At 41.0% G+C, this 288,358-nt stretch overlaps 1 protein-coding gene, 3 long non-coding RNA genes and 1 pseudogene across 5 annotated transcripts; all 5 read left to right on the forward strand.

Moving 5' to 3' along the window:
• The first annotated feature begins 9,477 nt into the window (after positions 1–9,477).
• On the forward strand, positions 9,478–212,849 carry LOC146524145 (uncharacterized). Its single transcript, XR_014876837.1, has 2 exons — positions 9,478–11,482; positions 208,469–212,849. It is a non-coding gene; the product is annotated as an uncharacterized LOC146524145 (long non-coding RNA).
• Positions 11,489–13,017, forward strand: LOC146524146 (uncharacterized; annotated as a pseudogene). The gene is made up of 2 exons (XR_014869748.1): positions 11,489–12,549; positions 12,646–13,017. The product of XR_014869748.1 is annotated as an uncharacterized LOC146524146 (transcript).
• On the forward strand, positions 95,934–96,347 carry LOC146524147 (uncharacterized). Its single transcript, XR_014869320.1, has 2 exons — positions 95,934–95,973; positions 96,218–96,347. It is a non-coding gene; the product is annotated as an uncharacterized LOC146524147 (long non-coding RNA).
• Positions 201,096–207,593, forward strand: slitrk4 (SLIT and NTRK-like family, member 4). The gene is made up of 2 exons (XM_085177138.1): positions 201,096–202,517; positions 203,282–207,593. Exon 2 carries the CDS (start codon positions 203,324–203,326, stop codon positions 205,859–205,861), a length of 2,538 nt encoding a protein of 845 aa, XP_085033264.1. The 5' UTR covers positions 201,096–202,517; positions 203,282–203,323; the 3' UTR covers positions 205,862–207,593.
• Positions 212,850–223,259: 10,410 nt separating the features above from the next.
• Positions 223,260–242,637, forward strand: LOC146524149 (uncharacterized). Its single transcript, XR_014876836.1, has 2 exons — positions 223,260–232,190; positions 234,029–242,637. It is a non-coding gene; the product is annotated as an uncharacterized LOC146524149 (long non-coding RNA).
• The last annotated feature ends 45,721 nt before the right edge of the window (positions 242,638–288,358 follow it).

Here is a 288,358-nt window from a genome sequence, read left to right on the forward strand (position 1 = left end):
TGATTTCTTTGTGGTTTTCATGTTAAAATCTTTCTGCTTTGCAGAGCTTCTCATTTACTTTGGTGCAGTAGTCACATCCGGAGCGTCGTTAAAGTCAGTCTTCACCTCTAACCTACAGATACAGCCACTCAAAACAGCTTTCAGCCTGTAGTCAGTCAGCTGACCTACTTTCCACCATAAACAGCCCCTTTCACTCATTACAGTGTCACCGAGAGATTTCTTCTAAAACCTTGACTTTGATGGTTAGCTATAGCTGATTTTTTTCAGCATTATTGTAGGGTCTTTACTTCATAAAATGAAGAGCATCGAGGCCACTGTTGAGATTTGGTCCTATATAAATACTCTTTCGGTAGCTTTCATTGTAAACCTCTTCACCCATTAAAATATTAAAAGTTTTCTAAATGTAAAATAAGTGGTTAAAACTTTACAGTCAATTTGACCATTCAGACATTTTACACAGCAAAAAACTTTCCAGTAAACAGTTCTTCATTCATCCATTTTAATCTAATCTAATAAACAGAATTAAAGAACATTAAATACACAATCATCATCATAGATGAAGCAGATGTTATTCCCAGATTTTCTTATTTCTTCAGACCTGTTTTAACCTTCCAACCATCCAAAGTGAAGCGTATTAGACCAGCGTTAATGTGATCGATGTAACCTATCAGCTGTATTTCATGGGGGCTGGGATGATGTCTTTGGAAATGTGCGACTGCATTTGGCAAACAGAAGCAACCTCGTGGTGCCTTCCTGAAAACGGGACATTAGAAAACAACCAAGCAAATGTCATCTAGAATACATGAATTCCTTAAATGTAAGATTTTCCTACTTGATATTCAGTTTTTGTTATTTCTGTTGAAACTGGTATTTTAATGCTCTCACAGTTACCCAGAGATAACAAATGGTGATATTCTGATGTCAGAGTTTTCTTGAACGCAGCTCTGCACTGAACGCTGTTTCTGGACTCAGAGGACATGAATAAACTAAACATTCATGTTCTGGCATGTCAGATTATTCCACCAAGCTTTAAGTTACATATATTTGCAACACGATGTCACCAAGTCTGCAGATGTTAGATCAGTTTCAGTAACTTGACTTGTTGCTGCCTCCTTTTAAAAATGTGAATTTAACAGCGATGTAAAATTCAGACTAATCATTTATGATTAATTTTATTAAAGAACAAAACACATCAATAACATTCAGAAGGTTTTACATACAGGCAGAGATGTGGACTGCTGCTTGTCTGTAGAAGGTTTTTATTTCACTTCATTAAGAGGTGATGATACGCAGATGAAGCCTCGCAGCTGAACAACAAGCACTAAAATAAGAAACGCAAGAATCCCTCATTGTAATTTTGCCATAAAATTCAGGCAAGTATAAAGAAAATGATTGTTTTCCAACAGCGTACTGTAAATACTTTCTGTCAGTGATTCCTGGAATACCGTTTGGTAAAATCACAGCGGATAAAGAGGATATTTGGGCCGGGCTTTGGAGTCGTTAGCTGTAAAAGTGATTTATCAGAGATGTGGGGAGCACAAAGGGAGACTTACAGGAAGTACAGATAGTTCACAGGGGGCAGGATACTAAACTGAACTAACTGGTTAGCAAACTCGACGGTATTTCAATATGATAAGAAAACATTTACTGGAGAACCAGGGCATTCAAATTAGAATAGGGCCTCATGCAAACTGATTAAAGATGAAATGCTCACTGTTAGTTAAACTGGCCACATACATGCAATAGAACTTGATTTTAGCTCGTAATACAGTTTAAATGCTGAGTTTTACACATATATTGGACCCACATCCATCACCTGAGTGATGAAATAGTAGCCAGTGGTATTTTCCATTAACACTATGAGGTTAATCCACTGACATAAATCTATTCAAGGCCGCTTGTAGTGTCTTTGAATAGAACAATGGAGTAAAGTTTTATTCTGAGACTCATCATCTGCAGCACTGTCACATAATCCAGAGGCTGTCAGTCCAACCTCTTCTCTTCATTACGCTGTACTCAAATCTCCTCTATTTTTCAAGGCCGACACCTTTTCTCCCAACTCTAAGCACTTAATTGTTTTCATGTTAAATTAACAAGTTATTCAAACTTAACTGCCTATTTCAAACATGCACTCCACCTCAGTACAGACACTTAATATTGGTCCTTTTTATTTTCAAGGCGAGGTGTTCAACACACAGTTTTATGGCACGTTCAAACACAAGCAAGCCTGCGATCCAGCCTGGAGAAATGTGTCACTTTATTAGCTCAGTTTGAAGTGTGTGCGAATGTTATTTACATGCACTTCTTATTTACATGCACATGTTTCTTCTGATTGCAGGGATGAAACGAGTTGTTAGGACCGTTTCCTTCGCTATAGTTCAGTTCAGTCACCCTGTTGACCCTTCACCTTGATTTTCGGGTAGAGGACACAGCTTTGCAGCTGCAGAGAGCAATATCTTGGTGAGTAAGGTCGGTGTTGATCTACAATTATGTTGCAGAATATTCCTCAATCCTCTGAGTAAGCACACACTGGTACAACAGGACAGCGTACAAGATAATGTTTTTGTCACTCTCAAAATCAGAACAACAATGGCTGCTATCACTGTAACTGTAAGTAACAGCTAGTTCTGCCCAGGCTCAGGGAGGGGCAGCCATCTGCTGCGACCGGTTGGGGTGAGAGAAGGAAGACAGGATAAAAGACATGCTGTGGAAGAGAGACAGAGGTTAATAACAGATATGAGTCAATGCAGAGAAGTCTATTAATACATAGTGAGTGAGAAAGGTGACTGGAAAGGAAAAACTCAATGCATCATGGGAATCCCCGGCAGCCTACGTCTATTGCAGCATAACTAAGGGAGGATTCAGGGTCACCTGGTCCAGCCCTAACTATATGCTTTAGCAAAAAGGAAAGTTTTAAGCCTAATCTTAAAAGTAGAGATAGTGTCTGTCTCCCGAATCCAAACTGGAAGCTGGTTCCACAGAAGAGGGGCCTGAAAACTGAAGGCTCTCCCTCCCATTCTACTTTTAAATACTCTAGGAACAACAAGTAGGCCTGCAGAGCGAGAGCGAAGTGCTCTAATAGGGTGATATGGTACTACAAGGTCATTAAGATAAGATGGGGCTTGTAAATGAGGAGCAGGATTTTGACTTCAATTCTGGATTTAACGGGAAGCCAATGAAGGGAAGCCAATACAGGGGAAATATGCTCTCTCTTTCTAGTCCCTGTCGGTACTCTTGCTGAAGCATTTTGGATTAGCTAAAGGCTTTTCAGTGAGTTTTTTGGACATCCTGATAATAATGAATTGCAGTAGTCCAGCCTGGAAGTAATAAATGCATGAACTAGTTTTTCAGCATCACTCTGAGACAGGATATTTCTAATTTTAGAGATGTTGCGCAAAAAGAAGAACGCAGTCTTACATATTTGGTTAATATGTGCGTTGAAGGACATATCCTGGTCAAAAATGACTCCAAGGTTCCTCACAGTGTTACTGGAGGCCAAGGTAATGCCATCCAGAGTAAGAATCTGGTTAGATACCATATTTCTAAGCTTTTCAGCGCCGAGTACAATGACCTCAGTTTTATCTGAATTAAGAAGCAGAAAGTTAGTGGCCATCCAAGTCTTTATGTCTTTAAGACATTCCTGCAGTTTAACTAATTGGTGTGTGTTATCTGGCTTCATGGATAGATAGAGCTGCGTGTCATCTGCATAGCAGTGAAAATGTATGCTATGTCTTCTAATGGTGCTGCCTAAGGGAAGCATGTATAATGTAAACAGAATTGGTCCTAGCACTGAACCCTGCGGAATTCCATAATTAACCTCAGTGTGTGAAGAGGACGCTCCATTTACATGCACAAATTGGAGTCTATTAGATAGATATGATACAAAGTATCAGTATCAGTATCGAATGCTGCACTAAGGTCTAGCAGGACAAGCACAGAGGCCAAGCACCTTCACTAAAGCTGTTTCTGTTCTGTGATGAACTCTGAAACCTGACTGAAACTCTTCAAATAAACCATTCCTCTGCAGATGATCTGCGGCTGTTTGACAACTACTCTTTCAAGGATTTTTGATATGAAAGGAAGGTTGGAGATTGACTGCTGGGTCTAGAGATAGCTTTTTGAGTAAAGGTTTAACTACAGCCAGCTTGAAGGCCTGTGGTACATAGCCGATTATTAGAGATAGGTTGATCATATTTAAGATCGAAGAATTAATTAATGGCAGGACTTCTTTGAGCAGTTTTGTAGGAATGGGATCTAAAAGACACGTTGATGGTTTGGAGGAAGTAATTATTGAAGTATTGAATTATTGGTAATTTTTTCTCTAATGATAAAAATTTTATTTGTGAAGAAGTTCATGAAGTCATTACTAGTTAACGTTAAAGGGATGGTTGGCTCAAAAGAGCTCTGACTTCTTGTCAGCCTGGCTACAGTGCTGAAGAGAAACCTGGGGTTGTTCTTATTTTCTTCAATCAGTGACGAATAGTAAGATGTTCTGGCTTTGCGGAGGGCTTTCTTATAAAGCAACAAACTATTTCTCCAGGCTAAATGATGATCCTCTAAATTTGTGACACGCCATTTCCTCTCCAGATTACGAGTCAACTGCTTTAGGGTACGTGTTTGAGAATTATACCATGGAGTCAGGTACTTCTGATTAGAGACCTTAGTTTTCACTGGAGCTACAGTATCCAGAGTCGTACGTAGTGAGGAGGTGAAATTATTAACAAGATAATCGACCTCTGTTGGGGTAGCGTTCAGATAGCTGCTCTGCTCTGTGTTGGTACAGGGCATTGACGATGATAACAGTGGGTGGATTATATTCTTAAACTTAGTTACAGCGCTTTCAGAAAGACATCTACTTTGATAAAGTCTACTCTCCACTGCTGTGTAATCAATTATTGTAAATGTAAATGTTATCAGGAAATGATCAGACAGGAGAGGGTTTTCAGGAAACACTGTTAAATGTTCAGTTTCTATGCCATATGCCATAAGATCTAGAGTGTGAATAAAGTGGTGGGTGGGTTCTTTTACATTTTGAGAGAAACCAATTGAGTCTAATAACAGATTAAATGCCATGTTGAGGCTGTCATTTTTAGCATCTACATGGACGTTAAAATCACCCACAATAATTATTTTATCTGAGCTCAGAACTAAATTTGTTCTATTTCTGTTATTTCTGTCTGATTTCTCAAACTTTATATCTTATAAAGTCTGAGAAATCAGACAGAAACTCTGTGTAAGGCCCAGGTGGACGATAGATGATAACAAGTAAGACTGGTTTCTGAGTTTCACAGCTGGGGTGGACAATGTTAAGCATCAGGCTTTCAAATGAATTAAAAGTCTGTCTTGGTCTTTCATTAATTAATAGACTGGTGTGAAAAATTGCTGCCACACCGCCCCGTCGGCCTGTGCTTCGAGATTTCTGGTAGTTAGAATGACTCGGGGGTGTTGATTCATTTAAACTAACATAATCATCCTGCTGCAACCAGGTTTCTGTAAGGCAGAGTAAATCAATTTGTTGATCAATTATTAAGTCATGTACTAACAGAGACTTGGAGGAAAGAGACCTAATATTTAATAATCCACATTTCACTGTTTTACTCTTTGGTTCAGATGTGGATACTGTTTTGTTCTTTCTTTGTAATTGTTTATGTTTAAGTGTTTTGTTGCTGGTTTTTAGTTTGTTTTTTGTCTTTTTGGAAGCTGACACAGTCTCTATGGAGATGGGTTTTTGGGGGGGTAGCAGGAGGAGAGAAGCTGCAGAGAGGCGTGTAAGACTGCAACTCTTGCGTTTGAATATGCTGACAAAGTATTAAAACCCAAACATTTATAAATGTCTTGTGCTTCATCTTAAATAAAGGAGCTCTGAGGCCGGTTCTAAATGACTGAATCATTAAATCTTTTATATTGAATCATTGGAACACAACATCTGTTTGACCACAACTAAAATTCCATTTACAATGATGTAAAACAATAAAAAGCTAATCCTTTAATTTGTGAAGGTGGCCCTAAAAATCTGTTTTTCCTTGACAAATGATTGCTCAATTAGCAAAATGAATGATTCATTTTCTGGAACTAGAAATATGTTCAATTTAATCTCATTAGTTAGGCTCTACTGGGAATTTAATGGGTTTTAATAATATTTGGCTGCACAGATTGATATATAAATATATAAAAATAAAACATAACCATATAAATAAGACCAGAAACTGTAACCCGGCTAGTGTGTACTGTTTATTGTGTTGGTCGTAACACCACCGCTGAATAGCTCCATGCAACGCCTGGGAGACTTTCCCCAATCCTGGCTGTGCTGAAATCTGTTGACACCCCCCGCGGCAAAGAAAGGCGCTTTCAGCTGCAGCAAGCAAACCCCAGAAGGTCACAGGGGCAGTTTTTCAAGGCAGATTTAGATATTCAAGATTCCCTTTATTTATCTGAAACATGGCCTTTACTCTACGCCATCGCCACAACTCCCAGTTTATAAGGGTGATCAGAGGCCATATGAGACCATACAGACAAAATGTACTTTAATAAAGTTAAACATTCAATTGATGATTTGCAAATTTCATTCACGATGAACTAAAACATATCAAATGTTTAAACTGAGGTAATACTCCACAGTAAGAAGAATGCTGGCAGAAACAAAAAAGTTGGGACAGGTTAACAAAAGGTCAGGAAATTAAGTAGGATTATAAGAAAACAGCTGGGATAGCATTTGCAGCTATTTAGGTAAATTAGCAAAAGGCCGACAACACGACTGAGTGCAAACAAGAGCGTATTAGAATGGCAGCATTTCTCAGAAGGAAATATGAGCAGTGCTTCACAAATCTGCAAAAAATGCATCTACAAATTATAGAACGATTTCATAATAATGTTCCTCAAAATAATATTGTGAAGGTCTTGAATATGTCATCATGGGGCGATGATGGGGCGATGGGGCGATCGTGGCTCAAGAGTTGGGAGTTCGCCTTGTAATCAGAAGGTTTCTGGTTCGAGCCCCGGCTCGGACAGTCTCGGTCGTTGTGTCCTTGGGCAAGACACTTCACCCGTTGCCTACTGGTGGTGGTCAGAGGGCCCGGTGGCGCCAGTGTTCGGCAGCCTCCCCTCTGCCAGTGCGCCCCAGGGTGGCTGTGGCTACAATGTAGCTTGCCATCACCAGTGTGTGAATGTGTGTGTGAATGGGTGGATGACTGGATATGTAAAGCGCTTTGGGGTCCTTAGGGACTAGTAAAGCGCTATATAAATACAGGCCATTTACCATTTACCATCATCTCTAGTACATAATTTCATCAAAGGACTGAGCAAATTTGGAGAAATCTCTATACACATGTTTCAGCAAATCAATGCTAGACCACATACTGCAGCTATAATAACAGCGTGGCTTCATAATAGAAAAGTCTGGACCTTTCACCAACTGAAAACATCTGGCACATCATGAAGCACAAACTATGACAAAGAAGACCCAGGACTGCTAAGCAGCTAGAATCCTGCTAGAACAACTTTCCTCTCCAAAAAGTCCAGCAGCTCCTCTCCTCCGTTCTCCTCGTCACAGTGATAATATTTCCCAACTTTTGTGAGTCATTTTCAGCCCCGTTTGTTATGTTATTCCTGTGCAGCACCTTTTTTGGCTACATTTTTAAAAACTCAGAATCCTGTACACCAAATATTTAACTGCTCTAGAAGAGAAATCTGCCTTATGCTGAGTAATTGACTGATCTCATGGATAGAAAGTTCCCTTGGCTGATATCATGTGGCAGAGTTCCCTTCTGCCACATGATATTTTTTGTTTTCCCGATGTCTTTGACTAATCTTTTATAAAGGTCAAAGTTAACCCTCATCCTATATCTTCCCTGAATGTGTTTATTCACCCAGCCACAGTTCGGTAGCCACCTGGTAGCCCAACATATCCATCCATCCATCCATCCATCTTCATCCGCTTTATCCGGGGCCGGGTCGCGGGGGCAGCAGCCTAAGCAAAGAGGCCCAGACCTCCCTCTCCCCAGCCACCTCCTCCAGCTCATCCGGGGGAACACCAAGGCATTCCCAGGCCAGCCGAGAGATATAATCTCTCCAGCGTGTCCTGGGTCTGCCCCGGGGCCTCCTCCCGGTGGGACATGCCTGGAACACCTCACCCAGGAGGCGCCCAGGGGGCATCCTTGTCAGATGCCCAAACCACCTCAGCTGGCTCCTTTCGATGTGGAGCAGCAGCGGCTCTACTCTGAGCCCCTCCCGGATGGCCGAACTTCTCACCCTATCTCTAAGGGAGATGCCAGCCACCCTTCGGAGGAAGCTCATTTCCGCCGCTTGTATCCGCGATCTCGTCCTTTCGGTCACTACCCACAGCTCGTGGCCATAGGTGAGGGTAGGGACGTAGATCGACCGGTAAATTGAGAGCTTCGCTTTTACACTCAGCTCCCTCTTCACCACGACGGACCGGTGCAGCATCTGCATTACTGCAGCTGCAGCCCCAATCCGTCTGTCGATCTCCGGCTCCCTTCTCCCATCACTCGCGAACAAGACCCCGAGATACTTGAACTCCTCCACTTGGGGCAGGACCTCATCCCCGACCCGGAGTGGGCACTCCACCCTTTTCCGGCTGAGAACCATGGCCTCAGATTTGGAGGTGCTGATCCTCATTCCCGCTGCTTCACACTCGGCTGCGAACCGCTCCAGTGCGAGCTGGAGGCCCTCACCCGATGAAGCCAACAGAACCACATCATCCGCAAAGATCAGAGATGAGATCCTGAGGCCACCAAAGCGAAAGCCCTCCGCCACTTGGCTGCGCCTAGAAATCCTGTCCATAAAAATTATGAACAGAACCGGTGACAAAGGGCAGCCCTGGCGGAGCCCATCACCCACCGGGAACGAGTCCGACTTATTGCCGGCAATGCGAACCAAGCTCTTGCAACGGTTGTATAGGGATCGAATGGCCCGTAGCAATGGGCCAGACACCCCATACTCCCGCAAAACCTCCCACAGGACACCCCGAGGGACACGGTCGAATGCCTTCTCCAAGTCCACAAAACACATGTAGACTGGTTGGGCAAACTCCCATGCACCCTCAAGTATCCTCGAGAGGATGAAGAGCTGGTCCAGTGTTCCGCGACCAGGACGAAAACCGCATTGTTCCTCCTGTATCCGAGGTTCGACTAGCGGACGAACTCTCCTTTCCAGCACCCTGGCATAGACTTTCCCGGGGAGGCTGAGGAGTGTGATCCCCCTGTAGTTGGAACACACCCTCCGGTCCCCCTTCTTAAAGATGGGGACCACCACCCCGGTCTGCCAATCCACGGGTACTGCCCCTGATCTCCACGCAACATTGCAGAGGCGTGTCAACCAGGACAGCCCTACAACGTCCAGAGCCTTCAGGAACTCGGGGCTCAACACCGGTGTTGATGAGGCCCAACATCTCTAACCCACCAAACATAGCTGTGTGATTTACTTTACTGTGGCTTTTTGTCTAAAGCAGGGGTGGGCCGGCGTCCCTGTAGTTTTTAGGTTTTTAAACCAACACAGCTGATTTAAATGGCTAAATTAGCTCCTCGACATGTCCTGAAGTTCTCCAGAGGCCTGGTAACGAACTAACAGAGGTGTGGACTCGAGTCACATGACTTGGACTCGAGTCAGACTCGAGTCATTAATTTTATGACTTTAGACTTGACTTGAAAAAAGGTTGTAAGACTTGTGACTTTACTTGGACTTTTACACCAGTGACTTGGGACTTGAATTGGACTTGAACCTGTTTACTTGAAAAGACTTGATATTTTACCCAAATCTAAAATTTAACATACATATTATATAAAAAGTGTGGACCATTAATTCACTTTATTCATTCATTCATTCTTACCACACTCCGTATGTATGTGAGCGCGAGCTGTAGCACAGCCAATCAAATTAACCAGATTAAAAAAAAACAAAAAAAAAAAAACGCTCGAGCCAAAAATGCTCCCAAGAGTAATTTCTTTCGGCTACATAAACTACGAAGTAGTCAACAAAAAACAAAATGCAACATGCAAAACATGCAAGAAGAGAATTACAGACGGAGATGGAACAACTTCCAACTTTGTCCGACATTTGAAGTTGCATAAAGAACGGTAGGTGCTGCCTTTTTTTGCTACGATGAGATAGCGACTTAGCTAACTTCATCTTATTAACAAATGTTCTCCGGGCTACGTTGATGATACTGTTTGGCTTTAACAGGTATGATATGTTTGTCATGCTATTTTAAATCCGGTCCTACAAGTGCATCCAAGAATAACATGCAACTTGTTAGCTCAGAATTGTCGGTGAATGGTGAGCTGGGTCCGTTTCAGAAAGTGGGTTCTGTAGCTGTACTCAGGGAAGAGAGTTTCTCTCCGTCTCCCTCCCATCATTAGTCCCATAGATTTAACCCAGTTTAGACTGACAAATAATTATTTTACCATCACATCACAATTCAAAATCACTGTTTAATTTGCAATTAAACATGGTCATGTTTAACTTTTGCATGTCTGAGCCAGGGAAATTTTTTTTTGGTTAGAAAATCTGGCCCACCTTAGTGTGTAATTGAGTAGTCCTGCTATATATGGCCTTTTTCTTCTGTCATTTATGTCAATACATCAAATAAAATACTTTGACCTTATGTTATTAGCTGTTGTTTATTTGCAAAGGTCAGTTATTCTTAACAGGGATGCTAAACATTGCTTATTAGAACTGTATGCAGGGTTTTGAGAAAAGTGTTTTAATAAATATTGTTTATTTTTTATTTATGTTCTTTATTGTCTGAAAACTATGAGGGTTTAAGTGTTAATAGTTATTTAGGATTAACTTAAAGTCCAATGCAATTCATGAATGGCTGTAATGGAATTTCTGACATGAGTCTAATATGCTTACCTCTATCAGATTTGAAGAATACCAGATGAAAAAGAGGATCACAAATGAACCTCAACAGCCTTCCATATCACAGTTTATGGACACTTGTGCTGGACAGTACAGCATGACTCATCCACAGCAGAAAGCTATCACGAATGGATTATTAAGTGACTTGATTATTGGTTGCAACCTGCCCCTTTCTATTGTGGAAAACAAGAATTTTTGGCACTTTCTGACGGTAGTTGACAGAAAATACAGCCCGGTATGTCGCAGAACAATTATATCAAAAACAGAGAACCTCGCTGCTGAGAAACGTTCAATGTTAAAAACTCAGTTGAGCGAGACTGATTATCCCATATGGAAAAGAAATAGTAAAAACTTATATGACTTAACTCATGAAAGTGGCCACTTTCATGAGTATATCATATAAGGCTTACACGATTTACTCATGAAAGTGGCCACTTTCTCATTACTTTCATATATTGTTTTAGTAAGTATCCAAAACATACAAGTTTCATTATATAATTTTTCAAGGGATCTTATATCTGTTTTTACTCGTATGCTTTTCATACAAGTTTCACACAAGACAGAGACAAACTTTATAAGATTTATATATATCTTTTCCATATGGGATGTTTCAGTCACTGTGGACATTTGGTCAGACCGAAGGATGAGGGGTTTCCTTGGTATCACTGTGCACTGGATACAGAAAGAGACAGAGAGGATGCAGCTAAAATCCAAACTGCTGGCCTTTGACCGCTTCAAAGGATTACACACTGGTGAAAGAATCTGTGAGAAATTTGAAGCTATATGTGACGAATACAACATCAAAGATAAACTAGACTATATTATTAGTGACAATGCTGCCAATATGCGGAAAGCATTCACTGTGTGCTTCTCCACTGAGCAAGGTGAGGAACATGATGATGATGGTGATCATCTTGACGACCCAGAGCTCTGGCATGACTTAACCTTGGAAGATCAAGAAACAGTAGGTGCTGCTATGGCAAAGACACAGCGCCTGCAGTGTTTTGCGCACACACTTCAGCTGGTGGTGAAAGATGGTTAGTCAGAGACCAAAGTGGCATCTCCTTCACTTTCAAAGTTATCTAAGCTCAGCTCTCTACTGCACACAAGCACAACATTCAACGATGTGTTTGAAGCTGAATTTGGTGAACAGAAAGCGATCCCTGCAGCTGTAGACACAAGATGGAATTCAACACTGAGACAAGTGAAGGCAGTTATCCAATGTGAACATCTAAAACTCTGCTGTTCTTGAAATGGCTGGGCACAAGGAGTTATTATTCACAACACGAGAGTGGAACCTGTTGAAGGAGATGGTGGACATCTTGAAGCCTTTTGGAGAAGCAACAGATTTGACACAAGGTGAGACAATAGTCACAATTAGTGCTGTTGTTCCATCCGTGCTGTCCCTCAATCACCACCTTGAGAAACTGAAGCCTCAAGTCCGTTTCCTGAATGGTCTGGTCAGGAGCCTCCAAGCATCTTTGAACAAAAGATTTCTTGGAATCTTTATCAGTGTGCGAATGGCTAGAGCAGAAGATGGGATCACGTCCCCCTTTTCAGATCCAGTGTACCTTAAAGCAGCTGCTTTGGATCCAGCATTTTCTCTGTTGTGGGTGGAACACCATGTGTTGGGCAGTTGTGACATAAAGACAGAGGTGACACAAAACATTAAAGGTAAAGATTGAATATAGTTTATATTTTTTCTGTATTTTTTTTTTTGTCTAAAATTGTAATAAAGGCTCTTTTGCTGTTGTTAATTTGTTTTGCCAGATCTGATCCTGCAAGATGCGGAAGATCCTGCAAAGTCAGAGCAACCTGTGACTCCTGGTGAGGAACACCAAGAGGCCTGTGAAGATGGAGGACTCTTTGCTGCTTACTGTAAGAGGCAGAAGAAGGATGTGGGGAAGAGTCCAGCTCTACAGCTAAGTCACTACCTGGATAGAATGATGGACAGAACACCCTCTTGTTCTGGGCAATGAACATGCAGACTCTTACTTCTCTGTTGCCACCAGAGTTTTGGCAGTACCTCCATGTAGTGCTCCTGTGGAGCGAATTTTCAGCTATGGTGGCATCATTCTACGGCCTCATCGTGCACAAATGACTGACAGACTTTTGGCCAATTTGGTCTTCATGTTTCACTGAATGTTTATTCTTTGAATTTGTAATTTAGAGGAAGACTATTCTTGCAGCAAAGTTTAATTGAGCTGTACAAGGTGCAATTTCAGAATTAGTTTGTGCATATTTTGTAAGTTACTTGTTTCATCAGGTGATGAGATAAATACAGATTTAAAAAAAGAACACATGGTCTATTATTTACACCTAACATATAACTGCAACATTGTTTTTTAAAAAAAGACTTGAAAGGACTTGAAATTCAAAGTTTCGGACTTGGGACTTGACTTGAAAGTTGTCTGTCTTGACTTACGACTTGACTCTGACTTGCTTGACTTTACTTGAGACTTGACTTGTGACTTGAGGATAAAGACTTGAGACTTACTTGAGACTTGCAAAGCAATGACTTGGTCCCACCTCTGCGAACTAATCATGTGATTCAGGTGTGCTGACCCAGGGTGAGATCTAAAACCTGCAGGACACCGGCCCTCGAGGCCTGGAGTTGCCCACCCCTGGTCTAAAGTTATAGAAGAGTTGTACGTTTTTTTTAAATAAATACTTCAGTCAGCACAGGATACATCTTCTTTAGTCGGTATCTAGCTAGCTAACGTCCTGCTAACTTCTAATACTGCTAAACCTCGTAAATCATCATTTTTATAGATGCCTGTATGTTAAACTTTACACTAAATATACTGTTTCTGTGCTGTGTATTTATTCTAACACTGGACAAATGGGCCATCTTATGGGAACTGAAAGAATCTGAAGCAACTCTCAGTAACTCTGAATTAAACACAACATGAAAAGTAATGAATGCTCACAACACTGAACCACATTTTAGGAGGAATTTTAAAGCTTGTAAAGCAATAAAGCTACTATTTCAGCCAAAATTAAGTATAATTTATAAATCATAAATATTAAACAGACCAGTGCATTAGCCGTAACTATAAACAATTATACGATAGCCACATTAGCTGTATCTCATCATTATTGGCAGCGATGGTAAATATGAAACGCACTGGTACTTATATAATTCCTTTCCACTCAATGTGAGCGCTGAAAGCACTTTCCTCCACAGGTCTCGTTAACCAACTCACAGATATTTATACAACGCTTTTATCTATAGCTAAGCACTTATCAATCATAAACAGACATATATTTACACACAATGATGAATACATCGGGGACATCTTGCAACACATTTTGGGAAAATAAGCACAGGAGTTCCATGACTATCATATGTGACGTTACTGTTCCAGAGGTAGTATACTGGTGGAGAAGATGGTCCAGAAAACAGCTTGTGAAACCTAAAACTGTGAAAAAGTCATGAAATAAACATGTTTGATCCACAATATTCATGTTTTCACTCACAGTCGAGCAATGTTCCCTCTAATATTTCATGTGTCTGGGCGAACGCACAAACTCCCTGAGCGGCCCCTTGGACCACTGTGAGCAACAGCAGACGTGTGCACTGTGGTCACGCCAGCATCGAATCCATCCAAGTTACATGGTTTATTAAAATAATCAAATTACAGCATTTATGTTAGACTACTTTTAATTAACTGCTTTAGCCCACTTACAATGAAAATTATAAAAATCTTGTTCATGTCCTGTGTAGTATGTTAACACTATTGGAAGTAAAAATAACTTGAACTCCAGTTTTGAAAACTTACTTTTTTCTTTTTTGCTCTGACTTGTAGCTCTGACTTGTATTATGAGTCTGTGGTCTGGGAGAGAGTCTGTAACTCTCTGTCTGCAAAATACAGTAAATAATGACCAATGCTGGGCAATTAATTATATAGTTACTTCTTTAAAAAAGTTACTGAGTTATGCAAACAACAAAGTTTTTTGCAGCTGTTTACCTAAAAATGCAGCCAAGGCGTTTTTTTAAATAAACATTTCAAACTATTTACAGAACAGTCAGGTGTTCTGCATCAAATCTGATGCCACACAAATTATTTGTGCCACTCCAAAAAATAATTTCTGTCCACTATGAGATAAAGGAGAACAACAGCCTGATACCTGCAGGCCTGACAACAGGAGATGTATCACTGCTGTAACACCTGTAACATTCAGCAGTCGCCTGACACACACGACAAATTTATTGACTACACTACACACTAACTACACAAGATTTGCGCTAAAGGTCGCAAATCGCTCACATCTCAAAACACCGCCGTCACTCCTAAAACAACTAAATGCCATGCTGCCATATAATTTTTTGATTGGTCCACATGGTACATTTTTCCACCAATAGGAAAGGCTGGGGGGTGTTTTTGGTTTTGCTCCCAGGCTTTCGAGCATTTTCCTTATAAAACGCCGTTTTTACCGTTTCTTCCCGCAGTAAATATAAACAATGATAGTGTTCAGGAAGAAAACCAAACATTGCATATTTTTATCATAACTCTGGTTTTATGTGGCCTATCAACACAATTTAAAAACTGGTATAAAGTTCACACTTTTTCCGTCAATTGTTCCGTCTGTCCTGCTCACATCTCCAATGGTTGTACACGTTGTCATTAACGTGGCTTCACTCCACATCAGCCGCTTTGCTAGCTAAAACACCGGTGTCGGCCCATAAGAAAGCTGTCATAGCCTGACAACGACGTTGATTAGCTGCGTATATACGAATGTGAATCGCATCATTGGCTGGACTATGGGATAAGGAGGCATCGTTCTAATCCCATACGGGAGCAGCCAGTCACTCACTGACTAACACTGCAAAACAGAATTGTTAAAGTTTTCATTTGAATTTCAATTCAGGTTAGATTGTTTTCTGTGCGCAGAGACCTGCCAGCAATGCACAATTGCGCACATGCGCAGCTTAGAGGGAACATTGCAGTCGAGTACTACAGTCGTGTGATATTTGTAAAGTGTTTTTCCATTGCATCACACACTGAGAAGAGTTCTGATCATTATCACTGAAAGTGATGCTATCTTCATACATTTAGCACAGAGGTATGAAAAAGCAGGTTGTGTGTGACTCTGTTTCACAAACGAGCGTGTGGTGTGTGAAGGATTGTGAACATAAACACCTCTCGGCGTGCGAGTCATGTGCACGCTTACTTTCTTAAGTTGCTTCAGACAACCACAGCAAAGTGATGGATGACAGCTGCCTCGAGCTCACACTGACTTTTTACTGTGCTACTTCACACTGTCACCTCATGCCTCACCATGTGACATCAGAGCACTTTATATTCATTCACGTCAGTCCCTTGCAGCCTTAAGTATCTTGGAAATGCATGCATGTCTGTGTGTATGTGCATTCGATCGCAGGTTCCAGTTGTTATTTCCCACCTCTTACCTCGGTTTATGTGTTTGTGTGTGTGTCATCAAGAAGGCTCGATGCAACCCACTTGTCAAATGTGTTAACCCTGGAGCAAATGTGGATCTCAAAGAGAGCCTGTCAGAGTATGACTGCTTACTCCTGCTGCTGGCTCTTGTATGCGGGGTTCCCAATGCTGCATGGCAGCTGCACTGCTACAGAGTCATGCTTAAAATGTTACTGCAGGATATTCAGCTCTATTGAAGAAAGAAAACAGCATCAGCGTGGCTGCAGATGCAACTTTAAGATGATTAATTTTTGAAGCCACAACTGCTGTTTGGGGTCATGCTGATTTTTCACTGGTATCATCTTGAAATTTTATGAGCTGGCAAAGTCAGTTAATGCCTGTTCAGAATACCAACATTTAGTTTGATTTATAGTTCAGCATTGAATTCCCATAGAGCTGATTTTATTCCTATTTTTGCATCTGCACTTGTGTACTGGTGTGTTGCCTTATTCTAACGTAAATACTACTCATAAGGAATTATTAATCTTACCTTCTATTACCAGTTCAAGAAAACATAAGCTTATTAGTGGCTGACGGATTTTTGCAATAGGCAGAGTGTTACAGGCATCACCCTAAAGCATGCAGCCTCATGGGCAGTGTAGTCCGTGCTGCAGGGAGAATGGACTGCCATACCCGTGATGTGTCTGTGAGCGAGGAGGGAGAAAAAGTAAAAGTACGAGCTGTCACGGAGCAGAAACGGGAACTGGAAGCATGTAAATATAATAATAACAACTGCAGCAAAACAGAGAGCCTGACGAGCCCAGTTGTAAGTAAGCTATTAAGACTCGACTGTACACTGTGTTCGTGTTTTCCTCTGAAACAATAAGTTCCATTGGAGCAGCCTTTCAACGCCCCTCTCTGTCTCTCGCTAGCAAAGTTGACTCAGACAACAAAGTAAAGCTAGTTTTCAGCTACGAGCCCGACATGAACCTGACGTATTAGCCAGAGGTCCCTTTACTACGGTTCGGAGCCACGGACCTGTTTTATATACGCGTGGAATAGTTTTCTATATGAGATCGCTGCAAAAAGTGCAGCCTTACCTAATGTCCACCTACTGTTACTCATTTATATTAAGATTTAAACATCTAGCTGGTGTTGGTATGGAGAGTAACCTTCTGTAATAGTAATAAATCAGACAGCATTAGTACACTCATGTAGTTGTAAAAAGCATGATAATATATTAAGTAATCAAAAGTAATCAGAATACATTACTCTCATTGAGTAATGTAATGGAATAAGTTACAAAATACATTTTGGGGCATGTAATCTGTAATCTGTAGTGGAATACATTTTAAAAGTAACCCTCCCAACACTGTCCAAACTAACATGAAGGAATGCAGCCATGCAAATCCACTGGGTGCCTTTAGAAGGTGACTGTGGCTTGCAATGACCAGGAATCAGGCTCCTCTGTCTGTTGTAAACGGCTCTCGGCTTCATTAATCTGCTAACACAGTAAACACTTTATGGATTTATGGGCTCACTTGTTAGCTTGAATTGTTACTGAATACAACATGATCTTTTTTCTTCAAATTATTGTTTCTAATAGTGTCCAGAAACACTAATGCAGGACGTAGCCTGTAAACGTTCAGTGGTTACTTGGTCAAACCTGCTCAGTACTTATCATTTCTGATTTACTAAGAAATATTTAGATGGCAATGAAGAAACTCCTCTGAAAGAAGCTTTGTAACTGGAATTCATGAACAAATGCCTGTGCCTGTCTGTAATGTACTGTCTATGGTTGCATCAATCTTTCAGTGATTTTATGGTCACTATTGCTGTGTCCCAATTCAGGGTCTGCATGCTTGAAGTACGCATTTTAAGTGCAATTATGTCACCGCCACACGACGACAGCTGTCCCAAAAGTGTACTTCAAATGCATACTCCAAATGCGCCGTCGATTTCCCTAAATATCAAGCGTGGTCCGGTGCGCGCTTAGTGGTCCCATATATCCCACAATTCATAGCGTGGTGGTGGGTGTGGATAATTTTGTCGCAAATTACGGCAGAAGGGGAGCGGCCGAACTGTCAAAGGTAAGTACTGAATATGACGTCACTTATTTATGTGCGAATGTTTAATAACGAAGAACATTAAAACATTGCTGCTGGCCACATATCGGCAAAGTTATGTGACATTAGTGATGTTTGTACTTTCAGCCTCATTCGTATATATATATATATATATATATATATATATATATATATATATAACATGGTCCATTGAGTCCGAATGGACCATGTTCAGCGCCTCCATTGCCGAAGCTGCTGCATTGAGCTGCGGCCGCAAGGTGGTTGGTGCCTGCCGTGGTGGTAATCCCCGAACCAAATGGTGGACACCAGAGGTGAAGGGAGCCACCAGGCTGAAGAAGGAGTCCTATCGGGCTTGGTTAGCCTGTGGGACTCCGGAGGCAGCCGACAGGTATCGACAGGCCAAGCGGAATGCGGCTCGGGCAGTGGCTGAAGCAAAAACTCGGGTGTGGGAGGAGTTCGGAGAGGCCATGGAAAAAGACTTTCGGACTGCCTCGAAGAGGTTCTGGCAAACCGTCAGGCGTCTCAGGAGGGGAAAGCGGTGCTCTACCTGCACTGTGTATAGTGCTGGTGGAGCGCTGCTGACGTCGACTGAGAAAATTGTCAGGCGGTGGAAGGAATACTTCGAGGACCTCCTTAATCCCACTGACGCGTCTTCCGAGGAGGAAGCAGAGTCTGGGGATGAGGGGAATGACCCGCCAATTTCCGGGGGCGAGGTCACTGAGGCAGTTAAACAACTCCTTGGTGGCAGAGCCCCTGGTGTTGATGAGGTCCGCCCCGAGTTCCTGAAGGCTCTGGATGTTGTAGGGCTGTCCTGGTTGACACGCCTCTGCAATGTTGCGTGGAGATCAGGGGCAGTACCCGTGGATTGGCAGACCGGGGTGGTGGTCCCCATCTTTAAGAAGGGGGACCGGAGGGTGTGTTCCAACTACAGGGGGATCACACTCCTCAGCCTCCCCGGGAAAGTCTATGCCAGGGTGCTGGAAAGGAGAGTTCGTCCGCTAGTCGAACCTCTGATGCAGGAGGAACAATGCGGTTTTCGTCCTGGTCGCGGAACACTGGACCAGCTCTTCATCCTCTCAAGGATACTTGAGGGTGCATGGGAGTTTGCCCAACCAGTCTACATGTGTTTTGTGGACTTGGAGAAGGCATTCGACCGTGTCCCTCGGGGTGTCCTGTGGGAGGTGTTACGGGAGTATGGGGTGTCTGGCCCATTGCTACGGGCCATTCGATCCCTATACAACCGTTGCAAGAGCTTGGTTCGCATTGCCGGCAATAAGTCGGACTCGTTCCCGGTGGGTGATGGGCTCCGCCAGGGCTGCCCTTTGTCACCGGTTCTGTTCATAATTTTTATGGACAGGATTTCTAGGCGCAGCCAAGTGGCGGAGGGCTTTCGCTTTGGTGGCCTCAGGATCTCATCTCTGATTTTTGCGGATGATGTGGTTCTGTTGGCTTCATCGGGTGAGGGCCTCCAGCTCGCACTGGAGCGGTTCGCAGCCGAGTGTGAAGCAGCGGGAATGAGGATCAGCACCTCCAAATCTGAGGCCATGGTTCTCAGCCGGAAAAGGGTGGAGTGCCCACTCCGGGTCGGGGATGAGGTCTTGCCCCAAGTGGAGGAGTTTAAGTATCTCGGGGTCTTGTTCGCGAGTGATGGGAGAAGGGAGCCGGAGATCGACAGACGGATTGGGGCTGCAGCTGCAGTAATGCAGACGCTGCACCAGTCCGTCGTGGTGAAGAGGGAACTGAGTGTAAAAGCGAAGCTCTCAATTTACTGGTCGATCTACGTCCCTACCCTCACCTATGGCCACGAGCTGTGGGTAGTGACCGAAAGGACGAGATCGCGGATACAAGCGGCGGAAATGAGCTTCCTCCGAAGGGTGGCTGGCATCTCCCTTAGAGATAGGGTGAGAAGTTCGGCCATCCGGGAGGGGCTCAGAGTAGAGCCGCTGCTGCTCCACGTCTAAAGGAGCCAGCTGAGGTGGTTTGGGCATTTGACAAGGATGCCCCCTGGGCGCCTCCTGGGTGAGGTGTTCCAGGCATGTCCCACCGGGAGGAGGCCCCGGGGCAGACCCAGGACACGCTGGAGAGATTATATCTCTCGGCTGGCCTGGGAACGCCTTGGTGTTCCCCCGGATGAGCTGGAGGAGGTGGCTGGGGAGAGGGAGGTCTGGGCCTCTTTGCTTAGGCTGCTGCCCCCGCGACCCGGCCCCGGATAAAGCGGATGAAGATGGATGGATGGATGGATATATATATATATATATATATATATATATATATATATATATATATATATATATCATAGTAATCTGACAATACTATAATATTGGCCATATTATATTTACATTACCACAGTGAGATGACTTTAGTCTCATGAACAACATTAGCTAATTGTTATTTACTAACTACTCTTGAAATAACTGTTCAGTACAGAAATGAAGCCCAACAATCATGTTTTACAGTCCTGTGGTCTCAGCCTCAGATACTCAACTAATCACAGTGATGTCATGACAAAAATGAATGACGAACAAAACATTTTTTTCTCCTTCATTTCTGTCACACAATCTCGCGTTTCCCGCGGTTAGTATCATGGTTGCTAGGCAACCTGAACAGCGCGACGAAGGCTAGACCGTCCCATTTCACAAGCCTCTCACTTCCTCACTTCTCGTACTTATAGTACGCACCGTACGTAGTACGCGTAGTGCGCGTACTTCAAGCGTGCAGAACCTGAATTGGGACACAGCCACTATATGTGACATATGTCCCACAACAATGTCCCATTTGTTTAAATGGCTGCATACTGGGCGGTTGCTGGCACAGCTGGTTATGTCATATCTACAGCACTTCATCCAAACTTGTCCACACAAGCAATCCATAACGTAATAAAGTGGTTTGTGTAATTTGTTACATTATTTAAGGTAGTTTGTTGAATAGTCCAGCCCCATCCACTTGATCATTGTGAATATTAAAAGAAATCAGTAAGGTGAAACAACGCAGAACAGACAGCGAGCAACCCAATAAGGACAAGTGACGTCACTATTTCTCAACGCTGCATAAAGCTCACGGGGACACGCTGTCCTACACGCGCTCTATTTCTCCTTTCCCATACTTCCTTGTATTATTGCACCTCCTCTCTCTCACTCCTTAGCTACAGAATAGCAATGCAGCACATTAAACAGTCTCGAGAGGGAATACAACTAACAAGACTACCAACAGAGGCTTATAGCATGAGACTGGGACCAAAGAGAAAGACGGAGATTAAAGTTGTCTTGCAACTTACCCTCTCTGGCCCTGTGTTGATTTAAATGCGGCAGTGAGAGGTAAGAGAATTGCAGACATTAAGATAAAATGAGAACGGGAATGGGAAATAAATAGATAATCAGGGAGAGATGGGAAGGGCAGAGATGCAGACTGATACAGACGTAGGCACCATGGAGGCCCCGTGTTTTATTATGTGCTGGCCTTACGGCTGCCTGACATCTGAGAGAAGTTCAGTGAAAAGTTAAAATTTTGGCAGCTCAAAGTCACAAGACGACCTTAGCAGTGCATCATCAGTTATTTCAAAGTTGATATTTTGAATGATGAATTTGCCACCTGGCAATAAATTGCATTCCCACGTAAATGTAGGCTAAATGGGATAGCTCTGGGTTTGCTGCTGCATCTATTTTAATCCTTAAAAAACCACTGAACATAACTAATGCAGCTGTGTCACATCATAGGCGCTGTCCACCAGGCTTAAACATATCAGTGCTTTAAGAGCTGTTTAAATAAACTTTCAGAGAAACAATCTGAATTTGATTTTGTGTTTCGGCTTTTAAACTCCAATTAGTCAAGAATCATCCTTCCTGTCCTAAACACACCAGCGTCTCATTTAATGATTTGATATCAGAACAAACTTTAAGAGACATTAGATATTGTATAACTTTTTTCTCCTTCACTTTAACTTCAGATTTTTAAATACTTTGGGATAATCCAGTCTGTTGAGTTTTCTGGCCTCCACAGTGTGGACAGATAAAGATCCAGAGGCAGCTGACATGCTGCAGGTGTGTGAGCGCTGTCACACAGACGCTGTGACACAATTCAACTGTTCGACTGTTTCTCCTCTTTTTGTTACAGACAGCTCTGAGGTTAAGTGTTGGCAATCATCTGTTCAATCAAGTGCTCTATTGTCATACCTTCTCTATTTAAAGGTGTGTAATACCAACCATTATTCAAAATTCAGAGAGTTAAATGATTTCGATGTGTCAGTGGTCCTGTTGTTTGCTGAAAGATAAAACAACTGAAATGACTGCTTCTTGGTTTCCTGCTTTTGTTTGCATCCAACTTTTCCTGTGTGGCTTCACATTTAGTGTGAAATTAATGTATTGTTCAGTTCAAACACAACTACATAAATAAATACAATTAGCACAAAGCAAACTACAGAAGCTAAAAACCCAGATCTTATCTACCTTATATACTAAGGGGGTAAAAAGGTTGGCTTTCGGACAGGCCAGGAAGTAGAGAAGGCAGATAATGCACTACTCTTATGTGTGCTAATTGTTGACTCAGAGCTGCTAGAAGCGTATCATCTTTATTGTGACTTACTTGTTTAATGCAATGTTTTTTTGTGTATCTGTTACAAAAACTGAAATTGCTGTGCTAATCCACTCAAACCCTAAACTTTTAACCAGTGTAACTTAATGCAGCAGTTTATGACCTCTGTGTCTGAATGTGAGATCTTCTTAAAGTATGAATGCACATCTAAGAGGAGCACAGCTGAAAGGAAACATCATGTTGGAATATCTACAACTGAGGAAAACTAGATGCCTCATTCTGTACATTTCTCTGAGTGTTCTGCAGTTTCAAATATGCTGTAACAGAAGTGTTTCCAAGGATAAGGATGATATTTTTGATTAGTTGGAAGCCTCTCAGGGGTCTTTGCACTAACTGTTGGCTAATTCATTATATTTGGATCTGTCAGCACAGACTGTAGAAACACATTCAAGGTAAGTAAGAACTCTGCAGTGGAGAGGCAGCACTTCCATCATGACTGAAATGTACCACAAGCAGCCCGAGGGTTATAGAGCCAGGCTTCAGAACAGTGTCAGTGTAATGAAACTGTAGGAACAGCTGGGAGAGTGTTGCTATCCATCGTGTGCCACACTGAGTTAGCCACATGACCCTGACTAACTGATAATTCTCATGGGCGAGTTTAGAGAAGTAGAAGTGCAGTGTGTTGTTCCATGAAAAAAGCCCAAACATCCTCAACAAAATCAGCTTGTTAGTTATGATACATCCAGATATATATACACATACAGAAATCTGTCAAAAACAGCGAGTCAAGTGTATAGAATTAATGCTTCAGTAACAAATTAGCAATGTGGCAAAGCTCACAACAACTGAGCCGTGGCTGAATGTGAAGCTGAAATGGAAATTACTCCCACCCACATTAAGATGAGGGCAAAGAAAAAGATAAATATAGGGGAGAAAATGTTGTTTCACAGGATTCTTTCAGAGAGCTCTGCTGGTCTCATCCTCCCTGTTTCTGCCTTGAAAAATTGAATTCCACCCTTTTCACAGAGTACATAAGATGCAGGGAAAAACAAGCATCTAGGTCTTTAAACTAAAACGGTCACAATGAAGTACAGGCGCATAAAACGTTCATGCCTGGGTTTAAACTGTAGTTTAAATAAAAATAGGCAGTTACGTTTTACTCCTGATGCACCTGCAGGATAAGTGCAGCAGAGTTTTGGTTTAACTTGGTTCAACACACACTTCTATGTTTATATGGTAACGCCTGATTGGCAAGACTTGGAACAACAACTTTAACCAGCCTGTACAGTAAGATTAGTCGCAGAAAGGTGTTCATCTGGATGTCGTGCTTTTAGTGGGAAAAATACAAAACTGCATCTTCTGCTAGTATTTCCAGTGCAACATCCAAGGGATGAATTATTCTGGATAAACAGAAAATGCATCAAGCCATATGTGATCTGAACAAAGTAACACTGCAGGTAATAGATGTTAGTAAAGCCTAGGAACCACTTTAATTATCTTTAACTGTTACAAGTAAGAAAGAGGGAAAACCTGTTATTTTATTAATTACTTACCTTGTTGTGTGTGTCTGCTGTGCTGCCTGCTGCAGACTGTAGCATTGCTAAATGAGATTTGTGGGTTAGTGGGGTGAACTGGGCCTGACTGCAGTATATATGTGCATCCATTTCTGAATTTTTTACAGGCTTAGTCACAGTTTGAAACTGACAATCTGTATCTCCCAAGATGTTTAGCTATCACATGCTACCAAACGTACCTCGGTACATCCTGGCAGGGCCGTGCAGAGACGTTTAAAGGGGCGGGTGCTCAAAGTTAAAAAGGGGCACATTGAACGAGGCTGAATAACAACAACACACATTCATCAAGAATCTAATATGGGATCGCATCATACTATATCACTGTTGTGAGGTGGCGACAAGGCAAAGCAAACGTAGCCTGTGTTTGACCTGATGGGTACAATGTTGCTGTTGAGGGGTTTCTGCTGCTCCTGCTGCTGATAGTGCTGGAGGGCAGGGCTGTGTTGTTCTGAGACTGTAGACATTAAAAGGTCCATAGGAGAGATGGTAGCTGATTAAACAAGTATCATGAGATAATAACAAAATGCAAAGATTGGTGACAGCACTTGGAACCATAAGGCAACAAATAACTGTGAGAAATAAATTAGGCCCTGCCTGTGAATCACTCTTTGCTTCTCTTCTTCCTTCCATCCATCCCATCATTTCATCTATCACTCCCCACTTGCTGTCTATCTGAGAACAAGGCACAACTTGCTATTGCAATAAACTATAATCTAATTATCCACACCTAACAACTCGCAAAATCGCTAGCCCGACGTCCCGGGGCTAGCGATTTTTGCGTACATAAGATTTTCTGGAGGAGGACAGACATTTGTTTAGAACTCTTAAAGATGTCGAAGAAGCAAGCAATTACTTTGGTTTTCCTCCACCTCCAAAGAAATGTCAGAAGGAGTCCGAACCACAAAAGAAGCATGTATTCTCGGAAAAGTGGTTGCAGGAGGTGAGCTGGCTTCAAACAAATGATGAATGCACAGAGATGTGGTGCGGAATGTGCTGTGAAAATCCCACTCTAGCGGACAAAAACAGTGCCTTTTATATGGACGCAAACGCGCGTTGCAACTTCTTATCTGGTGCGCGTCTTTTATTTTGACAGCGAATGCGCACCTGCGGACCACTTATGTGCACCCGTGTAAATAACATAATGTTCTGCCGGGTGTGTTGTTGGTTTTCCCTCGATTTCTGAGTCGACAAGCGCCTTTGTTACTGGGACCAGTCATTTTAAGAAAGGCCTCCATTAGAACCCATGAGAAATGCAAGAAATGCATTATTGCTCAGTCTGCAATATCTTTCCCAGAACAAACACCAATTGCAAATAACATACTAAAAATAAACCTGAAAATCAGTTTAAAACAGCGTACTATGTTGCAAATAGTGAACTACCACTGGCAAAATTTAGCAGTCTTTGCAAACTTCAAAAAGCAAATGGCCTAGATCTTGGTTCCACTTGCCTCTTACCCGTGACTTCAGTGGAAATTTCAAATTCAGGATCTGACACAATTCAATTTCAATTCAATTCAATTCAATTAGAACCAAGTATTTGAGTTGATGATTGTCATTTTTATACAATGTTGTAATTTGTGTTTCAACAATTTTTTGATTAATGTTTTGTTTCCTTTACAATATTATACTTTAATGTATAATATTGTAAAAGAAACAAAACAGGAAACAAAAGATCAATCAAAAAATTGCTCTCTTTTTTATTCGGGCTACTTAAATTTATTTTGGGCTACCAAAGACTGAAGAGTCCCTGCCCGAAGGGCTACCAGGGATTTTGAAATTTTGCGAGCCCTGCTATAATAAAATGATGACAGAAAAATGTTATAGCACTGCCTTTAGTAGCCTCACACAGCTCCTATTGTTTCCTCCTCATGTCCTTACCAGGCATGTCTGGACAATGTTATATCATGAGTAATAATTAAAAAAAATCCATATACATAAAACAAACACATGCATGCACACACAGTGACATTTTAGACCTTCTTCAGAATACTGTATATACTATGGGCATCACGGTGCTGATTCAGAATCCTTACATTATTATTATTAGTAGTAGTATTATAATTACTAGAGCTACAATAATAAAGCAATGAGGAGGGGGAAGTAATAAATATGAAATAATGTATTTATGATGATTCCATTTGTTTCACTATCCACTCTGTGCAGGGGGAAAGCTTATTACATTTTTAAACTGTAGAGATATAATTTTACCGCTGTAAAATCCAAATTTTGTCTTATTTAAAATATAAATCTAATATAATCTGCTTCTTAATGTATGTTCTTTAAAATACAGTGTGTGTTTTTTAAAATATTATAATAATGCATAATTATGTGGACATGCATATTAGATCGTTTTTTAGTGAAATATAAGCCCTCCAGAAAGGCAGGAAAAGCCCGGTAACTTACTTTAAAACGAAATATGTTCCCTAAAACGGTGGACAGAGCTACAGACCCATGACAGCCTTACCCAGTGAGCTAGCAGCTATGACCAGCACTACATGTGCAGTTAATAAAAGGACAGATAATGTTTGTCGCGCTGTTGCACATACAGCACGCTCATTTGTTTCAGCTCGTCAGTTGCCACAAGACAACTTACCAACATGTACGTAATAAGCCAATACTCCTGGGTGCTATAGACTACAGTGTACGCTGTACACCTACTTACTGGTTTTGTTGCATCAGTCTGTATGGAAGAAATATAGTAAGTCTGTGTCTCTGAGTTAATTTGTGTTTCTCCTACAGCTTCAGACTGCAAAAAATGCGCGTGCTCTTTGTGAGCTCGTTCCCGACTCGTAACCAGCGCGTTCTGCCGTCAAGAGCGACCATTGGTTAAATGTGATCATGTGACTGATGCAAGCCAGATCCTTTTATTTAGCAAAACTGTGATTAATAGTATATATTATTGTTGAGGGGCACAGACAGGACTCTGCACGCCCACACACATAAAAACAGCGCCTCAACAAAAGGGCACTTTGGGCACCCATCAGGAAAGGGGCGGGTGCTCAAACCCCTCCAGCCCCGCCCTCTGTACGTGTACGAGTCTGTGGAACTCTACTGGCAGCGTGGAAGAGCACTTTTCTAAAGTAATCCCTCACTTGCTGTTATGATGATGGTGGTAGACATGAATCTGTTCAAAGTCCCCCATCGGTGTTCAACCGGGTGACGTTTGGTAAGCATGTGAGTCACACCACACTCTTACATCAGAATGTTTCATCATAACAAAAAGGTGATCCCTCGCCTTTCAGTCGATTTGCAGTGAACCTCTCTCTACGGGACATGTGAACTCAGATAATGCTACGGTAATACTAGGACTGCACAATAATGGCCAAAATGATAATCACGGTCATTTTAATCACCATCACCTGTCACAATTATTGATTGTACTGACATGTAAGCAGAAAACTGCTTTCACATCTGTACAAATCAAAATTACATCAGTCTTCTTTTTAACCTAAATTCAGTGAATATCTTCAAATAGAAATAAAGTATACACATTCAAAACCTAACACAAAATTAAACCAACAGTCTGTTTTCACCTTTACACTGTGCTACATTCCTGTTAATTAATCTTTATAAATGAATCATTGCAGACAAATGATTAATATTCACTCAAACTTCAGGCCACACGGTGAGGGGAGCAGCTGTGATTAGCACATGCAGGTACGTGCTCGGGCACTGACTGAGGAAGCACTTCATTTGCAGTTACTTAGTGCTTTAGTTGGCAGAGCACACGTTTTAAATATCACACAGTAATGCTCATTTAACTAAAAATTGTGGTCAAGGTAAAAAATTAATTAATTGTGCAGCCCTAGAAAACAGTATTCACAGCATAACCGAGCCACAGATCATGTGTCTGTGCAGGGTCAAGGGTTCAGGTTTTTATCGATTGATCATCCAACTCGGTTTCTGCTAAATTTGAGATCTGCTCTGACATCCAAAGCTTTGCTTTATGTTTCATTTATTTTATCCACTCATTACTGGCCATTTGCCCACCAGACTAATGTAGTGCGATGGCTGAACTTTGGGCCATTTCTTAATGGTGTAAAGACAAAAACAAGCACAAAGTGTCCAAGAGGTCCTGGACACATTGATTATGTGGTAGCACACCTGCTAATGTGGTTCATGTTGGTAACAAAGCACACGGTGGAAAGGGTTTATGGTGAGGAGAATAAGAATCATTGAAGTGAAACACATGTTGGTGTGTTTCTTCTCACTGCCTTCTTGAGCTGGGTACAACATCACCAGAGAAAACACATTTCAAGGCTTGAAAAGACCAACCTGCCAAAGAGTCTTTTCCTCTCTTTACACCAGAAACTGAATACGACACAAGCCTCATGTTTCATAGAGACAGTTTCAAACTTCATCAGATTTTGTTGAGACCAATCAGGTTCAGGCTGGGGAGCAAACCGTGGACAGTAATTGGATGGTTATGTGGGGACTCCACCCATTTTAAACGACTGGATCTCGTCTACAGCACTTGTTTCATGTCTGAGAAAATTATTTGATTGATGTAATTTCATCTTGTGCAGCAAATTTATTATATAAGATGTGCATAAGAAGAATCATCATATGAACGAGGCTCTAATGACATAATGTTAAATATACAGCTGAGCTTTTTGTGTTTAAGCCAAATAATAACCTGAAAGCCAGGATATGGATTATTGTCTCAGTCTTTCTATTTCAACTGATAGTTACAACAATAATAATGGTATGAAATGAGTAAATATTGATGCCAGAATCATACAAAAACACTGTAAACTGTAAAGATTGTAATCTTTTATTAACTCTATAAAGCAAATTCTTTTTTGTTTTTAAAAGCTCATTGGCTCACAACTTGTCAATCACAAGCTGTTAGCCAATAGACTAACAGCTATCATCATTGCTGCATTGGCTTCATTTTTCCAACCTGGAAGCTACATCCATCTTTCATACTGTGGCTACACCACAGTGGCACAGTGTTTAGTGCTGGCTCATATGTTAGTGTAACGTAAAGTATTTTTCCAAGAGTGTATCCTGCCTGTTTTCCTTTTAAATGGAGCAACTATAATGGTCTTTGCCCTCTGGTAAAGCAAAAATACTTCTAGGAAATCCCACAAAAAAACTCCTTGCTATCAACACACACACACACACACACATTTGTTTGAAGTAAGAATTAAATAGAAGTTTCACAAAAATGGAGAAAAACGATCAACAAACGCCGCCTGTAATGAGATAAATGTGCTCTCTATGTTGCATTCCCTGCTTTTATAACTTTAATGTGTGAATGCATTAATTAAGAAGAGGTACTTTATGTTTTCTTTCTTTCTTTTGAACTAGATCCCAGAATGTTCTGGATGTAATGTGCACAGAGCAGATATCTCACATCTTTGCAGCAGTTCATTCAACACCTGCAGTTGCAAACACATCAAAGAGACAACATCTAGAACATACTGAGGCTTTTCTCCACAGAGCAGAACAGTCTTTGAACAGTTAAAATAGGCTTGAGCCTATGAATGTGTTGGGTTTGGCACATTAAAGGAGTGTTTCTCCCCCTTTTTACATCAATAATAAATGAAGCTCTAATCTCAGATAACAACTATTAGCAATGACACGTTATAATGACAATCATTAAGCTAAAGGCAGTATTGATTGGTCATGTTTGCTGGGCCTCACAGTGATAAGACATGTTGTACAACAACCTGCAGGCCACACTATATACCTGAATATCAGTGTAATGATAACACGCCTGAATTAGACATGTTGGAGCAACTAAAGTTAGATACACACTTGGTAGCTGACTGGCCCCATGTTAACTATTACTCTGTAAAGTTTGAGTTATAAACCTGTTAGTCAGAACGCTGTAATGTAGCTTTCTGGTAATGCAGGATCAAATATCTGGAGTGGGTATAAATAGACTGCAACATATGGTAATAAATGACCTGTGTAACTTCTCAGCACCAGAATGTTGAGTTAATTAGTCAACCATATTCAATCAAGACAGTGGTCAGAGGAAAGATAGCGCAGGGCCAGATGTGAACTAAAAACTAAATAAGGCTTCCATTAATTGTTGAAAAGTTTTTATTGCCTCCTATGCAATAAAAACTCATAACAGGTTGCTGGATGAATTAGGTGGCCTTATCCAATGAAAACTGTATTTAATTCAATTCAATTCAATTCAATTTTATTTATATAGCGCCAAATCACAACAAATGTCGCCTCAAGGCGCTTCATAGATACAGAGAAAAGCCCAACAATCATATGACCCCCTATGAGCAAGCACTTTGGCGACAGTGGGAAGGAAAAACTCCCTTTTAACAGGAAGAAACCTCCGGCAGAACCAGGCTCAGGGAGGGGCGGCCATCTGCTGCGACCGGTTGGGTGAGAGAAGGAAGACAGGATAAAGACATGCTGTGGAAGAGAGACAGAGATTAATAACAGATATGATTCAATACAGAGAGGTCTGTTAACACATAGTGAGTGAGAAAGGTGACTGGAAAGGAAAAACTCAATGCATCATGGGAATCCCCCGGCAGCCTACATCTATTGCAGCATAACTAAGGGAGGATTCAGGGTCACCTGGTCCAGCCCTAACTATATGCTTTAGCAAAAAGGAAGGTTTTAAGCCTAATCTTAAAAGTAGAGATAGTGTCTGTCTCCTGAATCCAAACTGGAAGCTGGTTCCACAGAAGAGGGGCCTGAAAACTGAAGGCTCTCCCTCCCATTCTACTTTTAAATACTCTAGGAACAACAAGTAGGCCTGCAGAGCGAGAGCGAAGTGCTCTAATAGGGTGATATGGTACTACAAGGTCATTAAGATAAGATGGGGCCTGATTATTTAAGACCTTGTATGTGAGGAGCAGGATTTTGAATTCAATTCTGGATTTAACAGGAAGCCAATGAAGGGAAGCCAAAACAGGAGAAATATGCTCTCTCTTTCTAGTCCCTGTCAGTACTCTTGCTGCAGCATTTTGGATTAACTGAAGGCTTTTCAGTGAGTTTTTTGGACATCCTGATAATAATGAATTGCAGTAGTCTAGCCTGGAAGTAATAAATGCATGAACTAGTTTTTCAGCGTCACTCTGAGACAGGATATTTCTAATTTTAGAGATGTTGCGCAAATGGAAGAACGCAGTCTTACATATTTGTTTAATATGTGCGTTGAAGGACATATCCTGGTCAAAAATGACTCCAAGGTTCCTCACAGTGTTACTGGAGGCCAAGGTAATGCCATCCAGAGTAAGAATCTGGTTAGATACCATATTTCTAAGCTTTTCAGCGCCGAGTACAATGACCTCAGTTTATCTGAGTTAAGAAGCAGAAAGTTAGTGGCCATCCAAGTCTTTATGTCTTTAAGACATTCCTGCGGTTTAACTTTTTTTTTTTTTTTTTTTTTTTTTTTTTCGCCTGTCCCATTTGGTTCTTTAGCCATCAGAATTGTTGTCTGAAGACCAACAAGGATACCCAATGGATTTATTTTGCCAAATGGATCATCATGGCATTGCCGTATTGGTCCATTTGATCGACCTTTGTTTTTATTATTTATTTTATTTTCAGTTGTTACAGACGGGACAGACATGAGTGAGGGATAGGAAAGGGAGAAAGAAAGAGGAAGGAAAAGAAAAACAGAAGGGGAGAGGGACAGTGAGAAAGGGGGGAAGAAAAAATATCTCCGGGATCACCTGTTGAGAGAAAAAGAATAGAAAACAAGCAAAAAAAACAAAACAAAGCAACATACTATACACAACACCATCGCATTAATCTAGCTAAGTGTAAACAGCAGTAAATACTAAATATTGAATGTTGTTGTGCAGCACGCAGGACAGACAGCGCACAATGTGCTTTGAAGTAGCAGCCAAGAAAGGTGTGATTTAAGTCTACGAACAGTGAACACCCATGTGCACACCTGTGTGGATCGGCGCGCTTGTATTCAAATGGTTTCCCCATGTAATGGTCTGCTAGAGGATGTAGAGAGCCATAGCCCCGTCCCCCAGGGCATGAAGCAGGCATGGAGGAGATCCAGGCCCCAGACATCCAGAGGCCCCAGAGTGCAAGAGCCCAAGGAGGACCACCGGAGGGGCATCCGTGCCACCTTCATGGGAAGGGCTGAGGATCCCCAGACGAGGGGTCACCCAGTAGCCACCGGGCAGGAGCTAGAGGGGGCTGCACCGGCGTGCCCGCCGGCTCCGCCGGCAGCCAGCTGTGCCAGAGTGAACCGAGCCGCAGGCACAGAGGCCGGAGGCCCGAGGGCCCCCCGCGCCCCGGAAGAGGCCTGACCGAGCAGCAGGCGCCAGGCCCCGCCATGTAGCCACCGGGAGTGAGCCGGTACATACCCGAGCGCCCAGACCCGGACACCAAGAACCAACAATGCACCGACCCCTGAGGGCATCAGTCACCGGCAGGGAGTGTGGTGAGGGGAGATAGGCCTCCACACTTTGGAGGGCCTTGGAGTTCCCAGAGATCCTGCAGTTTAACTAATTGGTGTGTGTTATCTGGCTTCATGGACAGATAGATCTGGGTGTCATCTGCATAGCAGTGAAAATGTATGCTATGTCTTCTAATGATGCTGCCTAGGGGAAGCATGTATAATGTAAACAGAATTGGTCCTAGCACCGAACCCTGTGGAACTCCATAATTAACCTCAGTGTGTGAAGAGGACTCTCCATTTACATGCACAAATTGGAGTCTATTAGATAGATATGATACAAACCACTGCAGTGCAATACCTGTAATACCTACAGCATGTTCTAATCGCTCTAATAGAATATTATGGTCAACAGTATCGAATGCTGCACTAAATTTACTTATGTAAGACCCCTTACAACAGGGGTGTCCAACTCCAGGCCTCGAGGGCCAGTGTCCTGCAGTTTTAGATGTGTCCTTGATCCAACACAGCTGATTTAAATGGCTAAATCACCTCCTCAGCATGTCTTGAAGGTAATGAGCTAATCATGTGATTCAGGTGTGTGTTGACCCAGTGTGAGATCTAAAACCTGCAGGACACTGGCCCTCAAGGCCTGGAGTTGGACACCCCTGCCTTAAAGTTTGACCCAAAAAAGTCTTACAGCTTTTGATCACATGATTTCTGATCATTTAGCCGGTGCAATAACAATGTGACAAAACAGATCATTTGGGCACTGATGTTGGTCAATAACATCTAGTTTGTTAATATGCCAATATCAGTCATCATCAATTATCATCCAGTACTCACTGGGGAGGAGGCCCCGGGGCAGACCCAGGACACGCTGGAGAGATTATATCTCTCGGCTGGCCTGAGAACGCCTTGGTGTTTCCCTGGACAAGCTGGAGGAGGTGGCTGGGGGAGGTCTGGGCTTCTCTGCTTGGGCTGCTGCCCCCGCGACCCGGCCCGGATAAGCGGAAGAAAATGGACGGATGGATGGACTAACTGACCTATGTGTCATGCAGGCACTCTTGAATTTGCCAGAATGTGGTTGGTGATTTCAAGTAGAATTTGTTTGATCTCATGATTCAGACACAGCTCTGCACACAGTTAAGACGAGTGATAAGTTGTATAATTATTACTAAGAATTTGTATTTCTACATTACAGTTGAATGTGGCGTCACAAAACTCCTGCCTGACACTTTACACATACATGTAGAGTGCAGGTCTGTGACAGCTCACTCAGACGTGTGTGTGAGCTGTGAGAAAGTTATTATCTCCATCCATCCATCCCATCCATCTTCATCCGCTTTATCCGAGGCCGGGTCGCGGGGGCAGCAGCCTAAGCAAAGAGGCCCAGACCTCCCTCTCCCCAGCCACCTCCTTCAGCTTATCCGGGGGAACACCAAGGCGTTCCCAGGCCAGCCGAGAGATATAATCTCTCCAGCGTGTCCTGGGTCTGCCCCGGGGCCTCCTCCCAGTGGGACATGCCTGGAACACCTCACCCAGGAGGCGCCCAGGGGGCATCCTTGTCAGATGCCCAAACCACCTCAGCTGGCTCCATTCGATGTGGAGCAGCAGCGGCTCTACTCTGAGCCCCTCCCGGATGGCCGAACTTCTCACCCTATCTCTAAGGGAGAGGCCAGCCACCCTTCGGAGGAAGCTCATTTCCGCCGCTTGTATCCGCGATCTCGTTCTTTCGGTCACTACCCACAGCTCGTGGCCATAGGTGAGGGTAGATCGACCGGTAAATTGAGAGCTTCGCTTTTACACTCAGCTCCCTCTTCACCACGACGGACCGGTGCAGCGTCTGCATTACTGCAGCTGCAGCCCCAATCCGTCTGTCGATCTCCGGCTCCCTTCTCCCATCACTCGCGAACAAGACCCCGAGATACTTGAACTCCTCCACTTGGGGCAGGAACTCATCCCCGACCCGGAGTGGGCACTCCACCCTTTTCCGGCTGAGAACCATGGCCTCAGATTTGGAGGTGCTGATCCTCATTCCTTTTGCTTCACACTCGGCTGCGAACCGCTCCAGTGCGAGCTGGAGGCCCTCACCCGATGAAGCCAACAGAACCACATCATCCGCAAAAAGCAGAGATGAGATTCTGAGGCCACCAAAGCGAAAGCCCTCCGCCACTTGGCTGCGCCTAGAAATCCTGTCCATAAAAATTATGAACAGAACCGATGACAAAGGGCAGCCCTGGCGGAGCCCATCACCCACCGGGAACGAGTCCGACTTATTGACGGCAATGCGAACCAAGCTCTTGCAAAGGTTGTATAGGGATCGAATGGCCCGTAGCAATGGGCCAGACACCCCATTCTCCCGCAACACCTCCCACAGGACACCCCGAGGGACACAGTCGAATGCCTTCTCCAAGTCCACAAAACACATGTAGACTGGTTGGGCAAACTCCCATGCACCCTCAAGTATCCTCGAGAGGATGAAGAGCTGGTCCAGTGTTCCGCGACCAGGACGAAAACCGCATTGTTCCTCCTGTATCCGAGGTTCGACTAGCAGACGAACTCTCCTTTCCAGCACCCTGGCATAGACTTTCCCGGGGAGGCTGAGGAGTGTGATCCCCCTGTAGTTGGAACACACCCTCCGGTCCCCCTTCTTAAAGATGGGGACCACCACCCCGGTCTGCCAGTCCAGGGGTACTGCCCCTGATCTCCACGCAACATTGCAGAGGCGTGTCAACCAAGACAGCCCTACAACGTCCAGAGCCTTCAGGAACTCGGGGCGGACTTCATCAACACCAGGGGCTCTGCCACCAAGGAGTTGTTTAACTGCCTCAGTGACCTCGCCCCCAGAAATTGGCGGGTCATTCCCCTCATCCCCAGACTCTGCTTCCTCCTCGGAAGACGCGTCAGTGGGATTAAGGAGGTCCTCGAAGTATTCCTTCCACCGCCTGACAATTTTCTCAGTCGACGTCAGCAGCGCTCCGCCAGCACTATACACAGTGCAGGTAGAGCACCGCTTTCCCCTCCTGAGACGCCTGACGGTTTGCCAGAATCTCTTCGAGGCAGTCCGAAAGTCTTTTTCCATGGCCTCTCCGAACTCCTCCCACACCCGAGTTTTTGCTTCAGCCACTGCCCGAGCCGCATTCCGCTTGGCCTGTCGATACCTGTCGGCTGCCTCCGTAGTCCCACAGGCTAACCAAGCCCGATAGGACTCCTTCTTCAGCCTGGTGGCTCCCTTCACCTCTGGTGTCCACCATTTGGTTCGGGGATTACCACCACGGCAGGCACCAACCACCTTGCGGCCGCAGCTCAATGCAGCAGCTTTGGCAATGGCGACGGTGAACATGGTCCATTCGGACTCAATGTCCCCCGCCTCCCTCGGAATGCTGTTGAAGCTCTGCCGGAGGTGTGCGTTGAAGATCTCGCGGACTGGGGCCTCTGCTAGTCGTTCCCAGCACACCCTCACTACGCGTTTAGGTGCACCAGGTCTGTCCAGCATCCTCCCCCGCCACCTGATCCAACTCACCACCAGGTGGTGATCAGTTGACAGCTCAGCCCCTCTCTTTACCCAAGTGTCCAGAAAATATGGTCGCAGGTCTGGTGATACGATTACAAAATCGATCATCGACCTACGGCCTAGAGCGTCCTGGTGCCACGTGCACTTATGGACACTCTTATGTTTGAACAAGGTGTTCGTTATGGCCAAACTGTGATTAGCACAGAAGTCCAATAACAAAGCACCGCTCGGGTTCAGATCAGGGAGGCCGTTCCTCCCAATCACGCCCCTCCAGGTCTCGCTGTCGTTACCCACGTGAGCATTGAAGTCTCCCAGCAGGACAACAGAGTCTCCAGGTGGAGCACCTTCCAGCACCCCCCCCCCCCCCCCAGGGACTCTAAGAAGGCTGGGTACTCCGAACTGCCACTCGGCGCATAAGCGCAGATGACAGTCAGGACCCGTTCCCCGACCCTGAGGCGCAGGGAACAAACCCTCTCGTCCACCGGGAAAAACCCCAAACGTACCGGCAGCAAGCCGAGGGGATATTAGAATACCCACCCCAGCCCGCCGCCTCTCACCAGGGGCAACTCCAGACTGAGACAGAGTCCAGCCCCTCTCCAGGAGACTGGTTCCAGAGCCCAAGCCATGTGTAGAGGTGAGCCCGACTATATCTAGCCGGTACCTCTCAACCTCACGCACTAACTCAGGCTCCTTCCCCACCAGAGAGGTGACATTCCATGTCCCTATTGCCAGTCTTGGCAGCCGGGGGTCAGTCAGCCAGGGCCTCCGCTCCTGGCCGCCACCCGGCACACAATGCACCCGACCCCTATGGCGCCTCCTGCAGGTGGTGGGCCTGCGGGAGGATGGGCCCATGTCTCCTCTTCGGGCTGTGCCCGGCCAGGCCCCATGGACTATTCAATTCAATTCAATTCAATTTTATTTATATAGCGCCAAATCACAACAAATGTCGCCTCAAGGCGCTTCATAGATACAGAGAAAAGCCCAACAATCATATGACCCCCTATGAGCAAGCACTTTGGCGACAGTGGAAAGGAAAAACTCCCTTTTAACAGGAAGAAACCTCCGGCAGAACCAGGCTCAGGGAGGGGCGGCCATCTGCTGCGACCGGTTGGGGTGAGAGAAGGAAGACAGGATAAAGACATGCTGTGGAAGAGAGACAGAGATTAATAACAGATACGATTCAATACAGAGAGGTCAGTTAATACATAGTGAGTGAGAAAGGTGACTGGAAAGGAAAAACTCAATGCATCATGGGAATCCCCCGGCAGCCTACATCTATTGCAGCATAACTAAGGGAGGATTCAGGGTCACCTGGTCCAGCCCTAACTATATGCTTTAGCAAAAAGGAAGGTTTTAAGCCTAATCTTAAAAGTAGAGATAGTGTCTGTCTCCTGAATCCAAACTGGAAGCTGGTTCCACAGAAGAGGGGCCTGAAAACTGAAGGCTCTCCCTCCCATTCTACTTTTAAATACTCTAGGAACAACAAGTAGGCCTGCAGAGCGAGAGCGAAGTGTTCTAATAGGGTGATATGGTACTACAAGGTCATTAAGATAAGATGGGGCCTGATTATTTAAGACCTTGTATGTGAGGAGCAGGATTTTGAATTCAATTCTGGATTTAACAGGAAGCCAATGAAGGGAAGCCAAAACAGGAGAAATATGCTCTCTCTTTCTAGTCCCTGTCAGTACTCTTGCTGCAGCATTTTGGATTAACTGAAGGCTTTTCAGTGAGTTTTTTGGACATCCTGATAATAATGAATTGCAGTAGTCTAGCCTGGAAGTAATAAATGCATGAACTAGTTTTTCAGCGTCACTCTGAGACAGGATATTTCTAATTTTAGAGATGTTGCGCAAATGGAAGAACGCAGTCTTACATATTTGTTTAATATGTGCGTTGAAGGACATATCCTGGTCAAAAATGACTCCAAGGTTCCTCACAGTCTTACTGGAGGCCAAGGTAATGCCATCCAGAGTAAGAATCTGGTTAGATACCATATTTCTAAGCTTTTCAGCGCCGAGTACAATGACCTCAGTTTTATCTGAGTTAAGAAGCAGAAAGTTAGTGGCCATCCAAGTCTTTATGTCTTTAAGACATTCCTGCAGTTTAACTAATTGGTGTGTGTTATCTGGCTTCATGGACAGATAGAGCTGGGTGTCATCTGCATAGCAGTGAAAATGTATGCTATGTCTTCTAATGATGCTACCTAGGGGAAGCATGTATAATGTAAACAGAATTGGTCCTAGCACCGAACCCTGTGGAACTCCATAATTAACCTCAGTGTGTGAAGAGGACTCTCCATTTACATGCACAAATTGGAGTCTATTAGATAGATATGATACAAACCACTGCAGTGCAATACCTGTAATACCTACAGCATGTTCTAATCGCTCTAATAGGATATTATGGTCAACAGTATCGAATGCTGCACTAAGGTCAAGAAGGACAAGCACAGAGATGAGTCCACTGTCAGAGGCCATAAGAAGATCATTTGTAACCTTCAATAAAGCTGTTTCTGTGCTGTGATGAACTCTGAAACCTGACTGAAACTCTTCAAATAAACCATTCCTCTGCAGATGATCTGTTAGCTGTTTGACAACTACTCTTTCAAGGATTTTTGATATGAAAGGAAGGTTGGAGATTGGCCTATAATTAGCTAAGACTGCTGGGTCTAGAGATGGCTTTTTGAGTAAAGGTTTAACTGCAGCCACCTTGAAGGCCTGTGGTACATAGCCGATTATTAGAGATAGGTTGATCATATATAAGATCGAAGAATTAACCAATGGCAGGACTTCTTTGAGCAGTTTTGTAGGAATGGGGTCTAAAAGACACGTTGATGGTTTGGAGGAAGTAATTATTGAAGTTAACTCAGAAAGATCGATTGGAAAAAAAGAGTCTAACTTAACATCAATGGAACTAAGAGTAGCTGTAGATAATATTACATCTGTGGGATGATTATTGGTAATTTTTTCTCTAATGATAAAAATTTTATTTGTGAAGAAGTTCATGAAGTCATCACTAGTTAACGTTAAAGGGATGGTTGGCTCAAAAGAGCTCTGACTTTTTGTCAGCCTGGCTACAGTGCTGAAGAGAAACCTGGGGTTGTTCTTATTTTCTTCAATCAGTGACGAGTAGTAAGCTGTTCTGGCTTTGCGGAGGGCTTTCTTATAAAGCAACAAACTATTTCTCCAGGCTAAATGATGATCCTCTAAATTTGTGGCACGCCATTTCCTCTCCAGATTACGAGTCATCTGCTTTAGGGTACGTGTTTGAGAATTATACCACGGGGTCAGGTACTTCTGATTAGAGACCTTAGTTTCCACTGGAGCTACAGTATCCAGAGTCGTACGTAGTGAGGAGGTGAAATTATTAACAAGATAATCGACCTCTGTTGGGGTAGCGTTCAGATAGCTGCTCTGCTCTGTGTTGGTACAGGGCATTGACGATGATAACAGTGGCTGGATTATATTCTTAAACTTAGTTACAGCGCTTTCAGAAAGACATCTACTTTGATAAAGTCCACTCTCCACTGCTGCGTAATCAATTATTGTAAATGTAAATGTTATCAAGAAATGATCAGACAGGAGAGGGTTTTTCAGGAAACACTGTTAAATATTCAGTTTCTATGCCATATGTTAAAACAAGATCTAGAGTGTGATTAAAGTGGTGGGTGGGTTCTTTTACATTTTGAGAGAAACCAATTGAGTCTAACAACAGATTAAATGCCATGTTGAGGCTGTCATTTTTAGCATCTACATGGATGTTAAAATCACCCACAATAATTATTTTATCTGAGCTCAGAACTAAATTAGATATAAAGTCTGAGAAATCAGACAGAAACTCTGTGTAAGGCCCAGGTGGACGATAGATGATAACAAGTAAGACTGGTTTCTGAGTTTCACAGCTGGGGTGGACAATGTTAAGCATCAGGCTTTCAAATGAATTAAAAGTCTGTCTTGGTCTTTCATTAATTAATAGACTGGTGTGAAAAATTGCTGCCACACCGCCCCCTCGACCTGTGCTTCGAGATTTCTGGTAGTTAGAATGACTCGGGGGTGTTGATTCATTTAAACTAACATAATCATCCTGCTGCAACCAGGTTTCTGTAAGGCAGAGTAAATCAATTTGTTGATCAATTATTAAGTCATGTACTAACAGAGACTTGGAGGAGAGAGACCTAATATTTAATAATCCACATTTCATCGTTTTACTCTTTGGTTCAGATGTGGATACTGTATTGTTCTTTCTTTGTGATTGTTTAAGTTGTTTGTTGCTGGTTTTTAGTTTGTTTTTTGTCTTTTTGGAAGCAGACACAGTCTCTATGGAGATGGGTTTTTGGGGGGGTAGCAGGAGGAGAGAAGCTGCAGAGAGGCGTGTAAGACTGCAACTCTGCTTCCTGGTCCCAACTCTGGATAGTCATGTTTTGAGGGGTTTAATAAATTTGTCCATATTTCTAGAAATGAGAGCTGCTCCATCCAAAGTGGGATGGATGCCGTCTCTCCTAACAAGACCAGGTTTCCTCCAGAAGGTTTGCCAATTATCTATGAAGCCCACATCATTTCTGGGACACCACTCAGACAGCCAGCAATTTAAGGAGAACATGCGGCTAAACATGTCACTCCTGGTCTGATTGGGGAGGGGACCAGAGAAAACTACAGAGTCCGACATTGTTTTGGCAAAGTTGCACACCGATTCAATATTGATTTTAGTGACCTCCGATTGGCGTAACCGGGTGTCATTACTGCCGACGTGAATTATGATTTTATTGAATTTACGTTTACCCTTAGCCAGCAGTTTTAAATTTCCTTCAATGTCGCCTGCTCTGGCCCCTGGAAGACAATTGACTATGGTTGCCGGTGTCTCTAGCTTCACATGTCTGAGAACAGAATCACCAATTACCAGAGTTTGACCCCCAGCGGGTGTGTCACCGAGTGGGGAAAAACGGTTAGACACATGAACGGGTTGGTGGTGTACCTGGGGCTTCTGTTTAGGACTATGCTTCCTCCTCACCGTTACCCAGCCATCTTTCCCCAGCTGCTTGGGGTCTGCCGGGGAACAGCTAGCGGGGCCTACGCTATCTTCGGCTGCACCAGCTACAGGGGCCTGGCTAGCTAAGGGTGAGAGCAGGGTGCAAAGCCGAGTCTCCAGATCAGTAATCCTGGCCTCCAGAGCTGCAAATATGCTACATTTGTTACAGATATCATTACTGCTAAAGGAGGCCGAGGAGTAACTAAACATCTGACACAATGAGCAAGAAAGTGCAGAAGGGACAGGTGAAGTAGCCATGGTGCTAACGGGTCGGCTACGAGCTAAGCTAGCGAAACAGTACAGAGACAGTGAGTGAATACTTTGGCTATAAATTAGGTAGTGAGTACAGAGAAAGTGTGCTTCGGATGAAGCACGTGAAGATTATACTGTGAAAAAAGAATGTATTTAAAAGTTGTTAATTAAACTGCTAAGCAAATAAGCTACTCAGAAACACCACTGTGTTTGAGCAGGAACAGGAAGCGATACTATACCACAGAGCGAGCGAGCGAACACCAAGTGACAGCGCCACCGACAGGGAGGTGGGAACCCGGCCACCAGACTAAGGCCCGGCCACCAGACGCTCGCCCTCGGGCACCCTCCCCGGGCCTGGCTCCAGGGCGGGGCCCCGGTAACCCTATCCCGGGCAGGGTAAACTGTTCCCTCGGTGTTCTTTTCATAAGGGTCTTCTGAATCGCTCTTTGTCTGGTCCCTCACCCAGGACCAATTTGCCATGGGAGACCCTACCAGGGGGCAAAAGCCCCCAGACAACATAGCCCCTGGGATCCCTGGGACACACAAACCCCTCCACCACGATAAGGTTGCGATTCACGGAGGAGAAGTTATTATCTCTCACAATACAAACTGATTTCAGCCAATGAGCCAACAAAGAGTGAGATGAAGTGTTCCATTTCAGTCTACCTTGAACACAGAACTCGTGCTTTCACATTTTCTTTCTCACAAACAGTCATTGTGACACATGACCATTGATGGACAAACACTTTTCAAGGTCAGAATGTAAAGAGAGGCAATGAGGCGTTTCACCACTCCATCTGTCAGCCTCATGTACACTCACAGCTCTTTTTTAGTCATTCTATCGATCTGTTATCTCTGTTCTCGAGATGCACTTTTCAATTTGTCCTTCCTCTTATATTGGGTCTTCTACTTATGCTGTTTATAAGTGTGAGTTTATCAGTGAAAAGTCAAACAGACGTTTTCACATCTCACATTTAGTGAGTCATGGCTCTCTGACAGCGAGCCAGCATGCAATACTATTGTGAAACAGAAGCAGCTAAATACAATTAATCTATCATTCACTATATTATTTCCATGTGGCCTTTCTGGCAGTCTAATGTGAAAATGTCCCCCTAATCTCTGGACATGCACCAGGTCACCAGATCAACAGCTAAACAGTTTCAGACGTTACTTTAACTTTCATAAGATTTCATTTTCTGTTTGGCAAACAGGTAAAAGATTCTGTGACAGAATTGAAGGGACAGAACTTAAGGTCATCTGTGGCACAAAGTCTTGTTCTCCTTGTGACTCAATGTCTTTTTTTATTTCTAACTTGGGCTGAGATCTTATTCATCTGCAGTTCACCAAACCCTCATCAATAACGTCTTATTAGCACCAGTGAGCTGTGTTGTAGAAGCCTTTGAAACTTTCAGTGAACTTGAACCTGATTTTAGCCTCGGTGGTTTGGTCACCATGAGACGTTCTTGGAACCACAATCAACACAAAATTGCTCCACCAGCAAACACGAGTTGGTGAATGATTGAAATTGGGTTTGATTCAAGTCTTCACCTTGTCTGCAAAGACGACTTTTCACCTTTCACTTCTCAACAAAAATATCTTTTTGGAGGGTTTGAATGATCATCATGGTTTATCCCACAAAACACCTGTGGATCCCTGACACCTGGGGGGGGGAGTTTATGTTTTCATATTATCGGTTTTCCTAATTAATTAGCTTCATAAATAAAAAGCATAAAAATAGGATGCCCCTGTTTTTCCATGCATCTTTTTTCTTCCTATCCTACGTTTTACATGAGAGAACAGCCAGCTGATGGCAGTTTACCATTTCTTTGCCAACAGACAGTAATGACAAACTATTAAATGCCCCAACAATAACTTGAGTGGGGGACTGTGTGCAATAGGTTTGCTTTGCTGAGTATGTAGGCACAGCTATAATATTTAAAACTAAACTTCTTCTACTTTAAAGGCACTGTTGGTTTGACGTCTGCCATGTTCATGAGCGTCTGTCTGGAGTAAGCATCCATATCTATATTATATAAAAAGACATTAGGCAGAACAGAAAACAAGGCCACTTGGGAGTTCTAACCATACACGATTAAAAACCAAGACAGGAAGAGACTCCCACTGAGTGAATCATATCATTAGTTCAGGCAGTCAAGGCCACATGAATCTGGCACAACTGATGTCCATCTACACAATCAGAAAATCACACAAAGGAGGATGTTATTTCAGCTGTTTTAGTCAAGCTGCAACACGTTTTCTGCAAGCTGTGGAAAAAGCTTCCACATGTTGGCTTGGCGGGTCAACATACTGCCAAATGGAAATTAAATGGAAATGCATATGGAATAACTACCTATTTTGACCCAGTCTAGTTGGTATCCTGTGTAATAAATAGAGAGATGGGTTCTCAGCCATTATCCTCCAGTTGGTTTGTTTTTTCAACAGCCAACCAAAAATAAAAACCTCATGAAAAAACACTGAAACTCAACACTTTCCAGCAACTCCACACAAGATACAGTTACAAACAAGGCCAAAGTTGATCAGCGAGATCTCAGTAGAGACAAGGATTTGGTGCCTCATGGATTTTTTTTTCAACATTCACAAGACTTCTTATGTAACTATATAAAAAGTAAATAAACCAGAATTTTAATATCACATAAATTACATCTCAGTCTCTGAAAGTTCATTATCTGAGTATTGAGTCTGACCTGGTTTATGTGCATCATTTTGCTGGTAGTTTTTATTGGGCCCATCAAGTTTTTAAATCAGTCGGTTTTTGCGCCAAGCTTTTATATATTCTCTTTTGCCCAACAAGCACTGGGGCTCTTGACAGCACACACACATTATGTGTGTTTCTGACGGCAGAGGCCGTACTTTCCAGCTGTGCTTGGATGTAGTGGGCTTTGTGTGAAGTGGATTGGGGGCTGATGTGTCTACACCTGCAGGTGGGAGCCTTCTAACTGCCAGCTGTAACAGCAGGGCCTCCCTAAAAGCTCTGTCTGTTTGGCTTTGGCCATGTAAGTGTGTAGAGTCTGAAGCTTTTACAGCACTGAAATAAAATGAGAAAAGAGATGTTAAATGTTAATGACAGCTTAACAGAAATGTTTTACCATAAATAATCAGAGTAAAGCAAATGTGTCTAAAAGTACCTATGGCTTAATGGGATTAGACAGCACCACGTGTCCATTCACCTCACAAGCACCTTCTTCCTGATGCAACAAGAACCTCTGGAAGTGTTTCTCTGCTTGATGCTGAGTGCTGCCTTTAAGAAACCAAACCTGTTAGAGTGAAAGCTTCCAAACAGCTTTCTAGTTAGTCCCCACAAGCATTCGCTAGGACAAACAATTTATATCCTTACCCTCTATTAGCTTCTTAATGAGGTTTGTGAGAATCCATATCTAACTTTGGATGGTAATAGTTGTGGAATAAAATTAGACTTGCATTGGATTTGTACTGGCGATGATGAATATAGCATGCTTTCATTTCCTTCTCTGATGATATTATCAGCTCTCAGTAGATCCAGAGACTTCCTTCCTGACGTGATTTTGGTGGACAGTGCCAGGAAGTACTGTTCACATCTCTTCCAGTGCCTCAATAGTTTGCAACTACACTTTACCAAGGCCACACAAAACGCACTATTCGCAACACAGCAAAACACATTTCATTGCAGGATGTAGCTAAAGACATGCGCCTCTTCAACATAGTGTACTCATGGCAGGTTATCTTGATACCTCTGCTGTTAATGGTGGAGTAAACCAACCATATGTGTAGATATTTACTCACCAATCAAATCTAAAAATACCTGATGTTGCTGTCATCATTATTCTATTTCACAAATTCAATGAGAAGCAGCAAATTTAATCCTTAGTGATGGCTATGCTGAAGTAAACAATCCAGCCTTATCCGCACTGAAAACTGAACACCTGTTTGGTATGAACTGAATGGGCAAAAACCCAGGTTTGACTGTTTGTTCAAAACAACCCACACAGAATATGATTGTTTAATGTTTACATCTGCAACTAGACGAACCAAGAGAAGACTCATAGACTACCAGTCAAACGTTTTAGGATGTCTCTTGCACTCTGAAATGAAGGCACAGTACAAATAACCAGCTGGAGTTAAAAAAAAAAATCATGGAATCAGTTTATAGACCAAATGTGTTCTAAACTTTGACTCAGAGTCGCCTCCTTTGGCAGATATAACACATACATAACAGCTGAACACAGTTGTGGCTTCTTTCTCCAACAGAAATCAAATCTTCTCCCATATCTGTAGCAGAAGTTCCCATAAATGTGGACTTTGTAGGTTGCTTTGCTTTCACTCTTCTGTCCAGTTCATCCCAAACCAGCTCGATGAGGTTTAAGTCTGGAGACTGTGCTGGACACTCCATGTTTTCAAGCTCACCATCTTGTTGTTTTTCCTGAGGTAGTTGTGGCACAGCTTGGACAGTTTGGGGTCATTATCCTGCTGTAGGATGAAGCCCTGACCAACTAGCCTCACACCAGAGGGTCCTGCATGGAGCTGCAGAGTGCTGTGGTAGCTGTTCTGGTTCAGGGAGCCTCTCACTCACAAGTCACCGACCCTGGATCCAGCAAACAGCCCCAGACCATCACACTTCCTCCTCCATGTTGATGCCACACACTATGGAACCATCTTTTCACCTACTCCACGGCGTACAAAGATCCTGCGTGATGAAACGAAGAGTCCAAATGTTGATCCATCAGTCAATGATACCTTCTTCCAGTCTTCAGTAGTGCAATGTCGGTGTTTCATGGCCCAGACAAGCCTCTTTGTCTTATTCTGACGTCTGGCTTTCTTGCTGCAGCTCGCCCTGTCAAACCTGCAGCTCAAAGTCTTCTCCTCACACCTGAAACTGAGACTTGCTCACTATGACCACTATTAAGCTGCTTGAAGCTGTTGTCCTGTGAGTCGCCTATATCACAGCTGTTAACTCTCAGGAACGTGTCCTCTGATTCAGTCGTGTCTTTGGGACTGCAGACCTCTTCCTGTCACAGTTTGTTTCTGAGCCTTTGGATGCTGAAGGAAACTGGACTCACTGACACTTTGACTTTCTTTGCAGTTTCTCTGTCGGACAGACCGACATTTATAAGTGTTATGATGGTCTGTGTCTCTTCCACTGTTATTCTCACGATGTTTGTATCAACACACTACAGTACAGTACTGTTCAGCTGATGCCCATGAGGGTATGGTACTACAGTGTGCTCCAACACTGCTTTATGCTGACAGAGGGGGACGTAATCCAGACAAGTTGGAACACCTGTAGGAATTAGTAGCACCAACAAGGCTGATCAACCTCCAATACTGTAAAACAGCTTTGAATTGTTAACTCATGTTGTGTTCCCTGAAAAAGGCCTTTTTGTGTAATTCTGACGTGTACATTACTTTTCATCTTGGTTAACCTTACCTTTTTTTTTTTTTTAACCTTTGGGAGTTTATCACTTACCTTTGTACCATTTCAACCTATTCACTGGACTTGAAACACATGAATTGTGATAAATAACTGGAAAAACTGGGGTGTTTTTGACCAGTATTGAAACTAAATGAATAAGTACAGGTTTTGCAACAGAAGGATGTCCTTTACAGACAATTAACATTTAACATGTATACAATATAAATGACTTAATTTAAATAATTATGTTCAGAACAGCACATTTAAAGGGTCACAGTCTTTTCACCAAAATTGCCAAATAGGTGTTCAAATGTTTATCTCTCCTTTGAACAGTAGCTGAACTGCCATCCACATGGTTGTCATCAAATTCCAGATCTAAACTGCCCCCAAAGAATAATGAAGTTTTGGAAAGCTTTTTCTATGGATCTGTTACCATTAACCATTATTTAGAAATAATTCTTCTAATTCTTCACTTAGAAGTGAAGAATTAAAATAAATAAACAGGTAGTAATTTATGATTTCAAGCCTGACGGCTTTTAAATAGTTCAGTGAACAGAAATAAACATGAGAGCTGCACGAAGAAAAAACTCTACTGCTTCCTACTTTGATATGGCACATATAGTAGTGACAGGATGTTTGACTCTCCTTTAAGAATCACACATAGGGCCTCTGCTCTGTAACATGACACCTCAAGTTATTTGAAAATTCACACAAGCACACAGTGCCTCAGTGATTCACAGAAGTATATCACAGATCACAGAACTACATCAGGGTGTCTCATGCAGCACTTTCAGTGGGGTTGCATAGTTTATTTGACTCCTGATACCTGGCATCTTTTAGCTTTCACCAGCTCATCAATATCAGGCTTCACATCCTGAGCGGCAGCTAACTAACAGTCCCAGAGGTCAAAAAACCAAGATGGCTGCTTATTGGGAAAACTGTGTTTGTTACTCTTAGCAATCCAACAAACATCACGAAAAGAACTTAACATCTAAAAGATTGGTTAAGACTTGTATCTTCACAAAGAAGTTCTGCTTCATTTTGTGTGAGTATTTCCACAAATTTTGAGGTTTAGGGTCCCTTTTTTCATCACATGTGCTCCACAAGTAACACCTGGCTTATTGGATTACCTGGAGCCTGGAATTCATTTTTGTCTTCTAAGAATTTAAATTGGTGATCAAGAAACATGACAACTAAGAGGCTAATAGAAGATATTGAAGAAGTTAAGAAGTCTCTTAACTTCATGTCAGAGGAATTGAGTAAGGTGGTGAAACAGCAAGCAGGACTACTGGACTTAATTGAAGAAGTAAGACAACTGAAGATTGTGATTAAGGAAAAAGACAAGAAGATTGAAGAGCTGGAAAAAAGAGTTGAAGATTTGGAGCAGTATACAAGAATGGAAGATGTGATTATTTCTGGACTAAAGACAAATCACTACACCTATGCACGGAGTACAGCAGGTGACAAGGAGGGGGAAGATGCACCAAGAGCTGAAAAGGATTTGCTTGAGCAGCAAGTTATTCAGTTTTTCAAAGACAAAGACATTCTTTTGGATAGCAAAAACATAGCTGCATGTCATACTATTCCACAAAAACATACCAAGATGCCAACTATCATACTACGATTTGTGAACAGGAAATATAAAGTTGAACTGTTAAAGATGGGAAAGAAGTTAAAGGGAACCGGCGTATATGTGAATGAGCATCTCACCAAGAGAAATGCTGAAATTGCACGACAGGCAAGACTATTGAAGAAGGAAAGGCACATCCAAGATACCTGGACCAGGAACTGTAAGGTATTCATAAGACTTAATGGGACACCAGAACAAGCTAAAGTAATTGTTGTCAGAGACATTGCAGATCTTGAGAGATTTAAACAAAAGAAATAGAGTTCAGTGTAGAAAAGAATTGTGCTGCTGACTGTGATATGAACAATATTTGATAAGTGTGAGAAAAATAACTATGCATGTGAATGTGTGAACAAAAAAAAAAAAAGGCAAAAAATGGAATATTTTGGATCTTATGATTATAAATTTTATGAGTTGGACAATAGTATTGATCCAGATATCCACCTCTATCAGAATGTTGATATGACATGTGAATATTATAATGGGGAAGAGTTGGATCCCAAGTTAAAAGGTTTTTCATTAATCCACTTTAACAGTCGGAGTCTTTACAGTAATTTTTCTAAAATCAAAGCGTATCTTGATCAATTCCAAAATAAGTTTGCAGTGGTAGCAATTTCAGAAACATGGTTGAATGACGACAAAGAATTGCAAGATGGACTAGAGGGCTATGAAATGTTTTGGCAAAATAGGAAGAATAGAAGAGGAGGAGGTGTTGCTATGTTTGTTTTTTCATATCTTAAATGTAAAGTTGTTAACAATATGACTGCTGTGATTGATAACTTGATGGAATGTTTAACCATTGAAATTCAGGTTGAAAGATCGAAAAACATATTAGTTAGCTGCATTTATCGTACACCTGCATCCTGTATAGATCAGTTTACTAAAGAAATTTCTGTAATATTAGAAAAACACAAGGAGAAGGTGACTTTTTTTTGTGGTGATTTTAACATTGATCTATTGAAGGTAAACGACCACAATAAGACTTCAGAATTTATTGATACAATGTTTAGTTTTGGATTCCATCCGTTGATTCTAAAGCCGAGCAGAATAACGATGGATAGTGCCACTTTGATCGACAATATTTTTGTCAATAAGATAGACGGCAAGATACATAGTGGACTGTTAGTCACAGATGTAAGTGATCACTTGCCTGTCTTTTCAGTGTTTGAAATGAACAATCAACTTCATTTTCAAGAGGAAAAGAAAATTGATTACAGTGGTAGAATAAAAACACCAGAACAAATTGCAGCTTTTAAAACAGACTTAGAAAATTATGACTGGCAAAAGGTTTATGTGGAAGACACTAATGATGCATACAATGCATTTTTGGATATATTTTTGTCAATCTATGACAGCCATTGTCCAATTAAAAAGTTTTCTGGAAATTATAAAAAGAAAAAACCATGGTTTACACAAGGCCTGGAAAGAGCCTGTAAAAAGAAAAATAGGTTATACAGGATTTTTTTGACAAATAGAACAAAGGAAAATGAAGACAAATATAAGAAATATCGAAATAAATTAACATCTATTATGCGACATGAAAAGAAAAGATATTATGAACAGCTGCTTCAAAAACATAAAAGTAATATTAAGGCTACCTGGAGTGTATTAAATAGGATAATAAAAAATCAACATAATATATGTTCTCCAACACGTATTGTAACAAGAGGTAATGTAGTGATTGAGAATACTGAGAGCATTGTTAATGAATTTAATGATTACTTTGTTAATGTAGGTCCCAACTTGGCAAAAGAGATTTCTGTACCAGGAGAAAATGATGAAGTAGATTCTACTTCTTCTAAATGTAGCTCAATGTTTCTTGGTGGAGTCTGTGAGAGTGACATTGTAGAAGTGGTGAGTAAATTCAAGAGTAAAAAATCCATGGATTGTGACGACCTTGACATGTCGCTAATTAAAGAAGTTCTTCATAGTGTCCTTCAACCGTTAACATATATTTGTAACAAATCATTTCAAACTGGAATTTTTCCAGATAAAATGAAAATAGCCAAAGTGATCCCACTATATAAAACTGGTGATAAACAGATTGTGTCAAACTATAGACCGGTATCTTTACTGCCTCAGTTTTCAAAGATTCTTGAAAAACTATTTGCAAACAAACTAGATTCTTTTATTGATAAATATGATTTATTGAATGATCATCAGTATGGGTTTAGAAGAAATCGCTCAACATCTCTAGCTGTGATGGAATTTATTGAAAATATTACAACAGCTGTGGATGAAAAACAGTTTGGAATAGGTGTGTTTATTGATTTACGTAAAGCCTTTGATACGATAGATCATTCTTTACTTTTACAGAAGTGTGAAAGGTATGGTTTAAGAGGTGTTGTACAATTTTGGTTAAATAGTTACTTGAATAATAGGTTCCAATATGTGAGTATTAATAACATGAAATCTAAACTTAGAAAAGTAACTTGTGGAGTTCCGCAAGGATCTGTTTTGGGACCTAAATTATTTTTACTTTATATAAATGATATTTGTACAGCCAGTGATACTTTAAAATATGTGATGTTTGCTGATGATACAAACTTATTTTGTTCTGGAAAAGACATAAAGAAATTACTGAAAACAGTGGAAACAGAACTCATGAAGTTAAATAGATGGTTTGTATTTAATAAACTATCATTGAATGAAAGTAAAACAAAATTTATGTTATTTGGAGGTAGTAAAAGTAATATTAAAGTAAAATTGAATTTAAATAATGTGGAAATTGAAAGAGTATATGAGACAAAATTTTTAGGAGTAATTATTGATGATAAACTTTGTTGGAAGCCCCACATAGAACATGTGAAACGGAAATTATCCAAGTCTATTTCTATTCTTTATAAAACAAGAGATTTTTTGAATAAAAACTGCCTTTATTTATTGTATACTTCCCTTTGTTTGCCTTATATGACCTACTGTGCAGAAATTTGGGGGAACACATACAAAACATATTTGGATTCAATATTTAAATTGCAAAAAAGAGCTATTAGAATAATAAATAAAGTTGGATATAGGGAGTCAACCAACCAGTTTTTTGTAGGATCATCTATGTTAAAATTCATGGACATTATATATTCTAAAACTTTAGAAATTATATATCGTGTGATTAAAAAGAATGTTCCAATTTGTATTTTAAGTATGTTTCAACTAAGAGATGGAAAATATGATTTGAGGGGGTCTTATAAGTTTGAAATGCCTAATGTGAGAACCAATGTTAAGTATAGATGTGTGTCAGTTTTGGGAGTGAAATTATGGAATGGACTTAATGATGAACTGAAGATGTGTTTTTCTTTGTCATTCTTCAGGAAGATTTTAAAAATTACTATTATACAAGGTTATAGAAATTTGGTTTGTTAAAAAAGGTTTGTGTTGATTTAATTTCTTGATTTCTTGATTTATCATTGATTTCTTTTCAAACTGTTATACAACTTATTTATCAATGCTATTTATTTTCTTGGTTAAGGATTTGATTATTTCTATGGGGGTAAGGGATAGGATAAGTATAAGCCATAAAGCTTCAGCCTATTCCTTTTTCGGTTACTGTTTGAGTACTTTTATGTAAAATTATAATCTGTTGTTGTTGACTGAAATAAACATTTCAAATAAAATAAAAATAAAAAATAAAAAAATAACTTCAGGATGTGATTCAAGTACCTGCCTTGAGCGCAGTTTTGTTTTATTTGTGCTCATTACAGAGAAAACTTGCTCGCAAAGATACGTGGTTCCGAACATGCACAACAGTTTTGCAGCGAGGGCTGTCAAGTTCGGGTAACCTGGCAAGAGATTCTGATAGAATGTGTTCAAGCCAGCTGCGGCAAACTTGCCCTTCAAATCCGAGTCACACTGCAAGTCTATTATTTCAAGTTGGATCCTGACGGGCAGATCAAAGGGATTCACGGTGAACGGCGAGCAAAAAACTTTGAAGTCTTTCTCCAGTTCACCAAAAATCTGAAATCGTTGCTCAAACTCTAGTTCAATTCAATTCAATTTTCAATTTTATTTATATAGCGCCAAATCACAACAAATGTCGCCTCAAGGCGCTTCATAGATACAGAGAAAAGCCCAACAATCATATGACCCCCTATGAGCAAGCACTTTGGCGACAGTGGGAAGGAAAAACTCCCTTTTAACAGGAAGAAACCTCCGGCAGAACCAGGCTCAGGGAGGGGCGGCCATCTGCAGCGACCGGTTGGGGTGAGAGAAGGAAGACAGGATGAAAGACATGCTGTGGAAGAGAGACAGAGATTAATAACAGATACGATTCAATACAGAGAGGTCTGTTAACACATAGTGAGTGAGAAAGGTGACTGGAAAGGAAAAACTCAATGCATCATGGGAATCCCCCGGCAGCCTACATCTATTGCAGCATAACTAAGGGAGGATTCAGGGTCACCTGGTCCAGCCCTAACTATATGCTTTAGCAAAAAGGAAAGTTTTAAGCCTAATCTTAAAAGTAGAGATAGTGTCTGTCTCCCGAATCCAAACTGGAAGCTGGTTCCACAGAAGAGGGGCCTGAAAACTGAAGGCTCTCCCTCCCATTCTACTTTTAAATACTCTAGGAACAACAAGTAGGCCTGCAGAGCGAGAGCGAAGTGCTCTAATAGGGTGATATGGTACTACAAGGTCATTAAGATAAGATGGGGCCTGATTATTTAAGACCTTGTATGTGAGGAGCAAGATTTTGAATTCAATTCTGGATTTAACAGGAAGCCAATGAAGGGAAGCCAAAACAGGAGAAATATGCTCTCTCTTTCTAGTCCCTGTCAGTACTCTTGCTGCAGCATTTTGGATTAACTGAAGGCTTTTCAGTGAGTTTTTTGGACATCCTGATAATAATGAATTGCAGTAGTCTAGCCTGGAAGTAATAAATGCATGAACTAGTTTTTCAGCGTCACTCTGAGACAGGATATTTCTAATTTTAGAGATGTTGCGCAAATGGAAGAACGCAGTCTTACATATTTGTTTAATATGTGCGTTGAAGGACATATCTTGGTCAAAAATGACTCCAAGTTTCCTCACAGTGTTACTGGAGGCCAAGGTAATGCCATCCAGAGTAAGAATCTGGTTAGATACCATATTTCTAAGCTTTTCAGCGCCGAGTACAATGACCTCAGTTTTATCTGAGTTAAGAAGCAGAAAGTTAGTGGCCATCCAAGTTTTTATGTCTTTAAGACATTCCTGCAGTTTAACTAATTGGTGTGTGTTATCTGGCTTCATGGACAGATAGAGCTGGGTGTCATCTGCATAGCAGTGAAAATGTATGCTATGTCTTCTAATGATGCTGCCTAGGGGAAGCATGTATAATGTAAACAGAATTGGTCCTAGCACTGAACCCTGTGGAACTCCATAATTAACCTCAGTGTGTGAAGAGGACTCTCCATTTACATGCACAAATTGGAGTCTATTAGATAGATATGATACAAACCACTGCAGTGCAATACCTGTAATACCTACAGCATGTTCTAATCGCTCTAATAGGATATTATGGTCAACAGTATCGAATGCTGCACTAAGGTCAAGAAGGACAAGCACAGAGATGAGTCCACTGTCAGAGGCCATAAGAAGATCATTTGTAACCTTCACTAAAGCTGTTTCTGTGCTGTGATGAACTCTGAAACCTGACTGAAACTCTTCAAATAAACCATTCCTCTGCAGATGATCTGTTAGCTGTTTGACAACTACTCTTTCAAGGATTTTTGATATGAAAGGAAGGTTGGAGATTGGCCTGTAATTAGCTAAGACTGCTGGGTCTAGAGATGGCTTTTTGAGTAAAGGTTTAACTGCAGCCACCTTGAAGGCCTGTGGTACATAGCCGATTATTAGAGATAGGTTGATCATATATAAGATCGAAGAATTAATCAATGGCAGGACTTCTTTGAGCAGTTTTGTTGGAATGGGGTCTAAAAGACACGTTGATGGTTTGGAGGAAGTAATTATTGAAGTTAACTCAGAAAGATCAATTGGAGAAAAAGAGTCTAACTTAACATCAATGAAACTAAGAGTAGCTGTAGATAATATTACATCTGTGGGATGATTATTGGTAATTTTTTCTCTAATGATAAAAATTTTATTTGTGAAGAAGTTCATGAAGTCATCACTAGTTAACGTTAAAGGGATGGTTGGCTCAAAAGAGCTCTGACTTTTTGTCAGCCTGGCTACAGTGCTGAAGAGAAACCTGGGGTTGTTCTTATTTTCTTCAATCAGTGATGAGTAGTAAGCTGTTCTGGCTTTGCGGAGGGCTTTCTTATAAAGCAACAAACTATTTCTCCAGGCTAAATGATGATCCTCTAAATTTGTGACACGCCATTTCCTCTCCAGATTACGAGTCATCTGCTTTAGGGTACGTGTTTGAGAATTATACCACGGGGTCAGGTACTTCTGATTAGAGACCTTAGTTTTCACAGGAGTTACAGTATCCAGAGTCGTACGTAGTGAGGAGGTGAAATTATTAACAAGATAATCGACCTCTGTTGGGGTAGCGTTCAGATAGCTGCTCTGCTCTGTGTTGGAACAGGGCATTGACGATGATAACAGTGGCTGGATTATATTCTTAAACTTAGTTACAGCGCTTTCAGAAAGACATCTACTTTGATAAAGTCCACTCTCCACTGCTGCGTAATCAATTATTGTAAATGTAAATGTTATCAAGAAATGATCAGACAGGAGAGGGTTTTCAGGAAACACTGTTAAATGTTCAGTTTCTATGCCATATGTTAAAACAAGATCTAGAGTGTGATTAAAGTGGTGGGTGGGTTCTTTTACATTTTGAGAGAAACCAATTGAGTCTAACAACAGATTAAATGCCATGTTGAGGCTGTCATTTTTAGCATCTACATGGATGTTAAAATCACCCACAATAATTATTTTATCTGAGCTCAGAACTAAATTAGATATAAAGTCTGAGAAATCAGACAGAAACTCTGTGTAAGGCCCAGGTGGACGATAGATGATAACAAGTAAGACTGGTTTCTGAGTTTCACAGCTGGGGTGGACGAGGCTAAGCATCAGGCTTTCAAATGAATTAAAAGTCTGTCTTGGTCTTTCATTAATTAATAGACTGGTGTGAAAAATTGCTGCCACACTGCCCCCTCGACCTGTGCTTCGAGATTTCTGGTAGTTAGAATGACTCGGGGGTGTTGATTCATTTAAACTAACATAATCATCCTGCTGCAACCAGGTTTCTGTAAGGCAGAGTAAATCAATTTGTTGATCAATTATTAAGTCATGTACTAACAGAGACTTGGAGGAGAGAGACCTAATATTTAATAATCCACATTTCACTGTTTTACTCTTTGGTTCAGATGTGGATACTGTATTGTTCTTTCTTTGTAAATGTTTAAGTTGTTTGTTGCTGGTTTTTAGTTTGTTTTTTGTCTTTTTGGAAGCAGACACAGTCTCTATGGAGATGGGTTTTTGGGGGGGTAGCAGGAGGAGAGAAGCTGCAGAGAGGCGTGTAAGACTGCAACTCTGCTTCCTGGTCCCAACTCTGGATAGTCATGTTTTGAGGGGTTTAATAAATTTGTCCATATTTCTAGAAATGAGAGCTGCTCCATCCAAAGTGGGATGGATGCCGTCTCTCCTAACAAGACCAGGTTTCCTCCAGAAGGTTTGCCAATTATCTATGAAGCCCACATCATTTCTGGGACACCACTCAGACAGCCAGCAATTTAAGGAGAACATGCGGCTAAACATGTCACTCCTGGTCTGATTGGGGAGGGGACCAGAGAAAACTACAGAGTCCGACATTGTTTTGGCAAAGTTGCACACCGATTCAATATTGATTTTAGTGACCTCCGATTGGCGTAACCGGGTGTCATTACTGCCGACGTGAATTATGATTTTATTGAATTTACGTTTACCCTTAGCCAGCAGTTTTAAATTTCCTTCAATGTCGCCTGCTCTGGCCCCTGGAAGACAATTGACTATGGTTGCCGGTGTCTCTAGCTTCACATGTCTGAGAACAGAATCACCAATTACCAGAGTTTGACCCCCAGCGGGTGTGTCACCGAGTGGGGAAAAACGGTTAGACACATGAACGGGTTGGTGGTGTACCTGGGGCTTCTGTTTAGGACTATGCTTCCTCCTCACCGTTACCCAGCCATCTTTCCCCAGCTGCTTGGGGTCTGCCGGGGAACAGCTAGCGGGGCCTACGCTATCTTCGGCTGCACCAGCTACAGGGGCCTGGCTAGCTAAGGGTGAGAGCAGGGTGCAAAGCCGAGTCTCCAGATCAGTAATCCTGGCCTCCAGAGCTGCAAATATGCTACATTTGTTACAGATATCATTACTGCTAAAGGAGGCCGAGGAGTAACTAAACATCTGACACAATGAGCAAGAAAGTGCAGAAGGGACAGGTGAAGTAGCCATGGTGCTAACGGGTCGGCTACGAGCTAAGCTAGCGAAACAGTACAGAGACAGTGAGTGAATACTTTGGCTATAAATTAGGTAGTGAGTACAGAGAAAGTGTGCTTCGGATGAAGCACGTGAAGATTATACTGTGAAAAAAGAATGTATTTAAAAGTTGTTAATTAAACTGCTAAGCAAATAAGCTACTCAGAAACACCACTGTGTTTGAGCAGGAACAGGAAGCGATACTATACCACAGAGCGAGCGAACACCAAGTGACAGCGCCACCGACAGGAGAGATGTTGGCAATCTAGTAACAGTCCCGTTATTTTAACTTTAAACCGCTTCATATCTGCCACACTTTGGATCGTGCACACATTTTTCAGACAGGGGAAGTGAGCTGCATCACCACCAGCGAGCTGCGTTTCCCACAATAACAGCTTCAACTTGAAAGAACGTATGCTGTCATAATACTGCGTGACAACTTTGTTGAGTCCTTGCAGCTGTTTGTTCAGGTTATTCAGGTGCTCTGTAACATCCACCATAAATGCAAGGTCCTACATCCATTCTGCGGAATGAAATTCTAACACTGGTTTGCCCTTTTCTTCCATAAACTGTTCAATTTCTTCTCGTAAATTCTTCTCGTAAATCAAAGAAACGCCTTAGCACAGCACCTCGGCTCAACCAGTGTGGTATGACAGGCCATAGATGTGGTCTTTCTCTCTGAGGAGACTGTCAAACTGACGGTGATTGAGGCTTCTGGATCGGATGAAATTAACAGTTTGGATGACCACCTTCATGATGTTATCCATTTTCAGTGACTTGCAACACAAAGCCTCCTGGTGCAAAATACAGTGAAAAGTCCAAAAATCACGTCCTCCATTTGCAGATTGCACTTTATCTCTGAACTTTATCTCTGAACACCTGCTTTCTTCCCGATCATTGAGGGCGCACCATCTGTAGCCAGGCTGACAGCACGGGACAAGTCCACTCCGACGCTGTCCAGCACGCCGACGAGTGCGGTGAAAATATCAGCTGCGGTCGTTGTATCGGTCATCAGTACCAACTCCACAAACTCCTCGGTGACGGTCAATGTGTCATCAACATGAAAATTGCCAGTTGTGCAACATCTGTAATGTCCGTACCTTCATCAATTGCAACTGAAAACACAATAAATGACTTTATTTTTTGCTTCAACTGGCTGTCCAAATCCGCTGAAAGATCAGAAATCCTGTCGGCAACTGTGTTTCTTGTCAGGCTGATATTTGCAAAGGCCTGGCGCTTTTCAGGGCACACAATCTCCGATGCCTTCATCATACATGTTTTTACAAATTCACCCTCGCTAAATTGTTTTTAAGCTAGTGCAATTTTGTTAGCATTGAGGTAGCTAGCTTTCACTGCAGCGTCACTGATGTCTCGGCTGTGAGTAAACACAGACTGCTGTTTCTTCAGACCCGCCAACAGTTCATTCACCTTCTCTCTTCTCCGCTGTCCTTGAAAGTTGTCACATTTGTCGGCATGAAGACTCACATAGTGGCGACGGAGGTTATATTCTTTCAGCACTGCAACATGCTGGGAACACACCAAACATACAGCTTTCCCATTCACTTCTGTGAATAAATAGGAGGATGACCATTTTTCTTGGAACACTCTTCACTCTGCATCCACTTTTCTCTTTTTTGACAGAGACATATTGGGGCAATGAGGGCGCCAAAGCACATCAGGTTTAAATTTCGCGGGCAAAACAAAGCAGCTCACAATTGCTATTGCGCCATCCAATGGACACAATTGGAACAGCAGTTTCTTTATTGAAAAATTGCAGCTCATTTTTATACTTTACAAAATCATCTCATGGGCCGGATTAAACCCGTTTGCGGGCCTGATCCAGCCCGTGGGCCGTACGTTTGACACCCCTGCTCTAGACGGTGTGAAGGGAAATCTTTTATCCAGGCAAAGACTCGTAACCGAGTCCAAGGAAGCCATTTCATTTATATGGGTGTCCGGGATGATTGCACTGAAAGCAGAGCTGTAGTCCACGGAGAGCATTGTGACTACAGTCTGTGGGAGCTTAGAGTGGTATGGAAGGCTATAGAAAGGCCATCATCAGTGGATCTGTTTGCTCTGTATGGAAACTGATGATGATCAAAGTCAGGATGGAGGCAGACTTTGATGTGTTGTGACCAAGCATCTTGAAACACTTTGGTATTAGTACAATGAGCCTCACTCAAATGGCTGCTGTGTAAGTTTGTGGCATGGGGATTAGACCAGGTACTTCACCTCACAACTTTTTACAGAGGCATGCATGTTCTTTGCACCATGAGAGTGATAAACGGACTGTGCCCCCTCCCCACCCGCACAGCTATTCACACAGCTACACTAAGATCAACAAGCGGGCTGTGTCGCCCCATCTACACACACACTAAATATACTCCCCAGATACACACTACCTAATTTAACCATCCCCTTCTTTGAAAGGACTGCTGCCTGAATGAGCGGGACTTGAGCTTGTTTTAGAACTTAGATTTTATGTTTTTTATCCATACCTATTGTTGCAATTTATTACTGCCTTTATAAACTTATTCTTTTTAAACTGTTGTTTATTGCGCTGTAGAGGCTGGTGAGAAACGGTATTTAGTTTCAGGCTGGGTAGCACCATAAACGTCTTGAGGTACGCCGGCGGGTTGATGGGGATTTGTCTCATGATCTGAAGGCAGAGTTGTGGACTGTCAGATGTAAACTTCACCTGTCATTCATGGTTAACATGGATGTGCTCGTCAACTATGATGCTGTCATGACCTGACGTATGAAAGTGCAGCGTGATTGCTCTCCTGAGGGGGGAGTATAGGCTGGGATGAGCACAAGTAAAACCATCCAGTAAGCTTCAGGACGGTCAGGACGGTTCCAGTGTGTTACTTTCTCTGGTGGAAAGTTTGATGAGGACCGTTTTTAAGTCATCAGCAGTTATCAGAGCTGAGTTTGCTGTAGTGTTTGGACAGTGTCATGTTGGTGAGCAGGAGCAACATTAACTATGATAATGTAGCATCTGTGATGATTTTAGCTCCATCTTTCACAGCATTTAAATCACACCAAGAGTGTTTCAGAAGTTAGCCTGCAGCAGCTCTTATATTCTGAAACATCGACAAGCGTCCCTGTGCTCTGTATCTGACCTCTTTCCCTCCTTATCTGCTCTGTGCAGTTGCAGTTGATGCAACTTGCAGAAAAAAGTAAATAAATAAAATTGGTTTAATTTTAGTAACGTGGAACAGGATATGTATTGGACTTGTGTCAGATATGAAACACAATGAGATGAAACACAACATAGCTGCACCTGCTACCTGTGGAGCTGCGTCCACCCCAGGGACGCCATTTAAATTCTTCTCTCTGCCATCAAGACAATGTCATGCAGATATTTACCAAAATATTCAGAATTATTGCTCCTACTGCGTTCTTGCATTGTACTGTATTGGCGTATATGAGTGTGTAGTCATATGTAAACAGCTACATTAAAACAAGTTCATGTAAGAAATAATCAAGTCCTTCTCTGTCTGATGCATTAGCTATGTACTCTTGCAGGTGACAAAGTTTTCAAGTGAAGTCATTTTTTCCATTCAAGAATAAAACCAGAATATTCAGTCGCTCCATATTCAAGTTGGCCCAAGCAGCTCAATCACCTGCTTATGAGCTCCTGGAGCAAATCAATGTGCCAGGCTAGGGGAGAGTGGTTAAGGTGTTTTAATGTATGTAGGAGTGGTTGAAGTTTATATGTTATTGAGTTATTTATAGGACTTGTTACAAATCTGAATATGTCTATGATGTGTTTTATTGTGGTTTATCCATTTGGTTTGCTGACCCCCAGACTTGGGCTATTCCAGATGCTCACCTGAATCAGGCTGAGTATAAAAGGAAGCCTTTTGCTTTCAGAGGGGTTGGATTCTTTGCTGTGTGTTGGTCTGGCAACATGTGTTCTCGTTAATAAAGTTTTCCATTTGATGGATACATTTTACCCCAGTCTTGTGCCATTTTTGTGGAAGTGACCCATGAGTGCTGGCCAAACTGATATACTCTGATGATTTCTGCCTTTCACATTTAGCTACTGTGGGCAAAAAGACAGCCTGGTTGAAGGAAGACTTCATTGTACTCCCTGCACTCTTGTCCATGTTGTGGAAGTTTTCCCACTTAAATAAAGCCTGCAGACGAGCGGTGAGCGGTAGCTAACATTCTTTAATTCCATGCACACACAAAGAACAGACAACCAAACAAGCTTGTGGAGCCCTCCATGGCCGCGGGACAGACGGTCAGCAGAGTTCTCACTGAGCCAAAGTCAACCTCTCAGTTAAATACCTTCTCCAGGAACCAAGGCAGTACACAGCTGTTTCACACCTTAAGGTTCACACTCCCTTGCTACTTCCCAGAGTCCTCAAGAGACAAAAGACTGGTCCTCTGGAGTTCCTGTTTTCCCCCCAACATCCTGACTACACCCCCTACCATTTGTCTTAAGTATGAGTGTCAGACATGTTAAAACAATGAAATAATGTGATTAATACCTTAGTGAAAGAAATTCCTCTACAATCCCACCCTTTGATTCTAAAATCAAGAATCACATTAAAACCAGAATTTCTTTCCTGACATTCTGTATATCACATCAACATTATTGTACACTTAAAGGAGTTTCACACTGTGTATCCTCACTTCACTGTTCTCCCACCACCCTTTGTTCATCTTTAATCTTCCCCACAATCTAAGCTCTCACATGCAAATGGAAACAACAATGATACAGAGGAAATGTCTTCTCCAGAGTGTCAAAGTACTTTGCATGGCAAAGTGAAACAGCATTAGGTGGTCATTCTCTGTCACAGTCATGGCTCCTGGTGTCTGTGCCATTTACAGAGTCATAATTCCAACGCTGATCTTCCTTGCGCTGTCACTTTTGGAGCTTAGCACGCTCTCTCCATCCCTCGATTTCTGTTCCAACGCAGCTGTAGATTTAAGGCAGAGCACGTCGTACACCTTAGTTGTCTTCCTCAGCGTCAACGGCGAAACTCTTTCATTTTATTTTAAGATTTTGCTGTTCAAAATCTCCTCGTGACAATCCTTTGGAAGCCCACTGTCGTTTGTCTGTTGTCCTGCAGATGGTCCCTGCTTCTCACTGGTCCACTTGAAGTGTTGTCTCCTAGTCACAGTTTGCATCTGCGCCTCAGTCAATCCTTCCATATCCCTCATGTCACGGTTCCTGCAATTTAAAAAATGAAAACTTCCCCGGAAAAAACCCTCTTTTGCCCTATGTTAGCTTATCACCATTAGACATACACAATAAAGTTGTGCATTGTCTCTTAAAAATTCTCAGGGCTTCTCCCCTGAAGTAGCTTTACTCCAGGCCCTGTCGTAAGAAAAAACATTAGCCAGTGGTGTGTCCTGCTGTAAATCATGTGATTAGATCATATGATTATGCTCTCTGCTGTGGAAAAAGTGATATAGATGTTAGCGCAGCGCGTCTGTATGCACACTTTCTCACAGTGACCTCTGCACTGTAAACAATACAAGGTCATGAATAACACACCGCTGGTAAATTCACAAAGACACAGAAAGTGGCAATTAAAAGGTTAAGTCAGCACGGCTCAAAAGCCCATGCAACCCATTGCTGTCACCTTTCTGCTCCTGTAAAAGAAACATACATATATACATCCACCCTTTTGTCTCTCTGGGTGGAGGTGCAATCTTGCATATTGGTGTCAAGTCAGTCAAGTTTTTGTCAGTCCAGTCAATCCCCGTGTTTATTGCTGATAGCAGAACCTCTTGTGTCGCAATAAGTTTCTACTGCCAGCAATGACGTCATTTCAAAAAGGAAAAAAAAGAATTTAGACTGGATTACCTCGCTGAATCCTTTTTGCCAGGGACTTGTTTTCTGATTGTCCCAAATAAGTGGCTTTCTCCTGAGCCCATTTTAATTTTGGAGAAGCTCACTTGCGATTGATCAACATGTTGTATAGCGCTTTTGATTCCGATCTTGCAGGCCTGCTTGAAAAAGAGAAAATTGCCAAACAAAAATCTCAGTGCACTGTTAAAAATCAAAAAAATATGAAGGCCTAGTTTTAGAAGTTGTCTAAGCGTACTTTCTTAGAATGATGAAAAAAAAAACTAATTGGCAGGTTCAAAGTGGTACCAAAAGAAAATGCATCAGCCAAGTAAATCCCCAAAACTTTCATCCACCAGTCACACACACCTCACACAACAGCAATATTCTATTAGAAAATGAGTTTTTGTTTTCCCCATGTACCCAGATGTGTGTCATGATAAGACCTCCCTCACACATCAGAAACCAGAAACTCAATAATCTATTAGTCCCCACTCATCTGACCCTCCCGCAGCATTCTGTTCACCGCTGATTCAATCATCCTTCCCCAAAAATAATGCTAGTTCACTAGTCTATGTATCACTTCTTAACCTACTAAGCTAACTGGACAAGATGATGGTAACAGAAATGCTTAAAATGCTATTTGGTCTTCATGAGCTTCATTGCATGTGTGTATGTGTTAGTAGGATTAATGCATTTTTCTGTTTGTGTTATTTTTGTGTACCTCTCCTCTTTGCGGTGCTCCAGACACTTCTCAATTCTCCACGCAAGGCAGTCGTTTTTCTTCCCAGTTTCCTAAACCCAAATTTCATTCCCACACTACAACAGCCTTCCTCCATGTTGTCCCCTTCTCCTTTGACTGTGGTCTCATCTCATCTCTCCCCCTTGCAGCAGTCCAGTGAGAGTCAGTTGTCTTTCAGCTTTGTCCTGTGTTTTCCACTGTCTCATTTTGCCATTTTTGCGCCGAAAGTGGCAAATGTCCAACTCAAGCAGTCTTTTCAAAAGTCCATTCACACACAGTGAAGTTGCAGCTCCTTGGAAATGCACATCCATCCATCCAGTCATGATGATGCCATTTTTCTCCTTGCTGTCGCTGTCTTGCACAGCTGTTGCTGCTGGACCTTTTCTTCACTGCTCAGGATGCTGCTGTGAGCTCTCGAGATCCATCTCGTTGTTCTGAAACTGCATTTCTTGTCTTCAGGGAGAGATTCTTGGAGCTTGTGTTCTCAGGGTGACAAACACATGGAAGTTAAGCTGTAAAACAATTCAGCCAAAACTTGGCTTGAGTGTTTCTAATGGTGTTAACCTATAATTTCTTCCGACTGCTGCATGTGGAAAATTGATCCAGGTCTGCTCTTCACCTGCAAGTGACACACTGAGACATTTTGATCATTAAACACAAAACCCTTGCCCTAATTTTATTGCTCATTTTCATCAACAATTCTGCTAATTTTGTGTGTGTCCACCCTAGGGGAGCTGGTGGCCTGCAGTACCACCTTCTCCCTCTAGTTGGAAACAACTGTTACACACATTTCTACACTCCTCTCTTTTTTTTTTTTTCTTTGTTCCCCATTTCCAACATTTTGTAACCCCGTTTCTCACTGTTTTTACACACACATCAACGTTTCCCACACAACCATTCTCTGCAATCTTACACACTACACATTTACTCAATTCTTACCATACAGTCACGTATTGAGTTTTGTCTCCGGCCGCCTGGTGGAACGTCTGCCGATCTACTGGATCTAGATCCCATTTTACTACACGAGGCGTCCCCCGTGAGGCCCTTGCCTTCTACGGACCAAGGAACGAACACCGCCACTCCGTGCACTATAGTACACGGAAATGGATCCCGACAGTGTACCCGAGTTGCTGTCCCTGTGACGTACTTCGACCGAACACAGGTCTGGGCCGGCTTCTCCCCAACAACGTGCTCGAGCCAATGTCCTTGTGATGAGCCGTACCCAACACAAGCCTGGGGCCTCAAACCACCAGGTTTTTCCTCCCGGAGACTCGAACTCCGGGGTCGGCCAGCGTTCCCCCCCTCGGCCAGACAAAAAACTCCTCATAACTGTATACAAAGTTAGCTACAACTCACCCATCTGCAGAAGTCCCCTCAAAATCGATGATCTCGGTGGTGACTGAAACACACGGCTCCGTGACTCCTCCATTTCCTTCGCTTCAACAGCTGGTAGGACAAAGGTACCTTTTCCCTCAGGGGTGATCAGCCCGTCCACGGAACCGTTGTTCAGCGACCACACGGACCATCCTGCTCACAGCGCCATTTTGTTGTGGAAGTTTTCCCACTTAAATAAAGCCTGCAGACGAGCGGTGAGCGGTAGCTAACATTCTTTAATTCCATGCACACACAAAGAACAGACAACCAAACAAGCTTGTGGAGCCCTCCATGGCCGCGGGACAGACGGTCAGCAGAGTTCTCACTGAGCCAAAGTCAACCTCTCAGTTAAATACCTTCTCCAGGAACCAAGGCAGTACACAGCTGTTTCACACCTTAAGGTTCACACTCCCTTGCTACTTCCCAGAGTCCTCAAGAGACAAAAGACTGGTCCTCTGGAGTTCCTGTTTTCCCCCCAACATCCTGACTACACCCCCTACCATTTGTCTTAAGTATGAGTGTCAGACATGTTAAAACAATGAAATAATGTGATTAATACCTTAGTGAAAGAAATTCCTCTACATCCATCACAGACACTGACAAAGCTTTAGGGAATAAAACCAAGATAAATGTAAATGCATTCTAAGAAGGGCAGAGGCTGAACACTAACTCAAACTGTTTTGTGACTCCATAGAGAATTAATATCCACACAATAAAAAAGCTAATCATCTAATAAAGCAACAGACCAGCGTTTGATTTATTGGTTCAATAAAATGCTCAAACTCTGCAGTAAACAAAGTAAACACACTGTGTATAAATGGCTGTGAGCTCGTTGTACTGGTGATGTACTGTTTCTCTGTGTTGGATACATAAACCCTGATCAGTTTGTTAAAATATAGACTGCAGCTTCTCTTCCAGCCATTACAGAGTGACCTTTTTAAAAAATAAATATGGTTGGATAATAACAGGTCAATGATGAGTTATCGCTTCAGTCACAACACTGCTCTTTTCATAACACAAATGAGTCAGCTACAATGGTGAAAGATAAATGATTCATATTCTGATGATGTATGTTTGGGGGTGTTTGCAGACGCAGTAGATGAAGTTATATCTATTAAGATTATGTTTTTAATGAGCCCGGGTCCCTGGTTGACAAAGTCTATCTTTCATTTTGATGCCAGGGCTGGTTTCACTGAAGCTGGACTGCAAACAGACGGCAGCTCAATACAAGATTAAAGTGAATTCCCAAGTTATTATGGCAAAACTAGTTTCCAGCACTAATGGCTGCGTTCTGCCTCCAAAGTGCCCTTGAGTTCTTTGATCAATGGAAATCACAAACACAGCTGATTAATGGTCTGAAATGACCATTTTCCCCAATAATAATCTCCCACAGCTTTTATCAAAGGAAAAATAAGGATATGTTCATTTGCATGTAGTTAAATTATATGATGATGGGCTACGATGGATGCTTTGGTTCTCGTGAGTTGTGGGCTGGGACCACCATAGACTAGTTGGGATTGGGTGAGTGTGGAAGCTGGGACAGAGTGCATTGTGCTGCTAAGGGGAACCCTCAGGGGTCGCCTAATGGTTTGAGTGCAAAGTAATCAGCAAACGCTCGTAAGTTTGGTTAGCGATCTGCATTCATGACGGGATGATTGCAAAGCACAGGCAGAAATATTTGGTAATCAGTACTAATTCAATACATCAGTTGAATTTCACTCATGACAACAGGAACCCAAACTTGTTGCAGTGTCTGTAACATACAGTAGGCGTGTCTCACATGTCACCCCAAAAGCCAATAACAGCACAAACACACTGAAAAGCTCCAGTTCAGTGAGTCGAATTAGCCGAGGTGAGGGTGAGGTGCTGTGAACACAAGCAGTGATGCCAAGGGTGGGCAACTCCAGGCCTCGAAGGCCGGTATCCTGCAGGTTTCAGATGATGATCCAACACAGCTGATGGCCAAATCACCTCCTCAACATGTCCTGAAGTTCTCCAGAGGCCTGGTGATGAACTAATCATGTGATTCAGGTGTGTTGACCCAGGGTGAGATCTAAACCTGCAGGACACCGGCCCTCGAGGCCTGGAGTTTGACACCCCTGGACTATGAGATCTAAAAGAAAAATCACCCTCAGTATAGCATTAGGCCTCAGTATAGCAAAGGAGCTTGCAAAGAAAAGCGTCTGGACTTCTTTAAGTTACTTGAAGATGTTTCACCTCTCATCCGAGAAGTTTCTTCAGTTCTAAGGTCAAATGGTGGAGAGTCCCAGATATAAACCTAGTGGGAGTATCCCCCCACAGAGGGACAAAAGGACCCCCTGATGATCCTCTAATCACCTGAGTCAGGGTGTGAAACTGGGTGTGGGTCCCAATCAGCCAGAGTTTCGGGTAAGTTCATTGTGGAACCTGGCCCCACCTTATCATGCGAATTCCTGAGGTCAGATGGCCCAAGATGTGAGTGGGCGTTAAGGCGTCTGGGAAGGGAACTCAAAACTGGATTATAGATGGCAGAGAGTTGGTGCCGTAAACCACCGCCTCTGTTCAAAGATGGTCGCTCACAGTGGACATAGATGGCTTCTTTCACTCCTCTTTCAAACCATCTGTCCTCTCTGTCCAAAATGTGAACATTGGCATCCTCGAAAGAGTGTCCTTTATCCTTAAGATGCAGATGGACAGCTGAGTCTTGTCCTGTGGAGGTGGCTCTTCTATGTTGTGCCATGCGCTTGTGAAGTGCCACCTCCACAGGACAAGACTCACTCCCACTAGGTTTATATCTGGGACTTTCCACCATTTGACCTTAGAACTGAAGAAACTTCTCGGATGAGAGGTGAAACGTCTTCAAGTAACTTAAAGAAGTCCAGACGCTTTTCTTTGCAAGCTCTTTTGACTATGATGACCTGGATGACTGAGAACCTTCACAGACAGCATTAGGCTAACAGTCTTGATAACTTAAGACTGAAACCCCAAAACACGCCTGCCCTTACTGCAGCTGTGGCTCTCACTGACTCCATTTCAGGCCATTGCTGAAGCTGAAGCAAGCATAGTTGTCTTGGTTAATTAAGAGACTCTTGAGTTCAAGCTGTGGCTGTTGCAGCTTGGTTTGCATCCAGTAGTGTAACACTTACAGCAGACAGATTTTACTGCTATGCTGTATTTAAAATGAATTCCAAAGGTTTTCAATGATATCAAATATGGCATGGGAGCTAAGAGCAATATGTAGATAACAAATGACTGAAGGCATCTTAATCTGGCTGTGCCATGGCAAAACACTGCCTCAGGTCTGTGCATATCTCTCAGTGTACACATGCCAAGGCACAAATGAAGCATTAGAATTCACAGACTGAAAATATACCCATGACAGTGACACTTATTGGGTTGTTTACTTCACTTTGAAGCCTTTTAATGGTAAAATCAAGTCCATCTCGATATGAAACTGTTCCAGTACAGGCTTGCTAAAATTCCATTCACTTCACACACAAATGTGGGAAGCTTGTCACCACTTACTGATACTCCACTCATTCTTAACAGTTTACATAACTGTCTGCAACTGGTGCAGTGCTCCTCCAGGGTTCACAAAATCCACCTTGCACTTCCTAGACACTCGAAACTTGCAGGAGGTTCTTTAAGCCAAGTGGGCACTTTGTCAAACCCACAGAAGTATTAAAAGGATTGTTGTGTGCTGTGAAATACGCAGCTCTGCAGATTCTCTCACACATACATTTTTGTCTGTACAAGTTTGTTAAAAAATACACATTTGTGTTCAACAGGTCATGGGTGAACAGGTGGATGCTTACAGGTTAACAAAGTCCTAACCGTAGATGGAGCAATAACTGGGGCCATATCTAACAACTAATCAAATACAGACATTTGGGTATCAATAAAGTTTGATTGTATCTTTTTCCAAAATTAAGTCTTAAAATTACTTATTTCATCTTAGTGATAAGCCATGTGTTATTTTTAGTGTTAACAACTGAAACAAGCAATGAATCATTGTGATAAAATGTGTCAATTCTCCATGATAAATTCATTTAATGGACAATTGATGATTCATTTTCTGACATTCTCTCAACTGATTAATGAAGTTTGAGAAAGTGTGATTTTCAGCTTGCAAAGTGGTTTCACCATCATTAAATTAGTGTTGTGTGATAAAATACATTTTCTTTCTTTCTGGGTTTAATTATTCCATACACTCATTAGCAGTACTCTCAATGCCAATTCTATTGATTGGCATTTAGAGTTTTCATGCACTGTTGAATATTTCATGGGATAAGGATAAAATCATCCCACTTTGACCTTATCAGTTAGATTTTTCCCTTTTCTAGTGTATCTCCTACACAGCAGACACTCCAAACACTACTGTTGCCATTTCCACAACCGTTCTGCTACTGTTCAGCAATTAGATTAACACGTTTGTTGAATGGCTACAGGTGTCTATCACAACAAGTGACCATTAGGTGTTACTCACCCTGAGAAGTTGTGCAGATTTTGACAATAAATGTCAGAACTGTTGATTTGTGATGGTCACAAGTTCTTATTTCAGCACCAAGGTCATAGAAAATTTGGACTTTTGAAGGAAATTACTGACCATCATATACAGTGATCTCAGTAACTGCTACATTATTTGGGATTATACACCAATCCAAGCATTACATTATGAACACTGACAGGTAAAGTGAATACCCCTGATAATCTCTGCATCATGGCAGGAAGGATTCTTGCAGGAAGGATGTATTTGAGAACAAAATGTCAGCTTCCTCCCTTTTTTCCTGCTTCTAAAACATCAACTGAGTGTAAAAACTGAACAGACAGAACTGCAGCTCTTGTCAGGTGTTCCCGGTCAATATTTATCCAAAGTGGAGGCAGGAACAGCGGTGACCCAGAGATATTGTCAGCAGACTCGATGATACGTACAGAAGGGCAAAGGCTGACCTGTGTGGTCCGATCCAGCCAACAAGCTACTGTAACTCAAAAAGCTGAAAAAGTTGATGCTGGTTCTGATAAAAGGTGTCAGAACACACACTGTTTGTCGTATACGCAGCTGCAGAGCCAGGGATGGGTGACCAAGCTGACCCCTGTCCACTGCCAAAAGCATTCATGCCTTCTATTTCATAAATGTTTATAGCCTGCAAGCCTACGCACTTCAGTTTATACACCTTTGGCCAACTTATTGACACACCTGAATTCAATGACTTCGGTGGGTGACTGAATATTTTTGGCAATAAAGATTGGAAGCTGTGGCCCAATGCCTTTGTCTATACAGTGCACATTAAATGTACATTACATCTTCATTTCTGTAGCAGTGGTAGAATGCAAAGGGGTCCGAATTGACATTTAAAAAAATCAAATGACTCCATGAAGGTAAATCCAGGAAGGAAACTGACTCATGCACACAAATTTGTTGCACGAGTCATTGTTACAAATGACTTGTTTCTTACCATAGTGAACTGTGAGCACTGTGGAATACAAAAGTGTGTTTAAGTATCTGTTTATCATATTACAATAAAATAAAAAGATGTACTTTTGCATGAGCTCCATATTCCCAACATTCCCTGCTGAACCCTGAGTATAACTTATGTAATAGCATTAGTCACCGACATCTTTAGCAGCTGCATTTATCCACCTGTTGCTTAAATGCAGCCCTTCTCCTAGAATTCTTAGAGATGTGCATCAATCTACCAAAGTCTGCGGGTAATATTTGCATGTTGCACAAACATAACAGAGAACTATTGAAATTTCATTTATGATTGATTCTTTAAATGGTATTTGGCCTATGCATGTCAACCACAACACAGAAATCAGTCAGTCAGCCTTATCTGGCTTGCAGCAGGTTTGAGTTAGTGCGACTACTCACTGCTCAAAAGAATGAATAAGAGAGTTATGGTCAGCACTGGAGCTATCAAAGAGAATAACATGAAAAAAACACCTACTACCTTAGAAAGGTTGGTCTGTTCATTAGTTTATTGTTTTTATTTTAAAAAATAAACAATTCATAAATAATAATAACATTAGACCTAATTAGAAGTGAATATAATTAATTAATATTATAATCTTAAGTTAGGTATGAACTTTATGTTGCAACCAGAGAAGTTTCTCTCTGCTGGTTATTAGAAAACTGTAAGTTTAAAGCATTAGTTTATTTTCCACACTAGCAGACAAATTCTAATGTGCATTTGTTCTGACAGCTTGGTGATCTGTGTTTTGTGTCAGATGGTCCTTACAAATATAACTGAACCTGAAGCCCAGATCGTCGTCGTTTTTGCGGCTTCAGTTTGAGATTTACTTTGAACATAAGTCATGTAAAAGTCATTACTGCTGCAGCTCTGAACTTCTTTTCAGTTGCATTAAATCTAAGAGCAGATCAGGTTGATGTCTGATGGATGAGGGACCCACTAGTATAACACAAAGTATATTCCCAGCTAGACACACACAGCTGGTGGCTATTTGCTTGTGTGCTCACATACACCAATAAACAAGTCCTCGAGGGGAGAGCATCTAAATTGCTTCGTAGAACAGATGGCATAGAAGCCTGAGATTGTTTTGCTACTTTTCAACATATCTGTCCTCTCGCCTCCATCTTTTACTTCTTTACTCTCTCAATCAACTTTAGGCTTTCATCTTTTCATCGCTTTCTCTTTCGCACACCGTTAGTTCCCTCCGTTCCCCAAGCAGCAAATGATCTGACATGATTATTGAAGGCATTTCCTTAAGAGAGAAGAGAACTGAGTGGAGCTTGGGGATATTTGTTTTCAAAAGGCATCACTTTTATACTCCAGGGAAAATGAAGAAGAGGGAGAGAATGATGAAGACAGAGATTGTGCAAGTGATAGAGGAAAGGTGCAAGTATATTAAAGTCAGGGAGAGAAGGAGAACATGAAGATGGACATGATAATTAGCTAAAATCAATGTCAGAGTCTCTGTAGAAGGAAGTGTGCATGCTGAGATGTTTGTTTTCTAAAGTTTACCTCTGAGCTTTAGGGAAGCAGGAGGGGAGGAGCAGTGAAGGGAAAATTGAGGATGAGTTAACGAAGAGGACAGCCTGATGCAAGCTTCAAAGTCACTGCAAAAATGGTGCAGGGTCAAATTTATGAAGCGTTTCAGAGCCCTGCAGTGGAAGTTGATATAAGAGTAAATCTTAATAGCACAGACTGACTTCAGACTTGCTTCTGAATGTTACTGTCGGTCAAAATTAACAGGACATATTGTGGTTTTCTGTGTGTTTGTGGCTTGAACCCAGTTCAAAAAATGTTGGGAAACTTGTACCATATAGATAAAAACAGAACACATGATGTTCAAATCTCATAAATACATATGAGATAGTCACGATGCAAAACAGAAAACCGGTCAAAGGTTTAAAATGAGAATGTGTACCATTTCACCAAAAATTCTTGTTTTGAATTTGTTTGAAGCAACATCTGTCAAAAAAGATGCTGGAAAAGTAAGTGGGGCTAATAAGATAAGGGAACAGGCTAACTGGGAACAGGCCAGTAACGTGACAGGGTGTAAAAAGCACATCTTTGAGAGGCAGAGGCAGAGGCAGAGTTTCTACGAGGGAACGATGAATCTGGAGACATATGTATCTGCAACAGACCGTCGCAAAGTATTGGACCCCTTTGATAAGCAGACACTCAGGGAGCTCGACATAAAAACAAGGACGATTGTGTCATGGAAATCAGTGCATGGGCTCAGGAGCACAGCTCACACAGCTCACCGTGCCATCTACAAATGCAGGTTAATGCAGGTTGATCCAGAAACACTGCTTGAGTTCATTTAAAATATCCAGAGAAGATAGTAAAGTGTAAAACTGTTCTGTGGTATCACAAATCAAAATCTGAAATTCTTTTTGGGAAACATGGATTCTGGATCCTCTGGACTCCGGCCCACCCGGTTTGCTGATGTGTTAAGAGTTTCACTTGAACTTTATTACCTGAAAAACAACCCCACACCACATCCCTGCGTCCACATAATATAACACTTGGCACAGTGCAGTCACACAAGTACTGTTCTCCGAGCAACTTGCAAACCCAGACTTGACTACAAGGTTTAGCTGTCCCGTTTTAGTATTTCATGAAACTGATTATCGCTCCGTCATGGCACCTGTTAGTGGGTGGGATATATTAGGGAGCCAGTGAACATTTTATCCTGATAGTTGTTAGAAAGAAGGAAAAATGGGCAAGTGTAAGGATTTGAGTGACTTTGACAGGGCAAAACTGTGATGGCTAGATGACAAACAGAGAAAAATACTGAACCTACATATTTACTCCCCAGTGAGGCTCAACAGAGAAAGACTTAAGACGGCCTAAAGACTTTGAGATCTGTGTACTGATATTAAGAGGCTCTAAAGGGATTTCCAAGCATTATGACATCATTTCCCAGAGAACCAAATGGTCAGCAGGAGGTGGTTTTGTTTTCTAAAACTACCCTGGCAATATTCTCCAATAAGAAGTGAAGCACTTTTGAAAACCAAATAAACTGAATAGGCATAAGATTGTTCTTTGTCTGTTTCAATCTGAAGGCAACAAGAAGGTTAAGTGTATTTCAAAAACCTCGCTTATCCCCAAATTCAGTAACAGCTGCAAAACTGTAGGACATGAAGGAACAATCATGCTTTCTATGGATATTTTCTCAGGCAGATTCACAACAGCTCCAGGGGTTTGTCAATAAAAATCTGTCTTCCTGTGGCATCTTAAAGCTTATTTCCTAGCAGAAACTCCAAATAGGTTACGGAATCTCTGAATGTCGTGTAAATGACAGGATATCCTGGAGCAGAAAATATAAAGATTAAAATGCCTTCACCGGCTAAACATTTAGCCACAATTCTTACCAGTGTGAGCACATGTGTATTCTAGCATATGTGCTCAAAGGTGTTCGTTTAAAACTGGCAAACCTGCACTGTCCTAAAACAACTCCTGAAAAATGTTTTTTATGCTTGATTTCTTTCTTTCACTAAATCTGTTTATTTCCTCCACTCAACAGATGGAAAAGTACCTCATTTGTAGTTTACTTTGTGACATTTTAAATGTTTTTAATTTACATGAGCTGGGTTGGAAACTTGGTTTAGACAACAATAGAGATCTGGGGAAAGAAAGCGTGGGAGTGATGCTCAAACACACACATGCACACGGGTTGGTGATGAGGCATTTTTACATGCTCATGTTCCCCGAAATAAGGATTTATAAGAGGGCAATATCCTCCTCTTTGCCCTGCCTTGTATTTCATCTCTCCTCAGCGAGCTGGATTTATAGCTCCAGCACAAACTTGCAATAAAATAAATATTACACTCTATCTAACGAAAGTGGTGTGGGGGGGCTGGGTGGGGTGGAGAGCTGTAGACTCCAGCTAGCGGCTGATTTACAGCTCCAATACAGCTGTAATGCGGTAAAATCTAGCGTCTGTCTGTGGAAGGCGTCTCATTGATGGTTTAACTGATTCCACTGCAGACTGTGAAGAGAGACGGAGATAAAACTTCCAAAATAATTGTTTCTGAATAGCTCATTATCAACGCTGCTTCATACAATAGAAATCAGCATATGGAGTTTTGTGTAACTTTATTAGCAGCGTCCTCCTGAAATGCACCAACAACACTGAGAGTAACATCCTCCTCTCTGCCCCTTAATGCTCTCTGGTCGCTATGGTAACACATAAATATTTCTTTCACAATAAGACACACAACTACAACACGGGAAAAGACCCAGGGAAACCGAGTTAACGATCAAAACCCTGAAAACCATGAATTTCAGATCCGAGCCTCAACTCTTGCGGCCCGGTACCAAACTGGTCCATGACCCGGGGGTTGGGGACCGCGGCTCTACAACATGGGTTCACGATACAAAGCCAAGTGCGCTTTAATTATTACAGTGTTACACAGTTGGGTAAGACTGCCTTTATTCTGAACAAGTACTTGGAAATTGTACTTTCATATTGAGATGGTACAATTAAAGCTGTCAGACTGGGCCTCTTGGGCTTCTCTGATTAGAACCTGTCATTGCAAATGTTGAGCAGAACGCCTTCTAAACTAATAAAAGTAATTCTCTGACTTGTACAATAATCTTCCCATGACATAATAACCTTCCAGTACACATCCCTGCATCCCGATCAGTGACTTGACTTTGGAGTGCAGGCTGTCAGCAGCAGGAGGGCATGTCTTCCAGACAATGGGATGAAATTGGGCATTCTTGTCACGAGAGGCTTCACTCTTTTGTCTGATGATCCTGTCACAAACAACGTGATGTGAAGCTGAATTAAATAACTTCAACATATTGACAAGGCCACCTTCTGTCTGCACTTGGGTTATAAAGCATGTACAGACAATACTGATCTGAGGGATTTTTAGATGAATTAATCATCAGTGGCTTGATGTTTAGCATCCTCTGGATGCCAACTACAGCAAAACAACCTCTAAGAACTGTAGCGTTGCTGAAGTCCGTTACTGCTGTCACGTCTCTCTGAATGAAACTAAAGTTTATTCCCTGTGTGCAGTCAGGACCTGTCATCCATCACTGTGTTAGAGGGGACATCATACACAGTTCTTTCAACATTAAAACTCAAAAAAGATACATGTTGTGCTTTTATATAATGTCAGTGGTATGTTGCACCATCAACATATTTAAAAAAAGTCAAATTAAAGTCAGATTGTAGCTCTACCTTCACAAAACTTCTTCTTCTTTTGGCTGCTCCCTTTAGGGGTCACACATCTGTCTTCATCACACTCTAGCTCGAGCATCCTCTTCTGTCACACCGACCCTTAATGTTCTCCTTCACTACATCCACGACTCTTCTCTGTCTGCCACTGGTCCTTCTGCTTGGCATCTGCATATACAACATCATATAGTTTCAGACGTATCTATCTGAAATGAAGACTAGACTAAGGCTGTAATTGGAGATCTTTTTGTTGTGATTTGTAGATGGTAAGCAACAGTTAATGTCTTCTTTATGGTTTTTACTGCAGTGTGTTTTTGTATTAAATTTCATAGCGGCGATGTTCATACAAATATTAAATTAAATGGTTTTTTTAAATTGTGTTGTTTCTTTATGATACGGCAGCAAACTGGACTTTTAAAGAATTAACACATCATTATTCATTTACCTTTAATTGCAACCATTTAAACCCAGTAATAAAAATAGACCAAGAAGGTTTTGACAATTAAAACCTAAAGCCTAATGAAAAAAGACAAGGTTAACTCTGCTAACTGTAACATCAAGTTAAAAATGCTCCATTACTGACAAAGAATAAGCTCTTAAAGAGGCCTCACAGTCTACTGAATAATCACTCGGGCTGAAACACACTTAATCAGGACTGTCTCAGTCTCTGCTCTCACATAAATCAGGCCTCGTTCCAGAAAGCAGCCTTTAACAAACTGTGACCCTGCCCATTTCAAACTACAGCAACGCTGATAATGTTCAACTGATGAAAATAAACAATAAAAAGCAACAATATCCTGACAGCACATCTAAACAGTCTTACTACATACAGTAACACCACAAACATACGTGTTTGACCAAAGCACGATCTGGAATCCCATTAGCACGTCGGCAGGAAAAAAAGGCTGATAAGTGTGATGGCAGGAAAAAAGCCTGCAGGCTCCAGAGAGAGGCCACACTTTTCCAATTACTTCATTTTAGAAGTGAGAAAAAGCAAAAGCCTAAATATAAGTGAAGTCTAATGAGCTTGTTGGTTGGGTGACTCCTCTACACAGTCCATTTTTTAAAGTGCTTTACAATCACAAACATTATGGCTAACAGATCGATTTTCCCATTTCAGTGCTGCTAGCCAAACAATGAGGAGCCACTTACTGTAAAAGTATACAGGCAGTGAAAGTAGACAGTATATTCTTGGTTTCTTAACATCTTTTTCATTGTTGCAGCACAAATGTGATCCTAATGTGAACTAATGTAGGTCTATTAACCCAACCAACATACCAACCCGACGACGTGACATTTGTGCTGACAGAAGATAAACATGATTAAAAACTTTAAGCACGTGTTTCTGAAATCCAGCTTCACAGACAGAGTTACATCCATGTCAGTTTTCGAGACCAGGGCTCAATGGTGTTAATTTCCATTAATACATGCAGTGTTTCATGTCCCCTTTAAGCCTTACAGTTTTTGGCTTAAGGCATCCAGAACAGTATGGAGGACAGCTAGCAGTGCCGCTGGTAAACTGCAGGTTTGGCTGTAGCAGTCCTGCTGCCAAACAGGACAAATCTGAAAACTCAAAATGAAACAGCAGCAGTGAACGACAGAGCGTTGCACCATACCACAGCACATGTTGACTTGTCATTCAGCTGACTACATCTGAAAACCAACTGTGCAGCCACTGTAGCAGAACTGTCTGGCCCGCTGCACACTCTTGTTACAGCTCCCTCCAATGTTCACACCCAACCGCTCCTATTAGTCTCACAGACTTTTTAATAATGTCACAAAAACATTAATAACAACATGAATTCTAGGTGCTTTTAAAAGGCTACAGTTTGACAGACTTTTAAAATAGCAGATTCTTTAAATATGAGAAAAATGTTTTTGATGTGCAGGAGAATTTGCAATAATGTCAGTGATCAGAAAATAACACGAAGACATAGAAGCCAAGCGGCTCTTTTTTAGCCATCAAATGGTGCAGTCAGGTCCAAGTACACTGGTGTCCACAATGACCTCCTCACCCTAAACCAGTTGATCTTGGTGACTAAACCAGCATCCAAACCACAGTCTCCTGGATTGTAAAGCAGTGACTTATGAAATCAGCTAATGAAAATATGTATAAGTGTAAAATATGTGGTTATATGTTCAGCTCTGCTGCTAAGGACTTTGTTATTGCTGATTTTAAAGTGCTACACAAATAGAAATATTTAGTGTCAACGGCCTGTCATAGTGGTGCTCAGACAGCTGTTAGGATCTCTACAATCAGAGATAATGACAAACCCTGAGCTTACGGAGGCTTTAACATCATTGCTGAATTAGACCCCAGAGAAGGAACCGAGTACACTTAACACACCCCCATATGCCCTCGTCTACCATGACACCTATTCTTTTCCTGTTGCAGCGCTAATATATGACACCTGGCTCATTTATATGGAAAACAGTCATCATATTCCTCCCTGCTACCTTCCAGCCATGTCTCACTCCTACACAGCAAATCCAGCATGTCCAAATTAACACTGTCAGATTTGATTTCAACACTTTTAAAGTGTCTATATGGGTCCACACCAGAGAGTGTTAATTTAACTCTTTTTGGAGAGTTGGTATGTTAACTCTGATTTAGTGTTAAACACCAAATCTCTCTGGAGTTGATAATTTAACACTTGGTGTTAAGAGTTTATATATTAACTCTCAAAGAGTATTTTAGTTTAACTACGTAAGAGTTATCTTCTAATTAATTCTAAAAAACGGGAATTTTACTGTTCTGAACTTCTAGAAATTTCTTTTGGAAATAAACATTTACTAAAAAGACGCAATGGTTTTTGAAAAACATTTATTCTGAACTGTGCACCACAATTTCAAAACATTTTCTGAAAGATGTAACAGTGTACATGTTCTCACTTTCATTAGAATTTCGTTTATCAAAAGGTCTGACATAGGTGAGCTGGTAAATGCAAATAACAGCATTCTCATCACTTATTTCAATAAATACAAAATACAATATGCATGTCCTTCATTCATCACTTTGTGGAACTTCAACGCACTTCTGCTCTCCCCCATATTCCATCTTCACAAGCATATCCTATGTGGAGATTGAATAAAAATTAGTTGACACTAATTAATGGCACAAATCAATTGCAGCACAGTAAAAAAAAAAAGGAATCCTTTGAGCCATTACTTGTGTAAAGTATTTTCCCAAAAGACAAGGACACAGACAACAGGTAATACTGAACTAAATGTAAAACCTCAACCTTTTTCATTTTTACCTAAACCGTGTGCACAAAACTCTGGAGGAATCTAAGTGCTAACGTAGAACTCAGTCGGGACATCTGCTACTGCTGTTTGCTCGGTTTTTTATGGGAGATCGTTTTCAGGCTTCAAGTAGCACCATTATATCAACATTTCACATTCTAGACATTGTTTTAAGTGTATTTGACCAAGAAATTTGACTGAAAATTCACATGCAAGCTTTTTTTCAAGGCTGTGGTATTTGCCCGCAAACAATACCTTTCAGCTAGCTAAAACAGAATATTATGCTATCACCGAGCAACATGGCTAATGCCTTTCACACAGCTTTGTCTCAACTCCAAAGAGCCACAGAAGTAAAAGCTAATAACAATAATTGAAACAATCTTTGAAAACATGACTTACCAAGCATGGCAAACAACTCAAATATGTAGAGCAAAATGTTCTGAAACGGCTTCACTTCAGCTTCGATTGGAGCCGTGCTGGGGGCGGAGTCTGTGAATTTACTCTATTGGTGTCATAGCCCCTGTAGGAGTTCAGAGTTAAGAGGTCAAGAGTTAATGTTTCCATTGTAACACCTCCAGATTTGAAATAGAAACACTCATTTTTAACACTCGATTTTAACTACTATTATTTTACACCTCAGAGTTACATTAAAAGAATGTGACTCTACTTAGAGTAAAATTAACTCTAAGACTACTAACACCAAAACATTTAACACTTTTGAATTTGCTGTGTACCTTTTTAACTCTGCTCCCATCATTCATTTAACCCCTGTCCTTCTATTTAGTATCTCCAATACGCACTCCCCCACTTTCTGTCCCTCTTTTTTCTGTCTCTTGATTCATTTTCACCCATCAGCTTTGATCATTTATCTCCATTTGAAATGGCAGGAAGTTTAGCCCCACCCCACCACCCCGCCATCAAAGAAGGAGAAAAATGTAATCGACTCCGTGTGTATCCCTTTCTTCTTCTAGTCAGTCCCTCAGCATTTTTCACCTGTCTTCCCATCAGTGCCATCACTCAGTCTGTTTCCTCCATTTATGCTTCTCTTACTCCTCCACTGTGTCCCGTGTGCTGCCACAGTACACCCAAGAGGCAAAGCTTAGCAAATAAATCAACTTGCTAATACAGAATCCAGAAATTAATGGGTTGAAGTATGAATTGTGCGTGGGAGAGGCAGAGAATGTGGGACTGGAAAGATTCTCCAATAAAGCCATTTCTGATTCAGCACCAATGTGAACTCAGTTGTTATATTTAACAAACAAAACAAGTTGAATAGATGCATGGGGGGGGGGGGGGGGGTAGTATGTTTCACTAATTTCCAACAACCTTACAAATCCACTATGTCAGAAGCTACAGCATCATATCAGAGCTCATCATTGCAGAGCTCTTTGGCTTTCTGCATGCATGACTTCATGATTTAGACAACACAGTTTGCAGATGAGAAGTCATGAATAAGCAGTGTTGGGACTAACGCGTTATTAAGTAACGCGTTACAGTAACTACGTTATTATTGTGGTAACGAGCACGGTAACTAGTTATTATGCCAAAATCAGGAACGCGTTAGTCGTTACTGGGATTTAGATAGGGTCGTTACTCGTTACTTCGTGTGGTGGCGGAGCTTCCACCACAGATTCTGTAACATTGGCAAGTGGTGGAGGCCAGCAGGTGGATGAGGGAAAGGGGATGCAGAAGGAAAAGAGACCCGAGGCGGCCGCCAGTCCAAGTGTGAACTGAACTTCAGGTAAGAAGTTGTGACCTGCAGTCTATCTGGGTCAGATATAAACCAAGTTTAGGTGCAGTTTATTTTCGTTATTCTGACTTTTTCCATACTGCGTACTAGCTAGCATGACGGAGTTTCTATACAGCTGGGTGGGTGCTATGAAGTTAATGATGTTGAACTTTATTTTGTTTGTTGCCAACCGTCCCGTCTGGTATTCAGAGAAAATATTACGCGTTTCTTATTGAGGCGAAAAGGAAGAGTTTGTCCCGTAATTCAGCTACAATGAAAAAGGCACAAAGCTGGAGTTATTCTGTCTTTACGCTGCACAGCTGCCTCTTCTTCTTTCATTCTCCCCCCTCCCTCTCCCGTTTCTACTTCAATCATGAAAACTGATCAATGATCAGCTGATCGGCTCTCTTGTTTGTTTATCGCCCACTTTGCGCCAGAAAGAGGAAACCAGCCGATGTCACGCTAAACAACAGCAGCACTTTTAAGCTTGATCAGCTGTTGTTAGAATTGATTTAATATTAATTTCTAGTATCAGCTGATGTTTGTTGGAGCCACAGCTGCAAAAAAGCTGCTGGTCATGATATCGGTTTGGTTATCTGGTAAGAGGGAAACATGAAGATGAAACCAGGAGATGTCCTTACTGAATCATCAGAGCTGAACAGGTGATGGAGAAACAGGTTTACCTTTTAGGTGACATAAATGAGTTGAAGGGAAGTTATGAACTGTTTCTGAGAGACAGATAACCCCAGGATCCTTTTTAGGTAGTTGACAGCTGGTAACTGTGCAGGTGCGGATCTAGCAAAGTTTTGCCAGGGGGGCCAGGTAGGGCATTAACAGGGAGAGGTGGGCACAAAGAAATACTTTTCTTTCTTATTCTCATTTAAAATGTCTAGCTTTTAAAAAATAATTATCTCAATCTTACAACAAACGATTGATGCATATATACCATCAAAACAGGGAACATCACTGTCACAACAGCGTTTGTTTTCATTCAAAGGCTTTATGATTTTTCCTATAATGGTGGGCCAGTCTCTAGTCAAAATGCCCGGGCCGATTTTTTGTCCCCGTCCAGCCCTGTATGCAGCTCATCTGCAGTCTGGTGTTACCTACATCTTCCTATTCAGAAGGTAGAATTTCCGAGTTACAGTACAGTAAGTTGAGTACAATCAAAGCATCACGACTGCAGTTTTTGTGTTGGATGTAAAAGGCGCACATGACGCTGTGACGTAGGCTAGAATCATGGCAGCAGTCAATGACGGTCGAGGCGTGGGATTTCTCTCGTGGAAACATGCACATTATCTTTTCCTTTCTATTGGTAGGTGGCACAGTGCACTTGTGGCAAGTAAGCAAGCTAGAAGACTGGCAAAGTTATGGAAGCAACACATTAACAAGAGAATTCTGAGTAAAAGCAAAGTTACTTTCCCTAGTAACTAGTTACTTTGAAAGTAACGAGTAACTTGAAGTAACTGAGTTACTTTTGATAGAAGTAACTAGTAATGTAACTAAGTTACTATTTTAAAGTAACTTACCCAACACTGTGAATAAGTGATGTGATGCTGTGGAGTATAGATAGACGTATAATGAGCATGCTTGAGCCAAGTGTTCTTGGTAAACCAAAGAGTTTTACACATCTAACCATTTTCAACAAAAGGCAAAAACTGATGTATTAATGGATGAATTAAACATATGGTGCTGATAGGTAGTGCCTAATAAGTATGCTACCCAGCTGCAGGACTCATTCATGGTTGATGGTACTGTTCCAAAAGGATGATTACCGATCAGGATCATTTAGAGAAAAACAAAGTCATTCTGAAATGCTTACGGCATTTAGTCAGAATAGATGTTCTCAGGAAAATGAACCACTTCCTCAGTTTGAGAATCCTGGCAGGATATTTGATATGATGGCAAATTAGATCCTAATTCACTGAGAAATTTAATGTTCCCAATCATAAGCCCATGTTTTATTCACAATAGAATACATAAAAACATGTTGAATGTTTAAACTGAGACATCATTACCTCATTTTGAATGTGACGGCAGCGAATGTCTCAAAAAGTTGGGATGGAGTCAACAAAGATCTAAAAGGGTAGTGGTACTAATTAATAAACTGATGCAGATTAATAATATAATTTCAGGTTAATGAGTCAGTACAACGGCTGGGTTGAAAAGCATCTCAGTTTTTTGCAGAGTGGTGCAGCTCTCACTTTCTTTACTCCTGTCAAACTCAGAATAGTGTTCCTCAGTATGAGATTGTGAAGACTTTATAATCTATAATACATGGAAAAATGGAAGAAATCTGAAGAAATCTCTGTGTGCAAAATGGTCCTCAGCAAAGTGGAAAACTGTTCTGTGTTGAGACAGTACACTATATGAAGATGGAAAAACTGGTGACTGAGCCATTGTCACACCTCTGTACTGACTCTAGCTTTTCTAGTAAAATGAGCTGGTGTTGCAGTTAATGTAGAAAATGAAAACAAACGTGAAACAAGTATAACAAAAGCTTTATAATTAATAGCTCCTGTTATTTTTACAATTCACTGTTTTATTTGTTGATATCATCAAATCGGGAGGGAGAAGTGATGACATTGGTCAATCAGATGAAAGGAAGAAAAACAGGGTCAAAATTCGTACTTGTAAATTGAAACTTGAGTGCAGAGTTTCCCACGTATTTTTTGGCTAAGTCCACACACAAATCTTTTTTACACATACAAATCCTGATTTACAAGTACAAAATATTTATGACCACAATTTGAGCCCATACGCGTGCCCAGGGTTGCCGACCCCTGTTCTATACTAACCTACTGTACACAGTGTTGGGGAGTAACGGAATACAAGTGTACACTGTGTTCGTGTTTTCCTCTGAAACAATAAGTTCCCTTGGAGCAGCCTTTCAACGCCTCTCTCTGTTTCTCACTAACAAAGGTGACCCAGACAACAAAGTAAAGCTAGTTTTCGGCTACGAGCCCGACACAAACCCGACGTATTAGCCAGAGGTCCCTTTACTACGGTTTGGAGCCGCGGACCTGTTTTATATACACGTGGAATAGTTTTCTATACGAGATCGCTGCAAAAAGTGCAGCCTTACCTAATGTCCACCTACTGTTACTCATTTATATTATGATTTAAACATCTAGTTGGTGTTGGTATGGAGAGTAACCTTCAGTAATAGTAATAAATCACACAGCAATAGGACATTCATGTAGCATGATAATATATTAAGTAATCCAAAGTATTCAGAATACGTTACTCTTATTGAGTAACGTAACAGAATACGTTACAAAATACATTTTGGGGCATGAAATCTGTAATCTGTAGTGGAATACATTTTAAAAGTAACCTTCCCAACACTGACTGTACACTGGTTAAAAAAAATAAAGTAACAGTTTGAAAACATAGGAGTTCTTAATGGGGAAAAAAATAACAATAATGCCAGATATACTGACATGGACTGGGAAATGTATGAGGAACAAAACGATACCACATAGTTTGATGGAAATGACAATCACCCTACAGAGGGCTGACTTCAATGACATGCCAAAAACCAAAGTAAAAAAATGGTTCCCACATGCTTGTATGAATGCCTGACAACACTGGGGAATTAGATAGATGGTGTCCTGATGGATTTCCTGCCAGATCAGGACCAGAGCATCACCGAGTTCCTGGACGGTCTGAGGTGCAACATGGTACCATCGGCAGCTCTACTCTGAGCCCCTCCCAGATGGCCAAACCCCTCAGCCTATGTCTAAGGGAGAGGCCAGTCATCCTTCAAAGAGAGATCGTTTCTGCCGCTTGTATCCGCCCTCTGACTTTCCCCGAACGGAAGGAGTGAGCAGAGAACGGAATGTGTGGATGGATGACCTGTTTCCCTGAACCTTCCCGTGGATCCCTGGAACCCCCCCCCCCCCCCCCCATCTTGTATACATTGCACCTGGTGTCTGTATATAAAGAACTGTTTAATTATAATTCACAGTCTGTGCTTGAGTCCGAGCTGCCTGCCTTGGCATTTCTAGTTCCTCATCCTTCTGAAATCATCTTACCACAGACTTTATGAAAAGACCAATAATTATGGAGTCACCAGGGATCAATGGCATCTACCATTTCTGACCAGTCCTGGTTTGGATTGCTTGGACATGGGTTCAGCCTGGAACATCCTCTTGGAAGCACGTAACCACGTTTGGCATTCTCTGTTGAACTGGTGCACAAATAATGTCAAGTTGATCAGCATGTCTAAGAACAGATGGGGCATAAATTTGAAAGCCTCAGGAACTGAACCATAGCACTTGCCAAGAACTCTGTAAATAGGTGATGCACACTGATGTGATTGCTTTTAAATTATTTCTTCCCCAAGGGACCAGTGTGCTGATAGTGTTAGTGCAGCTGTCCCTTTAATAGTTCTGATACCTGGTGACATCACAGGAAACAGGAAGTAGTAAGGTTTAGTGAAGTTTGCACATGGCCAAGGAGACTGCCATGAATCCACATGCATCTGCCCTCAATCCTTCGTCTTTTGGAGCATCGTCTGTATGTATATTGTTTATTTGATACTTATCTGTAGTTCTGTGGTTGTATTTTGTGACATGAGGGAAGTTTAATGTGTAACTTTGATACGTTGTTGAAGCCACATGTTTAGAGCACGGCTAATGCTTATTCTTGCAGCTAAAGTGCTACGCTATGTTGATTTAGATACAGTGTATATGTAAGATTTAAAGAATATACTGTAATTGTAATTGTGTTATGTTTGTTTCAGTTTCACACTTTCTACATCATTAAACCTGTGGACAAAGAGTAATGGTCTTCAGAGTCTTGATGGAAGAAAAGTGTTGAACCTTGCTGCCGGTTCCTCTTCTGTGCAGTGTGAAGAGGGAAAGACAGTACAGTGAAAAGATGTTGAGTTACAGACAAGGTAACACAGTGCATGTGACAACAGCTACTGCTATCTCGCTACATAGCCTCTACTTGCCTACACTATGGATTCAAAGCCATCGTCAGTGAAGACACGGTCTTATGCTTCTATGTCAACCACACGTTCTCATGGATCGGCTACCAGCACTGCAGCTGCAAAAGCTAGGGCTAAGGCTGAAGCAGCAAAGGCACGTTTAGCGTTTGCAGAGCAGGAAAGGAAGTTAAAAATGGAAAAGGCTCGTCTGGAAGGTTCTATAGAAATGCTGACAACAGAAAAGGAAACTGCTGCAGCTGTAGCGAAGGCAGAAGCTTTAGAAGCAGCGGTTGGCGTTAGTGAAGGAAAACACAGTTGTAAACTTCCTCTCATTGCAACATCAGTCGACTCTGCTGAGCGTACAAAAGAGTATGTGGAGAAACAAGCTGAAGTATCAAGAGACATCCAGATGGCATCACAGGAGGATTTACCCTTGCAGGACGAGACACAGCAGCCGCTTCCTGAGGAACCTTTGCATAATACGGTGTGCATGCCACATCTCAATTCGCTGAGTTATGGTCCCCCCAATGCTGCTATTACTGTCTTTGATACTCCACTATATCCTCCACATAAACAAAGTAGCCTTAACCCCTTTGTCACATCAGATGTGAATCGCAACTCAGCTCAACAGACAGAGCACCACTACTACGGAGTACTCAAAGAAAATGATTATGAAGATTTTCTAAGGCCTTCATGCAGTGTAACTGCACAGCAGCCACCCTGGAAGACCAACAGCGCCATGGAAGCTCTTCCCCATCACCCATATGGTAACTCTCAGCGGCCTAGTTACTCCACTGAGCCACATGTGACAGACTTTGTCAGATTTCTAGCACGACGTGAGCTCGTTACAAGTGGTCTACTACAATTTAACGATAGACCGGAAAACTACAGGGCCTGGCGACGTTCATTCCAGAATGCGGTGAGAGACTTGAATCTAACAAGTGATGAAGAAATGGATCTTCTTGTCAAATGGCTGGGAAGTGAATCAGCTGAGCATGCAAAGCGTATTAGGTCCATCCACATAAATCAACCAGCTAAAGGGCTGAGCATGATCTGGAACCGACTAGATGCTTCTTACGGTTCATCTGAAGCTATTGAGAAAGCTTAGTTCCAAAAACTGGATAGTTTCCCCAAAATTGGCAATAAAGACTACTCCAAACTCTGGGACCTCAGTGATTTACTGATGGAACTAGATGCTGCCAAGGCCGAGGGAGATCTGCCTGGTCTTTTGTATCTTGATACCCCCAGAGGTGTAAATGCAATAGCCCAAAAATTACCATATGGTATACAAGAAAAATGGCTTTCTCATGGATCCAGTTACAAACAATCACATTGTGTAACATTCCCCCCATTCTTAGTGTTCGTTTCCTTCATCTACCAGCAAGCACAGATGAGGAATGATCCAAGTTTCAACTTTGTTTCTCAAACCGAGATGGTTAAAATGGAAAAACCTCCTTGGAAAAACAGTAGACAAAGGGAGATTTTAGTCAACAAAACAGAAGTGTCACCTGCTGATCGCTCAGACAACAGAAACAAGAAGAATGTGGAGGATCCAGATAGGAGATGTTCTATACATAAGAAACCTCACACATTACAAAAGTGTCGTGCCTTTCGAGAGAAACACTTCGAAGAAAGAATGAACTTTCTCAGGGAGAATGGCATCTGTTTTAAGTGTTGCAACTCCTCAACGCACACCGCGAGGGAATGCCAAAGTATCATTAAGTGCACTGAATGCAACAGTGATAGACACTCATCTGCTCTACATCCAGGTCAGGCACCGTGGATAAAGAACATAAGCATGCCTTTGGAGCATGGCGGGGAGCCAGAACACACACAAACTTCAGAAGTTACTGCTCAGTGTACCGAGATCTGTGGAGAGGACCGCACTGTTAAGAACTGCTCCAAGATCTGCCTGGCCAGAGTCTATCCCAAAGGAGAACGTGAAAAGGCCATAAAGGCCTATGTTATTATAGACGAGCAGAGTAATAGATCTTTGGCTCACTCAGATTTCTTTGAGAAGTTTGACTTGCAATGCCCTACTGCATCTTACACACTGAAGACATGCTCTGGTATGACTGAGAACATGGGAAGGATAGCTTCAGGCTTCTGTATAGAGTCAATGGATTGTAAAACAGTTCAGCTACTACCAAGCCTGTTGGAGTGTAATGAGATACCAGACAACAGAGCAGAGATTTCATCACCAAGTGCTGCTCTCCATCATGATCATCTGAAACCAGTTGCTCACCTTATTCCAGAGTTTGAACCTGATGTTCCCATTATGCTCTTACTTGGACGTGACGTCATTAGACTTCATAAGGTTCACAAATACATCAATGGCCCCCCTGATGCCCCCTATGCTCAGAAACTTGAGTTGGGATGGGTGATTGTGGGCAATGTCTGTTTGGGACGTGTTCATAAGCCACGCACTGTGATACACGTACTTCACTAATGCTCTTGAACAGTCTCGTCCTACTATTTTTGAACCATGTCCGAGTGTTCTCCAGGTTAAAGAGAGATACGGTCCCGAACATTCAAAGTGTGCCTATGATGTAGAAGATGATGGGCTAGGCTGCACAGTGTTCCAGCTTACCCGAGAGGATAATAAACCAGCACCATCGTTTGAAGATCTTGCCTTCATGGCAATAATAAAACGAGAGCTCAAGAAGGATGCCAGTAACAGCTGGGTAGCTCCTTTGCCATTTAGGCAGCCAAGACAACACCTCCCTGATAACAGACAGCAAGCTCTTAACCGCTTCAGCTCCCTCAAACGCAACTTAGCAAGGAAACCTGAGATGTCCCAACATTTCTTCTCATTCATGGAGAAAATATTCAAAAATGGTCATGCTGAAGTTGCTCCTCCTCTCACTCCAAACCAGGAACGATGGTATTTACCCATTTTTGGAGTGTACCACCCAAAGAAGCCTGGCAACATCCGTGTTGTTTTTGACTCAAGTGCACAGCATGAGGGAGTGTCTCTGAATGATGTTCTCTTGAAAGGACCTGACCTCAACAACCTACTCCTGGGAGTTCTGATGAGGTTTCGCAAGGAAGCCATTGCAGTAACTGCAGACATCAAGCAGATGTTTCATTCCTTTCTTGTGAGAGAAGAAGATCGTAACTTCCTACGGTTCTTCTGGTTCAGAGACAACAGTCCTACACAGGATGTCATTGAGTACCGCATGACTGTACATGTGTTCGGTAATAGCCCTAATCCAGCGGTTGCCATTTACTGCCTCAGGCAGTCCACGATGGATGGAGGACCACATCATGACCCCGAGGTGAAAGTTTGTTTGCCATGACTTTTATGTTGATGATGCACTTAAATCTTTTTCAAGTGTAAAAAGTGCTGTCTGTCTGTTGAAGAAAACTCAAGATGTTCTGGCAAACTCCAACCTGAGGCTCCACAAAATCGCCTCTAACAGCAAGGAGGTCATGGAGGCTTTCCCACCTGAAGATCGCGCAAATGACTTGAAGGATTTGTATCTGAGCTCAGATATTCTACCTGTACAGTGCAGCTTGGGACTAAATTGGAACTTGGAGTCCGACATGTTCATTTTTAAAGTCAACAAAGAAGAGAAGCCTTTCACATGCCGAGGCATCCTATCAGTGGTAAATAGCGTGTATGACCCCTTGGGATTTGTGGCTCCCGTGACCATTCAAGGGAAGCACATTCTAGGAGCGCTCACACAACAAAGATGTGACTGGGATTCTCAGCTCCCTGAGGGGATGCAGGAAAAATGCAAGTCTTGGCGGGATTCACTGAAAGACCTAAGTGGCGTGATGATCCCAAGACCCTATACCAAAGCGTCTTTGTTCTTTCAACAACAAAGACGAGAGAACTGTTTGTCTTTTCTGATGCGTCAACGATGGCTATTGCAGCAGTTGCCTATCTCAGGGTGGTGGACGAAGCAGGGAATACTCATACTGGCTTTGTTATGGGTAAGGCGAAGCTGGCACCCAGACCTGAACACACAATCCCCAGACTTGAGCTTTGTGCAGCTGTACTGGCCGTGGAGTTAGCAAATTTCATATCATCAGAGCTTGACATGCGCATCGATGCTATCACCTTCTACACTGATAGCAAAGTAGTGCTCGGATACATAAATAACGAGACAAGACGCTTTTATGTGTATGTCAGCAATCGTATTGTCCGCATCAGAAGGTCCTCTCATCCTAAGCAGTGGAAGTACGTGTCTACAGGGGAAAATCCAGCAGACTGTGCGACAAGGTCTGTACCGGCTGCCTTTCTCTCAGATACCTCTTGGCTCACTGGACCTCCTTTTCTGACTGAGCCTATGCAAGATTCTCTAGAACCAGACTCCTTTGAGCTTGTGGATGCAAACATGGACGCTGAGATCCGCCCGCAAATCTCTACTTTGCAAACACAGGCTTCTCGCACACTACTTGGGTCCCACCGTTTCTCCAAGTTTTCTTCCTGGCAAGCTTTGAAACGTGCCATTGCTAATCTCCTTCACATTGTGAACAGCGTTCACAGACGTAAGGTCAAAGGGACCATGCAATGCAAGGGGTGGCATTTCTGTCAGAAAGCAGGTACACCTGATCAACTCAGTTTATCAGAGCACATCATTATTCAAACTGTGCAGGAAGAGGCATATGCTGAGTTGGCCTGTCTCAAAAAGAATAAGGTGATCCCTCAAGGGAGTCCTCTTAGGACCCTGGATCCCTTCACACACAACGTCCTCAGAGTTGGTGGTCGGATAAGACATTTTCTTTTCTTCCTCAAGAACCCTAAGATCATTCCTTGTAAGTACCATATTGCAACATTGCAACCACTTCACAGAGGGTGCCATCCGTGCAGCAGGCTACTGGATAATAGGTATGAAGAGATTGGTGAGCACTGTCATCCACCATTGTGTCACATGTCGAAAGCTCCGTGGCCTCCCTGAACAACAAAAGGTGGCTGACCTGCCATCAGATCGCCTCTCTATGGAACCCCCATATACCTACGTTGGACTGGACGTGTTTGGCCCATGGAGTGTTGTTGCACGGCGTACAAGAGGTGGTCTCGCCCATACTAAGAGATGGGCAGTTATATTCACTTGTATGGCCGTTAGAGCAGTCCACATAGAGGTCATAGAATCTCTGGACACCTCATGCTTCATCAATGCCCTCAGGAGGTTTCTAGCTATTCGAGGTCGTGTGAAACGAATACGTTCGGACAGAGGCACAAACTTTGTGGGTGCGTCAGCTGAACTAAAGATTCCATCCAATATTGATTCCACGTCTGTTGAGAAGTACCTAGCTGGAAAAGGTTGTGCATGGGTCTTTAACCCTCCACATGCGTCTCATATGAGTGGCGCATGGGAGAGGATGATAGGAATAGCAAAAAGAATCCTCGATTCAATGTTCCTGCATCTTGGGACATCAAACTTGACCCATGAGGTCCTTACTACGCTGATGGCAGAAGTGGTGGCAATTATCAATGCCAGACCTCTCATACCAGTATCTACTGATCCAAGTGACCCAGTTTTACTAACCCCAGCCACTCTCTTAACTCAGAAGATGGGTACTCCATCAGCTCCACCTGAAGACTCCAATGTCAAAGATATGTGTAAACAACAATGGCGTCAGGTGCAGCATCTGGCCCAGACTTTCTGGAACAAATGGAGACGACAGTATCTTTTGTTGTGGAAGTTTTCCACTTAAATAAAGCCTGCAGACGAGCGGTGAGCGGTAGCTAACATTCTTTTAATTCATGCACACAACATACAAACAAGCTTGTGGAGCCCCCATGGCCGCGGGACAGACGGACAGCAGAGTCTCACTGAGCCAAAGTCAACCTCTCAGTTAAATACCTTCTCCAGGAACAAAAGGCAGTACACAGCTGTTTCACACCTTAAGGTTCACACTCCCTTGCTACTTCCCAGAGTCCTCAAGAGACAAAAGACTGGTCCTCTGGAGTTCCTGTTTCCCCCCAACATCCTGACTACACCCCCTACCATTTGTCTTAAGTATGAGTGTCAGACATGTTAAAACAATGAAATAATGTGATTAATACCTTAGTGAAAGAAATTCCTCTACAATCCCACCCTTTGATTCTAAAATCAAGAATCACATTAAAACCAGAATTTCTTTCCTGACATTCTGTATATCACATCAACATTATTGTACACTTAAAGGAGTTTCACACTGTGTATCCTCACTTCACTGTTCTCCCACCACCCTTTGTTCATCTTTAATCTTCCCCACAATCTAAGCTCTCACATGCAAATGGAAACAACAATGATACAGAGGAAAGGTCTTCTCCAGAGTGTCAAAGTACTTTGCATGGCAAAGTGAAACAGCATTAGGTGGTCATTCTCTGTCACAGTCATGGCTCCTGGTGTCTGTGCCATTTACAGAGTCATAATTCCAACGCTGATCTTCCTTGCGCTGTCACTTTTGGAGCTTAGCACGCTCTCTCCATCCCTCGATTTCTGTTCCAATGCGGCTGTAGATTTAAGGCAGAGCACGTCGTACACCTTAGTTGTCTTCCTCAGCGTCAACGACGAAACTCTTTCATTTTATTTTAAGATTTTGCTGTTCAAAATCTCCTCGTGACAATCCTTTGGAAGCCCAGTGTCGTTTGTCTGTTGTCCTGCAGATGGTCCCTGCTTCTCACTGGTCCACTTGAAGTGTTGTCTCCTAGTCACAGTTTGCATCTGTGCCTCAGTCAATCCTTCCATATCCCTCATGTCACGGTTCCTGCAATTTAAAAATGAAAACTTCCCCGGAAAAAAACCCTCTTTTGCCCTCTGTCAGCTTAACACAATTAGACATGCACAATAAAGTTGTGCACTGTCTCTTAAAAATTCTCAGGGCTTCTCCCCTGAAGTAGCTTCACTCCAGGCCCTGTTGTAAGAAAAAACATTAGCCAGTGGTGTGTCCTGCTGTAAATCATGTGATTAGATCATATGATTAGCCCTCTGCTGTGGAAAAAGTGATGTAGATGTTAGCGCAGCGCGTCTGCATGCACACTTTCTCACAGTGACCTCTGCACTGTAAACAATACAAGGTCATGAATAACACACTGCTGGTAAATTTACAAAGACACAGAAAGTGGCAATTAAAAGGTTAAGTCAGCACGGCTCAAAAGCCCATGCAACCCGTTGCTGTCACCTTTCTGCTCCTGTAAAAGAAACATACATATATACATCCACCCTTTTGTCTCTCTGGATGGAGGTGCAATCTTGCATATTGGTGTCAAGTCAGTCAAGTTTTTGTCAGTCCAGTCAATCCCCGTGTTTATTGCTGATAGCAGAACCTCTTGTGTCGCAATAAGTTTCTACTGCCAGCAATAACGTCATTTCAAAAAAGAAAAAAAGAATTTAGACTGGATTACCTCGCTGAATCCTTTTTGCCAGGGACTTGTTTTCTGATTGTCCCAAATAAGTGGCTTTCTCCCGAGCCCATTTTAATTTTGGAGAAGCTCACTTGCGATTGTTCAACATGTTGTGTAGCACTTTCGATTCCGATCTTGCAGGCCTGCTTGAAAAGGAGAAAATTGCCAAACAAAAATCTCAGTGCACTGTTAAAAATCAAAAAATATGAAGGCCTCTTTTAGAAGTTGTCTAAGCATACTCTCCTAGAATGATAGATCAAACAAAACTAATTGGCAGGTTCAAAGTGGTACCAAAGAAAATGCATCAGCCAAGTAAATCCCCAAAACTTTCATCCACCAGTCACACACCTCACACAACAGCAATATTCTATTAGAAAATGAGTTTTTGTTTTCCCCATGTACCCAGATGTGTGTCATGATAAGACCTCCCTCACACATCAGAAACTCAATAATCTATTAGTCCCCACTCATTTGACCCTCCCGCAGCATTCTGTTCACCCCTGCAATGATTCAATCATCCTTCCCCAAAAATAATACTAGTTCACTAGTCTATGTATCACTTCTTAACCCACTAAGTGAACTGGACAAGATGATGGTAACAGAAATGCATGCTTTAAAATGCTATTTGGTCTTCATGAGCTTCATTGCATGTGTGTTTGTGTTAGTAGGATTAATGCATTTTTCTGTTTGTGTTATTTTTTGTGTACCTCTCCTCTTTGCGGTGCTCCAGACACTTTTCAATTCTCCACGCAAGGCAGTCGTTTTTCTTCCCAGTTTCCTAAACCCAAATTTTATTCCCACACTACAACAGCCTTCCTCCATGTTGTCTCCTTCTCCTTTGACTGTGGTCTCATCTCATCTCTCCCCCTTGCAGCAGTCCAGTGAGAGTCAGTTGTCTTTCAGCTTTGTCCTGTGTTTTCCATGGTCTCATTTTGCCATTTTTGCGCCGAAAGTGGCAAATGTCCAACTCAAGCAGTCTTTTCAAAAGTCCATTCACACACAGTGAAGTTGCAGCTCGTTGGAAATGCACATCCATCCATCCAGTCATGATGATGCCATTTTTCTCCTTGCTGTCGCTGTCTTGCACAACTGTTGCTGCTGGACCTTTTCTTCACTGCTCAGGATGCTGCTGTGAGCTCTCGAGATCCATCTCGTTGTTCTGAAACTGCATTTCTTGTCTTCAGGGAGAGATTCTTGGAGCTTGTGTTCTCAGGGTGACAAACACATGGAAGTTAAGCTGTAAAACAATTCAGCCAAAACTTGGCTTGAGTGTTTCTAATGATGTTAACCTATAATTTTCTTCCGACTGCTGCACGTGGAAAATTGATCCGGGTCTGCTCTTCACCTGCAAGTGACACACTGAGACATTTTGATCATTAAACACAAAACCCTTGCCCTAATTTTATTGCTCATTTTCATCAACAATTCTGCTAATTTTGTGTGTGTCCACCCAAGGGGAGCTGGTGGCCTGCAGTACCACCTTCTCCCTCTAGTTGGAAACAACTGTTACACACATTTCTACAATCCTCTCTCTCTTTTTTTTTTTTCTCGTTTTTGTTCCCCATTTTCAACATTTTGTAACCCCGTTTCTCACTGTTTTTACACACACATCAACGTTTCCCACACAACCATTCTCTGCAATCTTACACGCCACACATTTACTCAATTCTTACCACACAGTCACGTATTGAGTTTTGTCTCCGGCCGCCTGGTGGAACGTCTGCCGATCTACTGGATCTAGATCCCATTTTACTACACGAGGCGTCCCCCGTGAGGCCCTTGCCTTCTACGGACCAAGGTACGAACACCGCCACTCCGTGCACTATAGTACACGGAAATGGATCCCGACAGTGTACCCGAGTTGTTGTCCCTGTGACGTACTTCGACCGAACACAGGTCTGGGCCGGCTTCTCCCCAACAACGTGCTCGAGCCAATGTCCTTGTGATGAGCCGTACCCAACACAAGCCTGGGGCCTCAAACCACCAGGTTTTTCCTCCCGGAGACTCGAACTCCGGGGTCGGCCAGCGTTCCCCCCCTCGGCCAGACAAAAAACTCCTCATAACTGTATACAAAGTTAGCTACAACTCACCCATCTGCAGAAGTCCCCTCAAAATCGATGATCTCGGTGGTGACTGAAACACACGGCTCCGTGACTCCTCCATTTCCTTTGCTTCAACAGCTGGTAGGACAAAGGTACCTTTTCCCTCAGGGGTGATCAGCCCGTCCACGGAACCGTTGTTCAGCGACCACACGGACCACCCTGCTCGCAGCGCCATTTTGTTGTGGAAGTTTTCCACTTAAATAAAGCCTGCAGACGAGCGGTGAGCGGTAGCTAACATTCTTTTAATTCATGCACACAACATACAAACAAGCTTGTGGAGCCCCCATGGCCGCGGGACAGACGGACAGCAGAGTCTCACTGAGCCAAAGTCAACCTCTCAGTTAAATACCTTCTCCAGGAACAAAAGGCAGTACACAGCTGTTTCACACCTTAAGGTTCACACTCCCTTGCTACTTCCCAGAGTCCTCAAGAGACAAAAGACTGGTCCTCTGGAGTTCCTGTTTCCCCCCAACATCCTGACTACACCCCCTACCATTTGTCTTAAGTATGAGTGTCAGACATGTTAAAACAATGAAATAATGTGATTAATACCTTAGTGAAAGAAATTCCTCTACACTTTCTTCACTCCAGCCAAGAAGAAAGTGGCAGGACAGTCAACCCAATCTGGAGCCTGGGAGCATTGTACTTTTCAGAGATCAGCAGCTCAAGAGAAATGAATGGCCTCTTGGAGTAATCACCCAAGTCTTCCCTAGCCAGGACAATAAGGTCCGCACAGCGGAGGTGAAGGTATCCAGGCAAGATGGGACAAAAGTATTTTTGAGACCTGTGTCGGAGCTCATTCTTCTGTTACATCCAGACAAAGACTGAACTGTTACTCTATATCTATATACATATATAACATGTATAACTGTTCTGTATTGTATGTTAGTTGTGGCATTCTATCATGCCAGGTGGGGAGTGTGCTGATAGTGTTAGTGCAGCTGTCCCTTTAATAGTTCTGATACCTGGTGACATCATAGGAAACAGGAAGCAGGAAGTAGTAAGGTTTAGTTAAGTTTGCGCATCTGCCCTCAATCCTTCGTCTTTTGGAGCATCGTCTGTATGTATATTGTTTATTTGATACTTATCTGTAGTTCTGTGGTTGTATTTTGTGACATGAGGGAAGTTTAATGTGTAACTTTGATACGTTGTTGAAGCCACATGTTTAGAGCACGGCTAATGCTTATTCTTGCAGCTAAAGTGCTACGCTATGTTGATTTAGATTATTGTAGACTTGTAGGTACAGTGTATATGTAAGATTTAAAGAATATACTGTAATAGTAATTGTGTTATGTTTGTTTCAGTTTCACACTTTCTACATCATTAAACCTGTGGACAAAGAGTAATGGTCTTCAGAGTCTTGATGGAAGAAAAGTGTTGAACCTTGCTGCCGGTTCCTCTTCTGTGCAGTGTGAAGAGGGAAAGACAGTACAACTAGTGTTTTAAATGTTTTAGAATAAATCTGGGGAAGTCAGGTGAAATTAGTTCCAGTCTATTTATAGTGATCGTGATCTGCTCATCCATTTAGGAGAGATATAAACAAGAGGGAAAATAGATGGGAATATTCTCTGGCTGATTAAAAGGGTCTGTTTGACACAGCCAGGAACTCTGTCAGCCTTACGCAAACACTGGTGGCTTGGTGCCAACATGTGTTAATATTAAAACAAACTCCGGTCAGACTTTCTTTACTTATCGGCAGCATTTTCTGCTTAACTAGAGGTGGTTATTATTCCCTTTGACTGTGGTATCCTGGCTTTAGACACTGTGTTTATCATTTAAAGAAATGTTTACATTAGGGAGTGTGGGAGGTATTATAAAAAGAATGTGGGCTCTTTAACTGAATGGAGTCATTCACCATGTTGTTGTGTACTTTGACATCTATGCACACACATGTACAAGAAAATTACACCTCGATATCCCCACTGGAGCTGGGGATTGAATCACTGATCAAACTGTTTTGAGCATCAAAACAAAATGTTTGAGCCAATGACTTCGAATGAAGCAGTCCTATCAGGTGGCTTTAATGGACAGAAAACTTAAAAAAAAAAAGACATTTTCAAACGTACGACAGTCACAATCCATCCTGGAGTCTTATAATCTTCAGCTAACCACCCAAAGCTTTAATCAAAACTTTGATCAGCCGAAGATTTCCCCCATTTCTGTTTTCATTGATACATTTCAATCATTTGACTGCATTTACATTTAACTCTCAATTTTGACATAAATTTTCTAATAAAAATGAAATATATGAAAAATGGTGAAATCTACTTGGGTAGATCATTTGATCACTCGGTTGTTTTCTTAATCTGGCTCTTAGTTGTCATTTAGCTTTAATTGAACTGAGAATCCTGTAGGCGTGCTATGTGTCAGTTCTCTAACCTTCAAACTGATGCAAAATAGACGTAGAAAAGAAGGTGACGTGAAGGTTAAACACAAAACAAACGGAAAATGTCACGACTAAATGTTAAAACAAATTAGTACTGCGTAAAAGAATGGAAATCCACTTGGTTGGATGGACGGCAGTAATAACACATGCTGCAAAGCCTTTAGTCTATTTGCCTTTCAAATGTAAGAATAAATATACACTGAGCTCTGTCTGAGAGCAGAAACAACACAAGCCAAAGAAATCCGTCCTTCGGTCCAGAAGAGTTACACAGTCAACATCATTAAACTGCTTCAGTTTGGCTGCCATCTATGGAGCTGAGAATTTTAAAGATTCATTCCACATTTTATATTGTGATTTTAAATATTTGAAAAGCCTCAAACTTTCTGTTTGTCTGACACATTCAGAGAACAGCTTTCGGCCAATCATTTGGCATGACTCTAAAAACAAGAAGCATAGCTGCAAAGTGTAGGCTCCTGAAATGTTGATCACTGAGGATTAATGTCTCATTCACAGTTGACTGGACATCCTTTCATAAGAAATGATCTTTGAAGGAGTGAAAACAGCAGCTTGCAGAAGGTGCACGAACATGACAAGAGATCAGTTTCATTTTAACTCCATCATCTAGTTAATCACGGATTAGTGACAGCTAATATGATTACCTCAAAATGAGAAGCCAGTACCTGAAATCTTCTCTGCTACTCTTTAGGTGGTTGAGGCACAGCTTAGGGACGTGTTGCCATCCATTACGTCAGAATTTGAAATCACTTTCACCAGTGCACCTCCAACACAGGCTAATTTTCTCTCACATACATAAGCACAACACATTGTAAGCAGGGCCGTGCAGAGATGTTTAAAGGGGCGGGTGCTCAAAGCTAAAAAGGGGCACATTGAACCAGGCTGAATAACAACAACACACATTCATCAAGAATCTAATATGGGCAACAAGGCAAAGCAAACGTAGCCTATGTTTTACCTGATGGGTACAATGTTGCTGTTAAGGTGTTGCTGCTGCTCCTGCTGCTGATAGTGCTGGAGGCAACAAAAACAGAAATAAACTAGACTGTGAATCACTCTTTGCTTCTCTTCTTCCTTCCATCCCATCATTTCATATATCACTCTCCACTTGCTGTCCATCTGAGAACAAGGCACAACTTGCTATTGCAATAAACTATCATTTAATTATCCATACTTAACAACTCTTACACTTAATCTATAATAAAATGATGACATAAAAATGTTATAGAAGCAAAACATTTCAGTTGTGCTTGTTATTTTTGTTTATACTGGAATACCTCTCCAACAACTGGTACATGTGTTAATGTTACCTGTGCTCTTTGTAATCCAGCTGCTGAGGGATCCACTACCTTTAGTAGCCTCACACAGCTCCTACTGTTTCCTCCTCATGTCCTTACCAGCCATGTCTGGACAATGTTATATCACGAGTAATTTAAAAATCCATATCCATAAAACCAGTGTTGGGACTAACGCGTTATTAAGTAACGCGTTACAGTAACTACGTTATTATTGTGGTAACGAGCACGGTAACTAGTTATTATGCCAAAATCAGGAACGCGTTAGTCGTTACTGGGATTTAGATAGGGTCGTTACTCGTTACTTCGTGTGGTGGCTATCGCGGAGCTTCCACAGATTCAGTAACATTAGCAAGTGGTGGAGGCAGCAGGTGGATGAGGGAAAGGGGACGCAGAAGGAAAAGAGACCCGAGGCGGCCGCCAGTCCAAGTGTGAACTGAACTTCAGGTAAGAAGTTATGACCTGCAGTCTATCTGGGTCAGATATAAACCAAGTTTAGGTGGAGTTTATTTTCGTTATTCTGACTTTTTTCGTACTGCGTACTAGCTAGAATGACGGAGTTTCTATACAGCTGGGTGGGTGCTATTAAGTTAATGGTGTTGAACTTTATTTTGTTCATAAGTTATTAGAGTTGCCAACCGTCCCGTCAGGTATTCAGAGAAAATATTACGCGTTTCTTATTGAGGTGAAAACGAACAGTTTGTCCCGTAATTCAGCTACAATGAAAAAGGCACAAAGCTGGAGTTATTCTGTGTCTTTGCTGCACAGCTGCCTCTTCTTCTTTCATTCCCCTCCCTCTCCCGTTTCTACTTCAATCATTAAACTGATCAATGATCAGCTGATCGCCTCTCTTGTTCGTTTATTGCCCACTTTGCGCCAGAAAGAAGAAACCAGCCGATGTCGCGTTAAACAACAGCGGCACGTTTAAGCTTGATCAGCTGTTGTTAGAATTTATTTAATATTAATTTCTAGTATCAGCTGATGTTTGCTGGAACCACAGCTGCAAAAAAGCTGCTGGTCATGATGTCGGTTTGGTTATCTGGTGAGAGGGAAACATGAAGATGAAACCAGGAGATGTCCTTACTGAATCATCAGAGCTGAACAGGTGATGGAGAAACAGGTTTACCTTTTAGGTGACATGAATAAGTTGAAGGGAAGTTATGAACTGTTTCTGAGAGACAGATAACCCCAGGATCCTTTTTTATGTAGCTGACAGCTGGTAACTGTGCAGGTGCGGATCTAGCAAAGTTTTGCCAGGGGGGCCAGGTAGGGCATTAACAGGGAGAGGTGGGCACAAAGAAATACTTTTCTTTCTTATTGTGTGGATGCCTGAAAGGGCATCCACACTATTGAGTTCCTGTTTCTCTTTATTCCTTATCCTACTTTATTATTCTGGTTGCTTCCGTACACTTTTTGGCGCTTAACTACTCCCTCAGTTTTTGTGCTATTTGCACCGTTCAAATCTTAAAAAATTCTGCTCTTTCTGCTAATGCCGGCTATGACTTTTGGTGCTCATAACTTCTATACTTTTTGAGATATTGAATTTTTTTTTGCAATATTTTTTGCCCATTTCTGCCATATTATCAGTGGCCTCACTGATTTTCCTTGCCGGGTTGACCTGTGATTTAGCTCAGTGAGATGAGCATCCGTTCTCAGACTGGGAGGCCCGGGTTCAAATCCCGCTTATGGCAACATTTCTTTCAGTTAACAGTTAAACTTTTTTCAGCAGAAATTCTGCTCATTCACCTCTTTTCAGCAGAATTTTAAATTTTTTCACCACTTTTCAGCACAAATCCCAGCTTTTTCAGCTGTTTTCAGCAAAATCCTCTTTTCAGCAGAATTTTCACCTCTTTTCTGCACAAATCTCAGCTGTTTTCAGAAAAAACTCTTTTGAGCAGAAATTCTGCTGATTCATCTCTTTTCAGTGCAACTTTCTGCTTCTTTCCATCTTTTCTGCAGAAATTCTTCTCATTCACCTCTTTTCAGCGCAATGTTCTGCTCCTTTCCATCTTTTCTGCAGAAATTCTGCTGATTGAACTCTTTTCAGCAAAATTTTCAGCCTTTTCACCTCTTATCAGCACAAATCTCAGCTGTTTTCAGAAAAAACTCTTTTGAGCACAAATTCTTCTGATTCACCTCTTTCCTGCAAAGTTTTCAGTCTTTTCACCTCTTATCAGCACAATTCTCAGCAGCTTCTTCTCATTTCATCAGAATTGTCAGTCTCTCCACCTCTTCTTTGTGAGAATAAGTTTGGCTCAGTGAGATGACTACCCGCCTTGAGACCAAAAGGGCCAGGTTCGAATCCTACTCAGGGCAACACTGTTTTTCAGCTTTTTTCAGCAGACATCTTCAGCGTTAAGGCATCCACACAGCATTTTCGCAGGAAATGCAAATTTTTCTAGTTCTCATTTAAAATGTCTCGCTTTTAAAAAATAATTATCTGAATCTTACAACAAACGATTGATAGATTGATACATATATACCATCAAAACAGTGAACATCACTGTCACAACAGCGTTTGTTTTCATTCAAAGGCTTTATGATTTTTCCTATAATGGTGGGCCAGTCTCTAGTCAAAACACCCGGGCCAATTTTTTGTTCCAGTCCAGCCCTGTATGCAGCCCATCTTCAGTCTGGTGTTACCTACATCTTCCTATTCAGAAGGCAGGATTTCAGAGTTCTGAGTACAATCGAAAGCACCACGACTGCAGTTTTTGTGTTGGATGTAAAAGGCGCACATGACGCTGGGCTAGAATCATGGCAGCGGTCAATGACGGTCCAGGCGTGGGATTTCTCTCGTGGAAATATGCACATTATCTTTTCCTTTCTATTGGTAGGTGGCACAGTGCACTTGTGGCAAGTAAACAAGCTAGAAGACTGGCAAAGTTATGGAAGCAACACATTAACAAGAGAATTCTGAGTAAAACCAAAGTTACTTTCCCTAGTAACTAGTTACTTTGAAAGTAACGAGTAACTTGAAGTAACTGAGTTACTTTTGATAGAATAACTAGTAATGTAACTAAGTTACTATTTTAAAGTAACTTACCCAACACTGCATAAAACACACGCATGCACACACAGTGACATTTTAGACCTTCTTCAGAATACTGTATATACTGTGGGCACAAGTTTCCATCATGGTGCTGATCCAGAATCCTTCCCTTATTATTTAGTACTAGAGCTACAATAATAAAGCAATGAGGGGAAAAAAGTAATAAATATGAAATAATATATTTATGATGATTCCATTTGTTTCACTATCCACTCTGTGCAGGGGGAAAGCTTATTACATTTTTAAACTGTAGAGATACAATAATTTTGCTGCTGTAAAATCAGCATTTTGTCTTATTTAAAATATAAATCTAATATAATCTGTTTCTTAATGTATGTTCTTTAAAATACAAATGTTCTTTTAAATATTATAATTATAATCATTATTATGTGGACATGCATATTAGATCATTTTTTAGTGAAATATAATCCCTCCAGAAAGGCAGGAAAAGCCCGGAAACTTACTTTAAAACTAAATATGTTCTAAATACTTTAAAACTAAATATGTTCCCTAAAACGGTGGACAGAACTACAGACGCATGACAGCCTTACACAGGTAGCCAGCAGCTATGACCAGCACTACTTGTGCAGTTAATAAAAGGACAGTTATGTTTGTCACGCTGTTGCACACACAGCACGCTCGTTTGTTTCAGTTCATCAGTTGCAACAAGACAGCTTACCAACGCGTACGTAATAAGCTAATACTCCTGTGTGCTATACACTACAGTGTACGCTGTACACCTACTCATTGGTTTTGTCGCATCAGTCTGTGTTTCTGAGTTAACTTGTGTTTCTCCTACAGCTCCGGACCACAAAAAATGCGCGTGCTCTTTGCTAGCTCGTTCCCGACTCGTAACCAGCGCGTTCTGCCGTCAAGGGCGATCATTGGTTAAATGTGATCATGTGACTAATACAAGCCAGATCCTTTTATTTAGCAAAACTGTGATTAATAGCTAAATATTATTGTTGAAGGGGCACAGACAGGACTCCGCACGCACACACTCATATAAAAAAAATAATTAAAAATTAAAAAAACAATTGCCTCAACAAAAGGGCACTTTGGGCACCCATCAGGAAAGGGGCGGGTGCTCAAGCCCCTTCCGCCTCTGCACGTGCCTAATTGTAAGGTGTGACAGATTTATTAAGCTATAAACCAGATTAGTTCAGGGTTAAGGTTGAAAGTGACAAATACAGTCATTTAGCACTCATGCAAAAAAGGCCCTAGTGTTGCTGCTACACTTACTTAACATCACGCCAGTTTTATTGTCTCCTTGCAGCAGACAGTATAATTATAGAAGTGCACTGAAGTGTTGCCATCATATTTATTTGTATTTGTGTGCTAGGTATGAATGGCTGGTTATGAAACAAAGTGGTGGGGAATTGCTTCCCCAAGTTGCCCCATAAGGCACCACTTCTCTTTAGACCTGTGCAGGTTTTCCAGGGCACTCATGTGTGCAATGGCCTAAAGGCTGAGTCAGCAAACAGGAGAAGAAAACACCACTGATGATGAAAAGGCCAGAGTGCCATTGACCGATGTGCACTGATGCATGTGTGTGGACACTATTAGGAGGACACGGTAAAATCCCAAGAGTTATGTATCAGACCAAAAGACATTGTAGTCACATAAAAAGGATGCACTTACTGGTTCAAACAGATGTGGCTCAACTGACTTTAAACTGTATTATATCTCTTTATCAAGGAAGTAAACCTACAGGGATTTAAATAAACTTCCCATGTATTTTATTTCATTAAAGTCTAAGACTTCACTGTACTCATCCCTCATCTCTGTCAGAATCAGGTTTTCCTGTTGTTAAGACTCTACATGTGTTCCTGCACTGAGGCAGCAGGTGCTGTAAATGTGCGACTTAACAACGGCATCATTGTCAATGTAAGAGATACCAGGATACGGCCACAGGTGACCGAGCAGTTAATCCATGCTAATTCCTTCCAAACACTCCATGTTCACCGCACACACACACACACACACACACACACACACAAAATAAACTGGCTGGTGAAGATGAAGTCTTCATCTGCATAAACCAGAAAAGTGTTGAAGCAGTGACTGTTTCATGTGGACCAATTAGATGAGCTCATTTAATTGGTCCACAGGGTCAGATACTGCAGTGTATCTTGGCTCTGCTGACCCTGCATAGGTCTTTAACATATATGTTCCCAAGGCCACACACACACACACTGAGGCTTAAGTGTACTGCAAACTGATACTCACATGGTCGCTTTCATTTTCCCTCAGCCACCCTCCTCCTGTGTGTGTGCCGGTGTGTGTGCTGGTGTGTATGTGTGTGTGTCTCTCTCTTTTTTCTATGATCTTTGCAGCATTATTATTGATGTCATTGACCCAGCTTGGCAGAGATCACATAGCACATGTGCCACATAAAGACACCCCCTCCACTCACAGTCCTGTGTAACAAGAGCTGAGCCACCTTTGCTTCAGATGAGCAATCACAAAAAGCCATTGTGCGCTGCAGAATTATGCTTTTGTCACGCTTGAATTGGTACATTGAAAGTTTGGGAAATTGGCTTAGATCTTATTTTGACTGTTGTGGCACAAACCCTATTGAAGTTATTATTACCTCCGCTGTGCTCATATCACAAAGAAAGAGTCAGGCCGGTGTGTGAAAGTCAGGCCCAGCAGGTGACACTTTTGTGCCTCCAGTAGCTTGATCTAGGACAAAACACACACTCGCTAAATTAGCTCTCTGTGAAGCATCACTGAGCCCAATCTATGTTTGTTGCCTTCAGAGGCGATCTATTCTACTAACTAAAGCAGCTTTGCATCACTCAAAATAAAAAAATCCTTATTTTCTTATAGGTTTGGCACTTCCCCTTAGTTCCTCTGTCTGAAGCAAGGTCTTCTTCCTTTAAGCCAACTTTCTTCAAACGTAGAGGAGATCTTTCACAATCAAAAGACCCAAACAGCAGGAGGCTTGGGCACTTTATGCTCAGAGCCAGAGCTGCATGCATGAAGTGACCATCTCTGCTCTGAACAGAGGGCACACAGTAGTGATGTGCGAAACCACTGATTTCCTTTCTGATCCAATACCAAGTAAAATTCAGGGCGGTATTGACGATACTGATCCGATAACGATACTCTGTAAAAAAACTTAATGTTCCATTGTATTTCATAATTCAATATATAATTGCATTATTTAATTGTAATAATAATATAATAATATAGCTTCATAATGATTACAGGACATCAGACTACTTCTTCTTATTGCTTAATGATGCAGAATTATCATATAGAAATAAAAACCTGAAGTTGTGAAGTTTGAACACCTTGCCTCCCTGCAGCACTAAAGGACTCTGCAAGAGACGTCTGTCTCCCCCCAGCAGCACCTGTCAGCTCACCTCAACATACGCTTGTCATATTCTGTGATATGATTTACTCTGAGGTGTTTGACAAGGTTAGTGGTGTTGCCACAACACCTCACTGTCTTGCCACATGTATCACAAACCACGTCTCGGCTGTTTGTGGCACAGTTTACGCTCAGCCATTGTCGTGAGTGCGCACGCCAAGGGGCTGCGACACAGTTATGCAGCCGTATTTCACACATGACTATGAAAGGCGGAAGAGGAAGTAGTTCCTTCTAGTTTAGACGATCCAAATGATATAGTTTCTTTCCACTGTGTTCCTGTTAATGATAAACTACAAATTTACTCCAAATTACTAAAATATTGATATTTTAAAATGAGAATCGATTGTAGATCATAAATTACTGGTATCGTAGGAGTCGATATTTCAGTATCGATCCGCACATCACTAGTACACAGTTATACATGTAAGGAAGTACAAGTGGACAGAAAAGGTCTTAACACTTCAATTGCTTTACACAGACTTCAAATCGTCTGTGACATATTTCCTTCAGGTCATGTTGTGTCATGTCTACCATTATAGTAAAGCAGATTTCTCATATTTTACTAGATAAAGAAACAATTTTGATTATTAGCTAAACCAACATAATATTTGATCTCAAAGTTGTGATATCTTGCACTTTGAGAAGACAGTCCATGGGCTCTGTTAACCAACAACTGTGGAATCAATTAAAAGCCTTCAAATGGTTTTATTAGATGTCTCTTGTGTGGATAACACACAACCATTAGACTGGTGCCAGTATAATTGGCTCAGCCTCAGAGATCTGTTTTCCCAGAATGTAAAAACTTTAGTGCTGCGATAGTCACATCTTAGAAGTTGCAGAGTCATAGTGTCTGTGTGAAACATTTAGTGCTTTACTGTTGGTAGGTGTTGATTCCAGTTAATGAGAGACCATTTAGTTAATCACAGTGTTGAAGCTTTAGCAGAACTAGACCTTAGGCTTAATGATGTGCTTTCATTTGATAACAAAGACCACAGATATCGTCCCAGATCTAAACTGGCCTGAATCGCTTGTTAAATTGTGTATTTTTTTTAGTCCAGAAATTTTCAAAAATGAGAGAAGAGCTACGACAATTCTTACTGCCACATGGCAGAGAAACTGTTGTGTAATATTGCAATGTATCATAAAGCTAATAATCATGTGGTATCGTGTTTTTTACTGATGTTAACTAAGCTATCGGCGTGTTCAGAGGAATGCTAAAAAAAAATTCAAACCCGTTTCTGATTATTGTTTCTTGGTAACTTTGTCTTTATTTTGATTTTGCATCTTTTGGATAACACAATGACTGTGAAGCAGCTCCTTGCAAGACAGGACTGTTTGCAAATGCATCGCTATCTGTACAAGAATTTATGTTTCAGATGTGTGAAGTTCTTAATTTAAATTTGTCTATTTCTGCAACACATTTGCAAGTTTCAGTAGTTTATCACCGTTACTTCCCATATGATCATATTGTGTGTAATTGCCATTCAATTTTCCTTGTTGCTTTGTAGTCATCAACTAACTGCAAGTGGACACAGAGCTGTCTTTGAAGCAACTATTTCACAGGCAACAAGATAGTAAATTCACTGCACGTGCTCACAGTCATTTTTGTTGTGTCGCAGCCTCCAACCACTATTTTCACCAGTCTCACTGTAATATAAGTCAGACTGGCAAAAACAACCCAAGCAATGATACAATTTTAAAGAAGTGTTAAGTGTAATGGTGTTATTACCCAAGCAAATCTGTGTGAAGTAAAGATTATTCAATATTAGAGAGAACAATCCATAAATCCACTCGGATAGAAAAGAGCAGCGTGAGCAGAACAACGAACAACAAGCAGGCCAAAACTAACTTTTTGTCTCCTCTATCTCTCACAGTTTATGTCATTCAGTATGTCATTCAGACAAACATACAGGGGAGTGAAGCAGAAATGCTCATGATGGGAAGTGCCCCAGTGCCCTGAGCCTACAGCAGCATAACTAAAGGATGGTTCAGGGTCACCTGATCCAGCCCTGACTATAAGCTGTATCAAAAAGGAAAGTTAATGTTGAAAGCAGAGCGGGGGTCTGTCTCCTTCACTCTGAGCTGGCTCTGCAGGGGAAGGCTTGATAGCTGAGGGCCCTTCCTCCCATTCTAGAAAACACAAGTCAGCCTGCAATCTGAGAGCAAACTGCTTTATTGGGATGCTGTGAAAGTATGAATGATTTAAGAAGCGATGGGGCCTGATCGTTCAGTCTATTTCACAGAGACTCAACTAAGACATGCCAACATGAAAGAAATATCGGTCTCTAAATGAGAGCTTTTCAGGGAGCTTTAGGAGGACCCAGCGATAAGAGCACACACTCCTGCTGCAGTGCACACAGACAAGCAAATTAACTTTGCTTCATACATCAACATACTTGCCTCAGTCAGACACCTTTGATGACAAGGCATTAATACAGCCTGCCAGTCGCAGGCACTTTCCACGTCTGGGGAAGATGAAGAACATGTTGTAGCATCAGGGGAAAAGCGCTCACAGCTCCCAGGTTCTTTCCACCACTTGCTGAATATTTGATATTCCAGTGATATGCAGTCTTTTCCTGAATAGTTCAGTTGGTAAAGGCTCAGCTATTAGTTCCTCTGTAATTACCAATTTAAACATGAATCTGCAGCCTTTCAGTTTTATTTACATTTGACACAGCACCTGAACCTTTTTGGCGATGAGCCTGGAGAGCTTTTGTTTTTTTAATACAAAGCTTTCCATTTAATACGAATAGTTCTTTTCTACTGTTACCACTCTTAAAAACATGCTTTTGCATTTCTTAATATTTAATTATTATTTCCTTCGGGATTAATAAAGTATTCTGATTCTGATTATTTAATCTTCTGAAATCTTTTTAAAAATTCATCTTGATTTTTCATTGTGACCCTGTGTTTCCATGTGCTTGTGCATATTTGCATGCTAGCTGTGTGCACCTGTATCATTTCAAATGCCAGAGGTCACCAGAACCCCTCTGCCCCATTATCTAAATTAATAAGTTATGCAGATAAGCAGAACAACCAAACTGACTTTGTAATTTGCAGTGAAAAGTGTCAAACGGAGACAATTTGCAGGAAGGTGTGGCTGTTTAAAAATGCATAAGAATTAAAAATGTAACACACTAATAAGCAAAGGGAAGAGGAACTGTCACTGAAGAAAGTAGGATAAGGGCACTGGTAATGAGGACGCGTAATCACAATTCTCAGTCTACAGACTCAGACCAGCACAGCTATTATAATAGCTTAAAGAAGTCCAGACGCTTTTCTTTGCAAGCTCCTTTGACTACGATGACCTGGATGACTGAGAACCTTCACAGACATATTGCCGTACATTTTGGGAGGAACACCCTTCAACTGGTGCGGGAGTATGAAAGGGAATCAAGGAAACTAGCGGATTATAGGAACCATCTCCGTTTCAACCTAAGATGTAGACAAAGCAGAGTTGTTCCTAAGAGCCTGCGCCTTGGATCCACTGTCAGGGGATACAGAGCAGACTTGATTCTACAGAGAGCACAAAATCACCTTTTAAGTGAAAGGATAAGACAGGTCCATTTCACTATAGATGCCCTCCAGATCAAGATCAGCCAGACTCTGCAGGAACTGGAAACCCTTCTACCCTCTCCAATCTTAGAAGAGGTTTACAAGTTTGTGGACAAGGCTCAGCGGGCCCAACACTCTAAAGGAAAAGAAAGACAACGCAGGAAATTTCACACCTTGCTTTCAAAAACACACACTCCTCATTCTGAACCTACACAACCCAGAGAAGAAAACACACCTGAAGACAGTCGGGAGAAATGGGTTAAGAACTTTTCAGACAGGAATCTCACTGAACCTGAAAAGAGAGTATTAGCCAAAGGACTCAATTTTGCCATTTCTCCACAACAGTTGCCCATAGTGGACCTCATCACAGCCACAGAATCTGCCATACGGATTAATAAATTATCACAGACAGAAGCAGAGCAAATCAGGATGAAAGTCTCAGCCACCCTCTCCAGTGCCAAAGTCCCTCCGTCCAACCTCACAATACAGGAAAAGAAGGCCGTCGCTTCCCTGAGCAAAGACCACAACATCACTGTTTTACCAGCTGATAAGGGAAGATGCACCGTGGTCCTAAACACTACAGATTACCATACAAAGATCACTACTCTCCTCAGTGACAACAATACCTACGAAGCCTTAAAGCGAGACCCCACAAGCAGCTACAAAAAGAAAGTTATAGCTTGCCTTCAAGACTTTGAAAAGGACAAAATCATTGACCGCCTTACATATCACCGCCTTTACCCAGGGGATGCCATACCCTGCATTTACGGACTTCCTAAAATCCACAAGGAAGCTGTCCCACTCAGACCCATAGTCAGTAGCATAAACTCAGCCACTTATAACATTGCAAAACACCTTGCTACCATCCTTGCACCTCTCGTGGGGAACACCCCACACCACATCAAGAACTCCACCGACTTCACTGACAAGGTCCAGAAACTTACCCTGGATCCAGATGAAACCATAGTGTCCTTTGATGTAGTCTCTCTCTTCACTTGCATACCCACCACAGAGGCAGTTGAGACTGTCAGAAAACGACTACAAGAAGACAGCTCCTTGGAGGACAGGACCAACTTCACACCCGATCAGATCTGCACACTGTTAGACCTCTGCCTCACCACTACATATTTCAAATACAACGAAGGCTTTTACAGACAAAAACATGGCTGTGCCATGGGCTCCCCGGTGTCACCTATTGTAGCCAACCTTTACATGGAGGAAGTGGAAAGGAAGGCTCTTGGCTCTTTTAAAGGGAGAGTACCCAGCCACTGGTACAGATATGTAGACGACACCTGGGTCAAAATCAAGACACAAGAAGTGGAATCCTTCACTGCGCACATTAACGCTGTGGATAAAAACATCAAGTTCACCAGGGAAGACACAAAGGACGACTGTTTGCCTTTCCTGGACTGCGCTGTGCACATTGAAGAATGTTACATTGAGAATGGCAACCTCAACATCGAAGTTTACCGGAAGCCCACACACACGGACCAGTACCTCCTGTTTGACTCCCATCACCCTCTGGAACACAAACTTGGAGTAATTAGGACCCTACACCACCGGGCAGAACGTGTTCCCTCTAAGCCTGAAGGAAAAAAGAAGGAACACACACATGTAAAGGAAGCACTCAAAACGTGCGGCTATCCTAAATGGGCCTTCTTAAAGTCAGCAAAGAGGCACAGAAAAGAAGATCAGACACCAGCGAGGGAGGATAAGAAGGACAGACGCAACAACATTGTCATCCCCTATGTAGCCGGTGTATCAGAAAAACTCAGGAGGGTTTTCTCCAAGCATGACATCCCGGTGCATTTCAGACCCAGCAACACACTCAGACAAAAACTGGTTCACCCGAAAGACAAAACGCCAAAACACAGACTTAACAATGTGGTGTATGCTGTACAGTGCAGCGAGGAATGCCCAGACCTCTACATTGGAGAGACCAAACAGCCACTTCACAAGCACATGGCACAACACAGAAGAGCCACCTCCACAGGACAAGACTCAGCTGTCCATCTGCATCTTAAGGATAAAGGACACTCTTTCGAGGATGCCAATGTTCACATTTTGGACAGAGAGGACAGATGGTTTGAAAGAGGAGTGAAAGAAGCCATCTATGTCCACTGTGAGCGACCATCTTTGAACAGAGGCGGTGGTTTACGACACCAACTCTCTGCCATCTATAATCCAGTTTTGAGATCCCTTCCCAGACGCCTTAACGCCCACTCACATCCTGGGCCATCTGACCCCAGGAATTCGCATGATAAGGTGGGGCCAGGTTTCACAATGAACTCACCCGAAACTCTGGCTGATTGGGACCCACATCCAGTTTCACACCTTGTTTCAGGTGATCAGAGGATCATCAGGGGGTCCTTTTGTCCCTCTGTGGGGGGATACTCCCACTAGGTTTATATCTGGGACTCTCCACCATTTGACCTTAGAACTGAAGAAGCTTCTCGGATGAGAGGTGAAACGTCTTCAAGTAACTTAAAGAGGTCCAGACGCTTTTCTTTGCAAGCTCCTTTGACTACGATGACCTGGATGACTGAGAACCTTCACAGACATATTATAATAATATTATTTCACTAGAAACTCTACTTATGTCTGACAGCATGGTAAAAATCTTAACTCCAAGAGAGGGGGTCATCATCCAGAAGTAGGCAGAGAGTAGCAAACAAACCAGAAGACTAGAAGACAAACACAATCTGAGTACTCCTTTCAAAGCACAAGACAACAAACCAACTGGGAGGTCAACAACTCGTGGTGCTAAGGCACGTATGTCCAGGTAACTTACAGTTAACCCTGGGTTTGAAGTACTACGAATGTGGTGGTGTGAAGGTGCAAGGAACAACGCGTTTTACATTATGCATAGACAACATAACTGGAATGCATAGCATTTCACAGCTATGCAGATGATATCCAGCTTTGTGTATCCACGAAGCCAGATGATACACACCAATGAGTTAGACTGCAGGAATGTCTTAAGGATCTCAATGGTCTTTAATTTCTTGCTTCTGAATTCACATATTGTGCTTGGCCCCCAAAATCTTGGAAGCAGATGGAAGTCTAACCAGATGTTAGTTCGGGGTTGCATACCTGTCACTACCTTTCTATCTCTAAAAGTAGAAAAATCCTGTTTCAGACTGATGCTGAAAAACTAGTTCATGCATTTATTATTTCTAGGCTGGATTATTGTAATGCCTTGTTATCAAGTTTTTCAGTTGATCGCTCAAGAGGACATAGTTCTGTATTAGCTTGGCTTTGTTGGCTACCTGTTAAATCTAGAATTTAACTTTTGCATACGAGGTCTTGAATAATCAGGTCCCAACAAACATTAAAGACCTCAGCGGAGCACTTTGCGCTCAGTCTGCTGGCGTACCTGTAGTTTACAGCGCATGGGAGGCCTCCAGCTTTCACCCCTGTTCTGTGGAACCAGCTCACAGGTTGGATTTGGGAGACAGACACCATCTCTACTTTTAAGATTTGGCTTTCCTCTTTAAAAAAATATTTGGTTAGGGCCAGATCATGTGACCCCGGACCATCCCTTCCCATCCCTTCCCATCCCTGGAATAGGCCTAGGCTGCTGGGGATTTACCATATATGTACTGCACGCCTTCATTGCTCTCACTATTATTGTAGGGTCTTTACCTTACAATACAAAGTACCTTTTTGAGAATGCTGTTATGATTTTGTGCTATATACTGTAAATAAAACTGAATGAACTTCCATGTGTCTTTTGTTCATTTTTTAATTAGCTCTCTGTCGGGCAGATGACCGCCACTCGCCTGGCTTCAGGTTTCTTCCTGGTAAAAAGTTTTCATCCAAGCTGTCAGCAAGTGCTTGCTCCTGGGGAGAGGAGGGCATTGTCCTCTTTAGCTCAAACAACATCTTGTTTTGGCTGACCTCTTCGGGTAATTTGGCATCTACAGTTTTCTTAAGAAGGTTTTAATGTAAAATAAAAAATAAATAAATAATGTCCCATTTTTGCTGTTCAGTACTCTTGGCTCTGTTTTGGTTTTAATGACCGAACAGCTCTCCACTGCCTCAGTCCATTTTCAATGAGCTTGGCCCAGAGATGATGGTGGTGATTCACATATGATTTCTTCTATGCACCATAGAGCTTTGTCCTGCATGGATGGCACAGTGACAGAATCACGCCTGTTTATATTATAGTTATTACATCGAAAGCTATATTTGAGGGTCCACTTGTTCATCCAACAAGCACCTGTGGAATACCTGCATACCACAGCATGCAGGTATTCCACAGTTTAGGATTCTTAACAGCACACACAGCCTAAAACAATAAGCAAATATAAATCAGTGGAGATGGAAGCCTGTTTCAGACACTGCTTCACATTTACCCATTTGCATTTGGTTGCAATTTGCTGCCTCACTATGCTGACAGTAATGTATGGCAGCAGTAATTTCAGGGGTATTGTTTCAACACCATAAACAATCACAGAATATGGTTTAAACTATTACATTACCTCCAAAATAATTTACATATTTCACAGTGCAGTGAAAGCAATTGCATTTTTACATAAGTCTCCAGAGATAGATTAAAAAAACATCAGCATGCTCCTTCTCTTTCTGTCTCTCTTTATTGCGCGCGCGCACACACACACACACACACACACACACTAATCAGTAATCCCCTCCTTCTCCCAGCACGGTCATTCTGCTTACCGCTGTCTGTCTCCGGGATGCAGAGATTACAGCAGCTCCAATTGTCCTCTCTGCTTAATGTCCTTGCACTTGGACACTTCCTGGTTATACCTTGAATGAACCATATGTAGACAAAATGAGATTCTGCTGTAGCTCGACTGTGGATTATTGAAAAATCAGTTTAGGAGCCCAGAAAATATATCTGCCTTTGGAAAAGGACTGTGGTGAATGTTGGAAATGTTGTGTATAAATTACTTTATTAAACAGCTGATTAAATGTCTCAGGGATGGGGCAAAAACACAACACTAACGAGACAAACTGATGCCACCCAGGAGCAAAAACCTTATGAGTGAATTAAACCACATTTATACTAATTAGCCACATATATGAAAACATTGATAATGAACAAGCTAGTTCATTCAACAGCTATGTTTTCTGTATGGACACCGACAAAGATACAAAGTGTTCTACTTGACTGAGATCTGCAGAGGCCACTGCAGTACGGTGAACTCATTGTCATCACAAGCTCTCCTGCTGGAAGCTGTCATCAGAAAACGGGCACACTAGAGTCATGAAGGGATTGGTGTCAACAATAATAATTAAGTGGGCTGTGGTGTATAAAAAGGCTCATTTGGTACTCAAAGGGGGCTCAAAGTGTGCCAAAGAAATAGCCTACACACTATTACACCACTGCCAGCAGGCAGGATAGACCCACGCGTGCATGTTTACTAGGGGTGCAACAATACTCGTATCGATATTGAACCGTTTGATACAGTGCTTTCGGTTCAGTACGCATATGTATCGAACAATACAAAATTTTTAATTTATTTTATCAACTTTCCTTCTGACGATGCTGTCTGTGTTGAGCTCTCGACAGTGCAGCCTAGGCGGAGTAGTCGAACGCAGATTCACTGAGTGCAGGGCAAGCTAGCGAGACAGAAGTTAAGCTCTCCTTGCAACATGGCAAATTGAACCTCCCCCACCCTCATTCAGATCTGGCGTTAACTATTTTGGTTTTCATGTGACGTATGACCCTGAAGGTAAGAGTGTCATGGACAAAAGTAAAACAGTATGTCAGATGTGCCACGCAATGCTCAATTACATTGGTGGGAACTAGTGCGTTAGCACAGTTAGCTCGTTAACATGTTGGCCGTCCAGCCCCATGCACGGGGCGATCCGCGGTAGCTCGTTAACGGAGATTTGCCGTGTTGTGGCGTTAACGTCATTTCAACGAGATTAACGCTGACAGCACTACTGGGAACACAACAAATATGACTGCACATTTACGCTGACATCATCCTAGTGCAAAGACAAGTGGAAGCAGACAAAAACAACAAGCACGCATACTACAACCGTTACCCGAGTCATTTAGACAGCCGTTAGCACTTGAGTCTCCTTATGGGGACCTGATATGTTTAATATGCTGCTGAGAATATAGCCCAGAAGAAGCGTATAGTATAGCTTTTATTTTGGAAAGAGCCATTTCTCTGTAATAAACTCTCTTTTCCAAAGATGAGGGATTTCTCGATAGATTTATTATTTTTATTACTTTGTTGTTTCAGCAACATTAAATTTAAAAACTGTACGTTTGAGTTAAAATATATATTTATAATTTTAATAAATGACAAATTAAAAAGGCATGAACATTTTTTTGTATCGAAAAAATATTGAACCGTGACACCAAAGTATCGAACCATACCGAACCATGAATTTTGTGTATCGTTGCACCCCTAATGTTTACATCACATTCTGATCCTGCCATCTAAATGTTCTTAGTTATCCTGTCGTCTTGAATCTAAGTGGCGGGTGGTGTGAGTTTGGGGTGCACTTTCAGCCACTGAGATCTGAATCCACCTCTGATTCTGCAGAAGAGGACTCCTCAATAACTCACCTGCCCAGCCTCTCTCCACTGCTACTCCTCTTGGCATCTCATAAATCTGCCTGCTCTCTTCTAGCCCCTCCAAAGCCTCTGTCCTGGAGTCCTCCAAGTACCAGCACAATTCAAAGATCCATTCATACTTATCTTGGATCTCAGTTCATTCTCCTCTCCCATCGTGTTCCTGCTGTGTTTCTGCAGTCAGACCTAGATTACAAGTTTAACATTTGCTGTAAATTATCTGCTTTTCAATAAATGCAGAATATATATGTAACATTGTTGTGTGCTAAGTACTACACTACTTTTGCATAACAATGACACTGGGTTTTTATTGTTGTAACCCATCTGCCTCATGCTCAGAGTTTTGCAGTTAGATATACTCTTCTGTTTGTAATGTGTGGTTATTTGTGTTACTGTTGCCTTCCTATTGGCTCAATAGGATCAATCCAATTCTGGCCATCCTCCTCTGGCTTGAAGAAGACATTTTGGCCAGAGATCTGCTGCTCACTCACTGTGAACCTCGAGGTATTTATGTGGAGAAAATCCTAGTAGATCAACACTTCCTAAAATACTCTCAGGCACCAATACTATCTGGCACCAGTAGCTGTGCCACGTTCAAAGTCATTTAAAATTATTATTTTTTTATTCTGATGCTTATTTTGAACTTCAGCAGGTTGTCTTGACCATCTTCAAATGCACTGTGCTCACTGAGCTGCTGCCAGTTTGGTTGACACACTCTTTCCAGTATCGAGCAGCTGATGTAATATAGTGGTAGCAGTTACTTGTGCAATTAGCCATTCATTGCAAAGGCTAGCATGTTAAAACCAAAGAGATATCTAATTTAGTTTTGTGTGGCTGAAGGATTTTTGGTGTGTTTTAACCTTCCAGGGTTTTAGGATGTTTGATACCATGTAACATGTATACAAAATGCACACATTGACTTTTTGCAGAAAACTGCCCATGTGTCCAAGTTTGGACACATGGGCAACACAGAAAACCACTCACACTCACATCGTCGCCTGTGCTCAGTTTAGGATCACAACATAACTTAGTACGGATGTGTGGACTGTGGAAGGAAACCAGCACATATGAAGAAAAGAGCAAGTCCAAAGGTTCAAACTCAGAACCAAATGGGTTTCCCATGGACACATATCTGTAAGACCATACACAGATATCCTCGTTTAAAAGCAGGTAACTGACAGATAACATGTTGCATTGTTTGCAGAGTTGATGATGCCTTTCCGAGGCAATACTGAGATTAACACACATAACAGGCACTCATCAGAAGTGCCATTTCATCACTGTCAAAATGGGCAGTAGAGCCAGTGATTGGAAGAGGTCCTCTAATGTTTATCAATTATTTAAATTGACATACAGCTTGGAAGCCCTGGGAAATCCTTCTGCCAAGTCTTAGCAGACCAGTAGTCAGCTAAGTAAGTAAATAAAAAGACAAATAACATAGATCAATTGTTTTTTTTAATGTTTCCACAAATCCCTTTTCTAAAGCGTGAGGATTCAGGAGTAGTGTTGGGTATTTAGACCTCAGTGTGAATGTTTTTATCTCAGAACATTGTTAGAACACTTACCACACACACAGTTTAAGCCATATATTACCGACATACATTTCATATTTATAGTGAGCACAGTGATCACTAATTACAGTCAAATGCTCATTATTATTGTTATGTAGATAATAATGTGTGTAAAAAGTTTACATGTTCTCTCTGTGTTTGCGTGGGTTCTCCCCGCGTGCTCCGGCTTCCTCCCACAGTCCGAAGACATGCAGTTAGTGGGGTTAGGTTAATTGGAAACACTAAATTGCCCATAGGTACGAATGCAGGACTGAATGTGAGTGCGACTGGTTGTCTCTGTCTATGTGTTAGCCCTGTGAAAGACTGCCGACCTGTCCAAGGTGCACCTTGCCTCTTGCCCTAAGACAGCTGGGATAAGCTGAGAACTTGAGAACAAAGTGACCATAGCTAGGAGCTGCTAGGAGGCTGAGGGGTCAAGGTCAAATTTATTTATAAAGCACATTTCCAGACAGACGATGCTGCACAAAGTGCTTAACAATATAAAAGTGCAATTAAAAAGAAACAATATAAAACAATAATAACAATATAAAACAATGATAGGACAATAAGAGAATTAAAACAGCAACTTGTCATGGTTGGCTGTGTGGCAGGCAAGCAGAAGTGGTGGACCCAAAATTGCAGGACTCTGGGAGACGTGAATAAACTGAAAACACAGCTGCTGGAGGAATGATTCACAAAATAAAACTTACAAAAGTAAAACAAAACTCTAAACCAAGGTGCTGGAGGACTGGACATTACAAACACACAGCAAGTTGAGGGTACGACGCGACAGGGAGCACAGGAAAACACAGGGCTTAAATACACAGGGGAGTAATTAGGAAACGGACAACAGGAGGGAGACACAGCTGGGAGAAATTAGGCTAACGAGACAGGAGAAAGGTAAAACTGAACACGCTGACATGAGACATGAACTTTCAGAATAAAACAGGAAACTAACAGACACAGAGAAGCATGGACAGACAGAGGGAACACAGGCAGGCATGAAACAAACACCCTAACACATAGCAAACCTAAACAAAAGACAAGGCAGAATAAACAAGAATATAGAAGAATATAAAGAAACACAAAACACCGAGTCCTCAGACTCAGGACCATGACACAACTAAGACTAACAAATAAGACCAAAATGCTTGGGTCATAGTGTGTTAAAAGCCAGGGAATAAAAATATGTCTTTAGTAGTGATTTAAAGTGATCAAGTGTTTGTGCAAATCTAATATTTAGGGGGAGACTATTCCAAAGTCTGGGACCTGCCACAGAGAAGGATCTATCACCACGAGATTTGAAATTAGTCCGTGGGATGGACAGCATTAATTTTGAGCTAGACCTCGTGGTTTTCCCTGGAGCATAAACAGAAAGGAGCTCAGACAGGTAAGGAGGGGCTCGGGCGTTAAGAGACTTAAAAACAAAAAGTAAAAGTTTAAATTGGATCCTGTAGGAGACAGGAAGCCAGTGTAGAGAACCCAAAACTGGGGTTATATTCTCTCGCTGTTTGGGGTAGCACTGGTTGTCACCAGTATTTTTTTGGTGACTGGACACTATAGCTAAACACATACAATGTAGCAGTTTAGCTTATTAATTAACAATCGCAATGATTGTAAATATGGTGCAGTAGTGTAGAGTGGTGCAGTAGTGTAGACTTAGCCAAATCTTATTTAACCATCAACAACAAAAAAAGATTAGAAGAAGTAAAATATCGTATTTGTGTCAATCAACGTGTCAACTTTAGGGTCTGAGAACATACAAGAGCCCGTTGGATGGGTATTTGTCATTACATTATACTACATGTACATACACAAGTTAAAAGATTGTTGGTCAGCAGTGAGAGCTTACGTGTTCATAAACATTGGTTGCCTCTCTGGCAGGTATAAGGCTATACTGAAGTATCTTGTGATGTAGCGTGTCCTCATTGCCTCTTTCACAGGTTTTTGAACACAACAAAGAGGTCCACCACCACTGTGCAAAAGGCAGGACTTTTCAGAAGCTGTAATACTCACAAAAAGAACAAAACCTCAAAATCCAACAACAGGGAAGAAGGATAAAGTCTAAGGGGACAGAGAGATTGAATGAAAATCAGATTAGTAAGGAACAGAAGAATCCAATTAGACATTAAAAAAGTGACAAAAGAAAAGGGAATTAAAAAATAAAATCTAAAATTCAAAATAAAGCCAAAATAAACAGAAAGAGACTCAACTCGGACAACAGGAATTTTCAGACAGAGGAAACAAATACTGCCTTTCTCATTTCCCAAAGTACACATTGTTGATTCCTCTCATCATGTCTTAGTCCCTCTCACGAGAGATGCAAGCAGAGGAGTTGAGGCAACAGGCGTTTTAACAAAATAAGACATCCTTGCTTTGTGGAAGTGATATTGATCAGACATTTGACACATCTACCACCAAGCCTCCTCTCTTCTGTCTTCTCCATCCTCTAGATGCATTTTAGGAATTGAGACATCCTTTGTATTGACATAGATATCTGGGTCATAGGCAGGAGAAAGGAAAACAACAATAAATAAGGATCACAACAAAGGCCTCGATCCTGACTTGAGTCTTTAATAAAAGGTATAAGGGTGGAAAGTACATTAGCAACCACTACGAGGATTCATTAGCGAGGAGTGTCACAATGTAGTGGTTGTGCCACCAGATGACCAGCTATCAAACCATCCTTAATCACGGGGGGGGGGGGGGGGGGATACCAGCGTATCCAGAACCTGTGCTGTCAGTAGATCACCACATGGCTAATAGTAGAATCATTTAAATTTCATAAAAAAACAATTCTTGCAGATTGGTGGTGTCAGCTGGAAAGTCAGTTTCCTTTCCCCTAAACGGCCAGTGAGCTAAAGCCATCTTTGATGCTTTTGATATTGTTTCCATCTTGTAGAACAGGCAAAGTAAAACGTGGATGGTGCTTTGGTTGAGAGGCTGACTAACAGACTTTTCCACTGTGCTAAGGCTTCTTATCAAACTTTCAGGAGTCTGGCAAAGAGCAATTAATTTTCCCACAAGCCACTGTAAGCACTTTTGTTGCTTTCAAAGAGCCCTGACCACTGACTGTTCCACTGCTTATATGCTTTTGACTACCTGTTATGATGGGGGATTACGATGCAAAGTGTTGCATTAATCACTGGAGTAAAATAAGCTTCTTGGTGTGAAGCTAAGTAAGCGTACACTTCATTCTACTGAAGTGGAAGCACAGTCGTCTATATGCAAAGCTTGGTCAAAGCCCAAAGTGACATTCATATGTAATATATGTGTAATCGTGAACTTTCAGAATGTGTCTTCACATTTTAAGTAGAGTACACCACGAGAGCACAGTAAGCCTTACACACTCAGTAATCTGGCTCTGCTGTTTAATCTGCATGCATGCTGACTTACCAAATCATGACTGATGTCTCCATTGCTGTTTTTCCATTTCAATCACAGACACACACATTGACATTTATCTGCATATAGTTTGAATGAAAGCTGCAGAGCTGATATCTTCATAAGTCGTGTGTCTTCTGTGCCAAGTCAGCTCCACAGAAGAGTCGATGAATGTAAATCCATCCTATAGATTATCCATTCTCTCTGCACTAAAACTGCTTGCCTCAATCTCCCATTCACCCTCTTTATAGTCTTTCGCTCCGTATGGATTCCAGCTCTCCAATCGTATTGTGTGGAAACGCCACGGTGGCTCACTGGGTAAGACTCTGCACTGTGGTACTTGCAATTTTGTGGGTTAAAAAGAATTGATCGCCGCATTTGTGTGCCCTTTTCATAAGTAATTTCCACCCCACATCACAGTATAGAAATGGTTTCAAATCTCTATGGTTCCACTGAATTTCAATCAAGTCCTTGAAATGTCTGTTCTTTTTGCTCAAATCTCACTGTAGCAAGAATAGAAAAGGGGGATGGAAATTAAATGATAGACTTTTTAGTTTTACTCATAATTTGGCACAACCTCTGAAACACAGCTGTGGGTTCTGATGAGTTTAAAGTTGATTGTATCTGTTTTTTTATTTTATTAGAATCATTTCAAGAAAACAAAACACACATGAGAGAGCTGTGCCTAATGCTTGTTTGATATAAGGTACATTTGAAGCAATAATAAATGTAAAATTTGGATCATTTTATTGGACTTTTCACATTCTTGAGTCCACAGTGCTTAAGGGGGAGCTGTTGTGTCCTATTTCATAATTATATTGTTGGATACTCTACAGCAACTTTGTATGATACACAGTTCAAAGTGATCCTCGGGCTCACACTGGGCTAAAAGCCACCCTGTGGCCCATGTTCCCACACCCTTTGTGTTGGCTACTCCACACAAATAAAAGATGTTTCAGCATTGTGTAGATGGTGTTCGTGTGCCCTACCTACTATGTTAGCGATGTCCTCTCTTGACATCATATAGAGCCAATCCCTTTCTTCGTATTCCCTCTGATACTTCGTGCAGGTTCACTATCGTCATGGCTCCCGGGTCACTGAGCCAGTGTTTCATGTTTTGTTGGTTCATATTTTTGTGGGGTTTGTTCTAGATTCTTGAGTTATGGACTGTCTAGTTTTGTTTAATTTGATACTTCTAGTAATACTGTCACGGCCCTGGGTTTGTGTCCTGTTTTAAACCAATGTTAATGTTTTTGGGTTTTCTTCAAAAGTATTAAAAGTATTAGTACAATAAGTGTACCACTGCAGTGGCCCACCAGAGGCTGGCCCACCCCCCTCGCTGCGGCCGCCAATCTACAGCCAGACTGTTGGATTCTGCTGTTGGTGGCCCACCAGAGGGCTCCACTCACACCCAGGTCGGGAGGAGGGGTTCTGCTGGTTTTGGCACAATGTGTCCAGTTGTACTTTGGAGATGAATAAAGTCAGAATGGAAAGTTACAGCTCTGTGTCGTCTGTACCATCTCCACTCCGCTTGTTTTGATCATTGTTCCACGGAATTTCATCCAAAGTGACAATAACCAAAGTGGCCAAATCCAATCTTTTCTCAAACCATGAAGCAAATTAGGGAACAAATTTAGGAATAACAAACTGACAGTCCATACAAGCTTCAGTCTTTTTCACACTGAGGCTATAGAGAGAGTGGAAACATCTGTGGAACTACACACAACAGAAAGCCATTGAGATGACGAGCCAGGTGAAGTAAAACTAAAGGCAATGCACAAGAGCCTAAAGACTCGAGAATCAAAACAAAATAGGAAGTAATTACATGGGAAATCACATGAACAAAGAACTGAGGGAAGTCGGAAAAAGCTGAACACAAGAAATCTAAGTTCCATCCATCCTCTTCCGCTTATCCATCTAAGAGCTGGAGCCTATCCCAGCTGCCATAGCACACATGGCAGGGTACACCTTGGACAGGTCCCCAGTCGGTCACAGGGCTAACACAGAGAGACAGATGACCATTCACACCCACATTCACACCTATGGACAATTTAAAATCAACACGTAACCAAATCCCACTAACTGCATGCATTTGAACTGTGGGAGGAAATCACAGGAGATGGATGTAACCCACATAGAGACACTCCACACAGAAAGGTCCAGTCGGTGTCTGGCCAAGTCAAAGCCATTTGGATCCTGCTCCTCATAGGGTTAATAAACTAAAACACCAAAGGTTCCAGCAGTGAGCTTCATTTTAACTGGCAGCCTACCATTAATTCACTCCAAAGACCCAAGCATTACAGATTACATGCATTAGAATTATTAGTAAAATCTACTGCAAGTAACAGCTTAAAACTGATTCACACATCCAAAGTGTGAAGCTAAAACTGGAATGCATGTTTTACAATGTGGTGCCATCCACATTCTTGGGGCTACAAAACCTCAGAAAAGAGAAAGAAAAGAAACTCAAGTTTTTGTCCTTATTAAAATGTGTTAAAACATCATTCATTAATCACTTCAGAGCCTGCACAACTAACAATGTTTTTTGTTGGCTTAGCCAAACCAGCACCGAGAACCAAGCAGCCATGCTTTAACAGAAATATCCTTACTAGTGAAAATACCTTCAGTATCTGTGCATTTATTCGTCACCCATTACAATGACCAGAAATGTGCAAGTGCAACTGTTTGTGATATAATGAAGAGTTTTTCCTCAAAGTGAATTAAATACCTGGAGCCTAATTCAGCCGAAGGAACTATATGTTCAAAGCGTCTAAGAATATATATATATATATATATATATATATATATATATATATATATATATATATATATATATAAGCAGCTGGATAGCATAGTGGTTAGACTACACCCCCTATGCTAAGCGAGCCTACCGCAGACATGAGCGAGACAGATAAATATGAAGGCATGCCGGCTCGGACGTCACCCGGATCAACAAGGTCCGCGTCAGGTGTTGAGGAACCAGGGCACCCTGACGAGAAGTGGGCTACTGGAACAAGAAGGCATCGGTGGGCAAGAGACGAAAACAGGGCGTTGTTGGAATGCTACTACGCAAGTAACCCCGGCGGAAGGGGCTACATGAATAGGATGAGGGACCTATGGATTCTTTGATACCCAACATCCACAATGACGGCAAAACAAGTAGTAGCTCAGTGTTCCAACATTCGAAAGAAGGGACTGCTTTCACAGCTAGAGATTGACGAGGTACAACATAAATGCTACGGCAAGGAGGAGTCAGGACGCCAGGTCAGGGGGGAGATATCATTACCCCCACACGAGAAAGGAATTGGCAAGAATACCAGAGGCGCAAAACACCAGCTACAGGTAGACAGAACTACCTGGATTGATTACAAGAAGGCCTATGACTCAATGCCCCACAGCTGGATACTGGAATGCCTAGAATTGTACAAGATCAATGGGACCCTAAGAGCCTTCATGAGGAACTCAATGGGGATGTGGCGTACAACACTAGAGGCCAACTCCAAGCCCATAGCACAAGTCACCATCAAGTGCGGGATCTACCAAGGAGATGCTCTGTCCCCACTGCTGTTCTGCATAGGCCTAGGATAGCATAGGATCTTAGCTCGGTCATTCTCCACCACCCTTGGGGGCATCTCCCATTTTGACCTTGGGACTTCCAGGTTATACTGGGCACAGATGTTCCTGTACACTATGCCGGCCACTTGGTTATGGCGTTCCATGTATGCCTTGCCTGCTAGCATCTTGCACCCTGCTGTTATGGGCTGGATTATCACTGGGGCATCTTTACACAGCCTGCATTTGGGGTGCAGCCTGGTGAGATAGACCCCAGCCTCTATAGATCTTGTACTCAGAGCTTGTTCTTGTGCTGCCATGATTAGTGCCTCTGTGCTATCTTTCAGTCCAGCTTTGTCCAGCCACTGGTAGGATTTCTGGATATCAGCCACCTCCTCTATCTGCCGGTGGTACATACCGTGCAGGGGCCTGTCCTTCCATGATGGTTCCTCGTCTCCCTCCTCTTTCTTGGGTTTCTGCTGCCTGAGGTATTCACTGAGCACGCTGTCAGTTGGGGCCATCTTCGTGATGTATTCTTGGATGTTCGTTGTCTCATCCTGGACTGTGGTGCTGACACTCACCAGTCCCCGGCCCCCTTCCCTCCGCTTAGCGTACAGCCTCAGGGTGCTGGACTTGGGGGGTGTTAAGAGATATATTCTAAAACACTTCTTCAGTAGAGAATCAGAGAGGAGAAACACACAGAATTTCTTGCTAGCAAGGGCATCTCTCAGAACTCACACCCCAAGAGTGAGTCTCAGAGAGTGGCCCTGAGGACTTGCCCTGGTCCTTTATTTATACACTTCAGTGGGTGCTTGTGTGGTGTGTGTGTGGTGCGTGTGTGGTCAGAGTGTGACCCCATAAATGACTTCCCTAAACCTCATCAAACCAAAACCACTTAGACTGGAAACAGATATAACTACGTTAATCCTACCGTAAAACAATAAAACAAGGTATGACCTTTTCCCATGCTCCTAGGATGTGGGGGTGAAAGCCAGAATACCCTGGAATGTTACAGACTTCCTAGGATGAGACCAACTACATACTTCTAAACACAAATGATTACATGCAGTATTCTACCATATTCAAACTTATATCATTAAAAGATTATACTGACTACTAAGTACAATTTTCCATTGACAGGGGGAAACCCTCCATGCATGGTAAGGAGCTTTCTTGTCTTTATGTCAGTGGCTTCTATCTCCTCCTTTGGCCAGCCTATTACCCCAGCAGGGTACCTGATCACGGGCAGGGCGTACCTGTTGATGGCCCGGATCTTGTTCTTACCGTTCAACTGACTCCTCAGGACTTGCCTGACCCTCTGCAGGTACTTGGTGGTTGCAGCTTTCCTAGCGGCCACTTCATGGTTCCCATTCGCCTGCGGGATCCCCAGGTACTTGTAACTGTCCTCTATGTCTGCAATGTTGCCTTCTGGTAGTTCAATCCCCTCAGTTCTGACTACCTTCCCTCTCTTTGTTACCATCCGACTACACTTCTCCAGCCCGAACGACATTCCAATGTCATTGCTGTATAGCCTGGTAGTGTGGATCAGTGAATCGATGTCTCGTTCACTCTTGGCATACTCGCTTGATGTCATCCATGTACAGGAGGTGGCTGACAACTGCCCCGTTCCGTAGTCGGTATCCGTAGCCAGTCTTGTTAATGATCTCACTGAAGGGGGTTCAGGCCTATGCAGAACAGCAGTGGGGACAGAGCATCTCCTTGGTAGATCCCGCACTTGATGGTGACTTGTGCTATGGGCTTGGAGTTGGCCTCTAGTGTTGTACGCCACATCCCCATTGAGTTCCTGATGAAGGCTCTTAGGGTCCCATTGATCTTGTACAATTCTAGGCATTCCAGTATCCAGCTGTGGGGAATTGAGTCATAGGCCTTCTTGTAATCAATCCAGGTAGTTCTGTCTACCAGTAGCTGGTGTTTTGCGCCTCTGGTATTCTTGCCAATTCCTTTCTGTGTCCCGCTCATGTATTGACCCATGTGCCTGTTCATCTTAGCCGATATGATGCCTGACAGGAGCTTCCATGTAGTACTGAGGCAGGTTATTGGTCGGTAGTTGGAGGGGACTGGTCCCTTCTTGGGGTCCTTGGGGATCAGGACCGTCTGACCTTTGGTTAGCCATTCCGGGTGTCCCTCGTTAACTAGCAGCTGGTTCAGTTGTGCGGCCAGACGCTCGTGGAGTGCAGTCAGCTTCTTTAGCCAGTAGGCGTGAACCATGTCGGGCCCTGGTGCTGTCCAACTCTTCATACTGGAGACCCTTTCTTGGATATCTGCCACTGTGATGGTTACTGGACCCTGTTCAGGGAGGTCGCTATGGTCTGCCCTCAGATCCACTAGCCACTGAGCATTGCCGTTATGGGTTGCGTCCTTCTCCCATATGCTCTTCCAGTATTGCTCCGTCTCCAGCCTTGGTGGTGCTGTTCTCTTATTATTGTTCCCTTGCCACTGAAAGTACACCTTTGCTGGTTCTGTGGAGAACAGCTGGTTTATTCTCCTGCCTTCTATCTCTCTGGTGTACCTCCTCAAGCGGCTGGCCAAGGCTGTGAGTCTTTGCTTGGCAGTTTCCAAGACCTCAGGTATGGACAGCTTGCTGTATTTCTTATGCACTTTCTTTGTCGCACCTTTCTGCAACTAGGTTAGTTGGCTAACCTCCCTCCGTGCTACTTTGATCTTGCCCTCTAGCCTCCTTCTCCATGGAGGGTAGTGCCCCTTGTGGCTGTTCAACTTGTAGCCAAGCATCTCACTGATCACTGCTGCCGTATTGTAGTTCAGCTTGTTAGTGTCGGTAATCGTGGTTGTAGGTATTGTCCGTAGTGCTGCATTAACATCCTCTCCAGACCTTCTGAGGGTACTTCACGTAATCTTGGTAACCAGCTTCGGGGGATCCAGGTTTCAAGCTTGGCCATGATCCTATATTTCAGGTCAGTTCCTCTCGCACTCAACGATCCTTCTCCTGTCACACTTGGGGCTATGTACCCAATCTCGGGTGGGGGTGAGGATATCTCCCCCCTGACCTGGCGTCCTGACTCCTATATATATCTCATATATATATATATATATTAGGGATGCACCGATACCGATACTGGTATCGGGTATCGGCCTCGATACCACATTTTCTAAAGTACTCGTACTTGTTAAAAGTCCCCCGATACCGGGGACCGACACCACGGTCTGAAACCTGTCTATGTTTGAGCGGCTTGTAAGGGGTTAATCACAGGCACCGAGTGCCCGCCCCCAGGCCCCGAGTGCCCGCCTCCAGGCCCCGAGTGCCCGCCCCCAGGCCCCGGCTGCAGCTCAGAGCTGAGAGAAGTGCAGGCGAGACAAGTCAGCCGTGTGGAACTATTTCAAAATGAACGAAGACGCGAAAACAAAGGCAGACTGCAAATTGTGCTCAGCGAAATTGTCCAGAGGAGGCTCAAAAGGTAGCGCATTTAACACAAGTAATTTAATCAAGCACCAAAATCCCAACACGACAACGAGTACAAAGAGTTTACCCACGCTTATTTACCCATGCTTATTAGCACAGAGGAGCATAGCTGATGCTATAGCAGTGGGACGGAAAATAGTTGGGCATTTTAAACATTCCGCCTTAGCCTACTCCCGCCTCGAGGACATTCAGGGACAGCTCAACCAGCCAATAAAGAGACTGCAGCAGGACGTACAGACGCGCTGGAACAGCACGTATTACATGCTCCAGTCCCTCATTGAGCAAAAGCGAGTGCTGGGCGTGTATGTGTCCGAACTCCCTGACTATCTCACCGCTCACCAATGGGCTCTTATGGAGACGACTGTTGCCATCCTTGCCCCCTTTGAGGAACTAACTAAAAAAGTGAGCAGCTACGACGCACTAGCCTCTGATGTCATCCCAGCTGTGACTGTGCTAGTGAGACTTCTAAACAGAGAAAAAGACGAACAAATTTAAAATTAAATTTTGTTTTTCATAATTATTTATTCTGTAATATGTTGCATACAATATGCTTTTCATTTTAAATAAATGTTCTTAATTCCAAACTAGTCCCTTGTTGTTGTTTTTTTTGTTAAATTATAGGACTAAAGCTGTTACCTGTAAATTTAAATCATGTTTTTATTAAGTACTCGGTATCGGTATCGGCGAGTACTGAAATGCAAGTACTCGTACTCGTACTCGTTTCCAAAAAAGTGGTATCGGTGCATCCCTAATATATATATGTATACATATATATATATATATATATATATATATATATATACATCACAGCCATTCCTGGATGTTTTTTTATTTCATTTGAAACTATTTTACTTGGCCTACTGATTTGAATTAATGGTAGCACGTTCATTTCCATCACATAAGTCAAGAAATACCGTGACAATCAATGAGGAAGTAAAATAGACAGTAAGCCATCAGGATCTGACTAGACCTGACAGGAAGGTTTTATCAGCAGGTGTTTTTAATATGATGTTCAATTTTTCTACTCATTGTCAGACACGTATAAAAGACCCCAAGGTAATGTGACCATGCCAGAGATTATATAAGGATTCAGACAAACATGACCTGCAATAAATGTTCTTTGTATCACACGAGAGATGACTCTAAATGCCTGTCCACCAGGTGAATCTGGTGGCTCCTGCCCCACTGTTAAGCATCTAGCATCAGTAAACAGGTTCCCCATCAAACATCCAGGTGACTGGACAGAAGAGAGATGTTTTAACTAAGAAAATGAAAAGTGGGATGAATCTTCGTGGAAGAATGGAGCTTGACATGGACAGCAGATTGTCCCACTTTAAAATACATTTCCAAAAAAGTGAGTCTTGATTATTTGAAAGGCACATCTTTAAAAGAAACTCAAAACGTCTGACCAGGACTGTTGTGCACCACCAGGATCATGCTCCAATCTTGGTCAGCAGTCTGAAGTAGCACAGCTTGTATTTGTCTCCAGAGGCATCTGCAACAACACAAATTGTGCTAAACTGAAGGTTCACTGAACCAAAGGCTTCAAAGGCAGAGGATTAACGTACTGTGGGCCCACTGCTTTAGAAAATATGTCTTATATGGTTATTATGATGCTGTATCCTTGTGATGGAGGCAGTCCCGAGACAAATCTAAAGGAATATGTGACCAGGGACATCTAGGAGTGGAAAGTGGCCTTTGTTCTGGCACAGCATGTGCATGCAGGAATATATTCACGCGTATCTTTTTCTAGTAGTCTAACAGAAAACATCTTTCAAAAGTAGGATGAGGGTGGCAGGCAAACCTGGGGATGTGCAAGACCTGTGAGCAAATAAAGCAGCCACAAAATGACAGTTGGGAGGCCTGAACCTGGGTTTAGCTTGGTCTTCTGAGCCAGTCTAATGGGGCCTCTAGCTCCCAAGTGATTCATGAGGAGAGTAATGAAGATGACTTTTTGTTTTCATTTTCCAATAGTCTTTGCAAAAACTTCCTCTCTTGCTCCTTCTGCTGCTTAAAGTTATTAGAAAAGCCAGGAATGTCATCTAAATATACAAATATGTTCAAAAGGTCTTTTAGTAAATGGCCTGTATTTATATAGCGCTTTACTAGTCCCTAATGACCCCAAAGCGCTTTACATATCCAGCCATCCACCCATTGGTGATGGCAGCTACATTGTAGCCACAGCTGCCCTGGGGCGCACTGACAGAGGCAAGGCTGCCGGACACTGGCGCCACCGGGCCCTCTGACTATCACCAGTAGGCAACGGATGAAGTGTCTTGCCCAAGGACACCGCGACCGAGACTGTCGGAGCTGGGGCTCAAACCAGCAACCTTCCGATTAAAAGGCAAAGTCCCAACTCTTGAGCCACAATCGCCCTCCTTAATGCGACCAAGGTGGTATGCATTTCTCAAGTGTAAAATAGGAAGGGCAGTGCAGAGGCTCAAAAGCTGAGAAGATTAGAGGGAATGGATACTTGTTTTTGATAGTTATCTGGCTTAATCCTCTATACATAGTCTAAGAGTTTGATCTTTCCTTTCTCTAAAACACAAAACAAAAACCTTGGATAGATGACTGATTCCAACAGCCAAGGACTCAGATCTATTTCTCCACAGATTTTTGTTGTGGTTGAGACAAGTTGTGCTGCCACATGTAGGGTGTAGAGGCGGGAGATCAGTCACACAGTCCTAGGGCCTGCTAGGAGGCAGATACGTCTTTTTTACTGAAGACAGGAGCCAAGTCATGGTATTCTTCTTTGGTCTGGTGGCGGTGCATTAGTACCTTCTGGAGAAGGATGGGATAGGGGAATAGCAGATTGTAGAAAATGAGAATGAATCCAACTCACAGTCCTTTTTTCTTGCTAGTTAATATGTCGGTTATGTCTTCTTTTGTCCCATGGTAGAGGATTAGGTAGAGGATCATTAGGGGGTCCATTGTCCCTCTTGGGGGGACACTCCCACAGGGCTTAAATCTGGGACTGTCCACCTTTTGACCCTAGAAATGAAGAAGCTTCTGGGATGAGAGGTGAAATGTCTTCAAACAACTTAAAGAAGTCCAGACACTTTTCTTCCTAAGCTCCTTAGACTACGATGACCTGGATGACTGAGAACCTTCACAGAAATGTGGGTTATGTATTTGCAGCCATGGGTAACTAATGATGGGTGTACGTAAACCTGAAAAATTTAAATTTCCATGTACGCAGTTGAATTGGCTCCACCAATAGAAGGCAAGGATGCTCCACATTGCCTTCTATTGGTGGAGCGATGTTCTCTACAAACTGAGGCTGGCTGGGTCTTGCATTCATTTTTCGGAGTGCTCTCTCTGAGGTATCTATCTATCACAGAGCCGAGAGCCAAAATATTTAGTGACTCTAATTCATCCTTTAAGTGGTCACTCAAAGCATGATTGAAGGTATCTTTCAAAGCCTTGTGACCGCAACCTACCTCTGCAGCCTCTTGCTGCAGATTAAAAACAATGAGTGGGGAGCTATCTGGAGGTTGGATCAGAGGTGCAATTGTTTTTCCAGAACCGGTGACTTTAGGCAGTTTGCATCTATAGTCTGAATAGCAGCACTTTGTCTGTGTGCTGAGTCTGTTGCTTGAGTCCAACCCCTCATGACAAAACAAACCAGATGGCCAAACTCCAGATTTCTCAGACTCAACCCACAGATGGCAGTTTATTAAAAAAGGTACTGAAGTGTTCTGGAGGCTGGCTTGGAAGAGGGAACTGGTTATGAGTACACAAGTGGAAATCCTGCAGAAAAGGAACGTGGGAGTTATTCCTGGCCATTGCGATCTCTGATGTTTCCTCTACTTTGAGTGAAGAAATGGAAAAGCCGTACTTACACATGATTTCTGGAGGTGGTTGCAGGACAACATGTATCCAACGAGGCAAGCGTTGGTGAAGAGTGGGCAGTCACATAAGTGTGGCTGGAGGATTGAGCAGAGCTCTTTGGGAATGCAGATAAGTCCGAAATTAGGATCACTATGTGAGCTAAGAGTGGTACTGTTAACACGAGGAGCCCAATAATCAACATGGGAGGTGTAACTTCTGACAGATCTGCAGTCTTTCCAAACACTAAATGCCTCTGATGCTGAGGAGATACCTAACAGGTGCAGAGGGCCCCAGACCAGGTACATCTGCCCACAAGGTCACCTGCACAGATGAAAAAAACTGAGTGAAAGTGAAAAGAAACAAATCAGAATACTTTGATAATCCATAAGGAAATGATGCACTATTGACACTGATGAACACTCTAAATACTCGTAAAGGACAAAGATAATACATAATAATACATGATATATAAATATATATATAAAATACATGTTACACATGTCCAGTTACACTATATGGGTACAATGCATAAGGGGTCCCTTTTTCAACATGTTCACATTCACTATGGCCACAGAATTGCTGGACGTAAGGTAATTATAGGCACAGTGAAGTGGAATAGCAGTGAGACAAATCAAAAATAAAGCAGGTTATATAATTTAATATATATAGCATGTGTGTTCTTTGCTGAATAGACTCGTTGCCGGTAGATAGTCTCCACCATCTGTTGCATAATTTCTGAGGGCAACCAGGAGAACAGACTGTTGTGGATCTGTTTGGTCCCTTTTGACTCTCATGTGCACTCCAAGGCACTGCTGGGTTTACAGCTCTTCCAGGCTGGGCAGCTTACAAACCAGTGCTGCACTGCACATACCCTCTCTAGGGCCTCGCTAGGTGGTAAATCAATCTGTTAGAAAATGCTCTCCTAGGACCCATTCAGGCCAAAAATATAATTATTTTGGTCAATATTTTAAACTCTGTTTTAAATGTAATTGTTCCATTACTAATTTATATCACTAGAGAAGACAATTTGTAGCAAAACTGGATACACGATTACTTTGTTTTCTGGGACTTAAAGAACTGAAACTGACATAAGACCTCTGGTCCCTAAGAACCTCTGGGGTCTGGGTGATTCCTTTCAATTTCAAAATACAAAATGAAATGGTATTTATTAATATTCTTATTCTTCTCATTAGTATCAAAGCTCTTTTATGTTACAAGCTGCGTTACATACAGTGTTTTATTCTAAGCACTTTTTTCTATCACTTTTTTTCCTCTTTCTTTTCAATATGGACACATACAAGTGAAAGTGTGATGTTCACAAAAACTGGAATAATTATTGATGACAGCTACTGAAGAACACACATTTGGTCACAAATGCTCTAAAAAATAATAATGTTGTCCCAGCAGCTGATATTGGAGGATTCAACTGTCACGATCCTGGGTCTTTTGAGTTTTAGTTCATGTTTATGGTTTATGTTTAAGCCCTTTAGGTTTTCTAAGTTCATTTTTTATCATGACTAGGTTGTTATAGTTCTTTGTTATTAGATTCCCCTTGTGTCTTCCACCCCTGTTAAGTCTCCCTTGCCCTTCATGTGTTTCATGTCTGTCTTACGTTGTCAAGTTCAGGTTGTCATGTCTGTGTCTTATGTTTCCTGTTTTATTTTGAAGAGGTCTTGTGTTCCTGTGTTCATCATGTTTAGTTTTACTTTTCCACTGTGACGTCGTTATGTTCATGTGTCAGCTGTTCCCCATGTGTTCCCACTTCTCTCATTAGCCTCCTGTGTGTATTTAGTCAGTGCGTTCTCATTCGGTCTTTGTCGGATTGTCTGTGTTGTTCCCATGTCATGACCTGCATTCAGGTTTTCATATATGCTCATCATCATTGCCATGTTTAGAGTTTGTTTGTTTTTCTGTTTGCCAGGGTTTTTCATAGTTCATGTTTCCTTTCTCATTTACCCAGTTTAGGTTATTGCATAGTTTGCATTGTTTTCACCCTTTTATTTTGTACTGTTCTGTCTGCCTTAACAAACGGCTCATCATCAGTTAAGTTTGAGTTTTAGAGTGTCTGCACCTGGGTCCACTCCTCACACCTCCACGCAGTCTTCCTCGGCACACTGTGACATCAACAAGTTATATTGGGGATTATTGTGGTTACTGAGAAGTTTTTCCACTTTTATCCTGCCGTGGGACAAAACAGCTGGCATTAGCACTATGTTAGAAATACTGTTTTGCTAATTTAACCTAAATGACAATTACATTGTATTTGTTTTGTTGGTCTGTGGTGCGTGTGTGAAAGAACATGTCTGCCACCCCTTCTTTCCACAGTCACATTTGCACCATGTTTAGGTTTATGATGATAACAGTCCTTACGAGCTCATTGTGAGAGCCAGCTGAATTTGGAGAGAACTGAACACAAAAAATGAATCATTACATCAGTTATTGTTATGACTCCACAACAAAGACTTCAACTCATTAAACACACAAACCCACACATGTGCAATAAGACTAAGTGCAATACTCTTTTTCTGACAAAGCTGTATTTTTACTCCATTGTATACAGCATTTGTATTCTATTTTTATCCTATTGTATATATTTTATTATATTCTATTCTGTACAGTTGTGTACAGAACCTTATTCTTATTGTATTCCAGTGTTCTCTAATTTTTGCTATGTAACTTTGCACTGTCCACTTTCTGCTGTAACAAAGCAAATTTCCCAAGTGTGGGAATAATAAAGCTTATCTTGTAATTTCAGTAAGACTTAGAAATGTAAACTACATTTTTTTTTTTACATTTATTTATCCATCCGTCCATTTTCTTCCTCTTATCCGGGCAGCGGCTCTACTCTGAGCCCCTCATGGCTGAACTTCTCACCCTATCTCTAAGGGAGAGGTCAGCCACCCTTTGGAGAAAGCTTGTATTCCACCGCTTGTATTTGTGATCTCGTTCTTTCGGTCCCACAGCTCGTGGCCATAGGTGAGGGTAGGGACGTAGATCGACCAGTAAATTGAGAGCTTCGCTTGTACACTCAGCTCCCTCTTCACCACGACGGACCGGTGCCAATCTGTCTGTCGATCTCCGGCTCCCTTCTCCCATCACTCGCGAACAAGACCCCGAGATACTTGAACTCCTCCACTTCGGGCAGGAACTCATCTCTGACCCGCAGTGGGCACTCCACCCTTTTCTGGCTGAGGACCATGACCTCAGATTTGGAGGCCATTTATTTATGAAAAAACTTAAAACATTCGAGTGTTTCATTTACCTTCATTCTAAATGTGACAGATAAACCAAAGACTGATGAATAAAAGCCAGACTGGCCTCTCAAAAAACTTTGAAAGAAGTGTCAAGTTCAGCAGATTTTATGTATCCTCAGTAAAGCATTACTTTACTTACTTTGCTTTTCTCTTTGTCAAGGCTAAGACACAGTTTAGTTTCTTGTTTGCACAAACTTTGAAGACAAATCATCTGAGAATGCGGAGAACAATGGTTGAAAATCTTCAAGAATTTTTCCAAAGGAATACATCATCAGTCCATCTTTTGATTTCTCCCAGAGTATTTTTGGCCTTATTCACCATTCAGAAATATTTGTTTTGTACTAATCCTTTATCTATGATAAGCTCTCTTTTAGCCACTTTGACTCAAAAATGATGCTTTTATTTACTTCTTCAAATTTCATTACATTTTCAATTTATTTTGTCCAGATTTCATTAACTTTAACTTTTTACATTGTATGTGCAGTATGTAACCACATTAAATTGGAAATGTACATGTAATGAAATAACATAATTACATTATGCTCACAGATGAGCATAAAAGTATATCATTAAACATTAAACTCATTAAAAAAGTAAACTCTTAAATTGAACTTTTTTTTGGCTTTAATACAGTGTTTAATACAAGCATCCACTTATCATTGGTATGTGTGTGAAGGCAGATGTGCAAATACCTTCTGCAGTACAGTGTAGGTCCCTGTTAATACAGCTGTGCATGAAGCATCATAGTGTGGTCGTTTCTCCGTGTTAATAATCAAACTGCGACTGTAACGCATTAATGCCGATGAGTGTATGTCTGAGAGAGCAAAAGCATTCACAGCAACCGTGCAAATAAAATGAGGGGCGAGTAAATGAAGGCGGTTGGGTTTTTATAGATGAATGAAGAAAGAAAGAAAGAAAGAAAGAAAGAAAGAAAGGGTGATGAACCGTGTGTGTGCAAACTTTTTATCCCTCTTCTTTGAATGTACATGCAGTGCATGTAACGGTGCACTTGCGTCCATGCTCTGCTTTGCAGGTGTGCATGGTCCATGTTAGCTGTCCTCCCCGGCTATAATGGGCTAAGTCGGCGACCTGCTGGCAGCCTGACGTTTGACAGAAAACATGCATATTCATCTTGCTTCCTCGCACGCACACACTTGGCGGCTCCCTGCAGCGCTGCTGCCACCGAGCCGTATGGACGATTAGTCGAGGCCGCAGCCTTCACCTTTAAAGTCTTCTGTCTTTTCTTTGCCCTCCTTTCAAAGTTACCTCCTCTCTCTCCCTCTTGCATCTTATCCTCTGTTTCCTCTCTACCTTAATGTTTAATTTCCCCATCATGGACTAATCTGCACCGTCTTTCTGTCAACATTTCATATTATCAGTGTGTGCTTCTCCTGCCTTTGATTTTCTCTCTCCTCTGTGTCCTCCTGGTGGGTTTTTTCTCCTCTTTTGTTCCTTGGGTTTGTCTTGTCTCCTTTTGAAGGAGATTGCTTTTTTGGGACAATACATATGAAGTAATTGCTTAAATTTGTAAAGTCCTCTGTAAGTACTGTTTTCCTTTTACAGAAGATTTGAAAACGGAAGCTAGAACTGTTCCTGGTGCAGCATCAGAGTCATCAGATGGCAGATATTAATATTTCACACTTTGGCAATGATTATTGAGTTTATTTTTGAAATCTAATTTGACTTTGTATGAAAATTCCCGCTTCCCTGCTCTGTTTGACTCTCATCTGTCTTCTAAACTTGCCTCCCTCTGTGACAGACATTTTTAGATAAAGTTTCTTCTATTTGCTAGTAATGTCCCAAAGGGTCATGCCTAAGGACTCTGGCCTCAGTGTCTGGAGTCTAACTCAGTGGCCTCAGAGTCTTTCTTCTGCATTTGTGTTTACTTGTGTCTGAAATCAAATGAAGGCCAGACAGCTGAGCTGTAAGCAAAAACAGATAGACCGCACCTTATGTGAATGAAGGGATGGAGAGAGTATTTATCTGCCTCAAATTCCTGTAATAATGCAGCCGATGTGTATGTGAGGTTCTTGCTGGTACACAGTAAACCACCATGAATGATTCTACAGCTTATATCTGAGTCTGCTGCATTCAGGAAACCTGATCTCATCAAGTTTGCATCATACATCTCCACATTAAAATGATTTGACAACTGATTAGCTGACTTGAAACTATTCTACCAGCGGCTGTGAAAATAACCCAGGCCTGCTTCCAATCCTTTATATGCAAATGATGCTCTATCACATCTCCATAAAGTTTCAACAGCACTGAAAGAAAAGTTTCGGTGCTTGCTTGAGGTACAAACAAATTTAGTGATTAGCTTTAGAGAAACCTTTGACATTCTCCTCCCTGCACCTAAACTCAAGAGTGGATTAGATCCCGTCTGCCTCCTCCTGTGATTCTGAAGAAGGGCCCTGCATTTTTAGAACACAGAATAAGAAGGTTATATAGCGCCAAATCACACCCACGGGCTCCGCAGGTGCTCGTATTGTAAGGTAAACACCCTGCAGATGACACACTGTCACCATGAGCAAGCACTTGGCAACAGTGGGAAGGAAAAACTCAACTTTAGCAGGAAGACTTGAAAGAGGAATAAAAGAGGCCATCATCTTTGAACAGAGGCTTATGACACCAACTGTCAGCCACCCACAACTCAACTCTCCACCATTTGGTTTTAGAACTGAAGAAGCCCATTGGATGAAAAGTGAAATGACTTCATGTCTGTGAAGGTTCTCAGTCATCCAGGTCATCGTAGTCTAAGAGATTCTTCCCAGACGCCTTAACGCCCACTCACATCCTGGGCCATCTGACCTCTGGAAATCACATGATAGGGAGGGGTAGGTTTCACAATGAGCTCACCCGAAACCTTGGCTGATTGTTACAATCTGAATACTGGGGCTGTTTTTTTTGTTCTGTCTGTGTCTTTAAGAGTCTCTGCAGGTTCTTCCTGATTAGCTCCCTGATCATGTGGCTGTTTTAAAAACCCTCTCCAGCAGTTGTCCCGGAGCAGCAACTGACAGCAGCAGCAGACCCGACCTTGGCCTCCAAACCCCTCTGTGACTTTTGTGCTTTCCTGAGGATTATCGAGCTTTGTAAACAGATTACGGATCACGTGTAAACAGGTGCTGGAGCTGAAGGGGTGAACCGCCTTATTATTTTTTGCACTGTTTTCTCCTGTTTATTCAGTTAGGGAGTTCGGGATAGCACCTGTCGTTTGTTTGGCTTTTGTTTCACCTGAGACAGCACCTCCCTTTTTGAATGAGCTTTCAGTTTGGACAATAAAACCTGGGTATTGTTTTGGAGACCAGGGCGCGGTCACTTCCTTTTTAACCCTTATGTTGTGTTCCTGTACCCCTGGACCGGAGCATAACAGACCCACACCTGTTTTCATACCTTGGCTCGTGTGATTAGGTAGAGGATCACGGGGGTCCATGACCCTCTTGGGGGGACACTCCCATAGAGCTTAAATCTGGGACTCTCCACCAGTTGACCCTAGAACTGAAGAAGCTTCTTGGATCAGAGGTGAAATGTGTTCAAGAAAGAAAAGTCAAACAAGCTTAGACTGTTTTAGGGACTTTTTGGGACAGCCCAATAATAATGAATTAAAATACTTCAGGGTAGAAGTAATGAATGCATGAGCTCATCTTTCAGCATCACCTTCATCACAGGATGTTTCTTTTAGAGATGTTATACAGATGGAAGAAAGCAGTCCTACATATGTGTTGATGGTATACTTTTACTTTCCAAAGACTCTTATTACTTACTACATCTGATCGCAACAGCACATTTGTCCTCATTTTCTTTGCTTGCTTTCAGTTTGTCTGGCAAACCTCATTTTCTTAGCTCGTTTTTATTTATTTCCCCTTTATCTATATCTTTAGCCTTTGATGTGTTGGGAGTTTTTGATCTTGATTTCCCTGTTGGAATCATTAAATCTTCGTCTTCACCTTTTCCAATGTCACAGGCAGCTTTGTGCTAGTTCTTATGAACTCCAGTGTAGATCTGACTGACGAGGTGACAACTGAAGATGACAGAAGTCGAACTTCAGTGCGAGCTCTCGCTTCAGCTTCAGGCTGCTCCAGCAGTGCTGCAACCTGGCTGACCTTGCATGAGGCAAATGGAGAATTTCCAGTTTGGGCAGACACATAAATATGTCACAACACTGTTTTAGAAACTCGACTATTCTTTTCTATTCGCACATAAAACAATATAAAACAGAACTGGCACTTGTTTCCTCTGGCCTTCACTGCGTATTCCCAGTCTGTTAGATTTTTATCCTCTCTTCGTTTAACTGTCCTTACTTTTATTCCCCCTCCTCTCTGCTCTTTCTTCCAGTCACTTGTCAAAACCATTTTTGTCCTCTTCCACTGGCTTCTGTTTTCTCTCTGTCCTCGCTTCTCCTCTAACTTGCTTGTGTTCCAAACTTTGATTGTGCTCATGCTCACAGTCGCTGCCTCACATTCACTATACATAAAAAAAAATCTAACAATTAACTAGTTCATCTGCATCGTGCAATTCAGGTTTATTCTTGTGTGCTATTATTTTTATGCCAGTAACAATCTTGCTGCCAGTTTATAGGCCTGTGTGCTGGATTTGCTTTCCCCCCTTTTCTTAACCTCATTCTCTCCGTCTGAACCTGGCCTAGCTTACAGAGCAAAGCTTTATTTCTACAACAGTTATGACAGCGAAGAGTCTGGAAGTCTTCAAATTCTCCCACAGCTCGACTTTTGCTTCCTGTGAAAGCTTCTCACGGATGACATTGGCCAAAGTGTTCACTGGAAACGTGTCCTATACTTTGAGCCATTCTTCATTACTTTACATTTTGCAAGGAAAATGTGAAAAAGCTGCAGTGATTTATTGAAATGTGCACACGAAAATGGAAACAATACCACAAAATACTTTGTACAATTATAACAAAAGTTATTACTTGGTATGTCAATTTTTTTCTTGTGCTTTAAGTAGATAACTTTTAGATACAGTTTGTCTGCTATAGGTATTTTGTTCAGTCACTTTTTACTTTTTAATACTATAAAATCTATTTATACACAGATTCAGCTAAAAGTGGGAAATGACCATGCATTTTTGGAACAGGCTGCTAGTAACCAAGTTCTTCAATTCAACATTAATTCCTTCAGTCGTCTGGTTGAGCCCTTTTTTCATCTTTGAATGATTCACAGTTCAGTGTTAAATGACTTCAAAAGAAAGCAACTCCTCAACTAAATCCTGGCAAACAAAAAACGTCAGTCAACGGCATTGAAACTACAAAGTAATAAGAGTTGACTCAAGACTTTTGCACAGTACTGTATTTTAGGGCTGTGTGGGAATTTCACTACAACAGTTTTATCATAAAAGATCGATTAAACACCTAATAATCTCAATCACAATAGAACATATATGTATAAAAAAAGCACTATCAGTCAAAATCCTCAGTAACTTCTTTATTGGACTCTTTTCTGGGTGGAGATATACAACGTGAAGCTGACGAGTGATGGAGATTACAACTGTGATGTCATTGCTACACCAACAAAGACCAAAGCTTGCTAACAACTATTTTTTTTCTGTGTTTCATGAAACAAGATTTATAATCTGCACAAATTTGAGCTAGATGGGACATCTTTGTTTTCCTTCCAGCAGTTAAAGCTTGAGGATAAAATAATGACTGATTGCTTTTTAAATCAGTTATGGTAACCCTGCCTTACCGCTCGGTTAATGCTGCAATCGTCCATTGTTGTGTGTAACTTATTTCCGGTTTGGTTTGTTTTGGCCTGCGTAATGTTCAGGAGATATTCCTGTTTGCCACAGTTTGTCTGAACAACACATAAATCAGTTCATCTATACAACACTCCAATTCCCCTCATTCATTTCTTTTCAGCCATCCTTCTTCTTTTAATTAATGAATAAGCCGGGCAGTTCTGAGCTGTCAGAGTTCGTGTTTGCTCTCATTGAGTTTCATCTGCTGTGCTCTGGTTTCTCATGCGCCCGCCTTACTGTAGGGACATCCGGCCCCATCAATATTTAAAACGCATTCTAATTAAGCCCCTGCTGCACCCCTGGCACCTGAGATGAGCAGAGGGGTGAAATTAAAGGCGCCCCTCACCCTCCGCTGCCCCTGCGTCCCCACTGACTCTTCATCAACCTGAAAACAACAATAACAACAAATTGTTGCTTGCTCACCACATCTGCTGAGGAGAGGAGGGGTCAGCGTGTCAGGGGCGGGGAGAGTGTGTGTGGACACTGTGCAGTGAAACATGGTCGGTTTAATGGAGGGTTAAATATTTATGGCCCCCTTGATCCTCCTTTACAATGCGCTTATGCTGATGAATGACTGATCTATGTAGGTTAAATTAGGCCGGGACAAAGAGTGAGGCAGAAGCTTAGAGTGTGTTCACTGGTGTATGTTCCTGTGTGTGATCGTGTTTCAGCACCGATGATGAGGAAAATGTTTTACCCTCATTTGACTGAAGTGTGCTAATGAGACAGGCTAATGAACATCAAAGCAGCAGACTTGAGACATGGCAGCAGTGCTGCATATGTATGAAATGTATGAAATGAGTCAATTATTTATATGCTATTTTGACTTAAAGAAAGGCTGTTTGAAATGGACAAACTTGCAAAGCTTCAGGGGGACTTAAAAAATACTTCTGAAAGAATGAAACTTTTTTTTTAAATATGATGATTTTTTATTTAAATTACGCCACGGCACATTCGCTGCTAAGATCACTGATCAGCAGTGTTGGGACTAACGCGTTATTAAGTAACGCGTTACAGTAACTACGTTATTATTGTGGTAACGAGCACGGTAACTAGTTATTATGCCAAAATCAGGAACGCGTTAGTCGTTACTGGGATTTAGATAAGGTCGTTACTCGTTACTTCGTGTGGTGGCGGAGCTTCCACCACAGATTCTGTAACATTGGCAAGTGGTGGAGGCCAGCAGGTGGATGAGGGAAAGGGGATGCAGAAGGAAAAGAGACCCGAGGCGGCCGCCAGTCCAAGTGTGAACTGAACTTCAGGTAAGAAGTTGTGACCTGCAGGCTATCTGAGTCAGATATAAACCAAGTTTAGGTGCAGTTTATTTTCGTTATTCTGACTTTTTCCATACTGCGTACTAGCTAGCATGACGGAGTTTCTATACAGCTGGGTGGGTGCTATGAAGTTAATGATGTTGAACTTTATTTTGTTTGTTGCCAACCGTCCCGTCTGGTATTCAGAGAAAATATTACGCGTTTCTTATTGAGGCGAAAAGGAACAGTTTGTCCCGTAATTCAGCTACAATGAAAAAGGCACAAAGCTGGAGTTATTCTGTCTTTACGCTGCACAGCTGCCTCTTCTTCTTTCATTCTCCCCCCTCCCTCTCCTGTTTCTACCTCAATCATGAAAACTGATCAATGATCAGCTGATCGGCTCTCTTGTTTGTTTATCGCCCACTTTGCGCCAGAAAAAGGAAACCAGCCGATGTCACGCTAAACAACAGCAGCACTTTTAAGCTTGATCAGCTGTTGTTAGAATTGATTTAATATTAATTTCTAGTATCAGCTGATGTTTGTTGGAGCCACAATTGCAAAAAAGCTGCTGGTCATGATATCGGTTTGGTTATCTGGTGAGAGGGAAACATGAAGATGAAACCAGGAGATGTCCTTACTGAATCATCAGAGCTGAACAGGTGACGGAGAAACACGTTTACCTTTTAGGTGACATAAATGAGTTGAAGGGAAGTTATGAACTGTTTCTGAGAGACAGATAACCCCAGGATCCTTTTTAGGTAGTTGACAGCTGGTAACTGTGCAGGTGCGGATCTAGCAAAGTTTTGCCAGGGGGGCCAGGTAGGGCATTAACAGGGAGAGGTGGGCACAAAGAAATACTTTTCTTTCTTATTCTCATTTAAAATGTCTAGCTTTTAAAAAACAATTATCTCAATCTTACAACAAACGATTGATGCATATATACCATCAAAACAGGGAACATCACTGTCACAACAGCGTTTGTTTTCATTCAAAGGCTTTATGATTTTTCCTATAATGGTGGGCCAGTCTCTAGTCAAAATGCCCGGGCCGATTTTTTGTCCCCGTCCAGCCCTGTATGCAGCTCATCTGCAGTCTGGTGTTACCTACATCTTCCTATTCAGAAGGTAGAATTTCCGAGTTACAGTACAGTAAGTTGAGTACAATCAAAGCATCACGACTGCAGTTTTTGTGTTGGATGTAAAAGGCGCACATGACGCTGTGACGTAGGCTAGAATCATGGCAGCAGTCAATGACGGTCGAGGCGTGGGATTTCTCTCGTGGAAACATGCACATTATCTTTTCCTTTCTATTGGTAGGTGGCACAGTGCACTTGTGGCAAGTAAGCAAGCTAGAAGACTGGCAAAGTTATGGAAGCAACACATTAACAAGAGAATTCTGAGTAAAAGCAAAGTTACTTTCCCTAGTAACTAGTTACTTTGAAAGTAACGAGTAACTTGAAGTAACTGAGTTACTTTTGATAGAAGTAACTAGTAATGTAACTAAGTTACTATTTTAAAGTAACTTACCCAACACTGCTGATCAGCCATAAAACCTCAAGCTGAGTGTCTTCACCTTCATCTTCATGTTTCAGTTTTCAAATTTTGCGTGATGTTAAATATCAATAACAACTTGAAATAATTTGATTTTGGTGAAACTCAGGTCAAGATCAAGGTCACACCAAATTTGACAATCAAGCATTTGACCTCCATTGTTTGGTCAAAGTTGACCTTAAAAAATTCAAGAAGCCACATTGAGTAATATCATGGAGACGGCTGCACAGCACGCCTCTTTTACATTTTTCAGTACGGCGCCCTACGGCATCACAATGATGCCGTAACCAGCTGAAAACATCATATTGTGATAGGAACAGACTGACGTCAGCATGTTGTTACCTTATAACCTTGGCCTTCGGGGGCAGCTGTGCTCTCCGAGCGCTCTTTTCTTCATTTATACTGTCTACAGTCTGAATTGCGATGGATTTATTGGGGTTAACCTCTCCGTTCAGTAATGTCTGACTATTAGAGGAGGGCCTGAACAAAGATTAGTCTGCCTTTCTTCATCAATCATAACAATGTGCCACAGAATAAAATCACTAATATTCTGGTCTAGAAGTCTTAGATCGAGTAGGTTCTACTCTTCGATTTGATATTACAGTTCACAATATTAGTTTTTTGTGATTATATAAAAGTACATCTCATAAAACTAAACTAAAAGCTAAACTGACATCAACATGCTCGTCTACCACAGTTCTTCAGTAAGTCTTTGTCTGTCACTCTCTCTTCACAGTTTTGATGATGGTGCAGGAGGAGCTCTCTAACACATGACTGAATGTTCCACTTGTGTTCAGCTGGGTTGTAATCTGTGACTGTGGAGAGCACAACATGTGATTACACACTCATCATACCATTCAGAGAGGACTCGTTACTTATTTTGCACTCTTCCTGCAGCCTCCTTTCTTCAAATGATTTCATCATTCTGTGATTGTTGAGCTAATGCTCAAAAATAAAAACAAACAAATACAAATGAATAAGCTTTTATCAGCTTAGTTTAGTTTATATTTAGCTGCAGTCAGATTAAATGTTCATGACATTGAAGTAGCAGTGATCAAAATCTGATATGCAAGTAAAGATGTTTCCACTCTGCCTGCTTTCACATCCATCTGAGCCAGTATGGCACATGACAGAGGTGCACATTTCTGTCAGAAGGGATGACAGCATTAGCAAACTTCTCCTGTTAGAAGGACACATACAAGCTGACATCACCATCCCTTTAGAGAGCATATGAACATAATAACATCTGCGTATGGTTCTTGTTTCTCTTTTCTTTAGGAGGTCAGTCATCTGCACTGGTGGTTAGATGTGATTGTGGCTCCGAACAAGAATGGGATCATTCGGCCCAATTATCATTGTCTTCATCATCAGTCATCGTCTCATATTCTCAAAATTAGCAACGTCAGAATATAGAAGTTTGTTTAAAGACCGTTTTTGTTGTTGTTAGGAAAATGAGTACTTACAAAGTGATGAGACAGTACGTTAATTTTTTTTGGTTTTTTGCATTTGTATTTGTTTTACATTGTAGAAATCATGTATGGTTCTCGCAAAGCTCCCCAGGACTCCCAGACTTGTCTTCATGTGCGGGGTGTCTCATAGCAGTCCTTTGGTCAGTCGTTAACAGCACACACCAGCTTGTTGTTGCACTATTGCCTCTGGAAATGAATGACACGCTGAACCAGTAACAGTTTTGTTGGAGGCTATGTATCGGCATTTCAGGAGCAGGACCACGCCTCCAAACACGCTCCTTCCGGCTGTCATCTATATAGGTTCATCTGGTTCTGCAAGCTGATCATTCTCGTTTACGTGCTCCTCCCTCCCTCCTTCTTCTCCATTCTTCAACTTCTTCACTTCTATTTAGTACATGGGGATCTGCCAGGGAGCCGTCACCAGTCCCCTTCGAGGCCTTCCCCAAACCGCAGCTCAATTCATGTCAAGCCTTCACCTTTACCTATTCAAACGCTGTCAAACCTAAAATGAGGACGTGGGCCCAGCGAGTGAAACTAAAAATTTTGACCATTAAAAAAAAGATAATGACATTTGAACTTTCAAAAAAATTTATTTATGTTGAAATGTAATTTTTTTTTTATTGGCATTTTGCAATGAAAATGTGTCAGTACAGTCATACAGTGTACTGTAACCTCTTTGAATTAACACACTGATACTGAAAATTATTGCTTGCATCAAAATAATATGTGAGTCAGTTACACTGTTACATAAAAGACACGTTAAAGATATCTTTCTTGTAGGCCAGCGGTCCTCAACCTTTTCTGCTCCACAGACGGTTCAATGTCCGACAATATTTTCACGGACCGGCTGTTAAGGTGTCGCGGATAAATACAACAAAATAAAAATGATACAACCCACAAACTGTGGTATTATGTAAGTGTAATTGTGTAACTTTATTAGCAGCGTCCTCCTGAAATGCACCAACAACATTGAGAGTAACATCCTCCTCTCTGCCCCTTAATGCTCTCTGGTCACTATGGTAACGTGTAAATATTTCTTTCAAAATAAGACACACAACTACAATCGAGTTAACGATAAAAACCCTGAAAACCATAAATTTCACACCCGAGCCACAACTCTCGCGGCCCGGTACCAAACGACTCATGGACTCGTCCGTGGGCCAGGGTTTGGAGACCGCTGTTGTAGGGTGTGAGGCAGTAGGGATTAGAGTTAGGTACTAACCCTAACTACCTAGTGGACAAACTATCTAAGGTAAATATAACATTTTATCTCTGAATATAAGTGATTGTGAGCTGTCTACCCTCCTTTTTGTCACTTTCAATCTCTGAACAGACTTAACAGAAAGCGCAGCTGCGTGTGCTGCCAGTCTCTTTGTATTTCTGCTCTTCTACAGTCTTTGTAAAGCACATGTTTGTTTCCTTTCCTCAGAGTTCTGTTCATTTTCATTTCCTCACCATTTGCCTAACTTGTCCTTTTCGCTTCCTTGTCAGTGACTCTTTGATTTCCCTGTGTGGCACAGCCTTCGTCTCCTATCTGACAAAATGATTGACAAAACTGTGTTTTCCTGTGTTCTTGCTTCTTGTCATGTTTTGATCCCTGATCTTGCATCATATAGGCTACATGCCTGGATGTTTATGTTTACGTACCATAATGCTTGAGCGCGATCTCGACCTCGCTGCGTTAGGTTAAAAAGACTTCAAAGCTTTGTCACTTAACAAGATGCGAGTTCAGGGTGGGGGAAGTATGTTGAAAGACATTTTCCCACCTCATTACAGACACATTTGCTCCATACCTCCCCTCAAACTCTCTCTCTCACACACACAGAGAAGCCCATGCACCGAGATCATGAACGTCATTCCTTTGCACACATATATAAGACACATAAAGAGAAACTGAAAAAGGCTTGATTGAAGTATTAAAGCTTTGGAAAGGAGTGAACCCTGCACATTGAACCCCTGGGGGACTCACTCTATTAAAAATGCAGGTACAGGTTCATAACAAACCTCCCATATCCCTGAACTATAATGAATGATGAGGGTGGCACAGTCCAGTATCAGAATGATTGTGTATAAGCAGAAAGTATATCAGTAGAGCAAATAATTATTTAATCCCCGGCTAAATTTGTAAATTTGCTAACTTAAAAAGAAATGAACACTCCCTAATTATTTATCATGGCTTCATTTTAATGGAGAGAGACAGAATATCAACCAACAATCCTGAAAATAAAAAAACATATTACATTGATTTTTTATACCCACCAACCCAGTTTTTCCAAGTAGGACACAGATTACAATCAATCAGCCCATTATTCAGTTAATTACAGATACTCCTGATCATGGTTCATTATGTGTATAAAGCACATGCGTCCACAGATTCAGTTTGCTCCATGTCAACCTCTCCACCAAGACCAAGACCAGAGCTGTCCAAGGACGTCAGGGACACGATGGTAGATCGGCACAAGGCTGGAATCATCTACAGGACAACAAGTAAGATGTTTGGTGAGAAGGTGAAAACTGTTGGTGTGATTTTTCAGGAATGAAATAAATGAATCAAAGTGACCATCAATCATCATGCTCTGAAGATCCAAGGATGATCTTACCTCATGGAGTTGGGATGATCGTGACGTAAAGCAGCCCAAAATTCTACACAGGAGCTTGTTATTGGTCTGGAGGGACTTCAGTCACCAAGAACACAATCTTTAACAGACTACACCTAAGGTCCCCCTGTTGAAGAAGGCACTTGTTGAGGAGGCCACATACTGGACAAGAACCCCCTCAGACAGCAAACTGAGATGTGTCACGGATGGATGTTCGAGCATGATAATGACCCAACATGTGCCTCCGACTGTGGAGGGAGCTGAAGCTTTGCCAAGCAGCAGCCATGAAACCTACAGGGTAGAGAGAGGGGTGCCAGAGTCTCTGAGATGTGCAAACAGGAGACCAACTACAAGAAACATCTTACTGCTTTATTCCCAACACAGGTTTTTCTAGCAAGTGCAAAATCGTGTGGGGTTTTTTTTTCAGGGTTTTTAGCTGATATTCTGTTTCTCTACATTAAAATTAAGCCATTATAAAAAATTAATGACTCTTCATTTATTTTTAAGTGAGCAAACTTAGCAATTCAGATGGGGATCAAATTATTTCCTCCACTTTAGTTCTTTGAGCTTCTGCATTAAACTTTGCATGTTTAGTGTGTATTTTACCAGTGAAGTCTTATATTTATTAGATGAATTAATATTTGTTATTCATATACATTTATACACAAATGAGGAGCATATAGACACAGAGCATGTTTCCTCATCTCTGCTCTGTATGTGGAATATCAGGGCAGTAAATATGAGTTTATTTGCCTGAATCACTGCAGCGCAACACAACAGATAACGCGGCTAATGGTGGAAGATGACAACCTGTGTGAAATCAATGTGCAGCTGAGTCAGCCTGTCTTTGCACAAACGAGTAATTGATTCATCTCTCGGTGATGAGCCCGCTCGCCTGCGAGGACCTAACAACAGAATGTTTCGGTGGTTTGATCATTGCGTCCCCGTTGCCACAAGATTGATTCATGACTGCAGGCACAAGGGCCATAATTTGTGCTCTCTTCAGACGATTGTGCCTATTCCTGGCTTTGTTTTCAACTGTAAGACATTTTGTAGCTTCACAATGCTTCAAATGGTTCAGTTTGGTGTGAGTGGTTAAGGTGTGTCACAAGACGAAAGAAAAAAAAAAAAACACTCGCAGATTAATTTTTATACTTTCAGCTGACAAATCACATTCCAGGTTACTGGGTTTATTTATTTAAATTCTAAAGTTAAAACAGCCTTAATTGCTGATATTTGTAGGTGTTTTATCTAACAGTGTCTTAACCAATACATCCACATCTTCCTGGTGTTGCAAACAACACCCATCTATTATCCTGCTCTTCTGATCATCTGAGCTGGGGAGATTTTATTTTCAGCAGTTCCATTAGTGAGATTTACCGATCGAGAGTTGCTGCTAGAATGTGGCAGGAACAATAGCACTTTAACAAAACTGATTATAGTGTACAAAGATGCAGTTTTACAGAGACAATGGAAATGGAGATGGCACATCTCTGTCTGCGTGTCCGAGGATTGTTATATACATAAAAAGAGATCTCACCAGATTGTCCCGCCGTTGCTAAACTAGAGGTTTGATTGCATCCTTTCCCGCAGCTAAATTCGTTTTTGAATCTTTTTACAGAAATTACATAAACAGATACAATAACAGCTAAAGCTGTGAAGATTCTGTATTTCCATTTTTTTAATAATAGATTTCAGCTAGCTACAAAATTAGCTTTTCAAGGCTTCTCTTTCTCTAACATGTTCATGTGGGAGCAGACCTGAGTGATCTAACCTTGGCTACAGGTGTGGCAGAGTTTGTAGAAATCACTACTTTATATGCTATATTATCTAAATTGAAAGCATGGAATGATCTTGTATCCCCTGTAGCTCCTGTAGCCTTGAAATACACTTAGGTTTTGTCAGAAACGTGTCACAGCTCGTGTGACAAAACATTTCACCACAGCCGCAACAGCTTTTTATTCATAATAGTTTAAATATTAGCTCCAGTGCACCTTCGTGGGTTTAACCACCAAAATAAACTGATGTTGGCCCTGTAGCTGAGCACTGATGACTAAGATGACAACAAATGCCATAATAATAATAAAAATAAACATTAGATGCATTTAGTTGGCATCTTCTCAAAATTTATAGTGACATCAAGGTCACAAACCAGCAGCAAGGTCACTCACTTTAAAGTGGATGTTATTTGAAGTGACTGCAGTTACTGTTCAGTAAAACATTGCTGATACAAAGCTACAGAATGACACATTGAATTAATAATAATATAATATAACAAACTAAATAACATGGTGAATCTTTACCACTGATCTAATGCCACACTTTTTTGTTCCATTTTTAGTTCAGTGGTTATCCAGCTAGCATCGCGGATGATGACATCAGCAGAGCACCTTGGTCTGTGGTTTCTGTTTCTCATGATGAGGAACGTCTAAGCAATTCCCTCTGATTCCTGTGCACGTGCCAAGACACACAACGACCTGTCAGCAGGTTATTTTAAACGTATTTCTCATTTCTTACATTGCACAGCCAGCGAGTGTGAAATTTTATGAGGCTTTAGTGGACAGAAATTGAGTACCAAGTTATTTTGCCAGCACATATTCAGTAAAAGTGTTTTCCTCACTGTTTTTCATTAAGTGAAATAAAATATATTTCCACATCAACAGACCATTAAGATTTTTTTAGTTTTAACTGTAAAATTAGCATTCTTCGGTTCTTGTCAAAGACACTTGGATTGTCATATTTATGAACAGATGTTGTTTTTAAAGCAAAGTCGTGAGACAGCAGCTCGCTTTAGCTCTGGAGTCTCTTCAGAGAAAACCCTGCATGCAATCGAGGAACTGTTGATCCCTTTGAAATGAAGAACTTGTAAAGAGCCATCACTTTGACTTTCAGGAGTAAGCCACGTTTAGCTTTTCATTAGGTGTTTGTGTTGCTCAGTCTGCTAATGCCCACACGCTGCTCTCAAGACTCCTCTTCTGATTGGAATGTGGATGAAGACCTGCTGTGGTGGCTTTTTTCTCTGCTAATTTCCCCCTCTCTCCACTCCAGCTGTTATAATAACCAACATAAAAACCACTTGAGTAGGTGGAATGGCACTCTAGCTTGGAAGAAACAAAGCATCTTGACAGATTTATGCTTCATGAGCTGGGACATAATAGCACAGTTTGGACTAGCCCACATCATTAATACTCAATTACAGATCTTTGTGAAGTAGACTCACCACTCTAATGCAAACAGGCGATGCCAACAAGGCAGCAAAAACACTCCAGGACAGATTTTGCTCCAGTATATTTTCGCTGATTTGAAATAAACCAGCAGACAAAAAACATACATTTACACTTAAATCTGTACATCTCAGAGCAAGTCAAGCAAACTGAATATGGAGATAACTGCAGGAAATCATTTCATGTAAATATTAAATAATCCAATTTTCTCCTGTAAACAGATCAAGTGAACCCAACTGAACACAAGAATATTGGGCTTTGTGATTTCTTTATTGCTACAACATTGGATATCGATCCAATATTACATCTATGAGGGAAAAAAAAGTAAAGACCATGGATCAGAGTTTGATTCTCACAAAATGACTGAGGACTTAAATCATGCTGCAAACAAATGAGAGTTCTGAGGTTACCAAATCATCTCTGGGGAGTGTGAACTCCAATCTGCATTCAGGACGACTGTAAAAACAAAGACAAATTAAAGTCATTACAAGAGGTTCTCTAGTTATTCGGTCGTTTGACTCACTGAACTGAACCTTTTGCTAATGTTTGTGATTTTGGAGGCTTTTTAATAGAATTAACTATTATGACCTCTGGGGGTGCAGACCATCAAAACGTGTGTGCTTCAGTTTTGTTAAGTGAAATTCTACTATTGCAGTATTCTGTTAGCTACAGCTAGAAAGTATGCTCTCTGGACAGAAGTAATGGGCCACCCACACATTATGGAAACCCACAGCATGAAGCCTCCACTGTACTGTTTTTGATGTTAATGTCAGTGGAAGTTTGAAACTCTGGAGTTCCAACACTATCATGCTGGAACTGAGGGATCCATGCTTTCACACATGTTTGTAAAGGCAGAGTGCATGGCTACATGCTTGATTTGACAGAAAAACCTGAATTCAAATATCAACAGGTGTACTTACACTACTGTGCAAAAGTCTCAAGTACCAGACCTCCTTGTAAGTCTTAAAATAGTCCTGAGCAATAGTTCTCCAGGGTTTCAGAATTTTCAGTTTTTGTTTGGACATCAGCTGATGCTCTTTATAAGCATCTTTGTTTGCTCATTCAGACACTTCAAACTGACTTACGAATCATTCAAGCACAAAGTGTTATGAGACATCTGTAAAGCACAGTAGAGGCTCTTTCATAGTTTGGGGCTGCATGTCAGGTGTTGGACTTGGGGGTCTTTTCTAAACTGAATGTAGACATATGACTAAATACAGAAAAGTGCCATAAGATTTTGTTCTGTTATGCAGTACCATTGGGAACGTGTCTGATTGCAATCATCTCAATGGAGATGATTGCAATCAGACACGTTCCCAATGGTACGTGTCTGATTTCCTTGGTAAAAGAAGAAGAGAAGTAGGAAGACTTCCCTGTGGCCAATAATATGTATGACAATAATATCATACGCATTGCAAATGCAGAAAAAACACATCTATATCAAAAACATACTATGGAACACTATCAATTACAGACTGCCTCCCCTAAGCCCAAAGCTCAGCTTTACCGAAGAAGTGTATTAACAGAGAACCAAAGAAGAGCAGCCAACATCCAAAGGAACGTTTTGGAGTTCAAATTATTCCTGATAATAATTGAATAGTTCAGGCGGTGTGGGGGAAAAGTTGGTCATAACAAATATTCACTTTCAACTCATTACAATTGTAAAACCTCTTTTTTCCCTTTTGCACAATACTGTAATCTTTTGTCCATAAAGTACATCTGTGTCTCTGCAATCATCAACTGCACAGGTGTAACACACAGCTAGTATTAGCTGATAAGTCACCTCTTCACCCTTTGATCACATATTGTTACTTTTGGCTCCAAACAGCAACATAGTTGCAGCCAAAGCGGCACAATCACTCTATCACACAGGACCATGTAGGTTTGGATTGTTTTACCTGAATAATAAACACCTTCATGTAGAAACTGCATTTTGTGTTTACTTGTGTTATCTTTGTCTTTGTCTAATATTTCAACTTGTTTGATGATCTGAAAAATTAAGTGTGACATACACGTTTTTACACCACCATATATTCTTATTAACCAAGTGATAAAACCGCAACTAAGAATTCACATCATATAAAACTAAGACATACAGTGACTATGAAAAAATGCCTGTGAATAAGCAGACTTGCACACAGACCAAACTGGGTATTGCAGAGTTAACAACTTATAGTTTGGTTATACAAACTAACTCCACAAGGTTTATACTGACAAGGATAAAGACATACGGACAGAAAGGAGATGAATAAGCCCAACAACAAAGAATGTCTCACACACCAGAAAAGAAAAGCAGGAGCTCAAGGATTACAACTTTATCCCCTCCCATGATGCAATAGCTGAGCCCAAAGTCAAAACCTTAATTTTTATGGTTCCACTGAGACGCAGCTGTGTCTATAACAGTTCTCAGTAACACTGCCAGATTCCCCCTGCAGTGTCCATTTGGGGTAATTGTCTAATTAACAGCCAACTAATGTCATAGCCAATTTCCCTTCTCTCTCTTTTTCTTCTTCACTTTAAACACACACACACACTCACACACACACACACATAGCATATTAGGTGCTATTATAAATTTCTGCGAGGTAAAAGACTTGACAGTAAAAGAGCAAAACCACTAATTGGTCTTAAAGTTGAAATCATTTATCGCTGTTTCTGCAGCAGAGGCAGGGAGAAAGCCTCGGTTAAAAATTCAAAGGTGGCTACCTGTGCAATTCAGCAATGGCTGCAGACAGAGCTGTCCATCGCCCTGCACTGCTGCTGTTGTTGAGCTGTCACAGCACAGGATTTTGTGGCGATGGAACTACACTGAGCTCTGTTTGAGTGACAGGAGGGAGTCTCAGCAGCATATGACACAAACCCAGGAGAAATCTTCATGGTTTTTACGTTCAGAACACAGTAACAGGAAGTAGACGCGACATAGACGTAATCGCATTGAAAATAGATGTTCTGTGGACTTCAGAGAAAGCTGAAAGCTAATGGTTAAAAAAAGAAAAAAAATCCTCATTTCTGCTCGCTCCACTCTGGGTTTCAGTAACAACAAAAAGGCCATCTGCTTTAAAGTGGAACGATTCTGTTCAGCTCCAGTTTTGTGTTTTTATTCTTGGAGTCATCTGCAGTAGTTATGCAGGACTTGCAGATCATGATCTCCTTTTTTGTTACTGGGCCTTGGTGCAGCCCCTCAGTTCCTCTGTTGTACATCTTGTCCCTTCTCTGCTCTCTGAGATCCAGCTCTCTTCTCACTGCTTGTCCTCTGATTTCATGACAGTTGGAAACTTGATAGTGTGGTTAAACTTTCTGAGTAAGAAGAAGAGACAGGGACACACTCCAAACGCTCCGTACAGATGAACAAAATCAACTTTCTGAGAGAAATGTATTGATGGATTACACACTGTGTGTGTGTTGACGGAAAGAAGCACTGAAGCACTGAGGTTGCCAGGTTATGTTCAAGTCATTGGTAGACTTAAAGCTTTCATGTTAAGATTGTGGTCAGATTGTGTCTAGTTGTGGAAAGTCTAAAACATCAGAGTAATAAAATTATTTATGATGTTAGTTGTAAAAAAATCCTGAAACTAGCAGGACACCTTTAACAAGAACGGGTGTCTGCATTTCACCCCAGCTTCACCTCGTCTTACACTCAATGAGTGCTTTACAAACCCCAGGCCTGAAAGATCAGGATGGCCTTACAAAAGACTTTCTCCAGTATTGCTTGTTAAATGATTTCAAAAGGAAAAGACACAGTTTTCTATCAACACCCTTAAAGCTGCTTCTGATGAGCTATTTCTCAACATGGAGCCATACTGGGGCTGACTGATCATCACCACTCTTCCTAACCAAGATTCAGCAACTCTTTCCCATATCTGTATGGTATGTGTCATCAACTGTATCCTTCTTGGGCTTAATAAAGCCTAATTGTTGGTTTGTCTTGACACATCCAGGGAAGGTAATCCCAAAAAATTGATTCTGTAATGAAAGGAAGTTTTGATCTGATAGTTGCACTAGACTAACCTTCAAATTTCATCAAATACTTTAGGATTTGTCAATCAATAAGCTTTTTAAAAAACCTGGTGCTACTTAAACATTTGCCTTTTTTCAATTCAGTAAAATATGAATAAATAAGACTCTGCTCCACAACACTAGCTTTGGTCTGCATGAACATCCCAGCACCATGTGCACAAAATTTTAACCAGGAGAGTATTTCCAGGGGGTGTCAGACCTTCCTTTATTTCTCTCTTTTAGCTTCTCTCTGCCCTTTCCCCCACAGAAGCAGACACATTTATTCACACAGTGTTATTCACTGCTCTCAGCCTAGAAACCTCTCTCCTCACTATTAAAGAGATACACAGAGGTACTGAGATAACAGGGAGCTCAGGGGGTAGGGGAATACCTGGTTGTGTGTGTGTGTTGTATGGAAAGGGAAAGTGAATTAGAGAGTGTTAGCTTTTATGCGTGGAACTTTACCCAGACCATCTATATAATATAATCACATGCTTGGAGCTACATGTCTGCATGTCGAGCACTCACTGTGTTTACAATCGTACAGATGAAGAAAGTTATTCTTTCACAAACTGTGACATGTTTTGCTATGTGGCAGAAATGTCTGAAACTACTATTGTATAAATTACTACTGAATTTTTTCATTCATGGTTCTGGGAGACGTGTTCCTTCCCATCACACTGACCCCTGCTCTCACCACCAGCTGGGGATGAATTCTAATAGCTTTGGTAGTCTCTGCCTTCCTTTTATCTAAATATGAAAGTTGTTATTTGACTGAGTTTTTTGGCTTGTAGGCAAATCCCTAAAATGCTAACAGGGCTCTGCTCATTAGTCGATCATTTCAGAGCTTGGGTTTATTCACTACTATTGGATAACGATACACCTTACCATGGTGGATAGTTTCCCAGTGATCCCAGGGGCTATGTTGTTGCGAGCGTTTGTTCCTGGTAAGGTCTCCCAAGGCAAACTGGTCCTGGGTGAGGGGGGAGAACAAAGAGTGATGTGCATTAATCTTATGAAGCAACAATCAAAGCACCAGTTTAACTTGCTCAGGACCGGATCACGGCAGCCTCATCGTGGAGAGGAACTTGTTGGAGAGCTCCTGGAGGCCGAGCCAAGAGGCAACATGGGTCCACCCTTTTCTTGGCTCATCACCTGCAGGAGGAGCTGTACGGGTCAGATGCAGTATGGGCTGGGTGAATGGCAGAGACCCTGTCAGTCTGATCTCCTGCTGCTGAGAGAAGTTCTTAGGAGTGTCACCTCTCTAATGGGGAAAGGAGCCTGAGAGGTTGAGAGATGCTGGCTAAATATAATCAGGCTCACTTTGTGTTACTGGGCTTCAGTGCCAATCACAGCTTTTCCATAACTAACACCAAGTTTAAATATCAGGGTGTTGATAAGATGACTGCATGTGGAAGAAGGACATCCTAGGTACGCAGCGACATGGTCCCGCCACACTGAGCTCCTGCCGTATTCTCCCTTGCTTTGACGGTTATAGCGCAGCTAGTGATCCTACATCGAGGTTTTTGCAAGAAGTCTTCTCAGACATGCCGAACAAAAACGAAACATGGACGGGTCTCAAATTCTCAAGGTCTCAAGTTCAAATTTTTGGAGGACACCTAAGGCCTCAGATGACACAGCTTAAGGGGTATTTGGAGACTGTGAAATGAAGTTGCTAACGAATTTACTTTGTACTCTGCATGCCAAAAAATGTCTTAAAGAATAGACTATATTTTCACTTCTGCTAAACTGGTTCAGTGAGTTCAATCAGCTAGTATCCTCTCAAGAAGCCTATCGCACCATAATCCAATTATTAGTCTGTTTGACGTTTTCCCTGCCCAATGAAAACCAAACAAATGAAGATTTAATGTAACACTTTCAAAGAACAAAGACTTTGTTGACGAGTTAAGACCTCGACGGGAGAAATTCATCAATATTAATGTTGGTAGTGTTTGTATGGGCTGCCATTGAGGGTTTCTTGAGAAACAATTCCATTTGGTTTTGTTCTTTTTACAAAAACAAAATTATAAAGAAAATAAAGAATTCAAAATAAAGCAATCAGAGTCAGGATGCCAAATATTAGAGAACAAATAAAATTTTGGGTACTACCAAGGGAAAGGGGAATTCCTAATACATGTAACTAAACACAAATATTACTCAGGTGGCAATCCAAGCAGACTTCTAACCCTCATTAATGGCCACAAGCTCAGACTTACATATGGCAAAGCTAAAATACTTTGCCATATGACAAGTAATTTACCAAAATAATTCAATCTACAGTCCATGATTTCTTTAACACTACTTTAACACTATCCAAGATTTCCATCAATTAGGACAAAGCACTTTTCCACTCCTGATGAAATTCCAGGAATCTGTGTTTTTGCTGTTGTACAGTTGTTCCACCTAACGGACTCAAACGCTGATACGTCGTGATTCTGTTCACCTTCTGAATTGGATTTGAATGAAGAAGCTAATGAGTCCAATGGGTCAGGACAGTCAACAGTGACAAACAAAATGGAGATGAGGGAATCGACGGCACTCACACTGACACTTATCATCCAAATCACAGATGTGCCAAACAGATAGTGGGGCGATGTTTGCAAAGAGGAAGGGCATCCAGGTGGCAACCTGTGGACAGTTTAACATTTAAACAGGGAAACATCACAGCAGGTCTCGCTCTAAAAAATGAATTTGTTCAAAACAAGAAACTTTTAAGTGATTGTTTTTAAATGAACGTATGAATGCTACTTCATTCAACAACAATATGTAAGTGTGTAGCTATATGAAAAATTTGTCATCACTCAGGAAAAAAAATGTTTTTTTCTATACAAGCGAGCAACATTCAAGTGCTAATAAAAAAAAAAACCAAAGAATAAAATGGTAACTTGAAAATATTTCTTTGGCGGGGAAAGCATTAACTCTATTGAGTTAATCAATCTTGGACAGTGAGAGATGACAGATGCAGATATGTGCTTGGAGAAAAAGTAGAGATGATCAGAAAGAGTCGCACTGTGCATTTGTGGGTATAGAGAAAGCATGCAGGTCCACAATTCCCAGGAGAGGAATTGTGACTGTCAGGAGTGATTGGTGCAGGACATGTATAAGGAAAGCAAGACAGGCGGGTTTAAAGTGGAAGTAGGATTACATCAGAGACCACCTCCTTTTTGTTTACATTGGTAACAGACATCCTGACAAATGAGGTCAGGCAGGAATCTCTGTGGACATCTGTACTGAGAGTAGGGAGCAGGTGGATTACCTGGAAAGGTGGAGGTATGCTCTGAAGAAAGGAGGAATGAAAGTCAATGAAGCAAGGACATGTACATGTATCAGTCTAAATAAAGTTTAAATTCCTGGGGTCAAAAAACATTTAACAGTGAATGGGGCCAAATTGATCTGGTTTCTGAAAGCTAAGCTGTTTGTGTCACGGCATTAGCTGTTAGGTGATCAGCGTACAGTGGGGCAAAAAAGTATTTAGTCAGCCACCGATTGTGCAAGTTCCCCCACTTAAAATGATGACAGAGGTTAGTAATTTGCACCAGAGGTACACTTCAACTGTGAGAGACAGAATGTGAAAAAAAAATCCATGAATTCACATGGTAGGATTTGTAAAGAATTTATTCGTAAATCAGGGTGGAAAATAAGTATTTGGTCAATAACAAAAATACAACTCAATACTTTGTAACATAACCTTTGTTGGCAATAACAGAGGTCAAACGTTTACTATAGGTCTTTACCAGGTTTGCACACACAGTAGCTGGTATTTTGGCCCATTCCTCCATGCAGATCTTCTCAAGAGCAGTGATGTTTTGGGGCTGTCGCCGAGCAACACGGACTTTCAACTCCCGCCACAGATTTTCTATGGGGTTGAGGTCTGGAGACTGGCTAGGCCACTCCAGGACTTTCAAATGCTTCTTACGGAGCCACTCCTTTGTTGCCCGGGCGGTGTGTTTTGGATCATTGTCATGTTGGAAGACCCAGCCTCGTTTCATCTTCAAAGTTCTCACTGATGGAAGGAGGTTTTGGCTCAAAATCTCACGATACTTGGCCCCATTCATTCTGTCCTTAACACGGATCAGTCGTCCTGTCCCCTTGGCAGAAAAACAGCCCCATAGCATGATGTTTCCACACCCATGCTTCATAGTAGGTATGGTGTTCTTGGGATGCAACTCAGTATTCTTCTTCCTCCAAACACGACGAGTTGAGTTTATACCAAAAAGTTCTACTTTGGTTTCATCTGACCACATGACATTCTCCCAATCCTCTGCTGTATCATCCATGTGCTCTCTGGCAAACTTCAGACGGGCCTGGACATGCACTGGCTTCAGCAGCGGAACACGTCTGGCACTGCGGGATTTGATTCCCTGCCGTTGTAGTGTGTTACTGATGGTGACCTTTGTTACTTTGGTCCCAGCTCTCTGCAGGTCATTCACCAGGTCCCCCCGTGTGGTTCTGGGATCTTTGCTCACCGTTCCCATGATCATTTTGACCCCACGGGATGAGATCTTGCGTGGAGCCCCAGATCGAGGGAGATTATCAGTGGTCTTGTATGTCTTCCATTTTCTGATGATTGCTCCCACAGTTGATTTTTTCACACCAAGCTGCTTGCCTATTGTAGATTCACTCTTCCCAGTCTGGTGCAGGTCTACAATTCTTTTCCTGGTGTCCTTCGAAAGCTCTTTGGTCTTGGCCATGGCGGAGTTTGGAGTCTGACTGGTTGAGGCTGTGGACAGGTGTCTTTTATACAGATGATGAGGTCAAACAGGTGCCATTCATACAGGTAACGAGTGGGGGACAGAAAAGCTTCTTACAGAAGACGTTACAGGTCTGTGAGAGCCAGGGATTTTCCTTGTTTGAGGTGACCAAATACTTATTTTCCACCCTGATTTACGAATAAATTCTTTACAAATCCTACCATGTGAATTCATGGATTTTTTTTTCACATTCTGTCTCTCACAGTTGAAGTGTACCTCTGGTGCAAATTACTGACCTCTGTCATCATTTTAAGTGGGGGAACTTGCACAATCGGTGGCTGACTAAATACTTTTTTGCCCCACTGTATTTGTGATCCAAATGTCAGCGTTATTTGCTAATCAGTGGGGGCACTTTTTAGCATGTGACATCAGTTGCAGAATGAGTTTTTTTTTTTATCTTTGTCAAGTCTTAGATAATTACTCATCTGCAGATTAAGTTTAATATTCTGAAACATACTTTACACATACTTCATGTTGTTGTCATGCGGCAGCTGTGTGAAGGCAAGAGAGGACCCAAATGCACAGCTCTAGATGCACGGGAATGAACTCAAAGGCAGATCTTTATTAACAGGAACATAAGTCATACAAAACTATACTGGGAGAAACTAAAGCTGGGGCGCTGGGAAGACACGGGAAATGCACACAACCTAGAGGGATGACGCAACACAGAACAAAGGGACACTCTGACATAAATACACAGAAGGTAATGAGGGAAGTGGGAACACACGGGGAACACAGCTGAGGACAATTACTCATGACCGAGCAGGGCGGACACGAAACTGAAAATACTGACACCAAGATGTGGACCTTAAACACAACACAGTACACAGAGATAGGCAGAGAGAGAGAGGCAGAGAACAAGGATGAATACGAGGGGATGAGGAGAACACAGAACACAAAGGACGGGAACATGGTACCAGAACAAACACCACAATAAAAGCATGGACACAGGGGGAATCCAAATACCAAACCAAACAATCCAATGAACATAAGGAACAAAATACAAAACCACGGGAAAACTGAGAACACTGGGTCAAAATGACCCAGGACCATGACAGTTGTTCTCAGGGACATAATGGAATGCAAAACACTCAATAGAAGCTCTTTACTGACTTTATTTTCATGTATTGCCGTAACAATAATTTTCCAATTTAAAATAAAAAAAACCCTTAACAACAACAACAATAATAATAATAATAATAATAATAATAATAATAATAGTGGTCAAGAAACAGGTTTATGGACCATCTTCAGCTTAAATAAGCAGAGTCAGATTTAAAGTGCTGAGTTCAGGAGTTTGGCAGTAGCACCCTTGGTTAGCATTTGTATTGAAAAGTTCTTTGAAGTCTTTATTTCTCAGAAACAGCTGAAGTGTTTAAAAGTGTTGGCTACAGCAAGAAACCTAACAGGTGAAAGGAGTCATGTGTCTCTTCACAAACTTAATAGAATTTGATAACCTCTAAACCTACTTACTCGCCACTGACAGGTAAAGATTTCCACTGGCCCAATGCAGCAGCCAAATACCTGCCTGCCTCATTACAAAGCCAGTGTTTTCACACAGGGCTGCTGTGTCTCCCACAAACATCTAGATGTTTAGTCAAGGTTGGAAAAGTCAGGCTCCACCAAGAAAGAACAGCACGCCCCTCACGGGCAGCTCAGACTCACAACTGCTCATTTAACTAACTGACTCCACACACAGCCCCTTAGAGAAGACTACAAGAACAAATGTTTTTTGGCTTCCTGAACTCTTTGACCACAATTCAGCTGAATAAAGGCCACTGGTTGAGTGTTACAAGCATCAGCAACCACCAATAAAAAGCCTCTGACTCACAATTGTTTACTTATTATGAATCTAATAGGCTGCACAGAGAGTTCAGAACTCACTCTCTTATTTGAATGTCATTCTTGTTTATTTACTCATAAACTACTTGGGCTGACATTCTCATCTCCTCTCTTCTAACTGGTCCTAAGTGTCTCCATGCAACAGACTATACTGACATGATGTACTGCATCGTAGTGTGTGTACACAATGTCTAAATCCAAGCCATGTGTGCTCATATTTAGCAGGACATACACACACGTAGCTAATTACACAGAGAGAAACACTTGTCTGCAGCACCAGACTCCAGGAACAATATGCCCTAATGATTTCCGATGTGATTGGATTTCTCTTCATGGCCGGTGGCCTGTGTGCCCAATTGTGCCTGCTGCTGATTTGGTTTCCAATGAAGACCCAGTAACAATGTACAGGCTGTGAAGCTCTATGGGTGGCAGATTCTTAGCCTGACCTTCCAGCCTAATTTACATCACTCCCCTGTTGCTTTGCGCTCTTTGGCATCATCCTACACTTTCCCTGACACTGTCTTCTGAATTAGGCTGTGATCCGGATATGATCCAAATTTCCTGGAGACTGTTAATTTGAGACGTGCAGATTCTGTCATCATTAATCGTTAATATATGCACCAGGTCAGCAGCAGCCTCTCTAGGATTAGGGCTGGATTTTGGTTTTTCCAACAGACTAAACAGGCAAACGTTCAGAAACTAGTAGGTGTCACATTAGAGACAAGTTCCCTTACCCATCCATCCATTCTCTACTGCTTATCCAGTTCAAGCGGGTGTACCTCAATTCTCGTAGCTGGGATGGATCCAGCGCCCATGACTTCTCTTAGAAATATGGTATCTAACCAGATTCTTACTCTGGATGGCATTACCTTGGCCTCCAGTAACACTGTGAGGAACCTTGGAGTCATTTATGACCAGGATATGTCCTTCAACGCACATATTAAACAAATATGTAAGACTGCGTTCTTCCATTTGCGCAACATCTCTAAAATTAGAAATATCCTGTCTCAGAGTGACGCTGAAAAACTAGTTCATGCATTTATTACTACTGTAATTCATTATTATCAGGATGTCCAAAAAACTCACTGAAAAGCCTTCAGCTAATCCAAAATGCTGCAGCAAGAGTACTGACAGGGACTAGAAAGAGAGAGCATATTTCCCCTGTATTGGCTTCCCTTCATTGGCTTCCCGTTAAATCCAGAATTGAATTCAAAATCCTGCTCCTCACATACAAGGTCTTAAATAATCAGGCCCCATCTTATCTTAATGACCTTGTAGTACCATATCACCCTATTAGAGCACTTCGCTCTCGCTCTGCAGGCCTACTTGTTGTTCCTAGAGTATTTAAAAGTAGAATGGGAGGCAGAGCCTTCAGTTTTCAGGCCCCTCTTCTGTGGAACCAGCTTCCAGTTTGGATTCGGGAGACAGACACTATCTCTACTTTTAAGATTAGGCTTAAAACTTTCCTTTTTGCTAAAGCATATAGTTAGGGCTGGACCAGGTGACCCTGAATCCTCCCTTAGTTATGCTGCAATAGACATAGGCTGCCGAGGGATTCCCATGATGCATTGAGTTTTTCCTTTCCAGTCACCTTTCTCACTCACTATGTATTAATAGACTTCTCTGCATTGAATCATATCTGTTATTAACCTCTGTCTCTCTTCCACAGCATGTCTTTTATCCTGTTTTCCTTCTCTCACCCCAACCGGTCGCAGCAGATGGCCGGCCCTCCCTGAGCTTGGTTCTGCCGGAGGTTTCTTCCTGTTAAAAGGGAGTTTTTCCTTCCCACTGTCGCCAAAGTGCTTGCTCATAGGGGGTCATATGATTGTTGGGTTTTTCTCTGTATCTATGAAGCGCCTTGAGGCAACTTTTGTTGTGATTTGGCGCTATATAAATAAAACTGAATTGAATTGAATTGAATTGAATGAATATTTTTACCTAAAAACTTCTGTTTAGATTTGTCCACCCAAATGTCCTTTTCTCAGACATCCCAGGATATCTGTAAATAATTTTTGCACGTCCTAAATGGGTCAGAGCGTTTCTAATAGCACAAACTAGACATACACAGCACTGATAAGGTGACTTTAACGCATTTTTTTAGATGATCTTTCCATCACGATTTGGTTTTCATATGTCCAAACTTACAAAATCAAAGTATTATGCCTTCACCGTGAATACATTTGGAGTGCAAGAACCTGACTAACGAGGTGATTAATGTTATTATTAATGTGCATGCAATATAAAGCTTTATGACTTTTATTCTTGTCTTTATTACATTTTTTGTGAAAGAGTCTGTGCAATGTTTTGTTGCTCTGCAACTGCACAAAGGCTGTACCAGTGTTATCTGTTGTGCATTACAAAGGAGAGTGAATTATTTGACCACTGTACAAAGCAAGACAGAATTAAAACAAATTAAACTATATCGCCACATAAACTTGACAACAATGTGAGTCTTGGAGAAGTTATGTCTACCTCGGGGCCTTGCTTCCATCAGTGTGTGAGTTTTTCATGAAAATCACGTTGTTGCATATTTTACTTATTTGTTTTATTACTGTGGTTGAGTTGTGCCATGACCACAAGGCACGTCTGAGAATGAGAGCCTCTATATCTCCAAGAAAATAAATAGTTCAATAAGGCCAACAGAAACACACTCCAATCTTATTTTATTTTTCACATCTAGTTTGGTAGAAAATTGTGCTTTGGTGCTTGGATATGCAGTGAAGCTTATTATATTTAATTAAGCCTGTGGCTGTCTCCTTGGCTTGCATGGATACAGGTGTCCGGCCAGTTCCATTTTCATTTATTCACATATATTTCCTTTTACAATAGACTTTGACATGTAGTGTCATCACGTTGCACGGTTATCAATGTCCTTAAAGACGTACATTTGGCATGCTCACAGGATCTCAAACAAGAAGCTGTGGAACACAGGCGAGACTCAGAAAGGATGCAGAGTGACTGAAATCAAATCAGAAGGCAAATGTGAATCCTTTCCAAAAGTCTCTATCCCTGCACATCCAGACTAAAACTGTGTCAACTATAGTTTTAAAATCCTGAAATGTAGGCATCCTATACATGTTGGAGAAGTGTGGATGCTAGGCGTAAGAGTAGTAATTATTATGCGTTTTATGTGGAAGCAGCGTTTGTTAGTAAATGCTTCTTAGTCAGAGCACGTAACAAATGCTACTTTTGCTTTTATATTTTTATGGTTAAAGCCCTGCGATTAAGAGCAGGAAAAAAATACAAAATTTAAACCTCTGACCTCCAATTAATTCATGAATACACTGCTACCTTGTTTCTGAAACTTGGACATGATGTAATGCAAAGTAAACACATCAGTCTATCAGTATCAGTATAGTATCAGTCTAAGGAGCTTGGAAAGAAAAGCGTCTGGACTTCTTTAGGTTGCTTGAAGATGTTTCACCTCTCATCCGAGAAGCTTCTTCAGTTCTAAGGGTCAAATGGTGGAGAGTCCCAGATTTAAACCCAGTGGGGTTCCCCCCAATGAGGGAAAAAAGGACCCCCTAATGATCCTCTAATCACATGAGCCAAGGTGTGAAAACGGGTGTAAGTCACAATCAGCCAGGGTTTTGCGTGAGCTCATTGTGAAACCTGGCCCCACCTTATCATGCGAATTCCTGAGGTCAGATGACCCAGGACTGGATTATAGATGGCAGACAGTTGATGTCGTAAACCACCGCCTCTGTTCAAAGATGGTTGCTCACAGTGGACATAGATAGCTTCTTTCACTCCTCTTTCAAACCCTCTGTCCTCTCTGTCCAAAATGTGAACATTGGCATCCTCGAAAGAGTGACCTTTGACCCTTTATATATATATATTAGGGGTGCAACGATACTCGTATCGATATTGAACCGTTCGATACAGTGCTTTCGGTTCGGTACGCATATGTATCGAACAATACAAAATTTTTAATTTATTTTATCAACTTTCCTTCTGACGATGCTGTCTGTGTTGAGCGCTCAATGGATCTGCGCTCGACAGTGCAGCCTAGGCGGAGTAGTCGAACGCAGATTCACTGATCGCAGGGCAAGCTAGCGAGACAGAAGTTAAGGTCTCCTTGCAACATGGCAAATTGAACCTCCCCCACCCTCATTCAGTTCAGTTCGTTTGGAACTATTTTGGTTTTCATGTGATGTATGACCCTGAAGGTAAGCACGTCATGGACTAAAGTAAAACAGTATGTTGGATGTGCCAGCAATGCTCAATTACATGGGTGGGAACTAGTGTGTTAGCGCAGTTAGCTCATTGACGTGTTGGCCGTCCAGCCCCACGCACGGGGCGATCCACGGTAGCTCGTTAACGGAGATTTGCCGTGTTGTGGAGTTAACGTCATTTCAACGAGATTTACGCTGACAGCACTAGTGGGAACACAACGAATATGACTGCACATTTACGCCGACTGTTGGATCATCCTAGTGCAAAGACAAGTGGAAGCAGACAAAAACAACAAGCACGCAAGCTACAAACTTTACCCGAGTCATTTAGACAGCCGTTAGCACATGATTCTCCTTATGGGGATCTGATATGTTTAATATGCTGCTGAGAGTATACCCCAGAAGAAGCGTATAGTATAGCTTTTATTTTGGAAAGAGCCATTTCTCTGTTATAAACTCTCTTTTCCAAAGATGAGTGATTCCTCAATCAGATACAGGGCTCGCAAAATCGCTAGCCCGACGTCCCAGGGCTAGCGATTTTTCCAGTCGGGCTACTGGCTACGGGCTACTGGCTATCTCTGCCCTGCCCGTCGGCCTATCGTAGGAAGGAAAAATATATGTCAATGCTTTTGCATTCTTTCGGAAATGTAGCTGGGTAATTATGTCATTGGCATCGGTGAGCCACTGTCAATATGTGACATTGAAATCGCATTTGAATTTGCCCTTGTTTTTTGCGCTTGTGTTTTGCTTTCACTTTGCAATCGCGCGAACTGTGTATAGAGAGCGACAGCACTGATTGGTGAGTGATGATAATTTGCGCAACAATTCCTCTGATATCGTCTTATCAATTGTTAGCTTTCTATGCAAACATGACAAGTGAAATCTCCAGCAGCAAGCTTAAACATGTGAGAGGTTGATTGCGCTGAGAATCGCTGAGCGTTATGTGAGTGCGTGTGTAAAAGCAGCAGGATATATATTTTAGTTCTGCTGAGCCAAATAAGACAGGTCAGCGTGAAGAAGTGACAGCCAAAGAAAAGCTTACCACAAAACGGAAAAGTTATGACAAATCAGACTATAAGGCAAAAAGAAAGTGCAGCTTTATGGTTTCATGGACAAAATAATTTCTGTGGCTGCAATATGACGAGCTAAATAACCAGGGCTGCACATAAGTGGTCCGCAGGTGCGCATTCGCTGTCAAAATAAAAAACGCGCACAAGATAAGAAGTTGCAACGCGTGTTTGCGTACATAAGATTTTCAGGAGGAGGACAGACATTTGTTTAGAACTCTTAAAGATTGCGAAGAAGCAAGCTCCTTTAAGCAATTACTGTGATGTTCCTCCACCTCCAAAGAAATGTCAGAAGGAGTCCGAACCACAAAAGAAGCGCGTATTCTCAGAAAAGTGGTTGCAGGAGGTGAGCTGGCTTCAAACAAATGATGAACGCACAGAGATGTGGTGCAGAATATGCCATGAAGATTTAATAAATGACAACTTAAAAGGCATGAACATTTTTTTTTGTATCAAAAAAATATCGAACCGTGACACCAAAGTATCGAACCGAACCGTGAATTTTGTGTATTGTTGCGCCCCTAATATATATATATATATATATATATATATATATATATATATATCTCTGTAGACAAACATGAGAAGACGGCCGTAGTGATCGATGTAGCGGTTCCGAATGACAGCAACATCAGGAAGAAGGAACACGAGAAGCTGGAGAAATACCAAGGGCTCAGAGAAGAGCTCAAGAAGATGTGGAGGGTGAAGGTGACGGTGGTCCCAGTGGTAATCGGAGCACTAGGTGCAGTGCTGGAGCCACTAGGCGAGTGAGATCCCGGGAACAACAGCGGAGATCTCTGTCCAGAAGAGCGCAGTCCTAGGAACAGCTAAGATACTGTGCAGGACCCTCAAGCTCCCAGGCCTCTGGTAGAGGACCCGAGCTTGAAGGATTGATCGCCCACAGGGGCGAGTGGGCAAATTTTTATTTTTTTTATATTAATGGTGTTACATGTGTTTTCAAAGAGCAATGATCACTGAGTTCTAAAAATATTAAGTCAATATAGAATTCCCTAATATGAGTCTACATCCATAACAAGTGAAGCCCAGGAGTAGTTCTGCAGGCATCGGGAGCTGAGGAGGCTGGAGCTTTCAAATTGGATTTATGACCATAAAAACTGCATCTGGGGCTCTATAAACCCCAGAAATATGTCTGATAGTGAGAAGTGTTGGATGAAGCTGAGATGTTTAGCATAGAGGCTACAGAGGAGAGAAAGATAGGAAAAGTTTGCTCAAGTTTTCTTTTCTTTCATTTTTTTTCATTTCCCTACATATCCATCTCACCACTGTCTTTGTCTTCACAAAACCAAGAAGTTTGGACCATTTGTTGCTACAAATTGTTATGCGGCTTTTTTTTTGGCTGTTTTGGATGATGCTTCCTAAATGAATCCTAACAGCATTATGGAGGCTCTGCTGGGAGCACACTAAAACGCCCCCAGCACAGTAGGCATATTTCATTCAGCTGAGTGAAAAGCAAACACTGAACCAGACATAATTCAGAGTAGCAGGAAATGGCTGGAGAGAGTTTGCAGAAATAGGAGTCAGGTATTTGAGTGTCATGGTCGGTTGGTGCTTCTTAGATTATACTCTTGAGGTTTTCTATATTTCCTGTTAAAGCATGTTTTTTTGTGTGTGTAGTTCTTTGTGCTTATTGTTTCTAACTGCTTTTCCAAATTTGAAGACTCCATATTTAGTCCTCAGTTCCTGGTACTTTCATACACTTGCTTGTAGCAAGCTGCCACATTGTCTCCATCTCTGTGTCTCTGACAAGAAGTAACAAAATGTCCATTTTTGCTACTTCTTGTCATATGTTGGTCTTGTCACATGTCGCATGGCACACCTGTCTGTTGTGCCATGCTAATAAATCAAGCTTATAGCTCAGATATAGATCTAGCCTCAAATTAGCCCAGAGGGATTCAGCTGACTTACATATTTTTCATTTACGGTTAGCTTGCCATGCTGATGCATTGCATTGGTCAGAGTCTTTACCTCTTTTCACTTTTGCCACTTCTGACAGGCTGGTAACTGCCAAAAAGTGAAGGAGATATAAAACAAAGAAAGACAAAAAATTAAAGAATAGTCAACCTGTGCAGAGCCGAGATTGGCCTTGTTATTCCATGTATTTCACGGGATAATGATCTATAATGTATAAACTATATGTACATTATATTGCCATATGAACTAGTGACATCCCAATCCAAACGCACCACTAATATGATGCCAGTCCACCTTTTACAGCACAAATGGCTTCAACTCATCTGGGAAGCTTTTCCACGAGATTTAGGTGTTTATGGGAATTTTTGAGCGTTCTTCCAGAAGTGCATTTCTGAGGTGTTCTATGTTGGATGAGAAGACCTGTCTCACAGTCTAATTGTTCCCAAAGGTGTGCTATCAGGTTGAGGTCAGGACTCTGCGTGGGCCAGACAAGTTCTTCCAAACCAGACTTGCTCATCCTTGTTTTTATGGAGCTTGCTTTGTGCACTGGTGCACAGTCATGCTGAAACAGGAAAGAGGTCATCCCCAACTGTTCCCACGCATGTACAGGAGGTGAAATAAGTATAAGTATATATCCAAAGGAGCTACTGACATTAAATTCTCAACAGATGCTGGTAACAACCCATCCAATCAAAATCAAACCACAGATGTCCAAATGAAGGCATGTGAAAGAATGAGAAATGAAACCGGGAGAAAGTATTGAACACACATCCTGAAATGTATTCAATGCTTGGTACAGAAGCCTTTGTTGGTGGTGACAGCTTCAACGTGCCTCCTGTATGGAGAAACTATTCAAATGCATTGCTCAGGTGTGTGTTACACACAGTGTTGGGGAGTAACACAATTCATGTACTGGTGTTACATATTTAAAATATAAAATATGAGTAACTGTACTTTGTTGCAGTTAGCATTTAAAAAGGTGAGAATTAGAATCCAGTTACTTTGTTGAAATAAATGGATTACAGAACAGTCTTTTCCTCTTTCATATGTTAGGCTGCCCCCTCTCTAATTTTGGTAATTCCATGAAACCCAAACACAACACGCAATAAGAGGCTCTAATGTAAGCGTCCTGTTAATGATGGTGGTGTCAGTTACATGATGGCCCTGGAGCCTTTCATACTTGGAAATTCCGCCACCACTTCATATTTAAAGAAGAACGGGATGAAATCTGACCATTCAATGCAAACTCTGTTTGCCGGCAACCAAGAATTCCTTAATGGACATTCTGCAGGCTTACGTTTCAATTACAGCACTGAAGAAATTAACTTTCTGGACATAAAAGTAACAAAATTATTCTAAACCCACTGATCGGAATACATCATGCTGCAAGTTTCCATCCAAACCACCTCAAAAAGAGCCTCCCTGTAAGTCAACTGATTAGAGTGAAACGGATCTGTGAAATTCTGGATGAATAGAATGAGAGCAAAGAAGAGATGTTGAACAAATTTAAAGAAAGAAAGTACAAAGAGGTCTGGTTAAGGTCTGCAGAAGAGAAGGTGAATTCAGTAAGCAGGGATTTTTATTTAGCAACAAAGAAATCTCCAAAACTTAAACCTAACCTTGTCTTTTGTACAACCTTTACACCAAAAACCAGGAACATTAGAGAAATAATTTTAAAACACTGGCATATGCTTCAAAATGACACAAACTTATTAAGTACCTTTAAAGAACCAACAATGATAACCTACAGGAGAGGAAGGAATATTAAAGGCTTGTTAGAGCTTCCCAGGACCCTGATACTCCAGATAAAACCCTGCAATAACCTACAAGGTAATTGCAAATGTGGGACATGCATAAATTGTCAATACACCAAAAATGTTAAATCATTCAAAGATCCTTTGATAAAACCATTGCCATAAAGGGCTTTATCGCATGCAGAACTACAAATGTAATCTGCATGATACAGTGCCCATGCAATAAAATATATAAAGGAGCAACATCCCGCCCTCTGAAAGATCGAATTAATGAACACAGAAGCTCAATCAAGAGAAACGATCTAACCAGCCCTGTTGCAAGACACTTCAATGGTAAACATCCAAATTCACCCTCATTCTTTCTCGACATTGAAGCCATGAAACTAAACCAAAGAGGTGGTCAAAAGAGAAGCATTTTGGATATTCTGTTTTAACAGAATATCCAATATCCATATCTGGCCCCTGTTTTATGTTTTTATTCTTTTTCACCAGTTACTTTGCTCTGTCAATTATTCTCGCATGGCTATTGTTTATTTATTTATTTATTTTTATTTATTTTCTCAGCAAAAGAAGGAGTAGCATTTGAGACATCTCATTTTAAGTCTACATTTTAGAGATTTTACATTGTAGAAACATAAATGAGGACCTTTCCACACATGTGTTTCCATGTTATGATGTCTTCTTGTTTTTTAATCTAACTGCTGCACTGACTTCTTTCTTAATGAAACGCTTTCCTTTGTAATCATTTTGTTTTTTGTTTTTTCGTATATTTGTAATATTCTTCTTATGTATTTCATGCATGTATATTTTTAAGACGTGGCGATTATGTCTCCCCCGTCTTCATCATTAATAATCTAGTCCAGTATTTACTTGGGGCGCGACTTAACCAATTAATCAATACCAACCTGTTATATGTCAGCTGGTTTATCTATGAAGATGTGATTGGTTAATTTGAATTTTTTTCTGTTTCCTTCTACTATGTGACCCTGATGAAGGCCACAAGCTGAAGTTGGTCAGCCAGTAAAGTTGTTCCTTTTCTCTTTAAGTGTTGCTGGAGTTCCTGTGTTGTTACTTGGAAATTTCGAAACCACTTCATATTTAAAGAAGAAAGAGATGAAATCTGACCATTCAGTGCAAACTCTGCTTACCAGCAACCAAACTGCTCTCAGCGTCAAAAGACTCCAAACCTAAAGAAACATCTGGAAGTAAGTTCTTTTTAAAAAATTACCATTAGCCTGCCACAACTACCTTGTTTAGCTACCTGGGTAATGTGCCACTTCAGTATCTTCGATGTACTATTGCTGTGTGATTTATTACTGTTACTGAAGGCTCCTCACCACCGAGCTAACATTGTTAGCTGGCATTGAGTAACTTAACAGAACATGTTACAAACTACATTTCTGGGCATGTATTCTGTAATCTGTAGTGGAATACATTTTGAAAGTAACCTTCCCAACACTGGTTGCACACAACGTCATTTGTGGACGGGTTGTTTCCAACATCATGTTAGCAGCAGCTTTAGAAAATATATTTTGATGTAATCAATACTTATTTTACCCATTGCATGTCTCAGCTATATATAGCAGAGAGAAGAGGAGCACTCTTTGCTCCTGTAGCTTTAACATGTCATGTATTTTTGTCTGAACTGTCTCATTCGTTATCATTCTGCAGTGTTGGCTGGCTGGTTCACTCTGTCATTACTTTGTAATTTCTAGTTTCCTATTTTATCAAAGCTCAGAGTTCTTTTTGATTTAAAAGGCCGAACTATAACGCTAACTTCTAAACCTTTCAAGACAACTGAAAGACTGAAAAACTCTTTGCCACTTTCTACTTTTCATATTCTTTTTTTCTTTTTCTTTCACTTGGTAGCTTTTAGCACTGACATTGCCTCAGTGACCTTTGTGGAATCCTGTTCTTACTAATCTAATACCTTCATAGCACAACATGCTTATTTTTAATAAGATTAAATCTGCAAAGCCTATCCTTTAGCTTTTAAGTAAATGTTTTATTCAAATTACCTTGATTTCTCCACATTGAAATAAAATTCACTAATGATGAACCGATTGTTTACAACAACCACAACTGACAATGTGCACACACACATCCAAGGATAAACTCAAAGTAGGAGACGCACTCAGAATGTCTTCTCCGCTCGAATACTGCGGCAGGAATTTTACATTTTCTGAGTTACTGTGCAGTTAAAACAAATCCTTGAAGATGAAGTCAGCTATTTCATTAGAGGCTTCACATAAGCATCCTCTAAAAGCTCCTTCCTGAATATTGCCTCTGTGCTATCAGCTGTAAAGTGCTCATAGTGGCTGCAGCTACTACTTTTGGCACAAACCGATGCAGGTATGCTGGCTATGATTGCATCAACAAGGAGAGAGATGCAGCTCTATATAAAAACAAACCAACCATATCTAGGACGGGGGTGTTTGAATTAGCTGACTCAAGAAAAGCATACCCATTACAGTTTGCCATATGCCTCAGCTTGGTGTGAGCCTGGGCTTTTATTGTTTATTAGTGACTGCACTCACTCGACTGCTGGTCTAGCGTTTGCGTTTTATGTTTACTATAGGTGTAATATGTACCAAGGCCCAAAAGATGGTGTTCTGTTACAGAGCTGCCTGTGAAACGTACTTTAGGATGAAACAGTGGAAGCTGGATACACACCCAGTTAGAAACAGTCGGATGGAAAAAAGCCAAAAGCAGCAAAAATAAAGTAGAAGATTGAGGAAGGCAATGATAAGGTAAGTAAGTACTCAGTGCAGAACAACAAAAACTCATCATGAGCTCATTTTTACTCATTCATTACTTTAAATGTTAAATGTTGTTATTCTGTATTCTGTAATTATTGTTGTAGGTTGATGTGGAGTTCATTAGTAAAATATTGCGACTCAAATTATCCTTTTGGTTGTAAAACATTTTAAAATGGTGCAAAATTCTGTCACAACTGCTCAAAACAATTATGGAAATACTTTTTCTTTCACAATTTTCTGTCATTATTGCCTGAAACACATACTTGAAATGTTGAAAACTCATTTTGGCTCCATTTGAAAGAATGGGTAATAACATCAGCGTTGTAGGAGTCTATATTTTTTGTGAGTTATTTATTTTTTAAGAGTTACAATTTAGAATTATATTAATTAATTGGCTATCTGTACTCGGAAGTCGTTGATTGGTGTTGCAGCAAACAAGACTGAAACAGAAATTTGCTGAATGGAGTGACACTGCATCAAAAAAATGCCTGTTCACATGAAATCTAACTTTGTGAGGCAGGCTTTCAATAATTCTGCACCTGAAAAACAAGAGAGTCACAAATACCACAGACAGTGGACATCAGTTCTTGGATAAGTCTACAATCAATGGAAACTTACATTGATGGGTTTGTCACCTAGTAGCCTTGGGCGATATTGGAAAGCCTGCTCTGGCAACCCAACTACAGTTAGGGTAGGGTTTGGGGTTCCTATTTATTTCTATTTAAATGATTCTTGATTGAGACAAGTTATGCAATGTACAGCAAAAAGGTGCAAGGAAAAAAGAAATTTCTCTGAATGACCCTCTTCCCAAAAACTGATAAGATGAAATAAGAAATCCCACATTTGGTCAATTGTTTTATTGTAATAATTGTAGTATGATTATTGCAGAAGTAGTACCAACAATAATAAAATTAACAATGATAAAAATATTTATGGATATTATAATTGTTCATAAACAAAGCAACAGTGTGAAGAGGTAGGTTAGACGTTGCTACTTTAAGTGACTCCTCAACAAAATGGTTTAGATGCTTCTTGACTTGACAGCACTTAGAAGAAATCCTAGAAAGTAGGAGTAACTTTAAAAAAAAAGATTATACTGTAGAGTTTTGGAGGGGAAAATGAAGCCAAGATAAAGTTGTCACATAGGAAAAGTGGTGTGCCAGTTCAGTGACAGGATATAGACCTGCTGACAACACACTGGGGATCAAAGAGTAGAAATGATAGAAAGTATGAGGTAGAGTTTGACAGCAGGAAGTGAGAGACGGTTAATGGTGACTGCATTGTTGAGTCCTCCCACTCAATAGTGGAACCCCACTGAATACATCACACAGAAGGTGGAAAGAGTGAGGCAAGTGACTGACATTTTGTTTTCCTTCGCAGTAATCCCGTGGACTGCATTTATCTTTACTGCGTTGCAACGTATCATTACTGACAAATGAAAGAGGTAATTTGATAAACCGTTCAAGACATTTTTCCTTGATTGCTGATACTGCTGCGATACTTGGACATATCTAACAATGCAGAATATTGGCAATAATGAGGAGCAGCATTCAAATAAAGTTGGAGGGGTGTGTAAAACTCCCGATAGATTAACTAACATGAGAACTGTTCAATCAAATCTTAATGCATTCTCAATCATCCAGGTAATTGGACGTAGCTAGCCCACTGAATGAACAATGGGCTGTGAGGTCAGTTCCTTGGTCATTAATATGTCATGACAATTTGCATTGGAGTGGTGCTACTTTCAGTTATTATGCAAATGTTCTGTTTATAAGATTGGAAACCTGCAGTCAGCTGAGACTGAAGACGTCACCTGGATGATGATGAAACGTTTCTCCCACTGAAAACATCCAAATGAACAGAATCAACCTTCCATCATATACTATATGTAATGTTGTAATGAACCTTCTTAGTGGGGGAAGCAAAATGCACAATGTAAAATGCCTAGTTGTAGATTTTTGGTCAAGTACTGACCAGTAATAATAATCTTACCCCTGACAGATAATCAGCAAAGGAAAGTTATTGCTTCTAGTCACAAAACCAAAAGACTCCTCATAGTCAAAAACGTCATTATGCCCAAAATAATTACTTAGTGTCAGTGTCAGTTTTTACCAAACATATTTTTCCCAATAGTTACTTAGTTGAATAAGTAAACGTTTGATTTTATATATTTTATTTGCAGTTTAGTCAACATTATTCTACAATTTTTTTTTTATTTTTTTTTTTGAGTAGCAGGGTTCAAAATTTTTGAAAAAAAAAAAATTCAACAATGAAAAATGTAAAACTAAAAACCTTTTAAAATGTGACTGAGCTTTCCTTTCATGCATCCTGGCCTGTTTGATGGAAGGATGCTCATTTTTCACCTTCTTAACCACTTGTTCAACTTAGAGTGACGAGTAGGCTAAAGCCAAACCCAGCAGTCTCTGGATCCTCACTTTATGGATGGAAGTTGACCATGTAACAGCATATCTTAATGTCTTCTTCTGTGGATTGTTCGTAAGAGTTCTGGGATAGGAAAAGTATATTAGCCACTAGCTTCATGTTTGTAATTTCCAGCAGAACGATAACTCCCACCTGAGGAGCAGGAGATGACAGAAAGCAGCTCACAGGTACTTCAGTATTTAACACCAATGCTGCATTTGTCATTTCACTTACTGTGATACATCAGACAGGGAAGAGTGATAGCAGAGCAGGCTAATGGTGCGTTGGCTTACTTTCTGCCTCTCCATCACTGTCAGCTGTTTTCTGAAGCATCATATTTTAATATAGCAAATAATTAAATTGTGAAACTTGTGAAACAGCCGGCACATTATAGACCACTTTCTGCAAGTCTGGTGCATCGTCGCTGCAGTCTCTCCATCCTTGCTTGAATGATTACATCTTTTTTTCACATTGGTGCAGATAATTACCTGCAGGGTGGTTGATGCACAGATAGTGTTAGTGTAGCTACTGACTGTGTGCGTGTGGACGTGAATATGCACTCTAAGCAGTGAGTATTTAAAAGTATGTATAGGTAGGTTCAGAGTATTTGCATGGGTGCTCAAATCCCTCTATTTTTGCTGAGGCTCAACAGAAAATGTCAGCAAGATATTAGAGTGCTGTGCCGACCTTTCATTCATCTTTCTTTACGTGTGTGTGTGTGTGTGTGTGATCTATGCTCTCTTAAGAGAAAATTCCTGCTGCACACATGTACAGGCTAGACAAAAGCAATTTGTCATTAAAAGCAAAGTACACAGAGAGTACAGAGAGTTGGGCTTCTAAAAGCAGCACTGCTGAGAAATATTAGAGATTCACAGCATTTCAGCAAACACAATATGTCTTTACAGATAGCTCATTGTTTATACACGAAATGTAAACATCACCGCGACAGCAAAGTAACAAAATGTTTGATTGGTAAATGATCCTAAAAGCATTTTAATTTTATTCAACACTTAAAGACGCTATTACTTACGTTTGACAAAGATTACTGATGCAATACAACTAGATTTGGTAAAATATTGTAACCTTCTGCTTTTTTGGAAATAAGCATTTACATGATAGCAGCTGATTGAATGAGTGCAAATATAACTTAGTAGTTAACATTTTTCCTTTGCTTAAATGATTTAAATTGTTTTTATTATTTCTGTATCCTGGTTGCAGCAATCCCGAGACCCTCCTCGGCCAAATGAGATATAAATTGTACCGTAGTCTGTTTGGATCTATTGCTACCTGATCACAGCAGACAACTGCATAAGAAACTCAATCACTGTGGTGTAAAAGGCCCTCAGTCAGGTTCTGCACACCTCAGACCAGCTTTGGCCCTTCATGAGTATTATCTGATCTATCGGTTTATTAAAGTAAACATCAAAGAATTTGTGTCTGTCTTTTACCTCAATGTCAAAACCATGGATGTTCACTGGTGGGATGGGTGGTGGTTTTTTCTGGAAGTCAACAACCATCTCCTTTATCGCTCTGATGTTAATGCACAGGTGAATAGGTTCACACCACTGATGAAGTTAGCGATGACCTTCCTATACTCCAGATTGTTCCCCTCAGTTACAAATCCAACAGTAGCTGCATCATCGGACAACTTTTGGAGGTGGCAAATAATGATGTGGTAGCTGAAGTCTGACGTTCAGAAGATGAACGTAGCGAGCACTGTCCCCTGAGGGGACTGCTGCTGCTCCATTTGAAGGTGTTTACTACCAGTCTAGCTTTTTTTGTACTTCACTGGAAACTGGCCCAGTGCATTCTGAAGGCAGAGAAAGCTGGAGCTTCTCGTTTGGCTCTCAGCGAAGGCGGTCGCACTTTTTCTCCTCTCCTCTCCCTTATCTTCCCTGCTTAGCTCCTCATGTCCTTGTCTTGTGTCGTGTTTTTTATTACTTTTCCCTGGAACATTTTCTCACAGTCTGTTCTCTAAAACCTAAAAGAGGAATTATGGATTGGATCAACTGGTCCCTAAATGCAATTGACACCCCTTTCTCAACGAGAAGTCTGGGCTTGGGTGAGCCTGAGTGCTGAAGATATCCACCTATTCAGAACCATGGTAACAGGGTTCTAGCGGATCGGAGCTGGCTTGGCCCTGACTTATCGAAGAATTAAGGAAGTGGAACCGGCTGTTCAAACCCCCACAAAGCTGCCCACTGGGATTGGAATGTTGGGAGAGGCGTGAGCTTCTTAAAATGGGCTCATTGAGTCAGCACGGATAAGATCTTGGAGAGGCTACGGCTGCTGTGAATACTCAGAATAAGATCTCTGACTGCAGACTGGATACATCTCGGAAGGGCTAGCTCGGAATAAGATCTCTGGGCGCAAATTGTATGACATCTCGGGGAGGCACACTGCCGTGAGTTCTCAGAAATCGGCTCCTTGAGCACAAGAAATGACAACATCACAGAATGCAAGTATGGCGAAGGTCACGGCTCTCTAACGGGAGATTGAGAGACCAGTGTTGGACTGTAGAACTGCTTTGACATTCATATGAGTTGTTTGCACTAAAGTAAAAAGCACCATCACTTCATGCGGATACCCCTTGGTGCCAGCGGCGGTCTCGAGGCTGGAGCCGAAAAACAACACCCTGATAACGACTGTGTTTAGTCTGTTCCTTCCCATTCCATGCAAGGCCACCAGGGTTGGCTGGAAGACTGTTTACTTAGCCTGGCAGGGCAAAGGACACTGTCTCAGCTGAACTATGGACACGCACACACATACACTTACACTAATAAGCACACACTCATCCCCCTCCCTTTCCAAACGCCTTCGATGCTTGTTTCCTGCAGGGGAACACGGCGGGTCTGTGTGCCGCGCTGGAATGGTAGCGCTGTGCAGGGCGGCTGCTGTGTTCGCTTCGTATTACTCCTCACCCCCCACCCAATCCTGTGGCTTGTCATGTCTTTCACAAAGTTGTGCTGTGGACATTTATGTGCTTTTTGTGCAGAGGAGTTTTTTTGTTTCCTGTTCTCGTACTGATCGGGCGATCATGGCTCAAGAGTTGGGAGTTCGCCTTGTAATCGGAAGATTGCCGGTTCGAGCCCCGGCTTGGACAGTCTTGGTCGTTGTGTCCTTGGGCAAGACACTTCACCCGTTACCTACTGATGGTGGTCAGAGGGCCCGGTGGCGCCCGTGTTCAGCAGCCTCGCCTCTGTCAGTGTGCCCCAGGGTAGCTGTGGCTACAATGTAGCTTGCCATCACCAGTGTGTGAATGTGTGTGTGAATGGGTGGATGACTGGATATGTAAAGCGCTTTGGGGTCCTTAGGGACTAGTAAAGCGCTATATAAATACAGACCATTTACTGTCCTACCATGGAAGCACAGCATGAGTAGAGGTCTCTTTTTTTCCTCTTGTACTTTCCCATTGTTGTGTACATTTCAGTGTTTTTCTGTAACGCTACCGATCTCCGACTTATATCCCCATGTAATGTCTGTGTTGTGTGTGTGTGTGTGTAAGGTCGGGGGGGGGGGGGTCCTATTTTACTGCAGGGCAACCTGCATGCGGCGAATAAAGCTTTGATTGATTGATTGGTTGGCAGACAAGGAGCAGAAGACCACAGCTGTAATAGATGTGGCAATCCCAGCAGATAGGAACATCAGGGAGAAGCATGAGGACATATTATTTATAATAAAAGACAATCAAAGCCACAAATCATTCTGCCGGTCAAACAATCAAGAGAAATACCAGAAAGCTAAACACAGTTTTGACTCCAGGCAGAGCAGAAAACTCAAAGAAACTCATGTTTTGCATACAAATGGCCTTTATAGCCATACTGAAGTTATCCTGACTACTTTGTATAAAAAAAACATTGAAGTTTGTTTTTTGTGTTTTGAACAATAAAATTACATTTAGTGAAATACTGAACTCTGCATCTAGACAGGAACCCAGCTTCTTGTATTTGTCTACTACATCTGCACTCTGATATTTTACAAGGTCAAGTTCTGCCAAATGGTTCTTTAAGAATGAGCGATGTGCTTGTTTGTATCACTGTTATCATATTAGAAACTGAGCGTTTTACAGTTTTTGTACTCCTTAGAAAACAATACCAAACTGTGTTTTTCTTTTCATTGTTATCATAAGTCACTGTAATGCTGTCATTTTATCTCTTTTAATAACTTCTGTTTTTTTTTTTTTTTTTTAATGCATACATATTCTGGGGTTGCGACAGCTACCTTTCATTTTTTCTTTCATTGTTTAAACTGTGATTTACTGAATTCAACTGAAGAAAATTTCAAAGGGATTCTGCTTTGGAGTCGGGGATGTAGTCTGAATCATGAAACTGAGCACATATAACATCAGGCATGGTGGCTTAAAAATATGCCAGAGCCCAGTTTTAAAGATCAGTTTCAGAGAAAGTAAAGTTTTGTTTGTACTTTTTGTGTTTGTGTTAGTTTCAATGGGAATACCAGACTGGGAAACAGATGCAGTTTGGGGGTTATGTTGTTTGGTTTGAATAAACTTTGTAATCTTAGCCTTTAGAAACAGTTCTTCTTTATCACATTCATTTGGACTGCACTACTATCACATGACAAAATGAACAAAATAACCATATTTTGATTTGATCCAATCAAAGTGACTCAGTAGGACACTTACTCTCACACTGATTTTATAATTGCCTCTATACAACACACAGCTATTCTACACCTAAGTCTCCTAAGCTCTCAATCACTTGCTGTAAGTTTTCGGTAAATGGTGAAATAAACCAGCCTGTTGGGTATCAGTATAAATATTTAGTTCCCATGTTGTGTATTCGACTTTTCGACTTTTCTTTTACATGTGGAAACTTTCTTCTTTAAGCTGAGAAGAAAATGCCGAGTTGTATTGAAATTAAACTATCAGCAATCTTAACACACCGAACCGTCTACAAGTCACCAAGGGAGACCCACAGGAACCAAAAATAATCAAATAAATAAGTGAAATACTCGTTTGGCAGTGTCTGTCGTTATCCAGTCCATTGTTGTAAAGACACAATTTGATTCTCTTATTAGCATCACGATAATTTCCCCTGCCTGAACATAAACTGTGCCACACTTTGTATTTTATTTACTGTATGTTATGTTAGGTTTTTCTCCTTCCATACAATTTCTGATGAGCAACAGATTAATATGAGTTTCATATATCTGCACTATATTACTAAAAGTATTCATTCACCCATCCAAATCATTGTTCAGATGAGCACTTCCACAGGTCACTCTGAGGGCGCTCAGTGAATTCCTCAGTGAATTCCTAAGTGCTGCTAAATATTCCACAGGTGACTGTTAATGGTAGTATAAGTGGAACTGATTGGGAATAAAAGCAACTCGTGACGTGATAGGCCACCTAAAATCACAGAGCAGGGTCGGCTGATGCTGAGGTCACCAACTCTCAGCTTTCAGTTCTCTAGATCAGTTCAAGAACGGAGAGCTTCAGAGGGCGTCCATGGCCCAGCAGCTCCAAACCTTACATCACCTGTTGATTTGACGGTTGCCAGGCGAACGTACTTATCTGACTGCATTATACCAGGTGTAAAGTTTGGACTTAGACTACTGGATTTAGGCTTAGTTCCTCCCATCTTAATCCCTCCCATGTATTCAAGCTGAATGTAATTTATCTAACCTGACAAATCAACTTAGTAGGAGTATTTTAGTTCTGAGAACGGTGCCAAAATATTAAAAGCCTTTACTAATTAAAACTTGCACTATGTCCTGTTAACGGACATCTTTGCACCACTTAACCAGTGACGTCATTTAGAACCAAAGTTAAGGCAGAAACACTATTATTCATGAGCCTATATCTGCACTGGGATGCACTCAAAACCAAGTTTGTTAAATGAAGAAATTTGTCAACACAAGTGACTCTAAGACTCTAGACAAATTTCCAAATTAAAGCTAAAGTTATTTATATTGCTCCTTTCTCCTATGATGAGGAACAACAGGAGCTGTTTTCCAAGCGTAGATATTAGAATTATACATAGATTGAAAATATGAGTTATTTGCTGTGAAATAACTGCATCTGGAATGGGAATGTCAGAGATGGGTATAAGGCGAGTGTTTGTACATACAGTGTGCATGCGTTCTGCATTTGCATAAATGTTTTAAGACAAGCTCTGGTTGATTTGTGGATTTGATGCATATGAGCTTGTGGCTCTTCATGCGTGATGTGAAAAGCAGGTGAGTCGCTATGAGTAAAGCAGACGTGGTTGATTTTCTTCTTGTGTGAGTGGGTGGTTGGAAGTCTGCCTATGTATATGTGCATTTTTTTATTTTCCATTTCTCTTGGGAGTAAGATGGGTAGACTTCACCTGCTGCTACAGAACAAAGGTTAAAGCAGTTCAAAATAACTTCCATTTGGGACCATGTAACAGGAGAATAGTCTTAAAATAAGTAACCTTCAACGTGTTTCAGACAGAGAATGACCTCAGATCTCCACCAAGGCAGAGTATAAGACCCCAGTATAAGAACATAATAAACACAAGAAGATGGAAATGAACAGCAGAGACTTTGTTTTCTAGAAATGTAATTTAACATATATATACTGTCCAGTCTACCGGTCTTTGCTGAAAGGTGGGCTGTTTGCAGAGGGCTCTACCGAAGCCTACTAATGGGACAGTGTGGTAGGAAAAGGTGCACAACTAACAGGGGTGACTGCATCTATAAGAGGACCATCAAGAAATGTTGATTAAAGGACTTGTGAGTACTTCACAAGGAGTGGACTGAGGATGGTGTCAGTAGATAAAGAGCCACCATGCACAGGAAGTCTGCTACAAATGTTATACTCCCAATATCAAACCACTCCCGAATCACAGATAAAAAGCACAAAAAAGACTTTTGCCTAATGTTGGAATGTTTGTTACACTTTGCATTTCATTTGGAAATCAATATCTGACAGTCTGGAGGAAGAGTGGAGAGGCGCAGAATCCAGATGTTTAAAGTACAGCCTGAAGTTGATGCAGTCTGGTGATTTGGGACGCCATGTCTTCTGCTGGTGTGGGTGGTTGGTCCACTCTGCTCCATCAAGTCCAAAACCTGTGGAACCAGGAGATCGAGAGCACTGTCCATCTGGTGACAACCTTCATGAAGAGGCTGATTTCCTTTAGTACCTGTTTACCAAAACTACTGTTAATGACTCACTGACCATGTTAATAGTGAGCTTGATTAGCCAGCCTGAACCTCATGGATAATCTATAGAGTTTGGTGGGTAATTTTGGTGCCATAGATTAGATAGAAGCCCAAAATACAGAGAAGTTCGATGCAGATGGACTAAAACTGCTCCACAAAGAGGGAGAAAAGAGAATTTTGCGACTAATATAAAAACAAAAGGCTTTTGGATCCACTAGGAACCCACTAAGGTAACGTAAGAATCCAGTGAACACATCAAACACTTTCCTGAATCTTTCAGTGCTACTGTTTTGACTTCTAAGCATGTGTTGCCCGTGGCATTGAGAAGCAACTGTCCACCTCTACATGGTAGATATATTTCAGGACATGAAGCGTCTGTGCTTTCTCAGAGCTCGATCATCTTTTTTTTCTTTGGCAGGTGATAAACATAAACTGTGTAAAGAAAACCCGTCAGACACCTGTAATCCACTCCTAAATGTATAATATGCAGAATATGCCCACTCACTTTGCCTCACTGCTATTCTGAAACTAAATTCAATGATACCTGTGTGTGTGTCTCTGCTGTTTTCATCATCCATCATTTCTCTCTCAACGCAATAAAACTGGAATGTAATCAAACCCATTCACCACAATCTCTTTGAAATTCCAAGCAGAACACTTTCTTTCTTTCATTTTTTTCTTTTTTTAATCCCTTCACCGTCACAAAGCAGTTCTTGAGCTGTCGTCCTGTCACGGCCCGTTAAAGCGGCCTCACAGGGATGCTGCAGATGCCTCCTTTAATTCTGACTTGTCATCAGTTATCAGATCAGATCTCCGCTCTGATGAAGATTCAGGGCTCACTCCACATCTTGGTTAAAGGGTTTCCTTTTATTTGCATCAAAATTCAAAAGCAAAAACATGGAGCTAAACCCAATCAGGCCCAGCAGGGCTAATTGCCTCTAAGAGAAAAGCAGTGGCAGTCTTGTTATTACTAATTTTTAGTTATGTAAAGTAGTCGGCCCTATCAATGATTTAAATTGACGCAAGACTAATGAGAATATGAGTACGAATAATGACGGGAGATTTCAAGCACTGCCGAGCAACATGTCAGAATTATCAGCCCGCAGTCACGGAGTGTAACTACATAATGCAAGAGTTGTATTTTGCTACAGTCTGGGGGGCTTTCTTTGGTGTTTCCTCTACTTCTTCACTCCTCTCATAGTTGTAGTTACTGCTTCCTTCTTCAGGCACATTTGACATATTTAAAAAAAAATGTTTGTAAAGTCATTTAAAGTAAATCTTTTTCTTTTCAACTTTTTTCACTTTAGCAAATAAAATATTTCTTGCATTTTCTAATAGTACAAAAACACTTTGAAGAATTGTTTACTTTTAATGATCTCTTAAAACATCATTACTATTGTTATAGTCAGTGTCGTAGCTGATTTTCAGCATGATTTGGTGCACCAGCCTATTGTAGGGACAACACATATAATCTAACATGCATGTGTTTGGGTCTTGTGAGGTTGGAGTACCCAGAGTGCAGCGAGAACATACAGAATACACAAAGAAAGGCCAACACTATGTATGTGCAGCCTGAAAGAACACATTGCATCGCTTTTTGCTTCTTACCTCGAAATTTTGCACATCTACTCTAATGGGGAAAAAAATAAATCTCTTTCAGAATCTCATTCAAGTTGTGAACATCTTAAATTTCTTTAATGTGCACCACTTGAATGTCGTCGTAACATTGTAACAGACACTAAAACATCTCCACCCATCTTTGAGCTCTTTAAGATCAGTGATTCATCACCGGCTCACCCTAATGGGCCCAGACACTGATTACAAGTCCCGCCTTAAAGAGAAAGCAACAACCCGCCCGACTCAATTTCCTCGCTCACGCTGTCAACTGCAAAAGGGCTCGTGCTCTTATCCAGTGAATATTTTATTTAAATATCTGATGACACATTCTACATCTCAGAAATAAAACCTGCAATCTACAACTGCTTGAATCACTAGAAAAGTGTAAGCGATGATTAAGAAATGTGTAAAAATGGTGTTTAGAAGTGACATAAATTTGATTTACACTCAATGAATACATCAAAGAGAGGATGTAGAGTGAGGAGCAAAGCATGATTTTTTTTAAAAGGGTATCAGTGCAGTTATATGAAAGGTCATAGTGGTAGGGTTACTAATGATAATGTATATTTGATTTTAATACAACAGGGCTGCACAAAGGACTGACAGGAGGGCAGGGAGAAGAGAATGGTTGGCTAATTCGTGTGACAGCTATACTTGACTTGGAAATATGGGTTATAAACACTTCAGCTTGGCTCCTCCTCTCATCACTATCCTACAGTGTCCTCAATACCTCGATAAAGAGTTGACTGTACTTAACAGAGACATTTAGGGCACTTTTAGTTTCGGAGCTAAAATGAACCATATTTCATTTTAAATGTCGAGACAGACCGAGGCATGAAACAGCTGTCAGACTGAGCTGACATTTCAAGTGTGGCACTTTCTCCCAGTGGGAAATGGACCATAAAGCTAACTATAGTCTGACTTAAATACTGTTACCTTAGATGGAAGACAGGATGACAGACAGATGAGCACATGTGAGTGCTTAGAATTAGGGCGATAGAGGGATCTGTGCTAGCCTTGGATTCTTTAGGTTGGTAATTTTCATTACATTTTTTAGTTTTTAAGTAAAATTTGATGGAGCAAGTATTTTTTAGGTTATATTTAAGTTTGGGGTTTTTTTTCAGCTCTAACAATGATTTAGATCATTTCATTATTAATCATAATCTTATAAACAAAGTGTATAAACAATAATAGCTAATATATCTAAATAGTTTCATTACAGAAGAAGAACATTATAAAAAGTAAAAAGAAGAACATTCGATAACATGGCATCAGTGTGCAAAATAACCGTGAAACAGATTGAACAGGAATTGGTTATTGGTTAAACCAGAGTGCTTTCCAATAATACAACAGATAAAAGTTTAAAACCATACACGAAGTTGACAAAGAAATAAATATAAATTTAAATTAATACATAAATGAAAATGATAAAAATAAATCAGTATATATATTAAATATTAAAACATGAGTAAGATAGACAATAAAATATGCAATAAATAACATTAACAAAATAAAAAAGATTAAGAGCAACAGCTGACTACAAACTGACTACAAACAGACTCTGGTGCTACTCCTAAAAAGCCTTTGAAAAAAAGTGCATTTTTAAAAGTGATTTAAATATTTCAAGTGTTGGGCCAGCCTAATATGGACGGGCAGTTTATTCCATAATTTGGGGGCCACAACAGCAAAAGCTCCGGTCCCCCCGATGTTTCAGTCTCGACATGGGGAGAGCAAGGAGCGACTGGTCAGTTGAGACCTTCGTGGAGTGTATTGGTGCAGAAGGTCTGACAGGTAAGAAGGAGCCATTTAAAACTTTAAAAGCAAATAATAAAATTTTGAAATGAATTCTAAATTCAGGCAACCAGTGTAAAGAGGCAAGAGCAGGGCTAACGTGCTCACGTTTGCGCGTCCCTGTCAGCAGGCGAGCAGCAGCATTCTGGACCATTTGCAAGCATCTTAAAGTTGCTTGACACAAACATAAGAATGTTTATACATGTATATGTATATATATATACATATACATGTATATGTATATGTATATATGTATATGTATATATGTATATATATGTATATATATATATATATATGTATGTATATGTATATATATATATTTCATGTTGCATTAATGCAGACCTTCCCAAAGTGTGGGGCCCACCCCCTAGGGGGGTGCAGAGCCATTGCAGGGGGGGGCGCAGCATGAAAAGGGAAAAAAAAAACAAAAAACAACGCTTGGACACTGCTAGCACGGGGCGCCTACACAAACGCAAAGCAGGAGATGAAGCAGCGCTGAATATGTTTCCAAACCAACTTCATTCTAAACCAAAGACTAGAAAATATGGTGAAACATATCTTCCCTTTGGCTTCACCTGGACAAGTGCCAAGGTGCCCACATTCTTGATTTTTAGTTCATAAACACTTGTTGTAATGACTAACTACTCCTGACAGTTTGGAGATGTTAGCTCTTTATACAGTAAAGTTGTTTACTAAATGTTTGAGGTGTGAAATAAAACGCAATTGAGCAAAATATGGGTGTGTGTGGTTGGAGGATGTGTTCGTGCGTGCGTGTGCGCGCGTGTGTGCGCGCGAGGGGGGGGGGGGGCGCGAACATTTTTCTGTAAAACAAAGGGGGGCCCAGCGAAAAAAGTTTGGGAACCACTGCTTAATGTGTGCATCTGTACATTACCAGTCAGCTAGTAAGCCTTTCCTGGGATCCATTGGTGGTGGCTCCATTCTTTGGTGCTCTCTCCTCACTGCATTAAACGACTGCATGAGTGAAGCAATTGAAAATTACTCTCATGATTCTTTCTCCCCTATATTCAGGAGTGCAACACTTACAGGCTTAAATTTAAGAGCTTCAGACTAACTCCTAATACAAAACCCACATTTCAGATTCACCTGACTGAACTGCCCACTGACATCATGTTGTGTCTCTGGGTCTACACAAATATAAAAGCTGAAATCTTCAAATAAGTTCAATCTGTAAACATGTCACATATCGACACCAGATAATCTTCTCAGACGATCGACCCCAGCCAAACCTCAGATCTTCCAAATGTCAGGATATAAAATGGCCTGATAATCTTATGGTGTGTCCCCAGCCTGAGAATAGATGAGCTGGCCTGTGGGTCCGTAAGACTGTTCTGTTACAGAAAGGTTTAAAGAAGTCCTCCTGCTGTGAGGACGCCTCTGCTAAAATGCGAGGATTTGAGATGTAAAGAAAGAGAAAATATCAGTAAATCAACTCAAAAACAAACTTTGTGGAAAAGTCAACAACCTATATTACCCTATTTCCTGTTCATTTCATGGAATTGCAAAGTATTTCTCCACCAAAGCATTTCTGCACCAAAGCATTTCTGCACCAAAGCATTTTTGCCCCAAAGCATTTTTTCACCAAAGCATTTTTGCACCAAAGCATTTTTGCAATGCATAGATTGAGAAATAATGATGAGACCAGGTTTGGCCTTTCACAGGAACAATTTGTCAAGAGATTCAAGTCAGCAGTACAAAAAATGTTTTTATGGTATACACTTAATATCACAGAGAAGAGATGAATACATATGATACATAAGATATCCCCACTTCTGATTTGAAGTTTTACTAATCTCACACAGTGCTTTATATTCCCTTTTATCCAATGTAAATTCACAAGATAAGGAAGCACAGCAAGTCTCTGCATTAACCCGCCACAGGAAAGCAACACGCCAGCGCACTTCTAGTGCCTGGATAAATGGGGAGGGTTGCATCAGGGGAGGCATCCAGTGGAAAATCTTCAACAAATCAAACATGTGGCAAGGCAAAGAGTAAGTGATGGAAATTCAAAAAGGAAATAGGAGGAAATATAGGAAATGACAGGGAAGGGCTACTCTCCCAGATGACTGGGTGCTGTCCTCTGGACAAGGAGACGTGGTGGTAGAATGAGAAAGTGTGCAAAAGCATTCAAAAGAAGAGCTTTGCACAGAACAACTGGGATAGTAGGGGACTCAGTAGATGGGAGTATTGGGAAGCTCGGTGTATGGAAAAGAGAAAGAGGTTGCAAAGTTAAAGGAAAAGGCTTGTAGTTGTGACCAGACAGTTTAACACGATCTTGGAGAGCGAGAGGAAGTCTAAAAAATACTGTGTTATTACACTGGGATAAAGTCCATGAGTCACACCAGCTGTGAGAAAGAGGTTTTGAAACTATGTTACAGCCAAAGCATTCAAAAAGTATTCATAGCATCCACTTTCATATTTTGTCGTGAATGTGAAATTTTCAACACAAAATTCTGCACACAATTGCTCATAATGACAACGTGAACAAAGTTTGCCTGAAATTCTTGAACCGTTAATAAAGTTAAAAAACAAAAACATAACATGTACATAAGTATTCACAGTGGTACCTGGTTTCCTCCAGACATGACACTTCAGGCCAAAGAATTCAATCTTTGCTTCATCAGAGTGGAAAACTGGGCTGTCATATGCCTTTTACTGAGGAGTGGCTTCTGTCTGACTAGTCTGCCATACAGACCTGATTACTGGGATGCTGCAGAAATGGTCGTCCTTTTGGAAGCTTCTCCTCTCTACACCTGTCAGAGTGACGATCGGGCTCTTGGTCAACCTCACCTGCTCAGACCGACCGTGCAGTCAGCTCCAGGAAGAGTCCTCGTGGTTCAGCCTTATTAAACATCTCAACTTTTGTTAATTCAAGTAATTTTCCACGCTCCATTGTGCCTGTGTTCGTGGCCTTTATTCACAGTCCACACAGTCACAGTATATGTCACACACTGAGACATATACTGTAGCTGAAAATGTGTAAATCTGTAGCACTCTAATGTAATTAAGTTCATATTGTTTAAAGGAGGAAAAAGTCCCGAGTACCTTACTTGTTAGCATTGTAGCGTGTTAGTCTGATCAGCAGATCTCGCCTTTACTTCTCTCTACACTTTGTTTGACGTTTGTAAATTAAGTCTCTTATGTTTTGTTACACAGTGCGATCAATGTTATGTTGTATTCTTCCTAACATTAGCTAATGTTATAGGCTACAAAATAATTGTAATAATTTGAATAGAGAATCGGTGTGTGTATTTATCTGTAATATTTGGTTTGTCTTTAAAAATGTTCAGAGATGTAGGGAACAGAATGCATGTGGCAGGGTCTGTAGTTTAAAATCACAACATTACTACGTGTTATGTGTACAAAAACTGTGACGGTTGGGATCTTCATCAGAAAAGAAGATTGTTGAAGAGTCCCAGTTGAAGACAGTTAATCATCAGATGCTGGGTTAGCAACCAAACACTGGGCTTGTGAGTCCCTGCACAATATTTGAGGGCAAATGTAACCTGGTGTTAATCAGAAAAACAAAGTTGTATTTAGTTTGAAGCTACAGGCTGTTTAATGCTGCCCAAACACGTGATGCCCCTGCAGTGGAAGTTAAGAGAAAATGCTATGGACTAGGAGATTAGAAGCTCCCTCAAATGGCTCCTTTTTATTGCTTATTTAAACTGTCACTTTGTCTCCTCTACCCTCAACAATAGAAACAAAAAACCCACAAAATTACCTCCGAATTGTAGGAGGTAATTCGTACCTCCTACGTCTGCAGGCTGTAGTAGACATCTTAGGTCAAAAAATTGCGTCTCCTTTCAGTTGTAAAATCATTACATACCGCTTAAATCGTAACAGAAAATCCCATACAGTCATATCTTTCATGTGGCCTCATCTTCTTTTGTGAATTGCTTGGATTCAAAAATCAATAAAAGAGAAGAAAAGGCCCTTTCCCTTCCAATGTGAATATTGCACTTGTACACAGTGGCTTGCTCTCTGTATTTTCTGCCATTCAGCATCACTTTGCTGTACCCTCAAGGGCAACACAACTAATAGTCACGATCATTTACTGCTTTTATTTCAATTACATTGTTTTTTATGGCTGAAGCTGTAGTTTGTCTAGACTTACACACTAAGCACACTGATACATGGCAAATGAGTCTGTACTGCTTGTTCTTCTCGTCCAAAAATAAACTTTTCCCCCTTTCTTTCTCCAGCTCTGTTGGAGAACATGTTTCATTACTTTCAGTTGCAAAAGGAATTTTTGAATTTCTGCTTCTTTTTTTTTCTTGAGTAACGTCCGTTTCTAATAAGCTTCCCACTTACTGGTGCACAGGTTTCCCACTTCACTTCCCAGAGGCTATCTGTCAATCAAAAAAATCCAGGAATATTTAAAATGACATAAAAATAGTATCTGTCAGAAACTGTTGAATTTGGGTCTTTTCCCCTCTCAGTGTCAGCGTGTTGAAATCGTAAAGGAGCAATCGCCTTAACCTTCACCAGGTGACCATTGGACTGTAGGGTTGTAGCTTAGAGCATCAGAGTAATGACGATGCTGCCAGCGTGAATGCATGTATTCAATAAGAGAGGAGGGTTACTTTGCTCATGTTGTTGTTTCCAGGCATTGCATAACTTTAATATTTTTAACTTTTGTCTGCCAGAATCTTGCCAGGTGCCACTAAACGCTACACAGAAATAATTTATGCAGATACAGTATTTCTGCATTTGGGGCATCAGCAGCATAAACATTTATGCCATACTGAATTTATTATAAACACAGAGCGTCACTATTCACGCTTCAGTCCCTGTGGAAGTTAAAGGGCAATGTGTGAAACTGTGTAGGCTAAAGCATCATCATAAACTGGCGGCGTGTCAGTAATAGTGCCAAACACTGCAGTGACTGCAGAGATATTGACGTAAAGTTATCGTTTCATGGAGCAATGGTCCAATTGAACTTAAACAGAAGATTAGCAGTGTGACCCGTACTGGACACTATGATGTCATTTAAAGCAGCTTAAACGTTCATTAACAGTGCATGTCGGAGTCGCAGGTGCATGTTGTTTTTTCACCAGACACATGAAATATGGGTTCAACAGATGGATCCATAAATGTGCAGCTTTATTAGGCAGAATACTTGTTAGTGGTCTGTAACACCAAACCAGTAAGAAGTACATAAGGAGCTTAATTAGACTTAGCATTGCAAAAAAGGCCGAACCAGTTTTAGCAACTTTTTGTAGGGAGATTTGATTTTGTTTTTGTCTGATGCTGTGTGTACCAGAAGCACATGTTTTGTTTTTCCAGCCTTTCCACTATTCACACATTTCTTTTGCTTGTATTTTTTTATAGCTTCATGGAAATAAAAACTAGTGGAAAGCTTTGAAACTACATTTAGACATTTCCCCCAAAATAAAAAAAGGAAATGTAACAATTTAAATATGTTTATTTGTTTGTTATTGTTGTCTTTTGTAATTATACTCTGACCACCAAATCCAGCAGCACCATCAAACTTACTGTCCATGCTCATTGGCTCACAGCGTCAGTATGCAAAGGCTGCTTTCTTTCCCTCCCCCCTTTAGTCTGCCTGATATCATTACTCTGCTTCCTCAAACTCTCTCCTGTTTCTTTGTATCCCTCTCCTCCTCTCAGCAGACATGGAGCATTTGTTATTTGTCCCCTAACCTACTATGTTTCCTCTCACAATGATTTATAAATAGCGTGCTCCTTAGCATATCAAAAGACACTGAAGCAAAGAGGGAAGAGTGGCAGGAACGCAGGGAGGGAAGAGACAAAAAGATTTTAAAACACTTTATGAAGTCGAATGTCGAACACTGTCACTCAGCCTGCTTGTGTCGGTAACATGGAAAGCTGCGCTTCGCTTTGAATCTTAATTCACAGCTTAAGTCTGTAATAGGTGCGTTTCAGTGCTGATTGATGGGCTGTTTATTTTACAGCTGACATGTTGTGTACATTTGAGCATGCCTTGAAGTGGGCAGGAGACGGTGGTGTGGTGGCCGGCACTGTTACCTCACAGCATGGAGGTTTGAGGTGTTTCTGTGTGGACGTCGTGGGTTCTGCTGACGCAGTCCAAAGACATGCAGTTCAGGGTGTACCCTGCCTCGAGCGCTGTGATAGCTGGGATAGGCTTCAGCCTCCCCTGACCCTAAAATTGGATAAACACAAGTGGATGGATGGAAGTGGCCACGGTTTATAACATTTATATAATAGAGACAGTGAGCGTTTCATTTCTGCATACAAGATTTACTAGAGTCATCCTCGACTCCAGATGAAGGCTTTGTGATGTGGTTGAAAGTGTTTTGGAAGTTTTTCACGGTGAGGAAGGAGCTGTCAAGACTTTCAGGGCTTTGGATCAAAGAACGTCTTGAAGATCTACAAATAATTGACACCACAAGACAACTAAAATCAAAAGCGCTGTAGTCCAATGACATAACATTTACAAAGTGGACCTTTAAATCCAATTTTTTGTTAACCTAGCCAGTAAGAAAAAATCTGTTAACTCCTGAATCCTTCTTTGTTAATATGAAATTTGATGTGTTAATAGGTGTGTTTCAATATAGGTTTTCTTAAGGGTATATGATGCTGTTTAATATAATCATTTTGAACAGCCACCGAGGCTTCTGACACTATGACTCATCGTGCCTAATGATGCCTCATGGCTGTAAGCATCTTGCTGGGTGGTGTGTTTAAACAAGCGAGTACATAATAATCTCATGTTCCCTGCAGTTTACATCATATTCCTACAGCGTCTGCCTGTTTACCAACATACATCACATCACATAGCAATGCAAAAATTCAGATTATTAACCATTGCATGTGTCAATAACAGTGAGGTGGTTCTGAAGCATAGAAAGAAGAGTTTTTCCATTGCAAGCTGGATTCAGGAGAGACTCCAACTGTTATTTCACTGTTAGATGTTTATTGCAATAGTTCGCAAAAAAGGAGAAAGTAGTAGAGTAGACTTTTATCATTTATGACAAAATCAAAACGCTCCAAATAATCAACTTTTCTTTTAAACCAGTAACACTGTGACTCTGTAGCACTGGTTTTCTATCGGGTGCTCGAGGTACTGATCTTAAACAGAGTGCAGAAACAATAATACAGGTTTAATCAGTAACCTGCGATCTTGTAACAGATGTTAGCATTTTTAAAATCCTCCACATGCAGATGGTACAAACCTGAACCCCCCCAGTCAGAAGGGCTATTTGCTGACTAGTCCAGTAAAACTGTAGGTATGTATGAAACAGACTGTGACCCAGTATCAGTGCACATGTGAACAAAGCTTCTGTGTCTTCATGTGGAAACCGGGGCCTGGACTGATTGTTAGCTGAGCAGCAGGCCGAGCCTATCGGGACACGGAGATGCATCTGAGCCCAATTAACCTCTGTCTGTTTCTTTGTGTCTCTGTGGATGCGGGAGATGAGCTTTGGACTGAATCATGACTGGCTCACATGCTGAGTGCAGAACCTTGAAATGAATGCCTAAAGAAAGTGTCATTTTTTTTCCTTTTCAGTCATTTACGCTGGTTGGTTGTTACTGAGCACAGTTTCAGCAGCTCATTGCTCTGTGAAGCTCATGTCACTTCATGTCACGGTGCTTGTTGCTAAATGAAGAGCTATTAACACTAAAGATGTACATAGTCAGTTATTGTTGTTTGACACTCTGCTGCTGAAAAAATCTTTCTAACCGCTTTATTAAATCAATCGTGATCTGAAAGTTCTCAAAATGCAACTGAATGATTTTCATTTATAATGTATGAATCATGTAGTCTATAAACGTTATTCTGTGGGATAGAATTGCATATTGTTTTTCATCATTTCACTTTCTAGTTTGTTGTTTATAACGACTAGAGTCCAAAAATATTTCAAAGTAGATCTTTCAGCTCTGAAGGACAAAATAATCACCAGATATGATCAAGCTATATTCATTTTGCACAGAAGCCACATGCTTCAGAAGAAAGTCAACTTGAGTTGCAAATACACACGAGGTTTGTAGGATGTTCAACACAAATTGTCAACAATCCAATGGAAAAAACTAATGTTAATATCTGAATTAGAAATTCTGGTATTTGGTATTCGAGGTATTTGGAGTAGCAACAACACTGTGCAGCACTGTCAACAGAGTCACTGACCAATGCAAGGACAACAGCACATATATAGAGAAATGAGAAAAGCAGCAACGTTCCCGTGGCTTAAATTATGAATGCTTTGGCTTTGCCTTCTATCTGCTTTGACCAGGGCTACTTTAGCCAAAGACTAGACAGGCAGGAAGAGAAATGGAGGACAGTCGTGATGGAGTGACTCATGGGCTTAAATCTGCTGTAACCCCTTTCTTACCCACCTCTCTGGCCTCGCTTCAAACCTCATAACAGATGTAACCAAACCTCTGAGCCATAAGAGGTATTTTGTAGCCCAAAGGAGCTGTGATGATATATATCCAGTGTTGGGGAGTAACGGAATACATGTACCGCCGTTACGTATTTAAAATACAAAATATGAGTAACTGTATTCCGTTACAGGTACCGTTTAAAAAGGTGGTATTTAGAATACAGTTACTTTGTTGAAATAAATGGATTACACGGCGGTACTTTCCTGTTTCATATTGTGGCGGGTCAGGACTGTTTCGGTTTTGTTTGACAGCTACGTGCTGTAGTTCCAGGCGGCAGCATTGCGGTTGCCATGGTTACAGGGTGACACTCTCGCTCTGCGTGTTTCCTGGGTGAGAGAGGCCTTTTTGTTGTTGTTGTGCTAAGCTAATAGGCAGAATGCAGAATGTAGCATCGTGGGCAGTGTAGTCCGTGCTGCAGGGAGAATGGACTGCCATACTCGTTATGTGTCTGTGAGGTGGGAGAAAAGGAGAGTCGAAAAGTATGAGTTGTTATTGAGCAAAAACGGGAGCTGGAAGCATGTAAATATAATAATAACCACTGCAGACATGAAGAGTGCCTGACGAGCACAGTTGTAAGTAAGCTATTAAAACTTGACTGTACACCGTGTTCGTGTTTTCCTCCAAAAACAATAAGTTCCTTTGGAGCAGCCGTTCAATGCCTCTCTTTGTCTCTTGCAAGCAGAGTTGACCCAGACAACAAAGTAAAGCTGTTTTTCGGCTACGAGCCCGACACGGAACCCGCCGTATTAGCCAGAGGTCCCTTTACTACGGTTCGGAGCCGCGGACCTTCAGTAATAGTAATAAATCACAGCAATAGTACATTCACGTAGTTGTAAAATGCAAGATAATATGTTAAGTAATCCAAAGTATTCAGAATACGTTACTCTCATTGAGTAACGTAACGGAATACGTTACAGAATACATTTTAGGGCATGTATTCTGTAATGGAATACATTTTAAAAGTAACCTTCCCAACACTGTATATATCACAGGGTGTCACTAGGTGGAGATCTGTGTTCATATGTGATGTACTAGATGTGATGTCCAGTGCAGGTCATGACCTCTATCTTTGGTACGTGGACTGTATGATGTCATATTTATTGGCTGATGGGAGTCTGCTGTACAAACACAAAGCTGTATCGTCTCATCCAGTCACATTCCCAGCTTACATCTTTTTTCTCCAGAACAGTTTTTGTTCTTTTCGGTCACATAAACTTCAGCCTAAAATCACCCAGATAACTTTTTCTATTTCTTTCACACTATTAACCTGTAATTATAAGTACGTCATTATTCTCATTTAATTATCAAAATGTTATCCTACTGTAATTATGATGCTACTGAAATGTTTTTGGATGAAATAATAAAATAGGGCATTACCTGCCATTCCAATTATAAATCTGCCTTTATAGCTAAACAGAAAAAACAATCCTGTTTCTTAAACTCTGTACTGGATACAACAGGATCTATAAATAAGCTCACCAGGATCCAGGAGTTTTTATTTTGGGTTTTCATTTTTGGCAACTCGAAATAAAGCCTTCAGTTGGGCGAGCCGGGCATTCCCAGTGGCTGTAGGGCCAGTTTGTCCTCTATGATATTTATTATTATAATATTATATTTTATATATACAGTACAGATTGTGTTTTGTTTTTTTTACTCATGCTTTAGGACTTTAGCTCAGTTTAGGAATAGGACTGTTTAGTAAAGGATGTTTTTTCTTTCACTGTTTTTGCCACATGCTGAATCTTTTCAGAAACTTGCAGAGTACAAATAAAAAGATAATAAAGATTAATCTTAAAAGATTTCAGAACTTTCTATAAAAAAGAAAAAAAAGGTGAATGTTACCATCTTCATCCACCAGGTCACTGGCACCCTGTCTGGTTCCTCACCACCTTCACCGCCAACCCCACACTCCCCACACATCAGCAAAGGTGCATTACTTTTAACTTTGGGTAGCAGCATCGTGACATGTTTAGCCTCGGATCAAACCGCGCTCAGTAATGGCCAATAATCAGAGGTGACTACTGAGGCATCAGTGTGAACATGCTCCTGTGATTAGTGCTGATTTTGAAGTGAGTATAAAGGCCCCTCCATTCTCATGACTCTCCATCCTGCTCTTTAACTTTCCAGTTTTTCAGATAGAGACTGATTTACATTTTCCGCAGCATGTGCCGAATGCTCCGGAAAGAAATCCAGCAGCACTAAGTGGTTGTGATATGTCAGGAAACAAATGCCTGACATGTCCATCATGCAGCTGGAAAAAACTCCTTAGATCAGTGTTCTGGTTAGTGATCTTAATAATTTTTAAATATTATTAATAATATGTTTTAAAAAAACAACCTGCACATTTTTAGCTTTTCCTCATGTGTAAACTTGTTTTCTGTTGTTTATACTGTTTTATCCCTTCGTTACTATTTCTCCTGACGTACACGTTTCCGTTGGGAAATCACGGCACTAAAGCCTGAAATGTCTGAAATAGTTATGCTATTTGCACTATTAAAATTAAATAAAATATATATGAAGAAACCCAAAAGAATAATAGCTGCAAAAAAATGAAAGCTTTTATTACTAATGTTTTTATTATTATTTTGTTAAGATTTACATATTTGAAGGAACGGTTGAGGCTCTTTTCATTTGTTAAAAAGTAAAACATTTCCTGTTTTTTTTTTTCTTTTAAACATACATCTGTAAAAATGAGTAAGGATCAGGCGATGACCCAAAAAACAAGATATGTAATAGATAAAAACACTTTACAGATGGAAACATTCAAAGACTTGTTTATTTTACAATAATTTCATTGCTTTAGTTTATTATCGTCTAAATTAAGGATATGGATAAGAATGCACATGCATAAAAATCACAACATGTATCTGATACAGTGATGTTCATGTTAATGCATCACTAATTATATGTCATTTTAATTGTAACAAAATATGTAATTATATATGGTCTGTTCTGCATAAAGGCCTTTTTTCAGTAATTTAATCTAATTTTAAACATAGTTTTGCGATATTACTTACAAAAATAAATCAAATGCAGACCTTTATTTCTAATGTGCTGATGCTTTACTTCTCACCTGCTTTTGTTCCTTTTCACCAGTTTCTGACATTTTTCTCAGTGCTGAAGACCATAGAACAGCTTATGAACACCCAAAACACTACAAATAATCAGAAAAAACTGCAACTCACCAAAAGCTTTTATTTTTGTGCGTGAAAATGAATTTTTGGTGGATCACCAAAGTAAAAAAAGGGTTCGTGTGTAATCCAGTGAACTTTGTATCTTCTACTGGTTTGGTACCACATGTTTCCAGTTACACTGAATATCTTTTTATATATCTTACTGATGTTGTATATCAAAGGAAAAACTCTTCAGATGCTCTACATTCTGTATTATTAGCAAAAGAAAAAGAAAGTAATGCACAGTGGTAAGATTTAAAAATGAGAAAGTATACAACACAGCAGAGGAAACACGCAGTCTACCAATGCTGAAAATTCACATACTGTAGAATAAAAACTGTCCTAACAGTGCAATCGCTGAATATCATCCTGATCAAGCTTTATCAACTAATCACAGACCAACTGTTAACCTGCCTGATTATCAAAAGTTCATGAAAGAATAGCTGTCAAACAGTTTACTGATCATTTGATGAGAAATGATTTTGTAAAGCGTTTCTGTCAAGATTTAGAGTACATCATAGTACTTTAATAGTACTTTGATAGTACTCACTGCATTCCATAGTACAGTTGTACTTTCTGCAAACAATTTCCCACGTGAGGGATTAATAAAGGCTTATCTTAGTACAGAGGCAGCACTTCTGGATGATGCTCTTCTGGCCTCTGACAGTAGACTGTTACACCTGCTAACCACAATACTTTACTACAGAGGTCAGAACATACTGTGGGTGTTAAAGTAACCATGTTGGAGTCATATTTGTCTGCCAGAGTCCAATTTGTGCTCGTAAACAGGGAGTGCTCACTACACAAACATTAGTCCCTGAGTTGGTTCTGTGATGGGACCAGAACTTTTTAAAGTAAACCTTCTTCCTTTAGGCAATGTTATTAGAAAACACTGCATACGTGTGCATTGCCGTGTAGATATTACAGCTTTATTTATCCACGAAGACAGATGATAGAGTCATGTTGTGAACACATAAAGGCCTGGATGACCTGTCACGGTATTACTGTGTTTGGTCCTAAAATAATCTTTGACACATGATGTCTAACAAGATTCTTTAGACAGTGTTGGTTTGGTCTTCAGTAACACTGTGAGGACTCTTGGAGCATTTTTGATCAGGATATGTCCTTCAAAGCACACATTAAAGAAATATGCAGGACTGCAGACACGTTCTCTACTTTTAAGATTAGATGTAAAAGTTTTCTTTTTGATAAAACGTATATTCAAGGCTGGTATCAGATGACCCTGAATCCTGCTTTAGTTTTGCTACAATGAGACTAGAACATGCGATAATGTTTCTTCTTCATCCATCTCTTTTCACTCGGTGTGTTTATACACCACTACTGTATTTAATCATTAGCAAATGTCAAACTCTCTCTCTCTCCTACAGTTTGTCTCTCCCTCCTTTAGCCCCAATGGGTTGTGGAGGATGGCCCCTCCCTCCGTGAGCCTGGTTCTGTCCTCCTGTTAAAAGGGAGTTTTTCCTTCCCACTGTTGCCAAGTGCTTGCTCGTAGGGGGTCATGTGATTGTTGGGGTTTGTTTGCTTTTTCTATTGTAGACCTTTACAATACAAAGCACCTTGAGGTGACTGTGAATTATGAATTTGCACTATATAAATATAAATGAAATGCTGTGAAACTCTCATGAGTCTAGTATGAGACAAAAGAGAGGAAATGTACTTTTTTCTCATATTAGATCTGCATCAAAATGAATTTTATGGTACACTAATCAGAGCGTGTGCCATCATTAATGCTCATTATTTCAATAAGGGAAAGTGAGCAGGCCTTACCTGAGCAGCATTACTGGACTGCAGTTACCTTTACGTCCAGATGAGGGCGACACATCAAAAAGTAAAAATAAATAAGACCTGCAGCAGAGGAAAGCAGCAGCAGCAGTGGCTGTGAGAGACAAAAACAATAGCACATGTCAATCCTTTAAAAGACATATTAGGACGCTTTATGTTAATTCCTGAAATGGGATTAGAGCACAGCGGAGTCAGGGCTTCTCTGGTGTTTGGACACAGGAAGCAGCGTTTCGGCCCACATGGCCAGACTACCAACCGACAGCTGAGACGGAAGCAGGGGGTTTGCCAACTGTCTGGCTCATTTTCTAGTAGGCCTGCTTCCCTCAGGCCACTCACAGCCAGTGTAGGAACATGTCCAACACTGTCAAATATCAGCACACTCATACACACAGAGTAATGCGCACACACTGATGAGGGGTGCTTAATTTGCCTTTTGGGGATGCTTGTAAAAACTCCATCTTATATAGATTACTGTGGTTTATGTTGTTTGTTTGTTTTGTGTTTGCTCCATATAAAAATGAGAAGTGATGACTTCCGTTTGATCTATCAAAGGACTGAGACGGCTCAGCCATTACAGTTACCTCACTGTGCCTAATCTCTTTACCAGTAAGTGTTGTTCATCATCATATCTCTGTCAACCATGAAATGGATGCAGTATTTTTTAAAATGCTTAAGAAAAATATGGATTACAAAATTAGATCGCCTTTTACCTTGCAACGTGTCAGGGTTAGAGTCTGGACAACAACCACGCTATTTTATGGAAACTGCAGTGCAGAAATACACGGGGGAAACTTTATTTAAAAAGATAACAGCTTCTAATTTCTAAAAATATTCTTGCTTGACATGTTTAGGGTGAAAGCCTGACCCTACACCGGTCGTCTTAGACCTGGTCGATGTTAAGAAGTTGACATACAGGTCGAACAAAAAATGATCTTTATATTTAATCAAAACAAATCTCATACATATACAGTGGGGGTTAGTATAATCTGCTGAGGCCTGTGTTCTCAGAATCGTCAACCCAAATCTACTGGGATATGTGATTACTGGTTTATTATATTATTATATATTATCTATATAATATTTAAATTTTTTCTAATTCTTCTTTGACAAAGCCTGATACAGTGACCCAGCATCTCTTTGGTGTTTGAAATATACCTGCAATGATTTTGTTCTTGGCTTTGCTGTAGTGATTATTAATTATCCCAAATGCACCCACGTCAGTGTGGAGAGGATGAATGTAAGAGCTGGGCATTTCCAGCCATTGCAGATGTGACATTATAAAATGCACTGCAGTGCAAAATGACACAAACAAAGCAATAAAATAATAGTAGAGTTGTTCAGTGTTATGGTGCTGTACAGTCAGACAGGAAGGAAATCTCTGTACCTGCCTGTGTGCATGGATGTGATAGTATAATGACTGCATGTTGAATTTACTGCTTCATCATTATCAACCTTAAACTTAAACTGTTGTTAGACTGTGCTGACGTGCAGGCGGGCTCACATCCAGACTTCCCTGGACTTCCCTTTCTTCGGCCTGCTTTTATTTGTGCGTCACCTGGCCTCGCCACCTGTTGCAAGAGGAAACCAGAGGTGAGGCTTCCGGTGAGCCCAAATGCTGTCAGGTTTCAGGTTGGACTCCCCCTCCAGTGTCAGCTGAGGAGCCAGGACTCATGATAAGATAGATAGAAGAATAATAATAGCAAGAATGTATAAAAATGTAACTGTATAAGGAGGCGGCTAACTTACCTCCTCTTCTCTCCTCCTCTAATCTGCTTCATCGAGCTCCTTCTTCCATGTTCTCCCACAAACATGCACAATAAACTTGAGCTCCTGACTGACTGATTCTTCATCACCATCTCCGTTTTTGTCTCTCTTCCAGCCCGCCTGACTGCAGCGCTCCTGAATAATAACCCCATCTCCCTCTCTCGCTCGCTCGCTTTCTCTCCCTCCTGTTTAAAATGCCGCTCACATGCGCGCTCCCGTGCCGGGTTTTAAGCACACACACATCCCTCTCTCTCTCTCCACACGGACCTCGGGGACGCGCTCGGTCCGTGTTGCGCAGGTCCGGCCCGCTGTGACTCTTTCGCAGTGCTGCTTTTATTTTCTTAACGGCGCCAAGTCCACCCGCACGCGCACACACTCCCTTCCTCCGTCTCCATCAGCGCTTTGATCTTGACCCCCCCCCCCCCCCCCCCACGAGCTCACACTGGGTAGGAAATAAAAACAGGTGAAGCCTCCTTTTATTACATTTGAGAATAGAAAAATAATAAAACAAAAAATCTGAATCTGCTCGTAAATAGGGAGCAAATGCAGCTGTTGCAGTGTTCGCTCACCCTAATGGATCTGGTTCAAGGTCTGGAGTATCTTTTTTCTCTTTTCGGTCAATGTGAGCGAGCCCCCCCCCCCCCCCCCCCTCTCTCTCTCTCTCTCTCCCTCCTCCCTCCCTCTCCATCTCTGCATTCTCCTCTTTTTAGTCGTGTGGGAAGCTCCGTGAATGCGGCTGCAGAAGGAGCCAGCATACTTATGCGCCTGACACGGATACTGTTCTGTCTTTACAGGAGGGAGAGAAACACAAGCTTGCTTTTCTCCGGTGTGACACCCCTCCCCCCTCCTCTGCCATTTATTCCACCTGGATATTTTTTGTGTTTTTCCCAAGGAGAGGATTACTTAAAAAATTATCAAGTCCATTTTGATTCTTTTTTTCTCCCTTCCCTTCTTTGGACCTATGAAAGAGAGAATGTGCGGACTTTCGAGCGCCTCACTTGCACCACAGCGGACTAAAGGCTGAATAACTGCATTATTCATTTTTACGCACCGGTTTCTCTTGTCCTCACTCGTCTCTCTGGTTTCTCTTCGTTTTTCTTTCTTCCTCCTTTTTTTCTCGGAAAGGAGCTTCAATATTCTTCTTCTTTATTACAGGGGGAAAGAAACAAACAAAAAAACATAAGAACTGATTCCCTCCCACTTGGATGAGACTGAAATAATATCTTCTCCATTCGCCTGCAAACAAAGTGCAGAGAACCACCAACAGTTTTTTGGGGGGTGGAGGGATTAGCGCTGCACGGATGGAGAATAACCTCGTGACAAAACCAACCTGATGGGGGCATTTTGGCCGCTTCTGCCCTCTGGAGCTTTATCCCCGTGCGCAACTTCGCTGGAAACGAACCAATATTTATTCATTGGCCCTTCGGAGGGTTGCTCAGCCGAGCTGTAGCCAGACGCACAGTGCTGGCCATCATCATCCCCTCTCCCTCCCCATTTTCTACTCATTGCTACTCCTCTTTCTCTCGATCAGTTCCCCGCCTTTAAATAAAAACTCCAAGAATGATGGACTTATTCCACCGTACTGGTGTCTGCCTTGCGCCCCTTTTCACGCCTTGGAGTCGCCGGACGCGCCGTGAAGATCTCTGAAAGCTATCTGCCTCCTCCTCCCCCCCCACCCCCTCTTTCTATTTCCCCTCATTCTGCCTTCTTCTACCTTTCCCCCGCTCCCTCTCTATCTCCCCTGCACCCAAATGAACGTTTTCCCATGGAGGTAGTACGGCCACCTTGGGGACCGAACGAGCAGCGGGGAGATTTTTCCAAGCAAGAGGAGCCCGTCACTAAGAGGCGCATCGGGTGAAATCGGACCTCCCTCCTTCTTCGCCTCTCCTCCTCTCCCTCCTCTGTTTCACCATCTCCGCCTCGCACCTCCACCTCTCCGGTTTGCTCGGCTCCCTACATGGGGCTATAGAGGACTGGGGGGAGACCTTGTTGCGCCCCTATAACTGTCGGCTTCTGCTGGGCAGACTGTTTGCACGGCTCCATCCATGTCTCACCAATCCTGCCCCGTGTCTCCAGAGGGAGCCGCATTCATCACCACCACAGCTTTGGGTAAGTCCAATTTATTTAAATCCAGTCCCATAAAAAAGATCTCTCAGATTTCGTCATGTGGAATTTCTTCTTGTGTCACAGCTGCTATAAATGGGTGCAGCTTAAACCCCTCTCAGTGTGTCAGTAATGGGCACAGTCCCAATTCTTCTTCTTCTTCTCTTTGCTAAATAATCGGAATGTGCTACTCGCTGGTAGTGGAGGTGCTGGCTCCAAATTAGACCTCCCCTAGAAAAGGGAACTGCAGCCATTTGACTTTGATTATGTTGAATCTGAGAGGCACAAAACAGAGTTGTGCTGATGTCTGTGTCTTGCTTTGGGTGTCAGAATAAGATGCATAGACGTGCAGTATTTTAGGGGTTTGGGTAATTTCCAGAGCATGTGCTACTTTTTCCTGCAGTACTGAATAACCTCCATCCAACATTTCAGGCTGTCCAGGATTTGGAGGAATGACTGTGTGTCAGTAACAGAGATACGCAGTTTATAGATTCTGATGAAATAGTGGGATCATTCCAAATGTGCATTATTAGCATCGTGGCTAGAATTTATTTCATACAGTGAGAGTAATGTTTTCTTTTTTGTACTTTAAATATAAATCGAGTTAAATATTAAAATTGCAATGCAGTCGATCTCAAATATGAATTTTGATGGTGTGTGTGTGTGTGTGTGTGCGTGCGTGCATATCTGGTTTTGTGTGCATGTATGTACGCCTGCGTGTGTGGATGTTTGTGCATGCGCCTGTCTCTCTTTTCTTTTTCTTTCCAAAGGTTACTAAATGGTTTTCTGGGGGAGGATTTCTAACCGGCGAAATGCTGCTCGTACTCCTGCTGGCAGCCTTTTCTTCTTCTATCTCCGGCTCTCTCACCTCCTCCCTCTCCTCCCCCTCAATGTCGAACGGACCCCCGATGGCAGACCCGTCCGCCCCTGACTTGCTGGCCGAGACCTGCGTCGCCTGCTCCTGCATGTCGGTGGAAAACGTGCTGTATGTCAACTGCGAGGAGATCACCGTCTATCGACCCACACAGCTCATCCCTCCGGCCTCGTCCCTCTACCACCTTAACTTCCAGAACAACTTTCTGATCATACTCTACCCAAACTCCTTCCTCAACTTCACCCACGCCGTCTCACTGCACCTGGGGAACAATAAACTGCAGAACATCGAAGGTGGGGCCTTCATGGGGATGAGTGCGTTGAAACAGCTGCATCTGAACAGCAACGAGTTAAAGGTGCTGCGTGCGGACACTTTCCTAGGCATAGAAAACTTGGAATACCTGCAGGCTGACTACAACTTAATACAATACATTGAGAAGGGAGCCTTTAACAAACTGCACAAACTCAAAGTGCTGATCCTGAATGACAATCTCATACAGGCACTCCCCGACAACATATTTCGCTTTGCCTCACTCACACATCTGGATATAAGGGGCAACAGGATCCAGAAACTTCCCTATTTGGGTGTTCTTGAGCACATTGGACGCATTGTAGAGCTGCAGCTGGACGACAACCCCTGGAACTGTACCTGTGACCTAGCGCCTCTCAAAGCGTGGCTTGAAAACATGCCCTATAATATTTTTATTGGCGAGGCCATATGTGAAACGCCAAGTGACTTGTACGGGAGGCTCCTGAAAGAAACCAACAAACAGGAGCTTTGTCCCATGGGAACAGGAAGTGAATTTGATGTTAGGATGCCACCTGCACAGCCCTCCAAAACGCCCCCAAGTACTGTGGCTCCCATAGCCACGAAAACGCCAAAAACCACAGACTCATCAAAGTTTTATGGCAATGGGATTGTGGCTGGAAGGAATAACCAGATTGTTTCCTTTCAGTTGTGTCCACAGCCCTGCAGCTGCAAAGCCCACCCTTCTGACTTTGGCATTAGCGTCAGCTGTCAGGAGAGGAATATTAAAAATCTAGCTGATCTCGTTCCCAAACCCCCAAATGCCAAGAAGCTTCACCTGAGTGGGAATTACATCCGTGACATCAATCCGAGTGATTTCCAAGGTTTTGAGGGCTTAGATCTGCTGCATCTTGGCAGCAATCAGATTGTCACAGTCCAGAAAGGTGTGTTTGCTAACCTCACTAACCTGAGGAGACTGTACTTAAACGGAAACCTGCTTGAACAGTTGCACCCAGAGATGTTTTTGGGCCTCACAAACCTGCAGTACTTATATTTGGAATACAATGCCATAAAGGAAATCTTAGCAGGTACGTTTGATTCCATGCCGAACCTTCAACTCCTGTATCTCAACAACAACGTTCTGCGGAGTCTCCCTGCTTATGTGTTTGCGGGGATCCCTTTAGCCAGACTCAATCTGAAAAACAACCACTTCATGACCCTGCCAGTGAGCGGTGTCTTGGACCAGCTGAGGTCACTGACCCAAATAGACCTGGAAGGGAACCCATGGGAGTGCTCGTGCGATCTGGTTGCCCTCAAACTCTGGCTGCAGAAACTGAGTGATGGAGTGGCTGCCAAAGAGGTGAAATGTGCCTCCCCTGTGCAGTTCGCCAACATTGAACTGCGCCTCTTAAAAAATGAGATCCTGTGTCCTCGGATGGCGAGGCCGCCATTTATTCAGACTGGCGCTACCCCTGTTTTGACATCAGTGTCGCCTGCTGGAGTTGGCAAAGCACCACCGGGAGGGCCAGTGCCTCTTTCAATTATGATCCTTAGCATCCTCGTAGTGCTAATCCTGACTGTGTTTGTGGCCTTCTGCCTTTTAGTCTTTGTCCTGAGGCGGAATAAAAAACCGGTGGGCAGGCAGGAGGGGCTGGGGAACCAGGAGTGCGGCTCAATGTCTTTGCAGCTTCGCCGCCACAGCCACAAATCCGGCAAAAAAGGTTCTATCCCCGGCGACGACTTGGGAGGCGAGGCCTTCATCCCTCAGACTATCGAGCACATCGGCAAGAGCCACACTTGCGGGATCGGTCGCTCCTCAGACTTGGATGCCGGCTTCAAATTTGCAGACTCGCAGAGGCAGAAGATCATCCTGCGGAACAGCGCAGACAAGGAGAAAGACATGCTTTCCACTCTGGAGCGCAACAAACGCCTCAGCACCATCGACGAACTCGAGGAGTTTCTCCCCAACCGAGAGCCCAGCATGTTCATCCACAACTTCCTGGACAGCAAAAGAGATTTCAACAGTATAGGGATGGGCGGATATGAAATCCGCTACCCAGAGAAAACGCTGGATAAAAAGATGAAGAAGTCGTCGCTGATAGGCGGGAACCACAGTAAGATCGTAGTGGAGCAGAGGAAAAGTGAGTATTACGAGCTGAAAGCCAAGCTCCAAGGAACGCCTGATTACCTGCAGGTGCTCGAGGAGCAGACTGCACTGAGCAAAATGTAGGGACTGTTGTGTTTGATCTGTGCATTGATTACACACACTTCTACAGTATGAAGTCAGCAACATGCAGGCAGACAGACAGCCGAACACATTTCTCTGGCTCTTTGTCCTCTCGAGACACACACACGTTATTCAAACCTTCAGATCTCTCACCCTCTGCCTTCATTTCCCTCTCTGCAGCCACACACACACACACACACACACACACACACACACACACACACACACACACACAAAGCAAAAAAAGTGCCTTCTGGAAATCCTTAATGACCACTGCAGAGAAGGACAAAATGGCTCCACACTACAAGGCTATTAGTAGAATAAACGTGGATGTATTTCACAGTAAAAGACCTTCTGGATTATCAGCCACTCATATGTACGAATCCTGCAAACTTACCATAGGACACCCTTAAAAAAGCAACCAGACATAGTATTTTTTGCTGCTACTGAAATGGGTACTTATCTTCTTCATATTTTTTTGTTGTTCTTGTTGTTGTTCTTTTTCTTTTACTGTTTTTTTTTCCAACCAAATCAAAGGGTCTTGAAACAGTGCTTGAGAATATACCTCGCTGGCTTCAGCCCGTTTTTAAAAAAAAGAAAAAGAGGGGAGCGCTGGTTGTTCTTTTTGCTCTGGAACCAATCATGTCTCCTTCTACTGGGATGAGATTAACAGAATCAGTGACTCAATGGATGCTACTTTGCTTTATTCTATTTTATTTTGTTTTTATTTGACCTTTTTTGTGTTGCTGGGATATCTATTTGATCTTGTGGATGCTCTCCGGAGTTGGCTGCAGACTCTCTGCCATCTTGTGTGGATTACACAGCAGTAGCAGTACACCTGCTCTTTGCCGGGAGGCTAAACGGCTCCCGTTTTCCATTCGTGGGAATTGGAGGCACCGCGGAACTCTTTTGGGGGAATGATTTCATGACTTGTTTTCTTTGTGTAAAGAGCCATGTTAAATATAGTGTCTTCTGAATGGAGTTGTGTTTCTCTTTAAAAATTCCTACTTACAGTAACTGTATGTTTTGGGTGAAATCTAATGGCACATACACTGTCAGAGGACGTTTCTGAAAAATGAAAAGAAAAAAAAACAAAACCCAATGATTAAAAAAAGGAAAAAAGAAAAAAAAAGAAATTACAAAGCTGCTTGCCATGTAAGCGTAACCTGGAATTTATTTTGTAAGTCTTACATTATTTGTATCTGTGGGACTGGTTTGTAAATTACAAAGAAAGACACACACACACACTCATACTGTACGACGGAGCATCATCAACATCAAGAGACTTCATTGCCAGATTGTCCAACAAACCGCTAATATAATTCAATCGGTGACCCGCCTCCCCGTCAGCTCTCAATTCGTAGAAAAGGAATGAAAATTTAACAACATAGTTGATTTATTTTTCTATGCAGGGTTATTTAAAGAGTTATCGGTATTATTTAAGAAGAATAATACGCAAAGAGTGGAAAGGACTTGATAGTGTGCTGCATCAGAGCTAATTCAGTCGATTCAAGGGTTTCTGTTTCTCTTGGTCTGCTGAGGAGCGCCTGCCGGATGAAAGGTTGTGAAATGTGATCTGTGATGTTTCCTTTTTCTTGTGTCGCACGATGAGCAAGAGGCCTGATAGAGTCTGTGACGTTTCCAGCAGTTTCCTTATTCTTATATCTCCCACAGTATCTTGTAAAAGGTTTCTTATTAACATTATGCAACCAAAATAAATGTGCATTAAACTCGATATGCTTCTGGAATTGTTGGACCTGGGAGGAAAAAGGGAGGGAAAGCGAGGGCAAACCGATCGAGGCTCTAAATTGTCGGATCTGGGCCGAATCATATCGGAAAAACAACCATGTGCAATATTAGCTCAGTCTCCGTTTTGTTTTTAATTTATTTAGTTTGAGATGATATTGTCAGGACAAGTTCTATTTCAAAATTCTTTATTCAACTTAACTCTATCCGGTCCTTATTTAAAAAGTATTGTTAAGTTAAAATTATGAGTGTTTATTGACATTACAAATGAATAGAATGTATCTTGGAAAGTATAATAAATACAATTTTCTATCAGTCATAAATCTCCTGTATATTGGTTAATTTTCTCATGTATAATCATGTTGAAATCAAGGTATTAAAATCAGCACCTCTTTGCACCATGTCCCCCCCTATTTCTTTTAAGCTCGTACATCTTCGTCGTTCTTCGAGGCTGCTTAACTTTCAAGCTTCTGCAAACCCTGCCATTAGCATTTTTCCCTTTCACAGCACACGTTGCAGCGTCTGACAGCTCAGTGTTGGACAAACTAAAGCTGACAGAACGCTGTTCTTATTTTGTTCGTGTACAAACACTGGCTGCCCTTCAAGCATAATATATAATTGTTTAGTTGCTTAGAAAACTGCCTCTGCAACTTGGGAAAGTCTTGTTTTTTACCCCGAAGGCCATGAACCAGTTCGTGCTTTTCAAGCTAACAGTTTAAGCAAGTAAAACTAAGCCAAAATAAAGACTCCAGCGTGGAAAACTTCATACAAATATGCACATGTGCTGGTTTTTCCTATTTGGATCACAGAATATTACGTCCCAAACATCCCAAACTTTTTCTGTCCTTTCAGCTTTTAAGGCAGGTTTCTGACAGAACACCTGACTTTTTGATTTTTTTGGCAGGTGTCAAAGTTCTCTCTGTTTATAGACACCCATCAAACATTTATGCCAGTTCCATTTTAGGGTTAAAAAAATCAGATTTCCTCTTTCTGTGTTAATCCCAGCTTTTGTGCTTTTGGGAAACCAAGTAGCAGAGAGTATGACTCATCCAGACGCCAGAGAATTGTCCTCATTAATTATTAATACCCATGGCAGTTATGAACTAAAAAAGGGATGTGGGGAGAGAGGTGAGAGATAGGAATGTGATATGTATAACCCTCCAAACTGTCTCCCCCATCCTTCCATCGTTCTCCGTCTTTCTCATGTTTGTGATCGCCCTGCTCTGTAATAAAGCAGAAATATCATTTGGTGCTTAAAAAAAGACACAAATTGGCCGGAGACGCAGCTTTTCAGTCCAAAATTTTACTGCAGTGACTTGGCTCTCGTGCAGGGTTCCTGGAAGGTCGGGGAGGGGGGGGGGGGGGGGGGGGCGGTGTTCTCGAGGTGCCACAACACTAGAAAACGGTGAAATTCTATATTGTTGCTTTAATTTACCTCGCGAAAGATTAGCAGGACACAAATGCACAAAATCCTCACGAATGTTTCTTTCTTTTTTCTTTCCTCTCCTTTGTGCTGTTATCATCCCACCTGCTGCAGAGACAGTTATGCAATTCTGTTCTGAATCCTAACTGTTAAAATCATCTCTGCTGTGCCTCACTGTGTATTTTTATCTAATGGGGTGGCTCTGCAAAAACTACGCCTTTCTGAGGGGAAGGATTTAAGGGGGAGACAGTTGGTAAAAACCCTGCTGGAAGACATCTGTAGCATGCTTTAATATGGGAATGGCCACAAGGGGCGCTCTAAGCTAAGAACACAGAAGTGAAATAGTGTGAGTGGACTTCAGGATCGCTGATGTTTGAAGGCGTTTGCTTAAAAGAAACCACTGATGTTTTATTCTACTTGTACTCTTGCCTTATTATTATTTTTCTAAGATTTAAAGTGAACTGGGATTTCAGAGGCCCCACAACATGATGACTGTGCCTATTTATATGACCAGGAGTTAATAATAGGTGCAACCATCAGATAAATAATACTAATAAAAATGAGGAAGTAAAATAAAGTAATGCTTAAAAAAGCCCATACGTTCAGTGACTATTGATTATTCTGCATAATTATTATGCCACTGCATTCACAGTGATTTGCAGTCTGTGAGCAGCATCAAGATGATTAATCTCTTCACATCCACCACACAACACGCAGAGTGACAGATGTGAACCCGACACTAAGTCAAAACTAAGTGACCTGCTGGATGCTAAGAGGTTCACCCTCTGAGGTCCAAGGAGTCATTTTTCTATGTGCGTCAGAATATTTGTTATTTTCTTCCTGATTGAACAGAGTTGGAAAAACAGCTGCCTGAGGTTTAACTTGTGGTTGAAGAACAAATACCTCTAACTCTCACTGCAGTCTGAGTGTGTGTTTGTTTGTTTAAATCTTCAGCTGTTTCATTTCAAACTGTTTGGCTAACTACAGAGTCTCAAGTTAAAAGAGGACCTGTGTGCCTAACAGCCACAACTACAAGTAGTGCAACAACAAAACCATATCAGCATCTTTTTGCCATTAAACATCTTAGAGTTTGTATGAGGATATAATTTATTCTGTGTCGACCAGAAAACTCGGAACCCTTTGTACCGTTTAGCTAAACTGCTAAACTGCATTGCATTTTAAGGGTACACTTGGTGTTCTCCAGCGGCGCGTTTTGGCAGAACTTGAACGGAGCCTGAAGGTTTTGTTAGGATGCAAATTGTGTATCATTAAAATGACTTGGTTCCATTTTTTTTAACAGCGTCTAACCAAATGAAGACAGCCTTACTGGGGGGTTAATGTCTGAGGCGGCTACGTGTTGGCTTCCGTTGTTGTCTGTGCCTAAAGTCTGCTCTCTCACGTCCCTGTGGGGTTTTTAGTTTGTCTATACATCACTGAGACATTGTGTTAATGTAAATGATCTGTTGTAGATCCAAATTTCATCGCTGAGTCTCATTACTTCACCTTTTTTCCTTTTCTTCTTATTTAAAAAAGAGCACGAACACACATTTCACATTAGTATATTAATAGCCCATGTAGAAATCTATTTCCTGCAGTGTAAATTTGCATATTGTAAAACAAATGTCTGCCCTCCCTTTCTTATTTGTTTCTTAGCTTTCCCGATGCATCTTGTGGCAACAGAAGAGAAGAATTAAGCTACATCAGTTTTTCACTGCACCAGTCGGCTTCTTATGGATCATTTTAAACAGAAGTGATGAACCAAATGTTTCTTGGTTTGGAAGTGATAAAACTTTTCCTGTTTACAAATTTGAGCTGCTAGTTTTGAACCACTTTAACCCCATCTTATTTAAATTCTTGAATCAAGAACCCATCAGGTCTTCTCGTGACGTAGCCTTCTGAGGGCAGCAGCCAGTTTTTAGGACCTGCAGATGCCATCAGCAGATATTCAGGGAAGAGATCGCTCACTGTCCTCTGGTTATTATGAATTTAGACACATTTGCAAAGATCGTGATTTGATTTTGAGATTGTGTTTTTACCAGATACAGTCCATTTTTGCTTTTATTGGCTATTTTTCTACATGCAATCTAAATATGCGCCGACACAGGAAGCTGGTTGAAAGTGTGTATGTAAACTCGGTTAGGTTTTGAGCTGTCAGTGGAGCCACTGAAAATGCATCCAAGTAGATACATGACACATAAATTAAAGAGTCCACTGCGTATAGCTCTACATATTTATAATCTGATGTCTGTTTGTGGAGATTACAAAGACTTATATTCACTTGACAATGCGGGTGTTGCAAAAATCATTATGGAGTTTGAGTGTGAGAGAGTCAGTATCTGTGTGTACATCAAAATGCAGTCCCAAATGCTGCAGACTGATTTACATTAGCTTGTCCTACATTACATATACGTAGTATTGCATCTGTATCTGTATCACAGTAATGAATGCAGACTTGACTTGGATTGGCTGATAGATTTTTAAATTAAAAGGACTTCTTACCATTGGAGGATTGGACAGGATATGTAATATACGCCTTCAAAATAAAAATACGTGCTTTCTTTTTCTACATCTGTGAAATTGTGCCAGTGGTTTGATTATAAAGGACCAATTAAATTATTCAAGAAATAATTCTAAAATCCTATAAAATTATCTACATTTCAATCCAAACCCTCCCGTCATTACTGTAGCTTGCACTAAAATGTATTTGCTGTAATTATTTTGTCTTTGACACGTTATTATGCTGTGGGGGCGCATTTGTAGCTGCGGTGGCTCATGTCTGCTGAATGCCAACAATGTTCTTAGGAATGGTACCCGGACGTTTTTGGCATCCGCCACAGTCAGGCGGCCATTTGAGAAGGGATGAAAAGGGATGGTATCTCCCTGGTTACTGCAAATTACTCAACGCATCCCCTATGAGAGGAAAACAATGACTGCCCTCCCCACCAGCTGCCTCATTAAACAGAGACAAATCCACCAGTGCTGCTCTGCTCTGGCTGCTTGGCTGCCATTTTCACACCACTTATTCACAGAAGCCAGTCACCTGTCTGTGGAGGCCATCGCAGGCAAAAGTGTGAAAAGCAAAGCTGGATTCGGAATATTTCGTGCGTGTGCCTTCCTGTCGTTACACAGATGGATGTGAGTGTCTCTCGTTAGCCCCTGGGGTCTTGAACCTAAAGCAACAAAGTGCAAACTTTCATCTCAGCCACAGCGCGTTTGCACCAAGCAACATGTGATATGTGTGCTCCGCCGCACCCTTTTACTATATAACAGTGACAATTATAGCTTTAATTTAATGCATCCACGTATTAAAGAGCAGCGCTCTATTGGCTCTGCGGGGCCTATTTAGCCTCCACATCATTAAATTAATTCCATTTCTCATTTAAACTCATTTGGATACAACTTTTTTTTTTGCCAAGCTTTGTCTAGAAAGGAGAATGAGTTCCTGACCAAACTGAGACGTCCACCTTGTGAAAAAGTGACACTCGCTCTCCAAAAATAATTGAGTCACCTAAAGCAAAACTCTCTTTAGTGATGCTATTACCACCTGTGTCTGAGGCTAACACATTTCTACTCTCATTTCCTGTTTGAGTGCTGAAGTTTTAAATGTCTTGAGGTCGTTTGGTTTACACACTGTGTGTATTCTTTTCTGTCAAACAGACACTACAGTGTCCACTTTTAATGCAGTGATGATGAGTTCTGTTGATGAAGGGTTGTCATACATGAATAAGAAGTTGAAGCCCAATTTCAACTTGTGCATAAATTGTAATTGTGATGTAAAAGTGCCACTGCTATACGTATTTAGCCACAAGTCTGCCAAAAGTTTATTGACATGTGTGTAGTTTTTATTTCAAGCAAGTGTTCGATATTCCCAGAAATCCCAGGAAAGAGGAATAATCTGTAAGAAAAACGGTTATTTTGGAGGGAGACGTCAGGCTGCAGGTAGACTTACACTGTGTGTCAGACTCATTCTACACAAAACATATACTGAGTTACTGAAAAATAAATATAATCGCTGGTGTTGTTAGTAAAGTGTCCCCAGCACTTCACTACATCTGATTATTACATTAGATTTCCCACATTTAGTGTTTTAGTGGTGGTGGAGAGCACGTGGGTACAGGTTCAGATCTGGTGACCAGTTCACTCGATTCGCATAATTTTCATCTTCATCAATCTACTGAGTGACCCCTCATGCCCTCTGGATGAGGTTTTATCATCCTGGAAGACACTGCTCCCATGAGGATAGATGTTTCTCCTCCAAGACAAAGGTGATCACTCAGAACAAATTGCTATTGATTTGTAGTGACCCTCTCCTCTCAGGGTACAAGTGGACCCAAGGCGTTGCCAGCAAAATGCCCCCACACAGCATCACGCTGCCAGCAGCTCCCCTCGCTGTACGGTCCAGGTTTTTTCTGTACATCCATTCATCTGTACAAATAAGTGAAAGTCCTTTTAAAAATGATATAAAGGGTATGAAACCAAGAAATTCCAACGCATACACTAGTGCTGAAGTTAATGAAGGTGAACTGCAATAAAAGAAACCTCTAAAGTATTTATCGTTTGCAGTACCTCCTGTTCTGTTTGTGCAAATGACCTGAATCAGGAGATGAGGCTGTGAGTTAAGTTTAACAAAAGACAAACTTTTGTTTGTCCTTTCAAGCAGCTGCTGAAGCTTTTTTCATTACCATTAACAATTTGTCAAAAAATCTGCTTTAGAGCTGTACTCATTTCCTTTGTGAATTCATCACTGCTTTGCTCTATTTTGTTTTACATCCGGTTGCACTTTGCAGAAACGAGATGCTGTCAGCAGTAAGAAACTTCAGCAGGCGTCACAAATCAGCTTTAGCCTACTAAACTAATAATTCATGAAGTTACGAATATTGTATCTGCAAGTCCCTCGTCTTAGTTTCATAGACTCTAAATACTTATATGATATAACGTGATCTATAATGTAGCTTCACATAAATGAATCTGATAATTTAAAAAAAAGTTTTTCTTAGTAAGTGTAACAATGTAAGAAAACGTTGGTTTAGCTTTTCGGAAATAATGAATTATTGAGTCTAAAGACGGGAGTTACACATCATCTCATTTAAGCTTTGGGTGTCATTAAAGCTCCTGTAATTTGACAGATGAGCCCTGAAAGTCATTGTTAAACCAAGTCATGTTAGCAGGCGAACAACCCGCGTGCATCAGCTGTAAGCTGTGATTAATGTGCTGTTGTTTCCTCTGGGTACAAACCCACACCTGTCTCTATTTTATAACATTGATCTATGACAGATCAATGAAGGCAAGGGAACAATTGCAGGCAAGTAGAGGAGACATGCTTAGACGTCGGGACTGCCCCTCGAGGTTACACGCTGGTCTGTGAGTGTGTCGGACTTTTGTTTTCAGCTGACGTCCCAGGGGAGCACATCAGAGGCTTTCCTTTTCCTATTAAGCCTGTACGATCAATAGCTCATCTCATCACGTAGCCCGAGCCCCCACCAACATTCAGCAAAGAAATAATTAATGTTTGAAAAAAATGTGTGAAGTAAAAGATGTACCGTTTCTTTGCTTGTTATCACTGCTGGTCCAACAACATCTGACACCACAGCCATGTTTTCTATGAGTGTTTCTGTTTGTTGTTGTTTATGTTGCTAATGCATCTGTTTTCTTAGTTTCTCTTTTTATTTCTGAAAAGCACAAACTACAGCAACATTTCTATTGACTGCAGCACCGAGCATCTCCTGGGATGCCGCCTTAAACTGTGTGTAGTTATAGCTGCAATCATCCTTCTTCCTTTCCCCAAGCCTGCCCATCAGCCCTGTTTGCCTGGTTCTGTCCATCCATCGTCTCATCTGCCCGTCTTTTCTCTTTGCTGTACCTGAGCAGAATTATGATCCATAGCCTTCTTAGATACATTGTGATTGATTGGGCTTTCCAGCTAACTAATGAATTGGCCCCTCAAGGACATGTAGCGGGCCAGCTCTGGTAATAATGTGGACTCTGCTGAAGGCAGCTCACAGGCTCCTGACACCACAGATTTAACGCTTACAGTGTTTATTTGGATTTGGCTTTTGCAGGGGCTTTGTTGGGCTTTCATTTTTAAATAGCTTCTAATAGCCTTTTGCATTTTGTCTTATAGTGACATGCTGCTGTAAAATTATGCTGTGTGTGTGTGTGTGTGTGTGTGTGTGATTATATGGCAAATAACTTATTAAACAGGTGTCAGTTCAGTATTTCTATAATCCTTAAAATGCTGAGTTTTCCTGTTAAATGTATGCTCACTGTGCAAGATGTAGGTGGTAGCTCACAGTGATGAACCTGCACCATGTTTTCACCCGACTTCAGTTCCCATCAGCTCTGCAGAGCCTTTTAAGCATCTTTGCTTTCTCATTGTTTAAGTTCTGAGGTCAATCATGTTGCCGTAAACGACCCACACGGCACCAAAGAGCTGACGTATATGGTGGTTAACCACAAGATAATCCAAAGGAGCTCGATAGATATCAATAGTGGAGTCAAAAACCTAACTGCACATAACCTGCTTAGTAATGATGACAATGTGGTCACCTCAGCAGTTGTTGCCCTTGTTTGGTATGTTGGGTGGAGTAGTGGTGCAGTGGTAGCTGTGTCAGCTTACAGCTCCAGGGTTCTGCGTTTCAGCTCAGGCCTGTCTGTGTGACTGAATGTTCTCCTTTTGCTGCATAGTCCAAAGACACGTATGTCGAAAGTCTTGTTCAATATTTTGGGTTTTTTTTCAGCTGATAGCAGTTTAATAATGATTTAGCTGTTAGGTACCTCGTTTTGTATTCCCTGACTGATTATAGATGATAGGTTTACCTATTGTTAACTTATGCTGTTCAAAATACCATCCAGGCTACGTCCACACGTACCCGGGTATTTTTGAAAACGCAGATTTTTCTATGCGTTTGCTCCTTTCGTCCACACATAAACAGTGTTTTTGGTCACTGAAAACGGAGATTTTTAGAAACTCCGGCCAGGGTGGATATTTTTGAAAACTTAGTTTTTGCATTTACGTGTGGACGAGAAAAACGGAGAAAATGCAGCGTCAAACGTGTGCGCCTTTTTTGACGTCACACTGTGCGCCACGTTATTGTTTCGGTGAAATGAATTTCTACAATACTGTTACTGTTACTTGTACTCTCTGCAGTGTTTACATGCTTACATATACACACACAGTTACTGTCCCTCCACACATACGACTTGGTTCTGCTTCTATGCCCAATCCTTGTTTACTATTTCCCACCGAGGCTTCTAGACTTCTGATTGGCCAACATTTCTACACGGTTAGGAATATATCGCCACCTGTTGCTTTGGCATGTTCCTAGCAGCGTTTTCCTTCATTTCTGTGTTTACGTGTGGACAGGATTATTTTTTTAAATGAAAACGGAAAATCTCCGTTTTCAAAAATACCCGTGTAGGTGTGGACGTAGCCCCAGTCACCAGGCATATCTGTCCTTCTCACACAATTGTCACACTTACCTTCCAGATCAAGCAAATGTTAATATGAGGCAAAGATAACCAAAGAAAATACAAAATGCAGCTTTTGAAAGAGGATTTTATTTATTGGGAGAGAAAAAGCTCCCCAACTCCAATAAGCCCTGTGTGAAAAGGTAAATGCCCCCCCCCCCCCCCCCCCTTAGTAAGTCGTGAACTAACTGTGATTAACTGCATTTTTCACAAAGCTCACTATGAGTAGCTGCACATGGAGCCGGTTACTGCTCAATCTGCTGAATTAAAAACAAAACAAACAAACTTACTGTTATCGTTTTCTAATGTTATTTCTATTTAATCAATTTTTTTGACAATCAAAATAAGAAATCAGGAAGAGGCCAAACCTTTAACAACAATAGATTTCTACACAGACGTAACGTAAAAGCTACAGTGTTGCCAACCTTTTGGTGTCCATCCATTACTGTGCTGAACATGTTACACAACAGTCACCTCTGGAAATCATCACAGTGTTTCATGCATTTATCATTTGGTTTGATGTGTTTAAATCACTTGTTGAGTGCAAACTGAAGCAGCACCTGCTGTGATGAGAGTGGGAATAAAAATACTGACTAAATGCATTTCAGCCATTTTAATAGTGCTTTCACTGTAATGGCTGCAGACAGCCAAACACGCTCAGACAGCTGTGTAGAAACACTGATTCATCACATGCAAAAAGAGGAATTTAATAAGATTTTCTTTACTTTTTAGACGTCTTTCAACTTGAGAGTTATACATGATTTGTGTTAATTACAGTTATATGGTGAGAAAAATGATATGGCATGATAATATTGACTAAAGAAAGAAAAACTATTTCAAATGGGACTCAGGACAAGCCCTTAAGATGAGAAAAGACTGGATTACACAGTACGCAATGTCGTTGTATCGGTTTAAACTGATCTGTGGGCCAGTTGTCCACTTGTGAGTTTTTCCCAGGTCCACTCAGTTTACAAAGCTGCACCAGGTCTAAAGTTGTAACCCCGGATGTCAGTGACCTTTGCATAAACCTATAAACTCGACTTCTTTTAAGCCATTCCATACACACTCTAAGTGCTTAACAATATATTTAAATTCATATTCATACATAAACAGATTAATAAAATGAGCTAGTTATTTGTGAGAATGTTAAAGTTTTAATAACTGTTTATTTCATATTGTAATTAAGGGTTAAATTAACAGTTCTTAGTTCAGTATATTGTGTTACTTAAACCTGAACAAGTGTTTCTAAATGAAACTGAAAGGTCAGCAGGACTCAAACACGTCTCCTTTGTCTTCACAGCAATAAAAGGAAGCAGACAACACAGAGACAAACAGAAAATACAAATATTTATTAGAAGATGCAAATATAACCCACGTGAAGTTTGTGCATAGGTGAAAAGTAGAGTTTGAGTTCTCAGGACAGAAAGAGACTGAACAGCTGAAGACAAAATGTTCTTTAACTTTGAGATATTGAAGCTTCTTTCTTTGAAATAAAACATGAACACATGAAAACATTTCATCACGCTTCATATTCAAATGTGCAGACCATAAACAACATGTTCATCATACTGAATTAATAACACAAGTAAATGTAGATGTTAGAAGTTCAGCTTTGCTCTGGTTAGTAGCTTCACGTCAGGTTAAACTGACTTATGCTCGCTAACTGACAATGCACGAGGTTTAGAGTCAGCTTTAACCTGAGGAACAGCGTCTTCAACATCCCACAGACATTTTGCTGCATTATCAGCTTACCCTTTGTTTCATAACAACCTTATTTCCATTTTATTTTAAATGAAGACGGTTCAGTGTAAATATAGGGCTGCGTCCTGAGTATGCACAGGACTGCGAGACCGAGTACAGCTCCGATGTCACCATTAAATCTGTGGATGAAATAACTGTGATGGACATGATTGTGGATGGTGACGGCTCTGCAGAGACCAGATTAGCCATCTGACACAATGGTGCCAGGATCACAACTGTGCCCTCACTGTCAACATACAATTTCAGGCGGCCTCACTGACATTGACAGAGCCCCAGTTGAGCTGGTCAGCAATTTTAAGTTTCTTGGTGTGACCATCACAGAGGACCTCAGATGGTCCACACACACCAACAGCGAGGTTAGGAAGGCTCAGGTTTTTGAATGCTCCACTGACAGCATCCTGCTGTGCTGCTGTATCGTCTGGTACAGAAGCTGCACCATAGATCAACCCAGTGAGGGAAGCAGAGAGCATCAGGGGAGGTGAGTTTCCCATCCTTCCAGCAGAAATGCGAGCTTGGACGCAGTGCCGAGTCCAACACATCAGACGCTCAGCACCCAAACCACAACCTGTTCCAGGCCCGTGAGAACTCCCAGCCTGAGAAACACTATAAATGTGTCCCCAGCAGGATCCAAGACAGTTATTTTCACCTGCTCTCAGGTTGCTGAACAAATTATGACCTGTTTAATTATTTATTATTACTATTTTTACCCACTTTTTGCTTTTGTAAATCTGTAAATCTGAATCTAAATCTATATCCAAAATAAAGTACCCCATGGCTCCGAAATGAGTGAATCTTTCTCTCTTTAAAAGGAGAGCCACTCTTGCTCCTTCAAACTAACACTCTGCTCCTACACACATGTAACCTTCAGCTGGTTTGTGTTGCATAGTTGACACTTGAAAATGCCGTGTAAGGAATAGATGCAAAATACTGAACTAACAACTAGCAGCTGCTTAAACTGACCATTAATTACAACATGAAATAAATGTCCCTACAGTATATCAGCTGTAGGTGCATAAATGAGCAGCAGCTTTGTTCATCGTTTAGTTGGAACAGTTACTAAATATTTGCTGTAATACTTCATTTATTATAAAATGTCACTTAGAGTAATGCTCTCATTAAACATGTGAGCCTATTAATCATGACTTAATTCATTATATAAAAGCATTACTTCTCCTTAATGTGTCACTTCAAAACATGAATAGTTAAGTATTTACTAATACTTTACTAATGCTTAACAGTGTGTTAGTGAGTGTAAGCCATCAGTCCATACAAAATGGACGTTTCCTTTCTGTTTAAAGCCTTTTCATTTGGGCTTTTCAAGGACGTGACGATGCTATTAGAGGTCAACCTTAATGCTAACCGTAACCTATAGGTTAAAGGAGAGGGTGTGAAAATGAATAGCTGTGTTGCTCATCACTCTAGGTTTTGAGTCTTATATACGACTTTATTTGTTATGGCATCATAGTTACAGTCACACCAAAGACTCACAGACTCAGTGGGATTTTTGGTGTGACTGATAGCATCTGTTTGCAATGAGATATTATATTTCCCAGCTTCTGAATTCTAATAAATGTCGAAGGAAATTGAGTGAGTCAATCTGGGTTTAAAGTCTTTATCAGGACAGCTCAGCAGGGAGCAAACCTGTGAACACTGTGCCACAGATCGCTGTGCTCTGAAGCCTGCGGCGCTGCACACCTCTGTTGTTTATTCAGCTCCAGCTTTGGGATGATGTTGAGTGCGGCTTTCATAACCCTCAGTTTGCCTTTTAAGTCACAAGATGTGTCTTGCATTGTGTAATGTGTCTCAGAAAACAGTCAAAACTAGTTTGACAGTGTAGCTACACAGAGTGTACAATTAGCCTGTGGCACCGCTGTTTGTTCAGTCTGATACATTCAAAACGCAGCCGATGGCTCGGATCTAACTGGGAGCGTTATTAGACATGTAAGCTGCTGGTTTGCATGGGATGATGGAATGTTCTCCCACTTTGTGTGTGTGTCCATACTTTGGGATTTAGCATGTATAGCTCAGTTGGCAGCATCATTTCTGTTCTTTGTAGCATTGTGACCCAGAAAAAAAGTGTAATAAGACCAACGTGTATGAGTGTGTGTGTGTGTGTGTGTGTGTGTGTGTGTGCGTGTGTGTGCAACCACAGTGTTTCCTTACCTGCAGTGCTTTCATGTTCTCATATTACCAGTTCTTGATCTCTTATCTCGCTCTTCAACAGCTCTCTCCCCCCCCCCCCCCCCTCTCTCTTGCTCTTGCCAAGCCAGCCGGTGTTGACGAAGCACTAGCTGTTGAAAGAGAATGACTGTGTGTGTGTGTGTGTGCTGTTGACAGAGCTGAGAGATTTAATTGACACCCACAGAGAGAATTATACAAGCTTCCAAATGCTCTCTCTGTGTCTGTTTAATATTTTGCTGCATCTATGCGCATGAGTGTGTCCTAATTCCCACCCATGACCGCAGTGCACGGGGGCTCTGGGGTGAGTGGAGGCTCTTCCTTCCCTCTGTTTTATAGACAGGTCGCATTTGTGTTTCTTCTCTCCTCCTCTTCTCCAGCGCTCCCATTTCTTTCGCTCTTTCCTTCCATCATTCATTCTCATTCATGCCTGATTCTCTTGTCTTCTTTCTCTGAGCAGTTCATCCTTTGTGCCGTATAATAAACTTCTTTAATCTGTTGTCTTTTTTGTTTTTTACAACATGCTTCAATCCAAACGTGGGGAATTACAACACATCCTGCAAGTTGTTATCTTCCTGTTTTCTGTCCTTTGTGATTTCATATGTGTGTGCATTCATTGTAAGAGTGTGTTACTATAGTTTGGAGTTACTTCCTTTGGCTTTGTATGTATCATATTTTATCAGGATGAGTATTTTTTTTCCAGAAAAATAAATAAATATATTGTGCAATAAATGTTTAACCAATAAATTGCATAAAATGCTGTTTGTAGCAAAAATGACACAAATTATAACTCCAAGAAGCAAATTTATATTCAATTTAAAAAAAATTAGTCAGAAGGTTCAATAAACACTCCAGTTTCAAAAAAAAGATTTTTTTTTTTTTTTTTTTGCAGTTAATGGTTCTCAATTTAAAGGTTTAAAGAGAAAAATGAAAGTTGGTGTAAAACAACTAATAAGACCGAATAAAACACAGAGTTAAAAACAAAACAAAAATAAAATGTGTTGAAAGTTTGTTCACCTAATCTAATCAATATTTGTACATCAACTTACAGAAATGCATGTGTGAGTGTGTTTCCTCAGATAAAGTCAAACACAGGGCGGTGCAGAGACGTTTAAAGGGGCAGGTGCTCAAAGTTAAAAAGGGGCACATTGAACCAGGCTGAATAACAACTACACACATTCATCAAGAATCTAATATGTGATCACATCATAGTACATCACTGTTGTGAGGTGGTGACAATGCAAAGCAAACGTAGCCTGTGTTTGACCTGATGGGCACAATGTTGCTGCGGGGGGGTTTCTGCTGCTCCTGCTGCTGATGGTGCTGGAGGGCAGGGCTGTGTTGATCTGAGACTGTAGACATTAAAAAAGTTCTTAGGAGAGATGGTAGCTGATTAAACAAGTGTCATGAGATAATAATAAAATGCGCTTGGAACCATAAGGCAACAAAAAACTGTTAGAAATAAACTCGGCTCTGCCTGTGAATCACTCTTTGCTTCTGTTCCTCCTCCATCCCCTCATCTCATTTACCACTCTCCACTTGCTGTCCATCTGAGAACAAGGCACAAACTGCTATTGCAATAAACTATTATTTAGTTATCCACACTCAGCAACTGTTGCTCCTAAACTACAATAAAATGATGCCGGAAAAATGTTATAGAAGCAAAACATTCCTGGAATACCTCTCCAACATCTGGTACGTGTGTCATTGTTACCTGTGCTCTTTGTAATCCAGCTGCTGAGGGATTTAGTAGCCTCAGACAGCTCCTACTGTTTCCTCCTCGTGTCCTTACCAGGCATGTCTGGACAATGTTATATAATGAGTAATAATTTAAAACATCTATACACATAAAACACACACAAGCATGTACACACAGTGACATTTTAGGCCTTCTTCAGAATACTGTATATACCATGGCCACAAGTTTCCATCATGTTGCTGATCCAGAATCCTTCCCTTATTATTTATTACTAGAGGTACAATAATAAAGCAATGAGAAAAAAAGTAATAAATATGAAATAATGTATTTATGATGATTCAATTTGTTTCACTATCCACTCTGTGCAGGCAGAAAGTTTATTAAATGTTTAAACTGCAGAGATACAAGAATTTTACTGCTGTAAAATCAGCATTTTGTCATATTTAAAATATAAGTCTAAAATAATATATTTCTTAATTTATGTTCTGTAAAATACAGTGTGTGTTTTTTAAATATCACAATTTTAATAATCCATAATTAATTATGTGGACATGCATATTACATCATTTTTAGTGAAATATAATCCCCCCAGAAAGGCAGGAAAAGCCCAGTAACTTACTTTAAAACTAAATATGTTCCCTATGACCAGCACTACTTGTGCAGTTAATAAAAGGACAGGTAATGTTTGTCGCGCTCATCAGTTGCCACAAGACAACTTACCAACGTGTTCATAATAAGCTAATACTCCTGTGTGCTATAGACTACAGTGTGCGCTGTACACCTGCTTACTGGTTGTGTCACATCAGTCTGTGTCTCTGAGTTAATTTGTGTTTCTCCTACTGCTCCGGACCGCCCAGGCAGAAAAAATGTGCGTGCTGTTTGTGAGCTCGTAATCAGCGCGTTCTGCTGTCAAAGGCGATCATTGGTTAATGGTCATCATGTGACTGATGCAAGCCAGATCCTTTTATTTAGTAAAAATGTGATTAATAGTTAAATATTATTGTGGCACAGACAGGACTCCGCACACACACATAAAAAAAATAAAAAATGTAAAAAAAACCCAAAATTGTCTCAACAAAAGGGCACTTTAGGCACCCATCAGCATCAGCACCCCCCCCCCCCCCCCCCCCCCCCCCCGATTGTTCAGATTGGTCGAGCCTCTTGATTTTCAGTAAAAACTGCAAGTTACAAAATCTCTTGAGTTTCCCTATAATGTGTCACCTGTCTGGAAACAAAATACAGAAATGCAGAAAAATGAGCATCATAATGGTGTCATGACAAATCAATAAGAGACCAAAAACCAGGCTAAAAGGACATTTATTATTCGACTATAAACATGATGGCAAATATGGAAATGTTTCTTTGTTTAACTGCTGTCGTAGTGGAGCCTTTCAGTCCCTGTGAAAACCATCCCCCATATCTGTGTTACTAAAACAGTGCTGGACGATAGACATGAGGTAGCCATGGACTTATACTGATGACATCAGATATCAGAAACCGCTAACATACACAACAGTTGAACAGATCTGTGATTTGAGAAGCTCTTCCTTCAGTTTCCACACTCCAGCTGTTTTTTATTGGGTGATAAGTTAGCAGCTGCTCTCACAAACATCAGCCTGGCTGGACTGTAGGGTGAGAAAGCTGTTCATTTTGCTCATAGATTAGTCTAATGTAAGATATACTGTTTAAAAACAGACCTTGTCCCCTAAGACAAGAATGTTTTTGGAACTGCTGAATTCTGATGAGGTGAACACAACCTCAGTCATCAGTCACTGATTTCTTCTTCTTTAAAAAACACTTTTGGCACGTTAGTCCTGCTTCATAGTTAATGACTAAACTGCTTCATGCAACAGATTAGTTTGGACATCAGGTACATCAGGTTTGCACTAAAGTTATTGCTGGAGTTTATTGGATATATCTATTTGAATCAAGGAAAAGGCGTTAGTCATATAAAACAAAGATGTTAACATACTGTGCATGTGCATGGAATTACATATCAACAACAACAGTGTTTCACTAGAATGTAACCATAGTGCATTCTGCTCAACCATAACCATGGATGGATTATGAACCTTGTGATACTAGCATTGACAGATATTCGGTCTGTTTTTATAATGATTTATGTTACAATGAATTTGAATCCAACATACTCATGCAGATATGCCCCGTAAAGGATGTTACATACTCTATATACAGTGTTGATAATGCGAACAGCTGTCAGATATAACAATAATAATGGATTGCATTTATATAGCGCTTTTCGGGGCCCTCAAAGCGCTTTACAATGCCACTATTTATTCACACTCACATTCACACACTGGTGGAGGCAGCTACAGTTGTAGCCACAGCTGCCCTGGGGCAGACTGACAGAAGCGAGGCTGCCATATCGCGCCATTGGGCCCTCTGGCCATCACCAGTAGGTAGCTGAAGTGTCTTGCCCAAGGACACAATGACCAAGACAGATAGAGCTGGGGATTGAACCGCCAACCTTCCGGTTATAAGATAAGCTTGCAAACCGGGCACGCTCCGTTTTGCGTCACTATTTTTAAATCCCTGTAGAACCGGAACCACGTAAGCTAGCGCAATATTTTTTTTTTTTGCATATGAAACCAGAGGAGTTGTACTTACATTTTATGCCATCAGCTTGTCCTAGGTCACGGTTTCCTTCCACATACAGCTTTGCAAAAATTGCATAAAAACCACTTGCAGCAAAAAAACCCATAATATTCCAGAAACACAGTTTGCCGATCCGATCAGCTGTTTGTAACACTTCCTAGGTTGGAATATCGCAAACTATCTTATGTCCGCCATTACCTGCCCAAAACCAGAAGTGACGTCATTTTTCGCGGAAGATGTAGTTTTTTACTTATAGGCCTTATAAGCCTATTCTGGTGTTTTTAAAAGTCATATTTGACTTCATGCTTTTCTGAATAGTTGCTGGGATGCTTAGAACTCAAATTGCACTGCTTTAAATAGTTTATTTTGATGCACATTCTGTTTTCTTTGCAAATTTGCATTATATATTTTTTTTTCATTATTCCTGCAGTATATAAAAATTGGTGTATCTCAAAAATAAAACTATGAAGACACTCAAAATAAATTTCCTGTTGTTGTAAACTATTTTTTGCAACTTCTTTGTATTTAAAGTTTTGAGGGATAAACCTCTTAAATTTCTCTAAGTAGAAATATATGTAAAAAAAAAACAAAATGATTTTTAATTTTTTTTGTAGTTTATTGCGCGTTTTTCCAATTTATGTAATTACTATGGACTTAATGCATACATATTATTAAAGTTTGGGCTATAACAGTTGTATTGATGTATACCAACTTGAAATGCTCCCAAAAATGGCTCCACAGCATGTAAAAATATAAACTAGGCTCTGGCGGACTTAGTTCTATGGTAGGTCTTAAAGGGTTAATGTCATCCTGGTAAGTTGTACACTGTAATATTTCGATCTTCATCTAAAAACATATTTTCTTCTTATGTTTGCACACAGTACAGCACTCTGTACACATAAATGAATCGCATACACACTTATTTATTCAGTTTATTACAAGGTTCTGAACTATTCACGAACATAAATCTGCATATTCATAACCCCACTTTGGGGTCTGTGCATGTATAGATTACACAGATCACACGGAGCACATGTTAAGTCCTCCCTGTTTTATCTCTACACCACTGCCCCATCACCTTTTACAGCCCACAGAAACTTTTTCATGCATGATAAATTTTTACATCATAATCATTTTTATTTTCATCCTGAAAGACGCAGATGAGGTTGTGAAATCATTGAGAGCATGACATTAGCTAATCTTGTTGATGTGTGTTTGCTTATGTGCATAAGTCTATATGCAGGAACACAGGTTTGTGCGGTCATGCATGTGTGGGTCTATCTATAATGCCGTGTGTAGCTCTCCCCAGAGTGTTGACTGTATTTATGTTCAATATGTGTGTGTGTATTTGTCATAGTCTTTTCATAAAAAGGAAGATGAATGAACACTGAAGAAGCCTTAGTCTGAGTCATGCACATGAGCCACTGCAAATCTGTAGTTTGTGTGTGTGTGTGTGTGTGTAATGATCATAGAACAACTGGACAAAAATACCGAAGGTCAAACGATGTGATCTATTTGACTTTCTCATAAACATTATTGAATCACTATATACATGCAGACAGATATGAATCACATGAAGGAGGAAATATGTGTGCGAGAGTCGGGATAAAGAGAATGCTGTATGAACAGCTATCTAAATGACAAATTTCCATATAAATGAATGTTCTGCACTCAGCCTGAAAGCCATAGTGATTCATTGTTATGCATGTTAAAATGCAGTGTATTTGCTGTGACCTTAGCATTCTGTCTGTTTCACTATTAATTAGGGTTAAAGGTCAGTGTGCTCTTTAATGTATTAAGAAAACTTAGAAGAAGAAAGAAAGTAACAGAAGCCACAAATTACCAAAGTTTTGTTTCATCTGCGCTGCTTTTGTCCAACTAGTCAGGCATTGACAAACTACACACTGCAGCAAACGTTGACTTCTGCTTACTACAGATGTTTGCATTATTTGGACACTGGCACTTCCTGAAAACTTACATTGTTAAATTCTTACAGAGTGTTTTACTGAGGATTTGACGTAAAGTGCTAGGAAGTGCTCAAGTAGCACAAAGAACATCATATATCACTACGAGGTAAATCAGGTATAGGTAACAGGTTTAGGATATATAAAGAGGCACATCTAATATTAACTCTTAATTCTCCAAAAATGCTGAAACCAAAGGAGTTTTTTTTGTCTTTAGGTATAACAGCAGCATTACTCCATCGATCAGTCAGTGTCCTATTTTGGTCCAGACATAAAAATGTACATATATTAGAGAAAGACATTTGCTCTAAATATTGCAGTTTTGGATCAGTCTTGTGGAATTTGGCTTTTTTCTCTTTACTCTCCATAATACATGAAATTGAGGCTGCGTATATCCACATTCTCAGAAGATAAACTGTAATATTATTGGTGCTAAATGTGTACAGATATAATTTTCTTCCAATCATTCTTTAGATATTTTATTTGTTTATGATCTGCAAAAATGTGCAATATTTACTCCGATCATAGTTTTCTTTTCTTTTTTCCTGGTCCTCAGTGGTTTGGTCTTTACTTGGTTTTTGCTCCCCCTCTGGCCAAACTACTCAATTACAAATTACACACTAATTACAAACTACTAAAAGAAGAGTCAAGGCTAAAACGTTTCAGTTTGTTGTTTATTCTTATTTTAAGCAGTAAGAAGAAGCTACAAATCAAATATTGAAACTTAAACTAGTGTGACTAACTGGTCGTCTGGTTGCTGAAGGCCCCCGGTGTTTTTGTTTAAGGTGTTTCATCCCAATGATTTATACATGACCAAGGTTTCGAGTTGTTAATTAAAAGATGTCTCCACATGCCAAATACATTGCTATGATTGCAGTAAGTGTTGAAGCACTTATTTCATTATTCATGGTCTGTGGAGGAGCTCCAAGATTCATCTATTTGACATCATCACTGCACTCTGTCTTTCCACAGTTCAGTTTAGAAAAACTGCTCGGATTCCTAAATTATATATGAACCAAAACAGTTTTGTCAATTTAATGTGCTGCTGAAATGCCCCTTACAGAAAGCATAGTTGTGGTTGTATTACAAATCACATTTAACAAAATCCTGTTCCAAGCTAATCTTTATTTTCTGCTAGAAGCGTCTCTTTCATCTGCCTCTCACTGGTACTCGAAGAGGCCTTTGGCTTTAGCACCTCGCTGCAGTGCTGCATCTAAAATTATAACTCTCAAAGTGGGCCAAAGAGATTTTGATTTTTCTGCACTGATGTGTAGGTGCCCTGATGCAGAGTTAGAGAGGTCTTCATGATATGCTCCTCATTCTGTGGAGCTGGTTAACTTTCCCTGTTTACCATTTATAATCATCATGGATGCAGTACCTAATGTTTGATGCTGTCTTTACCATCGCTGCCATCACGATCTTCATCATCTCAGGGGCAGAAAGAAATATCATAGCAACAGAGAAATAATCATTATGCTGCCAGAATGGGTTTTAGGCTTCAAAACAGTCTAAAAATAAACATTGTTACAATAAACAGATCAAGAGCGATTGATTGTTTGATTTACAAAAAAGACTTTTTGGTTTTTAACCCAGGATACTCGGATACGCACGTGGATAAATACTACGATATCAATGGTTCGTGCTGTTTTCACTCCCGTCTTGTCACAAGGCATCAAAAAGCAGCAGCAAGGAAACATGTTGTTGCTTTAGAAACATTTCTATGCAACAGTGCGCTTCATGCCAACTTATGGTTGTGTTGTAAGGTACAATCACATATGTATGAAAGAAACTCTGAACGAGGACAGAAATGAAAGCTGGGAGTTATAATTGTTGTTTTTCAGTAAGCATCTACCACTGAATTTAATAAGTATAATTATGGGCCAAACCAAACAGCCAGCGGTGTTTCCAGGGCAATGATTGGCCACAGATTGCATCCCTCTTACTGTTATTAACACCAAGGATTTACTGTTGCCATCCAATAATGCAGTGGGAGTGGACCGAGTCAGATTATGGAAGTAATTGTACAAATTGGTGAAGCAGGAGCAGATATGTCATGGCTTACTTCCTACTAGGTGGCTGAAAGCTTCAAAACCACTGAGTCTAAAATTGACCATAAATCAACCTGATTGTCTTTTATTAGAACGTCTTGCAGTGAGTTTGCAGCACAGCCTCACTCTGTCTGCCTGAAAGGCCAAGCTGATGACATCACTGGGGTCATGTTCTCAAGACTGATAAAGCACGCTCAGAGAACCACAACTCAGTTGTCTTCACAGTGTGAGTAGTGTTACAAGAAGTTTGGATCACCAGCTGTGCAAAGCAGGCAATCTCCATGGAAGTCGGAGCTGAAACTGAGCCAATCCATCAGAGGTAAGTTCAGTCAAATCCAGGGTTAAAGCTATCACACACACACACACACACACACACACACACACACACACTACATTTATAACAGATTTGTTTTCTGTGTTTTGATTTGCCCCCATATTCTCCTAAAATAAATCCCTTACAGCTCGACAATTGCTCACTAATGTTCACTGCTTTGCTTCATAGGTAAGATGGTAAAATGATAACTCAAGCATCCACCATCTAATTGCTGTTAGCTAAACTCAAACCATGCTTTCCTTTCAAGCAATATTAATTCCTATCATGTCAGAAAATTTAGAACTTACTAACTGGGAATTTCTATCAACTGTCTTCTGAAAAGTGTCTGTGTTAATGTGTAAAACGGAGTGATAGAAACACAGCCGCTGTGGCTCATAATCAAAAGGACCCAGTTAGGTTACCTAGGATCTCGCCTACCTCCACAGTGTCTCCAAACAGTGCCAGATCCTATGGGTGTTTATATCCTTGGTCTAACACTGGACAACATCATTGTCACCCCAGACGAGCTGGAAGCGGTGGCTCGAGATCTGCTATCACGACTAATAGAAAAACAAAAGTTTACATACTATCGACCTTTTGTGTCTCACCTGATAAATGAATAAATAAACAATTGTTCTCAACCTGTAATAAATATCAATCATTTATTTTGTGTAAAGGTGATTTGTGACCCAGAACTTGTTTGGAAAAGCAGTAAAAGTGTCTGACACGTTAAAGGTCTATCAGCCTCACAGAAAGAACAGATAGTAATATTATTACAGCCAAAACACTGTGTTTTTAAGCCAACACAGGTAATAACCTAACAGTGTTTTCTGTAACATTGTTGATTAAGTGACAGGTTTCAGGGCTCAGATTGGACAGTCTTTTTAAGTCAGAGGGGACACCTGCTCGCCAAGCGACTTTCTGATTTGTTCCCATTGAACATTTTCATTTGACAATGACAAATGTGTTCAATTATATTTTTTTTCACATTTGTAACAAATTGTATCTGTCTCAGAAAATCTCACAACCTTAGAGTCCATATCAATCATTGAACAAGATGTACAGCACACGATACCTGAGTATTTCTGCTGTTTTTGTTCTTACAGTTTCTCTGCTCTAACTGTTCCATCCATTCATTTCCTTTACAGCTGATCCATTTCAGGCTCGTGGTGCAGGTGGAGGGGGAGAGCCTACCCACCTCCTCCTGCATGAAAGGCAAGGTACAACAAGGAAAGGTTGCCAGTCTATGCTAGGGCTAACGTAGAGACGCTGACACACTATTAGCACTCACAGCTACTTTGAATCACAGATGTCTTTTGATTTGATTTGAGGGAATAAGGAAAGATTCTGACTTATGAAGGATCTTTGTAGATCCCATGATGTGACCTATGTGAGTGGCTGGCATCAATTATGTTTGTGGATTTTGTCTTAATTAGCTTGTGCTTGTGTCTTGGTGTTACATGAGGTGCCAACTGATAGAATCCAATAAAATGCTCAGACTTTTTGTTGTTGTCAGTTTATTTTGAGGAGTAGGTTTTTCCACTTCTTTGTTCCTCCTTATATTTGTTCCTCCGAGTCCGTCCAGTCTTTTAAATTGCGTTTTAAAACTTATTGTTTTAGTCTGGCTTTTGATTCAAACTAATAAGCTATTTCATGGCTAGTTATGTGTTTTTTTTTACCCATATTGTTCATATTGTTCATATTGTTTCCTGCCCTCCTTATAACTGTTTCTTTTATTCTATCTTATGCTATTGCTCTGACCGACTGTGAAGCACTTTGGTCAACTGTGTTGTATTATTATGTGCTATAGAAATACATTTTGATTTGATTTTCATTCTGATAATCTCCCTCCCTCCCTCTAGGATTATGTTTTCTGAGTCTGTTAGGTTTTGTAATGTTGATTGTCATTTATGCTTAGAAATATCTACTTATATATTTCTAAGCATGTATATATATATAAGCAGCTTATATATGCTTAGAGTTTTATAATTAGTTTTAGATTGGTAGAGGTGTATAATCGATTGTGTAGTGATAGGATGCGTGATCCTTAATAGTCTGCAAAGGCTTGGTGCGCATTCCAGAGTGTTCTGGAATCCACACCTACATCCTGGGAGCATGGGAAGAGGTCGTACCTTGTTCTATTGTTTTACGGTAGGATTAACGTAGCAATATTTGTTTTAGTCTAAGTGCCCTTTGTTTAGATAAACTGCTGGACTTTCCAGACCAGTAGGTTTAGGGAAGTCATTTATGGGGTCATACTCTGACCCCACACACACCACACACACACACACACACACACACACACACACAGTATCCTTTGTTCACATGGATACCTATGTAAGATGTTATATGTTAATGACCCTATGCATATTCATGTAACCACAATAAAAGGAGTGCTATGGGGAACCTGGCTGAGAGTCTGACGGAGGTCAAGTGGTGGAACGACACTTGGCTCCAGGCAGATCTCCCTCATGCATGAGTAACATGAAGAACTTTGCCTACTTTGTGTCTTGCTTTGCTGTGTAATTATATTGTCTTCAACGTTCCAGCGAATAGGTTTAAGCTACAAACCTATCATTAATTGGTCCTTCGAGAGCCGGAGCCCTGGAGTCGATATTCACCGAGGGGAGAAGAGACACGCTTAAAGACTGACGTCAGCCAGGAAGTTCCTGTAGTAAAGTCCCGAGATGTGAGAATTCGTCATCGGGCCGGTGGATTAGCTGTCTGTTTTCTCTCCTTGATGAATGACGATTGGCAGGATTCGAGGCTGATATTACACGCTAAGCAACACCAAGTAAGTTTAAGTCTTTGCCACTGTGTGCGGTAAAGCACGCAACCACTGTGTGAGGTTGCGTTGTAAGTCTTTGCCACTGTGTGCGGCAAAGCACGCAACCACTGTGTGCGGTTGCATTGTAAGTCTTTGCCACTGTGTGCGGCAAAGCACGCAGCCAATGTGTGAGGTTGCGTTGTAAGTCTTTGCCACTGTGTGCGGCAAAGCACGCAGCCACTGTGTGAGGTTCCGTTGTAAGTCTTTGCCACTGTGTGCGGCAAAGCACGCAGCCACTGTGTGAGGTTGCGTTGAGACAATATGCCTAATTTTTGTTGGTTGTGAGCAGTGTTGGGTAAGTTACTTTAAAATAGTAACTTAGTTACATTACTAGTTACTTCTCTCAAAAGTAACTCAGTTACTTCAAGTTACTCGTTACTTTCAAAGTAACTAGTTACTAGGGAAAGTAACTTTGGTTTTACTCAGAATTCTCTTGTTAATGTGTTGCTCCCACAACTTTGCCAGTCTTCTAGCTTGCTCACTTGCCACAAGTGCACTGTGCCACCTACCAATAGAAAGGAAAAGATAATGTGCATATTTCCACGAGAGAAATCCCATGCCTGGACCATCATTGACCGCTGCCATGATTCTAGCCTATGTCACAGCGTCATGTGTACCTTTTACATCCAACACAAAAACTGCAGTCGTGATGCTTTGATTGTACTCAACTTACTGTACTGTAACTCGGAAATTCTGCGTTCTGAATAGGAAGATGTAGGTAACACCAGACTGCAGATGAGCTGCATACAGGGCTGGACGGGGACAAAAAAATCGGCCCGGGCATTTTGACTAGAGACTGGCCATTATAGGAAAAATCATAAAGCCTTTGAATGAAAACAAACGCTGTTGTGACAGTGATGTACACTGTTTTGATGGTATATATGCATCAATCGTTTGTTGTAAGATTGAGATAATTATTTTTTAAAAGCTAGACATTTTAAATGAGAAATACTGAGAAAGAAAAGTATTTCTTTGTGCCCACCTCTCCGTGTTAATGCCCTACCTGCCCCCCTGGCAAAACTTTGCTAGATCCGCACCTGCACAGTTACCAGCTGTCAACTACCTAAAAAGGATCCTGGGGTTATCTGTCTCTCAGAAACAGTTCATAGCTTCCCTTCAACTCATTTATGTCACCTAAAAGGTAAACCTGTTTCTCCATCACCTGTTCAGCTCTGATGATTCAGTAAGGACATCTCCTGGTTTCATCTTCATGTTTCCCTCTCACCAGATAACCAAACCGATATCATGACCAGCAGCTTTTTTGCAGCTGTGGCTCCAGCAAACATCAGCTGATACTAGAAATTAATATTAAATCAATTCTAACAACAGCTGATCAAGCTTAAAAGTGCTGCTGTTGTTTAGCGCGACATCGGCTGGTTTCCTCTTTCTGGCGCAAAGTGGGCGATAAACAAACAAGAGAGCCGATAAGCTGATCATTGATCAGTTTTCATGATTGAAGTAGAAACGGGAGAGGGAGGGGGGAGAATGAAAGAAGAAGAGGCAGCTGTGCAGCGTAAAGACAGAATAACTCCAGCTTTGTGTCTTTTTCATTGTAGCTGAATTACGGGACAAACTGTTCCTTTTCGCCTCAATAAGAAACGCGTAATATTTTCTCTGAATACCAGACGGGACGGTTGGCAACTCTAATAACTTATGAACAAAACAAAGTTCAACATCAGTAACATCATAGCACCCACCCAGCTGTATAGAAACTCCGTCATGCTAGCTAGTACGCAGTACGGAAAAAGTCAGAATAACGAAAATAAACTCCACCTAAACTTGGTTTATATCTGACCCAGATAGACTGCAGGTCACAACTTCTTACCTGAAGTTCAGTTCACACTTGGACCGGCGGCCGCCTCGGGTCTCTTTTCCTTCTGCGTCCCCTTTCCCTCATCCACCTGCTGGCCTCCACCACTTGCCAATGTTACAGAATCTGTGGTGGAAGCTCCGTGATAGCCACCACACGAAGTAACGAGTAACGACCCTATCTAAATCCCAGTAACGACTAACGCGTTCCTGATTTTGGCATAATAACTAGTTACCGTGCTCGTTACCACAATAATAACGTAGTTACTGTAACGCGTTACTTAATAACGCGTTAGTCCCAACACTGGTTGTGAGTGAGGATATTTGTTGTTGTTGTTGTGTTCGTGGTGTTTGTGTGAGTGAGTGTGGAGTAGAACACGTGGTCTGTGACACCGGCCGTTGTTGTTATGATGGGTTCCTAAGCAACCAAGAGTGCGTCAGATTGACAGATGTTTATGCTGGACTTTGCTCCTGGCAGTGCAAAGTATTTAAATAAAAGAGAGCGACGGCTCCTTAGCTGCGCGGGTTCACGCGAGTACGGTCGCGCGGGTTTCATGCGGACCTGAGCCGTGCAGTTAATCGCAGGCTTATAAATGGAAGAGATTCAAATGTTAGAAGTTTTCAGAAAACACACCAGCCTTGAAGAGCGTGTGGAGAAGGCCAGCCCACATCAGCAGCACTTAAGATATGCTCTGGTGAATGGCTTTCCCCCACCCCTTGCTGACACAAAATGTTTATTCTTTAGCTTGCCCTGATCGACAACAGCCTGTGCTCCAGACCATAGATTTAATTGAGGTGGATAAGTGTTAAAAGAATCTGCATTAAGCTTAGGGTTGCTCAAATTCAGTACAATGATATATTTGATGAAGTAAAATAGGCAAATATTTAAACTAATTCCGTGCATAGAGGCACTTGACCTGTGTGAAATACTGTCGTCTTATTATGAGCCACTGTTGAGATATAGAGCACACCTATGAAAACAACTAATATGCTGAACCCTGTATGAAACATCTAAAGGTACATGATGGAGAAGCTAAATTGAATATGAAAGTGCAAGTCTTTGCCACTGTGGGGCAAAGCACGCAACCACTGTGTGAGGTTGCGTTGCGGTCTCTTCTGAGCTGATGAGCAAGCTACACATTATCAGATCGAGAGCTGGCTGAGAACTCAAAGAGAGGGAAACAGAACTATGATAACTATGATAACTGGAGTGTGCAGCATTTCCATGAGTTCAGCTTCTTCTTTCAGATGCGCAGCAGTTTTTCTGCATCTTGACTCGTGTGTAGAGTGTTCATAGCATCAGCATCATGTTTTTGTTTATTTGTTTTGTTGGGTTAAAAAATAATTAAATAAACTTCTGATCATATTTATGGATCACCATGGCACATATCATCAGCCATGTGATTTATTTACGCAGATGAAAAAAGTGAGTGTTAATATGTCTGACGTAACAGTGTTTTTGTGCGCTGTGTAAAAGTAATTGCCTCTGATTGTGAGAGCGGTGATTCTGCAGGTCACCAGCTATTGAAAAAAAAAAGAGTACAAAAGAGACAAAATTTACATTGTAGATGAAAAATAATCATAGGAAAAAGGTTTTGTGTTTATCAGCCAAGAACTACTACAATCTCATTTTCTGCTTTTAAGAAAGGACTGTTCACAAAAACAGAGAGAGAGAGAGAGAGAGAGAGAGAGAGAGAGAGAGAGAGAGAGAGAGACATGTGTGTTGATTAAGCAGTGATGACAATAATGAAAATGTCTTAGTTTGTCACTTTCAGATGAAAAGCAGATCTGAATCAATTTTCCACATGCAGCGGTCGGAAGAAAGTTATAGTTTAACATCATTGGAAACGTTCAGGCCAAGTTACTGGCTGACGTATTTACAGCTCCATGTGTCCCTCAACCTCACAAGCGAGCTCTCACTCCTCCCTGAAGACAAGGAATGCAGCTCCAAAGAGCAATAACATGGCAGATAAAGAGACAGCAGCAAAGTCCTGAGCAAAGAGTCCCAGCAAGCAGCAGCAGTGTGGACAAACAGCATGAGTGAAGAAGAGCAAACCCATCATCCTGCCTGATTGGATGAATGGCACTGTGTTCCCAACAAGCTGCAACTTCACTGTGCATGTGACAAGAACATTTGAGGAGAACTGAGGAGACTGTTGGAGTTTGACATTTGCCACCTTTGGAGAAAATGGCAAGAAGAGACAGTGGAACACAGGACAAAGCTGAAGGACAACTGCCGGCTGTTGGACTGTTGAAGTGGGAGAGGACAACAGAGTGAGAGGAGTGGTGAGAACACATAGGAATTTTGTTTTTAATATGGGAAATCAAAATTTGGGTTAGCAAACCTGGGGAAAAGAAAACTGACTGCTTTAGTTGGAAATTTGAGAAGGAGTCTGAAACACTGCAAAAAGAAACATATACAGAATCACACACACAAGCAAAACATGCATTAACCCTACTAACACAAACACAAGAGAGCTCATGAAGATTAGACAACATCTTGAGCATGTGAGTCTGTTTATCATCTTGTCCAAGTCACCTCGTGTGATGCAAAGACCAGTGGACTCATAGCACATTAGTTAAGAAATGATCAAATAATAGCAGAAAAATGTGTAGGAAAGGCAGCTTTAAGAACATGCCCTGCTGGAGATGCAGCTCCACAGACATTGATTAAACCTGCCTAATAACACAAACACACATGCAATGAAAGTCAGCTTGTTATCTCTCATCAGTGTTAAAATAGTGTAAATTTAACAGACACTTGTTATCAAATGCTGAATTTATCCAATGCAAAAAATTAACTCTCTAGGTTGCAGGACAACAGTTTAATTTTTGTGGGAAAAAAGATTCTGGTTTGACCAACCAGTGATCAGACAATAAATTTAGTTGTTAATATAGTGAATTGGGAGATGCTTTCTGCTTGATTGATGCAGCACAAGTAATTTACTGTATGAGGTAAATTCTATTTTTGTGATAACATTTTGAACATGCATTTCTGTTGTCCTGTCAACTTAGTGGGTTAATAGCTGATATGCAAATTAGTTGATCGTTCTTAGATTAAGGAAAGGTGACTGAATTCTAGCACGAGTGAATGGGATGTGTTGGAGTTTGTTGTGTGTTGAGTGGAGACTCTAAAACACTGAGTTTCCTGTTTTGATGTGCGAGTGAATCCTGTACCTAGATACACAACTCTGAATACGTCAGAACAAACTTCTTTTGTGAAGTGCATGGCAACATGTCACATGTTTTATGATGAAGGGAAACAGGAAAACTGAATAAAATCTGTGGCCTAAATGAGTGAGAAGCACAGACCTGGGGATTAAACTCATAGCTAATAACATATTAGGCTTATGTTGTGTGTTGTGCAGCTGATGGTTGGTTCGGAGTGAATCTAGCTGATGATTTTTCTTTTGTTGTGAACTTGAGCCTGCCAATTAGTATGATGGTATGATAAACCATGCTAATGGTATGATTTACCCTCCTGAGAGGAGGAGCTTGTGTCATGACTTAACAAGGCCTTTTTATTTTGATACTTTCACAGTGCACTGAAAGTTTTGTTCGATAATCTTTGTTTGAGCAGATCTGCACAATTAGAACAGAAAGCGCTGTACGACACATCGTCAAAAAAATTGTTACAAGTGAGTTTCTCCACATTAAAATGGGCTCAGGAGAAAGTCACTTATCTGGGGACAATTAGAAAGTAAGTTCCTGTCCAAAAAGGATTCAGCGAGGTAATCCGATCTAAAGTTCTTCTTTTTCTTTTTGGAATGACGTCATTTTGCTGAGAGTGGAAATCTCAATGCGACGATAGGTTCCACTTTCAGCAAAGAAAGAAAGAATGAATGTATGAATGAATGAGTGAAAGAGAAAAAAAACTGACTGGTAAAAGCTGACAAGACTTGACCACTACTCAAGGTTAACCTCCACCTAGACAGGACAAAGGGGTGGATGAATCTATGTGTGTTTCCTTTTGAAGGAGCAGAAAGATGACAGCAACATTCGAGGTTGCGTGACGATTTAACCTTTTAAATGCCACTTTCTGTGTCTGTGCATCTACCAGGGGTGTTATTCACTACCTTGTGTTGCTCACAGAGGAAACTGTGAGAAAGAGTGTATACATCTGCGCAGCGCTAACATTTGCATTTTCTTTTCTACAGCATTACAATTCTTCATGTGAATTGATCATGTGATTTATACCAGGACAGCTGGTTGATGTTTTTTCCTACTACAGGATTTCTGGGTTTATGTGTGAAGAAAACTGTGTTTATAGGTTATGAGTGGTGATGCTGTTACACTGTGTTTTTGGGAAAATGTGAAGGTTACTTTGACAATGTGAATAACGTGAGAAATTTCCTGTGTTGAAAACTAGTGTCACTTCTTTCCACAGCTATGGATGGTTAACTTTATGGTCCTTTTATAGCACCTCTGGAACCTGTCGACCTGCGTCTGACCACCGGGAAGGTCAATGTGTATTGCTAATGTTTGTTTTTCTAAGAGTACATGTAGAGAATTCAGCAGAAGCGGACAAGTGACATGAGAAAAACAAATAAGAGATGCAGTGTTTATGGAATAATTTAATATGGGGCTCATTAGCTGGCCACTATTGAGCTCATAGTGATTGATGAGTTGAGTGACTTTGCTTAAGAGAAGTCACCGATTACATTAATGTTGACTGAGTACATGGGATGATCCATGTCTGAGGTGAATTATGGAAATAATTGTAGTTTACTGATTTGAGAAAACCTGCACATGACACTTGTCTTGCTGATGCTGAATGCTTTATCACTCTTATGATATAATTGTTTACAAGTGTGAAGTTTGATTTCACTTCCAGATCTTGTTTTCCAGGCCATGATGGTGTGTATGCAGGCTCCTGGCGGAGCCAGGTGTTAAGCAAACTTAATATGCAAAACACACTAACGTCTTTTATTGCAGGATTATAGGTGCTGCTCCAGAGGAGGAGACGCCCTGATGTTGCCTGGGACGTGATCTAGTTAACCTTTTTCTTTAAGACAGGAATCTAGGTTTGATGAGTTGACTCATGGGAGTGTCCATGCGTCAAGAGGAGGGGTCCAGGATTAACATGAAACAATGTTTTTTATGATTGTTGCAGTGATTTGTGTGATTAACAGTTCATTTATGGGTATTTTAACCTATGCAAGTGGTGCATCCATGTTCAGATGAGGCTTTGATGGCCTATAAGTGAAGTTCACTGAACTAAAGAATGTGGTTTGATGATTGTTGATGCTCTCCAAATAGAAGCTTTTCCTCCTAGCAAGGAAATACAGGTGCAGCAGTCATCTCCTGAGAAATCTTCAGAGGCCCAGTGAGAAACAAGAACCATTCCAGGCATAGCTGACAGCCCAGGCAGTGGTTGAGGTCAAAGGTCGAGCTGTTTGGGGCCCATCATGAGATCAGACTTTGGAGCCACAGCAAGGACCACGAAGCTGCGTTGGAATGAGAGCTGTGCCAAGGGGGATTTCCAGAGGCCAACAGAGGAGATTGTGGACAACAGACGGGCACCTGAATGATGAGGGGAGCGTGCCAAGCTCCATCGACAGCGCAGCGGGAGTCCGAGGATGACATCATGATTCTGTGAAAGCACAGGAACCAGAAGCTATGGTGGTGATGACAGCAGTTTCCTATGAACATCACCTAATGTTGTGTCACTGTACTGTGCATACGATGACACTCTGAAGACTGCTGGGATCATAATAGCAGTAAGATAACTGGACCCAGCACCCTTTCCACAGAGGGGTTTTTCTGCAGAGCATGGACAATGGAGGAGTCATAAGTATCCCCCTTGCAGGACGAAGGCCTGAAGTGAGGTGATGGGGGTTGGTAGAGGCCATAAAACTAGAGTGCTGAAGAGGTCTGCAGCTTTGGAGATAACTGAGACCCATGTTGACAAACGACAAACCCAACTGGTATGTTTGAATGTCTATTCTACATACATTTGGACTCCGGTCCTATGGACAGTGATGGAAACAACTGGAAGAGGCATTCATGACACCCTGCCAAACTAAAACCACTCTGCACAGATGATGGGTGATCACCGCAGAGCTGGGATGTTGTTGAAAATGTTACTTTCTTATTTTAACTATTAAATTAACAATTCATTTGTTTGCTCGTAGGATGCAGTTTGCCATTGGATGAGATCAATGAGGAATGGGATAACTGCTAATACATTTGTTAAACTGTGTACTTTTACAGTAATTTAGGGTGATTGACATATGCTGTGTATAAAAATGTTTGCATTTACACTGTCAGACATGAGGTGATCATAACTGGGAACTTTTCTAGCATAAAGGTCAAAAAGGGGGGAATGTTAGGTTTTGTAATGTTGATTGTCATTTATGCTTAGAAATATCTACTTATATATGCTTAGAGTTTTATAATTAGTTTTAGATTGGTAGAGGTGTATAATCGATTGTGTAGTGATAGGATGTGTGATCCTTAATAGTCTGCAAAGGCTTGGTGCGCATTCCAGAGTGTTCTGGAATCCACACCTACATCCTGGGAGCATGGGAAGAGGTCGTACCTTGTTCTATTGTTTTACGGTAGGATTAACGTAGCAATATTTGTTTTAGTCTAAGTGCCCTTTGTTTAGATAAACTGCTGGACTTTCCAGACCAGTAGGTTTAGGGAAGTCATTTATGGGGTCATACTCTGACCCCACACACACCACACACACACACACACACACACAGTATCCTTTGTTCACATGTATACCTATGTAAGATGTTATATGTTAATGACCCTATGCATATTCATGTAACCACAATAAAAGGAGTGCTATGGGGAACCTGGCTGAGAGTCTGACGGAGGTCAAGTGGTGGAACGACACTTGGCTCCAGGCAGGTCTCCCTCATGCTTGAGTAACATGAAGAACTTTGCCTACTTCGTGTCTTGCTTTGCTGTGTAATTATATTGTCTTCAACGTTCCAGCGAATAGGTTTAAGCTACAAACCTATCAATTTATATTGATTCTATAATTGTTTATCCTTATGTTGAGATGATGACTGTTATTCTCTCACTGATAAATTCAAAAACTGTGAGCCAGAAATGCATAGGAGGAACGGTGCAGACCGAACACAGCACTCGTGGGCTGCGTCGACTCAATGTGTAGTTACCTTTCTAGGGAGGTTCAGGTCAACTTTCAGAGGGGTTTCAGAGGAGTCATGTGATGTAGCGATGGTGTAAATTTCCCACTGAAGCATAAACCCCAGAAAGAAGAAAAAGCACAGACATGCAGGGAACTGTAGTTAGACAAAAGGTGAATAACTGGGGCTGGGACACTGAGCCATGGCACAGAGCTGCAGAGTGGAGGATGTATGGAGAACCAGGTGGGTTGCTGGCCGCACAGAGGAGCAAGGGAACTGTAGCTGAACTGTGCAGGGTCCGGAGTATTAATCCGAGCAAGTAAAGGCTGAGTTCTAAAGCGGAGCCGCTGAATCAGATGAGTTTCAGGCCTGAGGAGCAGCACTGAACAAAGGCTGCAGACTGACCTGCGTCTGTGCAGTAGTGTGGGCGGTGGATGAGAGGGCAGCAGAGGTAGACAGTGTGATAAACTTTCAAACTTTCTGCCTTTCCCCGTATTTTTCAATGAAAATATGGTTCTTATTTTATGGCAAGAAAATGACCTGTTCAGTCTGAAATAATATCACTCAATTGTAAAGATAATAAAACTACTAACATGTAATCTTAAATTCTCATATTGTCAAATTTTACTTATTAGAAAAATAATGTAAAATTGAACAACTGCTTCAAAACAGTAACTTGCTTTGGTTGCAGCTGTTTTTGCAGGACGAGGTCAAAATGAATATTTGGGTGATTATGAGTAAGAACATGCGGAATCATAAAATTATGAATATCTGAAATCTGAGGTTCACAAAGAATGTGCTACATCTCACTCAGCCTTGAGAATGTTTGAGAATGCTGTATATCATAAAATGGGTTTTTGCAAACCAGGTTTGCATCCTGTGTCCCCACAAACAATAATAACGACTTTACGCAGCCCAATTTCAATGAGATTTATGAATTAGTCACTACAAAGTAATAATGTTTCCATGTTGACGAGCACAAATTGTTACAGTTTTTTCAAATTTGCAGCCAGTGCTGTTCAGTGGGATGTATATTTGATGTTAGGAGATGTTTTTATGTAGAAAAAGCAGGGAGGTGTCACCATGGCAATGGGGAAAACCTTTAAAATAGGTGTTGTTGTTGTGTTTTAAACAAAACCATGCTAACCCTAGCCAAGAACCTGTTGTGTATGTGTAACCCAAACAACATATATGTAATGATGATGTATTTTAAAATAATGTGAAAAACTGTGACAGGTAGGGTTTAAACTTTGGTGCCATTAAAGCCTGCTGACTTAATCCTCCACCAACCTTCCAAAAGCCAATATGTGGACTTTCTCTTGCATTTTAATCAGGACCTATGACAGCAGATTGATGGGAAAAAGGTGCCCAAGGGCAAAAAATAATGTTTAGCAATTAGTTTTGAATCATGCATGTTGAAAATTCATGTCCAAGTCATAAAAATGCTCTTAACTACTGTTCAACTAGGCTGCTTCACATGTTGTACATAAAACAACAACACTTTTGTAATGTTAAGACACTTAATTTCATATTTTTTTCAAACTTGTAAACTCCTTATTTTTGCAAAGGTAATTAAAAATATATATTTTTAATCTGATCCGATCATGCATTTCTTTATCCAACCAGTCGCAGCAGATGGCCCCGCCCCTCCCTGAGCCTGGTTCTGCTGGAGGTTTCTTCCTGTTAAAAGGGAGTTTTTCCTTCCCACTGTCGCCAAAGTGCTTGCTCATAGGGGGTCATATGATTGTTGGGTTTTTCTCTGTATGTATTATTGTAGGGTCTACCTTACAATATAAAGCGCCTTGAGGTGACTGTTGTTGTGATTTGGCGCTATATAAATAAAACTGCATTGAATAAGTACATGAATAAATATACTGAAAACAGTATATTTAGTATTTATTAACTTTACTCGTTGCCAGATGGTGTAAGTATATTTTAAGAGTACATAGGATACTACTTAACAGGTAAAACTGGTTACAGTTTTGTTAAAATCTGTGGGTTTCTCAGTGGCTTCAGACCACAAGCATTTAATGAATGTGAGTTAGAAAATGAAAATTACACACAGGATTGTGGAAATATTCATTACCAGAGCGTAAGTGACAAGTGTCAGTAATGTTGTCACATTTCATAAACGAGCTCAATGTTCAGCTCACACTGATGAAAATGATCTAGTTCACATTCACATTCCCAAAAATAACCCCAGCCTGGTTCACATTCATGTCTTTTTTTTTTTAAGTTAAAGAGCTGCTCTGAACTCTGCCACTAAAATCTCCTCCTACACTTTCATCCTCAGCATTCAGTCATTTCCTGAAGTTCCTGCTATACCCTGGGTCACAATGACAAAACAACGTCACAGTTTTCCTGCTGACAAAAAGGCCACTGATCAAAGTGACCCGGAGTACCCCTCAGTGGAGCAGCTTTTGGTTTCCCATTCTACCCCGTGTTAATTATTCTGTTTGATCACCAATCACTTATTGATATTATTCATCCATATTACATCATTCAGTCACAATGGACAAGTTATTTTTTTTTTATTATTGGAACCTTCACTGACCTGCTTCACCCCTGCATGGATGTAACTGGCTGCTTATTATGACCCAAGGTTATAATTTGTTCTTCAGGATCTCTGGCTACCATGTAGAACATCAGTTGTCGCACGTTTGACATATTTGTCATGTTCTGGCCTTTGTCTCGTGTTCCTATTGTCTCCTTTTCACTCCTCCCCTGTTTGTCTCTCTACATAAATCCCTCTTCTGCTCTCTAGTCTCTGCCAGATTTTGCAGTTTGTCAGAGCGATGGTAGCTCATCACCCATCTCCAGTTTCACACCGTTCTTGAACCGGAACTCTGTATAACTGTATACTTTTCTGTGCCTGAGGTCCGCTGCCTCTTCATGTTTGCTGCCGTGCCACTTTGCTCTGCTCAGTCTGTCACAGTCTGCCAGTCTAGTACTGCAGCCACATCGACTCAACTCATCATCACCTCCCATAAAGACTAGGCTGTCTCTCCATCATTCAACTCTGAATCACAGTAAAAGGGATTTTCTGCTGTTCAGGTCAAAAAATGATCAATTACCTGTGTTTATTTTTTAACGAGCAAATCTTCATAGAGACTGTAGGAAATGTTAGCAGTGTGCATAGGCAGGAGTTTGGGGTGTATGGATGGTACAACAAACATTGGACTTTTCAGTTTTAAGGCAATGATTTTTATTTAAGTCATTGATTTGCATTATTATTTTTTATGGTCACCGTTAGAACAATTGTCCGTTAACCTTAAAGCAAATTTAACCAAATAAAAATCCTAAATCTAATCATACTGTTTTAGCTTCTTTAGGTAGCCAGACATTTAAAATTACAGCGTCTTATCATAAAATGGTATCTTTGTGATAAACTCATTTCCAAACCTGGTTTACTCTGTGGGTCTAAAGTATCACAAACAGGAAGAATCTAGAAAAACTAAATGTCATGGAAACATATAGTTACACCACGTCAAACACATATATGTACCACTGAAAAACACAATGACTGACTGGACAACTCTTCTACTTACTAAGCAGTCAGTATAGAGGAGACACAGATATTAATCCACCAGAAGCGATAACTCTAACCTTATCAGTTAACCCTGTATGTTGGAAAAAGGCAAAATGAGCTTAATGTTCTTATTTTGCTGACTGCAAAGACATGGAGGAACAATTCAATAAACTCAAAGTAATTACTTAAGATAATAACTAAGGTGATGGTTAATGACCTGCATCAAAAGAGAAACATTAGCATCATCCCTAAACATGAGGAGATCTGAGGCTAGCTGTGATGCTTTCCAGACTCTGCAGAAAAGACTCTGGTCATTTTAATTACCTGCTGCACGCATGAATTCAGAGAAGTACAAACATTTGCTGGTTTGAATAAGGTGGTGTTATGAGTGCTACTGTGATTCTTCAAATGAGATGTCTCAAACTCGATACATTTGCTGCTTGGTTTGAAACCTTTGATTTCCTGACCTCATGCTCCTGCTGCTGTTACTGCCGTCAGGAAGAACGTGTCTTACGTGAACATGTTGACTTCAACGTAAAAGTAAAGGCCAAACATACAACACCATGACCTAAGTTGAAAAACCCTCCATTTTCCTTAAAAACTGCCTCCGGCACAATCTCAGGCTCCGATGATTGACGCGACAGCATCGTCCTCTCGCTCACTGACAACAGCACAGCTCGAGAATGGAAAGATAAATGCCAGTCACGCTCTGTGCCCTGCACCGGCCACTCAGAGCAGTTGAGAAATCAAATAGTGTGTTGTTTTAAAGACATGACAGTGCCACTAAAACACCTGAGCTCAGCAAATGGGTTCACGGCCCCTTCCTTACCCTTCCTCTCATCCTCCCCCCACCCTCCTGCTCATCTCTCCATCATCTCCCCTCTTGACCTCCACTCACTCAGCCTCCATTTAGCAGTTCTCTTCTTCCACACCTGCACCTTCTTCTCTGACTTCATCTGTCCATCCTTTCTCTGTCTCTTCATCCCTTTGTCTCTCCTCAGCATGTTTCATCTCCTTTTCATCTTCCCTTTTGTGCTCCGCTTTCCTACACTTCTTCTTCAGCCTTCCAACCTTTCAGTCACACATTCATTATTCTCTTTCATACAGTCCGTTATTCCACCCCCACAAAGCTACACACATACACACACACACACTGTCCTCTTATTTCCCGGCAGCCCAAGCCCCATTTGACCTTAGTAAATGCACCCATAGAACGCCTATTGATTTATGCATACAGATGGAGTGAGTGAGTGAGTGTGTGTGTGTGTGTGTGTGTGTGTATTCCATTGTTCACCCTTCTCAATGACACATGCTTGTAAGCTTCCCAAGTCCCTTTCAGTGTGTGAGCATGTGTGAGTCCGAAAAAGAAACGTGCGTATGCACATATATATATAGATATTTATATATGTATGTGTGTGTGTCACTTGCAAACCCTAAAGTGACTGAGATGGAGAGGGTGTTACACGGATGCTCGTATGCATGCACAATCATCCAGACCCCAATATAGTCTGAATGACAGCTGGTACGTCCAATCAGGGCACACAGATAAGCACAGGGGCACCAGTTTAATTGGTAGATAAAGGGGATGGATTAACACACAGGGCCTGGTGCTCTCTCTGACTCTCTCATACCCATGCTAAATAATGTATCTGTTTGTTTGATGAAGAACAAGTAAGTAGAGTGGGCAGAGGGGAACATGTTGGAGGTAGGGGTGGGTAGAGGAAAATCAGAGGCTGACAAAAGAGAGTAAGGGAACGTGGAATGGGAAAGAAAAATAAAATAATAGGAGGACAGGAAGAAAAGTGAAAAGAAAAGGACATCAGTGATGTTGGTTAAAAACTGCTAGAAGAGAAAAGAAGAAAAGAGTGCATATGTTACCCACTGTTGTGTCACCTTTTCACACTGCCACGCAGAGCTTTTCACTCAGAATGTCTTTGCAGGAGACGTATACAGATTTACTGCTGTTCACGAGGAGACTGAGGTCCCTGCTTATTCCTCGGGTCTATGTATTTTGTTAATGCTGGAAGTGAAACAAGATCAACGGTGTATCTTAACTTATATATATATGTGTGTGTATGTAGGAAGCTTAGTGTGAATAGTGTTGTGTCAAACTGAATGCAACGAGTTCGGGATATTGGACTGTGATTTTCTATCTATTAAAATTCCTTTACATCAAAGACATCTGTTTAATATGTATAAAGAACAAACAACACTATAGGACGTGTTTTTACCTGAAATGGCTAAAGATGCCTTTGATGGTGTTAGCTACTTAGCTAGCGAGCTAACACTGGCACCAGTAAAAGCACCGCACTGCGTCAAAAGTGACCAACCAGTCGTTCTGTATTTAAGAGTATTTAAGAGAAAATATACATTAGAATATAAAAAATAAACAAAGGGTGCAACAAAAAACGTATAGCTAACACATCTATTTATTTAATTATTAAAGAGGATGGTCTCTGTGTAAAGTTAAAAAATAATTGTGGATAATGTTATGGTGTGAACTGCATTAAGATAAAGATATCTAAAAACAGAAAGCTCAAAATTACACGTGATATTTAAAATGTCAGTGTCAAAAATAATCTTTTGGAGAATATTAGCTGTAGCCTAGCGTATGGATGCAAAATATGGTTTTTATTGTGTGAAAAACAAAGTGAGAGTCAGTTTGAAACAGCTTCAGTCTACTGGTTTAAAAGTGAGAGGTCACTGGGGGAATAAAAAAAGTGTAGTCATCACTGACGTCTTTTTAAATGTGGTCAAGTTTTAATATTGGTAATTCACAACATAATAAGAACCTACATCCATGCACAGACTGAAAGACGTACATCAAATTAATGTGACAGTTTGCGTCCACCCCCCTGTATGGACTGACATCTTCATTATGACACTGATTGGATGAAGGAAGTTGCCAGTGATGTAAGGTGTCATAGCACAGGAAGGCGATGTTTCGTTCAAGGCTACAAAGTGCTATTTCTTGCATCTTTTGTTGATCCAGTGTAGTGTGAGGCTCATCTGGTCTCAGTTGTGCTTGTCACTCATTTCCTGAGTGGGGTCTAAAGCTGAGGTAACCCCTGTGTCACACGCCTCTGTATGCTTTGAAGGAAGGGATAGTCAGTGAGCTATGACAAAAATTGACTGTGATGTGCAAAATATTTGTCAGTGGACACTGTGTGTGTGTTCTCACTGTGTCGTTACTTTGTTACAGGAATATCTTTGCCATATGCTGCTAGCACTCACAAAAGCCATGATGGCACTTAAAGTTAACTACATGCCAAAGGCGAACGGTTAATGCTCTGAAGCCAAAAAGCTGATTTTTGGCAAAATGATGAATTAAGGCCACAGTCACAGTCAAATGCACATTAAAAACAGATTATAATCTGCTTATTTAGCGATTTAATTGTTAAATCACTGTACAGCTCATGACCTAAACCTGATTAATGGGTGAGGAGCATGTTTCTTTTGTGCTCACACCTGCCAAAAATCCTGGCATTATTGTTGTGGATTGTGGGTTTTAAAAGGTTACAGAATCTCTGCCTCATGTGGGAGTCTGCTAAGCCAAATCTGGCTTTGTAGGAACTGTGCCTGAGCCATCAACAGCTCAGCCAGCTTGGAACAAACACTGGAGATAGTGTCTGTAAACCAGCCAGGCCACAGTGAAGCTGGGCAAAATAGGTCATGGGCTGCATGCTGGTGGATCCTCAGGAGAATAGAAGCATGGTTGTGTTTTGATGAGCCTGGCTCCCCTGGTGAAACTCTACCTAAATTTACTCTTAATGGGTCCAGGGGATGAAAATGCCGAATGCTCGAAATTTCAGGCATGTAAACAGCTGCTGATAGAAATTTTGGGCATATTGGAGGACTGGATGAGAGCCTTTCTGGTTCGGGGACACTCTTTGTAACCAATCTGCCTTTCTGAGCTGTAGTAAGCCGTGCTAAGCCAGTTTGAAAGTTGCTGCCGGTCTGCTGTACGCCTGGAGCATCGGGTGATGTGTGTGTGAGTGTGTATCTGTGTGTTGTAATGCCCGGAGGAGGTTTTTGGGCTGTAGATAGGCCACATACAATGCTCCCATTTGAGAGTGAGAAAGACAGAGAGGGAGAGATGAAGGGAAACAGAGACAGAGAGAGGAAGTGAGTATTTTTGGGTCATGTGGGTTGCCCTATTTAGCGGTTTTTGGTGACATCTCAAAGGCACACACACAAATACACATCACAGAGTCACATACCAACAATCCATTTTGCTGAGTATCATCAAAACAGCCCGTTTGCTTAAGCAGCTTTTCAAAATTACCTGCCATCAATAAATCATACTGTTGATTCATTCTGCAGGAGCAGCACCTGACACGTGTTCACAGGCGCTTCAATAATTTAACTCCTTACAGACATCCAGTGTCGGCACTGGATGTATTTACCTGTATGTCTTTCTAGTGTTCGTCAGGTTTCATTGGTTGCTGCTGCGATCCACACACACTCTGAACGTGACCTCGTCACCTATACGACATCATCCCCCAGACGTCCCAACACCTCCTGCCGTGTGTGCTTTCTAGGATTCAGTACAATCTAAAAAAGATTAATGGGCTCATCAAGTAAAATTAAACATTAAGAGCTGTTTTAAAATAAAACGTTCATTTTGTTACTTTTAAACATTTTAGTGAGTCGATAGTGTATTTTAAGACATATGATCTTAACTTGGATATGAATTGATTATGAACAAACATTTTTCTCTTCACTTAGCAGGACTCTCAAGTATGAAATTAGCATAACCTGTACGTCTGCTGAGTATTTCCTTAAACTGTCAGTGAATAAAATGGTTCTGTAGTCGCTGCAGCTTCAGTTTGAAATGTTTTCACTGCTTTTTTTTCTTAAATTTCACATTTTGGTTAAAATTAGTCAAACAAAGCAGCGACAACAAGACGACATTAATATCATCTATACACCTTAAAATTTGTGTAGTTTCCTTAAACAGTCAAGACGTGTGCAGTCATTTGTGGATTTTTTTTTACACATCAAAAACTTTGTCTGATAAGCACTGTAGTTCTGTTCACATACTTTAAATTCTACTTTGTTTATTTTTTTTATTTTTTTGTAATGAATTGGGTTTGTGTAAATGTGTACATCTGAAACATGAAGAAAGATTTATCTCTTAAACTTTTCTAGCTGTGGCAGAGAATTTCTTCCTCCTCTTTATTTGGAGCATTGTTGTTCTTTGAAAACTAGCCTGAGAACACATCTGTCAGAAAGCCATCCAACCCGTGAGACAGAGACAGGTGCACAATGGTGCTATTTGAACACGTTTCACTACAGAGAGAATTATTTTGGGCACATAGCTTCTAATTAAAAATAATAATAAAAAAGACCTGTGTATTTTTTGAAGGCTGTCCTTTCAAACAAACATTAATGGAGCCAGCATGTCGTAAGAACTGGAAACACGGTCCTCACTCACTGGATGACTTCAAGTCTGAGCTTTTGCAGAGGTATGAGCTCGGTAAGAGGTACGAGCATTAACTGTAAGAGAGGATCCTGTTGTTGAGGAGGACACAGGAGGTGCAGTAAGTGAACATCTTGAAGATGAAGAAATTAAAGAATTGCCTAATTTAAGAGAGGGACACGTAGCCCACTCGCTGATTTTCTCCTTAAATTGAAATCCATACTAATTGTGCCACAAATGTGTACAGGTGTAGAGTTAGTGGAGGAACTGCACTTTACTTCTTCAGCTACTTTAACAGATTTTACACCCACACTTACAGAAGCATCACTATGATGTTGATGATTTGCTGTTCTCAAATCATCAACATCAAATGGTGAGAAACTGATGTCAGTGCAACCAAATTACATTAGCTCCACGGAGTAACAGCCTTCTTTCCCCTCCTGCAAAAGAAGAGAGTATTTCAAAGAGCACATTGGAGCGGTGGAGCAGAGATGTTTCCAATATGTACCTATTTCAAAGTTCTTATAGGTTCTGAAGAAAAAAAAGCAGAAAGATGTGAAGCTAGTAGCGGGTCAGAAACTCGATACTGTGTATGTGCTATAGATGCTGTTTATTCTATAAATGCATATAACTGTGGGATCCAGTCTAATTGGAGGCTGTGTGGACAGAATTTCAAGTGCACCGCTGCAGGTTTCAAGTTTCAAGTAAGTGAAGTCCGTCCTACGAGGCTTTTGTGCATGTTCAGATAGTTCAGACAGGAAAAATTTTATTGTTGGCAAAAAACTGACTGAAAAACCACTACATTTTGAAGGTTTTCTACCTTTAGAATTTGTACCTGCCTGAATTCCTTAGTGAAATAGAAATATTTCATACTTAACTAAATTAATTAATTTCTTTACTTGAATTCCTTGCAAACAATTTCACCAAACTTTGCTTTTATGGTTTGAATGTCCATCAAAATTGGTCCATCAAAAAAGGAAGAACTCATGTTTTTGTAGACGAAGCACTCTGAAGCCAAAAAAGCTCTTTTTTTAAACATGTGGTCAGGTATGCCAACAGCCCGAAGCTTTACTGGTACTGCTTAATATGTTTTTATTCTTTTATGAACATGTTTTATGTTTTTCTCTTTGAGATCTAAATAAATAATTTTGATAGCTTAAATTAGAATAACTTGATCACTTTATATCACTAAAAAAACGCAATCAAATCAAGTTCTTTACTCTTAATTATGCCTTTAGAGCGGGGGGGACTCCAGGCCTCGATGGCCGCTGTCCTGCAGGCTTTAGTTGTGTCCTTGGTTATTCTTGGTTTTGTTCTCTTTATGTTATGTGTTGTTCTGGCCTCTAGTTTAAATCACTGTCTTCTCTGTTTTATGTGTTTTATTCTTTCTGTTTATCTCTCAGTGTCAAGATTGCATTTTTAAGATTTGTTTCTTATTTCCTGTTTTCTTTTGATAGTCCCAGTCCTTTGTCAGTGTATTCAGTGTTACCTGCCCCTGACTCGTTAGCCCTAATCTCTCCCAGCTGTGTCTCCCTCCTGTTTCCTATTCCCTGATTACTCCCCTGTGTATATAAGCCCTGTGTTTGCCGTTACTCTCTGTCGTGTCGTACTTTCTCCATGCTGTGTGCTTGTTGTGTTTTAGTTTCTCTGTTCTGAGTTTTGTTTTTGTGAGCATTATTGTTAAGGAGATTTTTCCAGCATTAAAGCTGCGTTTTGAGTTCCAGTCCTGTGTTTGTGAGTCCTGCATTTTGGGTCCCTTTTCCCTGCCTGCCTGCCACACAGCCTTGACAGGCGTGATCATATTTTCTAATACCTGTTAAAAGATGAATACCAACATTCTGAAGTAACCGCAAGTGATGGACAGATGAGTGTTCAAAACCTAAATACATAGATTGCAGTTGTCCAGAGGTGATGAAGGTATGAATACACTTTCCGAGGTTTCTTGGCTCCTTCTTGAGAATGTGACGCTTCAGCTCCCTCCATGGGCTACCTTGGTGATATGTTTCGGGTGTGTAAACCGCTGAAACCCCATCAATGACCCATCAATTACAGTGTTGTTACTGCAGAAAGGTTCAAGGTCTTACAGTCCTGTCCCTGACATCCTTTGCTAGCTCCTTGGTCCTGCCAATGATGGTGGAGAGGTTGAATGTAATACACTGATTCTGTGGTCAGGTGTATCTGTAATTGAGTCATTGATTAAACTTCAGCACGCTTGGATAGGTATTATATCTACAAGCCCAGCTATAAACTGAAACTCATTCCAGAGAGACGAGAATAGAAACATGATTAATAAATCTAGGATTATAGATCTGCATGTTATTCAAAGTGTGTTCCTTCCCCTGAAGGAGCCACTATGAAACTCATGGTTATCACTAAAAGAGCTTTTTTTCTGCCATTGGGCTCCAAGGCTGAACTTTCTCAGTATTTTGCCTCCCCTAAAATGCTGGAGTAGCTCATTTCACCATTTAGCTTCTCTGCTTTTGTTGCGTTTGTGTTAATCAGTGGCGCCAGCTGCTGTAGTGTTTGGCTGGAATAAAAACCAGCAGTCTCTCAGGCCTCGATGGGACATGTATGAAAAGCATTGATGTGCAGTATTCAAGAAGCTGACATCAGGATGCTTTTGGGTAAAAAGAGAGTTTGGAAGAATCCAGCAGCAGTAATTGCATTTCTTTACTATTCCACCACCTTTCATGACTTTGGCTAATCTGTTCTCGACGGAATATTGGACAGTTAGATATAAATGTCAGCCATCTGTGTAAGTGTAGAGCTCCCTATTTGAAACCATTCAGTGAATTCTGCCTCGGTATGAATGTCTCGGCCTGCATAGCAGCTTGCCAAGACGGGTCAAAAGTGTTTGCTTTTGTCTTTAGACAGAGCAAAAGTTGTATGAGTGTAGAGGTACCTTCAGTTTGTCATTGTGTGACATGTGTAAACCTTTTCTTTGGTTTTTGCAGCCACCTCGTCAAATGTTAGTGTTAAATTTTGCTGAATGGCTCACAATGAGATGTCTGTTACGACTGTCATTGAAACTGCCAGCTATCTCAGATAGCCCAAAGTACTCACATTTCCCACCGTAGTGCTCATGTAACTTAACAACTATGAGTAACGGGTTAATATAGTAATAATATATCTAAACAATAATAAATAATAAAGTTTAAACCTGATGCAAACATGACTACACGAGTATAAACGAGCAATAACATTCGCTCCACGAGGACGGGCAACGACTGTAGTGGAGTCACTGCAGAGGTCCTCTGATCATCGCACAGCATGCTTCCAACCTCCTTATGGAAGCAAGCTGTGCTAGCAGCATTATTCTCCTGACCCATGGGGTTGTTTTGACCACATAGGTCAAAGGTAATTGTAGAAAATTTAAAAAAGGACAAAATGAAGGCGAACTTTTCTATTGTAAAAATCCTGTGATTACAATTCGATTGCACTGAATAAGAAATACAATGTATTGTAGTACAAATGATACTGAAGTACTGAAGATTTGTTTAAAGAGATAAACATCTTTGTGTTGATTGAACTAAAGGACATTGGACATTGAATGATAGTCCTCCCGAGCGTGTGGTCAAACTTGGGGATCACATATTACAGAGTAGTATTAGCCACCATGAGACTTTAACAACAAATATAAACACAGCAAATGCTAAAGTTCTTGACAAAAACTCTCTTTTCTCCAGGGCAGAGATTAAAGATTAGGTCCCGTCATGACTCCTGATGCCGTTACTTGACTCTTCACAAAACTATAACTAAAGGAAACAAAATGGTTAAGTTGCAAAGCACAAGTCGAGAACATTCCTGGTTTGGTTTTGGATGATTAACCTTACATGTTCCTCGCTCTGGTTTTGGTTTCCTTTCTTCCTCACTACAGTCCACTGTCCAATAAAGCCAAAGCGCACACCCACAAAGTAATAATAATAACTTGGTGGAAGAACACTTGAGGTCATTGTTTGAAATGGTCAGCAAGCAGCACTGCTTTCTTCAAATACTTGCTTTGTTGACTTGCCAAGCCACCCCAACCTCCACGGCCCGCACTGACTTTGTAGCTTCGTGCTGTTTCCTGTCTTGCTGCAAATAGATAAAACTCATTGTTGCTAGGGTTTTGTTACTTCAGGATAAACTGGTTATTTTGCTGCATACTTACTGAAACAACTGGCACTGTAGTTTTTCAAATGAAAGGAGTCTCAATGCACAAACGAGAGCTATAGAGAAACAAAGTGTGAACATTTTAAATTAGGCCTTCTTCAGCCAGTTTTCTTTGACCAGTTTTCTGTTTGTCTTTTTATCTCAATTTTATTTTAATGGACTCAGAGAAGGATGGAGTCATAGTAAGCTCACAGTGTTCTCCAGACTTATCTGTTTTTATATACGCACCATGGTCCTAACCCTGTATATCCCAGTAGAATATTCCAGATTCCTGACTGTCATGAAACATTCCAAACACCCAAATATAGCCAAAAACTGCTGTAAAATGTCAATCACAAGTAGCTCTATTAAACCTTTTATGACCATTTAAAAATAGTATATTTTTCTACATTTCCTCATCTATTTCTCATTCCCTTTCTCATACTCCACTTCTTGGTCTGCCTTCTTCACCACTGCTCTCATCACTCAACTCTACCTCAAGCCTCATCTCCTGAATTGAAGTTAGGATCTAACACACAACAACCTGCATAACGATCCTTATTTAATCCTGATATTGTCCCAAATACTGATTTTTATCAGATCAGGCATGCGACGCTCTTGCCTTCGGAGAGCTTTGCCAGCCTCTTCCAGAGTAAATAGTCACTCAGCCACTATGAGGAAACAGCGATCTGACAGCCTGCACTCACTAGACAAAAGCCAGCCAGAGCTTTTGACGTAACTTGAAGGTAAATACTTATTTAGTTGTTACGTATCTGTTTTTTTATTCCTGACTTTAGCAACAAATTTCTCTATATTGGGAGTTGTGCAATCTGCAAATGTGCTTTGCATTGTCAATTGTTATTTGCTTTGACCTAAAGTTTTGATGCCTATTATGTATTTTTTTCCGGGGGGCTCCAGGGAGAATTCCTCTCTTCTGGTCAATAGGATAATATCAATATGATTCTAAAAGCCCACAGCCTACAAATATGTCCATTACAATAACATCATCTGCCAGCACAGCCACTACAAAGCACATTCACGGTGACACATGCTGAAGACTAGCCCTCCATGTCCCCTGCTGCATGTTGTGCACAAACAAGTCATGTCAGTTTTCCGGTCACAGGCTTTCCCCATTGCCAAACATTTGAATGAATGTTGATCCATAAATATTTAATTGGTCTCCCATCCCCTGTGGGAGCAGCAACCAAACCCTCGATATCTGACTAACGAGATAAGAGGAGACTCAAACTCAGTATGTAGAGGGGAAAAGACAAAAAGGAAATGTCAGCAATAAAAACGGGAACATTTGAGTGCATGTGGCATCACAAAAAGTGGAGTGTGTGTTCTTCCAAATGAATGGATGCATCAAAGCACAACATAACAGCAACGTTCCACTGATGTTCACGGCAGGAATGGAGTAAGCATGGAGGGAGGGTAACAGCACAAACTAGGAAGGAGGACACATGCAGAACAATTAGGCATTCACTTTTAAAAGAAATGTGTAGACTGTGTGTTGCATAGAGGGGGAGGTCATGGAGGGATGTATGGTGTTAAGTATGATTGATGGGCTGGGAATGTGAAAGAGAAAAGGAATCCGCGAGGTGGATTTGCAGCAGACATCTCATATTCAGAGAAAATTATGAAGAAAAAGTGATTCAAGGTAATTACAAGAAAAAGATTATACAGCAGTGATGTCTGTCTGGTCTTGTCTGATAGAAGCCAACTTGGTGTGTGACTCAACTTGATGACTTAATGATGTTCTCTGCATTAGCTGTGGGCTGGCCTGTCCAGGGGGCATTGACATTTTCTGATGAACTCATCATTCACAGACTTATAAATACAGCTTTAAAGACAGTGAGTCATATATCATATGTACATATAGACTCAACCGAGCAAGTTCTGCAAAAGTGCATCCATTATCTTTCTAGCTTGTCCTAGCTGCAGCTTGGCAGAAAGAGGGTATACCCAAGACAGGTCATCAGTGAGCCACAGTGCTGCTACGTTCAGTGAGACCGCCTGAAGCATGTACTACAAAGCAGGATATTGTCTTATCCAAGTTCTGGCTTTTCTGTAATACGAAGGTGGTTCTTACTGGGCTAAATTGCCATGGTAACCGATGCTGTAGACCTACCGTTCTCCAAAGCAGGTAAAGATCCAGATTAGTGATCAGCAAGTAGGAAGTCATCGCCTACTGACCAATCAGTACAGAATTTATCATCACCACCTCGGTAAGATTTCTCAGAACTCTGCTGGGAGAGTAGAAATGTCTAAAATATTTTCTTTCCCCGATGAGCATCAATAATAATTATAGATTTTTTTTCTGTTGCCAGGGAACAATTTTACAACAGTTTTACTGTTCTACAAGTGTAAATTGTTTTGTAATGCCTGTAATGTCACTTTTTTTTTAACAAAAAAGAGACATCACAGGCGTTACAACACTTGTAGTGAAGTTGACATCCGTGGGACCTCCGTTTATGGGCTATTTATAGTCCAAATGTGGTCTTGTGGACGTCTTTTCAATGTTAGACTTTGACCCACTGCCGTTTTTCTAATGCTTCTACATGTATAGGCTCTGTAGTCCCAGAAACAGTTATGTGTGAAGGAATGCAGAGTGAAAAATGTCCAAGATGGTGAGGCCTCTTGAGCTTAAACAAAGCTGAGCAGCTGCAGTGTGGATTTCAAGCAGAAATGCCCCCAGGTGTCGCGGATAAATACAACAAAATAAAACCAGTACTGCTACCAAAAAAAGAAGATTTATACATAACACACGGGAAAAGACCCAGGGAAACCGAGTTAATGATAAAAACGATAAAAAAAAAATAACCCTGAAAAGCATAAATTATAAAAGCATAAAGCATAAAATCCGAGCCTCAGCTCTCGTGGCCCGGTACTAAATGACTCACGGACTGGTACCGGTCCAGGGGTTAGGGACCGCTGTTCTTAAGGACACATTGATGGTTTGGAGCAAGTAATTACTGAAGTTAACTCAGAAAGATCAGGTAGAGACAGTGATTGGCTACTGTTTGGTACAAATTGGTCGTGAAGCCTTGAAAAATCCAAAGTGGTGTGAGTTATAAAAAATAAAAAAGCTTCAGTGACCTGATTATGAAGGGAAAGTATCCATAGAGATCAAAGCTGTTCTTTTGTACCCTGTAAGCATGTTCTTTTGTGCCATTTGTTGATCTTTATTGTCAGCAACAAATGACCAAAAGCTAATATGCTGTGTGTGGCCTATGGTCTGGCAGGTTGGTGTAAATGCACCATTAACATGGCCTTCCAATCAGTCCTTATGAATGCTGTCTGAATCATTATCGCTAAACTGTCAAGAAGGTTTTTCGGATCTGCCATGGTTGGGTTCAATTACTTCGTGAAACCTACACTACTTGAATAAGGATGGCGAAAAACTGTGGTCATCGTTATAAGCAAACATTAAGACTTCCTGGCTGATCTTGTGCTTATATTTCTTAGAGCTGATTAAACTTATATTTTGAATCTTAACTTAAAACCTGCTATAATAAGTAGACTAAGAAAAGCACTGCTTCCTGTGCAACTGTGTGAAATCAAAAGTAAAAGGGGCGATCGTGGCTCAAGAGTTGGGAGGTCGCCTTGTAATTGGAAGGTTGCCGGTTCGAGCCCCGGCTTGGACAGTCTCGGTCGTTGTGTCCTTGGGCAAGACACTTCACCTGTTGCCTACTGGTGGTGGTCAGAGGGCCCGGTGGCGCCAGTGTCTGGCAGCCTCGCCTCTGTCAGTGCGCCCCAGGGCAGCTGTGGCTACAATGTAGCTTGCCATCACCAGTGTGTGAATGCGTGTGTGAATGGGTGAATGACTGAATGTAGTGTAAAGCGCTTTGGGGTCCTTAAGGACTAGAAAAGCGCTATATAAATACAGGCCATCTACCATCCATCTGCCATCAAAAGATGTAAGCCCCACTCTCTTAAAATGTTATAAAGAGACAAATGCAGTTGTTGTAGTAAACACTGTCTCATGACAGCATCATAGATTAGTCTGAAGTGATTCAACAAATGTCCAATGCTCATTTTCAGACCAACACTGTTATTCAAAGAGATGCAGGTAAGCACTTCATGATCAAGGGTAAGACAGAATTGGGCAAATACGTAAAGAAAAATAAATTGTTATTGTCATATTGTCATTGTTATTGTCATGTTATTGTCTCTCAATAAAAATATGAAAAAAAATAAAAGAAAAATAAATTGTTAGCAATGAAGCAGCTAAGAGTTGCTGTACTAGACTGTGAGGCAAAAGGAAGAGGAAGAATAGAGATGTGAAGGGAACCGAGTAAGAGATTAACTGTGTTCTGACCTCTAGCAATGGCATCAGTGAGCTGTCTGTGTGATTAGAGCTGCTGCACACTGACTGTAGCACCAAGGACGCTGCAGAGATGGGCAGAACTTCTGAGAGTATTAATTAGTCTACAAACTGTATCAACCTCTATTGAGGAACAGTAAGAATTGCAAAAATGGGAATAGGAAAAAGCCTAAGAGTGCCAGTCTACCCCAGTCCGGTATGGAAGCCAGCTGGACCAATTGCATTTGCAGGATGGGATATGCAACTATACAGTATTAAGAGGCAGAGGACCAAATATGTTGGACAGTGGTTCATGACTCCCAGGTTAGCACTGTTCATTGCACTGTAAACTGGGAATACTGGGCTCAGTTTCAAATCCAGTTAGGAAAACTCTGGGATAATATTTGCCCCTGTTGGTATCTGAATTGGATCAGTCTACTTGGGACCAATTTGGCTTACGTTCCTGCCTCTTTTCAAAGGGTTTCATTTTGAAATGAAAGACAAAGAGAGCCTACAAAAAATATATTTTAAAAAAGAGCACAAAAATAAATGACTTGGAGAGGAGATTAAGTGACTACAAAGAAAAAAACTAACTGACAACAAACAGATGGATCCTTGGAACAAAGATACAGAAAATGTAAACTAATACATACAAAACAACTTCAAGGAGACACAAAACTACTAAGAGACATAAAAGACTCCAAAGACACAGTAAGGGATCAAAAAAACCAAGTGAACAGACCAGTAAGCAACCAGAAGCAGACACGAAGCAACCTGAAAAGACACCATCGTTACAAAGGTGCTCACTAAAGTGACAACGACAAAGACACACAGATGAGCAGAAAATGATGAAAATGTCAAGGAGACAAAAAAAGTGTCTCCAAACAGACATGAAACAGCTGCAGGGTCAAAGTATCACATTCACAAGATTATCAGACCTGACCTTTGACCTCGACATCAGGGTCTGTGACACACTGTCTGAGGTTTTTAACAGATGCACTTATGGTATCAACTTGAAAATCCTTGGTGATTTTCAGAAAACCTGACCTCTAAACATTAGGAGCATCTCCAAAAAATCGACCTCAAGTTTAAACTCAGCTTAAAAATCTTACATTGCCTCATCCTGGTGCTATCATTTTCATAAAGCATGGTGTCAACACCACCACTCACGGGCTGATGGGGGGATAATACCTAAAGCAACCAAACAACAGAGAAAAACTACAAACAGATATGAAGCAACTACAAAGACAGAAAGCTACAGTTACACATGCATGAACGCAGACACAACACGAACTGGATTCAAAACAAACAAAGAGCCACAGAACAATTACAAAGTATATCTATTCATTTTCATATATTGTTAATTTGATTCTATCAAATATTTTGTACTTAACAAACATGATTTATTGTTGCTTCAAAACCTACCTCTAAATCATGACTTGACAACAGTCATTCGTTGATGTGGGGCATTTAGCTAACCTGACATTTTTGCCTTTAACTTCTTCCAAGTCCAAGTTTCACCAGACACAGTGTGATAAATACTGTTTCTCTCTGACAGCTTTCATATTGTCCAGATAAAATCTTTGCTACAAAGTCATTCATTGAAGATTGATGATATAAGTTTTCAAAAGCGCCTGAAAGAAAGTTGAAAGCTTTTCACAGGCCATAATTAAAATGAATGTTGCCTCCAGAGTGACTGGCTGCTTAACTTGTTTGTTGTAAATTTATGGTGAGAGCCAGAATATGAAGTGCCAAAAGTGCAGAAGGAAGGAAATGATAAATAAGAGATATGTACCGACAGGAGAAACAGATGACAGGAAAAGAGTAGAAGGCAGAGAATGAGAAAATTAGTCTGAAGTGTAAGTAAGCAAGTGCTTGGCAGCTCATTGTTCTCTGAAGATCTTCACTGGAGGAGCTCGTTCCTCCTCCTGTTTTCTCTTTGTTCAACTTTATGTCAGCTTCTTTTCTTCACTGTCTTTTAATTCCTAGACAGACTATATGACATCCTCTTCCTCTCGTATTGCATAGTATCAGCAGAGATAGTGTTTTCCTTCCAAATGTCTTTCTGTTTGTACAGCCAGCCGAAGTCTCTGGCCTTCTGTTGTTTTGCTTTGTGTATTTGTAAAATGTTGAGACGTGTTTCTTGACTATTGCAGCAGCGTAAACGTGAATATTCCCAGTCTTATCCTGGCGCAGATGTTCTTCCCTAGCATGCTATCTTTATTGACTGCACTATATGGTATCAGTTTGGGAAATGCTCGTTTTTTAGGCCTCACAATCCTCATGCACAATGTCAGATCTACAAAGATATCTTTGCAAGTGTGGTATGAACCAGTCTATGAATCGGTCTAACTAAATGCATCGTCACAGTGAAGAGTTCTAAAATACACTTAATGAAAATGGTGGCATGAGTATCTTGGTGATATATCAGGCATACCATTATGATCACTGACAGGTGAAGTGAATAACATGGAGTATCTCTTTGTCGTGGCATTAGTGGGATATACGAGGCTGCAAGTTAACATTTAGTCCTCAAAATTGATGTGTTAGAAACATTTTGATGGCTAGACATTCCGGTCAGAGCATCTCCAAAACTGCAGGGGTGTGTGGTGTTCTCCAGTCTGCAGTGGACAGTGTCCATCAAAATTGGTCAAAGACAGGAACAGTGGTGAGTCAGCAACAGGGTCATGAGTAGCCTGGGCTCACTTACCCACAGTGAAATCTGGCCAAATGTGTGGTCCAGTCCAAAAGATAAGGTACCGGGAACAGGTAAACACACACAGGGGGCAGAAGTCTATTGAAGCTGTCATAGGGCGAGAGGCGGGACACAACCTGGACAGATTGCTAGTCTGTCACAGGGAGACAGACAACCACGCATACCTACTGACCTAACCCCACTAACTACATGTACCCAGAGACACAGAGCTTCTTCCTCTGAGGCTACAGTGCTAAACACTGCGCTACCAAACTCTCACTCCATATTTTAAAAAAGTAGGAAAGGTATGATTACCAGGTTTGATACTTTTTGTCCTTGACAGCTTAAACCACATTAAACAGCACAAGCAGGCTCTTGTAACCCCGGGGACTTTCCTGTGAGTCCAGGCAGCTATCCACTCTTACTACACTGTACAACGTCACCTCAACAATAGCAAATGTAACTAGTTTTTAGTTGTTGAATTTCATGCAAACTCTCATAAACTGATATAGCTGCTAATGCAACACTTTCAGAGGTAAGCCTGGCAGCTCTTCTGGTTAACCTCATCTTGGTCTGTAGTTTAGGTTTAGCTTATGTTTTTGTCAAGCAACTGTTACTAAGGCTGAGGGAGGTGTTATTGAAAAACACACTCTGCAGCAACAGCTGGATGGGCAGCTGATGTACCCCAACATCTGGTCATTGAATTGATTATGCAAAACTGTTCCTATTGTGCGACTGTGATGACATCATCTTCCACAAAGAGAATGCTTAGTTATCATATGTCGTTTTTGTAACTCGAGAAAAGGACAAAACATGACAGTATGTGAATACGGATGTGATAAATTCTAAATTCTAATAAAATCTGTTCATGATATTAAAAGAGCCTGAAGAGGTGGCAGTGAGTGTAGGATCAATAACTGTGAAACCACATTCATTCAGATGCCTCCCAGCACTTCCAGAGATGAGTCTTATATCTAAAGGTGACCATGCTTTTGTTATCAGTGTCAGTGATCTGACTATGGAGGCAGTTCTAACATAATCAGGTTTTTTTCTGTCAGTATTTTTATTTTCCTTTTAACTTTTGTGAATTATCAGTTATTTTGCTAACAATTTGTGCATTGCATATGTAAAAAAATCTCTTCTTGTATCACTGATGCGGTGTCTGACAGTTATTCATCTGTTAGATTGGACCACACGGGCCAACCTTTGGTCTCCATGTGCATCTATGAGCTTTGGCTGATGACCCTGTTCCTTCTTGGACCACTTCTGACAGATACACAAGTTGGCCCTTCTCACACTTCACCCATTTTTCCTGCTTCCAACACATCAACCTCCAGGACAAAATGTTCACTAATATATTATTAGCTTAAAATATGTTTTTGAGTGGCCAAGTCAAAGTCTGGGCTTAAATCTAATTGTATCTTGCAAAGCCTGTGAGACACTGAGACTGAGACATAGATACATTTTTTGTATTTATTTGATTTGTCATATTTGCTAGTAAAAGGGAAATAGATGTAACAATTTATTGAAACACACCGTAGACGGGGCAAGTTCGGACAATTGTAACAAGCTTAAAAATATCTGGTATGACCTGGGGAGGGTTTAAAAAATTGATTTCCTGATTCAAATGGATTTTAGTTTGAATAAGGCAAAATCAATTCTTTAAATGCTGAATAGATTTTTAAATATAAATGTATTTTGCCAGACATGCCAGAATCTCAGGTTAAAGCTCACAAAACTATTTCAACAACCACCAAAAATTTGCGACACCAAACAAGACCAGGCAAACAGATTCTGCACAAAGATTTAAACACAAAGCGCTCATCCCCCCCATTTACCCGACAGCAGGTACACAGACGTGCCATCGGGTGCTGAAGGCCGACATCTCAAACTGCAGGTTTCATCACTCTCTGACCAAAACTCACTGAACCAGCAGCAAAAGAAGATCCAAATTTTTTGAAAACCATTGTCATGAATTCCCTTTTACTTTGGCTGTTTTGCTTCCACCACAATAAAATCACACTCTCTCTCTCTCTCTCTCTCTCTCTCTCTCTCTCTCTCTCTCTCTCTCTCTCTCTCTCTCTCTCTCTCTCTCTGTGTACTTCACAAACAGTTTCCCATCTCAAACCTCTGTTTTCGGCACTATTCGCTTTTTTGTTACCCACCAGTCTACCGTGGTGTTCAGCGCTGTTGGTCGCTGTTTTTTTCCCATACATGACCTCCAACAAGAAAACCTCATTTCTGCTGTTCAGTACCAAAGAAATGTAAACTTTTATAAATGATTCTGAATTACAAAACTCTCAGCTATGTCTAATCGAACCTTTGTAACTTCACTTCAGCAGCATCAGGTAATGTTCATACACAGCAAATCCAGCATGTCCAAATTAACACTGTCAGATTTGATTTCAACACTTTTAAAGTGTCTATATGGGTCCACACCAGAGAGTGTTAATTTAACTCTTTTTGGAGAGTTGGTATGTTAACTCTGATTTAGTGTTAAACACCAAATCTCTCTGGAGTTGATAATTTAACACTTGATGTTAAGAGTTTATATATTAACTCTCAAAGAGTATTTTAGTTTAACTACGTAAGAGTTATCTTCTAATTAATTCTAAAAAGCGGGAATTTTACTGTTCTGAACTTCTAGAAATTTATTTTGGAAATAAACATTTACTAAAAAGACGCAATGGTTTTTGAAAAACATTTATTCTGAACTGTGCACCACAATTTCAAAACATTTTCTGAAAGATGTAACAGTGTACATGTTCTCACTTTCATTAGAATTTCGTTTATCAAAAGGTCTGACATAGGTGAGCTGGTAAATGCAAATAACAGCATTCTCATCACTTATTTCAATAAATACAAAATACAATATGCATGTCCTTCATTCATCACTTTGTGGAACTTCAACGCACTTCTGCTCTCCCCCATATTCCATCTTCACAAGCATATTCTATGTGGAGATTGAATAAAAATTAGTTGACACTAATTAATGGCACAAATCAATTGCAGCACAGTAAAAAAAAAAAAAAAAAAAAAAAAAAAAAAAAAAAGGAATCCTTTTTGAGACATTACTTGTGTAAAGTATTTTCCCAAAAGATAAGGACACAGGCAACAGGTAATACTGAACTAAATGTAAAACCTCAACCTTTTTCATTTTTACCTAAACCGTGTGCACAAAACTCTGGAGGGATCTAAATGCTAACGTAGAACCCAGTCAGGACGTCTGCTACTGCTGTTTGCTCGTTTTTTATGGGAGATCGTTTTCAGGCTTCAAGTAGCACCATTATACCAACATTTCACATTCTAGACATTGTTTTAGGTGTATTTGACCAAAAAATTTAACCGAAAATTCACATGCAAGCTTTTTTTCAAGGCTGTGGTATTTGCCGAAAACAATACCTTTCAGCTAGCTAAAACAGCGAGCGGTGCTATCAGCGAGCAACATGGCTAATGCCTTTCACACAGCTTTGTCTCAACTCCAAAGAGCCACAGAAGTAAAAGCTAATAATAATAATTGAAACAATCTTTGAAAAAATGACTTACCAAGCATGGCAAACAACTCAAATATGTAGAGCAAAATGTTCTGAAACGGCTTCACTTCAGCTTCGATTGGAGCCGTGCTGGGGGCGGAGTCTGTGAATTTACTCTATTAGTGTCATAGCCCCTGTAGGAGTTCAGAGTTAAGAGGTCAAGAGTTAATGTTTCCATTGTAACACCTCCAGATTTGAAATAGAAACACTCATTTTTAACACTCGATTTTAACTACTATCATTTTACACCTCAGAGTTACATTAAAAGCATGTGACTCTACTTAGAGTAAAATTAACTCTAAGACTACTAACACCAAAACATTTAACACTTTTGAATTTGCTGTGTATGATGATTCATAGTTTTCTTCAGTTTTTGATCGACTGCAGAATATTTTTAAGGTTATCTGCTATAAAACTCCAGGCCAGGAAAATCTCCTTCATGTTTTTCAGCTTTAATTTCACTTTCTTTAAGACAAAGACATCTGCTGTGATGCTCACACCTCTAATGAAGTCTCACAAGTGTCAGCTTTTGTACATAAATATAAAAACATGGAAATCTTCTGATATTTTTCTGATACATTATAATATTTCTGAGTCAAAATTGATCAAATTGAATCAAATCGGGGATCCCCAACACAAGCTGAAATGCAGTCCCATGCAGTGTTTAGATATTGTATCTGTCTCCTGACCTTCATACACACTGATCATTCTAAATTTGGCTCCTCTTTTTTAGTCCAGTCATTGTACCTCGACATTAGTTGAAAGTACACCCAGTGTCCAATGAACAACTTTGAAAGTCTGTCAGAAACTCTGGAGTACCTCTACTCAAGACTACGATAGAAAGGACAAAAACGTCTGGATCCAGAGTAATAAAGAAATGTGGGGTAAATCGAGAATTTTGCTTAACTTTTATGATTTATTTGGAGAACGTATCGATCCAATAAACCAGGTAGTATAGGAAGTACAACTATTTTAGAAATAGAGGAATAGAAGTTGAGACCAAATGTAATACTTGAATAAAAATACCCTCTGGTCACTTTTACCCTCTGATGGCTGCTGTGGCTGGATGGGAAGGACATGTCTCACATGAGATTGTTTAAGAATTAGATATCATCATAATGTTGAGGTATACTCATAATGTGACAGCAGAATGATGATGAGCCATTTACCAGAGTGTTGTTTTTTTCCTTTTAACTAAAAGAAACTATGAAATATTGATTTGTACCTTTTATTTGTTTTATGTTTTTTATCTTTTCTTGTTTTCTTGTCTGTGGACGTTTGTTTTGTTCGGTTATTGAATAGACAGTCAATGAAATTCACAACTGTAATTATAAGAGTCTTATTTAAGATGCTGTAAGAGTTTGCTTCACTCTGCAACTGTATAAAATCAATACAATTAATCTGTGCATGTGTCTACCTCTATAGTAGTGAACTTTCTATTGATTGTATTTGTCATTAAGCCACCAAGTGGCTTGTAAGAGGAGTGTTGACATGACACCAAAGAAGGCTGTTGAAATTCCAGTAGTAGAGGACATGTAGCTGTGGTTTTGGACTACAGTTGTTTTTCTTGTTGTTTTCATGTCTCACATGGCTTTTGCGTGAAGACAGGGATTAGCCTTCCCTCTGTTTCCTACAATGTAAGCTGAGGTTGTTCCCTTCTTTTCTGTCTTATCTGCTTTTGGAGCAGACCTCTGGGGAAAGAGAGACAGGGAAGAAGAGTCTGCATGGCAGCAAACAGCTTGTGTAGAAGTTGGTAGATCTATGCAGCCTTGAGTCTACAGAAGTATATGAGGAGTTTGAGGACAAATCAGGCAACCATTTCTACAGTAAAGTAAATTTGGTGAGCTTTGTTGGGAAGAAGACTCTACTATTACCTGGAAGTTTATTTGCAGTCTAATACAACAGTAGTGAAATAAAGTTCTTTTCTTTTATGAAAGTTTGGTATTTCTGTTCTGCTGCCAATTTCATTTCTATCAGTAACATCAAATTTAAAATAAAAATACCAGTTAACAACAGTGAGTCAATAACCATTGAGGGGGATCTATTGTGCTCATTTTTAGCTTCACATCTTTGTGCTTGGACTCAAATAAGTAGCTTTGCAAGGTTTCCATTGTATACTAGGCCTTGTTGTAACCCTTTCATCCAACAAGCCATGTACACGAAGCCTATGCACAGTTTTGCAGACTGCTGTGCGCATGTTGTAGCTCAGGGGTGTCAAACTCAAATACACAGTGGGCCAAAATTCAAAACTGGCACAAAGTTGCGGGCTAACGTTAATAGTTATTGAAATATATTTATTCCTCCAGATATAAGAATGAATCTTTTCTTATGGACTCAAACACATTTTGCTGAAAAACTGAATATGGAACAAGCAAAGCTTAATACTAAACAATATATATATTAGCTGTATAATACCAGTAGGCCAGCTCTAATAGTAATTTGGTATGGCTTTGCGGGCCAAATGTAATTAGGCTGCGGGCCAAATTTGGCCGCGGGCCAGAGTTTGACACCTATGTTGTAGCTGGTTACTGTCACTAGGGTAAAGTGTTAGAAACATGTGGAACAACTGGACGGTGGGCTGCTTGTCCTTGTGCGGTTATTGGTCCTGGGCCCACAACAGAGAACACTGGAGTCATAAGAAAGAACAAAGTGAAACTGATTGTTTAAATCAATAAAGGCTGTACACTGTAACCTTTGTGTGTGTTCATCTTGATCTTTGATGAGCTTTTTTGCATTTCTTACCCTTCACTGTGAACTTCATAGTTACTCACTTCCCTGTTCAGGCCAACTTTTCCACCAGTAATTATTTTTATGATAATAATAATAATACATTTTATTTATAGGCACCTTTAAGATTCAAGATTTAAGAGCTTTATTGTCAATACAGCCGTATACACAGTATGCAGTGTACCGAAAATGGTGCACTGCATTTCTAGATATATAAAGACCCTCAAGGTCACCTTAGATTAGTAAGGTTCCATTTTCCAAATATCTCACTAAGAGACTGAAGAGTGCAGTTTGAGGCCTGATCTTTGTGACTTACAGAGACTCCTTATGCAAATGCTGTAATAAATAAAGTACATACTATACTGTCATAAGGTTTTTGCTCATCTGTCTTCATACACGTATGAACTCGAGTGATATTCCATTATTAATCCATAGGGTTTAATGTGATGCCAACCTTGCCTTTGCAGCTATAACAGCTTTAACTCTTCGGGGAAGGCTTTCCAAGAGGTTTAGGAGTGTGTTTATGGGAATTTTTGACCACGCTTGGCACAATGCAGTCAGAAAAATACAGTTATTTTGGCAACAGCAAAAGACTCGTCCATCAGATTGACAGATGGTGAAGCACGAATCATCACTCAAGAGATACATGTTTCCACTGCTCTAGAGTCCGGTGGCGATGCGCTTTACACCACTGCAGCTGACACTTGGTGATGTAAGGCTATGATGCAGCAGCTTGGACACGGAAACCCATTCCATGAGGCTGTCACTGTTTCTCAGCTAATCTGAAGGCTACATGAAGTTTGCAGATCTATAGCAACTGACTCTGCAGAATGTTGGCAGCCTCTTTGCAGTATGTGCCTCAGCATCTGCTTAACCCGCTTTGTGATTTTACACGGCCTACCATTTGGTGACTACATTTAGAGAAGAAGAATATCTCCTATTAATCTCCTATTTAAGGAAAAACAGCAGGGTTTTATAACACCCCCCCCCCCAAACAAACAAACAAACAAACAAAAAAACAACAACAACAAAAAAACAGATCTTGTGACCAAAGGAAAACCAAAAACTATATGGTGCCATGTATGTTTGAAGTAGTAATCACCATAGCTTGAGCAAACAGCAATAAGGCTATGTGACCAAAAGAAAAAAAGGAGCAGAGGGCTGCCAGTATTTCAAGTGAAAATACATTTTCACGTGCACAGCAGTGGAGACTGTGAGAGCAGCAACCAAAAGGTCACCTGCTCCAGGAAATATTCTTCTCAAGAGTAACATTCAGGCAGAGGAAAGAGCAGGGAAGAGTCACTTTTGTTTCCACTTTTACACAAGTGACAGGTTGCTTACATCACCTGTTGTGTCTTCTGTGATAAGGTGTCTAAACTTATATATGGTCTCAAATGAGTAAGCAAGCACGACTAGGACTGCACAACAGTTTGTAACTCATTTCAACTGGGTGTACTGCTGCCATATCAAACAAAGATGTTCAGCCCAAAACTTACATGACTGCACACAAATTGTATAAATACAGATAAGACATCTGGAAACAATCATAGCTGTACTACAGGACGCCTTATATAAGCACGTCTCACAGCATAGAAAATCATCCATTGCATTGATCACATTTGTGTGTGTCATTCACATTGCAATTGACTTGTTTTGTTAATTGTTGGGAGATTGTGGGAGGTACAACAGACTCTGATTGCATCAGTGTGGTGGTGTGCAGCTGCATATCACATTGGACTCCACTGATTTGTGTAGATCTTCAGGAAGTGCTTGGACTTGGGATCTTCATTATGCCTGTACACAATGACTGTAACTGTGCAGTTAGAATATGCTGCAGCCCTGTTTCTAACCTTAGCACTCCATAGTCCATTACAACTCTGAGGCTTTCTTAGAAAACATATCTGCCATCTGAACAGAACGATGCCTGCTTAGAAACAATAAATAATGCAGCATTTCTACACATTGTGCTACTCTGACCTGTCCTTGCCATTGCACTGGCTGAGGTAGTTCACAGCCTGTAGAGGAACACTGGTTTACAGACAACAGACATCTGTGTTGTCTTCAGAACACATTTGAAAAGACACCCACTGCTGGATGTCTATTTTAAAAGACGTTGTTTTGATACCCCCCGGAGGTCTGGATAGGTTGGAGTGCTACATGGCCTAAAAACAGAAAAGTGTGAAGTCCACCAATGAGTGTAAACAGCATATCGACCTGTGTATGATACCAGTTTTTAATTCCACAGTTACCTGTGCATCATTTTCCAGATCACTTGGTAATCTGAGATTGTAAGTAGCAAAGACAGTTTATTTGGGTTGATTAATGGTGAAACTGAGATGACACGATTATTAAGTTGGTTTAAGATCCAGCACCCATATGACCTAAAGTGGATAAGCAGTTAATAGGATGGATGGACCAGACTTACTTGAGTACTGAGACCCAATTAAATTTCATTTATATAATACTGAATAAGGCAAAAGTAAAGACCCTAAAATAATACAGAGAAAACCCCAATAATCGAATGGCCCGTATGACCAAACACTTGGCAACAGTGGGAAGGAAAAACTCCCTTTTAGCAGGAAGAAACCTCCAACAAAACTGCTTACAATGAGGAGCAGCCATCTGCTGCAACTAGTTGGGTGTGAAAGACTGGACAAAAATATGATTAAATACCAAATGGTGTATTTTATTTTTTATGTGTTTTTGTTTTGTTTACTTTGCTAATGTTACCATTTTTAAGGGGTGATCATCTTTTACTCCACCTGTGTGTATCTGTACACACCTTCAAGGTTAAGTGTGTAACAACCCTTACATAGTTTTAGTTGCCTGAACTTACTATCCAACAGAAAGGGACAACCTTAGTTTGGAGGCCACTTATACATTAGTCGAGTGGTTACATAGACTGCATATAAACACTGAATAGTTTCTCCTTTGACATCTTATCTTTCTTAAAAAACAGACTTCACAAGCGGACCTGTCTGTGAATCTGAGTGACACTGCACCTTCAGCAGACCCTACATATTACAAAATGAGCAACATGCTGTTTTCACTAAGACTTGAACTCACGATTGAGACTCACCAGGAAAGTATTTAAGATCAAGGGAGCCTGGCTTATTTTCCTGCAGAGGTCTAGACTTGTTTCTGCACCACAGAGCCCTGACCCCTGCTGAGCCTGCTGACCATTAGAAAGAAGGACTTGACTTTTCAAAGATAGAAGCTATATCCATTTCTTCTATACAGTGACTCATTAGACATAAAAAAAACTAGCAATGCCGATGTTGTCATTTCCTAAGTATTGCTTGTCCTATAACTGCTCTTTTGGTTTTATTGCACACATCAATGCAGTCCTATACTCATGGGTGGAAAGATGCCTACTTGCAGCATCAAAGTGGCCGTTTTCATTGTGTTGACAAGTTAAACTCAAGTACCTCTTAAAGATTACTGCAAAGCCACTCTGTTTCAAATTACATGTCCAGTTGCTCACAGATTATTAACAAAACTACGCAGCTTCTTGTAGTTCAGTGTGGAGAGTAGCAGCACCCCTTGGCTCAGAGCCACAGGCTGTGAGTATATTAGTGATGGCCCATGCAAAGCCGGAAAGCTTGTAACTCTGAACCCTTCACCCCCATCCCATTTTCTCTGTCTTCAGTAAAAAGTTTACATAGATTCCAATGTGCTGAGTAAGTTCTGTAATCCTCAGACTTATTATAAACCCTCTTTAAAATTTAAAGTGTAAGGAAAAAAATCAATTGGCAAAACAAGAGCTTACGTTTCAGCTTGTTGGAAGGCTTACGTTTTGGAAAATCCATGGCTGTGTCTGAAAAGCAGCATACTGAAAACAAAATGCAATGCTTCCCGCCTGGATAAGTGAATGAGTGAATGATTAAGTGACCTGTCACTGAGTTAAATCCAAGAAATCCTGCTGCTATGAGTGACATGTTGACAGCCTGGTAAATGAAATCCAGCATTTTACTGCCAGCAAGCCACTCAGGCAATGCTTGGCCCTTTCTCTGAAATTTGCATGGAGAGCCTGGAATATCACACACTTGGTAAATGCACATTTCAGAAAATGTGAATGGACAGACAGCTAACACAATGCAGGTATAAGCTGCCTCTGCACCCCCACAAACACACACAAATCCACACACACTTTATGTGTCAGTAATATTTCTCCTTGCTCCAGAAAGCAATGCTGCATGACCTGGTTATGATATTACCTTAGCAACAAGCTGCCTTATAGCCAAGCACTGCTTTGTGTAATGGTGTATGTGTGTGTTGTGCGTGTGTGTGTGTGTGTGTGTGTGTGCGTGCGTGTGTGCTAGACAGAAGCAGAGAAAAGGACAGCAAGCCATTGCTTTTTTCTGGGAAGTAGATTTCAATGTATGTGTGCGCCAAAGTGTGTTCTAGCTGTGCGAGTGCATGTGTGTGTACCAACTATATTACACATGCATATTAATATATGCATGTGTAAAACCTGGATGGTTTGGTTGTGAACAGCACCTCCCAGACCTGTCGTGACCTGCATTCCCTTTGTTATTCATACAACATATATTGGATTACATTCACATGACCCTGGTAACGTATCGGCAGCTCAACAGTGCTGTTGCTCACAGCTTACTGTAATTGTTTTAATCATAGCTAATTAGCTTCCAAACACCAACGATTCAATCTCAAATCAATGTGAGGAAAAAAACTAAACAATTATGCAAACCCATGGGTACCTTTAAATGAAAAGAAGAAAATAGGAAGATGGTTTCAATGGTGATAGGAGCAGAATTTAGGAATTAGTCATTCAATACCACCCTTATTTCCAAACTGGTGTAATGTGCGTAATTATGGTAACAAGCATGATCCTCACTGAGACGACTGGCAGCTTCTGCAGCCTCAGTGAATTGTTTGCCAGCAAGATGGATTTGGCAACAAATCTTATTGTTTTGATGCAAAAAAGAAAAAAAAATGTAAATGAATGTGATTCTTCCAGCTTAAATGGAGGAATTTAGAATTTCTGACAGAGACAGATGGTTCCAGTAAAAAGGCTGATTGAAGAATCAATCCCACAAATTTTTTATCCTGTTTAAGCAAAAGTACTCCTGGCACACACAAAAAAGGTGCACAGAAAACCAGGTGACCTGGAGATGGTTTCTGAATGTTAATGAGACTGAGTAACAGAACGAAAATGGCAACGAATTAAGGGCACCAATTTTCTTGAGTATGGTATCATTTAGTTGACGGTAATCATAGGTGTAATTTTTAGTCACACACACACACACACACACACACACACACACAAATACGTTGTAGTTCAGTCAGCTCCTTCATAATCTCCAAATCAGCATGTGTTGGAGGATCTCCCTGAATTTTCTTGCTAAAATGATGAAGAGTCCATGGAGTCAAACACAACATCACTTTAATGCACTTTTAATCTCAAAAACATGTCTCTACAGACATTTACATGCATCACTGGAAATATTTGTATGACTATCCAAGAGAGCTGGTTCCACGGAAGAGGGGCCTGAAAACTGAAGGCTCTGCCTCCCATTCTACTTTTAAATACTCTAGGAACAACAAGTAGGCCTGCAATGTGAGAGCGAAGTGCTCTAATAGGGTGATATGGTACTACAAGGTCATTAAGATAAGATGGGGCCTGATTATTTAAGACCTTGTATGTGATGAGAAGGATTTTAAATTCCATTCTGGATTTAACAGGGATCCAGAGAAACATGGGCGAAACATGCTTTCTCTTTTTAGTCCCCAATGTCAGTATTCTGACAAGCTTTTATACCATGTTTCTAAGATTTTTAGGGCTGAGTACCATAACCTCAGTTAAACTGCAGGGATGTCTCAAAGACTCAAAGACCTGGATGACGTCTAATGTCCTGATTCTCAGTTCAACTCTAACTGGTGTGTGTTATCTGGCTTCATGGACAGATAGAGCTGGGTGTCATCTGCATAGCAGTGAAAATGTATGCTATGTCTTCTAATGATACTGCCTAAGGGAAGCATGTATAGTGTAAACAGAATTGGTCCTAGCACTGAACCCTGTGGAACTCCATAATTAACCTCAGTGTGTGAAGAGGACTCTCCATTTACATGTACAAATTGGAGTCTATTAGACAGATGTGATACAAACCACTGCAGCACAGTACCTTTAATATCTACAGCATGTTCTAATCGCTCTAATAGGATATTATGGTTGACAGTATCGAACGCACAGAAATAAGTCCACTGTCACTACAGCTGTGATGGCCTCTGAAACCTGACTGAAACTCTTTAAATTCCTTTGCAGATGATCAGTTAGCTCTTTTACAACAACTCTTTCAAGAATTTTACACCCCACCCTCGTGGAAACCAGACCACTAATGTGACCCCTCTACTTCCTAGTCCCAACAAACGACCTGTGCTTATGTGAGATTTTGCAGTTAAAACAGATTTGTATAATTCGATTTTGAGGTAGAACAACATCAGAGGCCGACACTGAACCAGGATATAGCTTATCCAGGTAGCTTCAGGGTTAACCCTGGGCTGTCTGAACTACAAAAGGGGTTTATTCCTTACCAAGGTAAATCACTATGGTAACTTGTGCTGTAAACCTAACCTGCTCCACTCTGATATACACTCTGATATACATGCAGAGCACAGTTTGGTTGGAATCGGGAAGTGGCTGGACTGAAGCCAGTCTTGCCAGGTCCCAATTTAAAGTTGGTTCCTCCGGTGTCCAACCAGGGGCGATCTGCCACCTACAACTTACATAATCGAAAAATGAGAAGAAAATGAACAGCACCACCCACAAGCAGGGAAAAGTGAACTCGATATACAAAATTATGACCTGGGTCAATCTGTTGTCAGGTTCAGCTGAACATCCATGGGAGCAATGTAATTGGAGAAGATGATTGAAACGGAACCCGCCTCTCCTCAGCATATTGCCAGGTAATACCCATATTAACTGAAGGTGTCTTGCTAAGCTCCCAATGCTTCATACTTTTTCACGACTCTCTATTGTTCCTACCTTACCCCCTGCTGTTTCCATCTTCTTTCCCATCCAGGTTATATGTTTCCTAATAGGTCATCAGACCTACTCCTCTACTCTCATTCCATCTGTACCTCCTTCCCCCACCCAATTCCCATTCCTTCTAGTTTTCACCATTCCTCCTGTTATTTTTTAATCTCTTGTCCTCTCATTGTTTTTATTCCCTATCCGTTACAAGCAGAGAAACATAATGGCAGTGTTGGAATAGAGTTTGGGCTCTTTGATTTCCCTGGCCTATAAAGGTGGGGTGATATGCACCAGAATACAGTTTACAGAATAATGTTTTGTTGCTCGAGCTTTTATGGAAAAGAAGAATTATAACTTTTGTATTTAGTTGTTTTTTGTTTTGCTTTGTTTCTGAAAACAGCCATTAATAAAACTAATCATAGCTGCATACATACAAGAACATTTGCATTCAGTATCTTTATTAAATCAAAAACTCTTTTTAAGTTAATGCCATTTCTTTTATTAGGCACAAATATTTTACACAGAATAGTTTTTCTTTCAGATGTTCCATTTTATTAGTTAATTTCTTTATTAAGTTTAACTTTCCTCAGTATGTATGACACATGCTATAACCAGGAATGCTGTTATTACATAGTTTACTTGATTACTGTTTAGTAATTAATAATATTGTTACCATCCATTTCCACAATAAACTAATGATTGGACTCTTTGTAGCATTCAGTGTGTGAAACATAAGGTGTTTTGCTAAGAAATACAGATGCTGAAAGATGACAGATTAGCTGTGATGTCGAATGACTGCTGGATGTTTGGGTTAGAGTTGAGGGGACATTCACACCACAAGCTCTTGGAAGCTAATTTACCTGCAGTCTGTGTAAGGCAGCACAATCTCCGCTTCCAAAGACTCCTAAGGAACTGTAGTCATGAAAGAATAGAGGGCCCATTCTGTTCTCCAATCTCTTGTGCAGTCATTGGGGATTTAAACAAATGTACAGTAGTCATGGTAGAAGCATTTCTGAAAGGCTGCTAAATCTCCTTTGAGGGGTGAAGCATATAATCATTGTAAGGTAGAATAATTCCATTGCAGACACAGTTTTGGAGGAAATATACTGAATCCTATTTTGAGCAACGCTTGTTCAACAGCTCTACGGCTCCTACATAATAGGATTCAAATATATGAGTGAAATTGACTGAACATGGTGGCATGCTTTCTATTCTGTCGTTTCGTCTTTGTTTTTTTTTGCCCAGTAAGAAAATATATACAACATTACAGCATCCCAAGAGTTCCAATAGTTTCTATTGCACTCAGTGTGCAGAGGGAAACACTTTAGGATGCTATTGTTAAAAACAGGATGGACATCACAAATAACATATTTTATTAAACACACATTACTCACTGAGCTCTCTATTTCTATCTCTCTCGCTATTTCTACTGGTTTCCTGTCATAGTCCGAAGATGTGGTGTATGTTCAGTTTAATAATCATTCTAAATTTGGCATGTGTGAGATGAGCTTTAGCCTCTCCCCCTACAGCAGGGTCACCAGTTGATTATGCATTACGATGATACTGGATTAAATAAGCAGCTAAAAAAATGGACGTTTACTACACACACATATTGTTGGAATATGACATACAGAATACTAGAATTCAATGTAGAACACTATAAACATTGAACTGAGTCGAGTTGAGTAGAATTGAGTATTGCAGTGCTTTCTTAGGCTCAGTAAGAAAGAAAACATGCAACAAGTGAAGTCCATGAAACACACACAGAATGATTTGACTAGTTGAAAGTATTAATTGTTGCCGCCAGCTTACTTTATTATATACTGAGTATATTTTTTCCATTATCCTCTCTTCTTATTTCAGAGCTGACCGTATTTTTGTTGTGATCCACTGAAGTGTTTAGCGTATCAGCTGATCATAAGCATTCATGCTCTGTGTTTTATGACTTAAAAGGTCAGCTGTCATTTATTTTGGCAGGGGCAAGTTTTATTTATACAGCACGAAATCACAACAACGGTCACCTCAAGAAAATTACCTAATACTGAAAAGAAACAGCTGGAACATTTTGCTCCTTATTAGGTTAATTGGCAGCAGGTCTGTAACATGAAAGGAACATATCATAACATTATGCAGAGTTTGTAAGAATGGGTAGAGATTCATCAGTCTACAAAAACTGTGGTACTGCGGAACAATGGCAGTTTAATATTATTCAGAGTCATCACAGTTTTTACTTTGACAATCTCATTATCTACATAATATCACTGTGAAGACTTGCGGTGCAGTAGCATTCCTCTCTGGGTCTGATGGCCATCACAGTGGAGAGAGGATGGAATAGTTGAATTTGGTACCTGAGGCCCCAGCTCATGTCCCAAACCCGGCTCAGCAGAGAGGTGCTTTCAGCCCTTCTCCATGCTTTCAAGAGGTTGAGGCAATATATGTGCGTGACTACTCCGATTGCAGCACTTCATACTCAACGTCCTCCACTCGCTGAGTGGTCAAATGCCTCCTCATTTCATCCACCCCAGAGTCAGTGTTGGATGACACCTCCAAACTGCCCCATTAACCTACTGGGCTAATCTACTCCCAAAATCAAGGCGTGCATAAGGTGGGAGCTAACTGCAGTCTATCTGTTTTGTGCCTATGTCCACAGCACCATGAAGGTCCCCATGCACGCGTCTAACGTCTACCCACTCTGCCCCCTGCAGTGCCCCAGGTTGAATCAAAATCAAGATGCATTGTTTTGGTGTTTTTTTTCTTTCTCTGCAGATAAATAGGACTAATATTATGCACTAACAATCTAAATCTTCCTGTCACAAAAGTCTGTGATGAGGCTATGTGTTAATTATAACTGAAAACTAACGATGCCATTTCAGTCACTTTAGTTTTACTGTAAACAACAACTGCAGTCACCATCGGAGACTTTGGTGACGCACGATAAAACATCAGGAGCTTCTTTTTTTCCCTTTTTCCTCATTAAATCTCCACTGCAGAGTCATGTAATATCAACTCTAGCCTTCCACCCACCCAGTCACATACACACAAAGTAGTACACACATAAAAACACAGCAATGCACACGCACACAGAACACCCGTGGGTGGTCAGTTAACATGTTTGCTCGTGTTTGGCCTGCCTAAAGGCCAACATCACTGTGTGCTGGTTTTATTTATGTGCAGTTTGTATAGATTTGTCAAAGCTATCCCCCATTAGCCTTCACAAAGTGGTCACTCTACATCCTCGGCCACTCCACTTAAAGCGATGCAAGCAGGCTGTAGATGCACACCATATGGACGGCTTCTATTCTTGGAGCTTTCCTCCCTTGTCGTGACTTTTTCAGCATGTTACATCATGCAGTATCTTAAGTACTGGTTGAAATTTTGATAAATGCCATGGAAACACCAAAACTTCAATATTGGAGTGACGATTGTGAATAAAATTTCAGCTATTTTCTTTTCCTGTGTTTTATGCATAAATCTGATCTTTAGTTTGTTGGAAAAACAGACAGAGGAGCTGAGATGAACAGAATCTGAGCTGATTTATTTCTGGCTTCTCACAGACGTCTAGTGTGCCCGCTCAAATTTGGACAAAAAAACATGATTTCTGTTTGTTATTTGCGTAATAAATAATGATATCATGATCAATTTTAAACAGGTTTTTGAGAGATTTGTAACATATTAGTGTTTTCTTGCTTCTATGGCAGCTAGTCTAATACATTTGTTACGCACTGTATTTATTTAATGCTAATGCAATCCTCAGGGTTCCTTGAATGGTTCCACTAGTAAATATTAGCGGCACAAATTTAATCACAGGATGATAATGGTAAACACATTGTCATGCTTATTATTTAGAATGTATGTTCTGCTCTGGTTTTAGAAAAAGTTGAAATCTTAAATCCTCAAATTTCCTCAAAATACATTAATATAGTTTATGACATCTTGGTTTGTCATTTTATAAAGGATGGTGCACATTTCTGGCTATTTCTATCAGTTTAACCTTCTGGTATATTCATATGCATTCATAGGCTTGGTCGTAACTTGTGATATCTGCCATCTACAGTATCTGCAAAACTTTGGGTATACTGTAGTAATACGTGGGTGAAATTCATGAATTTCCAAACTGCATCATATTTAAAATAAATTGTGGATTCTCTGCCCCACGTTCCTGTGCACTTTCACTCCACCAGTGTGACCTGATTAATTGTAGATTTTTTCTAGCGTTAATGCTTTCTGCTATTTTGGGTTCCCCCCAGTTGGACCCACACAGAGGCATGGTTTTTCCAGTGGTTGACACTGTCAGCTGATCACTGGGTTCCTTTGTATGGTGGTTGCATGTTCTCCCCATGCTCGAGTGGGTTTTTGGTCCATGTAGGTTAGGATGCTCTTGTTTTTTTTGGTTTTAAAGATATTGTAGGATTTAGGTTTTATAATAGTGTGACGAGCCGAGATGAATCCAGAGGTCAGAACTCATTGATCAATATGGAATAAAGTGATCAGGTGTGCAAATTTATACGTGACTTTTTTATCCCTTGTACATTCATCCCGTACATTGAGAAGTCCAATTTGACTGCCAATGCTTTTTAAGGTTAACACTGACTTTTCAAGTCTGATTTGTATCTTGTGGTGTGTGATATCCTTAATGAAAGCAGGAAAGTGCAGGTTAACCTCCATCATTACATGTCCAGACAAGAATCAATGGGGAAAACTGCTACACAACACAAGTCGTAAGCTATGCAGAATTTGGGGTCAGATGGTGCAAACAATCTCAAAGAAAAGTAAGAGCAGCTACAAATAAAGACCATCGCTAAACTCTTTAGAGCTGTGCTGATTCGTGGAGGCCAAAGCACAAAGATGATGCCAGGCGGTAGTTTGATTAATATATAAGTAATATATAAACCTCTGCCCTACATACATTAGATTTATGACATAAATGATGCATTGGTTTTGTCATGTTTTGTTTATTTAAAAACGTGATTGTTGTTACACCAAACCTCCTTTCTATGTGAATAACACATCCCACATTTCACACAGTACTCACAAATACACTTGGCTGCAAATTTACTTTGCCAAGACCTGCCGATCACATATGTGTCGTTTGTTTGAAGCATTTAGTAAGTAGGTCCTAAGGTTGGGAAGAAAAGGTGAGAACGACCTGAGGCAAAAATAACCTCCGGGTCAAGAGGTTAAACGGCTGAGCTGACCAACGGGCTGATGTCCCAGAAAACTGAGATCTGGGGCTCTGTGTGTCAGAAAGGCCAACCACAGAGTGCAGTAACCTGTGTGTCAGTGTGGGGTCCATGTCCTCATCAGAAGGCTAGTTATAGCTTATGATATTAAAGGATATTTCCTTATTAGTCTCCTTATTTAAGTGAAATGTATTGCAATTTCTTTTTTAAACCATTGTTAGCCTTTGAAAATTATTACATTTTAAAGGTCTAAAACTCAAATTGTTTATTTGCACTCAGATCAGAAAACAAACATAGTTCTGAATGTTCGTATAAAAGAACTCACTGAATCCCAAAAGACTTATTTGCAGGAAATAATGCTCACTAGACATTTTAAAAATATATGCAACAGCAGATGATCCCAAATGTTGATTACCTGTATCTACACATTTTGAGCCTGTGTATGAGTTTATGTATACTTATTATGGGCATGAATGTTATGGCCATTTTGGATTTTCTCTAATCAGCATTTACATACAGACTTAAATGTACACATGCACCTTCACTACTATTTGATTAAATGACCTTAGGAAGTTGCACCTTGATCTTTGGTAGCCATCAAGAAGCTTCCAGCATAATTCTGGGATGTCTGACCACTCGGCACAACTGGCAGAGTTCATTTAAACTGGACGGTTTTCTGGCAGGGTCCACACATTTTCAGTAGGCTTGAGGTCAAGGTTTCGAGGCCATTCGAGAAGTTTAATGTTAACCTGCTTTATGATTTCGGAACCAGTTTTGGTGGTGTTTGTCCACAGTCCTGTTGATGCAACCACATGTGCACGTCATCAAGCAGCAATGAGACATGCTGTCAAATCTTATTTTCTACTTGTCTTCAGCAGTGTGACGATGCTCAGAATATGCCCAGAGCATCAGCCAATAAGAGTTCAATGCGATTTTAAACATACATTAAGGACAGATAGCCAACAGACTCCAGTAAGCAGTGACGGGTTTATTGCAGCTGCTAATTCATGAGAAGAATTTATCACTGTTTTCTAACCTGACGCCACGACCACCTTATCGGTTACGTTAACATGACATTAGTCACGTGGATGTCATGTTGAGCTGCACTACTGCTCATGTGACTGACAGCACCATCACATACAAAAGCCACGTATGCAAATGAAGTGACCGTGATTGACACCATTCCTCTGTTCAGAGCTATAAATGTAAGTCTCCTCTGACCTCACCATGAAGGATTAATGATAATGTTTAATACAGGTTTGTGAGATAAGCTGCTGAGCCTAAGTTGTTGTTTAAAGCAGCGTTCCTGCTCTTTGATTTGTGTTCGTTTTACTTTGTATTTCAGACTTTCTGTGGAGAAAAGCCATGGGAGAAGGGGATTGGAGAGAAGTTTGGTTTTGTCACTGTCTGCTGTTTTGTTTGCCAAAGGTCCTCTGACTGAGCATTCATGCCAGTTTTCAACAGAGCACTGCTACAGTGAGATATGCGTTTGGAAATAGATCAGTGGGCAGATAGAGACAGACAGCCGACAACGCAAGGACTGACTATCAGGAAGAAAAAAAGTTTATAATACCAGTGCCTGCAAAACCCTCTTCTATCCACTGAAACTTTTCAGAAATTGAGGAAAAACGACCATTTCCCCCCACTGACACTACTGCAGTGACAGTATTTTACAAATCATTACCACAGGGCTAGCTTGAATCATTACACATTACCTTTCATTTTCAGTCCAAAGGAAATAAAAACTGATGCCACAGGGTTTGGATACAATGCAATGCAGTGTGTGTTGATGTATTTGGACTACATTTCAGTAATGCTGATTTAGTTTTTTTTCCTGAGGGACTGAGGTAAACAGAGATGCAGGAACATGGAGGGGATTTCAAGGAGATGGAACATTTTGATTGTTGTTATCCAACAGCTATTTGAGACTTAAAATAGTTGCTTTGCACTTGTAGCTCTGACCAAGAATGCTGCTTCATTAACAATTGTATTTCAGTGAGAATGCCCTAAGGATGACACATTTGGTGAAATATGACTTACTTTCACAATAAAAGCATATTCTTCTTCATTTTACTATTCATTCTGTATCTGATTTATGAACATGCGTGGAGTTTAACCGTGAAACAGAAGAGGTTTTAAGAGTTTATTAGCATATGTGTCATAACTTGAAGCTACAACGCAGAGAAAAAGTTGAACCCTACTAATCTGTCTTTGGTATGTCATTGCATATAATACATATGTACACAGGAATAATAAAATCTATGTACACTGAAGTGCAAACAGGGATAATAGGTCTACAGGCTATCCCCACCCTGAGCTGCTAACACAGATCAGACCAGATCTGTATTTAAAAAAAAAGGCATTTATATCAGGATACGTTTTTGTTCTGCTCATCTAGGTGCTATAGAAATTATAGAATTGTAAAAAATATAAATGCCAGCTTTAAAGCTTTAATCCCAGGTTTAAATTGGAACTATAGAGAACTATGCTTGGGTTTAAAGAGATGTTACATATGCTTACCACACTTGGAAAAAATAAAAGTGTGTCCTGCTCCTGTTTTGACTGTGTAACTGAGCTAATTGTGAGGTGGTTATCAGTGTTGGGGAGTAACGGAACACATGTACCGCCGTTATGTATTTAAAATACAAAATATGAGTAACTGTATTCCGTTACAGTTACCGTTTAAAAAGGTGGTATTTAGAATACAGTTACTTTGTTGAAATGAATGGATTACACGGCGGTATTTTTCTGTTTCATAAGGCTATACCCTCTTTATTTTTGCTTTCCACGCTGGTGGAAACCCAAACAAAACACACATTAAGAGGCTCTAATGCCTGTGGCCTGTGTCACCTCTACAATGACGTGAAGAAATATTTTTTTTAATTATTCAAAAAAATGATTTAATATGAAGGCAACAGACAGTGTGTTACAAGCATAGGCCTAAAGAATGTAGCCTCATGGGCAGTGTAGTCTGTGCTGCAGAGAGAATGGACTGCCATACCCGTGATGTGTCTGTGAGCGAGGGAGAGAGAAAAAGCCGGAAAGTACTAACTGTCGCGGAGCAGAAACGGGAGCTGGAAGCATGTAAATATAATAATAACCACTACAGGCAAAAAGAGAGCCTGACGAGCCCAGTTGTAAGTAAGCTATTAAAACTCAACTGTACACTGTGTTCGTGTTTTCCTCTGAAACAATAAGTTCCATTGGAGCAGCATTTCAACTCCTCTCTCTGTCTCTCGCTAGCAAAGTAGACCCAGACAACAAAGTAAAGCTAGTTTTCAGCTACGAGCCTGACACGAACACGACGTATTAGCCAGAGGTCCCTTTACTACGGTTTTACGCCTTTACGGCTCGGAGCCGCAGACCTGTTTTATGTATGCGTGGAATAGTTTTCTATGAGATTGGAAAAGTGCAGCCTTACCTAATGTCCACCTACTGTTACTCATTTATATTAAGATTTAGACATCTAGTTGGTGTTGGTATGGAGAGTAACCTTCAGTAATAGTAATAAATCACACAGCAATAGTACATTCATGTAGTTGTAAAAAGCATGATAATATATTAAGTAATCCAAAGTATTGAGAATACGTTACTCTCATTGAGTAACGTAACAGAATACATTACAAAATACATTTTGGGGCATGTAATCTGTAATCTGTAGTGGAATACATTTTAAAAGTAACCTTCCCAACACTGGTGGTTATTCTACACTTTGGTTATTGTGCAGTCTTTGGAAATATGAATTTATAGTCCTGGCACTAATTAGATGAAATCTCATTCAGCATTCACTGCTCTATTACACTTTCTATAAATATCTCAAACCAAAATTAATCAGTGTATTTAACACTAGGACTGACAATGGGGTCATTTTGAGCTCTTGGCTTTTTAAAAACAATGTAACTAATTTAAAATAAAACTCTAATATCTTATATTTTGTTACTATTGTTTACTTTAAGGAATTAGTTTATCCATCATACAGTGGATGCTGGGTGTGGGATAAAAAGGGAAAAATGACAGCCACTCATACCTAGAGCTGCCATCAACAACATAACAACTGTGGAATGTAAAGTTGCCTAGCAACACATTGTTTTTTTGCTGCACAGATGTTGATATAAAAGGTACTGTAACATGATCCAGAGATAAGTAAATGTGATTAATAAATGAATATGTTAAGCTGGGTCAGGGCAGGGCAGTGGAACACGTCACTGGGTGGGTTGCTGGCTCTGTAGAGCAGCGGGGGAACCAGAGTGTGGTGCGCTAATCTGAGCAAAGAAGCAGAGAAATCCAGAGCAGAGCAGCAGAATCAGATAGTTTTCAGGCCTGAGAAGAAGCGCTAAGGAGGGCTAGAGACTGAGATGGAGTGCACTACACTGCTTTTATCACAGTTGAATAAATTACAGTATTGCACACACGGCATTCTAACAGTGTTATTTTGCCTGCACAGCAGGGTGGTCTGTTTGATGTTGTTCTTTGATAAACCAAATCATTTCCACACAACAACTGAACAACTGAAATAAGATGACGCCATAAGACCAGTTTTATTTGAGCAAAATCAAATATCTTGATTATGCTTTTTTTCCCATTATGTAAAAAACAAAACAAAAACAAAAATATATCAGCAAACATTAACAATCAAACAAATACATTTGCTTTATTAATTCATTTTTTACTCAAGAATCCAGTTTGGAATAAAAAAAAGAATCACTCCAACTAAATGTGGTTAATGTAGCTTCAACTACTGCACATCTCACAGCTAGGATCATACGAGTCATACGAGAGACAAGAAAAAAAACCCACACACACATATTGTGATTTACGTAAAATGTAAAGATGTTTCCAGTGCTTCAGCTGCTGTCTAGAGGGGAGTACTGGGAGTACTTTGCACTGAACGTGTTGGAATCCACACATATTACACCAGTTGTTATCAGTGTGTACACGAAGTAGAAGGTAGAAATCCTTTTGCTACTATATTTTCTCCAGCTCTACATCTGCTTTTGGTTGCCTACCTTCTCTGTCGCACTGCCAGCATTGTATCATCAAGGTTGCTGGAAGAATCTTTGTTTACCCAGTACGTTGCATTTTAATTAGAATTCTGACCTCTGGAGCAACAGCGTGGCATGAAAATGAGATAAATAACAAATGAGAATTGTTGTCACCTAACCAATTCTGAAACATGGGGCACAGAGGACTTGGAGAGAGAGCTAGAGAGAGAAATTTGTTGTACATAATTATTCAGTAATTGCTTTTATTGTTTTATTGTGTCACATCCCCAGCCCCCCGCAACCCACGGCACTTAGTAGTATGGGAAACAATAATGAGGATAATGCTAGGTAAAACTGCAGCAGCAAAGTTAACAAAAACTCAGAGGGTTTGCATCAAAATTCGATAAACTACAAATTTGAAGCTGCTGTAAAGATAGAGCCAAGGAGCCAGGATAGAAACACTGTTGAAATGAGTCCCTTGAGGGTTGAGATACTTCACTGACAATTCACAAGACCAATACTCACATGACGATCATCATCAGTGTCTGCAATTCATCCTCAGGGGATCATGAGTGTATGCAGCAAAGCTTAAACCAATCCATTTTGTATATGGACATGTATTTCACTTGGCAAGTTAAATATTATAGGATCAAAAGTCTTTTGGATTCATCCGTACCTTTGGGGACCATAAACTTCTCACGTTCTCACTGTCATAGCATCCAGCTGTCATTGATCTATTTCAGTCCGGATGAAAAGGTGAAACTAACAATTCCCTGATGGTGGGTTGCCATACCAACCTTACTTTGAAATGTATGTAGTATAGCTTTTATTTGGATTTATCCTTACTTCAAACGCCAGCGCTATGAAATGCAAATTTTAAGGTAAAAAAAAGAAACATTTTTTGTTTTATGTAGCAAAACTTTGCTCCCTGAACCATAGATACACGAGTTTATTTAACACATAAAAATGTAACTAGTTAGGTCCTGGTGTGGATCCATTGGCACTGCCAATGCTAAATAAATACAAGTTTATTAAGTTACTGTAGTTTCTATGTTGTACAATAACTCGAGTTTAAGGATACTAACAGAATGACGGGTTCGATGAGGGGTGGATTTTTTGCATTTTAATTTGCATTAATTTTCATTTGCCTCTTTTAATGCAACTTTGCTGACTTCTATAGACTGTTTATTGTTATTTCTGTTATCCAGTACAATGTCAGGCTAACACTCTCCAGCTACTGACAAGAGAAGCTTGCAGAGGTGAAGAAAAGCTGGCAAAATGAAAAGATATTCATTGCTGACGGAGCTGCGCATTCATCATCTTCCAATGCATTGTTTGCCTGGAGTCTCAACCTGCCACGGTATAATTACCTTTTTACATAAGCTTCATGTGCTGCTGATAGAAGAGACCAATATTCTGCGGATTATTTTTCTCTTTGTATTTGGAGCAGAATCAAAACATGTTTAACATATGAAACGTTTCATTCTCAAATACTACAACACACATACATCAAAAAAAGAAATCATGTTAATATCTGCTGCTATTTTCATGTTTTGTTTGTTTTTATGGAAACAGCAGTGGGTAATTGTGCATTCGGGTAGAATAAATACTTTCCACATTTCTCATGTGGAGAAAGATATTAATTTTTAGAGTAAAATGCTTTAAACACATGACAAATTGCACTGATTAATTGCTAATCTCCATTTCCATTTAGATGACTCATTTTCTCTGTAATGGTCCTTATCATAAATTCAGGTGCTTCAGAGTCATATCTGGTTGCCATAGCGTTGGAGGTGATTTTACATTGCTTTGGACTGCTATTACTCTCAGCAGTGACCTCACACACTCATACAAGCACAGAGGTTCTGAGGAAGTGCTTATATCACTGTTAAAACCAGAGATGGCTCTACTGTCGAGAGGACCGCCCGTGGAGATCTCCTGCTGAGTGTTAAAAAAAGTATAACATGTGTGGAGAATGCGACTTGGCCCTCAGTCAATAGATGGGTTATGTTTAGCACAAAGATACCTATTCTTTAGAGTAATATCAGGGACAAATCTAAGCTTGGACCGTTCATAGTAATGTGCATATCACAGATGAGCTTGTTATCCTTCGGGATACAGACTCTTTTCACTCTTTAATCTCTGTATCACAGATTAGGCTCGCCAATTTAGCAGGAGGAAATTATTCTCCTTAAAATAACTTCCAAATTAACTTGAGACATGTTTTCTTTGTAGGCATGCTATGTGATCAGCTTTCCTATGCTGCTTCTTTGGCTATTAGATTTATTGATCCTTGTGGATTTCACCATCCACAGTACACAATGATCTAGCAGTTACATCAGCTATCAAACCCTTATAGCTGTTCCCCAACCCTTAGTCATAAAATAAACCCAAACATTTCTGCACTTTAAAGAAATTTCCTCAAAGTGTTTTTGCGACGTCTTTTTGAAAGAATGTGATGAATGTAAAGCCAACCTTACCTGCAGCTTAGCCGCGCTGCCACACCAAACTCCATTCATCATATTTCACCCAGTAACTAGTTTAGGATGAGCTGAAAACATCAGCTGTGATTAGGTACAGACCAAAAACACTCGAGCAGTTTGCTTGTAATGGTAATACACCGTTGACTTCAATTTGATCCATCTACACAGAATCATACAAATTTGAACCAGTGGTGGTGGTTACAACTGGGACATTAATGAGTAAAAACCATTAACTGTAACACCAACAAACAAAGGAAACAAAAATATTTCAAAAAGACTCCTAAATACCTGGCCAAACCAGTATGAATAAATGTCTCTGTATTAAACTGTTTAGTTTGTACAGATAAACACAGACCCAATGACCAGCCATACACTAGACACACTTGTGAATCAGTGGAGGGCACAGTAGCGCAATTTAATTGAGCAGCTAGTGTTAGCTTAGAGTGCTTTGAAAGGAGGAGGAGTCATCAAACTGATAATTAAAATTAAGATTAAAGTCCTCAAAATTAACCTCTCTCTAGTGCTGTACTTAATGTAACAACACTGACCCATAAGTCGAGTGAACATTCTCGTATATGTCCTCATAATGCACTTTGCTTTGGAAAATGATGATATGCAATAAAATTATTAAGCGGTTTGGACCAGAGCCAGATAACTATTGGTCAAGCATCAGCAAACATTACTTACTCTGTGTAACTGCAGAAAAAATATTATCTAATCTGCACAAGACAATATTTTTCCACAGGAAATGGCTTGCACTCGATAGCAAGCATGCTAATGTTAGCAGGTACTGTAGCCTTAGCTAACATTCGACAGACGAAAGAAAAGCTCATGGTGGGATTTGACCCTAACAATGAAGTCATTCCTTCACAAACTGAATCCCTTGTTTTCTTTCCCTGACAGAATAGTGAAATGCAAATGTTAGCTAGTGTTGCTCACAGCTCATGCTTTAGGAGAAAAAGTGAACCAAAGCACTTAGAGCTGTGAAAACAGTACTTTTTCACTCATGATTTAATAGCTTGTACAAGCACTTTTAGCAGCGCTAACTTAAAGTAGCCTAATTGTTGTATGGCTTTTATACGTTCAGTCTTCTTTATAACATTCTATCACTTGATTGAGGTTTTTGGGAATTCATTTAAACATGACTCTCTTAAGCTAGTAATGTGCAAAACATCTCTGATTTGCTCTCATCAGTCCGAAGAATATTTTGGTTTTGTAGTTCAGATGCAAAAAACCCACCTCCTCACATGACTGTAACCTAACACTCATTTAAGCTGAATGTGTGTTCATGATTTTTTACACTCCTATAGCGCTCTAGTGTCTACCCTGGCATCTACTGTCTCCTGCATGGTACCTGTATCCTGTACACATCCTATAGGATCAGTTTCAGCAACGTCTTCCTTCCCCGTGGATCACTGGTCATGATTTGTGTCAGTTGGGTGAATTATAGTCAACTGGTTGCATAATCAACCCACACATTCATCACAGATACTGTTCCCCATGGCAACCCCGTTAAATAAATGAGTTCCTCACTCGATTATGCCTCACTCTGACTCCAGCTTTT

Source organism: Neolamprologus multifasciatus, chromosome 2 (assembly GCF_963576455.1).
Source record: "Neolamprologus multifasciatus chromosome 2, fNeoMul1.2, whole genome shotgun sequence".
In the NCBI taxonomy this organism is placed as follows: domain Eukaryota; kingdom Metazoa; phylum Chordata; class Actinopteri; order Cichliformes; family Cichlidae; genus Neolamprologus; species Neolamprologus multifasciatus.

Excerpts from the sequence above, each read along its gene's own strand:
- slitrk4 (XM_085177138.1), top strand. The coding sequence starts at position 203,324 with ATGCTGCTCGTACTCCTGCTGGCAGCCTTTTCTTCTTCTATCTCCGGC.